This window comes from Fringilla coelebs (assembly GCF_963513975.1).
Source record: "Fringilla coelebs genome assembly, chromosome: 4".
In the NCBI taxonomy this organism is placed as follows: domain Eukaryota; kingdom Metazoa; phylum Chordata; class Aves; order Passeriformes; family Fringillidae; genus Fringilla; species Fringilla coelebs.
Window position 1 is genome coordinate 7,588,798 of NC_140032.1, and position 288,358 is coordinate 7,877,155.

General features: G+C 42.9%; 5 protein-coding genes across 12 annotated transcripts; 1 reads left to right on the forward strand and 4 right to left on the reverse strand.

Annotated features, from left to right (window-relative positions):
* Positions 1–60,837: 60,837 nt before the first annotated feature.
* FAM53A (family with sequence similarity 53 member A) lies at positions 60,838–130,775 on the reverse strand. 2 transcript variants are annotated; one of them, XM_084204456.1, is made up of 5 exons: positions 130,723–130,775; positions 109,963–110,207; positions 103,082–103,136; positions 98,617–99,416; positions 60,838–62,011 (listed from the first exon to the last, which is right to left on the reverse strand). In XM_084204456.1, the coding sequence occupies exons 2-5, from the start codon at positions 110,038–110,040 to the stop codon at positions 61,688–61,690; spliced, it is 1,257 nt and encodes a 418-aa protein (XP_084060582.1). In that variant the 5' UTR covers positions 110,041–110,207; positions 130,723–130,775; the 3' UTR covers positions 60,838–61,687. The 2 variants fall into 2 exon arrangements, with proteins under 2 accessions (XP_084060582.1, XP_084060581.1); XM_084204455.1 differs by having other exon boundaries at positions 98,617–99,419.
* A 33,073-nt stretch (positions 130,776–163,848) lies between these two features.
* On the reverse strand, positions 163,849–171,217 carry SLBP (stem-loop histone mRNA binding protein). Its single transcript, XM_084204963.1, has 8 exons — positions 171,054–171,217; positions 170,622–170,753; positions 168,341–168,445; positions 167,694–167,753; positions 167,387–167,518; positions 166,649–166,798; positions 165,514–165,598; positions 163,849–164,803 (listed from the first exon to the last, which is right to left on the reverse strand). The coding sequence occupies exons 1-8, from the start codon at positions 171,095–171,097 to the stop codon at positions 164,687–164,689; spliced, it is 825 nt and encodes a 274-aa protein (XP_084061089.1). The 5' UTR covers positions 171,098–171,217; the 3' UTR covers positions 163,849–164,686.
* Positions 171,218–174,072: 2,855 nt separating this feature from the next.
* LOC311153420 (uncharacterized protein) lies at positions 174,073–201,024 on the reverse strand. 4 transcript variants are annotated; one of them, XM_084205304.1, is made up of 26 exons: positions 200,925–201,024; positions 199,319–199,435; positions 198,133–198,237; positions 197,642–197,773; positions 196,744–196,893; positions 195,790–195,927; positions 195,063–195,179; positions 194,552–194,659; positions 191,070–191,186; positions 189,882–189,986; positions 189,402–189,533; positions 188,505–188,654; positions 187,551–187,688; positions 186,793–186,909; positions 186,287–186,394; positions 182,797–182,913; positions 181,476–181,580; positions 180,986–181,117; positions 180,096–180,245; positions 179,142–179,276; positions 178,406–178,522; positions 177,899–178,006; positions 177,390–177,503; positions 176,974–177,087; positions 176,054–176,240; positions 174,073–175,207 (listed from the first exon to the last, which is right to left on the reverse strand). In XM_084205304.1, exons 1-24 carry the CDS (start codon positions 200,975–200,977, stop codon positions 176,982–176,984), a joined length of 2,871 nt encoding a protein of 956 aa, XP_084061430.1. In that variant the 5' UTR covers positions 200,978–201,024; the 3' UTR covers positions 174,073–175,207; positions 176,054–176,240; positions 176,974–176,981. The 4 variants fall into 4 exon arrangements, with proteins under 4 accessions (XP_084061430.1, XP_084061429.1, XP_084061432.1 ...); XM_084205303.1 differs by having other exon boundaries at positions 179,142–179,279; XM_084205306.1 differs by lacking the exons at positions 198,133–198,237; positions 199,319–199,435; positions 200,925–201,024 and having other exon boundaries at positions 179,142–179,279; positions 195,063–195,153.
* A 1,821-nt stretch (positions 201,025–202,845) lies between these two features.
* Positions 202,846–212,575, reverse strand: TMEM129 (transmembrane protein 129, E3 ubiquitin ligase). The gene is made up of 4 exons (XM_084204717.1): positions 212,154–212,575; positions 210,575–211,049; positions 208,166–208,325; positions 202,846–205,647 (listed from the first exon to the last, which is right to left on the reverse strand). The coding sequence occupies exons 1-4, from the start codon at positions 212,356–212,358 to the stop codon at positions 205,399–205,401; spliced, it is 1,089 nt and encodes a 362-aa protein (XP_084060843.1). The 5' UTR covers positions 212,359–212,575; the 3' UTR covers positions 202,846–205,398.
* Positions 212,576–214,434: 1,859 nt separating this feature from the next.
* TACC3 (transforming acidic coiled-coil containing protein 3) lies at positions 214,435–234,134 on the forward strand. Of its 4 annotated transcripts, none has more exons than XM_084204447.1 (16): positions 214,435–214,491; positions 218,051–218,231; positions 218,370–218,515; positions 220,851–221,918; positions 223,049–223,148; positions 223,604–223,796; positions 224,801–224,847; positions 225,702–225,835; positions 226,444–226,555; positions 227,235–227,387; positions 229,673–229,749; positions 229,839–229,882; positions 230,825–230,985; positions 232,293–232,399; positions 232,607–232,727; positions 233,966–234,134. In XM_084204447.1, exons 2-16 carry the CDS (start codon positions 218,052–218,054, stop codon positions 234,029–234,031), a joined length of 2,709 nt encoding a protein of 902 aa, XP_084060573.1. In that variant the 5' UTR covers positions 214,435–214,491; position 218,051; the 3' UTR covers positions 234,032–234,134. The 4 variants fall into 4 exon arrangements, with proteins under 4 accessions (XP_084060573.1, XP_084060572.1, XP_084060574.1 ...); XM_084204446.1 differs by lacking the exon at positions 214,435–214,491 and adding an exon at positions 217,636–217,743; XM_084204448.1 differs by lacking the exon at positions 214,435–214,491 and adding an exon at positions 217,756–217,864.
* The last annotated feature ends 54,224 nt before the right edge of the window (positions 234,135–288,358 follow it).

The following is a 288,358-nucleotide window of genomic DNA, read 5'->3' on the forward strand; positions in this document are numbered from 1 at the left end:
AAGTTCTCCCATTCACTTGAGTGACCGAGAGAAAAACCATTTTATCACAGAGTCACAGAATGGTTTGGGTTGGAAGGGACCTTAAAGATCACCCAGTTCCAACCCCTGCCATCAGCAGGGACACCTTCCACTAAACCAGGTCACTCAAAGCATCATTGCTGTCACCAACAGTCCAAGACCAGCTCAAGGAGGACAAGAGCTGCAAACTTGAACTTGTTCTGGGACACATTGTGTCCCCTTTGGTGACAGGTGACACACCTGGAGCAGTGGGTCACGGGAGGGGACAGCTGCAGTGGGCCAGCTGAATGAGACAGGATGGAGCCCAAATGTGGGGCTCCTAAAAATGTGTCCTGCAGCTCAGAACCTTGTAGGGACCTCACTGTGCTCTGAGAGCAGAGCCAAGTCAGAGCTGGTCAGGATGGATCAAATGGATGTCAGCCACCAAAAGCCACTTCCTCAGAGAGTGAGATTTAGCAGGACTGGGATGATAAAGAAGACAAAAGGAAAGATATTTTGATTTCAAAACCAGGTCAAATGTCAGGTATTGGGATGCATATTCCCTCGCCCTTCACTAACAGAACAGCCTTTCTCAAAGGGGCAAAACACCCTTTTTCCTGCTGCTGTTCCTGCTGCATTTGTCTGAGGAGCCTGTGCAAATCTGTATTGCCCCCCAGCAGTCTGGGGGGGTCTAGAGAAAAATGCAGGGGAGCTGGCAGGTCCAAACAACAAAATCCATCCTTGGCACAAGCCAAACTCTACAGGAAAACCTTAGCGTGGTGCTCAGCGATTTCCTCACACACTTCCCAACAACAGCAAATGGATACATTTTTCTCCATTTCAGTGTGCCTAGATGGCTTATCACCATGTTTCAGACCCAGAGGCAGGATAGGGCCTGGGGTTTGGTTTTAGAATTAGTTTGTGCTGGGCATTCCTCTCCATGAATAAAGAATGAGTATCCCAGCATGGGCACCAAGGAGCTCTGTGCTGAGGTTGAGCCCAGGCTCTAGATGAGAGGATAAACCCAGGTTTTCAATTGCTTGGGACTGCAGCTGCTGTCTTGAACTTCTGGAAAAGCTGATGCTGCTCACCATGACACCAAGCCAATTTCATAGCTGGGTGACCACTGAAGAAGTAAAGAACAGCAAACAAACTCATCCTGAAAAGTTTTCTGTATTGAGTTTTGGGTTTAAAATGTTTGCAGAGAAACTTCTGTTAGTTTAGAGAGTTGTTGGCCGAAATGGATACATTTTCCAGGGAAGTCAGCCAGTTTTTAAAGGAGGCCAAATTTGTTTCCACATGGAAATTGGCTCATTTTTGGAGTATAGATGAGTTTTGCATAAAATATATTAAATTCCTTCCCCCACCCACAACCGTATACACTTTCATGCATCTTGATGGGAGAACTGCTATTCCACCATCACAGGGAAATGCAATTTCAAAAAGTGCAATATTATGTAATTAAAATGCCAGTCACGTCAGTATGGATGAAACAGAGAAAAGAAAGGAAAAAAATCTGGAAAACAAAGATTATCCAATTCAGTCAGCTCTTGGAAATGCTTTTTCAATCTACCTAAACTCTTCCAGAAGCTGCACATGGGTGCAGATACTGTCAACATTCTTGTTCTTTCAAAAAATAATCAAAGCCTCAGCAATAGAAAATAAAGTTTGGGGGAAAATCCACAACCCATGATATGACTATTAACAACTGCATGGTATATTGCCATTAATTAGCAAAAGGCCAGTTATACAACTTGTTCAACTTTAATAGCCCTCATCCTGAGACCATTTGGAGAGCAAGTTTGTTCCAAGAAGCACACCCTCCTCAAATGAGGAGTATCATGGAAAAAAGAAACATGTTTTTAATACATATGTACCAAAGGACCAAGATGTGCTGAAAAACACATAGCATGTCCCAAAGCCTCTCTCTGAAGTGTCTGCCATTTGGAATATTGTAATTTAAATGCTTTGCCTGTTTAGTCTATTTTGAATGGCTTCGTTATAGGACTGCAGGGAAATTTTCCGGAGAAACTAGAAAAAAAAAAGTTTTGAAAGTATTTCAGGTTCAGAATTCTCAGAATGCCCCATTTTAACCTTTTCAATGAAAGAAAAAAAATCACTGCATGTTGACACTCAGATGTGTATTCTCCAATATGTATCTATAAAATAGCTAGGAAATAAATAGTAGCTTGACTCATAAGTATACGGCTTAGAAATGATCAAAGAAGATTCCAGGTGGTCTGCATTAAATACTAAAGGAAAAAATTCTGTCCAAAAATGTCAACATTTTGTCAATTTACATGGGATGGAAACCCAAGTCTTACTCTCCTGTAATCTTACACATCCTGGATCAATTGCATCTTCAGTGAAGGAGATCCTAAAGCTTGACTGATGGATGTGAAACCTTATTCCAGATAAGCCTGGCACTACAGCAATGTGTAATTGTGGCACTCACAACCATGCTGGGTATGAGGAAGAAAGCTGTGCAAACATGTAGGAATTCCAGTTTATCCAACTCTTCTCTCATGGAGAAAGGTCATTGCTTCATTCAGGTGTTCACTAAATATAGAAAATGTTCAGGAAGGTAAGAACTTTGATCTGGAAATACTTGTAGGCTCAGTGCTATGAAGGGATGAGGGAAATGTTTAAAAATGATTGAGGGAAACAGATGTTTGGCTTCTCCATCCACTGCCACTAAATCAGTCACTGGCCCAAACTAGTATTTAACACAGGTGATTTTCCACAAAGCTAATCCTGCTTTCATTCAGGGCATTCCTCTTCCAATAAAAGTCCATCTGCTTGCCTAGCTTTAGACACCAGCATAAATTTTGGCTTGTCCAAATGGATCTTGCAAGGGGGTCTCTGCACCAAGGCTGAGAGAACCACATGCTGCTTGGTGAGAAATCACAGAGCTGCTCACAGCTTGAGCTGTCTGAGTCACCAGCTGATGAGAAACTTGACTTTTTGCTTGATTTTTTCCCCTGTTCTTTTTTAAAGGAAGCTTTAAAAAATAAATAAACCCTACAGGCAAGCAAGCAAGCAAACCTTCTCATTTCATAGGCACCTCCTCTGAGCCATGGTTAAATACACCACAAAATCCATTTTCTCATGGATTTTTTTCATTTATTTCCTGCTTGCCTCCTTTTGTTTTTCCACAGGCATTAGTGTCATTTTCTCCTCCTGCACACAGGCTGTGAGCATTTAGCTCATTCCCTCTGACTTACACAGTAAAGGGCTACCAACTGTTACACACCCCAGCAGCTGCACCCAATTCCCCTTTGCAAACAAGGAGCCACACTGAGAGGGTTTCTGCTAAAGGAAGGTGATAGCAACAGTTTTGAGTTATTAGGTTGCAGAGTAAGGGCAGAAGAATTGGAAATAAAGTCAGCCAGGTCCTCCCTTTGTAACCCCAAGCCTAATTTAAGGCCTAAGCTCAGTGAAACAGCCCGTGGTCAGCCCAGGCTGCAGCTCGCGGCTTTTCTTCTCTCACAGCTTTTCTCCACTCCCAGCTCATGTTGGTGGTCATGGAGCAGCAGACCCAGATGCTTATGGACCAGTCAATAAACACAGATAATAACTTAAAACGCTTAACTCCATGCAACTGCCCAGACAATTATCTACTTAATGTATTTGCATCATTCTCATTATGTCTCATCAGCTCCCATCATTTAATGGACTTTATCCTCTGCAAGTGCCTACCACAATAGGACAAAAAATCATGTCAACATTTGTTCCTATTTTTCTTATGCCAGGGTTCTTCTGACCATCAAAATAGTTTTTATCTTTAAAATGCTGCAAAAAACCGTACTGTCAACAAAAGCAAGTTTGTACTGGAAAGTTTACAAGTTCAACAAAAGTAATGCTGCTGCTTAACAAAACTGTGATTGCAAAAGAACTCAAAACATTTATGCTGCCATGAGTGTAATTTAAGGATATTTAGCCTTTGCTCAACCTTTTACAGACAAAATGGTGTTTCACCCTGTCTATTATAACAACATTTAGATTGCAAAACCTAATAGAGTATTAGCAGCAAAACTGCATTGTGAATGCTAAAGTTGCAATACAATGCTGCAGCTTTAAAAATAGATAAATGATTTCATAGAAACAGCCTTTTAAACTTTTTTATCATAAAAAATTAATTGTAAGACATAACTTCTTCAATGTCAGCATATAGAGTAACTTTGCTTATGGCATGTATTTTAGTTCCCTATTACATTTTAGGAACAACAGGTGATAACATGACAGTATCTTACAGGAAATAAACCAATGGTAAAATCACTGGTCTTTTATTTCATAGTTCTGGATTAACCCAGAGCTTTTGTAGCAAGGTATGGCAATTCTTGTAGTCTGGGGCCACTACAGACTTCTGCACAGACTTCTGCAAGCTGAGTCTATCAAAGCTTAGTCAGGATGAAAAACATGGGAGGATGTTTTGCTTCTCTCTGATTCTGAGAGAATTCTGGGCAAGTACTTGGTAGAGACTTAAGTGTACCCAGACACAAGAAAACACACTTTGTTCAGGGTACCACAATTTTCACACCCCCAATGAAAAAAGATCACACAGATCAACAAAGTACCTATCTTCTGAAATAAAATGCTAAATAAAAATTGTTTAGCATTGTGATACATAACTTGAATCCACACGTGTTTTCAGCTTTAGGCTTCCTTTGGGGAACTCTGTGATGTGTTCACCCACAAAATCAACTCTCTTTTTTTCCTCTACCCTTAACACACATTTTACCCACAAAGGGTGAGACGTGCTGTTCGGTTCATGGCCTCATGGACTGGAATTGGAGGTGAAAGTTGTTTTGGGCTAGAGGAGTATACAGCTGATGTATTGCTTCCATTTATTATTTGATCTCATTCTATTGTGTGCTTCCTTATGGCACACTCAATAGGTCTGCAATCATGGGGAACAAGATAGAAAGGGTAGGGCAAGGATTGTATTTCCTGCCTTGGCTGGTGAATAATTTTTATTAGAGCTTATTTTGAAACACAACTTTGAGATAAGAATACAGCATGAAGGATTAGAGATACAATGTTCTGGACTGAAACCTACAGTTATTTATTTTAGCTTTATGTAAGCAACATGAAGAGTTAATACACTGTCCACTTTTTAACAGCTGAAATGTTTGAGCTTTTGTTTAAAAAAAAAATGGGAAATGATACAGTGCTGTTTAAAAAAAATTGTTTTTCCAGCTCCTGTGGTACAACAATTGTTTGATATAAACTTTCATGACACTGCGAGCTTCCTCTCTGCTAATAGCCCAAATGTTCTTTTTCCAGCAGGAGGAAAGTGCTTGTGTCCAGGGATAGATCACACCAGCTGCCCCAGAACAAGAAGCCCCATGGTGGTGCCAAGGAAGGGCTCAGCAAGGACACTGAGCCATGTGGGGTGAGGACAGAGGGAGGGATATGTGCCTGCAGGGGAGGGGAAGGGAGGGGAGTGTCTTTTTTAAAGGAAAAGCCTTGTGTAGTGCGGCTCGTGAGGGAAAAGAGGACATGAAGTAGAAAATTAAATGCAGCTGTTTGCTTGCAGAGAGGAGCAGCAGCCTTGTGCCTGCCCCAAAGCCCTGAGTGCTGCAGGGAGGGTGGAGGAGTTTGCCCCAAAGCAGATGAGGTGTGAGTAGAGGTTGTGTCCATCTGAGGACACAGAGAGGGGCTGACCTGCAGCTGGGACCATGGCAGGTGGCCAGGGACCAGCATCCCTGCTCCACTCCCAAGGAACATCACCCCCCTTATGGGGATGGGCACCCTGAGATGTGGATATCCCACCCCCAGCCTTGGGGCTGGGCAAGGCAGAGGGCAGCAGCCTCTGGCTGCAGGTTCCCAGAGATCAGAGGGACAGAGCCATGCTTTGATCAATGTGTCTCTGATGACTTTGGGGAATCAAGGCTGAGGAAGTGAAAGAAAATTTGCAGTGCAGCCACATGGCTCTAGGAATAATGAAAACCACTTGAGAAGCTGCAGGTTAGGACAGGCCTGGTCAGAAGTTTTCAGAGAAACCTTCTTGATGTAGCTTGTTGAAGTGGAGATCTTGCCAGGCTTTTACTCGTAAAAAGAGTTGAAAGATCCCCCAAAAAGTCTTGCCTAGGAAGGCAGGTTGCATGAACTCAGATCCTCCAAATCTTCCCACCTTCAGCTGCCTGGTGGGGTGGTCCATGCCTGGCTTGCAGCTGTGCCCTTTACACACCCAACACTGCTTGTGAGCAAGAAAACCTCATTACAGACCCTGGCCCAAACAGGCCCTGGGGCTCTCCCAACCCTTTGGTCCAGGAGTGCAGGTGTAGATGGAAATGTGCATCCCTCACCATGGGCTCCACAGGCAGGCTCCTCCTGTCTCTGCAGGCAAGGGAGGCACCAGCCAGGGCCAGCAAGGTGACCTTCCTCACCTCAGATGTCTCCCACCAGCCCTGAGACCAGTCCAACACCCACAGTGCTGAGCCCTTTGAGGAGTCAGCCCCTCCACCTGGGGTCTGCAGAGCCCTCCCTGGCTGCCCCAGTCCCTGAGTGTCCCCAGGGAGCAGGGCCAGGCACAGAGCAGGTGTCACCTCAGCAAACACCCTGCAGCACCCTGGCTTGCCCCTCTCAGCCCCTCCCTGCCCTTCTCAGGCTGGATTGTCCAAAGATTTGATCCCTGCACACTTTGTCTCAGGTCTGTCTGTCCAAGCAGGTGGGAGGGTGCAGACACTGCAGCAGTAAAATGGAGGTAAGTGGTGAAGCTCTTCTGCATCAGATGTGCAGCAGTTAATTTGGGATGGCAAAAAGCCCACAGTGGCCAGTTCCTGTGTCCTGTCCAAAAGGTGATGACATTCCCTGATTGAAAACATGATCCTATGCACCTCACAGACAATTGTAGTCACAGGCTAAATTGTATAAATCTACTTTCACAAAAGATAAAATCTTCCCTTGTATTTTTTTTCCATTGCTCAATTAACTATTGTTTTGCTCAGCATGTTTTAACCATAAGTAAGTTCATTAATAGATGTGCTCTTTGGAGTCATGGGGGACTCTGTGATATAATAGCATTAATCTTTCTGAATAACATCATTAATATCCTTTGCCCCTTAAAGGCACCCACTCTGTCCCCCAGGCAGTTATAAAACTTTGTTCCATGGTGCTGAATGAGCTCATCCAGCTAAAATAACTACAATGCATGTCTGCATAATATTGCTGTTAGTTGAATTCTATTTATTTATCCTACTGGTCAGATGCTATTAGAATTTGTTTGTGAACATGTTGGCTCTTTTGCTGTAATGCCACCAGCTCAGCTGACTGCTCCCCACCTGGATCTCAGGAGAGCTGTCCTATAGAAGGGTCATGAAAGAAGGAGATCTAGAAATCCCAAAGCTGGAAGCTTTTTGACAATTCTCTTCAAAATAATCTAGCAGTTGTTTGACCACTAGAGATGCATCCTGTTAGAGGGACTCCCATGAATTCAGCAGGCTTAGGAATCTTGCTAAGCTTACTTGGCATTTCAACCAGCCCTGCTAAAACAGAATTCCCAGTTTCTGAGTGAACTGGCACTTTTCAGCCCAGAGCAGCATCTCCACTCAGTGAGAGGCTGGGCCATGTCTATTAAAGATTTCCAGCACCAGAAATGTTTGAATATATTACATTTTCCACCCAGACATATTGTATTTGGGTTTCCCCCAGATGAAGGGAGGAATGATGAATCTGACTCCATGTTCTCAGAAGGCTAATTTATTATTTTATTATATGATATTATATGATATTAAAGAATGCTATACTAAACTATACTAAAGAATACAGAAAGGATACTTACTGAAGGGTAAAAAGACAATAATGAAAACTCATGACTCTCTCCAGAGTCTCAACACAGCCTGGCCCTGACTGGCCAATGAGTGAAAACATTCACACCAGAAATCCAATTAAATAATCACCTTTGGTAAACAATCTCCAAACACATTCGAAAGGAGTCAAACGCAGGAGAAGCAATTCAGATAATTAGTATTTTCTTTTTTCTCTGAGGCTTCTCAGTTTTTAAGGAGAAAAATCCTGGGTGAAGGGATTTTTCCAGAAAATGTGAATGCCACGCAGACACATCTTCCCATCTTGGAGTCAAGATGCAAACCTCTAAAGAATTTGGGTTTACATTTTATTCATCCCACTTCCTCATCAGAAAAACAGACACACTGCTCTTCCCTCCTTTATACAGCAAGCTGGGAACTATAGATAAAAATTCCTATACAGAGGTGAGATATCTGAATTTTTTCATGAGTGCACTGGGTGGCTGCTGTGTGCTCTGAGCAGAGCAGCAGAGTTTTGTGGGCTTGCTGTGTTTATTCTGTCCATATTTGGATGGGAAGAGGCATAGGCAGTAGATGAAAGTAGTTCATATAATAAAACTGGGTTTGGATGAAGCTCAGCAGTATATTGCTGCTTCATTTTAGCACTCCTGAAATAGTAAGACCTTGTCAAATTCAGTCCCAGAGGAGAGGACCAGGCAGATTTCAGCTTCAACATGTGCCACATAGTTGCACTTTGCCATATTTGCTCACATTATGGCATATATGTGTGGAGGAAGAAGGGAAGAATTTCCCCATTTCTAAGCTGTAAAATGTCTTTCAGCACCTCTCTCCCTTCCTGCAATAGCAATTTGTCATTACTGGTCACAGGGAGAGGCAATTACACCACTGCAGCCACTCCATCTGCAAGCACAGCCCTCCAAAATGTGGTCCAGCTTAAGTTTAAGCAGGGGGAATTAACTTTTTTTTTCCTTAAATTCCAACTTGTATCTCCAAAATCCCCCAAAACAACCCAACTCTTCTTGCTCCCTGTTTAATTTCCAGCTATGCACAAATCCCTGAATGCAGGAACACAGCCTTTTGACCAGGGGTTTCAGAGGGGCTCCCTCCATGCTCCTACAGGCATGATGCACTTGTAGGCTGCAAGTTACATGAAAGGAAGGGGAAGAGAAGCATTTCATGGCCAAAGGACTTTGCTGCACCTTGAGCACAAGAAGGAGGGGTCAGATGCCACCCACTACTGCAGGACAGAGCCCAAGGCCAGGCTGGATGGGGCTTTGGGCAACCTTGTCCAGAGGGAGGTGTCCCTGCCCAAGGCAGTGGAGGGGTGGAATTAGATGATCTTTAAGGTCCCTTTCAACCCAAACCATTCTGTGATTCTGTGATTCTGTTTGCAGCTTTGTAGTCAGAGTTATCTGATGGGGAAGTACAGAGAGGATGGGGAAGCTGCATTTAAATATGACAATGTTTAAAGGCACCTGGAGCCTGAGATCAGAGAGGAGGCATTGATTGATCAGAAACATCCTTCTGTTCATGCCAGTGGGAGCAGAGGACACAACCACCCTGGCACTGAGATGCTGCTTCTCCTGGAGGCCAGAATCCTGATTTTAGCAGAAGGGGACTCCTGGGAGCAGAGTGTCCCCTCAGTCCCTGCAATGTCAGAACCAGAAACATCTTGAGGTGTTCCCTCTGCCCAGTTTGGGGGTGAAGGGATGCAGCCATCTCACTGAGACCAGCCCATGAAACCAGGGTGTCCTACTGACCCAAACTGAGCATGCAGTGACCTGGGTGCTCCTCCTCGCTGTGCCACAGCATTCTCCTGACATCAGGAAAACCCCAGTGACAGAAATGCTCTCTCTATGAAGTGGGAATAATTCCTTTCTCCCACACCTGGGCTGTGTGGGCTAGTCAGCCCTTTGGAGAGGGATTTCCTCTGGCTGCAGCTTTGCAGGTAAGCTGTGCACTGTTTTGTGCACTGTTTTTTGCACTGTTTTTTGCACAGATCCCAGCCAGGGCTCCAGGCACAGCACCACAGGCTGATGAGCAGGGCTGCTGCCTGTCCTGCCCTTCTCCAGCTCAGCCCCTGCACACCAGGGCTCCAACCTCTCTGTCAGTGGTATCTGCAGGGCAGCCACAGCCACAGGTGCTGCTGACCCCAAAAAGGAGGGTGAAACAGGTTTTCACCACGCTCCTTGCATCCACAGGGGCATGCAAGTTTAGAAATATTGGATGAATAATTCCTCAGCTGCATCTGAGGCACAGGCCAGAGCAAACTCTCTGCTGACTGCAGACCTGTTGCCTTGCAGCTCTCAAATAACTTATCTGGCTTAAACCTACTTTCAGTGCCTTCATCCAAATGTTCCTGCCAAAGTTCATATCTCTGAATATCCCACTCCTCTGCCTGCTCCTGCCTCCCTCTCCCTCTCCCTCCATCTTCCTTCCCACAGCCGTGGGAACAGACTTCATCACTTGAGAAAAATGCCCTGCTCATACCCCCCACTGTTGCTTGGAGCAGACAAAAAAAATTAAAGTCTTTTGAGCAGAGAATCCTTGTCAGGACAAGAAATAACACTGACCTCAGCGAGGATGGCACGTAGAGCCAGAGAGGTGGCTCAGGCTGTGTGTGCTGCACCCAGCTGTCTGTCTGTCACTACAATACAGTGGGGAGGATATGGAATATAATTTCCCTCTCCATTTACATTTAATACAATGGCTTTGGACCACACATTATTAAAAAAAAAAACAACGTGAAGCCTCAGCACTTGGCTTTCACTAATGGCTTGTTACTCTTCTAACACTGTCACTTCAGTGAAGAGTGACAGTGTGATTTGTGTCTCCCCCAAAGACTCCCCTTGCCTTCTTCCCTGCCCTGTCTGAAATCTCCTACTTTTTAAAAATAACACCTCTGTATAGCAGTGGGAGGACAGGACTCACATGGGTGGTCTCTTATAATGAAGATAGAGTATCTGGGAACAATATTTTAATGTGTTTTTCTTCTAATTGAGATTTTCCAGCCTTTGGGATAATTATTTCTACCAATTAGCCCGGTGGTATTGTTAACTGGAGGCAACCAGACCTTCTTCAGGCCTCTGACAGAGGTTTACAGTATGCACAATGGTGCACAGTCCAGTTTATGAGAAGAAAATTGCCCCTCTGCTCCCAAAAGTATGGGAAACTACTCCATTGTGAGACAAACATTTCCCATGGAAAATGTCCTGAGAAGCTTCAGAAGGGTCCACGTTTCAGATAAAAGCAAGTGGGTGGAGATTGTGAACTACAGCCCAGGGAAGAGGGGATTGTCCCTGAGAGGAGGAGTGACACAGGAGAGGGGAGGCAGGGGACAGCTTTGGCCCTTGCACCCTGGAGTGTCCCAGAGGAGATGCTGAACCCACCACTCTGGGACCCACCCACCCCAACAACAGAACAGGACAAGATTTAACAACAGGAAATAAATTGGGAGTGAATTTTAAGCCCTTCATTGCAAACATAAGATCCAGACACTTGTTTTTGGTTAATAAATGGGAGCTGATGATGATGCAGCCAGGGAAGTGCCAGAGCAGTGGCCTTGGGCACAAGCCTGGAGTGGCTTTGTTTTACCTCAGCCCTGAGCAGGGCACTTTTTAACAGTCTGCTGTTCATGCTGGGGAGAGAGCCCTGGCAAGAACTCAGTGCAAAGTCCCTGCAGCAAAAATATGCAATTGTTATAAAGGTAAAGGCTAGTGAGGAGTTTTCTAATTTCTATATACATTTCTATATACATTTTCTATTTTCTATATACATTTCTATTTCTATATACATTTATACATTTATTACATTTATAATCTGGTAGAAAATAGGCACAACACTGGAAAATTTCAAGCCACGTCTTACAGGACCAAAAATATTTCTATAGTCTAAATTCAGTTAGTGAAAGCAGCAGAATTTTTCAAGTCAAAGATGAATGAGGCCTTTACATAGCCTGAAATGCAAATGACCCGGTGATGATGGACATACAAACAGAAATTCTTACCCAGACTTAAAAAAAATATATTCTCCCCAAGTTTTTAAAGAAAGTAGGGGAAGAAATGCTCCTCTGTAGAAATATCTTAGTGGAAACCTTTTCATTAGAAAATGGTCTTTCCTGGCAAAGGAAGACATTTGTGGAAGCAGAAGAGCATCAAGAGACTTGTCTCCAAATTCAGGATTTTTAAGAGAAATCCTTTAAATATGGCTCATTTTATGAACTCTTAGATGTGTGTTTGTCCCTATCTTCCTCACCTTCCTTCCCTGCCCAGTAAATTCTTCCTATATTGGGAGAGTCTCTGAACTACTGATGACCATTTCAGTGCTTTAGCAAAGCAGCAGAGAATTTATTACTAAGATAAAAGTCCCAAATATCTGTTTCAGCATGTGCTAGGTGCCCTGGTAGTAAGCTCTCTACAGAGCAAATATCTCCACACAGGGCCAAGAAGACTGAAACTCCAATGGATCACTCACATGATGACCAGGAGGTGTGGCACAGATTCCCCTGAGGATTATGGAGCCAGTCAATGAGATTATCAAAAATACAACTCATTCATTGCCCTTGCCACGCTTCTTTATTTATTAAACATTTTATAATATGTATAAATGGATATATTCAAGGAGTGTGCCTCTGTTTGTCATGGTTTTTCCTTGGAAGTAATGGCACCAGTATTTTCCAAGGACTAATAGTCCTGTGAGTAGAAATCAGGAGATCCATTTGCCTGGACCATTCCCAATGCTGCCTGTCTGAGCTGCTCTGCCCAACTGGCAGTCACAGAGACTCTACAATACCTTTTGTTGATCTTCATTTCATCTGAAAAGTGAGACAATAAGGGTGAGCAGAACTGGATACAAAGGAGGTTTTCTATCTTGAAAAAATACTGTTTGATCTTCCCTTCATATTGTCAGGTATCCTTTACATTTCAGACCAACAGTGGCTGGTGTTTGGGTCCCAGTTTTAAGCCCCTCAGGCCAGTCTGTGCTGGCTTTTACAAAAGATGAGCAAACTCCATTATAGTTCCAGGTAGGAAAGGGGTTTTTTTTACTGAGATCACACCATAATAAATTTCCTGGTGTCTGCTCTAGCAGAGTTTTAGTAACCTTAAAAGATGGGGGGAAAAAAGAAAAAAGATAAAATCCCAATTACAAAATCTTGAAGCAATTTCTTGAAAAGAGAAATCTGTCTCAGATTATAAGAAAGTCCCACTGTGGTTTTCCACAAACTGCTACAGAAAAGCTTAAAATAGTGGATTGGGCAGTAGTCAACAGGGACAGCCTGGATCAGACCTAATGCACATCCATGCAAGACATTTTTTAACATGTAAGCCAGCATCAGATGCTTCAGAGAAAATTCATGCAGCTGTGGGATAATCTGCCTGCCAGGACAATTTCATCCTAAATCTTTACACTGAAGCACTTAAACCCTGAAGAATGGGGTCTGATAATATTTCCAAGCCTCTAGTTTTGTTAGCTTTGGAGTTACAGTTCACTCTGCACTTGCTCTCAGTGTAAAATGTCCAATTCCTACTTGGACCTTGCTAAATCCTTGGCTTCAAAGAGGCTCAGTTTCAACATTCCACCTAGACTTTGTCAAAAAGGTAAGGAGAAAGAAAAGATTTTGCAAGTGCCTTAGGTATCAGAACTAGCTCCAAGAGAATATAACAATGAGGAAGATAAAGAAGTATAACTTCAAAAGGTCAGAGAGCAAACATCTGAAACAGCTGAAGAAAAACCATCTCTCACTCCAGCTTTAAGATAACTGGCAGAAGAAGAAAATAACTTTGAAGGATACCTGTTTCCCCCATGCAAAATGAGGTTTTCACTGGTAAATATGCTAACCTGAAGCTGTTTAATATCACTTTTTCAACAGATGTTGGCTACGTTTGCAAATAGTAACTCCAGGAAATGGTTGAGGTGGATGCAAAGGTACTTGGAAATACTTTATAAAGCGCTGCAGCTTTCCTGCAGGCAGTGGAGCTCTGCCAATTGCACAAGATGAAGATCTGGCCTACTCATTAAAGGTTTCAGATCTTCAAGGAAAGAGGTAGGCATGTGTTCAGAGTTGAGCTCCCTGACCTAAAAACCCAAGGAGAGAGGAGCAGAATGGAGCAGCACATCTGAAAATCCCCTGGATAACTGTAGGTCACAGCTCAGAGGGGCACTGACAATCACACCTGGCTCTTTCAAAGAGGAAATCGCTCATATTTCTAGAGGGTGTACTGGAAAAGGGATCTTCATTTTGCATGTCTTTTTGGGAGGCAGAGAAGGGCACTGCTAATGAGATGTGGGAGCCCTGCTTCTGCTGAATTGTGAGATGGGCCCTGAATGCTGTGTAAGGCAGAAGCTGGTCTAAGGTAGTGAAAATCAGGGCATGAACTTTAGATTAAAATATATACAATCATGCATTTCTCATTCTACACGGATATTTCTGGGCAAAACTGCAGAATAACACTGCAAGGGATCACCTCAAGTGAGGGCAGTGCCCTACCTAGTCCTATCAGTGCCTGAGAGAAAGCAAACACAACATATGTAGGTCAAGTATTTCCATTATATACCCCCCAAAAGTGCAGCTAGCCAGGGATTTACCAAGCTGGAAGAACACTTTATTTAATAACTGTTCTTGGACTCTTCCTCCTTGAAAATGCCTTTTTGAACTCATTTATAATTTTGGCCTCCACATCATCCCTAGCAATGATTTTCACAAGTCCACTGGGTGAAAAATTAGAGCTTTTGTAGAACTTATTTTTAAACCTGATAATTTGACTGGGTGCCCTTGACTTTTTGGGTTGTATTCACCTTCTCCACACTGCTGAGGATTTTATGTGTCTTCACTGCCTTCAGCCACCTCACTTCCAAGCTGAAGGCTCACAGCCTGCACATGAAAGTTGTTCCATTCTTCTCTGCCCTTTTTGCTTTTCTTTGTGCCAGTTCTCCTACATCTTTCTGAACATGAGGATGACTAGGATTACACTTTATATCCAAAATAGAAAAGGATCCATTCTTGTGTATTTATTCTCTCTTTTCCCCAGAAAAGTGCATTTTAAAAGAAGATAATACAAGATTTGCCAAGATCTCTGAAAAGACTCATTGATTTTATTGTTTCTTCTCAAAGTAAACCAGTTTTGCAGGACCATTTCCTTAGATCCTATAGTCTTGGCTGTTTTTCCAATAAACTTCAAAGCTAAGTTCTCGCTTCCTTTAGCAGGCCCTTTGCTTCAGCACTTGAGTTGCATAATTGTTAATCCAAAACATCCTGCCTCAGTGATGCCAAGCACTTTAAAATTAAAATACACCAAAACTTGGAAAGTTGTACGAGTCACCCCAAAAATAGCCACGCTGCCATTTTCCAGCAGATACGAGTTAGTGTTGCAGGGAGTGCTTGGTGTGTCTCTGGATAATCCCTTGCTCTGGGAGGTGTGAACACTCTCATCTTGGCACCAGAGCTGACTGCAGCACAAGCTGCCAGGATCCAGCTTTCTGGAGTCATTGCTGGGGCAGGGTTAGCCAGGAAAGCTAGGCACAGGTTTCACAACATTTCTTCACTCACCACAGCTGAAGATCACTTTTACTGGTTCAGTTCACTCACAGCCCACCCTGTTTCTCCTTGTGGTGTCTCTTTTGGTTTCAGGGTGTGAGGTGTCACATTCTGTGGGTGACCCATGCCCTTGCTGTCCTTGTGCTGATCCACCTGCCCTTCCTCCCTGCCTGCATCACGTGGGTTGTTCTGGGCAGACGAATTTGTTGTTTTGGGAGGCACTGAGGAAGGACCAGCCTGCCCAGGAGATGTTCTGAAAGTGTGGACACAGCAATGTCCTTTGCCAAAGACCTTACAGCTGGCATAGAGTGGTGAAAACGATTCACAGGACAAAAGGTTTGAAGCACCAACACATGGCAGAAAGGATGGACTACATTTGTTCTGGTTCTTTTTATGTGCCCAGTCCTAGGGACCATGGGGTGAATCCTGGGAGATACTTAGGAGAACCTCACTATTCAGAATAATAATTAAGAATGAATGACTGGATCTTTACCACCAGCAAGTAGAGTTGCCATGTCCAACACACTTGGCAAAAGGCAACCTTCAATTCATGCAGGATCAGACTTGTTTAATCCATTAATCTTCACAACATGTTGAAGCAGCTGGGTTTTATCATCCTTATTTTGCAGAAGGGAAGAGCTCAGGCAGCAAAGTAGGGTGACTTGTCTTTTGCCAGAGAGGTTTTCTCCTTTTGTTCCTCTTAGTGGTGATAAAGATCCCACCTTTTCTAGAATAAAGGACTTAACTGGAAGTCAACTGAAAGAATGGTTGAGTTTGGATCAGTCCAGGTTCAGAAAAGAAGGATTTGAACTGCAGGTTGTCCTGGAATGACTCCCACTGCACCTCTCACATGACACCCTTGTGTTCTCACGCTCACACCCTTGTTTCGTGTCTTTCAGGCGGATTCAACTCTCTCCAAATAATTCCTGGATTAAAAGTGCAGGGTCATGCTCATCCAGTGCTCAACACCTCCTGTTCTTCTGCAGGAGGAATGAAGCTCAGCAAACTGCATAACATGCTGAGCTCAATAAGATGAGTAACAATTCAGCATTACCCAAAAATAGGCCAGGTGTGAAGAGAACCAGAATTCCCTGAAGCCAAACTGAATGTTCAAATGTTCATGCAATGGAACACCTTTCTTTATCATATCCAGTGCTACAGGGGATTTTTTGGTTTGTTTTTTTTTTTAAGAGAACTTTTCTTTTCAGAAAATGATAGATCAAGATCAATGACAGCATTGAGCATGGATCATGATAACAAGGAACTGGTGGAAGTTTATGGCCACTCAATCCACTTAACTCTGCCAAAGCAATAAACCACCACCAGGGTTATAAGTTGTTGAGCTGAGTCTGTAGTTTTAAAATGTTATCCAAAATCAATTGCCTCCCCCCCCTACCACCACCATTAGACCATTTGTTGTCAACAACTTTGTTAAAGAATAAGCCAGTGGTTCACATCTGCTTGGGAGCAGAGTCAGGCTTGAGCTGTTTCCCTGGCTACTCCAGCTGAATCCATGTCTGTTATCATTAACATGAATGTGGGCAGGAAAGCAAAAAACCATGCTGGAAATGAAATCAAGCTCTCCTCCCACTGCCCCGAGCACATAAATCTTGTAAGTTAATGGTGCCACAGAATAGGTCTGGGTGGCTGCAGCAGGGGTCAGGGATGCACCAGGAATGTGGGGTCAAGCCCTGCGCAGCACTGACCTTTTGGAGGAGGTGTGAGTGTCACTGCAGCCCCCCCAAATCTGCTGCTCAGTGCCCATCCAAAGTCATTAGTATCTCTCTCCACACAGTGCTGATGGCCCCTGCAGCGCCTCTGCTTTGCTCTGGCAGCAGCTGTGGGAGGAGCTGGGCTCTCCAGCAGGCCCAGAAGTATGGGAAACTCAGCTGGGGTCAGTGGCCACAGGTCATCAGTGGGGAGTGACCTGTCTGAGGTCAGCTCCATCCTTTCTCTCCATGGCACAGAGACACTGCACGGAAGGGGGAAGATGAACCTGTGAAATATGGGAGAAGAGGAAGAGAATAGCTGGGGTACACCCACCCTGGGGCAGGGGGTCACTACAAAGTGTGGCTCCCACCAGACACTTCCTGATGTCCTGGGCACGTCCCTGGTGTGCCAGAGTGCTGCCTTGCCTAGGCACAGCTCAGCACTGCACCTGGCAGGGTAGTGGTGGTGGGGTATCGTGTGCTGCAGGGAGGGTGGACACTGCAACAGCCTGATGTCAACCCTCTTCACCTCGATTTTTCCAGTGGCATCACCAGGAGTCAGAATCTTAGCACAGACCACACTTTAAACATTAAAGCTAGCACATAAATGCAACCAGCAAGGCTGACAGAACTTGTTTTCTTCTCACACCAGTTGTATGCTGCTGACCCTCTGGGGACATCAGCAATGTATCTCCTGGATCTGCAACACCAACTGCAACTACACCACGCATTTTGCACTCACTGTTTCATCATTTGACAGCACTGTTGAGCCAGACAGGAGGCTGCTGATTTGTCTCCTGTAGCTGAGCAAAAGGTGGTCGATGACCAGGCTGCTGTTTGCAGAAGCACCAAGAGCCCAGCTGTGTCATTCACACAGCAGTGGTACTCCTGGACAGCAAGAAATTAGGCTGGGCACAGAAAGAAAACTTATTTAAAGCTGTTCTCAACTATACTCTTCCTAAATTAGTTTCTTTTGACTCCTGGTCTCTTTTCCACTGGTGTCCAAGCAGATGACTCCAGCATTCTGGATTCACCTTTTCTGTCAAGGGTTTCATGAAGGCAGCTAATCCATAAAGCAACTTAGGAAGAGCTGAATTTGATGAATGGCACTCAGTGTCACACAAGTATTTTTACCTGGTTTTTAGCACTATTCTCTACATTTTCAAGACAGGACAAAGTACCTCAGTGCCATGGCAGAGCCACCTTACCCAGAGATGGGAAAGCAGGGACCAGCAGACCTCACACAGAGATGGGAGAGTATGGACCAGGAGATCTCCAAACAGCTTTTTTCCTTGCTCTCACCACCATGTTACATGTGTAAAATACAAGTGGGCATAAAACCTTCACATTAACATCATTCAAAGCCCAGCTCTACCCTCACACTGCTCTTTCCTCTGGAGCACATCCCATCCTCCTGTGTGCAGTTATTTATATTTCTTCATGCTGTCCTTTCCAGCAGGCTGTTCTACTTAACACCCCCCCAGCAGAGCATTCCCAGCAGGGCCTCTCTGCAGCAACACTGCTTTTAACCTACCATCATAATGACCATAATTTACTGCCATTGTGTTTCTGCCCCCCCTCAATGTTAAACATTAACCTTGGGCCCACTATTGACTGCAGAAGGCATCTGCTGCAATCATATGAGAAATACTGGGCATTATTTGGCTCTTCAGGAGATGGAGGCATACAGAGGTCCATGCTGTGTTGTTTAGGGGAAGAGCAGAAAATGTCTGTGCATAGCCAGTTTTAAAATTTAAATTGAGCTTTCATAACTTCTGCTTCCAAAGGCTGGTTCAGTAAAGCACTAAATCTTTTCCACAGCCATAGGATTCAGAAAGCACAGAAGTTTCCTTGATGATCAACCTTGTTAGCTTGAAGGACCTATTCTTTCAGAGTCCTCATTGTGTGGCAAGAAGAAAGAAAAAATGAGTTCTTGGAAGTAAAAACCCTCCTTCTGTTCAGGTTTGAATAAAGAAAGGGTCACTGCCCCTGAAGGCTTGCCTCTCTCTTTTCCTTTTCTTAGACCACATAAATAGAAGAGTAACACCAGCCCATAAGCTGAATACATCAGGTTCTGATCATACACCAAAGCTTTTGCAACACATGAAACTCATATTTGCTGTCACGTGCACAAGGTGTCCCGAACACGTTAATGCTGCTCAGGATTGAGTGGGCAGATTCTCGTCTTTCTGTGGTGTGTATCTCCCGTGGCATAATCCCCAGAAATCACTCTGCCCTTGCAAGGAAAAATCTGGGGATGTTTTGAACTTTTTTTAACCTGCAAATTGAAGGCTCATGGTAGGATTAGTAGGTACCAATGGAAGTACTAGAAAGTGGCAATCCTGAAAAACATCTCCTTTTCCTTTGTCTTCAAAAGCCTTGACAGGCCTCCCTCTCCCTGCTTTTATCTCGCCCAAGCTTACCAAAAAAATCCCTCCCACCAACTCATCCATGACTTCCAGCATTCTTTTACTTTTTTGGTGCTTTCAAACACCTACCTTGCATAAAGGCAAGGTAAATCTAATTGGCTCATCCTCCTCTCCTTCCCAGTACAGCTCACAGTGGCAGACTGGAGGCATCCCATAACATCCTTCACATGACTGCATCCAGCAACTCACGTGTGGGGACTCTGATCCCTATTAATTGCATTTAAATATCCTTGGGGGCATTTAAATAGCCTGTGATGGTCCTGTTTGCAAACCCAAACAGTTTATGGTCAGAGCAGACAAAATCTTATTGTTCTTCCATGTAATATAGGATGCAAATTACTCTAATTTTTGGGGATGGAAGGGGCATCAAATATTATTCCAACCTCCCTGCCATGGGCAGGAACACCTTTCCCTGCACTAGGTTGTTAAAAGCCCCACCCAACCTGGCCCTGAACATCTCCAGGGATGAAGCATCCAAAACATCTCAGGGCAGCCTGTGCCTCACCACACTCGCAGAAAAGAATTTCTTCTTAACAGCTAAACTGAATCTGTATCTACCATCTTTCAATTTAAAGCCCCTCCCCCTTGTCCTATTGACACAGACCCTTGTAAAGTCCTTCTTCAGTTCTCTTGTAGCCCTTTAGGCACTGGCAGGCTGCTCTAAGGTCTCCCTGAAGCCTTCCCTTCTTTTTTCTCTCTTCTTTCTCTCTTCTCCAACTCCTTCAGCCTATTTTCACTGGAGAGGTGCTACAGCCCTCTGAGCATTCTCGTGGCCTCTTCTGGACTCACTTCAGCAGGTCCCTGTCCTTCTGATGCTGGGGATCCCAGAGCTGGATGCAGCTCTGCAGTTGGGGTTTCACCAGAGAAGAGGAGCAGAATCCCCTCCCTCATCTGGTATCTTTCCTTTGTACCCCCTGGTGAATATATTCAGTTTAATCACAGTGTCCCTTGTCTGTTCTTTTTCTCTTCTGTCTTGTCTCTTACCAGTTTTATATCACTGTGAACGATTGGGGTTTTTTGTTGGAGAAAAGTGAAGCGAACAGCATTAAATATGTTTGCCTTCTCTGGGTCATCTGTGCCACTCCTGTTCCTCATTAGGTAATGGGCTTATGCCTGCTGCTGTCTTTCTCTTACTTTACTGTATTTATAGCACCTTTCTCCTTGTATCCTAACACTCCACACTGGTTGTAATTCATTTAGCACAGAAACCTTAGTGCCCTACATGCTTATTTTATTCCTTGATCTCATCCTCAGTAATGTGACCTCATTCTTCTTTTTAAAATTATTCTTCTGGGACTCTCCTATCCTTATCCTACCCTCTGGCTATCCACAGTGGGTCGAGGTGGATTGGTGAGCAATGTCCCCTGGCTCAGATGCTTGCTGCCCATGAGGGCAGCACCTCACCAGCTGAGAAAACCTTGTCAAGGTGTGGGATCTCACTCAAACAGCAAGGCTTTATCCAGCACACAGCACTTAGGCTGTTCCAGATCCTTCCAGCTCCCTCAGGAAAGGGATGTGGCACAGATAGAGGGTGAGGTCACACCTTGAATCCTGGAGTCAGTTTTGAGCCCCTAACAACAAAGAGGTATTGAGGTGCTGGAGTAAGTCCAGAGAAGGGAAGTGGAGCTGGGGAATGGTCTGGAGCACAAATTTTACAAGAAGAAGTTGAGTGGATTGGAGGTTTAGCCTGGAGAAAAGGAGGCTCAGGAACTTATCACTCTACAACTCCCTGAAAGGAGGTTGTAGTGAGGTGGGGCTCAAACTCTTCTCCCACAAAACAATGAACAAAAAAAGCAAATGTCCTCAGGTTACACCAGGGGAAGTTTAGATGGAATATTAGTAAAAAATTATTTACTGCAAGGGTGGTCAGGCATTGGAATAGGCTGCCCAGGGCTGTGAAATCACCATTCCTGGAAGTGTTCAGATGTGTGTGGATGGGGCAGCTGGGGACATGGTTTAGTGCTGAACACGGTGGTGTTGGGTTAACAGCTGGACTTGATGAACTTATGGTTCTTCCAACCTTAATGCTTCTATGATTCTATATATCAGGGACATGCCAAAGGAGATCCTCTGTATCCCAGGCTGCAGACCTGGTGTGACAGCCAAGGGTGGGAAACAGTGGAGCTCAATGCCACCAGCCAAGGACAAGGGAGCATCCAGAGAGAGGTGATCAGGGCATTACAAAAAATGCCCTGATCTGCCCCCAGTCAGTGAGGAAAAGCCACATTTGCCCTCCAGTTTTCATGTCTGATGGATGTCAGCTAGATACTTGGTTCTGTTCTGCAGCAGAGATGAGCATTTGTCTGTGCAGATCCTCTGCAGCAAAGTTAAAAGGATGCAGATCTGCCTTGCTCCACTCCTCCTCCCCACTCACACAGGAACCAACACTTCCCAAAGCCACCTCTGTAAAGTCTGCAGGCAGTTAGTACAACACTGGCAGAAGTGAAGCTGTAAAAAATAATGTTTAAAATGTTAAAATAGATATCTCCTTTGGCAAAATCATCTGACATAGAAAGCCCCATGGTGCAATAACTCAAACAGTACTGGGAACTTTGTATGTGTTCAGTCAGTGTGTGCTGCAGAAGGGGGATGTTGGGGCAAGAGAGTCTCACCCATATTTGACTTGCTGAAGACATGAGGGGGTTGTAGCCTTACCTGTTCCCTCCTCAGTGCTCAGCAGCTCCCACGCTGGAGTTCCTGCAGTGTTCTGCTCTACCCAGCAGCAGCTGAAATGCCTTAGGGCCCTTTCATGCAACCTCAGTGGGGGTGGTCCTTGGAAACACTGGTAAGGGAATAATTAAAAAAAAATTAAAACAAGCAGATCAAGAACTGATCACAGCCCCAGTACAAGAAGGACATGAAAAAAAAAATTACAGCCCTCTAGGTAGGACAGCAAAACTTCCTCTGTCCAGTTTGGGTTTGGTGGAAACTACAGTGGTTCTGCTAAGACTTGACTTAGTCTCTCTAGGTAGTTTTCTTCCGCAATATAAGGTGTAAAATGATTTGCAAAATGTTTGTGATTGCATTGATACATGCTGGTTGTACTGGCCATGCATATTCTTTGGGAAGTGCCTCCTCAAAACTTTTTCTCTCTGAGATTGCAGGGACTCAGAAGCTGAGGGAAGGGAAAGCTGTTGTGATTTCTGGAACAGGCTGTTCTGTTTCAGGGCACCCGGAGGTAAATAGCTCCAGAGAGCCCTGTCTGTGTCATTAGAAACCACAGTTAAGGCAGGGCTGAGAACAGAAATCAACAGCACTCATGGACACCTCTTCCAGCCTTTCTAGATGGAAACCTGATTCTAAAATATGTTAAAGATGAGTTTTTATAACACTCACTTATCACAGATATGTCTGAGTACCGTGGTGTGTTGAAGCATCAGTTTTAATACCACAGCACCACGCTACTACTGACATGTCCCTAAATGATCTCAGACCTCTCTTTATCCAGAAAAGGTTGGGGTTTTATGCCTTAATTCCTTAAATTCAGATAAACGCCAAGGAGTTTCCCAAAGTCAGCCTTGAGCCCGGGGGAAGATCAACAGGGCTGGTTATTTTTCAGCCCACAGCTGATCCAGGCCCTGGTTGCTGCCTGTCTCACCCAGTGAGACCTTGGTTGAACCAGCCTGGCCCCACCAGCTACCCTATCAGGTTGTGTGAATGCAATCTAAATTCAGCAAGCAGCCCTAATTAATGTTCCTTCTGTTTATTTGACTCACCGAAGATACGCATCGACCTAAGTAGTAAATCTCATGGTTGCATAGGAACTACAGGGATCAGTTCCTTTCCAAATGTGTCCTGGATAGAGCCCAAGATATCTAATACTGTGGGGAAAACACATATTGAGTGTCAAATAAAAGCAACAGCAGCTCTGCAACAAATGGCAACTTCCTCTTGGAAGAGTCAAAGATGGCTGTGACTGCTGATGGTTTTAAATGTACTTTCAGATTATTAATAGAGACAATTTAAAATAGTTCCTCTCACTCCAATTCCTGCTCTAACTCATACCCTACTGGCTAAACATACTGTGGCTGCTCCTGCTAATACACTCTCTAACAAATCACAGCCATGCATTGGTTTCCTTTCAGTATTTCCAATTTTCTCTTTAATGGGAGACAAATGTGTCTTATTTGCTGACTGCTTAATGAGTCTGAAAGATTTTCCAGGCAGGCAGTGGGATGGTGCTCATTAGAGCTGCTTGCAAATTGTTTTACTTGCTTAAATCTGTGGCCATAGGATATTCACTGGCACCTAGATGCTGAACTGTCTGGTGCAACGCTAACTTGTAAATCAGCATATTATGTAAAGAAATAGAAATTTTGGTAGGACTGTTCCCACTTACACTTGACAGGAGTCAGAAACCAACATATTGAACTGACAAGATGTGCATGTGAATAGCTGCTTTGCTCGTGTAGTTGTAGGATAGTAATTGCTGTCTGCCTTCCTATTGTAGAAATTCACTGAGTAGCTGATCCTGGCAACTTCAGGTCTGTTGAATTTCATGCTCCTGAGGTTTACTATTGATTATTCAGAGGGACTCTTTGTTTTGGTGGCCATGCAATGGAAACATGCCTCTTTGTGCATTTGGACATGTATTTTGGGACTGGATTTATTTTTCTTATATTTTTTTTCTAAGTGTGACGACTCCACCAGGAAACATTTCCAAGCGCAGACTTCCTGACAGAAATATTTATATAATCACCTGCCTTTCCACCTGCTCCCAGCCACTGGGTCAGAGGTGGGGAGCATGGATTAAGGGCTGGGGACAAGGGGAAATGAAGCAGGGAGAGAAACTGAGGGGGCTGAGCCCGAGGCAAGGGGACTTGGGGCGTGAGAACGGCTGGAGGAGTCGAGGGAGGGCGAGGCACGGAGCCATGGGCAGGGGATTTGTAGAAATATAACATAAAAAATTTCATTTGGGCCAGGATGGAAGCGGGCTTTCATTGGCAAATCTCTCGGTGTCCATCTCTCCTCCTTCACAAAGGAAGGGTGGTTTGTGGGTGCTGGGTTTTGTGCAGGCTGTGGGTCTGTGGCTGCAGGCATTGCAAAGCAACAAAGAGCCAGATGCAACGGGTCTGATCAGAGTCAGATGGGGTTTGGGGGAATAAAGCACCCCAAAAGAGGTGGTCATTGGAATAGAAACAAAAAGAGAAATTGTACATTGACCCTGAATTCGTCTGACTAAAAAAAGGAATAAATCCCTCATTTTTCCAGCATGAAAACCTACACAGTTTTTAGAGACTAAAAGGCCTTAGATCTTATTGCTTTGTCTTTCTTACTGCTAGTAGGGCATTCAGGCTTAAGAAACCCATTAAGGATATGCTTTCTCAGGGTAGCTGAGGCTTTTTGCCGTTCAATAACGGAGGAAAAAATGAATTAATATTATTCTGTTGGTTTCACAAACTGAGAGAGGGGACTTTGAGGTTTTCCTCTCTTAGAAAAGTTTTGCTTTTCAGCTCTCAACTACACCAAAATTACCCACATTTACTGCAGAATAGCCCTGTCAGTGTAGAGCATGTATTTGAAATATAGAGGCATGCCAGATGAAAACCAGCAGTGTGAAATCAGTGCACCAAGAGAAAAAGGCAAGGATCAGCTCAGACCCTCTGGGCTGGCTGCTGGCAAGCCTGCAGCTTGTGTGTGCTCTCCCCTCTACTCCCAGTGCCCTTGATTTCTCAGGCTGCTTTGAAAGACAAAAAGAAAGTTGGTAATCATACACTGACAGATGGTTCCTTGCTTAGTTACTCTTTATTTAGATGGAAACAACTGCGATTCATCAGCTTTTGCTTTTTTTTTTTTTTTTTTATTGTAGCTACATCATGGTGAACTTTCAACTCCTAATCTATTTCTAAGAAGTATTGTGTGGCAAGTGTCTATTAATAACAAAACTTGGGCTGACTGGAAATTTCCTTTTCTGTATTCATATTGTAGTTTTGGAGATGTTTTCAGTCAATTTTGTTTCACTTTTCAATGAAAAAACTATCCAGAAAGTTTTCCAGTGAATGTCATATTAAAGATATTGCTTACATGCCTATAAATAGAACATAGATATTTCTTTCTTATTCTTGGATTTGCTTTCTTTATCTGAATTGTGAATTGATAGCTAATGAACTCCTTGTTTCTTATTCTTATAATGAACAATTTTGATTGATTATTTGGGGGAAATATGCTTGTATTCACCTTCCAGGTCATATCAGTTAAGCTGTATCTGTGAATTGTCCTTTTGAACAGTACTTTAGAAAACTCTATAGGCATTTAAAGTTAAGAATGTCCTAAAATAACATGTCTAGATGAAAGTCTGAAGTGAAGATTTAGAATGATTGACTTAAATTTGAAGAGTGGCTGTCTGCAATAAATGGAAAAAACTTGTATTACATTCCTGCTCATGTCTAGAGGTTCATTTTCCTTTTGGGTTGATGTAGGATTTCACTGCACGTCTTAGACCCAAGTGAAGATTCACTAATTAAAGGAAAATCTTGTTTAAAAAATCCAAACAACGAGAGATTCAGATTCTTTAGGGGTTTTTGTTTCATGTTTCCTACCATCCATCATTACAGACCTGCACCAGAATTACTGCAAACAAAGCTGCAGATGAAGTAGTGTCCAAATTTTCTTTTACAGATGTAAGGGAGACTTTCACTGATACATTTTTTCCAGCAGCACAAACTCAAAATATCAGAATTACTCACTTTTTCAGGTATTAAAATGGGTTGAATTAAAAAAAGATTGCTACGTTGGTCTTTCAGAAATACATTAAAATATTTTAGATTTGAAAAACAGAAGGGGACCATCTCTATGCTTAGTTACCATAAAGCACTTAATGCATCTGTGGGTATTCATTTTTTAAGGAATTCATTCTGAATTTTTTGAGGGGAAAACTCAAATGGTAAATTTAATGTCTTGAATTCCAATAGAATGAGATCCAAGTCTACTCTAAATGATTTTCTATTTGGACCTGATCTACCTCAAAACCAGTCCATAGCTGACCATTTTCAGGTCACTTGGTGCTATGCAAGTTCAACTTGGAAATTCTTCCCTTTTTCATGTGCTATTAACACTATTCAATTTTTACCTCAAGGTTTGCTCTTTAGCAGGCAAAGTGAAAGGAAGAGCCCCTTTTTCAGAGGATATAACCCCCTGCTGGCCTTCTAGACAAGTGCTGAGTACACTGATAACCCATGAGGAATGGCATGCTGATAGGAGATGGGATCATTGGCATGAACAACCCCCTTCCTTGCAAATTACTGTCTTCTTCATCTCCCTTTGGCAAAAAGCTCTCATTGATAAACCTCAGCAGGCAACTGGGCATTCCTCTGTTCTATCCTCAGTTCACCTGTCTTGGCCTGAGCTGGCCCAAGTGCTGCTGAAAGGCACTGGGATGATGCCATGTTTTTGCATGGATAAAGAAGATGCCATGGCAAGATTCAATGGGAGGTCCCTCAGACAAACCCATCCAAATGCCAGGAGCACTGTTTCAAGGACTCATTTTGTGCACGTTCTCCTTGCAGGAGAGCTCGAGGCAGCCAGCACTGTTGACCTTCTCCAGCTCCTCATGGTGAGAAATCCCCAGCACTCAGCTCAGACCCTGCCCTGCAGGCACCTCCCTTCCCCTGACCACAGATCCTCCAGCTGCCCTCCTTCTCCTCCTCTTCCCCTCTTTGGCACTGCTCTGAAACCCCCATGGGTCACACAGTGGGCAAGGAGATTAAGACTGGGATTTGTAAAGATGATGCCTTTTTAGAGAGCTTAATAGGCCAGATGCTCAGCTCAGGATCTGGCCATCTGTCCATTCCAGCCCTACCTGTGCAGCAGGTTATTGCTAAGAGAGAGGGGGTGACAATTTGGGACTGCAGCCCCAAAACCCAGGGACACAGCAGACTCCTGACACAAAAAACTTGGAAGAGAAAACGGCAGATGATGTTCCTGGCTGATACAGGCACTAGTAAGAGGGACACAAGCCCAACTGCAGGCATGGCAAAGGACTTCCTTGCTCTTCCAGCAGATATGAAGGAGCCTGAGAGTCAGCAAAAGCCATAATTATGCTCATTTTTAAATCTTTTGCTCTACCAGAGTAGGGTGAAGTGAGCCCCCCCAGAAAGGAGAGTCAGGCCCAGTCTCCAAAGCCAGCTGCTGCTTTAGTGCAGTGATGTGTCTCCACACTCCCTGATAAGCAGTCTATGCCCTGTGACTTATAATAAAAGGGAATGATGGTCCCTGCACAAACCCAGAGAAGAGGTATTGATTTGCAAATAGTTTAAAAGAATATTCAAGGGTCATGAGCTGACCCTTTTTCAGCTCTGACATTTTATATCAGGGGGGATCCCATTGAGATGGGAATTCATATCCTAGACATTGTTTTGTCCTGTTTCATAAATAAGTTGAATAGCTTAATTGATTGACACCCACTGCACTTTCCCAGCTTCCTCAGGCTCAAAAGTACACTGCTGTTTTCTGCCATAAATAATATGAACTTTCAATCAGCTGCCAGGCACAAAAAGGAACTGAAAATTCTTCATACAATAGCTGCAATCTGGCATACGAGGCACTGCAGGTCTGAAGGGAGAGCGCTATTTGATGTCACCAGGTACTCATTTTTTCCCTGTGGCACCAACAGCATTTTCCCACCCAAACGACCTCAATCCTAAGGAAGAAGCACCCAGGAGCCCCTGCAAGGAGGAAGACTGGTTTGTCCTGGAGTTTATGTGCAGGTTCAGAACCTGGTTGGCAATTCTGTGAGCACAGCATGGAACCACATGCTGGACCATCAAGTCCAGTCTCTTGGAAATGCTGGTAGAGCATCCCTTCTTCTCTCTTAGATTCTGATCCAACTTCATCTCAACCCAAGTGACATTATTCTCCCCATTTATCCTCAGACCTCACTCCTCTGTTTATTACAAATCTCCTAATTTTCAATCCATGCTTAAACACATGCTTTGTGTTTGACTGAGATCAATCTGTTCTCATGGCAAGTTTTTTACTTAAAAAGTTCTTTTCCTCCCTGGATATTTAGTCCCTGATGCATCTTGTTTACATTGCTCCTCCACAGTCTGGGTTGCACTAAGGGAAATGAGCTACACACTTTACATCTCTTATTTTTAATACAATTTAATGGCCTTTTCAGCAATTCTGGTGACTTTCAGGGAGCTCTTGGCTAAGATATAGCTCACGCTTTCAAAAAACAGATGCAAAAAGAGTGTGAAAGTGTTGAGGACTTCCTCTCAGGGAAGGAAGGTGTGGATGTAAGCACTTACCTTCAGTTGCCCAAGTTGGAAAATGTTAGCTTCTGACCTCCCTGTGCTTTAATTTCCTCATTTGTAAAACAGAAAGAACAACACAGACCTCAAAGGGGAGCAATTAAGTTTTCCAAAGTGCTCCAAGATCTTCAAGTGAAAAGTTCAGTTCTAAATGTGAAGCTCTTTAGTCTGCTGTTCTTTACTTGTTACTTCTCAAGCAGTGCAAACCCTGGAGTGGGGGCTCTGAGCCAGACTAAAGCCAAGGCAAGTTCCTCCATTGATTGCAGTGGGAACCCTTTATGCAAAAGGTTTCATAAGGGGTGGCAGGCATCTGTTGCTAAGACAGAGCAATAAACACTGGGAGAGAAGTAACACTGACTGAAGCCATTGCAAGGCCAAGTGAGAAGATCAGTATTTTTTCTTTAAAAATAGCAGCAAACAGTTAAATCTATTTTTCTTGCTTTGCTTCAGCAGAAATTTCTCCAAGGATGATCACCATACTGCACCCTCATCTGTAATTAATAAATGTTTGGAAGGACACTTTCCCACTCAACATATGAAATTATAGATGATCCCTTAATTCCCCAGACATTTGCAAGCCTTGTCTTGTCAGAATTGAATTTACTACAGCTGATTACCCTGAGAATGCACTGACCCTCTTAGCTCCTGCTGTGGTCTTTATTTTTTCCATGGCAGATAATATGGAGACCAGAAACTGGGGACTTGGTAGTAGGGATTATGTGATACTAATGAGACAAAGCTTATTGTTGATGTTAACTGTTATTACCACTAAAAAAAGTGCACAACTCCAGACAGATGGACTTCACTTTGTTACACCAGGAGGGAGTGAATGCATTTTGACAGTAGCAGCATCTATTTAAAATCTGGACCACATCTGGTGCCTCTCTGAAGCAGACCATATCTGATCAATCAGAATTATGGCTCTTCAATCTCCAGACGAGTTAGAAGAAATTCATTATCTGTTTTGAAGCCTAGCTCTCTTTCATCTATTAAAAAAAAAAAAGAATTGTCATCAGATCATCTCATTTAGCTAAAGAAAGAAAAAAAAAAGACAGTAATTAAACTAACTAGCAAGCTCCACATCTGAAGATATGATTAATTCTTTGAAACACAGTTCATGTAGGTACTTGGCTCATGCTAGGCTTCAGTCAACAGTTTCTTAGCTGATGAAACAGATAGCCTAGGACTTATCTCCATTTCTGGTTAATTCATAAACTCTTGGAAATACCCACATGAATTTCTCCAAACTCTGTCAGAAGTCAATATTTGTCTTTCAGTAACATTTAGCCCCTGGGCATGGGGCTTGAAAGTCACCACCTGGGGACAGCAGTGTCTCCATGGGGCCTCCTGCTCCCAGAGATGTCACCCCCCTCTCCTGTGTCCCCCTTCTGGAACAGCAGTTTCAAATGCTGAAAACTGACACTAAATGCTGTGAATTCTTCCATGTGTGGTCTGCTGAACCCAGAGCTGGTGAGAACCTGGGCTTGCCAATAAGCAAAAGCAGAGTGCAAAAGGATCCTGCTCTGGATCACTTTAATTTCTTCAGTTTTTTTCTGATTACAGAGTTTCTTCTTGCCTTTGCTGATGAAGACAATCATCTCACCAACTAGAACTCAGCCTCTGAAGTTATCACTGCTCCCATCCTTACCATGTTTTACAGTTCAGAAAAAAGCCTTGTGAAAGCAATTGACTTGTATCTCCCTCATTCACAACTTTCCAAACAAAACTTTTCTTAAAAGCTAAAACACTTTATAGTGTTATAACTAAAGTTAGTGAGAGGGTGGGGAAGCTCAGCTTTCATGTGCAAAAGTATAACCTTGGAAGAACAATTTAAAATGCACATCAACATTTGTGAATTATCTCAAAATTCTTTGTCAAACTGCTGTTTTTAATTCCTGCTAATGAGACCCAGTGAAATTATCTACTTTTTTGAGTGAGGTGGAGGCAGTGACTGTAACCTTCCAGAGCAGCATCAGGTGTGTAAAAGAGACCAAGGCTGGCATTAATTTCTTCTGTAGCAGTGATAGCTCGGGAGCAAATGGTTTTGACTGCTTGTTGATCATGTCCAGATGGGTAAAGCACAAAATGAGGTTATAATAGCTGCCTGCCCCAATGCTAAACCACCCTCAAAATTAGGTGGGGCAGCTCCAAAGCCATTCATCTACCATGGGTGCAGGACTGCCATGGGAAAATTGACTCAGGGTGATATATATCAAAATCTCCTGCTGGCAGTAGTAACTCCTCTGGAATTTCTACAAATCATGGATGACAATTTTCTAACCAAGAAATAAAAGCTAACGGTAACTAAGGTGGAAATGATTATGTTGGATCCCCGTCTGAGCCAGTTAAAAACACATGGCATTGAACACAACCAGGTTCATAAAGCTGAAAGAAGTACAAGCCAGTTGTAAGGAAGGACTGGAGACTAAATGTGATGCAGGCAGTGAATAGCTTATAATTATTTAGCTAGATGTAAAAATAACCAAATAACAACAACAAAATCAGCCTAAAACTCTAAGTAAGGAAGCAACCATGGTTCCAAAAATCTAGAATAGAAGAGGATGCAAAATAATTAATAATAATGGTGGATGTTTATAAAACAGATGTTGTAAACACTGAAAATACATCCTGGAGCTATACAAAATTAATAAGGAAGCAAAGGGATGCAAGGAAATACATATGGACAAAAAGAAAAAAAAAAGACATTAAGGAGCAGATGTTTGAGTCCATTGGGACCAAGAGTAACCCTACTAATACTGAAAGCCCATGAATAGTAAGGCAACCAGTAAAAATGCAGAAAATCAGAAGTGTTTAACAAATGTATTCCTTCTCTTCCCAGAAATAAACCAGGTGAACCAATGTTCATATCATAAGAAAAGAATGAATATTTTCTACTCAGGCCATAATCAAAATGGAAGGAAAACAGTCACTACTAAAGTAACTTTTTAACAACCAGATACGTGGCACCAGGACTACTAATATTGCATGTTAGCAAGTTCCTCTGGATGCTGCTTTTAGTAACTCAGGCCCAGCAGTGGCAGAAACATGAGAGAAAGCAAATACTATTGCAATGTTTGGACAGGGTGAAGGAAATGATCAAATAAGTATAAATCTGTCATCCTGGCACTCACTAAGGGTTGCAATAACAGAAAATTTTTACAAGACTTAACTACTAAAGATTTCAAGGAAGTATTCTAAATATTTTGCAATTTATGGAAAACAGAGCTTCTAAAAGTTGCTGTTATAATCACTGCCAAAGACAGAGACAGATAAGACCTGTTGATTTCACTTGTTCTCATCTCCAGAAAAGATGGGAAATATTCCATGTATTCACCAAGTAAGAAATATTTGGGGTTTAGAAAAATGTGACACAAAATACAGAATTTCTTTGAAAAATATTTGTTATCAATCTCAGAAGGATGAAGTGGGTCCTAATTAGTGCCTGTACAATTTGACCTAATTTTTAATTTAAAATTCCTAGCTGTAATCTGTAAAATTTTTATTTAGTTGTGGTGATGAAGAAATAGTTTTTTGTCAGTATACTGTTTTTAGAATGGTTTAAGGCTTTGAGACAGTGTAATCCAAAACACCTGTAGACATCCACAGCTGATACAAAATACTCTTCTCTCTAATGTTACAAAGGCTTCAGTAATTAACCTCTGATATGAAGAAATAAAGAATTTGTGAAAGAAGTGCAGGAGAAACAGTCAATTCCATCTAATTTCCACCCAAGTCACAAACAGGCATGAAGCATGGCGTTCAAAAATAACTGAAATGCTTCCTCTTTTTTCTTTTAAATCTGTCATTTCTTTGCTGAAATAAGGCATATCAATTCCTGGAGGTGAAGAGATAAATTCCCTTTTTGTCCTGAACTTTCTGAAATAATCCCCTCTCGCAGATGGAGTGTGCACAGGCAGGTTATGGAGTTCAGGGAGTTCTGTGGCTCGAGCTGCCGATCGCTCCGTGCCGCGATTTCTGCCTTTCCCAACAGCCCTTCTACCATATGGAGATGAAACTCAACTTTCAATCTCTGAACCATCACACCTGCTTTGAAACTGTCTGGGACTTGAGGGCTGGGATTGAGATCCAAGATTAGGACACAGGACCACAGCAAAGTGCCTAAATTTCCATTGTGGCCAGTGGAAATGGAATTGACACAGTCTGAGAGGTGTTTTCCTGTAGAAGGCACTCACTCTGATCAGCAGGTTAAATTCCACACAAGTCCCTTTAACATCTAATTTTTTTCAGAAAAAAATTGGTTTAATGTTTTGCAGCAGGACAACAGAGCCCTCTTTTCCAAGGCAATACTTCAATCCATGTTTCTCTTTAATAAAATTTCTTCCTAGGGCCATAGGGAGGGCATTGCTTGCTACTTTAAAGGAAATCTTCTTTTAAAGACCCCCATAGCTCCTCAGCTTTTATAAACTCCTCTGCTTCACAGCTCTGTCCTCTCAAATCTTCATGTCTCAGAGGTGCAGGTACACCAAGATTTTTGCAAGCACCATTCAAGAATTAGTAAAAACAAAGCTTTGCATTGTTATCAGTCTGCTTTTGGCTCTCTATGAGAATTCATTCCTCCTTAATTCTAGATGCGCCCATTGACTCTCTTGAAGGAAGGCAAAGCCTCCTCCCAAATGCTGTGTGTGCCATTCCACCTTGTCCTAGGGTGACATTATGAGGTTGTATCCCCATTTGTGTGCTCTGTTTATGCTGGATATTGTGTTCTGTGCCTTCAAGACTGGCTCTGAAGAGTGAAAGTTTTGTTTTGGTTTTGTTATCTGCCTGCTCCCCCACGGCTGGTGGGACATAGAATTGGGGCAGTACATAGTGCAGCTTCTGCTTTTTGCTTGGCTTTTCGCTTTGCTCTTGCTCTTGCTTCTGCTTTGCTCCTCCTTTGCTCTTGTTTTTTGCCTCTGCTCATTAGTTAGTTTAGCTAAGCAGTCCGATTTTTCCCTGGACTGTTTTTCCTTTCCCTTTTCTGGAACCCCTCGAGCCTGCTCCGCACTGGGCCCTGGGAACACCGAGAGTTTGCACCCTGTGGCTGCAGCAGCTGCCCCAGCGCCGGAGGCACTGACAACAGAGCGACCACCCCAGAGAGACTTTCTGAATTTGTCATCTTTTTCAGAGTGGTGTCATCTGGTATTGTTCATTTCGTGTGCTGGGGGTGCTGTTTCTGTTAAATAAACAGGTTCTTTCCACTTCTGTCCAAGGAATCCATCCTGAGCCTGTTGTGGGGAGGGGCTGTGTGGGTTTGCTTTCTGGAGGGGCCCTTTTGGAGGTTTTCTCCCAAGTTTGCCCTAAACCAGGACACACCTCCAGCTGGGAAATAACAGCACTGGAGTCAGGCTTGCAGGGGCTGCAAATCCCTTGCACCAAGATTGTGCTCCTCAGCCAGACCAAGCACAGCCACCCCTGTCCTGCAGCAGAGAGCCTGGAAGTGACAGCAGGCTTTGCTCGGGTCTCAACCTTCAGCATCAGTTCATAACCTTCAGTGTGAACTCCCCCACTTTCAGGAGCAGGGTGGGAGGTGCATGAGAACGCCTGAGGGAAGGAGGCACATTTGCACCACATCTCTGATCATCAAGATAAGCTGCCAGGAGACTGTTTATGGGTACTCGGTTATCGCATTATGATTTGCAATATTCCAAAATGCAGTATAAAAGAAGGCCCCAAACTGAGACAATGCCCCACAGCACCAACTGTGATGGTAGAAACAGATTTTCCACACCTGCTAGCTTCACACCCAAACCCACATCTGTTTAATAAACAGCAGCAGGAATAGAAAATACCAGCTCTGGAGTTTCATCAACAATTAGAGTAAACTTGTTGTTATGTCCACAATCAGCTATTTCTGCTTGATGGCTGTCACACACATTCACAAGAGAATGTTTCTGAGTTGCTGTTGTTTGGGACAAGGGCATGATACAGGTGTAATTTTGAAAGCAGTCAGATAACCTGACATGGATTGCTTTTAAAGGACTCCCATGGTGGAACTCAGACACAAAGTTATCTTGCTCATACATGTGGTATCAGCATATTTTCATCCCTGATTGAGTTTGAATTTTAAAGTTAATTACATTAAGTAAGAGAAGATGAGGAGGTTTTTAAGTGTGCTGACGGTCTTTGCTTTGCAAGCCATTCCAAATGCCAGTGACTAGCACCTTACAATCTTCTGATCTTCATTCCCAACATTTTTCTTCGAAGTCTTGTATTTCAAATTCCTTAGGTATTCTACAGAGCCCTACCTAATCTTCCCATATAATGCTGTTCACTCACCTTCCACACATGCCAAGCATTACAATGCTTGTTGACTTACTTAGCAATGCAGCCTTGCAAGACCCCAACACACTTGTAATAACGAGGTTTATAATGAAAATGCTCCATGGAAGAAAAAAGAAAACACTTCTTTTTCTTTTTTCTTTCATTTTGCTGAAATACTGCATTTTAATTTGTTTATTTAAAGAAGTATTAAACACAAAATGTTAACAGTTTTTATGGCTCTTACAAGAATAAACATATTAAAGCAAGACTGAGCTGGACCAAGAGTGCATTATAGTCCTAATTCCTAAAACAAGTAAAAATTCAATATTGTGGCAGGAGCCAAGGCTCCTCCAGCTGATTATTACGGATTTCAGTAATCTGGGAACTTTAATGAACCTAGCCCAAACCCTTCAGCTGTTAAATCAGCCTACAAAAGAGAACCCCTTTGCCAGGGTCCCCACTGGAGCACGTCTGCCATCAGCTGCGGACACGTCCTGCTGGGTCCCAGCACTGCTGGGATGTGCTCCCCTTTCAAAGCCAGCCAAATCCATTTGTGTCACATGCTCTGCCTGCCCAGGACCATCCCCTTTCTGCCCCTGTGCCCATTTGGCAGGGCCCCCAGCCCTTCCTCCAGGCCATGCTCCTGTCACACACACAGATTGCAGCCTGAGCGCTGATTTGGCACCTCAAATGCACAACACCTGTTTTGAAGGTTAACAGATAGTGACAAGTATAATCACAGCTTCTGCTGAAGTTTGAGCCTGCCAGACAGCCAATTATGCTATTATTTTCAATAGTTTTTTTTCTCCCCACACACATAACCCACTACTTTTTCAAGGCAGTGACACAGGCAGCTGCAAGATGCTCTGTTTTGGAAAGGTGGACACCTTTCCTTAGACTCCAGCAGCTCTCAATGCCATTCCCCACCATGCCAGGGCACTGCTCTGGGATGTTGCTCCAGCAGCTTTTCCCACCTCGTGTCCATCAGGTGAGGTCATGTCAAGAGCTCTGTCCTCACATTTCACCTTTGGGGCCCTGGGGTCCGTGGCCAAGAGCAGTCACGAGCTGCCCCAGTTGTGGTCACGCTGCAGGACTGGGACTGGAGCTGGGGTCATTGCCAGGGCAGGAGGGGGAGGCTCAGATATCCTTGTCTAAAGGTTCCCACGGCCAGAGAGTTCCTCATCATCCCAGCACAGGGGGCTTTCATTTGTCAGTGAGCTTGCTTTGACAGAGGTCTTCTCCCCAGGCAGGCAGCTGGGCTCGTCTCTTGTACAGGAAGGAAGAGAGGAAAAGGGACTTAAAAACTGGGAGTGCAGTAACAGCCCCAGCTCCCCCAGCTCCTGCAGTGCACAGTTCACTGGCATTCAGTCCTGCAGCCTCAGTGAGGACACAATTCTTGGCCATTGCAGTATGAACAAAAACACTGTCCTAAACCTTCATATTTTCAGCATTAGGCTTCCAAAAACTTCAGGCCAGAAGCAATTATTCATTTTTCAGTGCACCATTTTGATTTCATCTTGGCACAGAAAGGAGAGACCAAGCGTTCTCCTTCCTTTCCTGGAAGAAGGTCTAAAGATACCAGCAACACACCCAAGGTGCATTTCAAGGTCCATCTCTATTGCAAGCCCTGCTGACCTGAGCTGAGCAGCACAGACACAAGTGAGGATTCTTTCTTCAGGGTGCTTAACACACTCTGCAACTGAATACCTGGGGCAGAAAACAAACACTGGGCATGGTGGATGTAACCTGGAAGGACAGGGGATGGAAAACAGGTTGTTACTTCACAAAAAAGTGACACACAACTTTTTGAAAAGACCTTTATTTTTCCAATTAAACTGAAAAAGAAAGGAAGCTTTAAATACTCATTTGAGGGGTCATTAATTCTGTCACCAAAAATAAAACAAATATAGCAGCATGGAAAACAGCCATGATGAGATGGCAGTCTGCAGCACTCCTCTCCAGTGAGATCCATTGCTTGTTTCCACTGGAGCTGATGTGCTTTCTGTAGGACTACACAAAACAGACAGCCCTGTCCCCATCCCATGAGTGGGGACAACAGCCATGTTTAGCAAGTTGGAAGATGGTGACAGGGACAGCACTGGCATTTTCGTTGTGAAAGTCAGAAGCTCAGGATGTAGCTAGGAAAAAATTACACTACTGGTGCTTTTGATGTGCCAGCACAGGAAAACTAAGAGGACTATTTCCTTTGGGGTGGGAAAGATGGATAGGGAATAAGGTTTTTCTCTTTGCTTGCTTCCCTTCTGCCTGGGGTGCAGAGGAGCATGGCATTCTCCCAGTTTTGGGGGAGGTAATGTTTCCCTGTAACTTTCAGGCAAAATAGCAGCTTGGGGGAATCCACGATTTCCCTGCAGACAGGAGGCTGATGGCAGCACAGTTTCCAGTGGCCCCCCTTACTTGCTGTGAGTTAAGAAAGTTCACAGACCTGCACAGAGGGGGTAGTTGTGGGGGACCTGGAGTCATCAGATGCCAAAATCTCATGCCAGCTTTTCCTGACCTGAGGTTGTGCTGGGGATACTTGGAGGCATCATATCCCAGAAGACAAGCAGAGGGGCTTGGCATGGGAAGTGGAGCTGAGGAGATAAACAGCTGTCAACAACAAGCCAGATCCCACCTGCCCTGTGCAGTGAGAGGGCTGGGAGAGAGCAAGGAGAACAGGAAGCTGGGATCACCTCCTGTGCATTCCAGAGTGGCCTCATGGTGCAGTTGGCTTCAAGAGATGGGAGCTGGGCCTGTCTTCCCTGGTGTATCTCTTCCCTGGACCAGGGGTGGGAGGGGAGTCATGGAACATACACAGAATTGCAGATGGTGCTTGCCTGACAGGGAGGTTCACAGCAGTTCGTGATCCACCTGCTTCTGGAGTGGGACTTCCCCTCTCCACATGCTAAAATGTTGGCCACTATTGTGGATGCTAAGAAACAGAACAGCTCAGCAAAACAGCCTGCAGGAGGGAAGAGGTTATTTAAAGGGTGTTTGCCCAGGCTCTGCACCAGCAATGCTGTGTTTGGAGACTGACAGCCCTACTGGGGGGAGCAGTACGAGGTGGGGACTTCAGTGCCAAGTTCTCATCAGCCTTTTCCAACCACAACACTGCAGCTAAATTTAAACAAAATCTGTTCCCGTCCGTTCTGCCTGCCGTGCTCTTCCCTGTCACACACACGGAGACCTGAACTTGATACACCCCCCCAGGCACTTATTTATTTATTTTAAACCTGTTCACCTGGTGACCACCCATCCCTCCAGAACACCCCATGACCTCTGGAGCAGACAGTGTGCCAGGGGCACCCAACCACCACTGCGTGGGAAAGGACAAAAAAATGCAATAAATTTGCTGATGAGGAGCACTCACAGTCTCCAGAAATTAAGGACCTGCAGGTTGTCCAGCTTTCAAGTGCCTTGGGCAACCATGGGGTACCTTCTCCACTGAAAGTCAGGCATACAAAAACCAAACAGCTTAAACCAAAGCTGTTCCCAAAGAGAGGATAACTTCACAATGTTATTTTTTTCTGAGTGCAGATATCCTTGGCAAATGCTTTTCTTTTTTCTGAGAGAGACAGAGGAAATGTCTGCTCAGACCTGTGTCCTCAGCTGCAGGACAGGTCAGTGAAGAGCAATGAAACAGCCCATCAGCTGAGCCTGTGCTATTAAATTCAGACCAGCGATGCCACAGAAGTTTTCTCTGTATCATATAATCAAATAAAACTGAAATTTCCATTCCTTTTCCATCCTGCACTCATGCCACTGGAACGACGTGTAGGATAACACCAGGAGAGTTACTGGTGCAAAGTAATTAAGGGTTTAGTTTGCACACTGCATGGGCTGGGGGTTGTTACCCATTTAATACATTTCTTTTGTCATGTATCAGAGGAAGAACTTTTGAGAAAAAAATTTACACACTGCCTATAACTAACACTGCTAATTAAAATATCGCGTGGTTTATTGTTGGTAGGATACTAGAAAAGCTCAAAACAGGAAAAACACCATTAACAAAAACATAGGGCATGTCCTCAGCAGAAGGAAGAGACAAACCACACCCATATTCCACAATGGTATCCAAAATTTTCCCATTTGACAAAGACAAAATATTATCCTGAATGAATGAGATTTATTTATTATGACTTTTGAATGAAATCCAAGATGGGTGGGTGGGAAAATGCCAGACCCTTTTATTTTTTCTTCAAAAATTTTTGAAAGGAAAAAGGAAAAGGAAAGGGAATTGGAAAAAAGGAAAAAGAAAGGAAAAGGAAAAGGAAAAGGAAAAGGAAAAGGAAAAGGAAAAGGAAAAGGAAAAGGAAAAGGAAAAGGAAAAGGAAAAGGAAAAGGAAAAGGAAAAGGAAAAGGAATCCTTATGATCCTGCCAAAGCAGTTTTTGTAATTACTAAGCCAGGAGAGACCTGGTTATGAGTTGGGTTTCTCAGTGTGTAATTAATTAAACTAATACAGAACCACATTAAAGAACTTGTTTGTTTTGCCATAGTCAGTTATGGCCTTAATGGGACCTGTGACCAAAATACCAGGGCTTTCTTCTGTCTGGTCCTGTTGTGCTGGGATTTAGTTTTTTATTAAGTGACTCTGCATGTCCTCTCCAAACAAAGCCAAGGCTGTGAGCACTCAGTGCCCCTGAGCACAATCCCCCTGATGTGCCCAATAGCTCCCAAACACACACCTGGCCCAATCCCTTCCCCAGAGATGGTGTGAGGACTCATCTGTTTTAGCTGGTTACATTTAAAAATTAAGAGGATAATTGCTTTTCATAACTTCCTTTTAGAGTCTACACAGTCTCATAAACAGCAACAGTGGGCTCTGGGAGGATTTGTAAAAATCTCTTCCTGCTCTGAAAGTCAGAAGTGAGACTGTTTGACACCACACAGGCAAGTGTGCAGAGAATCACTCTGATAGCTGGACCCAACCTCTTCTGCATTTCTACTTAGCTGAAACTAATCAGCTAAATAATTACTGATTAATGCTGGTTAATGCTGAACCACTCTGTGTCAACCCACAAATGAACTACAGGAGCTACACAAGACATATGACCAAAGCCTTCACCTCAGAATAATCTGGAAGAAAGCTCATATTTCTGATTCAATATCTGTTTTTGCTACAGAGGATAAATTATTTCTGCAATACAGACTTGGAGACAGCTCTGCTGATGGTAACTTGTCAACAGGGTAGCAGAAAGGCAAAGGCATTATTAGCCTTTCAGTCCCTGTGCATGGACATGTGGATGGATTTCTGGGCTGCTGCTCAAGCCCAAATACCAGCTCTGCTCTGTGTTGGGAGCACCAGATAAATATACCCACCTACATCACTTATGAATAACCAAAAACCAAAAACAACAGGGAGCACCTCCTCAGGCCTTCAGGAGCTGAGCTGAGAGCAGAGACTGCTCCCTGACACATGGCTGAGAGCACTCCCACACCACTGAGTCATGCCCCATCACCAGGAAAGTGGAATTCACCCCTGGAGGCTTCCCAGGACGAGGTGACTCCAGCATGGGAGGTGGCAGAAGGGGAGCATCCCTGACTCATCCCTGCATAGCACTTGGCACCACAGAGCAAAAGTGTGGGAGACACCAGCCCTGTTCTGAGGTGGAGCATCTTCCCCAGTCCCCAGCCATGGCTCTGCACTGCCAGGCCTGCCCACAGCACAAGGACACCTCACACACATTTATTTTAAATTTTTATTTCAAATCTAGAGAGGGGATCCACGCCCTCACCACCGTGCAGCTCAGTGATGCTCAGCCAATTAGATTGGTCAGAGGTCCTCAGTGGGATAGAGTCAGCATTTAAGTAGATCATTGACAAAAATAGAAAATCAGAAGGACCTAGGAGCTATTTTGGTCTAGCCTTTGACTGTAAATGGTGAGGCTGATAGCTGAGATGGCTGGCTCCATTACAAGTAAAAGACCCATCTAGAGTAAACAGATGAACTGACTCAAGCTTCTGTTTTTACATTTTTAAAAGCCTTTTCCTATGAGAAGTACTCTTAACAAGGTCTGCAGTGCCTTATCCCAAGGTCCCTTACAAGTGAAACAATTAACCCCTACTCTCACCAAATACCTTCTCTTTTTCAAGTGTATTCAGTTATTGATGTACACAACCATTTTTACATGATGCCTTTTCATTCAGAACAACAATATCCATATATGAAAATACAGCTCATATCTTCCAGTGCTATCAGAAAATTTAGTTTCTAGTAGATAAGATTGCTGCACTAAACCATGTTTGGGAATGCAATATCCAGCCTCTGATCTTTGACTGCTTTAATATTGCCTTTCCACTGTAGCATTTGAGAAATGTTAATGGTCTCTTTTTTTGAAGAGCCAACACCTGTGAGAGGGAGGGAAGCGGAATTATCTCTGTTTTACAGAGGATCACTATTAGCAGAAACAAGCAAAGGTCAAGGTTATCTGCAATGCCTACTGCCCAGCCACAAATAGTTCTTCTGGGTTCTATGGAAGGTATTAAAAAGGTAAGAAAGTTGGTCAAAATATTTCTTGGAAAACCAAACTTACCCTGGCAGAAGAAGAATGCTTAATCCAGAAAAAAATAAAACAAAAACCAGCAAACGAAAACAAATCACCAACACAAACCCAGAGGGTGGAAGCCCAATTAAAGCACTGGAATAGGGAGTATTTTTCCCAGCTGTGAGGAGAACCTTACCATGATCTCCCAAAAATGGGGTCCTTCAGTCCCTCCTTTAAGAGTTTTAACACAAGCTCATTTGGAATCTCTGAGCTTGATACAAAATGATGTTGTATGGTTGAACCATGGGGGAGGTCAGACTGAAAGAACATCACAGTCCCTTCCAGCCTGAAAGTCTGTGACAGATCAGTGTCTTTCATATGGATAGCTCTTGCTCCAAGCAGATGTTGAATTATTTCAGCATTTAAGTGTTTTGCTGCTGGCTCTGATAGGATTCTGTGCTCCTACATGCTGCTTTCCAGCTCTTTATCTTCAGGAGAATGCCCTGCTGGTAAGGGCTGACATGAGCTTTGTCTTCCAGACACCATGTTCTTATAGAAAGTGCCAGATCCAGAAATGGACTGACAATCCAAGATAAGAGAGTGGTAAAATATCAATTTACAGCTTCTTGCTCAAGACAGGCACGTCCCAGAAACACGAACAGGACACATGGACAGACTGCTTGTTCCCATTGCTCCAACATGCCAAGGATTCTCAAGTCTACGTGCCTGGAAGATTTCCAACAGTACCTGGGATGCCAGAACTGGGCTTTAGGAGATGACACCTCCTAGTATGTCACCTTGGACTGATGTCTCTTGTGGAAGAACCTATTAGAGTTCAGCCTAATTGCAAAATCATGAAATAATTTAGGATGCAAGGCACTCTGGAGACCCCTACACCAACCCTTGCTTGAAATAGGGTCACCTTCAGAGCTGCCTGCTCCATTTTTAAGTATCTTCAAGGATGGAGAATCCAAAAACTGAAACTACTGAAAGAAGAGCAATAAGTAATGGAAACAAACTCCTCTTGCCCGTGGTGGAGGGCAGAGCAAGAGGCAGGAATAAAGGGGAGCACAGGAGGCTCCCAACTGCAGCTCAGAAGGCTCAGAGTGGCAGCTTTGGGACCTGTAACTGGAGATGGGGTGTAAACTCCACCCTTGGAGGTTTTCCAGAGCTGGTGGCACAAAGGGTGTGCTGGCCTCACCTCTATGGCCAGCTTTGGATAGAGGTTGGATTAGAGATCATCAGAGGTCCCTCCCAACCAGTGTGTCTGGGATTCTGCCAACAGATCGTTCAATGGATCAATGAATCAATGGAAGCAAACATAGTTTTTGCAAAGTTGTACCTCAAAATTCTATCAGATGTTTTGGAGGGATTGCCAACCATGAGGGACAGAGCAGCTGGGTTGATTCAATGCATCTGGGTTTTGAAAAACACTGATAAGTGGGAAAGTCTCCAAATAATTTATTGTCATGGACTATCATAAACTCACACCAGATAAAAACATAGGAAGTTAAAAGAAGAATAAAGGATGGTATGATTGCACACATACACATATGGCTCCATATTTTTGTATTTATTTGCACATTCTGACCTATGTAACAGAAGAGGAGTTCCTGGAAAATCTCCAACACCTGGTAACCTGTCCTGGAATTTCAGGTGATTAGTGCAATCACAGTCATCTGAAAAGAGAATGAGTGAGGGGGGAAATGATCAATGATCAAGTATTAAAAGTTATCCAAGATTTTCTGGTCTAAGCCTGAATGTCAGTTATGGTGGAAAGATGACAACAAATAGCCAGGCAGTGAAGCCACAGTTATAAAAGTCAGTATCAATAAACACAGATTAATTTATGTGGGAGAAATCATCCTAGTCATACACAGGAAAAGAACTGACATAATTGGGAATAATTCGCTGAAAACTCCAGGCCAGAGGCTTTGAAAAAGAGAGTGATAGCATTTATCAGGAGAGGGCAGAGAACAAAATTAAAAGCCCATTGCACACCCTCAAATTTTGTGGAGGGAAATGCTGATCAGAGACCTGGAGTGGCATTTGTGTGCCAAGTGACTGCATGAGCTCTGCAGCTTGCAAAGAGCTGAAGGTGGGGTGTGTCCCCACATGCAGTGACACCAGAAACTGGCTGCTCCATCTGTGGGTTGGCTTTCCCCTGACCCTGGCATAGGTTCCTTGCAAAAAGCATAACTATGCACAATTCATGCCCAGGTGCACCCAGCTGCCACCCAGAACATGTGCAGAAGACAGGACAATTAGCAGCCTGACACCACTTAAATATTTCATTCTGCATGACCAAATCTCAAATGTGACAAGGTCCACCAGAAACCCCCAGTTTCAGCCTGCAGAGGGAGAGTGAGAGAAGGGAAGAAGGCAAGAGACAGACCTCTGACTCACAACTGCTCAGGGGTGATAAGAGCGAAGGAGAAATGGCTCAGCATAAGATGCATCTTTGACACCCACATGCTCCATGGTGGGACTGTAACAATCATGTTGTCTTCAAGTGGCATCAGGAACAGCAGGGATTCCAGTTCGAGGCCACTGCTGTTTACTTATTAATAGTATCAGTGGATGGAAACTCCTATTTCCAGTTTTGTAATTGCTCTAGAAATCTCTGCTCTCTGCAGAAAAATTAGTGTCAGGGGCTGTGACAGATTCAACAGCCTGGAGGACAAGGCCTGGGCACCAAGAGCAGCGGACAGGACACTAGATTCCATGGGCCAAATCATGCCTGGTGCACAAAATGTGGCTCACCTGTAACTGTTCCCAGGTAATGAGTCCAGAAAGAAAAGCTGTCTCTTGGATCACGAAGAACTTTCTCCATCTCTGGGCCACATGTTGCCCTAAGAGGCAGAGACCTGAACTGCCAAGTGTTTTTCTGAACAAATTTGCATCTGATGGACAACCCTTTCTAGAAAGATTTTTATATAAAGCGTTTAAATACACTGGAAGTTTTACAATGTAGGTTATTAAGAGCTGGGATGTCAAAATGACATCCTAGAGCTCCCACCCATTTCCAGACACTTTGTTCAGACCCTTGAGCTCTTGGTATGATAATCATCATCCAGATGGATTTGGGCTTCTGCTCCTAGTGTAACCAATGTGTACTCATGGATGCAGTAGTATTTTTGGCAGTGGTATTTCGACTTCTACTTCTTACAGAATGTTGTTACAGAGTCCTGCAAAACCAAGCAATGCCACTTCTGCGTTTTAGTTGTGCCTGGCAGGTTTCAGAAACCAAAACTCAACCCCACAAAGTTTTGCAAGCAGAGAGTGTGACAGGAAAGTTGGCTGTCACCCAAGCCCATCCTGACAGGGGAAACTGGCTCAGCTGTTTCTGAAAACACCTACTCAGGTTCACCCATGCAGCGAGCAGTTTTACAAGTTAGTCATTAACCACCTCACCCCCAGTGAGTAGAACAGCCTTGGCTCTCTGCAGCCAAGCCTCCTGCAGATGTGTAAGGGATCCAAATCCTCACTCACTCACTCTTTTGGAGTCTTGGGCAGGAGGAAAGGAAGGGGTCTTGGAAGGAAGCTCCCGTCAGGGTTTCAGTGGGACTCAGCTGACAAAGAGGAGTCAGGAGTCTCTGTGGGTGCAGAGTCAAGTGCTGGAGGTGAGTTTCAGAAAGTCAGCTGAAGCCTTACAGAAGCTGAGAACAGCTGCTGGAAGCTGCACTCTGCGACACTGCTTGCTGGCAGGAGCTTACCTAGGGCATGAGAAAAGAGCTCTTCTTCCTGGAAAAGGCTCAAAGGCCCAGGGTTCTTGGAAGATGTGTCATGCACAGGGGATCAGGGCATGTACCCTCACAGGAGGGAGTCATGGGGATAGAGAGGGGCCAGGGGGTGAGAAATGAGAGCTGGTAATTAATTCAGGCATGCAGCAGAGCCCTCACTCCCACTTCTTGTTCACAACTTAAGGATAATCTGTGTATCCTTATCACTACACCATGCCTCCAGTCTCCAGGACAAATTCTGTATCACAGAATTTTCTCATCCATTCATATTTTTAGAGGCCAGTTAAATCTGGAAGGGCTGGAATAGCTCACACAGAAGAGGACCAGCCCTTTTTGCTCAATTTTGAAGAGATGTACTTTGAGAGAGCTGCTTCCTGCCATGGCTCTTTGTCCCCTCGGAGCAGGACAAGCCTCATTAGCACAGGGGAAGATTTCCTGACCACCCTCTGGTGCTCTGGGAGACCGCAGTGAAAGGCTGGAGAGAACATTTCATAAACAAAAGGCTTCCCTCCCCTTCACATCAGCAACATTTATGGAAGGAAACAGAACAAAAAGTGACAGTGGGCTGAGATAATGCCCTGCACCCTGGTACCCCAAAACCCCAGTGCAGACTGTGGCTGTGGGGGCACTGACAGCCTGTCCCCTTGCAGCCAGGGTGGCATGTCCCATGTCCCCGGCTGGAAAGGGGGCCCAGCTCAGCCATGCAGGGAGCTGAGCCCCCCAAGCCCCCCTGCTCACCCCAGGCCTTGCTGAGCCCCACCAGGGGCTCTGGAGGAAGGAGGAGTTCCACTCCCATCACTCCCATCACTCCCATCACTCCCATCACTCCCATCACTCCCATCACTCCCATCACTGGCAGCTCCCGGAGCACAAACCAAGCGACGCCCTGTTAGTTTGGAGACAAAAGGGGAAGAGAAGAACAAGAGGTCAGAGCAGGACTGATTTCCATCTTGTGGGCCTCCCTGTGGGTCTTTCCTGTTTATTGTTTATTTCTGAGGGCTGTGGGTGAGCCTCCAGTGCAACCTCTGCTCCAGAGAGCCTGGAGCACTCGGGAGAAGACAATGACCCCAAACTTGGCAGCACAAGGCGTGGGTGTGCTCGAGTGTCCTGCACTCCCTGGGGACAGAAAGGCCTCAGAGGACACTTTCAGGGCACAGCTTTGGCCTCCAAGCAAAGGCAAACACCCACTGAAACCGGGGCTCTTGAAAGGATGCAGGCAACTCCTGTGTCCAGCAGAGCCGTGGCTGCCAAGGAGCCAACAGCACATCTAGAAATGAGGCCCTTCTGCCATGGGATCAATGAGAGTGACTCAAAGGGAATGGAGATCTCACCCTTGAGGCTGCTGAGTTCGCTCATCTGTGAACACTTCTAGCCTACAAACATCAGGCATGTGGCCAAATAGTTATGGAAAGACATTGCCCAGTCCAGATTGCATTGGCAAGGAGGCAGCATTTGCTGTGGCACTTGCAGAGCCCCTGCTCCTGCAGTAATGCTTGTAGGGCTCTTGTTTAAGATGATTTCTTTTTTTTTAAATAGGAGCCAAACCTCAGTTTGCAAACACAAGAGCCACTTTTCCCTTGAAACAGGCAAATGTGGTTGTGAGGCCTAGCTTAGGAGCACAAGTGAAGATCCTACAAAGATAAGAAAGAATCAGATACAAAGAAAGAATCAGAGGAGGCTCCGTAGGGTGCAAGTGCTATGTGCCCAAAGCACCCTGCAAAGGCAGGAGCTCGTCCTTGCTGGTCTCACTGGTACACAGAGATGCCTCTCAACATGGGACAGAGCTACAGCTGCCCTGCATGAAAGATGCCCTTTCCCTAATCAGGCTAATTTCTCCTTTAATTGGACCCCTTCTCCAGTCCTGGGCATTCAGGGGCTGTTGCCTTGAGGGGCTCTTCCCTCCCATGGATGGCCAAGTCCCTCTCTGGCCAGAGGAGCAGCTGTGAGCTGGCACCTCGTGGGCAGTGGGGCTCCCCTGGCACAGCCCAACTCGTGCCACCAGCCCTGGGAGGTGACACAGCACAGAAGGGCAGTTGTTCCCCAAAAAGGCAAACCCCAAAGGTGTCCCCTGCGGGCAAGGGACTCTCTTGAGTGCGGGTGATCCGTCCCCCATGGGCAGTGGCCTCCAGCCCTGCCAATGTGCTACAGGTGGCCACAGCAACTGCAAGCTGTCCTGAAACTGGAGCCTTTACAACAAGTTAAATAACAGATATGGTCCATTAGTTTGGCAGGCCGACAGGCCCCCGTGCCAAAAAGCCCATCTCGACTCAAAAGGGACACTGTTAACAGTAACTCAAGAGGATGCAACAGAAGAAAATAAACAACGGTTGAGGCAGTTGGTGTAATTGGCCAGCAGACGAAAATAAATTTATGCCAGCTTCTGAATACAGCTGCTGAGCATGATTCAGTGAGTAAATAGTGTGGCACAGAGCGCAGGGCAGGCAGGAATAAAATTAAGTAAGAGACAAAAGCCAGGCTGCCTCTTGGAGAATATCACCCCTCCAAGCACCCAGCTTTTCCCATTTCTGCCCATTTCACTCTCACGTGTCCCCTCGTGCTATTAATGTATGGGTTTCCCAGCCAGACATAACGTTTTTCAGGAGGGACATATGATTAAACCCCTGCTAAAACAAATACCCAAACCCCACAAAACCCGAGCAGAATTTTTTAAAAAAGAAAATGTTCAGCAGAAAATCCCAACCATTTCAAGTGCTCTTTGAGCACCATACATGAATAACAAAGAGTGAGCCTGCCATTTATTCCTTTGCGGATCACTTTTAAGATCAGCTTTTGTTCGGTGCTTTTTAGAGCAGCTCAAGTCCAATGGACAAAAATTCCATTCCCAGGAGCATACAAGAAAGAACTGGGAGCCCTGGGCTGCACATTTCACCTTTACTTTTTCATTCTATACTATAAATGTTCAGCATGGTCTTAACAAACCGAGCCAGCATCTTCCTTTATGCAGTGGGGCTGACAGCTTGGAAACTGGAATCCTGCAAGCAGGAGAGGAGGATGGAGGCTGTGGATGATGTGAATCACCTAGAAAAAAGGAGACCTGAGCCAGAGTGGATGAGACCCTACCAAACATTAACATAACTTCTACTTGGCAGGTGTTGCTTCCTGATTTTACAGTCAGCAGAGAAAAGAGCTCCCCTTTTCTCCTCCTGGCCTGGATACACAGAAGGCATTTTAAGACACCTATTTATCTCCACTTGCTCTTATCAGCTCTCTCTGTGAAACACCAGCCTGCTTTTTTTTTTTTTTTTTTTTTTTTCTCCAGTTCTCTCTGGCACAGAGATGGCTTCAAAGGCAGCAGAACCCCAATGCTCATGCTGTCTTCCACCTTCAAAGCTTGTTGCCAGCTCAGGCCTATCCTTTGCAGACAGCTAGGGGTTCTCCTTTTTACAGAAACAAGCTCCTAGCAAGAGTTTCTTGTCTTTTTCCTCAAATTGATGGTCTGCTTGTTTCCCCCTGGTTTATTCACTCTCTCTTTTTCAAAACAGCCAACCAAATCACAGTGCAAAGCAATGAGGTCACTATAAGCTCCACAGAAGATGTTATCACTGCTATCCTATGATTCCCTCAGTCTTTGCTTTGACTGCCTTGTTTTCCTGAGCCATATGGGAGCATAGTGCCTCTCAGCAAAATATAGATGTGAGAAGTCTCAAGGGCTCTGCCTCAGATAACAAAGACACCAGCATTTCCTTGACAATTATAACTCTAAGAAATACAATTTCTCCTCTTTTTAGTTACAGAAGAAATATTTGGGCCAGATTTTCAAACTGTATTTCAAATCCCAGGTGGGCACAGCAAATAAACAGCCTGGATTTTTCGCTAGATCTGAGATGCTCTTTGAAAAATCAGGTTATAAGAGTGAGAGTGGGAGCAGCTGAGGGCAAAGGCCTTCTACCAAACCTTGCCCTAAACAGCTTCCTGTGCTGACAGTCACTTGACTTTCTGCCTCCCATGGAGCTTGGGAAATAATGTCACACTGGCAGCATCAGACAGCTGCAGGGGGTAGGAACCTCTGAAGTTAATGTTGTTAGGTACAGGTGACACATTTAGCAGATATATTTTCATGCTCTGATAGGATGAAACCAAGGCCAGGAAGTCCCACAGCAGGTGTCTAGCCTGGATTTGTATGGCCAGTACAAGAACCATTTCCTTTTCAGAATATGACAAACACATCTGTAGGGTGGGCATCGTAGGGTGAGGTTAACTGATTAATTAACCGTGGGCTGTGTCTCGCGCACGTTTGGAACCACTGCGTTCCTTTGGGAAAGCTGTTGGTGGGCACGTGTGGCTGGGCACAGACACGTGGCTGCTGCTCCTCAGCCAGGAGGCTTCTAAAGCCTGTCACTGTACTGCAGAGTCACTCATCCAAAGTCCTCCAACTGCCTTGCAAACATTAATTGTGCGCTCGTGTGCTGGGGGGGCAGGTAAAGATCAACTGCCCTCTTTTACAGACAGGTCGACCGTTGCATAATCTCAGCTGATGTCATTCAGAAACTAAAACCAAAAGGTCATTTTCTGTTTTAAGGACTATATCCCTTTCCCTGCATTGTGCAATATTTCTTCATGTTATATAACCACTTTTTCCTGGTATTTTACATGTGTGTCTATCCTAAATTCTGCTGCCTTCCATGATTGTCTGTTCTGCAACCACAGATAAGTTTCCTGCTTATTTATTGAAGATATCCCTTATCTGCAGGCCTTCATCACACGTTGGAGTCCCCAGCAGCTCCCAGCCCCACAGAGCAGCACCAAGCCCCATGGGCAGGAACTCAGGGGGACTGTTTGGACAGATATCACTGAGGCAGCCTGTGAACCAGACACTCATATAGCTCATGACTGTCTAGACACATCTGGGAATCCAAAATCCTGCATCCAGCCTGGGTGGGAGGCACATCAGCCCAAGTAACAACTGGCATATTTAAGCTGTCTCTGGAGGGTAATTTTCAGGGTTTGGCACACAAATTCCCCCTTTATTTGGAGAAATGCCAGTGTGATCAGAGGACTTTCAACTCCCCAGACCTCCCTAGGGTGGTGGGTGTGTTAAACCACACCTCATAAAGGGAAAAGTTGTGATCTCAGGACAGACAGCTACTGCAGAGTGACACAACCACGGGGATGCATACCTCAGTTGTGGGGCAATTTCTGCTTGTATTATTGAGACCTTCTGCTGCTGCTTCATTATTGAAATGTGCAATGACAGCCAGCTTCAGAATAACCTTGTTTGTAACAGGTGCAGCTCCAGATTTCCTATCTCCAAGTTCATCTTTTGTTTGCTTTTCTCTTGTTGGCCAAACTTCTGGTAGAGCTCTGCTGAGGGTGACAGCACCCAGTTACAAAAGCTGGGTAGATAAGGAGCAGGAAATGAGTTTCTCTAATGGATGCAAAATTCAACATCCAGATATCAAGGTCAAGCAGAAAATCAGATTTTTTCCCCCTCCATTTTTTTTTAAACAGGGCGAAACAAGAGTGATATTCTTGTCACAACTGCAATGTAGCTGGTGGTGAGAGACATGAGAGGCTGTACTTGGCTCTCCAGTGTCCCATGGAGGATGTCCACAGCAGAACTACCTTGGTGAAGACTGTGACAAAATATGCAGCCCAGGATGATCACCATGGGAACAGCAAGAATGATTTCCCAAGGAAAGCCACGGTCTGACATAACTCACCCATCCACCTCTTTCATTGCCTTTTTTCCCTTGGACCAGGGGCAAGCTGACCTCACATTTCCTCTGCCCCTACACTGCTCAAAGTGTTATCCTTCAAAATACCCAGGCAAGACACCATGCAGCCTTTGCATCTTCTCAGCATTCATTGTGGGATGCATTTTCATGCTCCATTTTCAAGAAGTTCCGTTTTCATCCCACCATAGCGGTGGATCAGGCATTTGGACCCATATCTACCAACCCAATAGCTTGATTCATATCTACCATATCTACCAACCCAATAGATAGTGCTTGAGGCTAAACCAGCATCTTTTGGGCAAGTTAACTTCAGCTTTAAACTGATTCCTCTCCCATGAGGGCAACACGATGTTACTGTTCTTGATGACAACAACCTAGAAATGACCGCAGCTCAGCACAAGTAAGAAAGGTGAAGAGTTGGTATCACTTAGGAAAGGTGCCCTCCCTGCCCAGCAGCAGTTAAAGTTATACAACACCTTCTAGGTTTCCCAAAGGACCCTTTTACTCTTAGACAGGCCCTTGAACTTTTTATTTTATGCTGCACAGAAGGGAAAACACTAGCCTTGCTGGACGAAAACTGTGGTTCAAGCAGTAAAAGCTGGCAATACTGAGAAGAAACATAAGCTCAAGGAGGAACTGTGCTCCAGCGAGTGCCCTGTTGTGAGATAAGTTTTTTTTTTCGTGATGAATCAACATAATAATCCATCTGTAACACTAGATGTGTTTGCCTCTACTACAGCAAAGGGCCATCTGCCCATCTGCATATATGTTCAAAATGCTGCTGGGACAACCACGATGGTCTCTTAATGAAAGGCACTTGGTAATTAGTACTTCAGTGAAATCGTGCCTGGGTGGCTCTGAACCCTCATTTGTCCTGCCCACTCCAATGCAACAAGTGTCTGTAACTTTTTCTCTTTGTTTTTATTCCAGCAACTTCTCTTTAAAGCCGGGTGGGGAGGGGCGGACACGTTCTGATGCCTGCAACAGCAGGAGCTGAGGCAAGTTGTAATCAACATATGTCCTGTGTGAGCTGCGTGGCTGCGAATTAGCAGGACAAACTGCTCCTGGTTTCCAAAATACCCACCTGCTCGGGGGCCAGGCTGCAGCACAGCCATCCGCTGCGTGGCTCCATCTGTCTGACAAACAGGCTGCACATTTGCTGAAAACTGAATCATTTTGCCTCTATTTACTTCCTTTCTTTTCCCCCCTTCTTCTCTCCCCCGCTCTTCTAATTGGGGCTGCTTTGAAAGGTGCAGACACCCACAAAAACAACGCAGCACAATGAGGCCACGGCTGACGTTCGTTAAACTGCTCCAACTGAAATCCGCCCAGGCTGAGCGGGCAGAAAGGAGACAGACCTTGCCAGCCTCCAGTCAGAGCGGGAAAATTAAAAAATAAAATAGTCAGGCTGCAGAACGGTGCAGAAAATCCATCAGGGAAGCCTTGGGTTACAGGTAGAGAAAGTGGCTGCAGTCAGGATGCCGAGGGGGCTGCGGCGCGTGGGTCCTGTCCTGCTGGGAGAACCAGGGGAGAGAAAATGTCAGATGTTAAAAGTCCTGAGGACCAGCTCTCCAGCACCACTCAGCAGCACAGGGGAGGCTGAAGCAGCCTTGAGTCTGCCCCCAGCTCTGCTGCAGGCTCTGTCAGCAGTGGACAGTCCCAGAGTGTGCAAGAAAATATTGAAAATGGTGTGCGCTGGCATTGCAGTGTCTAAGCAGGCACAAGCAGGAAAGCACAGCCTCTTGGAGGAGGTCTTCCCTTGGTGTCCCCAGCCAAGAATCATCCTGACAGTCCTGTGGTGAGTAAAGTAAGCATATTTCTATCCCAGCTGGAAAAACAAATGATGGTCAGGAGGCTGAATTGCTCCCAGACTGCTGCATGGAGCTGGTAGGCCAGGACATAATGTGGTCATGAATTTCCTTCATCTAATCACTTAACCTCATTAGGGGAATGACAGATTTCTCCACTAATCAGACCTTCCATTTCACTTACAAAGGAAAGACTAAAAAAGGGAACTAATTGTGATTCTGAGAGACCTTTTACTAAAAACTTTCAACAATATACCAGGCAGTAAAGACACACTATTTTCCCAGTAGTCTGGACCATCTCCATAGTAATCTGTTGTGTTTTCAGGTGGACTACTCACAAAATGCATTAAAATTACTCTGTAAAAGTTATTTGCAAGGATTATCATTGATAGAAGAACCAACTTTCTGGTGAGAAAGTGAGACATGGAGCATGAGTCAGGTTTCAAACAAGGTTTTGACAAGTCAAAAAGGGTGTTTCTGGGGAAAGCACCTACTATTTACAGATGATGGTGAGATTTTTCTTCATTCTTTTCCATTGCCTCATTGGATTTATCCCTAACACAGCGTAGCAAGGACCTGAAAGATGCATCCAGGTAATATTTAGGATAGGAAGATGTGGGAGGACAAGGTTCACTGCACATCTGAAAGTGTTGATACATGCAGCTGATATTGCTGCCAAGTCCAGTAAATTTCTCTGTGGCTTGCACTGCTCAAACCTGGCTCAATGTCCTTAGAGGTGGAACTCCTCCATGCTTTCTATGATTCACTCTTTTCTCATAAAAGAAAACAAACTTTTGCATGGAAGAGATGAGGCTGGGGCGGAGGAGCAGGAGGTGTCATCCAGCCTGCTCAACCAAAGCAGGGAATCCAGCCTTGGGAATCCAGCATTCCTCCCCTAAACAACTGGAGTTTTGGGGTGTGCTGAAGGTGAACTCTCAGCAGGCAAATGGCAAAGCTCATCCCACAGCACACAGAACGGCCTGGCTAAGGAGCAGGCTCGGGATACAAATCCCAGCTTCCAGCCCCAGCCGTGGTCCAGCTGCCTTCCCGTGCCCCTCCATTTGCATGACTATCCGCGGCAGGAGTGGGGCAGCCCCGCAGCCCAACAGCTGGCCACTGGCAAAACGGATTATTTCACCCTTTTGTCCCCATGTCTGGCTCTCCCCGTTTGCATATTCAAGCTTTTCCCCCAGCCCAGCATCTCCTGTGCCGGGAACTTGAAGTGCTCCCGGCTCAGCCCTTCTCCGGCAATTCAGTTTGTTCACAAATATCCCGGTGGAAGGATGGAAACATCCACTGGGACAGAGCCCTCACTGGGAGGGAAGCTGGGAGTGTGGAAATGAGGTTGGATGTTACCCTTTGCAAGTGGATTTAGGAACAGGTGTAACCCTGAATACTGGGATCTCTGAAAAAGCAGCACTACACAAATTAATTAGGCAAGGAAGGTACATTTTGAAGTTGGTCTTTTCCTGTCTGAGAGTCGCTGTTACCATTCTGAACAGCTCGTGCTGTGCAAGATACAGGTGTCTTCAGGAGTTCAAGGTCTCAACAGCTTTGTGTATGCACAAATAAAATGAACAGTCCCAGTGCTTTCCTGCCTATGGGCTAAAGTCACATTCTTTTTCTCAAGGGCAATAGTTTTAGGAAACTTCTCTTGGCAAGGACTCAAAGAAATTGGTGCCTAAAGACTATCCCAGCCATTCCCACTAGCCCTGAGTAAGGCTGACTTAAACAAATTCCTTCCTTCAGAATGAATGTGTGTTTCAGACCAAAAATATGCTGGTTTCAGACCAAAAATATTGCATTTGCTACAGTTCAAACATTGTGCCACAGCCCTTTTGGTTTAAATTATGATTGCCTATACTGGACTTTTTTTCCTATTCAAATTTTGCTATTTCTGTTGAATTGTGTGTGTTTTCCCTCTTTGTTTCTGTCACCATTTTCCAATCTGCCTAGACAGACTCCGGTATAATGACATTTGAAAGTAGAACATCCACATCAGACAGGCAAGTCAGACACACTCACCCTGCCCTACATGATGGAGAGGAGCTCCCAGACCAACAACATTTTTATTACAAGATCCTGATTTTAGAGTTGTTTCCAATGACTTAAAGGTGTTCAGGCTGAAGTTCTTCCATGACAGGTATTTGCTTTGGATTAATTCCTTCCATTTGTTGGAAAAAAGCTAAACTGATTCAACAGGAAAACCAAAACAAACCACCAACCATCCAGGAAAGAAGCCTTGGAATCTGTAGGGACTCACATTCCTGTGATCATTGCAACACTTCTGTCACAAATCAGCATTTGTGATTCCTATAAATTTTCATTCAATTTTGACCTTTCCTTTAAGGTATAGAAACACAGCAGTTTGTAAACTCTTATTTGAGACTGGAAATTTCAGCATCTCAGCTCTCTGAACTTTTCACATGGGATGGGCACACACCTGCTGCCCCAGCTCTCTTTCATGGCCCTGGTAGCCCACACACCACCCAAATCCATCCAACAAACCGGCTCTGGACACAATTTTCCAAACTGAGAGAGGATAATGGATGCAACTCAGCAGTTCAGAGGACAGAACAGAATGGTGGGGATGGGGAGACATTAGGGACTCATGAGTCAGAGGGGAAAACCAGAACTAGATCATCTTGTAATAGCCAGCCTAAATTCCAGAGTAAATCCTTTGCTCCCTAGGCATGGACATTGCTTTCTTGGCAAGCAAAAAGCTGTGAAGACATCTGCAAAACATGTATCTTATTTCCTCTCTGGTGGATCCATTCCATCAGACATTAACTGCAGGAATCTTAGGCTGTATGCTTGCATAGAGACTGACTCTGCTGTGGCCACACAGAATGGCACAGAGTCATTTGGGCTGGAGAAAACCTCCAAGGTCATTGAATCCAACCTTGTCACCAACCACCCCCTTGTCAGATGGACCACAGCACTGACTGCCATGGTCAGACATTTCTTGGACACCTCCAGGGACACTGGCTCCACCACCTCCCTGGGCAGTCTGTTCTGAGGCTTAACAACTTATTTATGAAGAAATTTTTCCTGATGTCTAAACTGAACCTCCCCTGGAGTAGCTTGAGGCTCTGTCCTCATCTTCTCACTGTTTGTCTGGGAGAAGAGGGTGGTCCCCACCTGGCTCTGACCTCCTCACAGGGAGTTGTGGAGTGACAAGGTTTCTCTTCAGCCTCTTTTCCTCCAGGCTTTTTCCCTCCAGCTCCCTCAGCTGCTCCTCATAGGACTTACAAAGGTCATGACAATGCTGATGACCAAATCTGCACAATTTGCATATTTTCCTGTCTTTTTTCAGTGGAAAAAATTTCAGTGGAAAACATTATATCACATAATGTTTTCAATACTGTGCTAGAGGTAGATGAACCCTGAAAAACCCCTCAGAATTAGCAAACAGCAGAGTCAAGGCTGCTTACAGACTCACAGTTTGCCCTCGTGCACCTTTCTGCATTGTGCAAGATTGTCCATTCATGTAACAGCATGCTCCATTTTCCTTGGGAACACAACTCAGTGCATGGAAAGAGCTTTGGGAGATCAAAGCAGAGTCATGCAGCAAAATCACAAGCAAGGGCTACAGCAGTGACCTTTCCCTTGCTGTACCCACCTCACCATGAGCTCTGACACTTCCAGAAGCCCATTTAGACAGTGTCCCAAAGCCTCACCTGATGCAGAGTAGCTGTGAGATGAAGCAAGGAAGAGAAATAACAAACAAACAAACAAACAAAAAAAACCCCATCCCCCCTCCCAAAAAAAAAACCAAACCACAAAAAAAAAACCTAAAAAACCCAAACCTAACAAAAAAATGTGGAGCTGGGGCAGCTGAACACCATCCCAGGCCATTCTTGAGTGCTCTGAGAGTAAATCCTCACTCCACACTGCTGCAGGGAGGAGTTCAGCCAAGTCTGTTTGGGAAAGTGGGACACAAGTTTTGAGTACTCTACAGAACCTCACTTCCAATTCACATCACTGCTCACATCACACCTGATGAGCTTACCTGAATGAGGAGACCCCAACTCTTCATCCAAACTGAGGCATCATCAAAGATTTAAACTTATGGTTTGGGTTTTAAAGAGTTTGAGAAATGAAATGCCGCTCTAAGGAAGTTTTAAACTTGTTTCCATGGAGTCCATGCCATGCTTCCCTGGCTCAAAGCACTCACAGAGCAGATCTCAAAGGCATTTTACAGCAGCACAAATCCATAAAACCAGTACTGCTGATGGCTCCAAGAAGCTGCAGACAGTGAAAGCAGCCTCATTTTCTCCTAGTAAACACCCAGCATTTCAGCATGCCAGTGACTATTGTGATGACCAGATGGTGGTGGGAGCAGTAAGTTGGATGATGTTAACTACACACAAACTCCAAAACAACTGATGTCCAAACTCATTTTGAAAACACACCTGATTGGGCTGCTCAGCATATGGCAGCAACGCTCCACTGAAACTGCATTTTGTCTCCTTTAAACAGCTAACAAGCTCCACCAAGGGCTCCAAGGATGAGCAGCCACAGCAAGCAGGGCCCCAGATCCCAATATTTGATGCTTGTCCCTTTATAATGGGGATGAAATGTGCAGAGGTGTGGTGGGAGTGTCACGCTGCAGCTAAGGGGAGCATGTGTCACACATGCCACCAGCACAGCTGTGTCACCTCTTCTAATGCCAATACCTTGAAGGGAACATCCCAGGTGATCTGCTGAGCAGCACTGGATGATTCCTAATGAAGGGACGAGCCCTGCTGTGACAGCCCAATTGCAAGCACACAGATCTAGACTTGGGTACTTTTGAAAACAAACAAAGTGTTGTTTGAAAATAAACACGGTGAACAGATTGATAAAAAGTTTTCTGGCATCTGCTGACCTCCACCTGTGGGTTTCCAGAGGAATGGCAGAGGCCATCTCTACACCAACAGGTAAGCAGCAACTTCACCTGTGATTTGAAAGCAAAGGTAAATTCACTAGGCACCACCTCTCAGAATGGACCTGCATACACAAAAAAATGTATTTATGTTTTTCTGAGAGATGATTTGGCTCAACATTACACCACAGAGGCCTATATTCTAACAATGTCAGCACTGAGCAGGATCCACAGATCCCAGCTGAACCATGCATGGAGTTCCTTTCTTTCTGCTCCAGAGTGCTCTCCTTGCCACCTTATTTTCAGCTTCTTTTCTTCCAGCAGTTACTTACCTTGAAACATGAAGGCTTGCTTGGAGATGCCAACTGCACAGATCTAGAGGGAAATGGGACAGGATCCAGAGCAAAAGGAGTGTGGAAAGTCAGCCAGCCGTGTCCCCTGCCCCAAAGCAAGCTGTAGCACAGCTATTGCTGCTGGCAGATGCTTGATCTTAACAGATCTCCATTTGTGGAACGGCTACTACTGGCCCCACGCTGAACACATCTGTTCAGTGACTCCCTACCCTTTTTTTTTTCATATTTAGCCTTAGAAGGGACTACCACTCATCCTAACTACAATTCAAGCCCCATCTACCATATGATTCCAAGCCCAGTCCTTCCACTGCATCCTCCCAAGTGCCTTTTCCCACATTTTCAAGGTGTCAGTCACTCCACTCTCCAGTGCCATTTCCTGCCCTATGTGCAGTGTCTCAAGTTGCACCTCTAAAGTACAGGATTATCTTGGATCTCACCAAATGCACTACCATTTGTGAACCCCAATCTGAAGCTTTTCTAGCCCCAGTAGGACCAGCTTTATCTGAAACAGTGCTTACAAGCTGTCACAACTCTGAATTTGTGCAGCTGTTTTACCCTACCTAAATTTAGTGCCTTGCTGAAAAGGATCTTGTCTTTCCCTACCATCTCCTCCCTGCTGCAACCATTTCTACAAGATTATTTTGAATTCTAATGCTATCTTATCTTTCACATCTGTCCAGTTTCCTGTTGACTGCAGATTTAACGTGCATACTACTTTGTTATCCAGGTTGCAATAAAAATGAAAGATAAGTGACCTAGAGCTACTCCCTCAGCCCCACGCAGCACAGCCTTCCGTTCTGACACTGGGTGCAAGATGGAAGGAAACCACTCCCAGAGCAGAGCTGCTTACAGCCCACTCAGCTGCTTCCAAGCACAATTCACTCTCTGAAACCACTTTTCCTTCTTGCAAACCATCCTCTGCCCAACAGCCCCTACACCATCCTATAAGCAAGAGCAAAGGGGCCATGTTCATTGTCTGTGATTTTGTTTTAGAGAGGGACTTTTGATCTCATGGGGTGGATGCAAAGTCCAAGCCTGCCCCATCTGAGGGAAGTTTCAACCACCAATTCCTTGTGCTGTCGGTTCTCATGGGGGATTACACTGGAATCTGCAGACAAAGTGCACAGATTCCTCCCAGCAGATTTCTTCATTTGCCAGTGTCACTGCACAGCTGTTCAACTGCTTATTTTCCTGTCACCGACTAACACAAGCATAAACTAGATAATTACTACTTCCTACTGTCATGAAATTCATTCTTCAGTATCCAAATCCACTCCTTTCTCTTTGCTTCCATGAAAGGGCTATTTAGAGTTTTAACAGCTGGCTAAGTAGGAGACTGAGTCCTGTGTTAGCATGAGCAAATGTATCTGTAACTTCCCTTGGGAAACCCCTTCCTTCTCTAAGGATGGGGTAGGAATGTGGCTTTGTGTTGACTGAAAACAGCACACCTACAAAAGCAATTCATCAACACCACAGGCAGGCTGTATTTCAAAGCTAGAACAAATATTATCTGGTTGTCCACCGTTGCCTTTGCTTTATCACCATCTTATTGATAGCATCAGCTTTTGTTATTTTTTCATTGACAGTGCACATCTTAACCTCCTTCTATCTGTGTCCTCTGAGGCATTTTCTTCTTTTACTTCTTCCAGAAGCTCTTCTTCCTTGGGGGAGGAAGAGCTAAATGGATTGCCACATTAGCTTTCTCATTCCATGCCATTACACTTTTAACTAGTGCTTTCAAATAGGTAAATTAGCTTTTAAGTGATCCCAGTTGTCCCATTGGCCTTTACTACAATCCTGCATTAAAGCTGATTCACTTTTACTTACCTCTATTGCTCAATTAAGAGTACTCAGAGAGGAAAAGCGGTTCTGCAGCCAGCAACTGCAGTCCAGGAGTGAGCTGGGCTGTTCCACAACCCACAGTGTGTCACCACCACACTGCAGCATTTGCCCATCTAGTGATGCTCCATCACACAGGATTATTCCAAGGGCTGTCTGTGCCAGCACCTGTCTGCTCTGTGCTGCCCCACAGCAAGCATCTGTAGGGTGAGACATTCCCAAAAGGAGCTTCTGAAGGAACTCAAGTCTTTGCTCCAACAGCAACTCCTTTATTTACTCATCTAGATAAAGGAGAATGATTTTCATCAACAGAGTGAGGCTTCACTGCTCCCACACAATATGCAGGAACACACCAAGAACCTGCAAATCTCTGCAGTGTTCTTGCACCTCACTGTGCACACATGCCTGCATCAATAGCACAGACCATTGCCACTTGCAGTGGGAGCTGTAAAATTAAAAAGTTTAGAGCATCTTACTGATTTTTAAAATTTTAGTCAGATTCTGAGTTATGTGCACTTGATCAGTAATTAAGGGCCAATCCCTTTATGATGAAAGGCTGACCCTAACCACATGGCTGGATCCTGTATCATACCTTGCCACAGACTTTGGCACATCTCTCAAGATATTTTTTTCATATTTTAATCATATTCCATTAGCTGACTGGTTGCTGTATTTTAGTTTTGTGTTCCACTAGGAGTTGGCTCATTTAAGCCCACTAGCATGATGGACTCAAAGGTCATTATTTGAGTTTCCTTTTCTTACCCCATTTAACCACTTTGAGATTCTTTTCCCTCTTGTTGAGGAAGTTCCTTAGCTGAAAAAAATAAGTATGTGTTGCAATAGTCTGCAATGAGTGCAGTATGACATTTGAGATTATTCCAGTGTATGTAATCACTGAGACACTTTTGGGATCCAGCATGAGTTATTTCACAGAGCTCCAGACAAACCTGACATCACTTTTGCTTGGGATGACCAGAAATCTGCCCTTCCCCTCCACCAAATTCCACACATAAATACCCCATTACAGAATCTGCCACATTTTTCACCAGTAAAATACATGAACAGACACAAGTGCAAAGCAAAATGTCATTTTATTTAATTCAAGGACTATTTTCCTTCTAGTATTGCTGAAGGGATCACCTCCTGGGGAATTGATCATTACAAAGTCCCTGTCTAAAAGTTCAAGTGCTCTTGTTGTACATTCTTTTGAAACACAGAAAACATAATGACCAAGTAGGTGGGCAGCTACTTGCAGTTTTGGCCCACCTAAATTAGCATTGCTTCAGGCTAGAAAACAATTCAAGTAGTAAAATAATGAAAAATGTTAACCTTTAAGGTCACTACCATATTTTGATCAAAAAAGTCCTGAATGTATGAAAAGAACATTTGTACATGTTATGAAGTTGTTTTTTAACCAGACACCGTTAAAGATGGCAGTTAAATATTTTGGACCAGTTGTCAACCAGATATTTAAGAGTTCTATCTGAAGGTTTTTATTACCAATTTCATTATGCAATTCACTTTTCACATTAAGCTCTTTAACAAAAGCAACATAGACCCGCACCAGAATCACTGTAGACAGATTTAGTTTTATAGAATGCCCTTCTGAAAATTCGTTTCAAAATAGAGATGCTTTTTCTCCAGAACTGTAAAAGCCATAAAAATGCAAAATATTTGTTAGGAAATTTTTAATCAAAATTATTCCTTAATGTTCAAAATAACATTTAACCTCCTACTTTTTGTTGTTGTTGTCATCCACAAATTGACCAATAGACTAAACAGGTAACAATGGTTCACGTTTTTCCCCCACCTGAAACATTTTGTCTAACACAGCCCCAAAGATAGGCAATACAGATATTCAGGGACATGGATTATGCATGGCAAAGGTAATCCTCTATCACTTTAATTTAGAACAATTCTGATTCTAGCACACAACTGAGACTCTCAGTTGTTTTCAATCTGCTCCAGGTCCAAGTCCCCACAGTCTAGAGGGAAGATTCCTTCTTCAGTGCTCTCACAATCGCTCGTGTCCTCGTCGCTTTCGCACACCGCGTCCGCTTGCTTATAATCCCTTGTTTTGAAGCCACCTTGGCATGACCCGTGGTGCCTCCCTTCATCCAGCTGCTCTTTCATCGGGCTGGAGCCAGGGGTGATGATGTTCATAAGATCATTTGAGTCACATGGGGATGACACAATTGTCTTCATTTGTGTGTCATCATCATCATCTTCATAGTCAAGGGAGCAAAGACTTTTGGAATTTTTTAAAGTCTGCAATTATAAGAAAGAGAGAAACCATGACTGTATTAAACATGACTGGACAGGAGGAACAGAATAAATTCTTGAAATTCTTGAATGGTTCGAGTGTATGTACTCAAGAGTGCCACGTGTTTAAAGTAATCCTCGAAATGAGAGGCATGAAGAAAGAGGAAGAATGGTATTTACTTACTACACAGTCAGGCTTTGCACGGATATTTTGCCTAGATTCCCATCTGTGAGAAAAGCAGTCCCCTTTTTTATGCAGGAAGAGCCAAAAACCTACCCTTGGTCAACTACACAAGGAAAGAGAGACACCCACCCAGTTGGCTGTATTGGGTTTCTGGCAAATCCAGAGCAGAGCATTTGGCGACACCAGCATTTAGGTCAGACAGCTGCCTTGCAGCCTGGTCAACAATTAATTTCCCCTGCAGACAATGAGCCCTCAGGCGTCACCTCAGAGACTGCCAGGACAACTGGCACATTTGGGTAATCTTAAACAGAAGAAACCCAAGCCTCTACTGGGAGCATCTTGCTCAGTTAAGCCTTTCAGCTGGGTAGTGTCTGAACAAGAGCTCAGGAGCAATTCTGTTTAAATTCAAAGGATATTAAAACTAGAGGGGCACTGATCTTTATTTGTACAATAGCAAAAGAAAAGAAACACTCGGTAAATGTGCTACCTCTGTACCAGAGATAAAGGAAAAATACCTAAGCTCCTCATAGAGCTGTAAGGGATCCCTGGCTAGAATCCAGGGAGAGCATTTAAGAAAAAACCAAATATACAGAGAGCAGAACTTAAAATTTTAACAAGTGAGAAACTTCCAAATTGTGCCTCATACAAGCACCCAGTGAGAGGAAGGTGAAACAGCCAGGGCTTCTCTGAGAAGTGGTGCAAGGCAGAATAATGTCATACTCATTTTCAGTCTCTCATTGGTTAAGTGACTCCAGCCTCACAGACAGCAATCATTATATTACAAGGAGATCCACAGGGAACAGGACCAACTTTCACACCCATTTCCAGCTTCCTCCTTCAGTTTGTCATTTCTTAAGTATTTCATATTTGTTTATTTGAAATGGGAACGTTGCAACATTCCTAGTATATTCCAGATGCTCTTCCAGACAAGAGTGTAATGGTTCCTGCCCCACCAATGCACACCAGCACCCACATAAGGGGGCTTACCAATATCTTTGGGTATTTTTAAACAAAACTTCACAAATTCAGAAGAAATTTGAATTAGCCTTGTCTGTACACAGCTGGCTAAACAAGGAAAGCTCACTAGGGGGAGAGGATTAGCCTGATCCCTTAGGCTGATGTTACATGTGGAACACCTTGGAGACAATCCCACTGCCATGCTGCAAGGTCACAGAGCTCCTTGGACATACCCACATCAAATCTACACTGAAAGTTCACTGGAAGGAAAGTTCAGGTAAAGGTAAAAAGCAGAGCACTCGAGGTTTGGAGCTCAGTCACAGCACAGGCAGGCTGGGGGTGGGATGGGCAGCACTGGGATGGGATGGTGGCCCTATCACTGGCACTGCAGCAGCATTCCCTGAGCCTGCACCACATTTAACACACCAATGCAACACATTTCTCTACTGGTCAGAGGTTTGATTGGCTCTTCCCCTGCTCAAACAGCTTCCATATCTCACAACACACATTAGATGGTTAGTTAACAAGTGATACATTTCTGGGCAGAAGGAGCTATAAGGGATAATGTAGCTTGTTTGAACAGACAAGACCTCATCTAGGAGCTCATTTATGTAACTCCAAGGCCTGTATCTGAAGATGAGCTCTCAGAAAAAAAAATACTGCTGGTCATAGTTCTGTCAGGAGGAATTCAAAGTCTTTGTCAGCTGTGGTTAAAGCCCATATCCAATTTTGCATGTGACTAACACCAATAAGATAAATAACCTTGCATGATCAAAAAGATTTGTATTTTCAAATTTCACTCCTCTGTGAAAACAGCTTCAGTATAATATACATTCCTGCTTTCAAAATGCTTCCATATAGCTCACTTACATTTTATTCAAGTAGAAACATTTGAGAACATTTGAGTTTCTCTCTATGACTAACAGGTACAAATTTCTCTCCTATTTACTTAAAAGCAAACCAGTACATTTTTAAAGTAAAAAACATTAAAGTATATTTTAATCCTAAGTCTATCTCACTGCTTTGAAAAACACAAGATGTGTTCTATCTCCATATAGGGGACAATATTTTCAGTTCTTTAAACTTATAGTAGGAACTGGGAAGAAAAGGAACCAAATAAAGAGAAGCTTTGAAAGTTCTGCTTTCAGTGTCTTAGAAAGGAATTCCTGAGTCCCCCTTCAAAATATCTTTTATTCAATTTACTGCTAGAAATTAATCCAACCACACAGCTGTCTTTCTAGAAGGTTTGTGTACATAAATGGAAAATTGCCTGTTAGCTGTACTGTGCTGAAACCACTTGAATGGGAACTTTTAGCTGGTTTCAACACAACAGCAAGTGCATTCAACTGGTTCTTTGTTCACCCACTTGTCACAACCTCACCAAACTAAAAATAGGTGGATTTATTATCTCGCAGCACAATCCAGCTCCTTTCACAAAGCAAAAGGTAGAAATTGCAATGCATTCAGGCCCTCTGAACTGCAGCTTTCCATGTTACACTGGTACAGTACCACACCTTTCAAGAACAATTGTGCTCAGTGGGGAGCCTGCGAGTACTTGCTCAATGGTCCTCATTTTATAAAGGATGCTGGACTAGCAAGACAAAAGAGTCCACAGTTGGCAATGGATAGAACTCAATCAGCTAGAAGTATTCTTTTGTGTGATGGAGAAAAAGGAAAAAAAAAAAAACCCTCAGAGTTTTAAAAGAAGTGAGGCGATAAAATGTCTGAATATTAAGGAAAAAACCCCAACTTTGTACCAAAAACAATGGTGGAGAAGGAAATAAAAGAAATCTCTCTAGACCCTTGCCATACAAAGCAAACAAGAAAGGCCCAGAGCAGCTTGAAAGGAAGCTAATGTCTGTACTCTTTATTAAACCTTCACTTCAGAAACCCATAATACATCACTTTCCAAATATAAGAAGCAATAAAAAGGTTGTTTTTGTTTTACTAACAAAACTAGAGCATTTGCTACAGTAGTCAAGGGAAAAAATAAGACATTTATGTGCATGAAAACCTAGTGCATAATGGGAGCAGCCGTTCTCATGCTTCTCCCCCAAGCCCCCATCATCCTCCAAGTCCACCCCTCAGCCTGGAGTGGGGGTGAAGATCCAGCTGCTCTGAAGAGGTGCAGCTGCAGCAGCTGGCACACACTGAGGAGCAGAGGAAGCCTGAAACCACCACAAGCCCTCAGCCCATCCTATTGCTTTCTCAGCACCAGTTATCACTGATGGGCTGCCCCCTGAAGGCACAGGGGGAATTCATCAGACTAATCAGACTGGTTATTTGGTTTGCTTCCTGTCCCATCCAGAGACTTCTGCCTGCAATGGCACAGGAGATGCTGCTTTAAGACTGGCACACAGGATTTCTTAACTGTTGAGGTCTCTCTACCAGCAATATGAAATACATGGATGGTGCCGTGGTCCTCATGATGAGCAGATTCTGGCATTTCCTGGAGTATCAGCATCTAATCCAAGAGCAAAACACTGAAGCAGCAGAAGCCAAGCATGGAGCAACATGCGGCTTTTTTGTTCCTTCCCTATATCTAGCCAGTTGATGGAGATGGGGCAAGTTAGACAGGCTGCACTTCTCCCTTTCAGAGCTTCATGGGTCCTTACTTCACTTCCTGGAATTAGGTTTCCTGCAGATTAGTGAAACTGGCTCAAAAATCCCTTTACTGATGGTAACCCATAGTTAAACTTAGATCAGAAGCACCACGAACAGCACAATGCCTTTGTGTCTCACACCAACCTGCCCCAAAGAGCTCACAGCTGAGTCTCAGCAACAACAAAACCCAGCCATGGTACAAATTCATTTTGTGGAGAGATTCCATTCAGTGAAGCTAAGGGGGAGGCTTAAGGAAGGACTTTGTAAGAACTGACACAAAAGCTGGTGCTGAGCAGGTCTCAATCACACAGAACAAACCATCACCTGACTGACACCACAGCCAAGCACACACAGATGTGCAAGGTGTCCCTCCCTCCTGTAAACTGAATTTTCATTTCAAACACCTAATTACATTAGTACCTCCACCTGTGACAATTCAAGTTGGAGATATGTACAGTGTCTACTGTAAACAATTAGAAATGTCAACTTGTTGTACAGATTAAAAAAATATCCCATCACAGTCCTAATCCCTGCATCTCCTACTATGCATGAAGTGAAAAAACAGTAATAAAAATGCTGTGTTTATGTAACAAACTGATAATCTTTCTGTAGAGTAAATCTCTTGACGTTTGACTCTGACTTTTCTGTCTTGAATTGCACTGAACATTCTGTGAACACTCCAGAGTTTGCAAACAACCTTTGCTTTCAAGAAACTTGCAGCTGAGTAGAAAATGCTGCTTCACTGGTACAAAGTGGTGCTGACAGGAGGAAAACAATATAGTATTCTCCATCATGTTATATGCTTGAGGCTTGCTAATGCACTAGAAGTTAAACCCCTATGTGGGAAAGAATCTCTCCCTGTTCAAACAAGGTGTAGAAATAAATTAGATTTTATAATTCAAGTGTCTAGGAAAACACTTCAGGTCCAAAACCACTACAGATTTTTAAGTTTTGTATTTGAAGTAAAAGACCCATAATTATTTTTCTTGCACTGGATAAAAAAAAAAATTAGTGAAAAAACCATTTCTTGTGTACTTATTTATGTATTATGTGGAAACCATCAAATCCCAAGAAAATTCCTGACACCTTCATGGGCAAAAGCAAGTCTCTGTTCAAATCGATTTGGGAACCAAAGATGCTGTTTCTTTTTTTAACTCTGCAGTTACCCCTCATTTTCCTGGAAATTTGACATGTACTTTTATATATTAAAAAGGCAATGTTTGTGTCATCATCTATAGCTAGTAATCAGAAAAGAACTGGAATACTGGATATGAATGAGAAAGAGCAAACAGCTTCTAACATTCTGCCATGTAATTAGACACTGAACTATAATAACCATTCCTTCCAGCAGAGAAAGAATTACTGCTGCAATTCTTGTAGTCAAATAAGGTAAAACTCTATTTGCAATGCCAAAGACCCAGTTAAAAGTCAGTACAAGCTGACAGCAATACACAGCAATATGGCTGTGACTTGAAATGACAACTGTTCAGTGCTTTGTCTCTGCTGCATCTTCAAAGATGATTTCAATTTTTTTAGGTGTAGGTACCCAGGGAGGGAAGGGAACTGCCATCAACTCATTTCACATCAGATGCTAAAGAGCATCATGATGTAACAGGCTTTCATCTCCCACTAGCCAGACTGTTCTAGATTTAAGAGTGCAGTTTTCTGGTCTAGTCTACCATGAAAGATGATCTATTTATTGGCCTAGATATTTATGTTCATATTCTAAATTGTGCCACAGTATCCTTATAAATTTTGTTTATAAGCTGCAAGAACCTGTGATTTAATTTGGCTTTCTATTTTGTGCTATTAGTTGAAAAAAATAGCATGTCCTAAAGAAATATTTAAGTGAAATGCTGAATTTACCTAATTGTGCTCAGATATGCCAGAATACAAGGCTGCTCATTGTGTCAGCTGAGAGAAACCACTAGAACAGTTAAAGTCTCCAAGTGAAAAATGACAAAATGCACAAAGCCTGGGGGACAGGAGGGGAAATCTGGGTCCAATTCCCTGAGTGAACATCACTGCACCCACATAGGGTCCCCAGCACTGGTGAGGGATCTCAGAACTCAGGCACTGCAGCCCTCAGAGCTGTAAAGCAGCCTACTCACCTAGCCAGGAAACTTGTAGGACCCAGTTAACATCATTGCTATCACCCCCCAATCCAAACAGCCAAGTTGGAGGCATGGCAGATCCCAAATCCATCAGGGATTACAAACAGCAGGGATTGAGTTCCACCCAAATACCTACTGCCCCCTGCCCCAAACTCAAAAATCATCCATCATGGGCACTGCACATAAAATAGTAAATTTCACACTCAAACTAAATATCCCCTCCAACAAAGCATCTTTTCCTTTTAGTGGTTTGCAAAGATGATCTGAACAACTGAGAGCATCCCCAGCCCCCCTCAGAGCTATCAGCTCACCCCTCTCATGGCTTACATGCACTCAGAAAAGTCCCAACATTCAGCAACATAAGAAACTAAGGAATTTTAGCAGATGAAAGAAAAGTTTGTCAGCCTAAAAGTGTTTAAAAACTGAATTTAAGCAGTCAAACCACTACTGTAATTTTGTAGTTATTCCTTTAAAAATTAAATTTTGGTTGGATGGGGCAATTTAGTGCAAAAGACTCATTGCTGGGGTTTAACAGCTTCTACAAGTTCAGGACCATTCATCTCAGGGGTTAACTTTTGTTTGCTTTTAAAGACAAATTGAAAGCTAAGCAAGTTAATGCAGTACTTAATGTAATACAGTCAAGAATATGATTCAACACTAGTGCTAACATGGAGAGGGTGAACATATATAACAATTTGCCCTTTTATAAAGCCCAAACCAACATTAAACCACTATTTAAAAGTTTACAGTATGGAATTTTAATCAAGATGTTAGATTTTCTAATTCAGTGGATTTGTGAACTGCAACATTTTACCTTCCCTGAGTAAGTATAAATCATGCAAGCTTTTATTGTAAGAATGTGGAATTGCACTCTACAAACATCAGGCCTACCTATTTCACCTGCATGTAATTAAGCAGAGAAAGTTTCAGCTATTCTTAGGACCAGTCCAGCAGGCACCTACAGATGCTATGAATTATGCCATTAGCTACAACAGAGGGGCTCACACAGAGGATTTAACTCTTCTGAAGTGTCCAATAATCAATACAGTGCCAAAGTGGAACACAGGGGAAGAACTGCTTTGTTCAGCTGTAGAATACAGCACAAGGCTTGGGCCAGGGAGGAGGAGGTTTAGGCCAAATAGGACAATTCCTGGATCCAGCAGCAGTGTTCATCTGAAATGCACCCATGCATTAAAACAGAGCTTTCTTCAAAGGCAAAGAAGCACCACAGAAAAATCAAAGTTATTCCAAAGGGCACTGAAAGAGCAGGGAAAGGGCCTGGATGATGGGTTCTTGCTCTGGTCTTGTTTCAGCAACAGATGCAGTCAGGGGTCTCTGCAGTACCACAGAAATTCTTCTGCCTTACAAAACCACTGTCTTTGCACACCTTTTTCCAGATTATTTTACTACTCTCTTCTTGACATCTCCATTATGGATAGTGAATTTATTTACCTTATGGACAGACTGAAGAGCTGGATAATATGGAACTGGGCCTCTACTGTGTTTGAGCTGCATAAGCTCAAGAGGCTTTGGTGTGGCAAATCCAATCAGCCAACAGCACTAATGAGCAATGGTGTGATGAACAAACAGCTGCACCACTTGTGTGCATACAGGGATGATAAACACATCTGGTTTTGGAGAAGAAGGACACAGAGGGAAACAATGTAAGCACATGCTCTCTCCCAGCAGAAGTGATTCATGCTTTGCCAAAGTTGTTCCCTCTTTTCCTATTTAAGAACTATTACCTTTACTTTCAGAAAGAAAACAGGCTGCAGAAGCAAGAAACAACTTAAACTGTGTATTACCATCTTCTGTAGTAATATGATAAGATAATTTTATGAAGACTTAGTTATAATTTTATGAAGACTTAGTTAAACCAAATCTAATTAATACAGATGAAAGATGCATCTATTTTGCCACATTTTAGACTGGGAAATAAGAAGGCACACACACATCATTAACATGAGCTACACACACATCCCCAAACAGAAACACAGGCACAAAAGGAGCAGCACAAGAAAACTGCTTAACAAGACTATGATTGCTTGCAGTACCATCTCTCAGTGTTCAGCATTCAGGACCCAAAAACAAAGACCACCCTGGGTAGTCAAAGCCTTCTGATGTATTATTCCTCTGACAGAAGAATTAACAGACTACAATCAGCTCTCAAACAACATAAACAAAAAAAGTTACCTCCAACCCCAGGAGTTTCAATAAGCTTCTCAGTTTCTAACTAGGCACATTTAGACAAGAAGAGAAAAAGCTCTACCTGTGCTTCCACAAAACTCCAAATAAAAAGTGACATTTCAAAGTTTGCTTTGCCATGCCAAATTCTGTTCTCAAGTAACAAGGTTTAAGTTGACTGATTATGCACTGGAGTAACACAGGACAGGATTTGACCCTTGTGGCTTCAAAACATGACCATATTGGCTTCATTTCCTGCCATTTATGTGTCATCTATTTTTATAGAGAAGTTCTATTCCTGAGAAGTTTAGCCAAGGTCTTATTCCTTCATGACTTTGCTATGAGCTGCAAACAATTACTTTAACAACTGAATCCCATATGCACGTATCACATATGCTGCAGCGTACATCCATGTACCAACTTCTCTCCAAATTCCTCCATGTTCTCTTTTCATTTCATTTTTCTCCTCAGGTCCAATATTAAGTTGATGTGATGGGTCAAACTTAGGAGAAATTAGAGAAGTAAACCCCAAATGCTGATTGCAACGCTGCCCTCATTAGTTACAGACAGATGTCAGACTCACCTATATTATTGCATTATGCTGGAACTCCATCATAACTAGCATTTTAAGGGATTCCATAATTGGGCCATAAAGTTCACTTCTGCCAGGGGAAGGGAGTGGGGGAAAAAAGGGAAAACTACCCCATCAGCTTGGGAACAGTTCCCCTTTTTCAAACCAATTTTCCACTACAGACATACTTGTCTAAAACAAAGCCCCAAGATCTTGCTATGCAAGTGCACAGAGACAAAGCACAAGTGCTGCTATGAATCTTTTGCTGAGCTCAATGCAAAACACACAATTTAACAGCAAATTCTTCCAGGAGTATTAATTCAAACTGTAGGGGAACCTTTACCACTAATTATTTCCAGGGACAAGTTAAATTGAACACAATGAGTTTAAGAATTAGCACCAGAGACTGAAGGTGAATGGTGCAGGACTGCATTTTTCTAGCTCAGTATCTGATTTTGGACTATTTGAACTTTTTTGAAATAATATGGTTCAGGAAGTCTTGATATTAAGTGACAAAACTGCTATATATTTTTAATACTTAGTCAACTTGTACTAAAACTTCTGTTTGCTAAATAAAATTCAGACAAGTTTGTTTATTGGTTCAAATACCAAAGCTGACAACATGTCAGCAGTTGATGCTCAGTATGTTTTTTTTTAAAGTCAGGAAACCATACATGTGGTCCTTTATACTTCAATGTAACACGTTTTAAAACACATCATGACAAGTCAGAGGAGAAGCAAAGTACACACAACTTGTGTAAGGCAGAGTGAACACACACACTCCCAAAACATTGGGGTAACACTAAAACTGGGCTCAACCTCTCACTGTACGGCCTCAGTTTTCCCCTATTGTGTAGTAAACCCAGAGTTTGCATGAAAAAGCTGCAGCATTAAAAAACCCCTGTACATTCAATTATTACATGTGCTTTGTTTTAAAGATGAGGATCTGTTTATGCTACCCCAGCTTGCAAACTTCCTAGCATGGCATGAAGGCCTTTTGAGTGTTAGTCACATGGTTACTGATACAATGAAAACTGAAATCAGGAAACTCATCAGAAGTCTCATCTATTTAAAACTCCTTTTCTGCTAATACTTAAGTTTTATTGCAAAGCACATGTCATCAGAATAAAATTAAATGAGTACTTTCAAATATAGAAACAGATGAGCTATTAGATTATCTGCAGCTCACCTTAACACTAAGCCAACACCTCCCAGATCACTTATGCAGAAAGCATCTCCTTAACAACTATGTTCCATTGTAGAAGTTGCATCTAACAGCAACTTAAGAACAGAACAAACTTCTCTTCAATTTTTATGTTGAAAAAACATGTAAACAAGTCAATATTTCCCATCCTAATGGAAAAGCTAACATCACTAAGTGATGTAGAGAAATTCCCATCAGTTCATTTTCACAGGTTTGAGATATCTTCTGCTTTTATCACACCTATGCACCAGTGCACACAAGCAGCAGGAACTGATCAGTGCAATGCAAGTCTAACAAAAGACCAAGTGACAGTTAAGTTTAAGACTTTTCCAAGTGATTTTAAGAAACTTCTCTGCAGAGAAAAGCCTCAGATGAATCAGCTTGGTTTAAGGGTCTCTTTTAGATGATGATGCATCGAATCAGAAAGTGACTGTCAAAAAGCAAGGGAAGTTTCACAGTAGGTAACAGAGTATGGAAGAACAGAGTCTAGATTCAGAGTTAAGTCCTTGCATTCAAGTACCACAAAAATATACGAATCTATTAATTTGATTAACATGTTATTACAAAAACACTATTTAAAGAGCCCTCTCCCTGAATTGCCCTGAGTTAAATTCAAAGATGCACAACTTTTTCTAAGAAATTTTAGAAATTACACTGGGATTTCATTTGTTGCCAAAAAATCTGGAAGAAGTTCCCATATCGATGATGAAACACTACTCAACACTTCAGCCAGCCACCATCTCTTGCAATTTAGAGCATGGGGAAAAAAAACTTAATCCTCTGCCACCTGCCAAAACCCAGATAGTAAAACCTGAGAAAAGTGCTCTCACCTCTCTTTAATCCCTCTGGTGCAGTTTAGGCACATTAGCTATAAGTACCCTATATTTAACACTGAACCATAGCTTTTAACTCAGTATTGTATTGTTTTCCAAACAACATCACCAATAATTTTAGCATAATCCAATTTTCTGGTGGGATAAGTAATAATTAAAACAGAAATATCCACAGCTGGCTGAAACCTGGCATGGGAGTCAATAGATGGGCCCTTTCTTTTCTCATAATGTCAAATGCAGCTGGTCTGGTACTCATTAGCCCTTTCAGCAACAAATACTTATTGTACATACAGGAACTTGCAAAAAAGGAAAAGCAACTGTGCAGCAGATACCGAGCTGCCTCCTCTTCTTCTCAGCATGTTGCTTACAGGAAAGTACCATAAACATCCATGCAGAGCTGACTGCAGGTATGGCAAAGCCACACAGTGATGAGCAGCTCTGGGGATCTGCAAGACATTTGTTACAGAATCCATTCACAAGAGAGGGGGAAAACCTCCATCCTTAATGAGATTTCCTTTTCTTCACTCTCCTCAGGGCTTATACTCCCTCACTGTCAGAGCACAGGGAACCTCCAGCACAAGGGCTCACTTCATTAAATGCCATTTTGGGCCTAATTTCACATTGTGAGCCACTGTGCCGAGGCAAAGAAAGCAAAACGCCAGATGCTCTCTGTGCCTGCCACCTCAGCAGCGTTTCATTCACTGCTCCAAAAAACTTCCAGGCATCCATTCAAAACCAAGTACCCCCAGCCTGGTCTGTCCTGTCACAGGACAAAGTGCTGGCTTGTCTTCAGCTCACTTTTGATGCTTGCCTATCATCTCCCAGCCCAGCCTACTCCTATCTCCTTTCCTTCTTCCCAAGCCTGCTGGAATTTGAACTTTAAATGGACGCCCTCCATGGCAACAATAGATAAAAAAGGAGCCTTTGATTGTTCATGCGTTGCAGAAAAGAAAGGAGGAGATTCATCCTGGCTGTGACCTAGCAGAAACTCATCAAGCACAGCTCCCCTTCCATTGCAATGGGATGCCTGAGCCTGGAGCCACTCATTCAAGCTCCCTGTGTCTATGTTTCCATTCAAAGAGGATGAATTCTTCAGGTTTCCCCTGTTAAGGAATTAAATGTTGATCCTGTGAATGAAGGGCAACACCAGGCTTGGAAAGCTGCCAAAAGGTTCTGTAACACTCAGCAGTTTGGAGTTAATTCAATACTTATTGATACCTAGCAGGATTTATAGCTGCATTATTTATAAGGGGGGGGGGAAGCACAGAGCCATATTTAGACCTTGGTAATAAACTATTTTTAGCACCATCTGTTTTTCTAGCTTGTTCCCTTGCTTAGGCAAGAGCATACTTTTATCCAGCTCCCCCTTCCTTGCCCATTTAAAAGAATCCACAGAGTCTAAACTGAAACACGAATTAGGATCACTCAGAATATTTATTGTGCAGCAATCTTCCTAATCATGTTCTGGAAATCAAACCTGCTGACTAAGGACAGTCTTGGGCTGATGTAACACTATATATGTTGTCTTCACAGAACAGAGCAGGTTTTTTTTAATGTAAGGGGCAATGTGTTTCACACAAAGGAGGTTAGTATCTGGAAAGAAACAACTGATCATTAACTGCATTAAGCCATCTGAAAAGTGGTTCACAACTCCTGGCAGTGCTTTTCTGGGACATAGTTGCCAAGTTTCACCCTCATTAAACACACAGATTTTTCTTTTGGTCACAAGTACATTCTGCCTGGCCAGGCTGCTGTTAGAGGGGGAGAGAAATCATAAGCAGCTGCTGCAAGCACCTTGTTTCAGAGATGAGTTTCAAGCTGCAGCTGTTACCCACTCAAAAACTCCCCCAAACCTCAAATTACCTTGTTGAGTTTACATTGATATTCTGCTTTTAGCATGTGACACAACACTGGTCTGCAGCATGACAAGGGACAGAATAAAGGGATTGCTGGTTCCTTGAACCCTGGGAGAAGCAAGGCTTTGGGTACTTCATGAAGATTAAATTCTCAGAAATGCACTTGATAGCAGCAATATATACATCTTAATCTCCTGGCTCATAAAAGTTTTGTTTTTACGCAAACAGCAGCACAAGTATTCAAAAGTTTTGCTGTTGTGTCAGATTAAGAAATTTTATTGTAGAGCAAGGCAGAAAACTCAAGTAAAATATGAGCTCATAGGGTTCTTATTTGTTACAAAGGGCAGCAGCAATAAGGGTTGCAAGCTGGTTTCCTAGGCCTTGCAGCACAGCTCAAGCATTCCTAGGAAGCAGATTGTGTGCAGCAGAAAAACCAAAAAAATTCCCAGCATGTAGTACACAGGTCAAAATTAAATTCTACAAATGCACTACAGAAATATGCAGCCACTATAATGGGTTCCAACAAAGTCTTGAGGGCTTTGAAACTTCAAGCAATCAGTATTATTAATAGAACATGCACTTGGCACTGGCATTATGCAACAATAATTTCAGTGTAGGGGAAATATAACAGTGCTGCCCACCCAGCAGCCCCTGGGATGTTTCCTTCCACTTCACTGCCTTATTTTTTCCCCCAGTGGAGGAAACAGGACACAGCACTCCTAACAGCAAGTACAGCAAGCTGCCAGGTACATGAAGAGGCTCCTTGGCAGCACAATAGATGGAGAGGCCATTCCCAGGATCAGAGCCAGGATGGTGAAGTCTGCTCCTGCTGAGAAGCATCTCCACAAGCCCCAGCAGCAACCACTGTGTCCCATCTGCCAAAGCTCCCCTCTCACGTGACAAGTGGTCTGTCCCTCTCCAGGGAAAAAAAGCTCCAAACCAGTGCTGCTTGGAGAGGACACCTCTCAAAGGACAGTCTGCCTCAGCTGGGAGAGCTAAATAAAACCCATTCCAAGGACAGAATCAGTCTGCAGCACTTTGAGCGGCCACACAAAGCACATGGACAAAAGCCAGCACATACAGTAACTGTCGCAATAAATTTAAGATTTATTGCCAAGCATGTTTAAGAGTAAAAACTAAGATTACAACTTGTAGTTCAATTCCCTAAGGCTGTTGCATAACCTGCAAATATATTACAACATGAGAGCAAACTAATACTGGTGATTAACCAGGAATATAATCAGAGGATCTGGAAATCTTCAAAAATGCAGCTTGTTGCAATCCTTACAGCAAAGCATCCGACTTTCATGGGGGGCAAGGATGCTTGCTTGCACAAAAACAGACCTTTGTGAAGATTTGGAAGGTGTAACCTACCTGATTCCTTTTACAAAGCTGATACTTTATTAGCTAGTACACATGCACATTTAGTATGATTCTGCATTCACACAGTACTATAGGGACAGATGAATCCCAGTCTCAGAAAGCAGCTGGAGAAGATGATGGCAAAAAGATCCAGGATCAGGCTCGCTGGGATCTGCCCATCCACCCTTCCCTTACACACCAGATGGCTCTGGAAAGACAACAGTTATCTGTCCTTAAAAATCAGTGATCACAAAGAAAAGGCTTGGTGATTAACTCTCAAGTCCATACCCGTTTGAAGGGTGGCTGTGTGCCAGTGAAAGGAACTGTGGCAAGTCAGAAGAATCTGTACAAACTCCATTTATATCCTAATCCATTCAGGGATCTCTCCCCTCCACCCCAGTGACTAAGGGATCTGAGTAACTGGGATCCACAATTCCAACACTGAAACCTTCTCTCAGTCAATATTCTTGCATATCAAGCCTATGTGAAATTGATCTGCAGCCAGTTCTAACTGTATCAAGTGATATATTGGCAAAAACCAGGAACCATTAGGAGATTTGTATTTTACCCTACTTAAGCAAAGTCTGATCTTATCAGTCTTGAACTCCCAGTTTTTAAAATAATGCTCCAAAAGCACTGAGGTAGTTTGAACAAAATGTGACTTTTTTAAAAAAAGTCATGCAATACATGTATTTTTTTAAACCTCAATAAGTTTGTTACCACTACTTAGCATTTTGAACAGTATTACTTCAGTCCTCATGATGATCATTATTCAGTTTCCATGTCAAGGCCTCCAAAGGCAGAGCACAGCGAAAAAAGTACAGAAAGGCCTTTTAATATATAAAGGAATTGTGTATGTGCCCTGTAAGCAGCCACAAACAAATCTTTGTCTCCTCACACTAGTCAGAATAAGCACTTCAATACTTGCCTGCAAGGTCACTAACATTAACTTACTCGGTGTTAACTCCTCCTGATTTGGAGTGGTAACACCCTTGTTCCTCCCAGCAGAAACATGTTATTGTGACAGGTACACAAAATTCCCTGACAACATCCAACAATTCACCATTTTCTGCAGTGGCTGTATTTACACAAGCACACTCTGGTTTGGGTCCTGTACCAATGCCTGCAGGCCATCTGAACCAGGCTGTGTTACACTTTACTCCAGCTAAAGGTGGGAATCAACTCTTCGGTTGTTAAGATTTAAGAACTGGATACATACTTCAGATATTGCACCTATGCATTACAAAGGAGGACTCCTACCCCCATCAAACAGAGAACAACATATCTACCAGATTAAACACAGCCTAAAGTTTAATCTAATTGTTTTTGAATCAGACTGTATCACTACAAAATGCAACAGAAACACTATGCTTGACATGCAGGCACCCCATAGACTTGAGGACCCATTTCTCTAAAAGCTGAATTCTTTCTGCTGCCCACTCTTCCAGGGAGAGGACACCTCCTGCTGAGCTCAACCACCACAGAACAGAGGTAAAATAAACTGAATTTAAACCACAGTTCTGTCCAAAGGATATGAAAACAACCAGACAGTTTGGATGTCCAAGAGTTTACTGGTGCCTCAAAAGATGGGAATCAATTAAGCTCTTTCCAGTATACTGAAGCCATTCAAGATTATTAATTACAACCTAATTACTCAGGGCCCATGCTTTCTGCTGTTAAAGACCTTAGTCTCAGTAACAGAAAATACAGAAAATTCTCATTTCTTTTTATGGCTATCCAGACTCTCCATGAGGTGTCCTCTCCCCAGGAGAGGAGAAATAATTCAGTTCTTTTAGAATATCAATACCAGAAGATAGTATTTTTTCACATGGAGCATATATACCCTTTAGTTATAAGTCTGAGGTGAGTCTGGAAGTGAAACACACTGCACTGCAAAGTTAAGTATTTCTGTTCATCATAAATTCCATTATTACACTCCTACTCACCTGACAAAGTACTTCTATTTAACAAGCTTAAGGGTCATTTACCAACCCAACTGCACACTTGCATGCCCTGAAAACACACCTTACTGTGCCAACTATGAGAGCTTTTCAAAATTGAAAAAAAGCAAGCTTATTGCTCTGGGACATGCAATTTTAACAAGGCTTGGAAATTCAGCTAAAAAAGTTTTTGGTTCTATAGTAACACAGGCTCAAGTTACAAGAGTTACACAACCAAAATAATATTAAACGTTTAACACAATGGCCTGTGCATTGAGCACTTCAGGACAGCACACTCTGAAATCCCTGAAACCTTCAAGTCCCTCATTTTATTCAGGAAAGTATCCTTAAAACAAGTATGAAGAATAAGATTCTCAAAAACAAAAACCTGCTAGGCAAGTTATTATGCAAAAGTAAACTCTTAAGTAAATGCTAAAAGGAGAGAAGTGGAAAAAAAACCCCACACTAAATTTATATTTGAGGGGTTTGGAGCACATCAAGAGTCTCAGTCTCTGGATCAATTCTGGTTTTGTGAACTAATGAAGAATTTCAGTGAGGCTCTGTGTTGACTATGCTTCAAGCACATCTGATTTCTGCCACTCTCAGCACACACTACAGCAGTTACAAGTAACCTTGAAGCTCTACAAAATAGGACATGACAGTTAAGCCACAAGCACCTGTCATATGTGCTTTAAAATCTTTCATGCTATTTGTACATCATAACACTACTTCATATCAGTTATTTTAACCTACCAGTTCAAACTTAAAGACCCTTTTAAAAGGGACAGTTTTCAACACACTGGCTGGGATGGAGTTACCCAGCATTAGCTGAAGTTCAGAAACTTTCAGTCCTGCTAAGCACTTTATACCACATTATTCTTGTTCCAATATTGCCAAGACCACAGAGTCCTCCTGCTCTTTACTGGTCATATGAATTAGTCTAGAAGACAAGCAAAGCACACACTGATCAACATAAAACAGAACTGAGAACTGAAATAGTTAAAATATAACTAGACAAAGGAAAAAAAGTCTCATACAGTATCAAAAGCCACACCTGAAGAACACTGGGAATATGCAAAACCCTTTCCCAGAAGGACAGTATCTTTGTAGAGCTTGAATTGCTCAACCTCTGGTCTTAAAGGCTCTTTTAAACTCTGCATTTGTAAAACCTTTGGAGGCCCAAGCAATCATACACAGAATGTTTGAGTTGTCACAAACTAGTCTACCTCTTCATGAGAAAAAGGACCCATAGGCTACATACCTTCTGATTTTACTATTCAGGCTTGGCAGAGGGAAGGCAGTTTCTACAGCAGGGAGCTAGAAATGTTACTGAGTGAGGCACTGCAACCCCCTGCTAACATGCATCCTTCCTGGGTAAGGTGGAAGGAGGAGAGACTTGACCCACAGCAGGCACCAGTGACCCCAGAAGGGACACACTGAGCCAGGCCTTGGTTCTAATGCAGACCTAAAGATCTACCCAAGAGTGAGATCTACCACTTCTCCTTCCACTGACAGGCACAGGATGTTGTTCTCCTATTGCACTAGAACATAGTGTCCTTTTGAAAATGCAATAGTTACAAACAAAAAATATCTGCAAGTAGAATTTCAACACTTTGATATTTCTGATCAAGGCACACTGTGCAGAGATGCCTAGAACACTAGGGTACTGCAAACAGTGAATGTTAAAGATTTTCAACAGGCCTCCAAAATATAGCTCAATATTTTATCCCACTGAAACACATCATGAAAACACTTTTGTGCTAGAGATACTTCATGTTCAAAAAAATCTACTAAGAGAATTTTTTGACTAAGAGGGCCCACTTTTGCAACCCTCAAAATACCAAGATATGCCCCTTCTTATTTTAGGGGAGAACTGAAATTATGAAGGGTTGGCATTTACAAAGAATGAGCTGGGAATAAGCATTAGAGAAGAGTGTCTGCATTCAGCTATTCTACAATAGTCATTGTCCTTCACACCTCACACCCTTCTCACTTGGTAACTGCTAAATAGGCAAGCCTCAACTCATACATGGGGCCTTCCTACAACTTGTCCCTTCAAAGTAACAAGTAGTCAAATTGGTGCTATGATTAGGAAAAAAAAAATTTAAGTCCAGGCTTCCTTTGGTAATACTGAAAAATAATTCATGTGAAAAAACGTTAGTGATATTTTCAAATTAAAACCAGAGGGTGTTTCCCTAGTACAGGAGAAACATGTTTGACAGAATGAAGATAACCCTTGTCAAATCACCCTCTATACCTTGCATTAATAAAGCACATTTGAATTAAACATAAGTACAGTTCAGATGAGTACACAGCATTTCATGCAGCTGGAAGCAATGGTCTTTGGTCAGAGAAAGACAAATTTGTACAAACATCTGCAAAAAAAAGTTCAACGAGTTGATCCTCTCTCCTTTCCCAGTTTCCAAACTACTCTGCATTTTTGTTTCCCCAATCATCCTTCTTTATAATGCCTATAAGAAAAGATATTCTTTTGGATCAAAAAAAAAAAAAAAAAGAACTACCAGGACTAGCTCTAAATGTTTCAGTTACACTTGACAAAGCAGTTGTTGAAATGGTTTTAGTTTGCATCAGTTGATCAGTTTCTATATCTAATTTGAGTACTTAGTCACTTAGTTGAAGTTTAAAAGGTTGCCACATGAATAACTGAGTTATCAGCACACTGCTGGCTGCTCAGCAGTACTGGAAGCAAGCAGAAACAGTTGCATTTCAGAACTGAGGATGCATTTGCTATTTTCTCAAAAGCAAAGGAAGACAGTTAAAATGGAAATGCTGTTAAGCAAACATCCGGATCGATGGAACAGTCATTTCACAGAGCACTGAATGAACCAAGTTATTTTTTAACTACTGCAAGTTCAAGATTCTTAAAAAAGGCAGTTGGGCGGATGAAGTGTGTCACAGCAGTATTGCAACCAGAACAACTAATGGAAAACTACCCAGCTTCTGTTCCACACAGGCTGCTGCAGCTCAGACTCCAGCAGGTTTGGGCTCAGACAAGCTCTTGACATTTCTACCATTTTATTGTTGAAGTCAGAGCATTTTAGCCACTCCAGGTTTTTAAAAACACCCTGTCAGCAAGATACATCTGTTGACATAGCAAAATTAAGCTTAACACAAAGGGACCTATCCACTACTTATCTGGTTGATTCCTTACACTAGAAATTTTATTTAATCCCTTTTTCCCTTCTACTGCACATCAGTTAAGAACTCCAATTCAGGAGCTTGATTTTGTTTTCTATCATTTCGTTATTACAACAGACCTAATCTCCAAGGTACCACCTTATTTCCCAGCTAATGCAAATATTTACTTGAACTATTTAATTGCATTTTTAAACCAGACAGGCTGATGGCTGATCAAAGTATTTTCCTGAAAGTCACATACACAACCCAGCAGATGTGTTCACGTGGCAAAGCAACCTCGAAATCTGTGGTGGGATCTCCAACACTGGGAACAGTGCAGAGAAACTATAACCATGACAACAGCAAATCACCTGCAGAAAAAGGCAGCAACACCTCCTGACATCAAAACAACATTAGTCCTAACTTCATCCTGCATTGCCCAAACATGAGCAGTGTTTTTCACTCCAAACTGACACTTGCAATCTTGATCTCAAGAACAAATGTGAAACCAGCTCCTTCTGCTACACATAAATGAATAATTTATATAAATAAAATTGAATCAATTTAGAGAATTATTCAAAAACAAAGAAAACCAAAGACTCCAGGGCCTAAAGAAAGCCATGTTAAAATAACTCTTTTTTTCATCTTTGCTTGATTATAGAAAGTTGGACAACTCTAAACATCTGGATATGAAGAAACTAGCAAGATTTGAAAGAAATTTAGTTTCATTTAGTCCCGATTTTCTTTAGATGTACCTGAAAGTAACTGTACTAATGTCTGCCATAAATAATGTTTTTCATTCAACAAAAATTCTTTAATCTTTTGCTTCAAAATGCACAGTAAAAACCTCATACACCTGACCACTTGAATCCTGGTAAATCCCACAGATTCCAAAACCATTCAAAATCCACACCAAAATCCACCAGCACTGAGTGACCTTCCTGTTGCTCTCTCCCTTGAACCATACCAAGAAAGTCCCGAGATTTTAGAGGCTTCTTGGCACTGTCTATTCCTGGGCAATTCTTCTAAAACAGACAAGGTTCCTCTTGCTTTTTGCAAACTTAAACCATTTTCATTTCAAAATGGAAATTCTCCCCTACACACACACACACTCCCCCTTGTAATTTTTGCAACAAAAGCTCATTTCACATCAGGATTGCAGCTGCATTTGTTGGAAGCCAATTTTCTTCCTTCACAGAAAATCCCCAGCAGTCATTACACTCAAGTAATCTTACAGATACAAGTTTGAAGCAAGTTATTTTCCTTAATATGTTTTTAAAAAGTCTTTTGGAACATCAAAAACCCCACAGAAGATGAGTCTTCTGCAGTAATTCAGTTTAAACTGAGTACTTTATCTTCTTGTGTACACTGATCTCACAGGAAGTTCCTTGGGTGGAGACTTGAGAAAGTTTTCAAAGCCTCTCAACTGTATCTGAATTACTAGTTAGGTTTGATTGCACATGCCCACTTTCTACCATCCAAACAGACCTTAAACCAGAATATAGTTCCAGAGAAAAACCTCTGCCCTGGCATATCTTCATGCCCTTAGAGCTGAGATCACACACCCCACTCAGCAGAGCAACCAATGTCGTATTCTACTTAACCTTACTGACATAACCAAAGCAGGTTACAAGACTTTTCCACAAATAAGACAAGTAAGGGAGCTGAGTGACCAGAATCCAGTCCAAGGGAGCCCAGAACAGCAGCATGACACAACTACTCTTGGAAGTTACACCTTGTCCCAAAAGGAAAGGGGTGAGTTATTCAAAACCATGCTATGACAGCACTTGGAATAAAAAGTCAAGTTATAGTCTGTACTAAAGGCCATAACAGCAACAAACTTGCACTGCCCACAAAAAATAAACTAAACATTGAACCTCAATTGCTTACTCCACCAAAGTACACAGAGAGAAGAAGAGAATAATTGTTTCTTCTTCATCATGATCAAATGGTTTTCTAAGAATTGTATATCTCTTCCAGTTTCATGTACTTAAGAGCACTGGTATGTTTATCTCAAGTTTGGCACACAAACGTGCTTCCAATTCTAATGCTGTCCTCCATGACCAGTTAAATCATCATTTATGAGTTCTGCAAGACAATGCAGCAATACTGAGACCCTCATACAGAGCAGAAATCTAATCAACAAACAGAACAACTACTCAAAGATGGAGGTGGCAATACATCTTTGGGACAATACATCTGAAGACTACTTAAAAAAAGGGAAAAATATGCCCCAAAGAGCACATTATATTAACATACTTCAGGAGTTCAAGCTGAGTGACATCAGCCACATAAGAGAAGGCTGGAATATTCATGAACTTGACTGAAATGATATCATGGGCACATTTATAGAAAAGCACAGGGTCACACCATCAAACTGCATCACGAGGAATTAATTGGTTGGAAGGGTCAGAGCAGGACAAGAAAAACAAGTGACTGCAGTCACCAACACAAAACAGCCGTAAAAGGAGAGAGAATAAAAGCAAACAGAAATAAATAGCAGTCAGAAGTAGGCAAGGTTCACAGTCTGCTTCAGCAGAGCCTGGTTTAATACTTAGCATGGCAAAAGAGACAATCAGCAATAACTTTCTCTAAGCAGGCACAGTGCAGAGGGACCAGCTGGAAGGAAGAGCTAAAGACCCAGCTCCAGGGCACCAACACACTTGATAAGGATACATGATATGATCAGCCATGAGTAAGTTTAAGAAATCCCTCACAACCTTCTTCATGGCAGTTTTCTAAAATAACCAACCATGTTGGGAATCAACAATAAAATCCAGCTCCAATTAAAATCCATGTTAGATGATGCTCATGTGCTAATCCTAAAGTAAAATGAAACAAACCACAGCAACTTGTGTGATATTCACTTGATTTTTACAGAGTATTGAAGCCCAGGAACCTGTGTAATCTCTTTCAACACAAGACTTCAGCTTGGCCATACATCTGAAAGTACTTCTTGGAAATTGGTGCTTCCACAGTATATAAACCTAATGAAGACGGTTAAGGAAGAGAAACTAGCAGGGTGGGGAATGTTACACAAGAACAAATTTATCATAAATCTCAGGACATATTTAAATAGATCACAGAAAAATATTTTGACCACAACCTGGCCAGTGAAGTGTGAAAGTAGACTTATTCTGTGTACACAAAGCTTTTTCAGATGGAGAGAAGAAAAAACTCGAAGTAGGCATGAGTCACATTAAAGAATTTAAATATGACTGATTCGGAATTGACATGGAGAAGGGGAAGGAGGTTTAAAGCAGAGGGAGTTTGCAGCAACACTCATAGTTCACTAACAGTTCCACTGAGGTTTGTTCTTACAGATTAGAGGTTATTACAAGTATGACTGTTCACTAAAAATGTATTTCAACATCCTGCCCCTCCTTCATTTCCTCTCTGTAATCCTTTGGTTTACAGTTTCCAAACATGAACTTCAAGGATGAAGTTATTTCTGCTGTAACCCAAAGGTAAAACCACTAAGATGCATTACAAACCCTATTAACCATTACAAAACTGGACTTGACCCTCAGTCTGAATGAATATAGATCAAATGATCCCCCATGGAAGACATGGTGAAGTCTGTTTCACAGCAAGGGAAAGACGTCACCACAACAGAAGAAAAAACCACCCCAGTATGACAGCAGCTAAATCAGCCAAGCAGTACTGCTAGCAACATCTCCTGTAAGATATCAAAGCAAAAAAAGGTTGTTTTGTTTTGTTTTTAGATAAACACAGGAGGAACTCAAAGTGTCCCAAACCTGTCACTTGTTACACTCTGCAGACAATATGTTGTAGCACTAGTTTGAATCTCCTTTCTATTTAGGTCACAGTTCCTGCTACTCCCACAAGTTACACTGTAGGACAGAAAAACACCTCATATTGCTGCTATTACTTGCAGTGAACGTGGCAGTATATTGATTTTTGCTTTGTGTAACTGGTGCTTGGTTTCATCACTACTCAGGAGAACAGGAATCATAACTGAAGTTATTTCACAGGTGCATGAGGAACTCCTAAAGTAGAAGATCCAGCATGTATCAGTAGACTCATACCTGAAGAAAAAAACCCAGCATTTATGCCTAAACAGACATTTGAAACCAAAGGCCATCTCAAGAACATGGGCTTTACAAATAGTGCTGCTCAGGGAATTAATAATTGGAAGAGACAGGCATTGAGAGCTATTCATAGACCTAGAGCACACACTAAAAAGGTTGCAGAGGACACTCCTTCCTTCCCCCTCAAACTCTGGCATCCCCTCCTCGAGTACACTAGCATGCTTTTTTTAACCCATACCTTTAAGGCACTAACTTCCAGACTATCAAACTGCTGACAGTAGCAATGAAAAAAGAAAGATATTCCCCAAATTCTGCTTGGGAACAGACCTTTTGGGCAGTTTTCACCCTTTGCCACCATCCTGTAGCTGCTGACTGCCACACATGCAACTTGTCTCATGGTTCCCCAGAGGTCTTCATATTTTTCAGAATATGTATTAAGACAGAAAAAGCCAGAACTATGCTAAGTGGATTTCAATTTAATATGGTAATGTTAAAGATTCAAAACCACAGTCATTGATCGCAGAAGCAGATTCACTAAAAAAAAAGAAAAAATACAAGTGCAAGCCATAAAAAGAGTTGATCACATTAGCAGAAGGATGTCCTGTGTGTCTGAGAGCAAAGAGGGGACAGGGAGATGTTTGAGTGAGTTCACATGGCTTCACAGATGCTGGATACTCTCAGCCCTGGCTCTCAGATTTGCCACAGCTACAACATCCAGCACACATCAGGGTCACTGGATCCCAAGCCTACCTAGTCAGGGAATGTTTTGTATAAGGCAGCTTCTGCAGAAGCCTAAGAATAGCTCAGTGTATTTATATAGGACTGTGGGTCATGCCACCACACAAGAAGATCAGCAGAGCTCAGTTCCACTGGATCTTTCTGCTACAAGTCACAGAATACTCCTCACTGCCATAATGAAACTGGAGCAGAACTTAGGGATGCTCAGCACCAGGAAGGACAGCTGGCTTTCTGGACAATTATTCTCCACAAGGATCTAAACAGGATTTTGACACAAGACCAAAGAACTTGAAAAAAAATTCCCTAAACAGAAAGCAGCAGAGCAGAGCTGCAAAAATAACTCAGAACAAAGCCAAAGAGACACACAGAACAGCAATGTACATGAAGCAGAACCTGAGGAATGGCAAGCTGTGTAAACTATTTAATTCTGCACATGTCCTGTTCTCACACAGTAATAGACAAAGAGTCACTCTCACTTCCAACATTCAGTTCTGCTGTTGTTCCTCCAAAAGAAAGAGCTTACAGCAGCAACTAACAGTCCTTAACATCCTCATAAAACAAGCACATGCAGGAACACACAGATACAGTAATAGGGAAAGAAGCTGGCAACATTTAGGAGGAAAAAAGTTTTTTACACCATGTGAAATTAGCCAGCAGACATCATGCTGGGTTGCCAATTCCCAGTAAACACAAACATGCATTTTGTAAAGATGCTTAAATGCCATCTGAAAAAAAAATATTGACTCCTGGTAGAACAGTTCTACACTTTAGGTTTGTACCATGTAAGATTCATCCTAGAGGAAAAAGCCTTATGTGCAGACAAAGGTTTCCTTTTTCAAGGCCTGTTACCGAAGGAGCTTTTCAAGTTCAAGAATCTTACTTTTTTTAAGAACACAGCTGGGCAGAATAGCATCCAAATTCAACAGTATCAGAGGCAAGGACTAGAGGTTCTCCAAACTGAGTCAAACCAGACTAACCCCTTCAGGCAACAATGTTTAAGGTAAGAAAAACAGTCATCTGTCTTTGAAAAATAACTAGGTCAAGAAAATACTCTGCTGTGGTTAGAAAAAACCCACAATACCATTTTTTGACAAACTTTATGACCCATGTAATTCCAGTTTGGAATGCAGTTATCAGTTATGTTTCGGCACAGGAAACTTAAATCTGTTCCTGACAGCAAGATCATTTTAAGGAGCAAGACTGGAAAAAAGATGTTCCCCCTCTAACACTGCTCAACCTAAAAAAGTTTTTTTCTAACAAATTAAGGACTCCATTAATTAGAAATTACAGCTGTAAATAAAGGACCTTTCTCATCATAATGAAGGGGGGAATTACCCAAGATCTGGATTAGCCAAGCTCAGATGCGTCTGAAATGGAGACCTAGATGGAGAGTAATTCCCAGCCCCCTTCCCTCCCCTTGTTGAAGCTACCTAGATATTCACCTTGTTCATGGCAGGAAGAGGTAAAAGCATCAAATTTAAGTCTGACATTATCTCCAACAACTTGGCAAACTGCAGATTAATCCTCATCCTTACATTGATACCAGAGTACATCAAGTCTCAGTTAACTGGGCCTATTCACTAAAACAGGACTGGAAAAATTAAAAGCATGTTTAAATTCAAGCCTTGTACAAGCTGAAGGTATTGGGACAGGATCTGCTGGTCCTGCCTGAAGGATCTGTCATCAACATGAACAGTTGCTCCCATAAGTCTATACAAGAAGCCTCAGATGTGCCCTGGAGCTCTTAGGAAAAGCTTTCCTGTTCTACACCTATTTTTTGAAAGGCTTTCTTTCTCAAAAATGGCTGTTCCTTGGACAAGGTACAAAGACTAACAGCTCTAGTGTCAAAAAAATCATCAATAACTTCACTAATTTTGTACCAGGCACAGAGCTGTAGATGAACAACATTGGATGCACTGAAATAGCAGGGATTTGGAGACCACTCATGTTCTGCACATACCAAATGCTATGGGCAGGACTCTCCCACAAGTGTGAGCTCTGATGATTAAGTGCCCCAGCAGCCAAATACTGGCAACTGGAAGCTTCTAGTACTGAAGTAATTATTTGTAGTACTTTGAACTAAGCTAAAAATACATAGTCTTTGATATATCAAGGATCCTTCTCATCTAAATCAGTATGAAGCTAGCACTACGTGCACACCAATACAGGCAAAATATATCACTTGTCCCCCTCACTATAGCAATAATTACTTTTTAATAGACTACAGTTTCATTTTTAATAGATTATAGCTTAATGTGTGAGGCCCTAAAATATACCCACAAGAACTAGGCAAATAAAAACCCAGAAGGTAACCTTGTGATATCAATCCATATTGTTTTTGTACCATGATATAAAAAGCTAGCATTTAAAGGTTTCACATATTAGATCAAATTATAAACTGGGTAGAGAAGGTTTCTCTAAACCACCCCACTGAAAGTAAAAATACCTGTCAGATGCTAAAGCTTAGCAGGACCAGGACACTAATTATCCATGATTCATTAGCCATCCCACAAATCTGTTATTGCTTCCTCATATGGAAAGTTCTTAAGGACTGTCATATTCTGAAGCCTGGCAGTCGAAGATGACTCACTCACTTTGAGACAAAACATTATTACCAAAATATAATGCCTGTTTCATACAGACATTGTAATCACCATTGTATTTGAAAGAGGAAAACAAGGAAAAGGAATTCAGCTTCCCTTCCTCTGAGTCCTCCTCATACAAAACTCAAACCACAGGGGTGGCAAGGGGAGGGGAGCAAGGAAGGGAAAAACAAATGCTAAAGTGGTTTCAACAACCAAACCCTCCATAATTTCAAAGCATGCATGACATTAACATGCTGCAGAGTGACCACAGGAAAGCACAGCTTCAGGGAAGATAATGCCTTACACCAGTGCCTTGCACGCTGCCATTTGCTTAAGGACTTCCTTAAACAACAAAAATTCAAGTAGTTGGAGAGCCCAAACTTAAAATTGCACAATAGAGGTTGTGAAAAGAAAGTGATGAAGGTCTGTAATTCAGAACAAAAAAGGATACACTTGAAGTTACTTTTTTTTCCACCTATAGAACTTACCTGAAAAAATTAATTCAAGTTCCCAATAAACACTTTATTGGATGGAGCAGGGACAGTCTCAATTACATCCCAGATTCAAAAAGAACTGGGAGGAAGTTGAAGCAGTTGCTTCAACATTGCATTTCATATTTAACTACACATGCCCTTCTCTCTAGCTTCATTCAATAGTAGAATTATCTGAACTGTTAAGTTCAAGAAATTGCTAGAGCAAACATTAATTGCTATCACAGATGCTTCTACTTGAGTTTAAAAGTTGTAATTTTAAAGGAAAACCAAAAATACTGAAAACCTTGAAATCCAAGCATCCCTCTCAGTTTAATTGATTTTGTACCATCAAGCATAGAGCACCCAAACTCACCACTCCAGTCTGCTGCTACAGACTCTCCTACATCTCCCTCTAACAGTATCTGCATTTTAAAGGCAGCCCTGCTCTGGCTTACACCATCCACACATGTACTGCAGCCATAAAGGTGCACACAGACTGTTCAAAAGCAAAATGAATTCCACAGGGCACTGTCTCTGGTAATTAAATCCACTGAGCTGAGTTACATGTTACTTGGATAGAGCCCACAAGTTCTACATGAAAAGCTCACACAAGTCAGTTCAGTAGCTACACACCATTGACACCATCTGGGATATTAAGCCCTACAAGATTCACTGTCAAATTAAGTTATGACCTGTCCTGCCTTTCTTATAGGCAGACATTGGAAGGTTTATACAAAAATATCTATTAGATTCCATTCTTCATTTTAAGAAACTGTTCTTCTCGCTTCCACAAAAATTTGTTACAACAAATTAAAGAACTAAAAACCACACTTAAGTCTGTGCACCTCCCCAGCAGCAGAGAAAGCTCCTAATGTTTGCTCCCCCAAAGGCCCTTTAAAGTCAGTCATGGCACAAATGCTGTCCTTAGGCACTGCTGCTATACACATTTTGGTGAAAATTCTCAGCTCTTTTGCAGAGTACTTCTGTTTTCACCTGGTACAGTGCCTGAACTTATTTTAAAAATTAAAGCTTAATTATGCTGTGTTGCTTTGTTAGCTATTAAGCATGGTATCCAGTTTTAAAAATAAAGATTTTAACACGCTTCACATTAAAAACCATCTGGGAAAGGATGGAAAATGAACATCAGTTTTGCAACACCACAGTGTTAATAGGAACTGTGTAATTATAGATAAGCCTTTTAACTGATGTTAACAAAGTCACTCTTGAAATAGAAAAATTTAGAGACCTCCTACGTTACTTTCACACAACAGATGTGCAGTTCATCTATTTAGGATTAGAAGGATGAAAGAGCCATACAACTATGCCTGAAATGACAAAATCCAACTCAAAACTGATTGTCAGATAGTAACATAACGCCCAGTGGAAAACACAGATTTTTGACAAGGTTAAAAAGCTGTCTTTAAGCTTAAGTCAACTACTTATGCCACAAATGCATACTCTAAAAATAGTTCTCATACTCCCCTGAAAATACTACTGTTATTTAAACAAATTCCTGCTCAAACAATGGACACAGCAAAGAGACAAGTAATAGCTGCTACATATGATTAAGAAGTTTAGAAGAATGCTATACTGATCTATAATGGCATAAAATAAAGTTGTGGTGAGGGGTATTGTTTTGCTTGTCTGGGGTTTCTTTTAAATATTTGGAGCTTAAGCCCACTTACAGGCTTTTTATTCTGATGCAATACATATTAAAGATTTTTTTTTTTTTTTTTAGTTTTGAAACCAGCAGTTGAGTATTTCTAACATAAGTACTCCAACATAGGAAGTAGCATCTGTTTAACACCTTACACATTAGTAGGGTCAATAAAGCTTAGGATGACTGAAAAAGGTTTGTCGATTTCTACAAAATATTCCTTTCATTAACCTATTTTACTGGAGTACTTTGAAGAGGTTTAAATTAAGAGACCTAACTATCAGGGAAAGGAGTGGTCTAGATGTTTGACTGGAAATGGAGATCTAGCTGAACCTCAGCTGGCACTACTTAAGTCCTTGAAGCTCTGCAAAAAGCTCTCATCCCTGGCTATTATATTTCTCAGAGCAAAAACTCCTGCTCATGTGTAATTCTCTAACTCTTGGAAAAAAAATATTCCAGGCCAAAAAAGCAGAGTCATTCATAAATTTTTCATAAAGTATAGCTGGATACAGGCTCCCAGGCTCTAGGTACCACATTTAATATCTGCTATTCCTCCTCTTGCTCCTGCAGAAGTTGTTTTCAAATGGAGGCTAAGACATCTCACATGTTTTTATTAACTAGAGGATCAGGAAGATTAAAGTTCTATTTCCATGAAATTTTATCATGACAGTAGGAAAGAGATCGAAAAATACATGACACTATCTTAAGTGCTTAAGTGAGTCTGAATAACTTTTACAGCTTAGGCAAAACTGCCCCTGCTTCCCACAAAAGACTCTTATCTGCTAAGGAAACCACATCCCTGGAGGCATTTAAAAGGCTGCAGTGGACCAAATACTAGAAAAATATATACTGTGGGAAGTAAGCATGCATGAACAGAGAATGAGACAGGATGATTTAAGACATCTTTCCTCAGCCATGATTTCTACAATTGTTTTTTACAGATTGATAGTCAAATGTAAATAGCTACACACAAAATTTGATTCAAACTGCTATACACAATTTTTTATTTCATTTGATATTATGGGAGGTTTCATCACAGTACATAGCAGATGTATATTGCTTAACTTCAGAGAGGCAAGTTTAACATACAATCTAAGCCAAAATACTTGGAAATTATTATTAGACATCTGTTGTGCAGAGAGGTGCAGAGCTCAGGAACACCTGTGCTCTTCCAGCAGTGAGTGGTGCTGGGACTGCCACCAGCCATCACTGAAGTTTGCTCAAGAAGTAAATGCTACAGGAGGAGGCATCTCAAGAAACTGCTCCTACCTCCACATACCTGTTCCTCCCAAAAGAGAACTTCTTCCTGATCTCAGCAATTCTCTGGCCTCTTAACTGGTTTATGTCAAACAAATACAGCTTGACCAACCTCTAGCAGACTGATGCCAACTTGCATTTCATTGTTCAAACTCTTGCAGGCACGGCAGGAGTTTATCTTAACCCTACTGAAGCTTAGAGAAACTGCAACTACCTTACTGTACTCATTTTCAGTCAGACATTTGTCCTCCAAGACAAGATGAAAGAAAAACCACACTGAAATATTGGAAGTCTTTAGCCTCTTGCACATAGAGGGATACTGCATGGGCAAAGAGTAGAAAAATTCTCCTTGAGGTTCACTGCTCACAATTTATTTCCAGCTATAAATTATGTTTATGCCTAGAATTACACAAAATGGACTTAAAACACTGTTTTACTTAGCTGGGCAATTTTGATACAATGTTGATATTTGAAATATAAATCATGTTATCTTTTCCTTTCTTGGTTTATGATCACTTACAGAAATTACCACCACAGGAAGAAAAAAAAAGCCCAACAAGTCCCCGAAGTGTTTTTCAAAGTAAAGGTAGGCCAGGATTAGTTCTATTTTTCAAATGTGAAGTTAAAGGCTCCCCTGGTAATAGGTATTTAATTTTCAAAAAAGAACGAGAATTCTGTTCCTGGCTCAATTACTTCATTCATAGCTGTTCTTTTTGGTCTCAATCTTATACAAGGGGAAACTACTACTGTTATACATCTATATTTGCCACCATTTTATTGATCTAAATCAACCCCAGCCCAATCCTTCCGTACATATTACTCATCTGTATTGTATTTTCCACAAACCATATTCCAAAACCCAAGGGCACTGAGGGTGCCCTGCAGCATAAGATACCCACATGTAGTGCAAGGACACGTACCAGCTATTTCATCTGAGCAGTGCTGCACCATCCATGCACCACTGAACTGCAACAAGTCAGACACAGGTAGAAAAACCAGACCTACATTCTGACCACGAGATGCTGTGGTGCATCTTGCAAGTGAATCACAAGGGCTGAAGTGATGACGTGCTGCAGTCGTAATTAAAGACCTTCCCCAAAGCACACTGCACTCGTGTGCAGGGCACAGAGCAGCCTTTGCTGACTCCACAAGCAGAAATTACATCTACCCCAAATAACCTGTTTGTTCCCACTTCGACAGGAGGCTACGAGAGACGAGCTTTACATAAGCATCTCAAGCTATTTAAAGCAACATGTTTACTATTTCCAGAACACAATCTGAATGAACTTCATGAGCCAGCACTTAACCTACTTTAGCCAGGGCAGACCTGACTCACAGGGCAGGCACCCTGTGAGCTTAGTGAGGGACTTGATATCACTTCTTTATCTTGTACATGCTAAAACAGCAACCTGGGAGAGAGCTTAACAAAAGGGAGCAGCTCCTTCACTACACTAACCACAACAAGAATTCAAAGAATAAGAAGAATGCTTCTACATCTACTTTGCTTAAACTTGGTGAGGTCACAGTATGGCTAATGCATAAACCTGTCCCCATACTAACATTACAGTAGCCTCAAAGGTCAAAACCCAGCCATTGCCTGGTAGCTCTCAGACTGCAACCACACATTTTGTTACCCTGGCTTATATAACTAAATAAAATAATTAGTATTACAGCTCACCCTTGTAGCTATTCACAATGGCTTCTACAAACTGGCCCTCACAAAGCGAAACAAGTAAGTGGATGTAGAGATTGCACAACAGAGATCAGGAGTTACCAAGAAGGTCTCTAATAAAAGCAGCAGCAATCTGACCCAAGTTCAGTTGCAACACTGCTGATGGGCTCTGCCCTTTATTAAGTACTGCCTTCTCCTCCCACCCTTCACATATCCACCCCCAAAATTCACCTCTGCTTTTAAACTGCTGTTTCAACCAACTGCTGTTAGCTGAAATCACTACCAAGTAGTCCTGCTGCTTAGTCTCACATGTAAGTGATACTAAATTTGCTGTTTTGGTCAAAGTTGATGTATTGGACTCATTTGTTCACACTCACCCTGTGAGAAGCCCTTGTTCCTATATAGAGCCATTACATCACTGCTATCTGTAGCATAAAGGCAGTAGTCAAAGCAATTTTAGCTCAATTTACTTTAAGGATCAAAGTTATCCAAATGTTTCACCTGTTGATGAGCTGAAACGTCAAGAATGACTAAATCAAGCATTCAGGTGTTGCAGGTGATGAAGAACTGCTAACCAAAATTAAATTGCTGCCTAACACCATGGAGGTCCAAGACATAGGATTAAAAAAGCTGATTATCAAAAGAAAATAGTTTATCAGCAGTTGTCAGAGTTTGAACCACTGATGCACACTCTGAAAGGCCCAAGATGCACACTGGCAGGAGCCAGGCAGTGCTGGAGGAAGTATCATATTGCACATTCATTGTTCCTGCATCCCTCAAAGCAGCTGCTCTGGCTGGGCAGGGTGCCAGCTGCAGCTCTGACCTGACCTGGTGTGGCACTTAGGATCGCTCAGTACCAAGAAAATCCAGTAGTAGAAAATCCAGATGACTTTCAAGCATTTCTAAGAAAAGAAGCACCCTGTACTAGGAAATTACAGCTTCAGTCCCTGAGTTATTTGACTGTTCAGAGACCCTTAAGTCTTCATTTTGTTGTCTTATCAGTCTAATGTTAATTAATGCATGAGATGCCCTAGGATTCAATAACTGAAACCATTACTTATGTGGATAAAGCCAGGTATTTGATGTCAACTATTTAAACAGACCAAGCACCACTTCACAGAAAATACAAACAGTTTGGGATTTTAAAGTATGCTACCAGGATTATTACTTTCTGGAACCTCATGCCACCACACTGGGGGAGGAGTAACACAAGAATGTTGAATAGCAAAAAGACTTCAAACTACAGTGTGTTGTTTGATCTAAAACAGAATAAAATCTCACTGTCACAGTAAAACTTGCTCATACACCAAAAAACATGTGCAACCTCTTGGCTGCTCTTTCCTTGTCGCACCTCAGGATCAACTGACATAACTCACAAAGCAGAACACTGGAAAAAACTCAGCAGTTTCCACTTCAGTAAAGAAACATTTCTCTTCTCAAACTGCAGTTAGCAGTCTAAACACCACCCTCATTCTGTGGCAGCTTCTGAGACAGAGTGGATTTGCTGCAGGAGAGCACAAGCCCAGAGAGGCTCTTGGCCACACTCAGGCATCTCCAAACAGCAGGGTGACGGGATGTCTGCTGCCAGGGAGGGCTGACACTGCTCACTGCAGCCAGCTTCTCATTTCATTTTTCCTTCTGATTTGGTTGTGAACAAACGCTCAGAGGGCACAGACACCACGTTCTGCTGTGCTACAACTCCTACAGCTCTCCTTGCACACAAAACTGAATGGAGAAAGTAATTTTGTGTCTTTGGGGCCTGGAAACAGCCATTGCTTTTGTTATCTTTTCCACTTGTTTTTACAGCTGTCTTCATGTCCTAGAAGGTCTGATGCTTCACAAGTTTGAATTTTAAGCTTCTAGTGCAGAAAAAGATCCTTCCCAAATTTAGCACTACGTGAGAGCTAAGCAGGCCTGTACAGCAATCTGCCTGAACACTTCAATCTCCTGTGTACATGAATCACTCACTTTACTGGATATTAATGTAGCATTTTCATAAGAATTGAAGATATGGCATATTTCTTCCCAAGAAGGCATGAAAACCTAAACCAGTGGGGGAGTGCAGCGAAATGTGAAGGTCTGTGGAAGAATAATACAGCAAAGTACATAGAAATAAACAGTTTATGCTATTCAGAGCTGTCCAATTTCTTTACCTCTTCTAAATAAAGGCAGAATTCAGAACATTAAAGATGCAACAATGGAAGGAGCAAGCCAGGAACAAGGACAGAAATTAAGAACAGGCATGGATAAATTATTAATCTGAATTTTTTCATCAATGAATTCTGAACTTAAAAACAATGACAATTGAAACTTTGCTATCAGAATTAGACTTTTGATTTTCTAGCACTAGTCTTTATCAAATTAATAGGGACTGAAGAAACAAACAACAAGTACATTTTCAGAACTCAACTAGCAAAAAGAAACAGTTCAGTAATGAAAAAAAAAGCCCAAAACAAAAAACCAACACCAAAACAAAAACAAGAAAATAAAACACATCAAACCAAAACACACCTTTCATCCCCTTCTGCCTCTAAAGCTTCACCCGACCACAGCTATTCAAGATCTTCATTCAGATGTAAGAGCCCTTGCTTCAAGCTGGGCTTGAAAAGCCCTTGCTTTATGAAGTAAATAAATCATTTAGTGCTGATAAATACTGATTTGAGAGAATTCCTTGCCAAGAAGCCTTCTGCAACTTTAGCAGGTGTTTGTGTAAACCTCTCGGCACCTGAGCATCGGCAGAAATTTCTGCAGCCCCAAAACTTTCATCTTCAAGCAGTTGTGGCTTCAATACACCACCTTCAAATCTATCAGAAATCATATCTGCCCCATGCTAAGTTCTCCACAAGCACTATTATCTAACTGCTGACCTGGTTTTGAGCAACCATTTGGTAAGCTGAGCTTTTTAGGTAGATTTGAGAACATCAAAATACTTGCAGCAAAGCTTAAAACAAAAATCCTTAAAAGTGCTTGTTTTCAACAGAGGTCTTTCATAAACTGACTTGGAAGTGAATTTGAAATCACAGAAAAAGTATTTTTAGAAACAATAAGGAGCCATCAAGATACATGAAAGGAAGGTCTTACTGAACATTCCCTAATGGTAGCCCTGATCTTCACTGAGCTCTATGCAGATATTGAATATCTTTATGACACTTCAAAACAAGCCTTCTGTAGTATTAGCTCATGACATTTTGCACAGCAGTAATTTTGCTTAAGACCACAATGTAAATTTCAAAGCATATACATCTGCTAGGATTTGGGGCATGCAGAGAAGGTAAAATATGAAGACTTCTAACAATAAAATGGGTAAGCAAGCTGACATTCTAAAAAACCCTGGTATTCCTTGGAAACTTAATTCAATTTTTACTTCAAATGTTTCCACTACTTGCCTCATTTTTGAACAGATGCTTTCATTAAAGGTTAGCATGCTTGGAAATTTATGTATTTCCAAGCTATAGTTTGTGCATTTGATTAAAAACACAGAAGTGTCTAAATAGGAAGATTCTACTGAAACAGCTGGAAAGAAAACATCAGGTATTGACACTGCAGAATAAGCTACTCCTCTTATCAAGAAATTATCACTTCAAAACAGTCTTACAGGAAAAAGTAGTCAAGACTGTCTAAATATTAGTGCCATATACAATTCTGCAGCAACTCTACACAGCCAAAAACTTCCTATAGATATGGGCTGTAACAGGTTTCCTCCATACACACTGCTGTATGGATTACTTAAAAGGTGTAAGATCTGAGCAACTGAAGCTATTCAGTAGCCTGAAATATTGCATCTCACCTCCAGAGAGGTGAGCACTGCAAGCACTGAGCCCAGCCAAAAAAAGGGGCAGGTTTTCAATTTTGCATAAAGAAACCTGCATTAGACCACACAAGCAGTTGAAAGGCAAATCCAATAATACTTCTGGTCTAGATTAGCAAACTAATCCCAGCAGTGATTAACACAGAGAAACAGGTAAGATCTGATTAGCTAACTAGTAAACTTGCATCTTAGCCAAAACTGAGAACACTATCTAGTCATACCTAGAACAGGACTGGTTACCAACCTTATCAGTAACTAAGCAGATTGCTTTACCTGCACAGCTCCACCAAAAATGTTGTATTTTTAAAGAGGAAAATCCTTTAAGACATAAGGAAGCTGTTTCACAAAAGTTCAAGGGAAGGACAGTTGTCATCATAGAGACTTTTATCCAAGTGTATATAAATCAGATAGCATCAGACAGTTTCAGTGTCTATCTCACTGGTATTTTGATGTAAAACCTACTAATACTGGGGTACTACAAACTGCATGTTTTAGCCAACACTGAGTCCTATTCAGCTTTTCTTTTGCATAGTGCATCACATACAGGGACACTGGTGCACAACTATGTCCCTTCCTTACAATTTTATTGCTGCTTTTGCAAACTGCCTCCCCACCACTAGTCATAAGAGAACTATCACACAAACCTTCCAAATCTGATATCTACAGAAGGCAGTAGGGTTATATTCACAAGCACAAAGTGTTCTCTGACCATAATGTTAGATTCAGTTTTACATTTTTAACTGTAGCACTCAACTCTGTTGACCAAGAAACTCCAAAGAAGTGAGTTCTGTTACATGCATTTGTATTACATACAAAGTATAGGCATGAACTGAAGTTTTCTAGCTCTTGAATGAGTACCTCTACTCTAATGAGGAAGGAAGTAGAACTCTGGAGTAAAACACCTCTCCACTGAGCTAGAGCACCTGTAGTTGCCATATTGGAATACTATCTCTTTCCAACTGCTTATTTGCAGCTTCTTCAATTAATCCATTTATACAGGGGTTTGCTTGCTCTTATTTAGCTTTATAGAATTACTCAAACCAAGGGAAGGCTTACTCAAACATATCTGCAGTAAGATTACTCAGAAATCATTGCACTGGGGAACACAGTGGTATCAACTTTTCGCTACCGTGTCTACACCATTCCCCATGGCCTCCTTGCTTTTCAAAAAGCAAGCCATTTTTCTGTGGCCTCTGCTTTTAAGCATCTTTTGAGAGCTCTCAGCATTATATATCAAGTAGAATGGACTTCAAGAACTGGGTTTCACAAGCAGAACCTCAGCTGCTTTAGGGTATAGCGCAAGCAACCTGCCCTCCTGCCAAAGGCAACAGACACAGGGCCAACTACAAATCAGTGCCGCTGATCTAGAGACAGCCTTTCTGCAAGAGCACCCTTCCCACACTGAGCAAAGGAAAATCTCACCCGTGTCATTTTAAAAAAGTCTAACGATGGCCTGTTCCATCGTACATCCTCCTCCCGTCTGCGCTTCAGCCGGCTTTTCTTCTCGTTCAGGACGCAGGGCTGCGAGCGGCACCTGAGCAGGCCCTGCCGCCGGCTGAGCTCGGGTGTGGAGGTGGGAGTGCTGCTGGCTGAAGGCAAGAGATTCCCCGTCTCGGTGATGTGCTCCTGGGAGAGGGACAGCCGGCGCCTTGGGTTAAAGTCACAAGGGCCTCCGGAATTCCAGCGGGTGCTGGAGCTCGTGCTGCCCTCGCTGCTGTCCACAAACCCGCTGCTGGCAGAGGAAGGTCTGGGTACTGGAGAGGTGTTGAAGCTGGTGATGGTGAAGACGTTGTTTAGGGACAGGATGTTTTGTGGCAGGCTGATGCTTGTGCTTCTCTGCAAGGTGGCACTTCCGTGGCTGTTGCAGCGCTGCAAGGTAGCGCTGCCGCCGCTGTTACAGCGTCTCTTTGACACAGGAGTCCAAACCTTGGAGCTGCCGGGCTTCCATGGGGAGCGGCAGCGAGCCAGCTCGTCCGGCTCCGACAGGGAGCGGCAGTGGCGCTTGGTGGGCGGTGCCAGGGGCTGGCCCGAGTTCTCGTTCAGGTTCAGCTCGCTGATCCATCCCGACACCATGGACGTGCTGGAGGGCTCCTGCTGCCACGGCAGGCTGCCATTGCTGGCAGCGCCGGTGCTGAAGGCGCACACTGGGAAAGGGTAAGCTGAGCTCCTGGTTGTGTCAGGCTGGATTGGGTAACCCCCATTTAAAGCTTTCCAAGGACTGTCTTCTGAAAGCAAGAAAAGATACAGGTGAGAGGTGAAAGGAGAAAGAACGATTTGTGTTAAACCTAGTTTAATGTGCAGCCATCAGAGTCATCTTTAGAAGGATGAGCCATAAATACTCGGTTCCCAATCAAAATTTCACACTAAAAAAAAAAAGAAAATTCAAAAACAAAGATCAAAGTATTTAATCAGGAACCAATCCAGGCATTCCAATATATACACCTTGTTAATACATTTTCCTTTACACTGAATAACCACAATGTTTTTTTTTTTCAGTGAGCAATAGGACAGTTTCCTAGTGCACAGCACACACTACAATTAAATCAGAATAGTGAACAAGCTCAGGTACAACCAAACCAGATTAACAACATAAGAAGCCATCAGGGAACTTATTTTTTTTATGCAAGAGCTGGATAAACACTTCAGACTGCTGTTCTTCATTTAGCTCTTATGCTTTTCTATTAAAAACACCTTATTAAAGAAAACTTCCAAAGGGTGTTCACATTCTCTGCTCTGAAAAGCTTTACTTTAAATTAGAAACAGTATAAAGTTAAATCAGACTGAAGACTGTTGCTTCCCCCCTTACAGTCTGACTATAAGAAAAACCCCCAAATCTTAATTTAATGCATAAAATAAAGTATCCCTTAAGAACCTCCTGCAAATCTTACTGTGAATGCAGACATAGTGTACAACTTCTCATCTGAAGTGGCAACGCTGGGTTAAAAGCAGTCTGCCAGTGCAGCCTCTCACTCTTTTGTGAAGCGTTTCTTTGAGAACATTCTGCACATTTTACAGCTGTTCCTCCACATTATACAATGAAGTGTAAGAAGAACTACAGCAGACTTTGGATTTGCAAATTGAAAAGCAGCAAAACTGTTGGCCAGCTAACAGTGCTTCATGCTTGGTTAGAAAATTTGCTAATTTAAACCAATTAGCCAAATAAGTTTCACTTATCCTGGCTTTAAAGAAAGAACATTTAAAATACCCATTTTTCCCCATACACCTATTTTAAGAACCTAGATAAGCCTAAACACTGAATACTAGTATATTCTTATGGTTGACTTTCTAAGCTAAGTTTTAGAGTAATAAACAGCTAAAAGACTTGCTGAGTAGCTTTATAAGTTGCAAACCCAAATAGTTGTACATGTTCCATGCCCAAAGTATGTCATGGATTATCCTGTTTATTTGGATCTTATTTAAAGAACACCCTATTGTCTCAAAATCATTTAACTGTGCAGACAGCTGGCCTATTCAAACATGTTTTATTAGAATTCCTCTGTCCTTCCTCCTCCATTCTTTCAGATGGGTACAACCACATACTGTGCTCTGCCTTAAGCATGCAAGCTCTTCAAGGCAGGGACCATCCATAATTCAATGCAAGTAAAAGAGCCAACACAATGGGGTCCAGCTAATGTACAAAACTCCTAGCATCTACTGTAGGACAATTTCCTAGCTGGAACCCACCTGATTTTTAAAAATCCTTAGGAAGCTTTCTTCCAGGCTAGAAGACTTATTTAAAAGTTTAATGTAAAAATAAAAAAGTCAAGAATCTGTGTTTTAATTTTTTATGTGGCAGAAGCACCTAATAATATTGTCTGAAAAATAACTCTAAGATCAGAGTCCACTTATTAATTTATATCCACCAAGTCCACCACTAAACCATGTTCCAAGTGCTGCATCTACATGTATTTTAAATACCTGCAGGGATGGTGTCTCCACCACTGCCCTGGGCACCCAGTTTCCACACTTGATAACCCTCCCAGTGAAGAAATTTTTCCTAACATCCAATCTAGGCCTCCCCTGGTGCAACTTGAGGCTGTTTCCTCTTGTCCTGTCACCTGCTATTCAGGAGAAGCCTTTCCCTCCTTCACAAGACAGCTCTCCTTGTTAGAGCAGGAGACTGAGTTGGTCCAGCAGGACCTGCCTTTCATAAAGCCCAGACTGACAGGCCTGTAGCTCCCAGATCCTCCTCCAGCCCCTTCTGGTAGATGAGGTCACATTTGGTGACTTCCAATCACCCGGGAGCCAGGGCTGCTGGTAAATGCCAGAGTGGCCCAGTGAGCCCATCCATGACTCCCTCAGTCCTCCTGGGGGGATCCCATCCAGCCCCACAGCCCTGTGTGGGTCCAAGTGATGGAGCAAATCTCTGACCATTTCCCCTTGGGTTGTGGGGGCCTCATCCTGCTCCCCACCCCTGTCTTCCACCTCAAGGGGCTGAGCACCCAGAGAACAACTGTTAAAGACTGCAGCAAAAAAAGCATTAAGCACCTCAGCTTACATCATCCTTTGTCCCTATATCCTCCCGGCATCCAGTAAAGGATGGACATTCTCCTTAGCCCTCCTTTTTTGCTGATACATTTATAGAAACATTTTTAATTGTGTTTTATGGTAGTAGCCAGGTTAGCTTCTTGTTGAACTCTGGCCTTTCTAATTGTCTCCTTGCATACACAACATCCTTATAGTCCTCCTGAGCTGCCTTCCCTCCCTCCAAAGGTCACCTCTCCTGGCTTTTACTCTTAGCCTTGAGCTCCAGCCAAAGCTCCCTGTTCAGTCAGGCCAATCATCTTCCCCACTGGCTCATCTTTCACAGCCTGCTCCTGCACCTTTAACATTTCCTGGTCATTCAGGACTGCCTCCCAAGGGATTCTGCCAACCAGGCTCCTACACAGGCTGAAGTCTGCCCTGCAGAAGTTCCAGGTGGCAGTTCTCCTAATCCCTGCCTTCTTTCTCCAAGGATCAAACACCCCAGGCAGCCTCTGATCACATCACCACCAGCCCTTCCCTGTTTAAAACCAGCAGGATCTCTCCCCTGGCTGAGCTCACTCATCAGCTGCGTCAGGGAGTTTTCTTCCACAAAGACCAGGAACCTCCTGGACTGCTTCCTCTCTGCTGTATTGCATTTCCAGCAGACATCTGGGAAGTTGAAGTCCCCCCTGACAACAAGGACCAGCAATTGTGAGGCTTCTCCCAGCTGCTTACAGAGTATTTTGTCTGCCTCTCTTCATCCTGGGTTGGGTGGTCTATAAGAGACTCCCACCAGGACACCTGCCTAGCTGGTAATGCCATTTAGACAAAGCACCATTTGAAACTTCTCACAAACCAAGATTCATGTTTTATGAGGAATCTCACTGAGCAAATAAAAGTCTTCATTGCTCAGAGAAAACATAACATGCAAAATTTCAACTCCATGCCTTAATAACACAGTACAAAGTTCACATATCAATAACTGGAACTCTTCTTTTTGCTAGATGAAACTTATTCTAATAGGACCAAGGGGGAATGAAAGCAAATAACACTTCTATGAGGGCACTGGACCTCATCTTCTGGAAAGTCCATGTGGCAAAGAATATAATAAGGTGTACAAAGATTTCTACTATCTGAGGAATCTGAAGATGTTTAACATGAAAAACAGCATTACTGTGCTTCTGCACACCAAGGCAGATATTGAACAAAAAAAAAAAAGTATTACATGGGCTTTTTACTATGCAAAGCAGATCACAAGTACAAAACTAACAACCAGCTATTCCCAGTATTGTTCAAAGACCAGCTTAAACCAGCAGGCTCTACAGCAGCATGCTCCATCCCCCTCACCTTATTTACAAAAGAAAGACTGCTTGCTATACCAATTACCTCAGTAAAACACAGCTAAGGTTTCTGAAGAACTTACCATTGATTTCGAAAGGGAACAAGCTGCCACTTTTGTTCAGCTTCTCAGATGAGTACTGAAATTAATCAGAAAAAAAAAAGTTTTAACTGTGGAGTCAGCATTCACTTCAAGGAAACTGCATGCAGTTTTTAGTTTTCCTATATGTGCAGTTAACAATGCCTTTAAAAGATGGGGTTTTCCAATGTAACTTGAAGAAATTCCTGAACAGCTGATCTTTATAAATAAGCCTCTGGCACCTAATTATTTGTAATGTTTTCTGATATATTGCTAAATATCAAACTGTTTCAAGAGTTACAACATTAGCCCATGCGAATGAACTGGAAAATTAAGAGTGATAATTCATCCTTAATGAAAGAGCTTTGATCCAATTTTCATTTCAGCAGAGAGGAAATTACAGTCTGGCAGTTGTGTTTCCATTTTCAATCTTAAGGCTAGAAGGCAAAACACTTCATCTTCAACTAAGGGACAGGAATAGCTTTATCTAAATTAAAGATACAAGGTCTTGAAGTTCACCACCATGAACACTGTTCCAATCACGCCCTATTAGTATTTTACATTTTCCTATAATCAATGCAGTGATTTTTTTTTTACTTCTTCAAAGTAGAAAAGCCATTGAAAAATATCTTTCCTATCATCAAAAGATTTTAGCAGACTGACTGCTTTTTAAATCTCAGCTTATTGGTGGAAAACAACTTAACAGCCATGTTTAAAACAAGGTCTGTGTGCAAAGGCCTTCAATTAAGCCTCATAGGTAGCATCTACACAGTAAGACAAGTTTGTAACTAATTTACCTTTTAAAAAATATTGCTAAAAAGGCATTCTTAATGGTCTAGATTTCTCAGACAAAACACAGAGCCTGCAAATCCAGCATCCCATAAAGGAGCTATAAATAAGTGGCTCATAGCTCCATCAAGCCAAGGGTCATTATTCACTCCCCCACCACCACCTCAGGATGGAGAGGAAGATTGCTTCAAAAAACAGCAACACACTTTATGTGAACATTGTTCTTTGTGTATAGCCAAAGAAGATAGCATTGTACATACACTTCCTTTCCAGATACAAAGTCAATTTTTAAACAAACATCCTTGGGCTACAATGCTTTTTCTTTTTTTTTTTTCTGTACAGCAGCACATAGTGCTAGTGACAACTTTATATCCTTGAGCCCCACAGAGACAAACACTGAGCTGTGGTAATATTCCCTTGGTGTTATTGTTTCACAGGTAGGAAATAACAGAACAGATTAACAGATAAGATTAAAAATCTCATTGCTATCCTATTTTTTATCAGCATCTGCATCTGAGACAAACCATTTCATTTTTACTTTGTAAATGCATCAGTAGATGCATTTATAACCTCCTTCTAAAGAAGCTACTCTGAGAAAACAGTAGAACCCCAAGTTTAAATCTCCATTGGATCTGCTGTTAATCAGTCCAATTCAAACCCATTTGAAGTCTGCAACTTGCCAGTTCCATAGAATTCACATTTAAAAAGCCAGTACCCATCTTTACTTTAATCAGGTACCAGCTTCATGCAAAACACAGGAGGTAACACATTAAGGTAACAGTAGTTAGATTTCAGCTGTCCCTGAAGGGGAAATGAACAAATTAGAGACTTAAAAGTCTTCCAACAAATTCTACCTTTCCATCATTCCTCAAATAAAAGGCAATACCAACCTCTTCAACTATCAGACAGTAGCTACAGAAAATGCGTTTTCATAACAAAATTCTGTGTCAAAAAGTCTTACAGCTGATTTATCCTGAGCCAGATGGAAAGAGCAACAAGATAAGTTAATATGGGCATAATAGGGATGTTTAAAAGACTATTTACACAGACCAAGATATTCAATACCCATGAGGAAGAGAACCTCAAGGACAATCCTACATGGCAGATGATACTTCATTTTTACATTTTCAGCCAAATGCATCTTTTAAAAGGCTCTCTTCATGAATGTCCAAGTTATTTGATTACCTGTACTTTTACCACCTTAAAAGCCTTGTCCATCAGTTAGAGACTAAACTATTTTACCTTTGACAACTGCAGAGCACTGAAACTACTTGTCAGGGGAACCATGGGAAAAGCAGGATCACGTACACACAGACTAGCTGTCCTCCAGAGAACTGCCATATTCTCTAACTCAGACAGTAACCTTGTCCTTCCAGCTATTTCTGACCAGGTTCTGGAGAAGTCAGTGCTCAGTTCCATGACAAAGCAGGCATATCTCCTCTGCAACTTGGGATCTTTTGCACAGAATCCTGCTAAGTCACAAAAATTCTTTGCTAATTCTTTGGAGATTCAGACCAAAAACTCTAAGAACATGACATGTGACATCATATGCTGAAAGGGAGAGTAAGCTGCACTATTTCCAGCAAAAGTTCAAGGCACTGAAATAAGGGTTGAGTAACTAAGAGGACAGTAAGTAACAAATCTCTACAATATATGCTTGGCTTTCTATAAGTGAAACAAAAATACTTGGAAACAGTGTCTGCTGGTGTATTTTAACCATGTCTGGAAGCCCAAACTTGAGAAGACCCTGTCAGGCTGTAAAGTTTTATAGGAGGGAGGATTTTTTTTATCTATACAGCACATGGCACAAGTCCCACTAGACATTACTGTAACAGGGCACTGAACCAGTTTATCAGCTCTCCTGGGCTGGCCACACTCTGCCCTCCCCCACTCATTCCCTTTGTGCTAGGAGCTACCTGAAGCTTTCTCAATTAATACTTTATTTTGTGATTATAAGCTTGAAAAGAGCTTGCAATTGCTGAGAACCTTGATAGGGAAGTCTGCTACCCTCTGTGTGAAGGAAATTTTGCTTAGAATAAGGCCAAATTATTCAGCAAGGTCACTTTCCTGAAGAGGAAACATCCATCTTGCAACTACTGCTTTTTGAATAGATGTTAAAACATCCACAGAGATCTCGTGCCTCTGGAGAATTTATTAAGGAAATAATGGCATATTTTAAGATAGACACATAAAACAATGAAACCACAAGTTTCACCTGAAGTTAGAATTATTTGCTCCATGCCAAGAAGTGGATCTATTTTGAAATGCTTGTTCATAAATAGAATTTCTTTTGTGCAGCTGGAGAGACTGTGTCCAAAATGAAAGGAAAGGTGGGTACAACATTTAGAACAGTGCTGCAAGTTTCAGTTGGTTTTCTGAACCTTAACAGCTGTTCTTTCATTAAAATACTCACTCAAAAAGACACCTAGTCTGAACTGAGTAAATGGAAGAGCTGGGCAAAAGAGGCTGACAAAAAATTATAATATTATAATTTACATTACTAATTTTAAGTGTTCTTTGCTAGCAGAAGCCAACTGTAACAAAAATAATTCTGGCTATTCTTCTACACTCCAATGTACTGCATTAAGGACTTCACAGCCTGTGCTATCCCTCCTCATTATACTCAGAATGACAACTTCATCTTCATACTTTTAAAATTAATGGCTTTAATTTCAAAGGGTTTTTTTTCAAAGTTTTTTCCAGTTTCCAAGTATATTTGAGTTCCTCCAATTTATCAGCATCCTTTCCAAACCACAGGGAGGCCATTGTTTATCATTCAAATACTAATTTAACCACCACCATACAGATGTGACTCAGTCTGAATAGGCCATGCCAGACCTCTATTTCTCAACCAAATATCCTCCAAATATGACTGGATATGAAATAGTGAGGAGGAACACTTGGGACCTTTTCTCAGGATACAAAGAAGTGATTAAGTCAAGTAGTGGCTTTTCCTCTGAGGAAGAGAGTTTAATTCTACATCTTTCAACATTAATAAGCCTCAAAAATTAAAAATAATGAGACCCCACATGGCTGGAAGAGGTTTTACAGTAAAACTTGTTCCTTTCACAAATCCTTGACTGGCAGTGCTCATGTTTCCCTCTTACTACCACACCTTGAAGTCTTACAGCTCACACAGTTGCTTTACAAACCAACATGAGATTCTATACAGCAATATGAAAAATATACAAGTTTAGTCAGAATACAGACAAATCCAAGACTTTTGAGTTCTATGAAAGTTCTGAGAGTTCAAGGGACCAGGGACCAACTACTTAATTTAGTGCTGCTGTCAACTCATGAAAGCCACAATGTGCTCACAGAACTCCTCACCTCTTTTGAGAGGTAGAGTTGAGCAACCAGGGACACTACCTTGCGAGCTACAGTACCCAAACTGAGGAAAACAGCTTGGGACAAGCTTCCTGCTTCTACAGCAAGTCACTCAGTCATTTTCCTGAAGGCAGGTGCAGGACAAGGCTGTACAACATCACTGAGCATGCACTGGCTGAATGACACCAGCTTGGAAAATTAGCATGCCATTTAACAGAGCAGTAAAAAGCTGCAGCCAGTATTTTACAACATAAAAGAGAGGTACTTGGTCACCACACAGCTTACACAAATGAAAAAGTGTACTCTGTCCTATACATGTTGTCTTTGTGCCCAGTTCGGCTGCACAGTACAGAGCTTTGAAAGAGCCATTCTTTCTTCTTTTATAACCCTCATTCATGAGCTGTATAACAGAATAGCTTTCCCCCAGCTATTTTATCTACTTGTGCCCAGACACTTGTGCAGATGCCCAGTAAAAGGTATCACAAAACTGATAAGGTTTAACTACATTAACCCAGGCAAGAAAAGTTGGTCTTAATCCTCAATCAGCTCACAATGAGGTTCACCACATGGTGTCACAGAACTTTGTGCCAGCACAAGTAACAAAGGTGCAGCCAAGATCACTTCAGAATTGCTCCAAACTGCTGCTGCTATTAGAAGAAACTACAGCATTAACCTGAACTTGCCAAAAAGCCTAAATGTGCTAGCAGTAATACCAGACTGATACCAGACTATCACCAGCAGCCTTTTTCTCTTAGTGACATGTAGCAATTGCCTTTACCAGTGGAAAAAGCACACTTTTTATCTTAGGTTCACATTTTAGCCAGGAAGTCATTATTTGCTTCCATGAATCCTTTTTAGTAGGGAGCAACCTACTTGCACACTTTTATTCACACTTGCTTCTCTATTTCCACACCTCACTGCAATTTCCACACTTTTTCAGGGTGCCATTGTGTACAAACAGAACCTGTTCCTGTCCTCAGAACCTATTTTCTGTAAGAACTAAAGCACTTACAAAACCAATTACTTGACAGATAAAAGGAGGAGAGGAACAGGAGAAGGCTGAGGACGAAACAACTGATGAGACATCATGCGCCATTTTCCGCTCTACTTGTTCTTTTTCATGCTTTATTATAAGTCCAGATAAGGAGAGGAATAAAAAACAGCTAACCCACAACACATTACAGCATGCCGACACACTCCTGTACAGACTCCACACAGTGTAAAAGCAGCAACACACCCTTCTCTGCTATTACAGGTCTGTGGTCCAAAACTTTCAGTGACTTTTGGCAAAAAGACTAGAAAATTACAAGGTGCTGCTGCATGTTTGTCACTAAACACTGCTACTGGCTGTAAGTCATTATTGGCTCACAATTAGGCCCCAGAGTTTAGTTACAAATGATGACTTTGCCAGATCACAGATACAGCAGATTCTCCTACAAACTGCATGGCCCAAATGCTTCATCAAACCAGACAAAATAAATGCAAGCTAAGTATGCACTTCTCTTGAGAGTTAACATCATTTCAACACCTTAAATCTGCCTTTCAAGAACAGCACATATTTAAGGGGCAGGTGAAATAAAAGTAAAATCAATTACTGGAAGAACTCTAAATGGACCTGCTACAGTTTTGAAAATAAAAGTGCTTGATTAATGTCTACTGCTACACATCCTTACTGGACAAGGAACTGCATACATGAGAATTGCAGGTGCTTGTGCACAAATTCCACCACATTCAAGGTATGCTTCACCTGCTTTGGGCTCTTGAAATCAATAAGGAAGCAGTTCAGTTGTTTAAGTAAGTTACAACACAGAATTTAAAAGTAACTGACATACTTCAAGTCCAATGTTTGATTATTTTAAAAAGTAACAAGACTAGAGTTTAGCAACACCTTGACATTTAGTAAAGTTCTTTTGTGTCCCACTGGAACATTGAAGTTTGACTTACAGAAGGGTGACGCTGTAATTAAAGTCAGTAAAACAAAATTAGCGCATTCCAGACAGAACATGGTTTCAGGTTCTCAGGTAGGCATCTAGAAGTGACAAGAGACTTTTCTTCTGCATTACTCACTCTGGAGCAGCTATTCCATTCACAAGAGAGATGTGATGAGAATAGATTCCTTCATGCCTGAATTGCATGCTTGAACCACACAATGAACCCAGAGATTAAACCAGCAAGAGTAACACTATAAACTACAAAGTTTTTCAGAGCACCAGGCATCTGAGACACTGAAAAAGCCAGGATCCACTCTACTAGCAGCAAAAACAGTCTGGTAGTAACCTGACTTTTAGTTTAACTGTATTTACTTGATGATCTGTTTTTCTTCCCAGTGGTTATAGTTACCTACATGGCAGTCAAGGATTTTTATAAGTAAATACTCTTGTCAGGTATAAAGCTATCAAGCACCTGGTCTGTATGGGAGGAAAACTTCAACCCATAAAAAAATGTGCGCATTTTGCTAGTAAAAAAGGAATCCTGAGAAGGTTGGATAGTTCTTTTCAGTCATTAGAGCACTATTTCATGAAGAGAACTGGCTTTTTGCTATTTAAAATGAAGTAGCAAGGTTTAAAAGATTGTCAAAGTAAAAAAGCATCACTTCAGTCTAAATGCTGAAGATCCACTTTTCCTTCCCATTACAACTCTCACCCAACCTTGCAAACCAGTCCTAACATAAATAGCTGAATTCTGGCTGATCTGCATTCTTGAATTTATTATGCAGTTGTGAGTTACTTGGCATTTCACATTTATTTCATGTTGTTTTGGTAGATCCTTACCAGATTAATATTGTATGTTTTACAGGTCAGATCATCCAAGCTCTGGTTCTGCAGCTTTTCTGTTATTAGTGTTACCATGGTAGTTGCTCCTTTTCCACTGCTCACACAAGTGTTGGAGGCTCTTCAGTCTCTTCTTTCAATACTCATGAGCCATTTCTGTTTTGGTCTAAAATCTTGAGATTTATGCTTCCATCTTACTGCCAAAGTTAATTTCCAAATTCTGTCAGTGTATCATGTCTCGTTTCCTGTAAAATTGGATCAGAAAAAGGGGAAAAGTCAGAAAAATTCTTGCATATATAATTAGTATTGCAATAACACAACTCTTATTTGGACTATTCCCTCATGCAAATATATAATTTTGTGACCAATGCTGATGCCTTGGAAATGCAGATTACACATCTCCACTCAAAGAATACTCCTATTTGAGATTTCACTGATTAAAATGTCAGAAAGGAGATGAGACTCATTAATGGTGCAGATCAGAATATACTATTTGGCTGTGTCCTGCTACTGAACTGCTTCTACCTAGGAGTTTAATCCAAGGCAGAGGGAAAACCTTCCCTCATTTAAACTACTGAAACCTAAGCCAGGTATATTAGAACAGCACATGACAGGCACTTACCCACCAAACTGTTCTGCATGTTTAACACTGCTTGGCATGTTAAAGCATTCTACTGTATTTTCTCATCACTAATCCCCTCTTGAAAAGTGAAGCAGCGGGGAACAAACACTATATCCACTTCCCAAACCCTCAGCTACTTTTAATATCTTGCCCTGTGTTTTTTTCAGCGTTTTCTTTAAAGGTTACATAATTGTTACCTGTCAGCAAACACCAGATCCAGTAACCAGGACAGATTCCCATACACACAAAAGTATCACAGACAACAGCTTCGATATCTTTATTCTGTGAGCAGTCATCTAAATCAAAAGCACTAGGTTCATCAGCTACCTCTTTTTATCTTAAAAACCCTCTACATATTTTCTCTCCAGTGACCTGCATTAACCATTCTTGATGATTTAAGCTGGCCAAGCATGTTCAGGGACCACTTATGGAATATAAAGTGAGAAGAGATCTTCTTAGAGATATTTCCAAATTTAAACATGAGGCTTTGGGAAGGAACACTGATGCTACTAGGACAGGAAGTTTACTTACATTTTCTAGTTTTAACATCTACAGTTTAAAAAAAAGGCAGAAAATTATTTTCAAATAACATTTCCATAAAATATTGCCTCTTCTACACTACTAATTAGCTGTTTAAATAACCAGTAGTAGCAAGGAAAAAAAGCAACTTGAGGCTATAAGTCAAGTTAAACCCACTTAAAACCAAGATATTAATATTAGTAATAATATTAGACTATCTTTTAAACCTGTTGCCTTTAAGTACATCCTCAAATATGATTTCCATATGCAAACCATGCACTATTTCACCTTCACAGCAGCCTGCTACACACCAGCCTCCCTCAGCCTGAGACCTGTCCCATAAATGTAACTTCTGCCCAACTTCTGGCCTTGTACTTAATATTTTTTTTTCTGTAAGACAGAATACTTAGAAATGCTCTTCCACCATAAATAATGCTACCCAGATAGCTGGAAATTCAACTGGTCTGTTTTTACTTTGTGTGCCCTATCTTTTAGAAAAGCACACAACTCGAAATATTTACATCTTGTTCTAAAATTACACCAGGTCAAATATTTAAAAACCCTCAAGTTCACACACTCACTGGTAAAGGTGGCACCTACACTGTTCAATGTGGGCAGTCAAAGCAAAGTGTGGCTCGTGAAATACTGAAGCCAAGTTTGAGGGCAAGCATGTGAACACAGCAGTGTCTAGAGCAGCACAATCAAACATTGCTGTGCCCCTTTTAAACCTGGTGGAGTTTAAAGTAAATCTGGAAATCCAGAATAGAAGTCAGAAGAAATCTGACCTCCAGTCAGCCTGCTGTTCTTTTACAGGTTGAAAACATACTGAAGAGCTTCATAACTGGTGCAAAGACTTTCAGATCCATGTTAAGGATGAATGCTTCCACTAGTAAGAGGCTACTATTAAGAGCCAATGAAAAGTTCAGCACATGTTTTAGTTACTTCTATTAGGAAGGGCCATAGAAGAATTTGTGGGTTTTCATTTCCCTGAAGGAAAAAAAAAATCAAAATCCAATAAAACTACCAAAGACGGAAGAAAAACTGACCTGTAATCAGTTAATTATATTTTGCTTAGTACTTCAAATGTTTCACTGCAATTTTAAGTCAGCTTAATACAAGCTAAAATAAGGAGAGACTAGACAGAATGACATTAGACTTTAGTTAATGAACCAATTGAATCCAAGGATAAAGGGAAAGAAAATAATCACAGAAGCATAGCACTTTCAGAATCATGCTGAATTGTAGTTATCCACATTCATAAATCCTACCAGCTACTGAAATGAGTATTTGGGCACTGCAACCATTCAGGCCCTTTCTGACAGCATGGGACCCAATCAGCTCTGAAACACAGAAAGTGTGGAAAATCCCCCCCAAAAAGTTTCCTTTTAGCAGCTCACACTTACAATAATTTTTCAAATGGAGACATGCTCCACTGACAGAGTTTTATTTTTTAAGTATGGGGGAGGGATGAAAAAGTGCTGTTAGCCCAAAAAGCCTTCAGCTATCTGCTCCCACTTTCTCCTGCTCCCCATCACAAGCAAACTCCATTTCTCAATATGAAGCACAACCCTGATAGCAGGGGTTGTAGTTCACATCAGAAGCACACTTCACAAGTGAATTCCCTTCTCACCCTTCTTAAATGTGCTTGATCAGTACATTGGTATTAACTGTTTTACACTAAAAATCTGTTCTTACTGGGCACTCCTTTCTAAGGATGACACAACAAATGTTTCAAGTGGTCAAAATGTCACCAACACACTCCTACCACTGCAATGTCACCATCACACTCCTACCACTGAAAGCCGTGCTAGGTTGCAGTTTGATGTACCTCAGCTGCCATCACAACTGCCAACACATTCTCTTCTCTGGCTATTTGGGGCCCACAGCACAGTGCCAGCACAAGTGTTTCTGCTCATCACAGAACTAGATCAAGGAATTTTTATAGCTGGATGAAACCAAAACGCTTCCTTTTGTTTCTGGGAAATGCTGTTTTTCAGCTGGATCAGCTCTCCAGCCTGGTTTGCCATGAACTGGACACAAATTCTTGTGTGCGAGCATTGTGGCATGCTGACACTGCCTGTCCAAGTACCTGCCCAACCACAGCATCAGACAGAAAAGAAATTCCCCACACAAGAAACCCAGTTGACATCAGCATTTCCTACACTGAAGCACACAGATTCCTCTTTAATTAGAAATTAGATACCTCCTCCTGAAGCATGGTTCGAACATGTTTTGCTCCCATCTTCCTTTCCCAATTTGACTGGTCAAACTTACCAGCTCAAAGGGATCTGAAATCCTCCCTGCAGCCTCAGCACCTTCACTCAGTGACCAAAATCCTGGTTCATTCTGGTTGAGCTATGTATACTCCACAAAGAATTGTTTTCCTCATCTTTGCTAATTAATATTGGCTGCCAAGAGACAAGAGATTGAAGAATGACTTGACTCAGCTGTGGTCATTTTAAATCTTTGTTATTACGTATTTATAAGCTTTTTGTCCCCCAGTACCTCCTAGAGGGAAGCTCCTCACTTAATTTTAATATTTTTGAGGGTTTAGTTTATTTATTTCAAGACTCTCTGCTATGGTATGTATTTAATGGATCCACAGAGAGAGTAGAGCAAGCTGTTTACTTTATGTACTTCTTCTACCATGCTATGTTTCTAGAGCTAGTTAAAGGCAGCCAACTTTATTTTTCAGTCTCTCCTTATTGCATTCTTTATGCTTATCAGGCTAAATCCCTCTCAAACTGCTCAGCACTTCACACTAATTGGATTTTCAGTAATATGAACCATTTGACCATCCCTGTTAGGGCAACGAGGATGCTGCTGAATTCACATTTTCAGCTGCCTCATGGCAGAGATCCTGGCACAATCCAGTCCTGCCCCAGCCTCCAGAGAGCCTGGAAGCACAGCCCACAGGTGACACACCTCTGCTGTCACCACATCTCCACAGGCAGCAGCAGAGCCAGGGGCTGCCAGTTCAAACAGGAACATCCTCCAAGCCTTGAGCTGATAACAATAGGCCTTGGAGCTCCAAGTTGGATGAAGTCCTACAAGATTATGGCCATCTTTCCCTGAGCACCCCATCCTTTGTGAGCCTGATTAGGTAGGACAGTGAGCAAGATGAGAGCTCCAAGACAAACACACACAACAAAAGATGTTACTCAGTCTCTGTCCTGAGAGAGACTTAATCTTCCTACGATCTCCTTGAGCTGGGGGGCAGAGGTGAGAGGTGGGGAGGAAGAGAAGATTTTTGTTGTTGTTGAAAGGCAGACTAATCAAAAGGAATAAATGGAATATAAAAATCAAACTCCAAATGCAAGCCAAAGCTAACATTCCTCAAAGCTGGAGAATGAGCTGTGATGAAATCAGTATCACCACTGCCTCTGATTTAAAGTTCTTTTCTATTCATTCTGAAGGCTGAGAAAGGTAAAGATTCATTATTATATCTCTATAGTACTACTAAAGGAGAGAGGGTTTATTTCTTTAAAAGTTTAGCTACAAGTAGTAATGACTTGTTAAATTTCTGCCAAAATTAACAGGGGAGATAGAACAGAAGTGCTCATGTCACAAATTCTGTATCTTCTCAGTGACATCACTAGTATCTTTTTTTGGGGAAGACTACTAAAAATACAGATTATCCAACCTCCCAGTCAATTAAAGGATGTCAGAAGCTCATTCAGTTTGACAAGCTACTTTCAAAGAGATGAAGAGTCCTGATGAAGAACACAAAGCCAACACCAAAAAAATCATCTCTCCTTGGCTCTAAGAAAGTAAGGCAGCCAGACTCATTTCCAACCCACTCCTCCTCCTCTGCATCCTGCAGGACAAAATGTTCCAGCAACAGCTCATCTCAATGGGAAAATTTACATTTGTTTGAAACACTTCTAACAATTTCTTCTCTGTTTCTGGAAGTTCTATCTTGGATAAAGAAGACGAGATCACAAGATTTTTAGATGATTTCCTCATAACACAAATGTAGGTGTTTCTTGGTGATCACTGTTCCATTCTTTTTCTGCCTATGGCACTAAAATGACCTGTGAGAACACAGAGGGTTGCTCCCTCTCTGACTTCACATTATTTCCCACTCTTTGCTCTGATTGCTACATGGAATCTTTATTACCAACAATCCCATACATGCACTTAGCTTGCTCCCAGCAGAAGAAAAGTATTAGCTGGAGTCAAAATTCCAATTCGGATAAGCAGGTTCTTTAAAATATTATCTCCGCTTCAGCCAGCCAAAGGAGCTAATCACTACAGCAGTACTAACTCCAGATCTAGGTGATCTTGCTACTAGACTCTAGATGAAAGGTGATATGATTTTCTTGCCTCCTGGCACTTTCTGCAGCATCCAAGAAGCACTTCAGAATTGAAACACCAGATAAAACTGATCAAGTTTTAACAGATCATCATCTGTCCCATCCCACTTATGCTTGAAGCAACACTAAGCTGGAAGACCAGCTTTTCAGAAACTGCTAAGCTAATACTTTATGCCATCTGACAAAAAGCTACAAAATGTCTAAGTTGCCTGCATCGCAAAATTCCAACTTCCAAAAGGCAAGAGAATATTCTATTTCTAAAACTACATATTTACTGCAGTACTAAGAAGTTCATAGAGAGGCTAAGCATTCCTTACAACCCAAGTCTATTATTAATAACTTTTAGCCCAGAAAAGTTGTTGAGACCAGGCACTTAAAAGAGAATTATTTGGATTCTATCCTTTACAGCATTAATCTGCAGTGTGGTTATTCTGCAAACCTTCCAAAATTCCACATCAAATAAAAAAAAATCAGTTTTAATTAGAAAGTTTCCTGCGGCTATAAAGTTATCAATCAACATTTTGGGGGACTGGTACTAAAAGGGGACACCTCTATTTCCAACATATAATACTTCAGGAGTCCTCTCAATGGCAATTATTAGCACCCCTTTATTTTCTGATGTTTGTTACAAAGAGGTTTTTAACAGCGCATTAAAATAACAGTTTCTGACCAAAAGAGACAAAGAGTTTATAATCATAGTTTGTATTCTGTAGAAACTGTTTCACAACCACCTACATTCTGTTTAAATTGTAGTTTTTCTCCCTGAAGGGTCCAGATGTGTCAAAGCCTTAACATCACACTCTACACATTCTAGAATTCTGAACAAACCAAAGAACACAGTTTGCAATTTAGAGTTTCTCTAAAAGGACTGAAGACAGATTTCATGAGTTACAGAACCTCTTCTCTTTCTCCATGCAGTGCTTTCAGGAACCAGTTTTTATTAGGAAACTTCAATATTTTGAAGTGTTCAAGCCTGGATTCAGGTTGACACAACTCCAGCACAGAACACCAAGAAGGGACAAGAAAAACAGGCTAGAAGATATCCTTTACATCAACTTATGGCCACTGGAGACAAATTCCAGAGAGTCCACAGGCACTGGAAGCACAAGGAATATCAAGAGCTCAAAACTGTCTGCTGAAGAATCTACATCACTAATGTGCAAGGCAAGACTACAGATCACCACTCTAAGGTTAAAAATTAGGGTTTGGGTTGTTAATGCCTCCAGAGACACATGATACTGAATATTAGGTCCACTTACCTCAAATGCAGAAAACCACTACTGAGCCCAGAATTTCACTGTTTTGAACCTAAAGCATCACTAAGACCAGCTGGTCACTGAGGCAGCTGAGACAAAATATAAACTGCTACTAAAATAAAGCTGCATCCTACACACCCACTTCTACTCCATCTCCCACACTTCAGATCCAAGAGCTCCTGTGAGAAGGAAGGGAAGCCTCAACCATCACCCACAGCCTCTGGATTCTACTTTACTTCAAAAAGACGGGTGATGTGCTGGAAAGAAGTTAAAGGTAACACTTTGGTATTACCTTTGATGGTATGGTTTCCCATCCTTAGCTATACAATCCACCTAGCTTGGCTGAGGAACACATACAAGACAAACACCTAACATAATTTAATACATTTTGAATTAGAACCAAAATATTTTACATGATGAACTGTTGTCTGTAATAAATATACCCCCTTCTACTTCTCAAGTTACTGTCAGTAGTTTGGGTTTGGCTTTAAAACAAGATGAGAGTCACCTTCCAGAAAGGAAAAAAGGCTGGAGATAGGCAATGTTCAACCTTTGTCACAGTTTATAAAGTACACTTCTCAAAGCAACAGAAGTGGTGAAGTAAGCTCAAGAGACTTTTTCCAGGTCATACCTAATTAAAGAAGGGAATATATCACAACAGAAAACTAGGGCTAAGAACTCAACTCAGCCAGAGGTTGAAGCATTTTTTATTACCAACTCATATCATAAGAAGTCAGTCTCTCAGGTTTAAACCAGTCTTTCAGACCTTATGAAGACCAAATACTCATACCACAGACAGGTCATCCTGCATCTTTTAAAGTATCTCTGTCAGACAGGACAACAGACGAGCTGCGCCTTGTGTCTGATGCTGTACAAAGATGCTGTTCCAAGATGCTTATGTTACTTACACTCTTTCCTAAAATAATCCACCACAATGACAAGGCAAGGATTTCATTAATTTTGCTGAAGATTATTTACATCTACTCTGTTTGGAGTTCCATTTGAATGAGCCATCAGTGCTGGCCCATGACCAGTCACCTCCCTGCAATGTGAGATTTGGCCTCTTTCTCCTCAGCCCTACTGCAGAAAGCCCAAGGCTACGATGTGATGTTGAGGAACAGAACTCTGACCTACTGAAGCTTGAACACATGAACACCAAGCCTTTGGCTTTTGCTGTAATTAGGAACTAAATGAGCTAACAGCCATTATTTCAAGATTACCCGACTCAAACCAAAAGCTATCGCCTGTTTAAGCAATTCAGAACAGAACCTAGTGGGCAATCTCCACCTTTTTACTGTAACGTACAGTGAATATTACTAAAAGCTCAAAGCTCAGGTACTACACAAATTACTTTCACCTCCACATACTGCTTTTATAAATATGCTATTTAAAACCAATGGAAGTATTTGCTTCATAGACTAAGCCTCCAGTAAGATACGAAAATCAGGCTCAAAGAGGAATTTATACTGATAATATTAGTGTTTGGAGAAATCTACCAGACTCTCACTAAAGCAAGTGATCCAGACTGTACAAGACCCATGAGATTTTTTTTTCTAAGGCTTCAAGAAAGGAAAAAAATAGATCAAGTGGCCCTACTATCAAGATAGTTGCTTCACTCCACTAGTTAGAAAAGCCAGAGGGGGAAAAAAATAATAATGAGTAGTATCACCTACTTTTGCTTAGTGTTTGCCCTTAAAACTGAGAAGTAAAACAAATACATATGCATACTTTAAAAATACCCAGGGCTGAAAAAAACATAGCACTGACCCTTCACTTGTATGGCAGTGACAATGATTACCCCACACACATCCTGCTTCCCTGTGACAGAATGGAGTAACACCAGCACTGAAGTACTGTTCTATTACCAAAGCCTATGGGCTTGGAGCTGAGGGATTACACAAATCTCTTCCATACATCCTGCTCTCAAAACACACACAGCCAATAAACCTCCTCCTGTTTGCCTTCAGGTTCATTCTGAGCAGTTTCAGACATCTGGTTGGCTTGTTTAAAATAAAAAGCCCAACTAGTAGGTTTGTTTTTATGATCCCAAGAGTGAAATGTTCATGCTGGAGGCCTCAGGCCAGGTGAAAAACACTTATGTTAAGATGCTACTTCATGGCATTTCAGGGATCTAATGAGCTATATAATCTGCACACAGGGATTAGCACACCTTCATTAGCTTGCACACAACTATGGAAATTAAAAATGAGCAACCTATGGTAGTCCAAATATTCTTCAGTAAATAGTACAGCTGGTGAACTGCAGATAGCACTAAATTTAGAACTCAAGTTCTGAGCAGTAGTCTGTAAATATCCATACATCTCAACGCTTACAGCAACATGAAGCACATTTCTCCAAGCCTCACTGTACTTATTTTTCATACTATGAGTAATATTTCCTTCTCATGACAAAGTATTATGCCCAATTTAGTAGCTTAAGAAAAGTGTCTTTGTCTCAAAATTGGAACTCTCCAGAAGATCACTATGCAACCATACTGAATGAGCATATGGATGTGGGTACCCTTATTTTAGCAGTTCACTGTTTACATATTTTCATATAAAACCCTAAGATATAAAGAAAGCAAATTACAGGAAGAGTTTACACAACAGTAAAAGTCTTGCAGGCTTGCATAAAATAGTTAACGCTTGCTGCTACATTATCTGGGTGGAAAGAGCATGGAAATGCATTGAACAGATATGAAATATGGTGTGCAGCTGACAACCAAGTTCCATCTCATGGCCCAAACTTGTACTCTATCATGGCTCACCATCTGCAATTTGTTACTGAAGAAACCCTAACTTATGTGGAACCTCAAGAGGTGGCACATAAAGATCCCAAGTTCTACAACATCCATCTAGTCACTAGATCCATTAGAACCCAGAAAACAGAACCCAAGTACCACATAGCTTTCAAATAGCAAAAATTTTCTTTTAAATAAAGAGGTTTTGGTATCACATTACAAATAGTAAAGCTGAGCAGTAGTTTAAAGAATTTTTTGTTGCTTTGTTAAACTATGGTTACTATCAACTTAGTAGTTGGTTTCCAACTTGTGTCTTGCACATACCACAAGCTTTTGAATGGTGGAGTCTCTGAAGGGATCTGCACTACATATAATCTGCACTACATGCGACCTCTCAGTCCACAAATGACCTAAGTATGAGCAGACCACAAATTAAAGCCCATTAAAATAACGGAATGAAATACAAAGACAAAGGCAGTGCACATCAATACTGCGTGTGCTTTCAGCATTCAATTCAGACATTACTTCAGGTGTCACCAGGGACATCCCCCTTGCCAGACCTATTAAAGGTACTTCAATAAAAATTAGTTCAGTTGAACTATGCAGCTCTGACTAGTTCACTAGACTATTTGAAAAGCCAGATAACTACTTTGCCTCAATGCAGTCAGCCTTGAGCAGCACACTGAACAGCTGGATTCAGGAAATGCTGTGGTAGAGGTCAAGACACAAACCAAAGGCTGCACATCGCAGTAGGTATTTAGAAAAAGCATTTGTAACAATTACATCAACTAGTGAAATTTCATGAGACAAAGTTACACCATGTCAGAGAAGGAAAAAAAGTGAACTATTTTAGCTACATTAGTATGATTGTTTTTTCTTTAAATACTGGAAGATCACCTTTGCTTGATGGAACAGCTCAGAATTTTCTGTCTACTACCTCAACCCTACCTGATGTTCAATGAACAGCTCATTACTTCCAGCAGCAAATTCTATGGAAAGATTTACTTGTCAAAGGGGATTCACAGAAGTCACTAGAACTCCAAATTACAAAGTTCACTCACAGAGGATGGGCTACAAAGCCTTAATGTAAAACCATGCCCCTGATACAGGAAGCAAACAGGCACAAGGTGCCAATTAGTACACAAATACTATAAGGCCATACTTCAGTCACTATAAACCAAAATTACTATTTTATTTGAGCACAAAAATGCCAGTAGAAAAATGAGTGTTGAGGAAGGCTTTTAATCTTCCCTGACAGCGACAGAAATGTAGCAGCTTTGAATGGCAGAAGTCACATGGCAAGTCCAGCACATAACATTCACAGATAGCAATTGTGCAAAGGAGGACAGGACCAAGTGTGTTGAAGTAGAAATGGGACCTTCCACTTGGGCAGGTACCTTTACAGATGACAGCATTCTAACAAGATCAACTTTGGTAACCAAGCTGAAGCACAAAACAGTAAAGATTTATCTGATGAAGTCAACAGCAAGAGAGATGTGGTCTTTCAAATGACCTTTCAGTGCTGACAAAAAGCGTACCTATCTAAGCTTCCTTTAAAATAAAGCTCTGAAATTACACCTGAGTTCCTGGTATCTTCACACATGCAAAGGTTAAGCACACTATAATCTGCATAAAGCAGTAACGTCTTTTCTGCTGAAGATCTGAAACAAACAACTGTGTTAGGGGAAGTCACTGGCTGAGCACCTGGACTCAAGAAGTACTGAAGTGATAAACAAGCTCCTGACAGCTGCAGCCTTTTCTGCAGGTGCAACAGGCATTTACTTCATGGCAGTTTGGCTCAGTTCAACAGCCACTTTAGAACTCAGGAATAGGTTCAGTATTATTTGATCAGCTTGTGCTCCAGTGAGAAAAAGACAAAGGGAAGGTCCCCCCAAACTAGTTCCAAAGTTTCAAACTGTATATTTAACAGGACAATAAAGTTTAATCTCAAGAATACATGGAATTTTGCAGCCAACTATGTTAGTAAAATTGGAGTATCACACTTTATACAGAAAAACCTGCCACAACCATGGACACACCTTGAAAGAGCTTTTCTGAACACAGCTCTCCCATAATCCTGTTTAAGATCTAACACTTACAAACAACAATTAACCTAAAGTATGCTCTGCACAAACATCACCATCCACATTGCCTTTAACTTCCCGACACCAGGTGATGCTGCCTTACTGCTCTGGTAAGATTTTGTGGGTTCAGAGTGGTCACTGATGTAATCCCATCTAACAAACATTCAATATCTTTAGCAAAGGACTATCAGACTTTCTAAACCTCTGTTCAATTTAACAATGCAGCATGGTTTCAAAGTGTATCTGTCAATCTCCTTAGAGCATCCAGTGGAAAGAACAAGTGGAAGACTCATTATTCCAGCCTGTAGCCAGGCACAATAAAACTTCTAACTACACTCAAACACATGTGTGATGAGAATAAACTGCTCCACATGCAGGGAGTATAAATAAGGCAATGATAAGAGCAAGTCTAAGGGAATTACTGAATGGCAGAGATTTAAAGAAAGTTTAGAGAAGGAGGTGCTGGAGGAAAAAAAAAAGAATAGCATTTACAGAACTGTGTCAAACAACCCCAACAGAGACAGGGCTCAGAAAAAAACATTTCTATGCAGCACAAGATTTATTATGTGCATCAAGTTTGACAGGGGAGATAATATGAGAACCAAATTTTCAAACAGAGAAAATTGCACCTATAGAGACATCAAAACATAGTTACAAATACAAATCCAAGAAAAATACTCCAAAGAAAAGCTGTTCCAAGTAGTGGAGCTTATCCTTTGACACACAGCTTGCAATGAAAGAGCAATTTCATCTCAAGAATGGACAGCTTCAAAGAACTCTAACTACAGATGACTTCAGTCACTCTGTAACACCTGGAATTATTTGCAAGGTACTAGATTCAGGCTGTTAAGTGATATATTTAAATACAGACAGAAACAGGACATGGTTGGGGCTTTCTTAAAACAAGCAAGGGTTTGGACATCAGTTTGAGGTCAGGCCTGTCTTCATTTTATGCCTGCATTAAGAAAAAGGTCAAAATCCATGCAATGAGTCTTTAATTCTCCCGCATTTAAACGGAACCTCTGGGAAGACTGGGAACCTTTTGTGAGCACTCCAGGTGTGCAGCACCCACCTGGTTCACTGGGACATCAGTGCAACAGGGTTTAGGGACAGGGAGGAACCTGTGAGCTCACACACTTACATTTTACAGCCTTGTGCTGCTGGGAGGTAAGCAAAGGCATCCTTGGGGGACAGTCACAGCCAGAGAGCAGCTGCCAGTGGTGTGTAGGAGAACACACAGATCAGGAGCCCAGCTCAGTTCCATTTCTGTGCTTCCCAGGATCTGCTGCTGGCACAGGAGCCTTGTTCTATGCAGGAGAACAGCAGGAAGGACTGCAAGACAGCCTTAAAATCCTGCATAACTCTGACAAGTTTGAGAACTGTTCTGGAAGCAATAATAGGATACAAGTGAGTTCTGAAAGGCACGCTCAGGCAGGATTACATGAACAAACAGGAAGGCAAGTTCTTCAGGAGAAGGCTGTGAGCTAGGTGGGATCAACAGGCTGACCTTGAAATGAGTGTTAAGCTGGTGTAAAAAAGTCCAGTGCATGGGGATGCATAAACAGGAATATCAGCTCCAGGGCACGTGGAGCCACTTTTTCACTCCACTCAGCACAGAAAGTCTCAGCTGCAGTACAGACTTGGGTTTTTTGAGCACCACACTTGAAGCCCAATGTGAACTAACTTGAGAGAACAACAGGAATGATCAGAGCTGAAAAAACATGATGTCTCAGGAAGACCTGAATACACCAGTTTTATTTAGGACAAAGTATCACGAGGGTGAAGGGCAAGACACAAGGAAACAGGAACATCACAAACAGTTCATATATTTTTTAAAGATGACTTACTACAGGGGAAGGAATAGCTGCCCCTTATGTCCAAGGAATTAGGCAATAAGCTTGACCTGCAGTAAGGAAGATGTCTGGTTTCATATTCAGAACAAGTTTTAATACTGAGGACAGCAAAGCACTGGATTAAGGAGAAAGAAGAGCTGCTCAGGCTTCTGTTATGAATCACATTAGATGTGCAATACCAGTATGGGGCATGAGACTCACTACCAGCCTACACCTTTCACAGCCCTACTTTATTTTTTAATGGCAAACTCAGTTTCAAGCCCCTGTAATGTTTTTGCTTACCCTCCTACAATGTTTTTTGAGTTCCAATGAACTAAAAGTTACTTTTCTGATTTTTCAAATTAAAACTTCAAGACTTGCACAATCAGGTTATTGTATTATTATCAAAGAAAGTCACACCTGCCCTACACTTTCTCCACACAGAAATAAATCTCCTTCAATCCCCTCCTCTGGCAGCATGCAAATTTCAGTAATATTGCAGTATCCTGCTGCATCTTTCTTGTGACCAAGAGAAGCCAGAGCCTATTACTTCAGAAAGACAGGCGTGCTTTGCCTTCTAACAACCCAGCAGGGTGATGTAATGGCTTTCACTGATGTGGTGTCAAGACACTGTCACACAAACATGTGTGTGCACCTTTTACACCCACTGCCTCAGGCTGGCTTCGGACTTCCCGAGGATGGAAAATGCTGCATGCAGCAGCCAAATACTCCAAAACAAAAATTAAGATATGCAGCATTTTACAGATGGGGAGTTGAAGCAAAGAGCATTAGTTACAGCCAGAGGTCACATTTAAACTGCAAAATCCAAAGTCACTAAAGCACAGAGGAATTAACTCTTAAGCGCTCAAGCATAAATAGGCCACCTAAAAAGCAGAAAACAAGACAAAGCACTATCCTTTTTCATCCTCTGTAACAGCTTGGTACTACAAGTATTTATCCAGGTACTTTCCTGCTTTATTAAAGAACATTCTTCTGATTTGTGAAGCACGAAAACAGAAGAGCAGCAGCAATCCACCTTACCCTCCCACAGTTCAGCAATTTCTTACCCAAATATTGAAAGAGAAAAGTCTGGTCAGGATGGGGTGCTAATGGAAGAGGAGGATGAAGTCAGCAGGCACATACACAGCCAAGCTCAAGCAGACAACTGTGCATCCTGAGAAGGGAACAGGCCAAGTACCAGGCTGGCACTGGAACATGCTGGCTCACATTCCGGTGCCAGCACAATCTCCAAACCAGCAACACCCCTGCTGCCTCTTCACCTTTGGGAGCCTCGTTGTAAGAGGCAGCAGTGCTTCAGTTTAGCCTCCAAGTTACTCACACATCTCAAATTCTTCAAGGTTCAACTCTATTGTTTCATTTCATGTTTCATTTTTGAGAAATGAAAACACAAGGTTCTGGGTACTTGTTCCTTTCGCCTTTCCCACTACAAGAAATACATGATGTACTTCAGTCAATTCATGTAAGTAGTTCTTGAATGCTGTTTTCATTGCCCCTCTCTCCTCTCATTTACTAAATACTGCATCAGATTACACTCTGGAGCACTAGCAGTCTGGAGGCATGCTCACACACCAGTACCCTCCATTCTAACTGATAGCAATGAATCATTTGCCACTACTATCACTCTGGGATAATTAGGCAAAGAGGTTCCTTTTTTTTTTTTAACTAGGATTGTAATTTTAACTGCCAGTTCATTAAAAACATTGTACAAACATACAAATAGGTCTCAGGTATCTAAATGGAGACCAGCACTTTAAAAAAATCAATAAATCACACCCTCAAACAGTCCACAGATCAGAAGTTTCCTATGTTATGAAAACATAACATGGTACAAAAACCACCGGCAACCTCAATGGCCTTTTACATATTGATTAAGAAATGCTGAGCTGCAGAAGGCAGAACCCCAGTTCCAGACCCATCATCCTGTCCCAGCTATGTTCCCACAATTCTGTTTCATAACCTGCATGACACCTGAGGCTCCAAACTTTAACCTCTTCCATATTCTGTCTATTACTTTTGGAAAGTGGCAGCTGATAATGCCACAGGGTTTGACACAGCTTTTGTCACTTAGCCCCTTCCTTAAACACGATAAACTTTCACCCCTCTAAAACCAAAGGAGGTCAGATCAACAGAAACCTTGAAGGAAGACAGAAAAGTGCATTTTTCAATGGGGAGTTAAAGTAAAAAGAACCTTTAAAAGAAGAATTTTCATTCTAAACAAACTTTTGAGGGTAGAATAAAGAACAAAAATATCATAGGGTATCTAGCAGTAAGTGCATGAGATGGATGAATACTTAACCAAGACAAAACCTAAAGCCACAATTAAGAAGGTGAAACAACACATGTGCACAGCACTGAAGGAATGATTTAGAGCCACTGACATCAACACAAGCTGTGCAGAGCAAAAATTAAACACACAGCAATAATAATCTGAACTGCCCAATTAGGTTAAAAAATACATTTACCCTACAAATTAAAAAACCTCCCAAACCCCTCGAAGGCATTAATGCTGTTCACAATGTTATTTGAGATGCAAATTAGGGACCTAAAGTTAATATAACACCAACAGAAGTTTCTATTATTCCTATTAATGGCTAAAGGGGAGGTGACAGTAGAAGAAAAGCCACAGCTCTGTTATATGAGGTCTTATTAGGACAGCATACATTTTCCTTAATTTTTAATACCTTCACTTAAATGAGGAACTGGGCAAGTTAAAAATGTGATCTTTCATAACCCAAGAAAATCGGAGTGAATGAAATAAACAGCAAGTTGGTTGACAAGGTGGCTGGATGAGAGGAGTCTTAAGGAGAAACAGGTATTCCTTTAAAAAAATGGAATTCAGATCCTGTCTTCCAGCACCACAGATCTCAGGCTAAAGCACAAAAGTAAAGGTACAGACAGTACCTTTACTGCAGTTATTTCTTCAACTATTTCCTGTACCAGCTGGGTGCTCCAATTTTGAAGCTCAGCAAATGCAGGAACAGCTTTCTTGCAGCTCAAATGCCCTCCCCACAATGATGCATAGGTCTTGGTACACAGAGTCAGTTTTGCAAATGACACTTGTAATGAGAGCTCCAGGCCAAGTAAAAAGCTCCAGTTTGATTTCACACCCTTGGCTCTATCTGCACAGACAGACCCCACACACTGAAGGGCAGCTGCCATCACTGGTACTGGGTGTCCCAAGCTCTGGGCCTGATACATCACTGACAGTTCTCTCCAGTGCTTTCCTACAGTTTAATTCTCACAGGAACTCAAAACAATGTTGTCATATCAGGTTCAGAGCTATGATATGAGCACCAGCTGATCAGAACCCTTGATCTTACTGTTAACACCCAACCTGCAAAACATAGCAGCTGCATTTTACCAGAATCCACTTGAGTTCAAATGGAAGGAAGCCAATGATATTAATTTTGTTTTGATAACTCAGTAAATATCCTAATTGAAACATTTCCTATTACCTTAAAGCATAATATTCAACTGCTTGCTTAAAAAAAGTGCTGTCAGTAAACTGAGAGCCATAACCCAGATAATGTATTTAGTAACAACCCTGCCTACTTCCTCCCCTCAACCTAAAAATTAGCAGCAACATGGCCTTCAGAAGTTATTTACACCCACTGCAAAGCATTAGCAGTTAGCTGAGCAGCTTCTTGCTAGCTTGCTAATGATATTATTCCCCAAAACAATCAAAAAAGACAAGACAGCACCAAAAGTAGAAAGGGCTATGTTAAGAGCTGACAGTTACCTTGATTTCAGGTTTTTCTATACTAAACAGTGCCAAAATATCCAGCTGGATCATCACAAAAAAATTGTAGAGCAGCCTAGAAAGGAGTTAAAAAATATGCCACACCCCTGCCTTTTTTTCTTTTACAGGCCTCCTCTTGAGTGAGAAGAAAATCCTTAAAGAAAACCATTTTCTGAAAATATGACTGTCTCAATTCCCCTAACAGAGTGTTTACAATTAAGAGAAACCAACAAAGTGAAGGTGGTTGGTTTTGTTTGTTTTTTTGGTTTTTTTTTAAGACTCATCACTGGATTGCAGTACTTGAGTGCTAAGATCTCGTTAAGGACACAAACTTTGTGACAACCAAAAAGCAGATTGTCCATGTAAAGGGCTCCCTCACAGGTGTGCAGAGTCAAGAAACTAAAATTTACCTACCAAGAAAGTATCAGACACTGCACTGACTTCAAGTACCTGCATTTCCATAAATTTCATGAATTCTATTCATGAACAGGGCTTCCTTGTGCTGATGAACCCCTCCTTCAGGAGTGCTCATAAATCCCTCCAAAGCTTTTTGCGAGTAGTTTCACCCGCCCATAAGGTTATGTTACAATATCTAAAGTAAAAGTTGAAGATAATTCCACAATGGACAGAAATCTCTCACAGTTAAAAATAGAGTACCTGCAAGATCTGGTAACAACCAGATCTCAAGAAAGTAGTAATAAAATAGTCCAACAAGTTTATTCAACAAAAATAAAAATTACAATTTAAAGCAAGCAAAGTTTTGTCTAAAAAGAAAGCACAGAACTTGTGAGCATGCAGGGGAGAGAGAAGCTCCCTGTTGCCAAAACACAAAATTTCTGTTTATATTATGACCATCAACATGCACAAAAAGAAATGTAAATCATAACATAAATACTAATATTTTCCACTAAAGGCTTAAGGAGACTTCTTACTAGTTTTTTAAGACAACTCAAAGCAGAACCACAGAGGACAAATTTTTAGAACATAACTCAAAGCCAGCATCAAAAAAGTGGAGGAGCAAGGAAAGAATTGTGTTTGGAAAGTTTTAAGTACACCATGATTCTAAAGGGAATAATCTATCAAACCACAGGAGGTGACTAGAACTGCCATCATCACTGCTAACACAAAGGAATGTAGATTGGGGGGAGGCAACAGAGGAAGGGGGAGAAAGCACAGAGAAGGGAAAAGAAGGAACTAAAAAAAAGGGAGCCACAGTAATGGCTACCAGACTCTCAAGGAATTCCTAAAGGAAAGAATAAATCCTTCAAGGTTTTGTTTTAAATAAAGCAATCCATGCAATAAATTGCAGTCTTCTCAGTACAGTCAGGCTTTCAGTTTATCTGCCCACCATATTTTCATAAATATACTTTTACACCTCTACTAAACTTCCAAAGCTTAACACAATGATTGCAAATATAAATATTTCTTCTTTCAGCCTCCTCATTCTTCTGAGCCACAGTACCCTGCAGAAAAACAGCTTTCTGAAAGGAAGTAGGGAAGTTGAACCATCCTGAACTTAAAATAACCCTTTACAATCATTTAACCAACTTTAATTCCCCAGTTAGAGAGACAATAACCATGAGTTAGACACTGGCAGGTAAAGGCCACTAGAGGACTGCCAGATTACCACAGGAACATCCCCAAAAGGTATCATATCATTAGGGGGCTGATCCTGCAGATCACTATTTGGAGTTTGTGTCTAACAGGCAACATTTACTTCCATATAATGAAGAATAGCATCTTGCTATCGATGCAAAAACATAGGGCTCATTAAAAATAGCAGACATGTTAATATGAACAGTATTTCAAGGAAATTCAAAGTGAGTGAGTAGTGAACCCCTTCTCTAGTTCAGAGTTCCACTAGCTGATGTAGAGCTACTTAAAATGTATGTTTTTGTCTCCTGCCTTTGAGAGCAATTCTTCCAGACGTTTTTGGAAGTTCAGTAACTGTAAAGATACATGTTCTTTGGGCCTGAACAAGTACACTGCACCTCTAATAAAACCAGATCAAGTGACATGCATCATCAGGAGAGTTTTTGCTATTCAGCAAGCACTGTGCTCCGCATTTCATAAGCCCCACTAGAAGCAAGCAGACCATTCACAATTAAAACACACCCAGAAACATTTCAGCTTGCCACAAGAGATACAAACTTACTGGTTCTTGCCAAAAATGGAAAATTTTCCTGACAAAAATATTTGCTATCAGTCAGAGAGGCAGTGCAACAGCATTAGCTCCACTAACTGTTCTCAGGAGCTAATTTTAAGGTAGGCATAGCAAATCAGAAAATGGATTTGACCACCTGGCTCAACCCATCCCGAGGCAGAGGACTTGGTGAAAGCCAGGGACAGAATCACCCAGCCCCTCTCAACCCTGCAACCCCAAAGCTGGGGTGCTGCTCCAAAACTTCTGAATGCTGGCATGGGGATGTCCTTTCCTAAAGGGGAAAAGGCCTGAACTTTTCCATCCCACCCCCAGGAGTTCAGATCCCCGAACACCAATCCTGAGAAGCCTCCACAATGGGTGCCTGCTCTATCTCACAGGACCTAAAGTGACCTCCTGAAACAGCACCCAGAATTTCAACCACACATTTCTATCAGCCTTCCAGCAGGCCAGAAGACATTTAATAAACTAAATAACCAGAACAAAGCCATGTTACTGCCCTTAGAAAAGCTGGGATAACACAAAGAGCCCATTCACTCGCCCACTGAGCCCAACTGGTCCTTACACTTCGGGGCCATAAACTAGAAATCAACTTTCCTATTGCTGTGGGGAGGGGAAGGAAGAAAATAGCCACTGTTTCCACCCTGGAATCATTATGGAAGGCAGCTATCGTGGAAAAACAAGCACCTCCACAGAGGTAACTCTATCCTTGAGCCAGACAGGGGGGAATCGCCTCAAAATCGCCGGGGTACGTGCCTGCAGACATGTGTTTCCAGGGCAGCGGCACAAAGGAATGTCCGAGCCCCGCCGCGGCCGGGCACCTTCCCTTCCCGGCACGGCCGGGCCAGGCCAGGCCCCGGGAGACACGGCAGCGCCGCGCAGCCGGCCCGGATCGCGCCCAGCAGCGCCCGGGAACGCCGCGAACTTCACTGGGGGCTCCGGGCTCGCTGCCTCCCGGCGGGGCGGCCGCTCCAGCTCCCAGCGGGCGCACAGCGGCAGTCCCGGCGGTGCGGGGGGAGCGCGGCCCGGGCCGGGCACGGACAATGACAGCAAAGCGCACGATATCCGCACCGCTTTACCTATCTGCCGAGGTAACCGGAGGGATGAGCAGCCTGCAGCCCTGCGGCAGCAGGAGGTGCCGCTGCGGGGAAGCGCAGCCTCGGGGTGACACCCCCGCCCCGCAGGGTCCCCCGGGCCGCGCTCGCCGCCCCGCCCGCCCGGAGCTGCGCGGTGCGTAGGGCCTCCTGGGCTCCGCCAAGGCTCCGGGGATGGCCGGGCCGCCTCCCCTCTGCCCCGCACTGCCGGCGGGCCGACAGCGGGGCTGCTGCCTGCAATGCTGTTATTACCTGTCCGGCTGTTGCCTACACGGCTGTTACCTGCTACCCGCACGACTGTTGTTACCTGCCGGCCGCGCTCGTTGACCCCCTCCCCCCCGCCCCGCTCTCCCCCAACCCCGGCAGCCGCCGGTACCTGAGCGGCCGCGCCGCCTCCCCCGTGCGTATAGACCGGGCTGCTCAATGGCAACCGAACAAAACACGGCTGGCCACGCCCCCTCCACCGCCCGCCCGCGCCCATTGGCCGCACCGCCCGCCCGCCGAACCTTGACCCGCTCTGCCATTGGTCGGCGGGGCGGTCGGGCCCCGCCTACAAAGGGGCGGGGGGCGGGCGCTGCCCCGGTCGCGGCAGGGACGCGCAGCTGTGGTGCCGGGTGGGGTGTGGGATGCGCGTTGGACTACAGCCCCCAGGAGGCCTTGCGGCGGCGCGCCGCTGTCACTGGCTAAGCAGCGCGCGTGCGGAGGGGCGAGGGACGCGCGGAGGGGAAGACGCGCTTCGCGCGCGGGGGTGATGACGTCATCGCATGCCCGGATAGAGCCGCGAGGGGGATGCGCACCCTCCTCCTCCTTCTTTTCCTCATCTTCCTTCTCGGCTTCTTCCTCTTCTTCCTCCTTTTCCTCTTCCTCTTCCTCCTCTTCCGATTGCTCTTCCTCCTGGCTCTTGGCACCCTTTCTGCCCGTGCTCGCTTTGTTCCTGGCCCAGCTGTGGGCTCTGCTGCATGGGATGTTGCAGCTCATCTGCTTCCACCGATCCTTGTCCTTATCCTTGGCTGGGATTCGGCTCTATCCTTGTGATCAGTTTTTTGTTCGCAGAATTCCCTGTTGAAAACAACTCCTCCCCTGAAGCATTTCATTGTTAAATCCTATTCGAATTCAGATTTTTATGGTTTTTTTTTAATAAGAGTGAAGTCATGACAATGTGTTTGCCTGTCACAAGCAGGCCGAGGTGCGGCGGGACCTCCGGAGACCCCGAGCCGCTGCCGCTGTCTCTGTGGCCGTGCCTGGGGCTGTGTCCGTGTGCCGATACTGCCCTCTGCTTGCCCGCTCCCTGCTCCCGCCCGCACCGCCGGGAATTCCGCCCCAGAGCGGGGGACAGAACATCGCCCCAGACAGAGCAGGGGCAGAACATCGCCCCAGACAGAGCGGGGGACAGAACATCGCCCCAGACAGAGAGGGGGGCAGAACGCCGCCCCAGAGCGGGGGGCTGAACATCGTCCCAGACAGAGCCGGGGCAGAAGGCCGCCCCAGAGCGGGGACAGAACGCCGCCCCAGAGCCGGGGCAGAAGGCCGCCCCAGAGCGGAGGGTTGAACGCTGCCCCACATGTGCCGCTCGTCCCACAGAACCGCTCCGATGGGAGCTTCTTTGTGAGTCAGCCTGAGTGAGGAAGTGGGATGTGTTTGGACAACAATTACACCGTGCACTTGTCGGGGCAGAGGCTGCTTTATGTGGGTGCATAATCCTTAACGTCATGAGAAACCAAACCCTGATTTACTGCTGCCCACAGGCCCAGCATTACCGCGGTGCAGGTATTTCTAATTCACGGTAACTGTTATCTAGCTCTTCTTGTGCCTGTGACAACCGTCTGTTGGTTCAGCCTTCTGCAACCTGTTCTCCTGTGTTTGCACATGGAGTTGTATTTCACTCACCTTTCCTTCGACCCACGAGTTTTTCAGCTGAATGTACCTTATTTCCCTGGGAGATTTTGCTGAATTACAGGACAATGCTGCAAGAGATATCCAAGTTAATGTCGCAATGAAGGGTGCAAACCAAAATTGTCTTTCTGGGAAATGCTGACTTTGGCTAGCTTACTTTCAAGTTTGAACTTTAAGAGACCAATAAATTAAGCCAAATTTTATTTTAAACAACATTACCAGGTTTTACTGCTGGTCTCCATCACTCTCCTCCCATCTTTTGCACTCTTTACAACCCCACAGTACTTTTTTCACATAGTTTTCCAAGATTCCTTCCCCTGATTATACAATGAATATTTAAATCAGTGTTCTAGTTCTCTGTAAGATCAACACATAACTCTCTTCAGAAAGATCTTGCAAGTGATTACAGGTACACAGAAGAAAGTACACAGCTTTTTCCCATTGCTCAGTCCTGGCTCTTGAAACGCTTTGTGATTGTGCTCATTTTGCTCCTGGCCCAGTTGTGGATTCTGGTGCATGGGAAATTGTAGCTCATCTGCTTCCATGATCCTGTTCGTATCCTTGGCAGGGATTTGGCTCCATTCTGTAATCAGTTTTTTTTCGCAGAATTCCCCATTGAAAACAAGTTATCCCTGAAGCATTTCATTGCTAAATCTTTATCCAAATTTAGAATTAACAAATATTTTTTGTTTGTTTGTTTTTAAATGAAGTCATGATATAATTTGTCTTTCACAACCATTATAACTATTCCACTGGAACAGAGCAGCTCCGGTGTGAGATTTTGAGGTAAAAATGGTTTTCCTTTACCTACGACTTTAACCATTTCCGTAGTTTGCAAGCATTTGTGTTTCCATGATAGTTTCCTCCAGACTCCTATTCTACTTCTGTTTCAAGCAGGGTAAAACCAGAGTGAACTCTGTGTATCTGAAATTGAAGTTTCTGGATTGCAACTGTTCAGTCACAGCCATGGCTGCAGCATGGGGGAGGCAGGTGAAAGGGGCACAGCTGCACTTCTCCAGCAGCCAGGGCTGCTGCTCTCAGCTTCCACAGGCTGGCTATTCCCATCTGGGGCAAAACTTTGCAGGAATTAAACTATCTTATGCATGAGATCGATCCCTGAACTTCTTTCTCTTCTTCTGTAGTGCTGCCCTGTAATTTCTCCCCTGATTTATCACTTTCCATTCTCCTGCCCAACTTTATCTGCTTTTTTCCCAATGTGACAATGGCTCTATACTGGCTTCTTTTGGGATGGAACTGCTTTTTCCTCTCTGTAGTCCAAAACCACATGGGAAGATGTCCTTAACTAGAGCTGTTACAGAGGTGGTACCTCCTATGATCTCAAAACTTACCAGATGGAGAAACCAGGTACAATGGTCAATAAAAACTACAGGATGGGGTGGGAGAGAGGAGTGAGTGATCATGTCTGAGACAGGGCAGGTGGTAGCTCTAATCAATGTCACTCAGTATTCCACCAGAGTCTTCTTTCATTTTATACCAAGAGTAAAGCCCTGGCAGGGATCCAGTTTATAATTCAGATCTTGGTAAACACAGACCTAAATTTCCCTCATGACAAGGTTTGATAGTAATTGTCTAGCACTTTAAATATCTAATTACAAACATGCTACCACATGGTAAAATGGTCCGTGTCTGTTCACTCAACTGTGTGTCTTCAGGAAGGGCCATCTGTTTCCAGCAAAACAGTGAGACACGAATGTAGGCAGGTTTCTAAATTAAAAATTAAAAAAAAAAAAATAGAGGGGGAAGAAAACAAACTAAAGAGAGACACAAAGCTGTCTTTACAATAAAGCACAAACTGAAATAGTTGCAATCAGAGTGAACCTCAGGAGGCAGTTTTCACCTAGGGAACCAATGGATGGCATGGCTTCTCTAGGATGTCCTTCTGAGCATTATTTTATGCACCTAAACGGCTGCATTAAGAATATGTAAGTCTTCACTACAGGATGAGTTTGGTCCATCTTGACCCCATTTTCCATAAAGAAATAGCAGCTCCTCTAACCTCCTGTCTCCACATCCTGGTCATGGATCCAGGTATTCAAGAAAGGGAATGTGTTCCCCTCCTTAGAGCATGGCAGATAGACATGAGTGACACTTTGGCATTGCCTCTTGGGCAAAAACAACAGACAGACCTGAATGCTCTGGGTGTGTGTCACAAGGAAGCTGCTGCCTATCTAGGCAAATTACCACCTAAAATCAGGAAGGGAAGCAGAGGAGACTGTGCAACTCTGTTCTTTTTTTGTTATTATTTTCATACTGTTTGTAGACAAGGAGCCCAGCAGCTATTTGATGTAGGGTCATGAAGTGCAAAAATAGTTAAGACACTCTGTAACGTGCACAACTGCTTGTAAAGGTCAGATGAGCATTTCCAGCACTGTTTCAAACTGATTGCAAAGGGTTTTGCTGTGGACACTGATTAGGTCAACATTAGTATGCCAAAACTTAGTGTATTTACTGCATACAGTGTTCTTTTAACAATGAATTACAGAAGCAAGATAAGCAGGTTGGGATAGCAAGTCTCAGGTAAATTTCCCCAAATCATGCTATTTCTCTTCGTACAGCAATCACTGTTGGCCACACATCTGCTTCCTCATAAAATATATATAGTGGCAAAGGGGCCTCTGTTTTAAAAGACATATTTATGAAGGCTTGTCAGAAAGAGTCCAGATCCAATACAATCCTTCACTGATCTTGTTTCCCTCAGGGTCACTTTGCACTCCCCCTGAGGAGCAAGATGGCAATGTGGATTCCATCTCTCAGCCCAGGGAGTCCCCACACAGGAGGTGAAGAAAGGCATTGGATGACTGGAGTCTGACACAGAGCAGGTACAGGAGACACTGCCTGGCTATTGAGTTCACTGTGATGTTCTTCCTGTTTTGAGGGGATGTTTGAGCACAGCTGAGCCCCATCAAAGCTGCTTTTCACACTTCTCCATTCTCTCTGTTGAGTGGTTTCACAGATTCTGGGCACAAGAGGAAGTTCTGCCACTACTTATATGTATCAGTTGGTGGGTTTAATGCAGACCTTGCTCAGACTGCTCAAACAGATGAAGTTATTGTATAAGGTACTTTTCCTTAATTATGTTCACAAGCTTGCTATAAATGAGATAGAGCAATAAGAATGCTAAATAAATAAACTGGAACTGAGAAGTAGAGCAGTGTTCAGCATCAAAATCTGAAAAAAGCAGAGGGCTGACATCCAGGGATATTTAGAGTTAGGGGTCTTTCACATACCACTATGAGCTGGCTAGATATTATGTTCCTTGTGAACTCTTAGAAGGATTTTGAAAATGTTGAGTTAATCATGACCAGATCAGTTTTTATTAGATTTCATGGATGGGTGACTCCACCCTGTGCCTCCTGCGCACAGCTGACTTTTCCTACACCCTACCTTTCACCTCCATTACCTGTTATTCCAACTACACACTTGCCTGTTTCTTAAATTGAGCCAACTGGCCAGGATATACTTCCTTTTTCAGGGTATGAGTTAGCCACCAGCTTTCAAAAAGGGCCAAGCAAGCTCGATGTGCTGAACTAATACAGCATTGTTCAGCTTTTCACTGCAGTCCCTGAGGAACAGCCCCACTCCTGAGAACTCTGAACGACTACGAGTTCAGCCAAAGCATCTTCTGCCTCCTCAAGTTTCTAGTCCTTCCTACATAATTTCCAAGTGCCTTTCCTTCCTACATAATTTCCAAGTGTTCTTTTTGCTGTGTACAGCACTTTCCAATTCTTGTCTGCTTTTCCAAATGGCTTGTTCATCTATTGACTGAGCTTTTTCTCAGCCAGAACTTTTCCCCAGTTTGTGTCTCCTTGCAAAAGCCAGGGGCAGCACAGGTGCATCAGGTACCTGTACCCTGCTGCTGCAGTTCTCAGGTTTGCAGTTTTTCCTCCAGGACAGGGCTTGCAGAGCTCCTGCAAACTCCTCTAGTGATTTCCAATACAAGGCATAGGGAAGGCATATAACTAACAAAGAAATTTGGTTAATCATCCCTGTTACTTAAAGCCCACTCTGCACAAGATATCACACTTGTTATGGTTCACCATCCTTATTATAGAATTTCTTTAGAAGCCATTTCATCTGCTTCTCATTTTTTATGAGTTGAGGTTGGGTTTTTTTTTGTTTGATTTGGGCTGGTTTTGGTTGGTTTTGCTTCATTTTGGGTTTTTGGTTGTTTTGGGTTTTTTTGTGTTTTTTTCTGTTTTGTTGTTGTTGGGCAGTTTTTTGTTTGTTTTGTTCAATTTTGGTTTTTGTTTCAAGGAGATGGTAGCTAGCACTGTTCTGGTACTTTTCTGCTTTTACTTACCCAGGAACCGGAGAGAGCAATTAGCAAATTAATTTTCCTGTGGAAACACACTGGATAAATATTTTGTTAGTGTTAGAATTGTTTATACCTGCATGGGTATTACTTTCTTTTATTCTGCCTCAAGCTTGGCTGTCAAGTGGTAGAAGATGTGCAGTGGGCAGTGTCACAGTGTCAGGTCTTAATATCTTTTACCATTTCTCAGGAAACAAAGATCTTTCAAATGTGAAACTTCACTGGAGAACAAAGTGATTGCAAGCCAATAATATCTGTATGTCATTTCATCTCATTCCTAAATTGACTGTGGTTAGATAAAGCAGGGACTATTTTAATCCTCAAATCAAGACAGGAGTATAGGGATGAATTTTCCTTGTGTTTCAGCCAAGCAGAGTGATATGTACCCAAGATTTTAACCATGAATTCTTCACATAGATTTGTGCACACTAATCATGGGGGATATTCAAGTATTGAAGGGTTTTCTCTTAGATCTTATATTTCTGGATAATTTCCCATGCAGAAAGCAGTTCAAACACCATGTTTCTACTCATGCTCCCAGACCTGCCTGCTTGCTCCAGCTGAAATCCCAGCCTGTCCCTGACACATAAGAGATCAAGCCCACTATGACTCAAACAGAACTTTTCATTTTCTCTCAGTTTTCCCTTCAACCAAAACAATCTCATCCTACCCAGACCCACTCCCTGCTGCTGCAGTGGCTGCCTAGCCATGTCCTTTAGCCACACGACCTTCCTCCTCCTCCTCCTAACTGGTGGCTCTGTTTTTGTGCTCTGTTTTAGTTGTATCAACCACAAACTCCCCAGGTTTTCATTCAAAGCCCTTCACAGCCTGTTGTGCCTCTGTCTATGTTTCACTAAAGCAAAGGCTGTTCTGCCTCTCGAGCCCCCAGACACTGAACTGCACCAGTGTGACCTCTGCTTACCTCAGCCCTTTCCATTTAACAAAGGTACTCATATATTAAGCCCAAAGGTTTCAATTAAACTAAAGCACTTTCATTCTCAGGAGAGTAACCTGTGTTTCACAAGCAGAAAACAAGAGTGATCACCATGACCTGAGGCTTTTTTATGATGACCTGACTGATTCAGGAGGTCAGCCAGTCAGCTGGCTGTAGAGGAAAGGGATAAAAAAAGACAAATGGATCTTCATGTCCCTCCTTCCCTAACTGGGAGGGAGATGTCTTCCTGACCCCCAATCAACCCTGTGCAAGAGGGCAAGAGACATCCATCAGTCCTGTAGCAAGAGGGGTTTCCTCATCACCTCCAAGCACCCACATAAACTGTTCTGTGTTTTGAACTATGGGACATCTAGGAGGTTCCTGAAGAAGGGAGGATGTACTGGAACTAGTACATTTTAAAATCTGTTTTAATGAAACTTGGTGTCTTTTGAATGTGTTTTAAGGCTGATTGACTAAAATGCAAGTCCTGGCTGAAACTTTTCTTGCACTTGAGGTAGGAGAAATCCTCACAAATTTGGGATTTTTTTTTTCTGTGTTCTTTGTTGTCTGAGACCACAGGAGCTGATTAATAGGCCTTGTCTTCAGCAGAAATACTTGTGGGGTGTTTTCTATTCAGTTGAGTATTTCCATGAATTTTGTGCAATCTCCAGAACGTCTCTAAACCTCTCCCAAATTCGGTTGAAGTTGCCCAGCTGGTTTTAAATCTGTTTCATCGTGTGCAGATATGCACAGACAGGCACAGATGACATGCAACAGTGGCTGTGTGTTATCACAGAAACACAGAAAGGCTTGGCTTGGAAGGGACCCCTGAAGGCCATCTAGTTCAACCCCCTGCAATGATCAGGGACGTCTTCAACTTGCTCAGATTGTTCAGAGCTCCAGCCCACCTGGCCTTGAATGTGTCCAGGCATGGGGCATCCCCCTCTGGGTAACCTGTGCCAGTGCTCCAGCAGCCTCATCATAAAAAAATTTCTTCCTTATATCTAGTGTAAATCTACTTGTGGAAACCCAGGGCACTGGGAATATTTCTCTGTCTGCTCTGGGTGCCCTGACCCCCAGGGGAGCTCTGACTCTGACCCTCATTCATAGAGAAAGTTTCCCGGACTTCAAGATAGACTGGAATCCACAGAAGTGTGAAATAGGTTATAGAGAGCAGTGTAGGTGTATCACTTGATGAGAAATTTAGGCTTTGGGATTTTTAGTGTGTTGTGGATGGCAGCAAGATAGAGGGCACAGGGTGACATCCTGGGTTTCTTCTTCAGGCTTCTTCTTCCTTCTTCTTCTTGGGTTTGGGTGGCATTTTGTAACTGGGCAGAAAAGTCCCCATTGCGGCTTTTTGGGATCAGTTATTGGATTAAAAGGGAAAATAATCCAGGTGTCAGTTCTTAATTGGATAGCTTAGTCTTAAAAGCCCTTGTACCAAGAGATTGTTGGCCACTTTGTGCCTTCTAATGAAAAGCTGCTGAACTCACAGTAGTGAGACTGTTTCACTGATAAGAAATAATAAACACCTGAGTCTGAACATGAACAACTGCCTCAAGTGCCTTCAATCCAGACTCAGAGAAACCAATGACTGGTACCCCCATATCTATCTTTTTTCCTCCCTCATCTCTAATACTGTTGGTTAAAGGTAGAAGATTTAATTATACTTGTTATTTGAGTACTGAACAGGAGTTGTTGCAAGTCCAGCAAAGGCTGCCCACAAAGGCTTACTCCCAGAGGGAGGGAACTGAGCAGGAGGAGTGTGACACAGGTACTGGGCTCAGTAAGCAGCAGTGAAACCCTCCAGCTCCAAACCTGTTACCCAAAGGGTGAGGCTCCATGGTTTCCTCTTGAAGCTAATGAAGCATATCATGGCTTAGTTTAAATCAAAGGCAAGTGCAATGCATTGCTGTGTAAGCAGCAATAATTATTTAAAATCACAAGAACGTGTCTGATTTCAAAATGCAATTGATCAACACAATGAGGACCACCAGAATTATAATAAGGATCAGCCATGGTACCTCTGTCTTCTTTTTAAAGTACAAAAAGGCACCTCTTGGCTTCTGCATGCTCTTGGCAAGGATTATGCACTTATTCTGTGTTGGTGCACTGCCCAGCACAACAGGGACCTGCACCATCACAAGAATTCCTATTTATCTACTTTGAGTAGATAAATAATAATGGTAATCTACAAACAGGAAATTGTTTTGAGGGTTAAGGGCAGTGGAGTGCTTTCTGTGAAGCAAAAAATGTAATTTGTCCTCCCAGAAAAATCACTTTAAATACTCTGCATACAGATGTGTAGATCCCAAATGCAGGGAGGCACTGTAAACAACAAAAAGAATTCCTCTCTCCCCACCCTAAGAACTATCATCAAATATGTATTTTGAGGAAGAAGAATAATCTTTGAGTGTATTTTTTTCTGTTTCAGTTTTTTTTTTTAATGTTCTAAAGACAGCGGGTACTTATTTTAAATAAGATTCTCAAACTTTGTCATTAAAATAGCTGTTCTGATTTTTTTACATTTTTAAACTCATTATGTATGTCTGTATGCTGAGGCCTTCTGTGAAAAAAATTAAAGGCAAGCTTCATGAGAGCAATGTAATTTTTCCCTGGTTACCGACCTTGTACAAATTAAAAGCACATTAGCCACTTTGAAAATAAATCCAACTGCAGTTCAGACTCTTTGGAGTTTTAGTTTGAAGATAGCAGTGACATTCCACTGACTAAGCCACTTGAGTGAATTTCCTGATTTTGCTTAGTTGCTTAATTTCCTGTTGGGCTCACATTTTGCCTAATTCAAGACAAAAAGACCCCTATAAATGGGATAAATGATTGAAATTGCAGAGCTGGACATAGTAATTTGATTGCAGTTCAGCATGTGCCTCTCTGAACAGAGGTAGAATTTCTGAGGCATGCATATAAGTAACTTTAAAAATGTCTTTAATTCAGCATTTTCTCCCCTTATTGAATTACCCATTTATGTATCTGAATATCTGTTATCAAAGGTCTTCTCCTTGTGTCCAGGGTTTAATGTGTGTCCATGACAAGTTTACCCCTGTTATGACATCACTCTTGAGGCTCTAAAACAGGACAAAATGTAAAACAATAGGAAGTGCTGTGGTCTGTTCTTCATAAAAGCTCTCTAGCAGTAATTAGGAGTACATTTAAAGCAGATCTCCTTCTCTGCCTCATTTTTGCAGTGATAGGCTTTAACTTTAAATGCTCAGGACTGTGAGTGGGACTAAATAATGCCTTGGCCATAGCTTATAAATCATGGCTATATAATACATAGAATTTAATTCTCCAACCTGATGGTTCCACACACCTTTATGTATTTCCTACATGCTGTACAAAATTACTGGGCTATAAAAACATAAAGTAAAACTGTTGGCTTTTTTCCTTGCTTCCTTCCTCAGTGAAGAGCACTGCCAGTGTGGATTTATGTATCAGTTAGATCAGGGGAGGACTTTATGAATTTCAAAATGCACTTTGCAGCTTTCCCTGAACACCATCAGCCTGGGCTAAGGTGGATGGTTTCTGGGAAGGCTTTCCAGGCAGCTCTCCCTGGGAACACAGTCTTTCCACAGCACTAGCCATGGTCCAGGAGCTCCCAGCTTGTCACCTGTGTGGGGCTGGAAGCTTCAGGGATTTCAACCCTTTATTGAGGCTAAACTAAAATAATTGCAACACCCCATTGCAAGGTCAGTTTCTGTAATATCTGTTCTTCAAGTATCTTTTAGGTCAAGAACTTGGTGGTGGATTGAGTACCAAATTAATGTTGAACTGAACTCATATTTGTTAAACTAAAATATTAGCTTGGCTTTGGATGCTTGACCCTGATGATTCTGAAAGGGATGATTCTGCAATGTGAACCACATTTCCAGCAGCCTGATTTGCTTCAAACGTGACAAATAAATCCTTCAGGAAATGAAAATGCTGTGTCTTCTTTCAATACTACTACTACTACTACTACTACTACTACTACTACTACTACTACTACTACTACTAATAATAATAATAATAATAATAATAATAATAGTTCTTGTATCTGTCTTCCTTATCAGATGGTCTGTTAGAGGCAGGGATCTTCTCACTATGTTAAACATCTGGTTAATGGCCTAGGACTTCATCACTGTTTACAGATATTTCCAACAGGAACTGAGATCAAAGATCAAGTTAATGGAAGAAAGAACGATGAAAGATGAGAGCCAGTGCTCTTTTAGGAGGGACCAGATTCTGCCCTTGTAGAGCTTTGTCTGATAGATATTTTTCCATCTCTGATGACTGTAAGCCAGATCCTGTGATCTTTATATTGACCAGCTTTGTGTTTAAAACTACGTCAATTAGACTGCATTTAATTTGGGCACATTTTTAACACACTTTCACTTCTGAAAAATCCATTTTACCTAGCAAGAGTTGTGTAATACTGCCTCTAAAAATACTGTGCCTGGGCATCCTCATGGCCATGAACCAAGGGTACTGGCTTTTTTTGTGGTTGTAGAATTGGTCTGAAGGTTGTATTACCTTTTGGGTCCTTGCAAATAGAAGAATGTAGGTTGAGACAGGGAAATAATTTCTCAGAAGAGCCAACTACTCATGAATCCAATAGCCTCTTGAAACTTCACAAACTAGGTAGCTCTGAGAGTGGGCTTCATGTTTCCATTTATACAGGAGCAAATTTAACAATATATATATAACAAAACATGACCAAGATACCATGACTGTTTTGGGTGGTTCTGTTTTTATGTTATTTTATTTTTAAGCTTGGTGGGAGCAGACATGGTTTAAATTAAACCCACCACTTCCGCATAATTGAAGAGGGATTTACAGAAGATGCAGACGCTTTTCATGCGAAATGTCGTGCAGGGACAGAACGAGAACCAACCATTACAGTTAATTTCTGAGCCCATGTTCTGTACCCAAGAAGCAGCAATGCCCCTCCTTAGCACAACAAATGCATGGGGGAAGGGCTTTTATAGGGGTTATGCATTTTTTTCAACGCTGTGAGAACCTGGAAGTTGTGAAATGCCTCTTATTTCTTTCACTTGCGTTTGTCCAGGCTGGCAGGAAAGTCTGCAGGCTGGGACAGCGAAGGGCCCGGCAGCATCCGAGAGCTCGAAGTGCAAGTTACGGCAGACAAAAGCAGCGCCTGCTGCATTCCACCTGTTATCTCCGGGAGGCAGCAGCGCTGCCTTCCCCCTCCAGCTGCCGGCAAGCCCTGGCAGCGCCCAGATAACATTTGGTTCAAGATCTGCTTCTGCCAGGTTATCGATAGAGGGAGGAAAACGAATACCTGGAGGGAGCAAGGCGAGGGTTTCAGTTTGCTTAATTTATGGGCCAAGTCTCTCCTGGTACAATGGGAGTCCCGCTGTCAGTGCTTTCACCAGCTTTTACAGGATGTCATTTTGGGACATGAAAGGAGGTTTGAAGAACACTTCGCAGTGATGGCGGCTGACCTACTGCATTTCTGGTTACAATTACCAGCACATTCTCACCCACTCTCTCTGATTCTGCTTGTTCACAGGCCCGGGGGCAACCGGAATATCTTTCTTTTGTCCCACACTCCTTCATCACCATGGCAACAAATGGGCAAATATTATAGTGTTTTTTTTAATTTGCAAGTAGACTGGTGAGTTTTCGAGACCACACACACAGACACACAGTTCGTGTAGCTCAAACTCGGGGATTAGCACACTAAAACCATGGGTTTAACCAGTAACTTGGGCTGTGGTCTGGCTCCCGGCCAATGCCCACTGGAAAACGTCCTCACAAAGTCACACAGCGCAGTGGTGACAACACAAGAATGTGGGCCACGTCCAGGCTGGCCTGTGGTTGTTGTCACCAGCAGTTACAGGGAGGCTGAGGTCCTCCCCAGGACCACCCCGAGTCCACCCTAATTGTGCCACTGGTGGGAACAAAGGCCAGCTCCTGTGCAGGGGTTTAAAGGCTGAACTTGCACCCCCAAGGGGACACTGCAGCCCAGAGCCCGCGGGGCACCGCAGTCACTGATCACTGTGGCCTGGGAATCAAAGCCACCATCTGCTTTAATCAGGGCTGTCTCCAAATGGAGGGGCAAAAGGGGTGACACCAGGAGTTCATCTCCACTGGGAGGTGAGGGAGGGGATTCAGCTCTGCCTCTGCGCCCACCCAAACCCCTGTGTCACCAGGAACCCCCCCGGCAGTGCTCGTGCATGCAGCTGTTAATTACAGCGCTGGGGCTAAAGGCACACGGGGAGTTCCAGTTTCTGCTTTGGAGTCCGAGATCCCTGCCAGCTACAGCTGCTGGAAGGTGCCACATCTTGGCATGGCCATTGGGCTGATGGATCATCTGGCAACCGACCCGAAGGAGCTGGAAGGTTCTCATCTGCAGCCTCTGGAAGCAGAAGCAAGCCAGAAGCGCTGAGTTTCTCCCTAACGCGATTCCTTAAGCACCCTGCAACATGTGTATCACTTGGGTATTTCATGGGAAAGTTTTCTTTTTGTTGGTTACGTGTTGCTGCTTGCACATGTTTTTTTCCCCATGTATCTAGACCATCTATTCTTTTCAAGTGACAGATACTAAAAGTAGTAAGCTGTAAAAACATGTACCACCAGAGCCATAAAGAAAATCTCTTGGGAGATGGTAAAACAAACCCAGTCCCAAACACCCTCCCCTGGCCCACGTTGCCAAACCACCTCCTTTTCTACCGCCCTGCCAACAACTCAATTCTTCCACAATACCTACAGGGAGGGAGGTGGCAGCAGATTAAAAAGCCAGGTTCCTCCCTCGCTGAGGTTTCCCAGCACGTATGTCCGGCCTGGGGAATACGGGGGAAGGGCAGAGGAAAGGCTGGCTCTGCCCTGCCTAGGGCCGAGCGAGTTTTCAGCTGTATAAAATCTATGAAGTCCCGATGGCGCTGGAGTCGGTGTTGAAAGATTTCAGCGAGGCCAGCACTTGACCTTTCTCAGACAATAGCCCCGGCCCTAATTGGCGAGGGCTCATTGTGCGGCCTCAGCTGCGCTGAACGGGCGCGTTTCATGCTCATTCCCCCGTGCGCCCAGGTCTGCGGCTGCGGGCGGGGAGCGGCCGAGGTTTGGCATCCCTGATTGTTCTATAATGCCACCTGCTGACTCGAGGGCGGCGGCAGCCAGTGTATCAAAAGTCCTTTCACGGAGCCCTGCTTTTAACTTTAGTGCTATTTATATTAATGGGATCATTCAATGCGCTTCACTCATGTCCTGATTTAGAGTCCAAGGACAGCCCCGAGTTACAAATCCTGAGTGAGCACCGTAAGATATATTGGACACGAACTATACTGGCTTTTTGTGCTTCAGCTGGGTTGTGACTGCGAAATATAATGAGGAGGTGATTGAAAAGGTCCTGAAACTCAAAATATTAACATGCCTGTTTATACCACACCATGCTTGTTCATGACTGAAGCAAGAACAAGCATCTGTGTGCCAGCACTGTACTGTGTCTTCACCAAGGTGGTAGGAGGGGGCAGACACAAGGGGCTGTTTTGTCTGGGAGGCACAGATCTTGCTCCTGCTGCAGGAATCCACAGCAGTCCGTGAAGGATACACAGATTAAGGAGGCTCCCATCCAGAAAAGGGCTCTGTACCATCTACTTTACAAGGCCTGGGAAAGTGCAAATACAGACGTGGAGTGGATCATACACTGCTAATTTAATCCTTTAGCGACTTGAAAAGTCATGGCTCTTTTATCTGACAAAATTTGCACTTCCTGAACTCATCTGATTATGCCAGCGAGTCCTTGTTCTTCACTTCCCTGTCTAGACCAAGATTCAGTTTTCACCTCCATCTCTGGGTGAATCCTTTTACTGAAGGATCACCTCCATTGTAGGGTGCATGTGCTCCCAGCACACTTCAGCTACTCCTGTGCTCTGCTTGACCCCTCACATCCATTCTGGTTCTCTTTCCCTAAGGTCTGGCTCCCCTTTTGCTCCTGGCACCACCCTTATTTATCAGCTCCACAAATAACTGTTCATCCAGGTCTCTACCAGCGCCAGCAGCAAATCTTTGTGTGATTCTCATGAGCTCCCAGCTAACACTCAGGGTACAATTTTCAGAGGGCTTCTGACACGGCCAGCTTGGTGCTGCTCTCCAGCACAGCAGAGACAGGCACTGCAAGGCTTTTGCACCACTCCCCTCCTTCTGGCACCTTTTTGGGGTCTAATTTTTTGTGCTGGCCTCCCACACACTTCATAAAAGACGCACATTCAGGCAGGCTTTGTGCCCGGAACGCAATTAAGCATCCAACTGTCCGATCTGTGTGGCCAAACCCTCGGCGTTCCCGGGGCTTCTCAGGTGCAGGTTCACACTGGTTCATCAGGTTTCCATAGGGGGGAGGAAATGTAATTTAGCTCTTTCAGTCTTAGTCATTGAAAATAAAAGGGGAGTAAGTGAAGCTTGTCTCTGGCTATAGGAATGGCAAACAAACCAGCCGTGATTCTTTATCTTAAAGTGAAATTTGCAAGTGAACAAGGCATTATAATTGATTCAGATTTAAAGATTTAAGGTGAGGCTATTCTGTGTTTCGTTTGAATGACAAACCTTATCTCACTTTTCCCATCCCCTCCCTTTTTCTTCCCTTGCACAGCAAAATGCTTAACAATAATTTCTTCAGGCCCAGTCCTCAGAATTGTCATTCCCTACAACTTCATCAGTTTTTTGGAGCAACTGGAGGTGTTTAGCAAGCCTGAAAAAATCCCTCCATCAAACCTCTCTTTCATCACAGGCTGACCACAGAAATGTCACAATACCTGTGATGAGCTGTGTGCTCTGGGTCAGTCTGTACCACTAACAAAACATTACATGTGATGAATTCAACCCAAAATCACATCACAGAAAATAACTATCATCTCTACTGAAGATAGATCAGGTGTGTTTAATTTCAGAACGAAATCAAACTTAAGCTCTGGACTATAAACTGTGCACCCTGCTAAACTGGCAGTGCCTTTCATCATAAAGCTGTGCCCTGTGCCCTTCCCAGAGAATGGCTGGCATGGCCTGGGGAATAGCAGGCATTCCTAAAAGGCAGTATGGATAGAACAGAGCCAGCTCTGGCTCCCTCCATGCTCCTCCAGCACTGGCTGAGCAGGCTTTGCATCCTCAGGGCCTCCTCATGCTGCACACCAGGGCTCACCAAACACACACCTGCAGTTCCATGCTGTGAAAAGCCATCTGGATGGCATGCACAGCACAGGCAGTGATTTTTGGACACTTTGTGTCTTAGGCCTAAAGGCCACACATGGGCCCAGAGGAAACCACAGCACCATAGACCTTCTGTACACAGTGGCTGTGCCACTTTTCTTTGGGGCTGAACAAAGCTGTCACCATGGAAAGGAACATTTTCACCTCCTAGGACTTACCAAAGGGCAAAGTCTGAAACACTAAAAACCAGTGTAAGACTTGGTCTCTTCTGTTGGTTGAGGCAGAGAGAACAGGGAGGTCAGAAGATGGATCGGAATGGCTGATGGCACAAAAGTATCAAAAAGTAAAAAAAAAAAAAAAAAAACATTATAACACTGCTACTAAATGACAGAGAGCCATTAGCCTATTAATGCCTTGTGTGATTCCTGTGTGAGGGATGTTCCTCACCCATCCAGAGATGGATTGGTCTGGAGATGGATTGTAACCTTTATCTCTGTCACACCAGTTCCTCTGCATACACTTGGGCATTGCATTGTCTTTGCCCCTCAGCTGTAACCAGGCAAGAAAAAATAAAGTGTGTAAAGGAATAAAAGCTGCAAAACCACTCAGACTTCAATCAAAGCAAGAGATCACAGGAGCTCTGGTCCTCCCATTTTGGTTTGCATTTTCCAGCTACTGCAGAGGAAAATGAGATCTCATCTGACCAACACTGGCCACTGGAATGTTTGACTGCACAGAGACACAGATGAGCCTTTGATGGATTAGCTCAGTTTGAAAGAGGTGCACAAAGAGGGAAACAACACGTTGGAGAACAAATGGAAGCTAAGTACACCTTGGCAAACTGAGCTCTAGGGGGTTTTTCTTACAACTAGGAATTATTGGAGTTTCTCTGGAAAGGGTCTGTTATAGATAATAAAAGGACAATTTCACTAACTGAGTGAGCCAGCCTTACTAGGCTATATACCTTAAGAGTAAGAACAGTAAGAAAGGCCCAAATCACAAGATTTAAAACAATCCATCTAGGAAAAGTCCTTACTTTTGGTGAAAAACAATTCCTGTGGCACAAGAGGAGGAGGAGGTGGAAGTGAAAAAGTCAATGAGAAAAGCATGTTTCCTATTTTTTAAAAAGCTGCCAGCCTCTGCAAGGATGCCCAGGAGCTGAATCCAGTTCCTCACTGTTTCTCCAGCTTGCAGTTTTCCAAATGACTGGCATCTTCCTCCTTGCTCTGCCCTCCATGGCTGTTGGAAGCCCATTCTGTCTCATTTTTCTACCCCCTTAAATGTCCCTTTTGCCCTCTCATTTACCCAGAAATATCATCAACAGGTCTTTTCTCCACTCCTCTCTACATCCTTAATACTGCTAAGTAAACCACATAAACCAAGTGCAGCATCCTCACTGTCAGAAGCTCTGAAACACCAGGCCTGGGAGTCTGAAGTGTTATAGGACAGTTATACCACAGAAACAAAGAAAATAAATACCAGACTGTAAAGATTTTAAGTAATTCCTATGTAAAAACTAAAATTTTTAGACTCTGGCACACTTCTGTACAGCTGCTTAGTATTAGCTGTTAAACTGTGTGAGACAAAAGGCAAACATTAATTTGGTTTAGTGGGTGGATCTCTTCTGAGTAAATCAGAAGGCTGTAGGTTTAATAAAGAGTCAGTTTTTAATTATATTTTCTATTTTCTTTGTTATATATTTATTGTGTTTTCAATGCTTGAAATGAGAGTGAGAAATAACATGAGAAAAACCTGGTTTGGGTGTTTATCTGAAGAACCAAAATTATGAAAACACACTTTGAACTAACATTTGCAGAACTTCTGCCCAATCTTTCAGCTGCTAAGATTATTCATGCAAATTAAAGCAATACTGATATTTTCAGTCCAGTTTGAAAATAAAGGCTGGATGAGGAGTCCCATTAGAGACCAAAAATAGCTGCCTACTCTTTGCAGCAAACACTAGATGGGATGTTTTTCTGAGAAAAGGGGAAGCAGCAGTACAGGACAGCCTGGTCTGGTTTAGAGCAATCTCAAGCCTTTGCATGCTGGTAATCTTCCCAACTCCACTCCAGATGTCAAGGCTGGCTGGCTGGAGGGAGGAAGGGAAGATATGGAGAAGAAAATGCACCAGATATCCAAGATTAGAAGTTATGCAGTCTCAGGCATTCATAAAAGATGGGAGCCTGCCGGCTCCTCCACATATGGGATGGAGATTGGAAAGGGGGAAACAGCTGCTCTTGTCCTGTGCTGCCTCCCAGGCCATGGAATTTGTGCTTGTGGCCCAGCACAGCCAGAGAAGGACAAAGACCCTCAATGCAGAAACCCAGCTGGATGATGGAGCTAAAGGACAATGGAGAGAAGACAATCTCATCCAGGAGAATCATCCCTGACCACCAGACTACATCTGACCCCTGCCAGTGACAGCTGGGCTCCTGTTACACCCACTGGGGCAATGTCAACACCTTCTTGGTGAAGCACTGATATGTAAAACCCACGTGTGGCTGTCACACTGTCACATTCCTTACAGCAAGAGTTTCCTGAATCCCCCAGTACGACTGATCAGGTTTTACACTTCCCCAGACATCTCCAGAAGGAACATGGGCCTTTGTCCTGCTGCAGTCCCATATCCCAGCTCATTTCACAGGCAGCTCAGGCTGTTACTGTCTGCAACCCCGGGATGCTGAAATCCTGCACCACACGCTGCACTTTGATGTGGCATTGGCAAAGGGAGGATGCTCCCCTCCAGCCATGAGCAGAGTGAAACCCTGCAGTGAAATGCCGAGTCCAGGCAGGGTCAGGACAGATTCCACGGCTGTTGTGCTGCCTCCTCTTCACTTTTCCCTTCCTGTAGCAATTATTGCTCATCAGCACAGAGCAACAATTGCACAAGCAAACCCTCAGAACAAATGAAATCGGGGCTGAGGGCCAACCTTAGTCAGTGGAGCTCTGCCACTGACTTTAAATGGGATTGGGATTCAGCCCTGCAGCCTTTCCCTGCGCTTCCTCTTTTTCCCCATTCATGTGCTGCACATGTGTAGCTCTCTGGCAGCTCCTCTGGCTTTGTTTGGGATGAGGCACTCACAGGTACAAGCTCCAAAAGTTGCACCCATAACCTTCTGGCATTCTCCACCCATTCCCTGGCCCTGGCTTTCTGCTAAGAGTTGTTCCAGCCATTTTATGATGTCTTTTAAAAGGTAGGAGAATAAAGACAAAAATAGCTCTCAATCCATTCATATGGGTTTCTGCTGGGCTGTGAATAACTTAAATATCTTCTCACCTCATCTCTTGTTTATCTCGTAGCCTCAGGCCTCATCTACATGAAAGAGTTGCACCCATTCAAGTAGATGTTAATTTAAACCAATTCATTAAACTAATACAAACCCCGGAGCAGAGGGAGGGATGCTCCCGTGCTAAACCCAGGGCTCCTATCGGTTTGCTTTAATCTGGTGAGAAACTAAACCCAAGTAAGGAGCGCCCATGGACAGGTTTGCTCTGGTTTTACAGAGCACATGGAACAGAGCAATGCAAATCATGCCGGGCAGTTCTCACTGCTGAGCTCTGCTGCTCACTCCCTGCAGGGACAAGCTCAGACATTCAGCAGAGATTGGAACCACCAAAAAAAAAAAAAAAATCGTCATGAGCCTCCAACATGCAGCCAGGGCCATGAGCCTCGAGCTGGGCTGTGTTGTGGGGGTGCCACACCTCTCACCCAACCCACGGGCTCTGCTGCACTTTTTGGCCAGTGTCCCTGCAGGTGGTAATAAAGCCACACTAGTGCTTTCATACCATGGCTAACAGGGGCTGTGTAAGGAGCCTGGTAAAGTGTAGGTCACCTGAAAAAACTGCAATGTCAGCAGGAGCCAAAAAATGAAAGAATTGCAAGAACACCACCCCAAAGTCACACAGAAGATCAGTATTCAATGAAAACAAGCCCAAAAATAAAAAAAGGGGAGGGATGGGACTGGAACATTTGTGTTTCATGGTACTGCCCTCTTTTCAGTGAGTGGAAAGGACTAAACCACCTGTTGTCAGTCTTGATGAGGACGACAAAGAACATGGATCAGATTCCTCTCATGTGTGCCTGGGGGAGGATGGAAGGCAGCAGATCCAATCTCCATCAGCAAAATTCCAATCAATATTAAGAAGTTACTCAATGATGAGAGCAGTTAAACCAGAGGAGGCCAGAGAGATGGTAGTGTCTCCATCCATGGAGGTAATCAAAACTAAACCATACAAGACACCAAACAGCCTGATCTAATGTAGAAGCTATCTGTCTTCTCAGTAGGGTGATCTGGTGGCTTTAAGTCCCTGTCAATTTATTCTGATTTATTCAAGTAAAATACAGCAGAAATTTCTTTTCTGAAGCTGGCCTTCCTGATGTTCCAAAGTCACACAGCTGGTAAATTCACCTGGCCATTACCCAGTTGTTCACTCTTCCTGAAGAGAGAAGGCAGAAAGACCTGTGTGTCTGCAAAATGGTGCCAGTTGGTGCAGTACAATTCCATGGGGCAACACAGAAGATTTTCCACCAGGAAAGTGCAAGTGGGACTCTGGAAGCCTACAGAAATTCATCTCCTTGCTGAGTGGGTCCTAGGCTTGGGAAGTTACTGGAAGTTTTGCTTCCCCTGCCTTGGTGGCACTGGGAGTTGGGTGTAGGTGGTTGCTGGCTGGTTCTGGCATTCCAAAGCTACACCTGTAGCACCAGACCATGGTACCTACACCTCTAGCAGCAGCCACAGCTCCTGAATTTCCATCAATGTGAGTGCTCACAGTAGGAAGAGAGACAGAGTCACTGTTAATATGGGCAAACCCCCTTAGGCCATGTAGGGGCAGCATCAATAGAACAAAATCCTCATTATCTCAGTGAAAAGAAAAGCAGAGGAATGATTTTGCAAGAGGTGTATAGATTTTACCAATACTTGAATGTTTTTGGATTTGTTTTGATTTCTCTACATATACACATATTCTAGGGAAAACATTTGTGCTGTTTACATGAATTTTTCATCATACTGGAGAAATCCTACAAGATCTGTTTTTATATCACTGTGGTTCTTTTCGTCCAAGGACCTTTTATCAATTATCATGCTGAAGCTTTCATGGGTTTAAAAACATTAAAAATAAATTTCCAGGAGGAAGGCATGCCAAGGGCCACGAAACACAAATCATGATGTCTAACTCAGGAAGCCTTTAAGCCATGGATAGCTGGGAAGTGGGACAGTGTACCAGAGAAATCCCAGCATGTAGTGCTGTCCTTGTTTTCTGTTCCAGCACCCAGCACAGAAGGGACACTGCCTGTGTGCTGCCTTCATGTTCTCAGCTTGATCCTCACTGATCTGACAGCTACAAGCGGTGGTAGAAAAATAGCAGAGCCTTGTGGCTGTCTTGAGGTCTCCTCCAGCCTTAAATGATGTTGGACATTACTGAGACCTTGTTGCAGCTGTTGAATTTGACTCACCTCTTCCACCCCACTCCCCAAAACAGATGTGGTTGTAAATCATAGCCAGAGTATAAGGATCAGTGAAGACCATAAGAATGCCAGAGCAAATAACAGGTTGTAAATTCTGTTGGGTTGTGACTTATGTGAACAGTTTTCAAGTGGCTCTGACCTTCAGCACAGCACAGTCCTGAGTGCGTGTGCAACATGGACAGAGGAGGAATCTGCTCTGCTGCACTTCCTTGACAATCCAAGGTGAAGGATGAAGGAGCAAGTGCCCACAGATCTCAGAGAGCTTCCCACAGGTCTGCTGACAATTGCTGTGAATGCCTAATAGCCATCCCCACCTCACCCCTGGCTCTTCATTGGAGATGCTAAAGCAAATCAGATCACAACCAGAGATGCAAGAATTCAAATCTCAGCCCCCAGATGGGCCAGGTGGGTGCCTGGTGAAGCCCTGTGTTCAGAAACCATACTCAGTAAGTCCACCAGAAAAGCAGCCCAGCACAGTTAACACACTGCTATAGCCTAGAGTGAGAAGTCAGAGGCAGGAAACCTGGCATAACATCACATCACTTGAATTGCTTCTGTGCCACAGGTGGTGTTTGTGGCCCTCCCAAACACCTGATCTGGGAGTCACCTTTAGTCTGTGGGGGGTTTCCATTTACTGCAGATCTCCTATCAGACCAGTTATCTAAAAAGCATTGGGACACAAGTATCTTTCAGTTCTTGAAGTCTGTAGAACTTGCTGCCTTGGTCAAATCTGTACAGATGTTAAGCTGATTTCTAGTTTGATGTCTAGGCATAGTTGAAGGGAGAGAGTGCTTAGAGAAGGACTCTTAAAAAATTACTTTTAAAAGTATAAAAGTAATTCTTCTACAGCCAGGAAAATCATAGTTTTTCATACTCCATTGGTCTGAAGACCAGTTTTTATTTTCTGAGGAAGTGCTGCAGAAAGTTGACAGACGCTTTAAGAAATTATACTGAAACTGGTAGTGTAGTTGTCACTGGGCTTGTCTTTGGTTAAAGATCAGAACTCAGGCAGTGGTAAGCTTTGCATGGCAAAGAGACACTTCAGATTTCTAGTCACAAGAGACCCCTCTGTATTTCATTCATGTATTAAATATGCCCACCCCAATACAATTGATTAAATTCTTGGACACAGAAGATAAAATATATTTAATTTTTATTTCATATATGGTGAAGCTATTGCATACATACTCACAGCTGTAAAATAAAGAAAATAAGGGAGAATATAAAAAGTTTCTTCTAGTCACGTGCTGACAAGAACCTGTATCTCATCTTGTTTGGACAGCAGGGGAAAGATGAGAGGGGGGCAGCCAGAGCAGCTGCAAATAACTATGTCTGTTTCAAATTCAGAACCAATCATCTTCTTGGTGTAATTTCTGACAAATAATTTTCTTGTCCAACAGTTTTTAGGTTGATCCTGCAGGACTGCTGGGATAATCATCCTGACACTGCAGATAACCGGATTGTGATCATAAATCTTAAGATTCAAGTACATTCACCATGGTTGAGTGACCACCAGCATTTTGAGGGAATGAGAATATTTTTCCCCCAAAAAGATGATGGCACGAAGAGCACATATGCAGAAAGTGAATCCTCAGAAATACAGAACAATGCATCATTTTTATTTCAATTTGCCATGCACTCCTTATCATTTCACCCACATTCTGCCCACTAATCAAGGGGAAGAGGCTTGGCTGGTGCAACTGGTTCTGGATCGATCTATTTGTGGCTGTTGCTATTGCAGCAACAGCAAAAGTGTGTTTTTTATAGAAGAATCTAGGCTCTGTCACAGAACATAAGTGACTTGTTCTGTGAACAATTATTTTTATCTACAGAGTGAAAGAACCTTTACACCAGGCTGGTGTTGTGTGGGGCTATTCCAGTTGTGCACATGTAAGTGATGAAGGGAAATACACTTCTTTTCATTGTTTGGCGCTGCTTGGTACAAGTCTGCCTTTTCTGCATGGAAGAGGAGAAATCAGGTATTTAAGTAATATTAATATTATGGAGCTATGGAGCTGGGGTTTTTGCCTTTTAAAGGTAGTTTGTCTTCTGCAAGCAAAATGAGAAAAATGTACAAAATAGCACTGAGTTGTTTATCAATATAAAACACTCAGCTGATGAGATGCACTAATCCACAGCCAAACCCTGGATAAAGGCCCAGCTGACTCCTATTTAAGCCACCACCTTACTCCACAGCTTTTATATGTCAAAACCCTGACAGTACCTACAATTTGAGCCAATTCCACAGTTAACCACAGCCCTGCATATCCATGGTGATCAAACACATGCTCACTTTCCAAAATGAGGAGGAATCTGACATTAATAAAGGCATGTTGCTCCCTGCTAGGCAATGCATGAACCTCCAGACGTGCCACATTTTATCACTTGCAAACTGGCAGCATCACAGGGCAGGAGTGTTAACTGGGATACTGCTGTGAGAAGGGGATGTCTGGATTTACTTTCTTCCCCAAGGACCTTTCCAGCAGCCAGCATCTTCTCCATTGCACATAATTCTCTTTTACTAGAAACACCTGGTAGCTCTCGTAATTCCTGTCCTCATGTTGCAGCGTGCTCTCCCCTCTCACCTCACTGTCCTCAGGCCACAGAAGATACCCTCTTCATAAGAAGACAGAAAGAAGAGGTGGAAGCAGAAAGAAGAGGTGGAAGCAGAAAGAAGAGGTGGAAGCCAGAGCAAGGCTATATAAGCTGTCCTGCAGCCTCAGCCAACTCCTTACAAGGGGTCCCCCTTTGTTTCCATTTCCCCTGGACTGCAGGCTGCTGGTAAAGCAAACAGACCTCTACAAACAAAGCACTGCTGCTGAACAGGATGCCCAAGTTTCTCTGGAAGAAGTTGGTTAAGTCAATGAGTTAACAATTTGTTCCAATTACAAGGACAGTGACCTGGAGTACAGCAAAAGCCTCTTCCCTTCCTCTCTGCAATTGCAAAGCTCATGCACCAGGACCCTCATACCCTTGCTGCATGGTTTATATATTCTGTGTGTGTGGGAGTGGGAGCTCAGGGATTTGGGAGGAGAGGGAGAAACGGGGAAGAGTCCAAACAGAACATTTAAATGTAATTCCTTTGATAGTGCAGCTGTGAGAGGGCAACTGAGATGATTTTGCTGTATTTCAGAAGCTGCATAGTTTTCCTGTCCTTTATTAATTAGAAATCAAGTTTCCATAGGCTCTTCTCAAGTCAATCTCTCCTGCATGCACAGCAGACCTCAGTTCTAAATTCCCACACAACAACAACTGATGCTTCATTTTCCCCCTTCTTATGACCCCATCTCCCACCTTCTCTCCCAAGCATGGCACACCAGGAACATTTCCCAACCAGTGCAAACAGAACAGCACAAATGAACCCGATTTGCTTTGTGAGAAAACAGCGGAATAGCGCCCAGATGGGAATGATGAGCTGAGGCATTGGGATCCCAAGAGGCTTCCTGGTTCATTCCCAATTCCTTGAGGTGCTTGTACACTCCTTTACATGGTGCCATGAATCCTGGAATCCAGGGCACGAGGAGCACAGAGCAGAGCCAGCTCAGGGCGATGCAGCAGCCTCAGGAGCTGTGGCAGTGCAGGTGGGTAACGCAGCCCTGCTCCCGATCCGTGCGGCTCCTCCAGGAGTGCAGATCCCTGATGACTTCAGCACCTCCACCCCAGGCTTTTGCATGGAGCAGGGACCTGCTCTGTCAAACCCTGTCCCTGTCAGACAGTAGCAATGGCACTAGGTGACTCCACAGGGGATGTTTTCAGAACAGAACACACTGCGAGGCAGATCCTGCTCTCCAGCCTTGCCTGACCCTGCAGCCCCCAGCTCACAAACCATCCAGCCATTTCCCTCTAACCTTGGTTAAATCAGGAGCTAAGGTGACACAGTGCTGCAGCACTGGGCTGGTGTCACTGGACAGCAGATAAATGACCACAGACAAGGCAAAGAGTCAGCACCTGCAGCGTTCTGTGGTTTTACTGCAGCAGCAGGGGGGGAGGCAGGGGAAGGTTGAAATTCTGTTTTACCCTCCACATTCAACAACATCCATGAAGGTTTTTCAATCCCTCTTCCAGAATAAATAGTGCAGCTGAGCCCTTCCTGGAAGTGATGCCAAGATTTTTTTTTCCTTTTCTTTTATATACCTTTTATAAAACTTTTATGTATCCTCAGTATTCTTAGCATGCATACTTGTAATTCCTTAAGTCTGGTAACTTAGTATTTCGTTACACCAGGAGACCAAACATCCTAAGGGCCTCATAGTAGGAGGCTGGAAAACCCCACACTATCTTGAGAAACCAAGGTCCTCTCTAGAACACATCCTGTAAACTAGAGATTTGGCCCATCCTGGGGGGGAATTCCTTGAATGGGAGAATATCATGCCATTCATCCTCCTCCCATTGGGGCATCCTTGTTAGATAAGCTAATTTGTAAGGTCTATAATTTGTATACATGATCTATCATGTGTGTGCATTGTGGTGCGTCCCACCCTGGCAAAACGGTGCACCAATAAGGATCATTGTTAAAATAGGTAAAAAACCCTTATCCATTAACTCTCAATTTTTAAGACCAGGAAAAGTCATCAGAAGGCCTAAACCATTCAGAAAGAGCAGAGAAAGGAGAGGATGCAGACACATCTCAACTGCAGACAAGCACTGGCCTGACAGGCCTGACATGATTACAGAGCTGGACGTCCTCCCTCCCAAACCATTCATCCTCATCTTCCCAGCCCAGCACCTGGCTCCTTGGCTGAGCTCCCCACCACCTCTGTTATTTGCATGGTTACTCTCATGTCTGTGGAAACAAGAAACTTGTGTCACACTCGGAGCCGAGCTGCATCTCAGAGCATCCCGAGGCAGGGGGGCAGGGAGGGACAGTGTTACCTAGGAGCTCCGGGATTTTCTCCGAGAGACTTGGTTCATTTTCTCTGAAGCTTCTGTGTTCTCTTTTTTCCCCTTTCACCCCACTTCTCTCAATGGTCTGGTGCCCTCGGAGAGTCCAGGAGCAGACACCAGCTGGCCCTAGCAAAGGCCACATCCCCCACTGCCTGTGTTGTTCTCTCCAGCTTGCCTATATGGATCCCTTAATTGCATGCATGTCTTTCAGGCTATTCTCCATGCATGAGCTGTCAGCAAAACCTCGCTGGAAACACTGGAATTTCACATTTTTCATGGAGATTTTCCATATCAAATGGGCAGTTTCACATTTTCCATGAAATTCCTAATGACTACAAAAAAATACAGCCCCAGTGTTTGGAAGGGCTTGCTCAGCTTGCCTTAGGGCACCATTTGCGTGTTAAATGCATGTGTGTGAATTTACTTAGCATATCATTTCAGGGATGGGATTGGAATTTTTTTTTTTTTTTTTTGTTGCAGATGACAGGAGAGAAGCATGCATTCATCCATTCATTCATAAACCCAACTTGTGGCACGGCATGCTGGGGAAGGGATCTTTCGCGTCATTTTTAAAACAGAGAGAGTGCAAAGCCCTGTCAACTGACAATATCCATCCAAGCTGTCATTGCCAATCACTTGAATGGACTGCAGCAGAGAGTATTTTCCACAATGAGATACCAATGGGGGTGACCATTAGGTCAGGAATCTTATTTTCTCAGCTCACCAACCCCTGCAAATAAATTCTCACCAAAAGGAGAGAAAAGCCTCATTGATTTGACAAGCGATCAGACACTGCAGTTGTCATTTTCCCAGCAGTTGCTGGCATATTTCTTTGCCTGGTGTGTGAGATATGAATTTTGTGACTTAACCTATCAAACTCTTAAAGGGATCATCCCTTTTTCATCTGCATCCTCATGAAAAGCAGAACTCACAGCAGCAAGACTCTGAAAGCACAATACTGTTCTCAGCTTTAATATATTATTAGTTGGTTTACAACAAAGTTCACGCAGGGGCTCTACTTTGTTATTAATAGTCAGACATACTTATTTGACCAGCAAGAATGGGGATTTTTCCCCCTCATCAATACCCATTTTAATTTGTAAAACACATTTTTCCAAAGCTGTTGGTATTGTTCCGTTATGAATGAATCACAGCCCAACCAAGAAAGGCAATGAAAGCAAGAAAAACCACATTCTTCAATGAAAGAAGTCCCATTTTCTTGGTGTTTTTAGAGACAAGAGTTTTCATAACTCTTTAAAATACTGCATTAATATAAAACAAACAAACAACTTTATGCTGAATTCCAGCAAGCAACCTAAATTCTAACTGTGGATCCAGTGAAACAGATTTGTGCTGGCAGACAAAGAGTATCTTCTTCCATGCTACCCAAATCTACTTCACCTCTTCGAATTAGAGCTTGAAAATTCATCTCAGATTTGCTGTGGAGTTTTTCTGAGGGAATATCTTAGCAGAAATAATTTATGAACTGATGTAAAAACATACAGGCAGGTTCTTTGGGAGTATTTTCTGACCACGAGGAGACCCTGGTCCCCAGCTAAGAGCCTGCAGGGAAGTGAGTCCCTGGTTTAGCTGATTTCCCACAACAGGCACATCAAGGATCTGAATCCAATTTCCCTAGTGATAGTTTTGCTTTTTTCATTAAAATCAGAAGTTTTATCTGTAGATATTTTTTACATGAGAAGGTTGTCCCTGCCCAGTTGCAGACACTTTCTGAGGAGCTCACCATCTGCTTGAACATAACTACTTTAACCAGACTGGATTATGATTTGCAAAACCTGCAATTCCATCAATCTAGCCCTTCAGTTCCCAGCAGTAAAACTGCACTAGGTCTCACTTAGTCTATAGCATTATTTTAAGTCAGAGAAATAATGAGATCCACTCATAATGGAAACACTTCTGTCAGCAATTCAGAAGATTTTTTAAATATTACATATATCTATATCTAGATATTATGTGTATATATATATTTAAATTGCAACAATTGATGTATCTAAATTTACTATTGGGAGGACAACAGGGCCAAATCAGAATTGTTTACAAGTGTTCTGAGGAATGGTCAGAATCCATTAAAAAAAAATTAAGGATCAGGTTAAGCCTCACCCCTGTGCCTTACACACGGTTTAGCATCAAGATCGTTGCTGCCAGTTTAGTTTCTCCAGTAAGAACGAGAGGAAGGAGTTTTATTCTCAAATGTCAGAAAAATAATTATTTATTATTTTGGTAAATTGACAGGTCACTAGACTTAGTATCAAATTCTTCTAAGCACTATCAGGCCTTTCTTTGTTAATCAATACTGCACATTTCTTACTAGTCTTATCATTGGAGTACATTGTTCCAGAAATTTTAGCAGCATATTGAGGCATGAGTCTGTTTCCAGATAAGCTGGCTGGTTTAATTTTTTGTCTTTTTCATTTCAAGATAAGTGCTGTAGTGCAGGGGCCCACCAAAATGACATTTTATTCCCGATATAGCTATCAATTCTAGCTTTGCCATATCCTTGCAATTCAGCATTCAGCTGCTCAGGCTAAGAGCAGTCTCTAGGAGGGACTGACTCTCTCTGTTCCTTTTTCTGATGTTCTTTCCTGTGCACACACGTGGTAACCTCAGCAACGCGCTCCGTTCAGTTGCTGCTAATTCCCTGCTACGATTTCACATCCAACACTCAACTACAAGCTGGAATTTTAGCTCAGACAGCAATACTTTCAGAGCAGGGAGGGCTTGGTAGGTGTATGAGACAAACACTTTCTAACACATGTCAAGGAATATGGATTCAAGGTCCAGGAATATTCTGAAACTAGTCAGCTGTGGATAAAACCCTGAAATTAATTTTCCCTGGGAAATCTTAACTCCTCAGGAAAAAACAGTTTTCTGTTCTTCACAAAAATGAAGCTCAAACAACTTAAATCAGCATTTTTAGATACTTCTAGTGTAGATCACTGAGGATTTTAAATGCAAGCAGGCTCATACTGTCAGGAGAACTTTTTCTCCCCCCCTGAAGTCCATTTTTCCTCTGTCTGCTGTTAAGTTACTATTATCTTCCATTCTTTGTAATAATGGGCTTAAGATCAAGTGAAACTGGAAATGGAAAGAACAGTGAAAGATGACAGACTTGAAGGGGCTTTATTGGGACTATGGGTTGCTCCTGAGGTCAGAATCAGTAAGTATAATTAGATTCCTGGCATTTACAACAAATGTAAAGCAACTCAGAGCTCCCTTTTGTGTGCCTGTAATTAAACATGCACTTTTACTGCCCTCTGCAGTGCTCCAAAGTATCTTTGATTCCAGCACATGAAAGTGCAATGAAAGAGCAGGCCCAAATCTTCATCTCTATATGGCACTCATATTTCTGAAAACAAAGTATTTCTCAGCAGAAATGGAACAGCCCCTTTCTAAAGACACACAACAGGGAATGTTGTTTTTGCTAATAATTAGAGCCACTCCTGTAACTCCCAGAAACTTTCTCAATACACTTGGACAGATGGAAAGGTCCCAACACAGACAGCTGGGCCCCACTTTAACCCACAAAACAAGTTCGAAATTTCCACTCAAAGTGAAGTTATTTCTTGAGTATATGAATCAGCATTTTTTGGACAAATTACTTTTTTATCCTGCTTGAACACAATCCAAGAGGTGAGTGACAAGCTCAGAGTGAACAGGACTGGAAATCAAAAAATACAGTGGGGGCCAGCAGTGGCAGTTGCTAAATCTTGGTTCCTTGCATGTTTTGCATTTAGGTATTAGCCTGATGCCACAAAACTAAACAGTGCACAACTGGAGTAAATTCTGCTCAGCATTACCACTTTCTTTAACTAAAGGGTACATATTACATTCTAACTACACTGTTTTCCTTGAAAGTAAAATGGATTTTTGACACTTCACAAAGTAACTTCAATCTCTTAACTATTTATATAATATTTTGGCAAATTTATCCCTAGTTGTCAGGAAGCACTCAAACTTAGTATTCAACAGTTAGCAATCGATCTTCTCACATTATGAGAAACCATATAGAAGAAAACACAGAAGAGCAAGAACTTCTAGTAAGCTCAAAATTATTTTAAAAGGGGTCTAGCCCAGTTTTGATAAAGTGCCTGATCCCCCAGCTTTCCATACAGATCCATCCTCAGGTATGTGTAGTTGCTCTTATTTACACTAGGAACATAATAAAACAGATAATCCTGATAGTAACTCTAGTAAATACTTGCATGAACAGAAAATTGTTTGAATGGTATTTTGGACTTAAAAATGGATTCATGGAAGAAAGCTGGTTTTAGCTTGGCTTCCTTAGAGCATTAAATTGTTGTACTGGCAAGTCTTTTCCAAAATCTCTGTCCTGTCTCTTCTAATTTTTGAACTGGCTGTCCAGGTACTATACAGAAAGATAAATATGCTCCCTTACGGTTTATGTGACAACAGCTGAGTGCTGAAGGAAGACCCACTTAATGCCCAAGTGAAGGACAAGCTGGGACAGCTCAGCTCTTTAATGTTCTGCTTGCTACCCTACCCACACACGTGTACCAATGGCCCAGCCAAAACAGATGGAGCTTTAAATTAGCCACAGCCACCACTGCTGTCAGCCAGGCATGGCATGAGGATGCTGAAAGGGGACAGGGCTTGGTGTGAAGGGAGTAAGAGAAACACAAACCAGAAGGCACAGGTCTATAAAAAGCAGGGTTGACAGGTTCTGCTGCCTACAGAACAACCTGCTCAGTTTTATTTTTAGAGGAATTTAACCTAATAAGGCTAAAATTTGACAGCAGTACTTGCTTGTTCACCATCTGAAGCAAAGTCCATTGCATGCAACTATGCACAACTGAACATATGGACATTGTTTTTCCATAAGATTCCTCTATTACCGGATACTGCCCTAAATGGATGGGGTTAGCCCACATTTAACCACTAGAGGGCTTAATTCTATTGCAAAAAACTGGTTTTTTTCAATTTGGTGTTCATGACCTTTGGAAAAACATCCAAACAGAGTGCTCTCTTTAAATACCAACCACAAAAACTAAGTGATCTGAGTAACTGAGACAAAGGGGAATTGTTGTAGTGAAGACATTGCTGTGGGTGGCCAGCTGCTTCAGGAAAAAGTAACAAATCAGACTGATTCACAAACAGCTACTGAACACAGACCAGCTACATTTCTAGTCTGGATCACATCCACCTGGTTCCTGGGTGAGCGTGCTGCACAGAACTGAAAGCTGAACAGCACCTCAGAGTGCTTTTAATGACATCAACAGAATTAGGAGCACACCACAGGAAAACAAGGGATAAACTAGCCAAAAAAACCTCAAAAAACAGTGACTTAGAATGCTACAGTCTGAAGCAGAAGTGACAGAGCACACTGAAAGGTAACAGAACAGAGCAGAGATGGAACAGAGTGAGCACAGTGAGAGGCAACATCCATCTCAGCAGGGCAGGGTCACGTACAGGAGGGCACAGTTCAGAGGGCAGGGCACAGGCAGCGCAGGAGGGTCATATCCCAAGGCCTGTGCTGAGAACCTTGCCTGAGTAGTAGCAGGTCAGCTGAACTAATTTCAAATTATATACCACATTATGGACTAACCACTGAGAAGTTACTCTGCAGAAATTGAAAAGCACCTCAAGATATTTGCCAAAGGAGAATTATTTGTTGTGTGCTCTACTTCAACAGAGAAGTGCGTCCCAGCTGTTTGCCTGAACCCTGCCCAGGGATTAGTGCTCTTCACAATGTCTCCTCCATATTCCAGCCCAAAGCTGGATGCAGCACTCAAGGTGGGCTCTCACAGAGGGGCAGAGTCCCCATCTGCCCTGGTGGCCACACTGCTCTTGGTGCAGCCCAGGACACGGCTGCCTTTCTGAGCTGTGAGTGCACATGGCTGAGTCACTTCAAGTTTCTCATCCACCCACCAACATCCCCAAGTCCTTCCCCTGAGGGTTGCTCTCCATCTGCTCATCCCCCAGCCTGCATTTGTGCTCCAGAGATTGTCCCAACCCATGTGCTTCCTTATTACAAAACCACGTGCAAGTAACCTTACCCCTCAGAAGTCTCTAAACCATCTCCTGAATATCCCACTGATCCAACCTGTTTGGGTAGCTACAGTAGGATAGAAAAACTTCTTTTAAAGAAACCAATTCTACTGGCAGTTCTGATACTCAGCTACAGACTGACACACCAAAAACACTCGAGAACAACCAGAAACAGCATGACCAGAAAATGTGACGTGAGAAAAGCAATCTGGGAAGGACAGAGGGTGCAGAGTGAAGGTAGAAGGCAGCTACCATTTTGTTGCCTTCTCTGGAAAAAATACATGTTAGGAAGGCTGTCTCCTTAACATCAGAGCTGAGCACCAACCATATCCTAATGCCACTGCTTCCTCTTGGAAGATATCCTGATTTCAGAAGTGCCTAACAAATCAGACAGCTGTAAGCAATATTACTAGTTAAGAAACTCCCTTGAGTTGATGAGTTTAAGGGCTGTAACATCAACACCCAGGAATTCCATTTTAAGAGATAAAACCAGGTGAGGTGACTGTAAAAGATGTCCTGTAAGTGAAGAATTGTTCAGCCAGCTCTTCTAACAGCTTTTCCTAGAGAAGAGAACTTGGCAACCAGCTAATGGACATCTACTAAATGAAATTGTCTCAAATTCACTCTGGTGGCCATGTAAATAGATTTTAAGGTCTCCTCCAAGTCAGAGGATGGTGCTAACAGAGACATATCCTGGCTTAGTACCAATATCAGACACTTGGCTTTCAGCATTTCCCTGCATTTCATTATGCACAGAGCACTGCTAGCAGGAAATAAAGAGTCATATGTAAAAGTAAACGCAGTTCTGTTTATTTTCCAGCAACATCCCACGCAAAAGCAATAGAAACACGAACTGCTCTCAGCAGAAAATCTGTACAGTTGGTAACATTTACAACAGTTTTACATTTAAAACCAGAAAACTGAAAGAATCAAACACTTTCTCTAGACATTGTTTTCTTGACTGCATTAATAAATGACTATGACTATTTACAAATTTCAAGTTAAGGCTACTACTTTTAAAAAAACCCCAACATTATTGCATAGACTTTACCATGTTGACCTCCAATTACTTGAGGGTATTAAACTTCCAATTGTTTCTGAAAAATTTTTGCAAAAAAAGTGGCTTTTTAAGGTAAGGTAGTTAAACTTACAGTAACTGCAGTAGATGGGCCTACTAGTACTAATCAGCCACATGCACAGTACCACGTGCATTACTTCATGTCAGGTGTGTTACAAGAGCCATATGTAAAAACAAGGAAACATAAAAGAAATCCCCCTACTTGGCTCTTGATCTGCAGGTGGACAATTGAAATCATGTTCACAGAGGGGGAGGGAGTGGGGGAAATTGGTAAGATCTTGCTGTGCTATTTATAATTACTAGAGGATAGCACTGCCGTTGGCTAGTTTTACTACTGTAAAGTTTTATAAAAAAATCTGATATACATAAATTAAAAGTTAACAAGAAGTCACACAACTTAATTGCCATTTTACATAAGTTTGGTCTGGAGAATACCTAGACCGATCACAGCTTTGAGAACAGTCTTCAACTTTGCTTAAGCTTTCTTACTATTAACAGGTTATGGATCAAGCTAACCTCTCAAATTTAAAAGAAACTTTCTCTAAAACAGTTTGCACAAGACTATTTAACTCACAGTATCAAATTCTTTCAGTGGCTCACTCAAACACACTTCCAAGTCAAATTCTCCTTCTGCTTGATAGTCAACATGTCTAACTTTGGTGGGAGTGCCAGAACAGGTATCCTGGAAGGGAAAAGCAATTAATAATTACTAGTTAAGTAGAGGTTATTAGTAGAGGTAATTCAATTAACTTCTCTAATTAATTTAGACCACCCAATAACAAAGGCTTGCAAATGCTTTAAAAGCCATAAAACCTCAATGCTAGTCTTAGTATTAATGAGATGTAGGCTTCTGCCCATCCAACCACATTTGAAGATACCTTGCAAGTGTTCCAAGGACCTATACGTGCAAACATTAAAACATTACACAGATTTAATATTAGAAAAATAAATCCAGTAAGAAAAGCATCCCTAGATCTTTAATGCTCAGCTGTACCAAGTGCTTTCTGGACATAAAAGGAGCCTACTTCTGTGTGACAAGGAAATTCCACCCTATTTTGATATTAGATATTGCTATCTAAAGTAGTATTTCAACTGTACATTACAGTTCATAACTGATTTGCTTTCAACAAATTTTCTTTTGTAGGCTATGAAAAAATGGGATATTTTTAATTTGAGATGATAATTTAAGTTCTAATTCTCTAAACCTAAGACTACAGACAGATAATGGCTATAACTGGAAAATACCTGAATTTCACGATTGCTCAGCTTTACAAACAGTCCCTAAACAAAGTAGATTATGGGATCTGTGAGGTATTCAGGCTGCTCTGGATATAATTTTAAGCAATGAACCAATTATCAACAAATAGTTATGCAAATGACAGATATGCTTACATCATTATCTTGACAGCTCGTTTGAGATTCAGTAGAATTGCTTCCAACAGATTCTGTCTCCATCTCACCAAGGTCAACAGGACAACTGTAAAATCATTTAGAAGAATACAGCATAAAAATTTTTTGTGTTAAGATAGACTTTGTTGTGCAGTGCTGAAAAAAAAATGGCCACAAGAGAGCAAAGAGACCTACAGAGATCACAGGGACAGTGGTGGCAAACTGGGGAGAGCAAACAGAACTGCAGGACAGCTCAGTAGTGCCAAAATGGCCAAGGACTGAATTAAGTCTTGAGACTGAATACTGCAACTTGTCAAAGACAAAAACCCAATGCTCAAGAAATGCCTCAAAGTAAATGTTACAGGAGAGGAATTTTTTTTTTCTGTTTTGCAAAGATTTAATATCCATTGTACACAGCATCTGAAGGTAGTATTTCAACACCAATGCACACAGCAGGGTTCTGGCTGAAGGACCAACTCCCCTCACACGGATAGCAAGTAAAGGGAAGCTAAAAGGAAGCTTTTCTTTTAGATCCTATTGCTCTGCAGTAGTTTTAAAATCAGCATCCTACTGAGGAAAACCACTACTACATCTTCTAGAGCTTGGGCTTTGAACACTTGTGGCTATGCTTGGAGCTTGGGATGAGTTCACAATTCTCCCTCTCTGGAGAAGGAACATTTTATACCACTGTTCTTGAACTAGCAAGTGAGAAGAGTGAGGCAGGCTCCTGTACACTGGATTGGTCCAAGCTCAATATTCAGACCTGCCATTAGAGAGAACTCTCCAGCACTGCTCCTACCAGCTAATCTGAACACTGCTCTGAAAGAATTGGCTCCTGTTGATGGCGTGGTGATTATTTTATAGGGCAGGGCAGAACTGGCTCTGCTTTCACCATTGAAAAAGTGAGGGATATGGATGTATGCACTTCCAAGGATACTGGGAAAGGACCAGGAAGCTGATGGATATTTTGATTGAGAAGGAATTGAACAGCACTGAGTGTGGATAAAAAATTAGGAAAAACATTCAGCACTCACTGACTTGTCTCAAAAAGAACTATGCTGGGGGTGGTGTTGATTTCTTAAACATGAGACTTCACATCATAATTTCTGTAACAGCATTTTGAATACTCAGTACATACATTTCCTGCAGATCACATCCTCCTTCAGTTGGAGGATCCCAGGAATGCAGTGCAACTTTCCACAGTTTGATCTGCTGGTCCCATGACCTACGGCTGTACTTCTTAAATTTGTTTGGAGTTCTGGGATGAACTCCTGGTATACGATGGCATCTATTCAGATATCAGACATGAAAAAATATCAGTGCTTTATTCACACATACATAACATACCTTTAAAAGTTAACTGATTGTATTATTTATGAGAAAACACCAATGTGCAATTCCAGCACTCAAGCAAAGGTTTGCCAGCTCCATACAAACTTCTTCGTTTTTCTGACTCCAAGTCAAATGAAATAATAATAGTAATAAAGAATTAGCATTCACAGGGCTGAAAACTTAATTCCAAACTCAACAGCAACTGTAGCCCATTTTGCCTTGTAGTTAACTAATGAGAAAACTGACTGCATAAAAGCAGTTTCATTTCCTCTCATCGACAAGCACATCCAAAAGAACTTTCATTTCCATTTCAGCAGCATGAGGTATTTCTTATATACTGACTCATTAAAATAAACCCTTAAACCACACCTCAGTTGATTGTTAGTGTGATCTAACAGTTCAAAAATGTCTTAAAAGTTTAATTTGTAGATGCCTTCTATTTAAATGGGTATTGGATTCCAAGTTTAGTACATTAATGTGCTTATAAAGAACAGGTATGACTTGCAGGTGGACATTTAGTTTTCCAGAAAGTCAAGCAGCTTACCTAGGAACTTCTTTAATGTATCTATCATATGCAATCGTGTTTTTTCCATAGTTTATCTGTTTTTGTCTTCTCATCAAAACCACCTCATCTGTCTCAAGTTCTACTGCCACCGTGGACTCCTTTGAATCAGAACTGAAGAAAAAAAACATTGTAGGTTTGAGACTACTAAAACACCAGTGACATTCAAACAAACCCACTTATAAAAGGCTATAAATAAGCTTGTTAAAACTTTTCAAAAAAATGCTTGGGGTGTTATGAAAATTCTATTTTCAAGATTTTCCTCAGTGAAGCTAGAAATTTAACCTACCTTCCTGAGGAGGACTTCCTTTCTCTCGAAAATTCATTTATCAGGAGCTTTCTTCGGTGCCTGTAAGAATTCAAATCAGTTTTAAGAAATTATATACACCAAGAGGAACATGAGGGCTGCATTGTTGAATTAACTTTTCAGAATAGCTCAGAGTTGAATTTACTTTTAAGAAAAGCAGCAGCACCCCACACTGCAGGGTTCTTAAGCAAAAACCCTGCAAAGCAAAAAAAGGCCTTAAGCAAAGACCTTTTTGCTATGAAATGGATGTTTCAGTTTTCCCTTAAAAAACAATAAAAATACAAGGACTTTCTTTTCCTGACTATTTTTCCCTAAAGCAACTTCTTATAGCAATGATACAAAAACCAAGTCATTAGTGAGAGGGTATTTTAAGTATTTTAATCTGAGATTCAGGAAAAGCTTCTTCCAAAAGGGAGATACTTAGGGATACACATCCAATCTCCAGAGAGTATCCCATGACATTCCTGCAGGACTGAACCCACAGCTGATCTAAAAGGAGCAGACAAGAGGCTAAGGTTGGCCTGATTTTACTACAATGGTGAAGTTAAAAATACAAATTGAAACAGATTCTACAAGATAACTTCAATTTCTCTTCCTTTTACCACTTCATCTTAAACACCCAGGGGTACCTTGCAATTTCTTTGTGAACATTGGTCCTCATTTCATCTTCTTCCACTGCAGTTCCCCAGTCTAAACACCTGGGAAGGGGTCCAGGACCTTCTGGTGTTGTAAAACTAGAAAGAAAAAAAAAAGAAAAAAAAAGAAAAAAATCAAGGCTCTGTGTTAAAAGTTTGGGTTATTATATTTACCTCTCCCACTCACAGCTTGATCCCTTAAACATGATTATTTACAATGCTCAAAATGGCTGTGAAAACCCTGTGTTCTATTAAAATATTATCACTGTAAAATTAAGCATCAGTTGTGACTTCCACCTTGAGGTTGTGTGGTTTGTGTTGGGTTTTCTTAAAATTGATGCAGGTATCTGTAGAAACATACCACTGTAGCTTGATAATCCAGCCTGTGCTTTCAGTAACTTCCAGCTCGTGTTGTTCAGAAAATGGCACGTGAAATACCAACTGTATTCATTTACTCACTTGTTTTCACTCCACTAAATGATTTAGCAATTATTTATACTTTGATGACTGCAGATTCATTAGCTATATGAGATAAAAGCTGGAGCACAGAATTAAGTTGCAAAGCTAATTAATTAAAATTACATGATAGCACCAGGAGTTGCTTCATGTAAATATATGCCTAGCAGAGAAGGCAAAGGCACAAAACCATCCTATTTTAGCTAGGAAACAGAGAAAGCTCTGACTTTGCAAACTGGTTTAACAACTTTGCTGCAGCCCAGGTTCAGACTCTTGCAGGGGAATAAGCCCATATCTCCTCCTCACCATCTACTGCTGCCTGCATTCAGATTATTCAGCGTTTCCCCTGTCTATCTTCCTGATGACCAATCCTCCCTAAGTAAAACTCAAAACTATCCTGCAGAGCTTTTTCAGCAGATCTGGAAATGCTCTGGAGACTTTCCAGGATTCTGTGCAAACATGTCCCCTGGAGTCAGGGAATTAGATCCATCTGCACTAAAACCAGCTCCAACTCCCTCCCTGCTCCTAAAATGGTTTGCACAACTTTAAGCAATTTGTTAAATTCAAACTAAAAGTTATTTTTAGATGAAACCCAGTTACCAACTTGGCAAAATTAAAAATCCATAGCATACAGTACAGGTCCCTCTGCAAAGATCTATTCAAGCTCCAAGGATTTTTAACTTTTGCTTATACCAATTTCTATATTTGTAGAGAACACAGGCCATGTTCAGTTATTGTTCTCCTGTAGAGAACAAACAGCAGGATCCTAGTTGGTCCCAACTCCTGAGTTTTTTCCTCAACACTGTGATGTGATACCTTTTTATATTTGTTTGATTCTGTACCTGTGTTGTGATTATCAAGATGACTCAGCCTCCATCCTGATCCTCTTTACTTTAGAGAATTTTAATTTGACATGGTCAGATTGGCATAAATAAAAAGTAGTTTTGGCCGCGGAAGAGAACAACTTCAGAGCTCAATCCAAAGTGAAACCAGGAAGCATATCTGCACAATTCAATACTTGCAGACACGCAGAAGTGTTGCTTATTTACATTGAAACTATCTGTAAAGTTTCATCCTTGTACTGATGTTCAACTATACTTCCTGGAATTAGTTTAAGCTACTCCGGATAATGTAACCTGAGCCACTGACCGACGTGTTCCCTGTTTATTGTCAGGAAAGGAAAATGGGTGGGGCACAACCTACCCCTGTTCAAGAAAGTTGATTCGATCAACTGGGCTGAGGGGACAACTCTCATACACAGATCAAAGTGATTAAAGATAAGGAGACCGTGGCATGAATAGCTCAGACTGGAAATGTGATATAAAGTAAGATACTTAAGTCTAGCTGTGCTGACAAACACAGAAGGCAGCATTATGGGGTGACCTCAAAAGTGGGTCCCCCACAAATGTGCTGAAATACAACACAACTTCTCTGTGCTCCCTTCAGAAACAGAAAACAGATGATTTCGAAAAACTGAATTTTTGTCATTTACTGCAATTTTACAACAACTCTTTGTACAGCTTGTATTTACATAATGGGCCTGTACAGTACTAATCCTCGATAAATAGCAGCAAACCAACACAAAATAGGTCAAAAATTATCAAGGACATGTTTCAAGAAGTAAGAATGAAAAATGCTGACTCTTAAGAACTGACTCCAAGATAAGAACACTGCGCTCGATCCTTTTCCCTCCTTTGAGACCAGCTATTTGTGGCTGATAAGGGATTGTTAAAGAGGCAGGGCTAGGAAAAACGAGCAGAAGGGTCAGCTCCCGGTGAACAAAAGAGCAGGAAGTCGCTGCCATTGTCATCACGCTCACCTGTCCAGCCGGCTGTCCTCAGGCCTGGGCTTGTTTTCCTCAAACACGGACGATTCGGGCTCGTTCTGCCTCCGCCGCTTCCCATCGGCGCCGCGCTTCCGCGCCTGGGCCCAGCGCGGGGGGTGCTGCGGGCTGGGGACAAACACAGCGACACACGGGCACCGGGTGGGCTTCAGGGCTTTAACCTCCTTCAGAGACCGCGCTTATTTACCCATTTCACTCCCACCAAACGCAGGGAGGCGACGCCACTCGCTGCGGGCCCTCTGAGGGCTCTGCGGGCCCCCTGAGGGGAATCTCCGGGCCCCCCTGAGGGGGCTTTGCCCCCCCCCCCCCTCACGGAGCTCCGCCGCGGGACGGCGGGAGCGAGGGCCGGGGAGCGCAGGGGGAGCGAGGGCCGGCGCCGCCACGCCCGCCTCAGCCCGGCGGCCTTACCTGCTCTTGGTGCTGCCGTGCGGGCTCCTCTGGCGGAAAGACATGGCGCGGGGTATCCTCGGGAGGGAGGCCTGGAGGCAGAGGCGGGCGCGGGGAGCTGAGGAGGCCGGTGAAGGAGAGCCGGGCGATGAGGGACTGGCAGGCGAGGGCAGCTGAGGCGGGCGGTGAGGCAGAGGGGGCGGTGAGGCAGAGCCGAGGGAGCGCTGCCGCCTTCCCGCTCAGCCCCTTCGCATCTCCCGCCGGCGCTGAGCGACACGTCCGCTCCGCCTCCCCGCGGGGCGCCTCCACGGGGACAGGTGCGGAGGGGGGGAAGAGCGGGAAGGCGCAGCGGCCGCCCCGCGCCCTTAGACGCTCACACACATCCCCTACCCCCCCGCCAGGGTAATGGCTCAGCCCGCTCCGCCCGGCCCCGCCCCCGGGGCGTGTTGGCGGGAGAATCGAGCGCGGGGGCGCGCGGTTTTGGCGCGCGGCGGCGGCGGGACTCCCGTGAAACAACGGGGAAAAATCCAGCCCAAACAAAAAGAAAAATACAAATTCCCGCGATTTAAATATGAAGAATGACTGTCCCCGGCAAGGCTGTATAGTCGATGACGCGCACAGGGTAGCTCAAGTTCAAACCCCACTCCAGACAGTCACCACAAAAATTTCATAGTGACATGGCTTTGAATTCCGTATCAATAGCGAAGAAGGTCGGGTAACGACACGAGGTGGTTATCCTTGGTTCGTGCACCTTTCTGGGGTTTTTACTTGCACAGTGAGATCCCGTTGGTCCTGCTATTGGGCATACACTCACGTTTCAGAACAGTAATTTAAAACAACTTGAAGAATTCCAGAACACAAACAGCTTTAAACAATAATGCATTTGCAGCCTGAAGACTGGTGAGACACTTCAGAGAGATGGTTTTCTGCTGGCCTTAAAATAGCAGGATTACTAAGGTTGAAAAAGCCTTACAATAACAGGTTCATTAAGGTTGGAAGAGCCCTCTAAGATGATCAAGTATGACCATTATTAACGAGGCACTGCTAAGTCCATTGCTAAACCAGGTCCCCAGGTACCACATCAGAAGCACCAAAACAGATGGCAGAAGTAGCAAACAAAAATTTGTTTGGTGGGTTTTTCTAATCAGCTTAAAACACTAAAGCAACTATCCAAGTGCAGCAATGATTTTGGAGAAACTTTCTGAGCACACAATAACAGGTGATGTTTGGTTTTGTTTTTTTTTTTTTCCTTAAATAAAGACACACTTCAGCCTTCCTATGCATGAAGGGATTTACTTTGAAAATTTCATTCCGTTTGTCTGGCCTTACTGTGTTAAATTTTGTACAAACTAACATCTTCTGTGTGGCACCTGCATGAACATCCACATTCCTGCAGAAAATTCTGCTGTGCTGGCACCCCTCCTTTCCCACACACTACTACGGAAAACAGAACTGTGTTCTGTAAACAAGGTCATGCTTGAAGTACAGCAGAGGTTCAAAACATGCACAAACAAACTCCTCTCCCTTCAGTCTGGCTCTGACAAAAGCTGGACCAGCATGTTTGCCTGAACACACCCAAGGAAGGCAGACAGAGGACAGCTACAGCCTGGAAGCCACACTGTACTTTTAGCACAACACAATCTACAAATTAAATTCAGTTTATCCAGCAGAACTATCTGCTGGGACATAGCTCAGGGATTACAGCTGCACTGCATCTTTCTGTCCTTGTCAGCAACAAAAATCCTTCAGAAAAGCAGTTTCAGACCATGGTGGGAATTTAAGGGGAGGAGATATCCTCAGCTGTGACCTCAAAGGAGTTTTAGAAACAAAACAAAGTACACACAACCCCTGGCGTTTCAGAACTTGCAGTGAAGGATGGTTTCCACAAACATAGATAATGTATCTTCTATAAGGAGATTCTCCCAGTGGAAGCATGCCAACAGATGATACTTGTCACTTCTAGGGAGAAACTGAAACCTGCCTGCTGAAGTTCAGGGTATATTTTGGTTTAATTATAAACTGAGCACAGATTTATGCAGAGGAGATTTAATTAAGTTGGGTAAAATTAAAGGAAAAACTGGGGGTGGAGTGCCAGACTTCTGCTTCACTTACCTCAGTTGCAAGCTCTGTGTCAGACAGCCTTGAGTAGGTAAACAAGTGCATGGACAGGCTGCATTCCAGTTTTGACTGCTCTATTTAGACTAATGAGGTTACTAATTAGAACACAGGATGACTCTACATCCACTGGCAGCACTGCATGAAATTACTTTAGCAGACCTCAAACTTCATCTGCTGTTTCATTCCTTCCCTTGTGCTACCATAGCTTGCTCAAGCACACAGAATCTGGGTTAGGGAATAAATCTGCTCCGAATTTAACTGCCACAGGCAGCTTGGTTATGCTATGTCTAGTCTAATATCTTCAATCAAGAAATACAAAGATCTTTTAAGGACTGCTGAATTGCAAAATCCTATGGATGTGTCTCTAAATCCATTGCAAGCCATGTCTATCACAGGCAAAAGCTTAAGGACACTTAATACTCATAAAATACTTCAGATGAGTTTTTCTTGACAGCCTATTACTCTCGACTAGCAGTTCCATCTTCTCTAGCAGGACCCCTTTCCATGGCTGAATGGGTGCTGGGACTTCAGTGGCTCCCTCCCACTAAGTTACAATGCCTTAAAACTGAGGGGCTGGACAAAACCAGAATTGTAAACTGCCTTCAAGAGTCTAATTTTAATCTCTGAAGACTCCTCTTTTCCTCTTTTAGCAAGAACTAAAAATCCAAAATCACTACCCAAACCAAACAAACAAGGACTACTGAACCCACATATTCCTTTTATAATCAAATTGACAACACAACTGCAAAAAGCAGACTAACAAGGATTTTTAATTCAAGTCTTTAATTCTTCTGCATAAAGGCAAATTGCCAAAAATGTAACACATTCCCTTTATTTACAATCATCATAAATCACAAGGAAACAGGCATACTGGAACAACAAGATTCTAAATATTACCTCTTAGAAAAGTGCTGTACAGATGTGTCCCTTGTACACACAAATGGTCTGTGGTCTGTGACTGATACACCCTTGTGTTAGGAAAAATGCCTAAGCATGCCTGGAAATTACATTTTGGGAGTGAGAGTAGTTTCTGAGGAAGCAGCTTACTTCAAAATCAGCAGCACAATGGGCTCTTGACCCTGGGTACTGCCAGCCCCATAGCAAGGGAAAGCAAAACCAAACTCCTGCAGAGACAACTCCCAGCTCTAGCAGCCATTGGTATCCCAGTACATGCTACACAAGGCCTGTAAAATTCTTCTAACTTGCATGTGGATTTAGTCCAAACCACTGTAGCCACAGCTCTTACTTCAAACTCCTGCACACAGTGCTAGCAGAATAAAAAAAGGAAAGTCTTTCCCAACACCATCACAACCCCTTAGCCTGGACATGAGCAGGCTACTGCAAATACTGTTATTTATCCCCAATAGTTGTAGGAACAACAGGCACTGAATGCATCCTCTCCTACTCTTTAACTGTAGACTGGCTCTTTGGGTCAGGCTGCAACACACATAAAAGCGAAATCCAGGTATTTAAGCTGTGCTGCTGTTCTAACAGTCACTCAACCCCTTCAAGAAAAGGATCTGATTTTGATAAACCATCGACCTTTCCTTTCTCTTCTCTCACCTGGCTTAGGCAAATGCTACCTTAATACAGCTCAGAGAACAATAAATAGGCCAAATGGGTGATGACCCAATCCAAAAATTATGAACAGTTTTTCATTAATGGCTGGAGGAAGGCTGAAATTATCAACATTCTTTTGAAGCAGTTCTTCAGGCTGGATGTCCAGTTCTAGTCCAGTGGAGCAGATGAGGTTCCTTGGTTGAAGGGGTTGCCTTTTTCAGTCTGACTCCACACTGGACCCATTCACTGGTGAAGCATCAGCACACCCTGAGGAACAAGACCTCCAGAGGGAATGGCAGGATCCATCACCTGAAGCAGCCTTTGAAATCTAATGCACAATGTCACCTGCCAATGCAGCAGGCACAGCAGGAATGTCCTCACGAAAGCTTTAAGGAACATCCATTGTCATTGCAGCACAGGCTTCATGTAATCTGGAGTTTTACACTTGAGGCACAGCTTGCAGAAAACAATCTATCCCTATAAAGATCTGGAGAAACCTAAAAAAAAAAAAAAGCAGGTAACAGCATTTTATAAGCATGCTATATCCAGGCATTAACAACAAAATATTTTCCTCTTTTAAGCTGTAGTGTTACAGTAGCAGTAAATGGAAGAGAGCATTTGGTGAGCTTCTAGCACAGTGTAAAGAAGAAACCCATACTGTCCATACTAAAGCAAGTGTTACAGCTGGTAGGGACATTCTGAGAACATAAATTACTGAAAAAATAAAGTACTAGATTCTCTACATTCCTGATGTATTTGACAGAGAGAAAAGGAAGCAGCTGAGCCTATTCTTCCCAACCCCCTGCATAATTTTCATCTAAATGTCATTATTAATTCATAAAACAAACTTTTATCTCAATTCTAATTAACAGATTTCTGCCATATCTTAAGTGTCCTATGGACTAAGATTTCTTCCCTAGAAATCAACCGGATATATTCACATTTATTCTGGTTTAGGACAGAAATTTTCTTTTAGGGGAGGTAGTTTGGAATTCTACCATGTTTTCAAGCAAGATTAAACTTCCACAGATAAAGTTCCGGACACTTGAGATTTAGAGCTCATCACACTTAAAAGCCAAGGTCAAAGGCAATGTTGCTGTAAATACTGATCTTTCCATCCCAGAAAATCAATGTGCTGCTCCACAGAGAAGGCCTTCACTTCATACATTCTACATCTAACAGAGCCTTTTTACAATTAGCACAAATGTGATTACAAACCCACTGAATATATACACTCCTTAATACAGCCTAATTCACAACAAAGATCACTGCAAAAATGCTAAATATCAACGACATGGAAACCAGATAGGCTCGTAACTGTGATGCAGAGATGCTTCTTTTACCTGAATAATTTCACCTTATGTTGATTGCACTTATGCTTACTGCAAATCTCTTCCTCTTTCAGATGCTACATGACAGCACCAGTTTTCCAAGACTTGATCTGCTGATCTCAGACTATATCCCTATTCTTCAAGTCTTTTTCTGTCACAGGAGAAATTCCTTCTTCAATACTTCTATATACAAGAGAGACTAGATATTTTCAAATATTGAATTAGCACTTTAAAAAAGAGAAAGCATGTTAAATCTTATTCTTGTTCAAAGAATTTAAATTAAATATCAATAAAGTCAAAAGAAAAATGTCATCAGCAAAATTTTTAAAAGCTCTAGCTGCCTTTTCCTCACATTGCTATAATACAAAATCTAAGTGTAAAACAATTTTGGCCATATTCTTCATAAGTTTTATGAGGCAAAATTTTCAAAGATCACTGATTAACAGACATTTATATCCTAGTCCATGTTTCAGAGCCTGCATCAAATGTAGATCAAAAGAAAATCTAACTACACAAACCTGGGGTTAACCCCGATTACCACCCATCCTATTAATGCACTACAGGAATCTACAGTCCAAGAGAAAATTTTCACTAAAATCTACTGCTGCAAATGCCAAGCTGTTACTTCATCACAAAAATATTAAGAGACGGAAAAGGTGCTAGTGAAATACTTAAAAAAAAAAAATGGCACTTTTCATTGAGAGATAAAAACACATTTTCTGCCTGACAGGTAACACTTTCAACTTAGTAACTCTGAAGGATCAGGTCTTTTAATTAAGGTGTTGTATTAAGTGCAAGAGGATGGGATAAATTACTAATAAAATAAAGGAGAAACTGATCTGCCTGAACTGAACAGCTGGATTCTGTAGAATGATACTGTGTATGGGTGACTGAAACAGAACAGATCAGGTAAGTAGTCAGCACAAACTCACCTTGGTATTTAGATTTTTTTCCTCAGTATTGTATCTTCAACATTTGCACTTTCCCATCCTCTGTCAGGGTATTCTGACTGATGTCCATCCAATAAACTGCTACAAAGTTTAAGCCTACAAATACAAAAACCAAAAACCAAAGACTAAGTGGCTTTATTATGGTAAATTTGAATACTAAATACAGCTACAATCCTTTTACATTAACAGAGACTATAACATGAAAACATAGACATAATTTTACCACACAACATATAAATATTGACCAAAATATCCCTAAGACAAATAGTAAAAAATAGCTAAATAAAAATAAAAATCAAATGTTTATAATAAATGCTTGGATTGAATTACAGCACGAAAACAACTAAGCTATTAAAATAATACCCCTCAAACACCAGATTATGAGCTGCATCTGATACCTCTCCAGCCTGAAGTCAGCATCTCTGCAAGTCTTGCTGTCAGGCAGAAAAAAGCTGGATTTCTTCTGTTTTGAATTGTTCCATATGGAAGAACAACAGGTTGGAATCGAGGCACTGCATAAAAACAAACAACTCTCATTGCTGTCACTAAAAACAGCTTAATCTCTAGGGAGACAGATAGAGGAACCTTCCAGCTCTTGGGCTGAGGAAGTGAGAGCCAAACTTCCAATTCTTTCCACAAGACACTGTGTGAAAGGGGCTCATCATTTTCCAGCATTACCTGGGATGGCAGAGGCAGCAGAAAGCAACAGATGGAAAGTCAGAGCGGAAAAAGCCAAGTAAATTCAAAGAACAGAAATAACAACTAAAAACACACCACATGCTGGAGGAAATGTAAGAAGGGAAAAGAAAAAAAAAAAAGTATTGACTAGTGACGGAAAAGATGAAAAAGAAAAGGAAAAAACATAAACAACAAACAGAAATAACAACATAATCACTGGGGTACTTACCTTGTTATTTCTATACTTTGTTGTACTGTCATTACTTCATCTTTTTCACCAAAGCCTTCCCACTCTGAGCACTTTGAAAAAGCGTCCTGATGTCCTGGGTCAGTGAGGCTGGAAAGAAAATGAAAATCTCTGAATCCATGCACTGTGGCAACAGAGTTCCTCTTAATTATTCAGAAGGGGGCTAAGCAGAGAGAAGAAACCATACTTGCATGAACATTTTTACTAAGGTTAGTGTGAAATGTCTACTAAACTGCCAAAATCCTTAGTGTTGCCTAAATCTACCCACAAAACACAACCTGTGCTGTGTCTACTGCCACTTTGCAATGGAGCACTGCAATATTTGCTATCATACAGCACAATTATTCTGACATGATCTCCCTTCCTCATTACATTGCACACATTTAGATACAATTAAAGCCATTAATAAAGGGAGGGGAAAATACCAGTCATATTCCAAAAGTCAATTCATAGTAGCAATGAACTCCCACATGGAGAATCATTTCATACCTTTCCAGAGTGTGGTACATCTGCAGATAATGGTTTTTGCTCTCTGAAACCACAGAGGAGTCAGAATTGTTTCTTCTTCTGCGTTTCCATACTGGAGAAGAATTGGGAGAACAGGAACTACAAAAACAGATTTTACACACGTAACATTTTTCATCTGTGTTCAAATGTTTATCACTCTTCTGCTAAATGACAGCATATGCTGCTGAGGAAGTTTTCTTCTGGGCTATGATTCTTCAGTCACACAGTGGAACACTGGGCAAATCTCGCACAGTTTGAAAGCAAAACCATTTTGAGCTTCACACACATCCCCCCAGGACAAGATATTTCAGTAAACAGAGAAGTGCGTGCCACAGTCAGCCTCCCTGCTGTGCTGCAGGCAGGCACAACACTAGGAAGGATGGGGGGACTCCTGCTCCTGAAAAAGTTCCCCTACTTTCAGAACATACCAGCAATGGGTAATGAAACCTCAGTACTCTGCTGAATAAACTGAGAAGCTGAAAAACACTGCATTTCCTTCTGTTAAATCATGTAATTCAGCAGTGATGGTAATTTTCCCATATTTCATGCTCTGTGCCTCTGATGGATTACATTCAACAGCAACAAAAGTGTGAAACCCCAAAGCTGAGTATTAACTGCCCCTCCACACTAAACATTTCCTACAAAAACCTGACAGCACTGACCTCTACTGAATTCTTTCCCTAAGTTAAGCACTCATACCATAAGTTTGCTCTCATACCTCTCAGGTGTGTGGGCACTCCACCTGCTTTCATCTTCACACACATTTCTCGTCTGCTTTTCCTCAAACACAAAGGAGCCAGGAACATCCTCATCTTTGCAGAACCATTCCTGGGAACTACCTGAAGGTTCTGTACTGCTAAATACAGCAGGAAAAAGAAACAGCTTTAAAAAAAGGTCCATCTGGCTTACTGCCCCAAACAGAAAACAGTTCAGCAGCAGAAAGAATTAACGGTTAATCCCATATGACACCCAAATGGCATAAAAACTGAAACTTCTACCACAGGTCAATTACAACACATGTAAAACTATCTACACAGTGCAACAACACAGCCAAGAGAATTCCATTCACTCTTCTCCTCCCAATTTACTAGTCCAAATTTTGTAAAGAATGAGGTGGCATTAAGTAGCAGAACCAGCCTTGTTACAGAAGTTCAAACTTTGGAAAAGACAAAAATATTTCCTTCTTGAACACAGTTGCCACCATCCTGCAGAGAGCACAGAAATCTCTCTCTCAACTACTTAAACAACTCAAATCCTCTCACATATTGACAATGTAGGAGGCACAGTGTGGTTCCACTGACCTCAGGAAAAGGAAAGATGGAAAGTTATCAAGGTCAAGGAACAATAATTGCCAAATTTCTGCTCGTGTCTGTCGCTTTCCAGAAAAGTAACATTACCTTGTGCCCACCAGTGTAAATATAAAGGGGAAGGGAATGTGCTACTGCAGGCAGACCAAATACCTTTCTCCCCAGAACACCTGACTGCAGATTAACTTAGACTAAATAACTGCAATATCTTGAAGACTAACAGAATCCTAACGGAAAACAAAGCATTCAAGAAGACTCCCAGAGTTGAGTCTGATCTTTTTACTCCCAGTCTGGAACGCTCTAATGAACCACAGAGCCCACCTTAAATTCCTTAAGCCCTGACTTGATTCACCCATTGAACATACACGGGCTGCAGATCCCAGGTTTCTTCAGCAGGAGGATCCCAGGCATGCAGGGCTATCTTCCACAGCTTGATCTGCCGGTCCCAGGACCTACGGCTGTACTTCTTGAACTTGTTGGGAGTTGTAGGGTGAACCCCGGGAAGTCGCTGGTTCCTGGAAACACACAGCAACATTTGTTATCTCAGAGCATAAGGAGCACTTTCCTTAAAAAGAATCCTTAGACCATCAGGTTACAAAAATGTCATTGGTCAAATAAAGAAATGTTCATATTTTTAAGCACTTCACTGAAAGGTGTGTAAGACATTACCAAAAGTGAATCACAAAAGCAACAAGTAACCATAATGTGCTGAGTCAGACTGGAGGCTCATCCAGCACAGCACTCTCACAGCTGCCAAAAGCAGAGCCTTGTTGCCCAGGAATAAAGATGAAACAGAAGCCTAACTCATACTTCTTCAATATTACACTAACCTCCAGCTCCTCCTACTTTACTTTTCCTGAGCCAAGTGCAGGTTCTTTTGTTTAGTATTGTACTCAGACTGTCGAGGATGGAGCTACCTTCCTCCCCAGCAGTCCCTGTGGTGATGTGTTTTGCATTAATTGCTAACACAGTGCTGATAAACACACTGATTTTTGGGCATGACTGAACAGAGCTTGCACAGCTTCAAGGCCTTCTCCTTCCCCCACAGACACTAAGGAACACGAAGCTGAGAGGGAAAAGTGCTGGGACAGCTGACCAAAATTACCCAGAGATATCACACATCATCTAATGTCACACTCAGCAGTACAAACCACAGGAAGAATTTCAAGAGAACTAAGGTTGTGTGCTATTCTACACACATCCACCAGGAACAACTAAGAGTTCATCTGAAATTCTGCAACAGAGGGCAACTTACTTTGGGACTTCTTTAATGTATCTGTCATATGCCAGGGTATTCTTGCCAAAATTGATCTGTTTTTGTCGCCTCCTCAGGACCACCTCATCAGTTTCCCTTTCAGCTGGATTGGCAGAGTTGCTTGAAACGGAACTTGAAAATAAAAATAAAAATTAAATTGTAAGCAACCTTAATAGCTTTATAGGATTTTACATAAACACATTTTCTAGAACTGCCCTGTATTCTTAATGACTGACAAGAAGCACTTACTCACTAGTTCACAGAAGTGAAAACTGTGCTAATCAAATCGGAAACTCAAATAATCACACAAGTAGCTTTTGAGATAAAGCTTTTCAATGCTACTCTCTCCTTCAGGCTTCCTTCAGGCTTGATATGAAACAGCCTGTCTGTGATTTCAATCTTTGTTATTGCATGTGAACGATTCAGGGATCATCAGATGGTTGTTGCTAAAGCCAAATACAAGAATAAGCAGTAATAGTTCAATACCTACTTCGTCATTTTTTTATTTGTGGTCCTCATTGTTTTGCCTTCTTCAGTTCTACCTTCCCAGCTGGGGCAATTGGAAAGCAGCCTAGAATGTTCTGGTGTTGAAGTGCTAGAAAGTAATGGGAGTTCAACATGAATGTTTGCTGCTTTGACACAATTAATCAACAGAAACCTCAATAATGGACAAAACCAGCCCCACAACTGTAGAACCATCAGCATGTTCCTTCTCTATTTCAGTTCTAAGTCTCCTTCTGCCTCTCCTCCTCTGTCAATTTAATGCCTTACCATATAACAAGTCATGTAAGTAATACAAAAGCAGATGTAGCTGATACTCTTAGTTTCCCTAAATGGTTTTACAGCAACAGATGAGATTACCATGCAAGCTGACAATGTCATTTTAACACACGAGAAAGACTCCACACTGAAAAGGAACAGATCCACTCAGCAAAAGAGAAACACAAGACACTGCTGGCACATCCCTTAAGTCTCACACTCATGCCCTACTCTCAGTATTTTTTATGACCAAAGGCAGAGAAAACACTCCTGAATACAAGGCCTTTCCTAAGCTCTTCAAAACATTCATTCCTTAACAAAGCAACACTAAACATGCCATCAAAAATTAAAATCACCTGCATACAATGGAGTACTCAGAAATGTATGAATTACATTAAAAAATATTTTTATGTACCTTTAGCAAAACACTTCCTCTTACATTCTGTTCAGTTTTCTGCACATATCTCAGCACTCAACACTTTGCACCCTTGCTATCAGACTGTAAATCTCAACCAGTCTTAACCACGTCCTCCACCTTGGGTCTTTAGTCTAGAATATCCAAAAGCCAAGCAAAATATTCATAGAATTACCCAAGGATAGAGTTCTATCTTGTCTCAAATTGTCCTCAGGAATGGACTACAGGAAAAAAAAGCTGCTCACTAAAAACTGCAGTACAGCTGAATATACCAAGGGGACTGAGAAGAGACAAAGATGGTCTGCCCACATTGACACATAAAGATGCAAAAGGAAAATACAAGAAAAACAGCAAATGGCTTCATTGGGACTTTTGTACTAATATCAAAGACTCCAGCAATAAAAGGCTTAAACTACTGCTTCAGCACATAGCCCTTCTCCCTGTCATTTTTGCTAACACTGTTTCCATGAGACACATGGATGGTGTTCTTTAGGCATGATGCAGCTATCATCTCCTAACTCTGTGCTACTCTATTAGAGGAGAACACTCAACCTAAACCTGTCCAAGATTTTCTTGGAGTCCTAAAGAAGAGTGGAGCAAAGTGGAGATGTAAAAGGAATGTACACTTACTCCTTACCTCTCCAGCCAGTGGTCTGAATGGCCACATTGATATTCCTGCAACACCAGAGAATTGGAATCATTGCAGCTTCTATGTTCCTGCTCTTGATGCCAGCAGTGTGGATGTTGCACAGAACTAGAAAAGAAGAATTTTCATCTGAAATCAAGTCACTGGTAGCCACTGAACATGGCCTATAAAAATCAAAGATGGGCAATTTGATTTGGAATACACAGGCGTGATTCATAACAACTTACTCAGGCAACACATACTTAACAAAGTGTTGGTGCAATTGTTGAGGAAGTATCTTTGACCAGTGCAATTAAGACATCACAATTTTCAAATAAACACTTAGGGTTTTGACAACAAAAAATAGACTCTCGTTGCAAACAAACTGGTGGGGAAGAAAAAACTAATTGAGGACTGCCACCAGCGTTTATGGACTTGTGGGCACGTCCATCCTCTGTCAGCAGTGCGTTACTTGACATTTATTTACTGCCCCATCCAGTAGTAAACTCACAGAAAAGGCAAGTCCAGAAACCACACTTCAATGCAATGGCTAGGGAGAAGTAGGTCAAATGTTTATGTGGAAACACTTTCATAGAGGAAATTCTGGAGCCCTCACAAGGAAGCCTAGGACAGGGAGCTGCCTGTAGTGCTCACAGCACACTGGCAGGTCTGCCAGGGATTGCTTAAGGGCTGAGTTCTCTACATACTCCTTTTTTGTTCTGGAGGCTTTGACATCTTAAATGACAGCTTACTAAGCATAACACAACCGTAGCATCTCCCAACACCAGAGCTGGCTTCTGGGCTCAGCTCGGCAGCTGCAGATCCACCACCACACCTGCCTGAGAGAATGATCTGGCACTGCAGCTTCTGCACTGTAAATACACCATGTTTCTATATATTTGTGTTATAAATAATAAATATAGCTACTGGCTTTTGCATTTCTGTATTAACTTCTGTTTTGCATGTCATTATTGATCAGAAAAATCCTGATAGAGTGATTTGTAATTACTGGTTTTCCTATAGTATAATCTGTCAGTTTATATATGCACCGTATAGCTTTTAGAAATAGTAGTGTAATATATGCTATTTTTCACTGTAGCATAAAAGAGACCATGAAATGTTGAAGTGAATTTTCATGTAACCAACTCAGAAAATGGTGTAAAATAATGAGGTGATTTCCCCCATTCAGGGACTATCTTATCTACAAGACAAGATAACTGAAACAGAAACCAGAGCACCAAAAAAAAGAATTTATTAAATCTCATTATCAGGGAGTGAAAATACAACAGGATGGAACCACAAGAAGAAATAAAATACATTAGTTTGAGCTACAAGATGGCATGAAGACAAGTCAAAGGTTAAAACCAAGCAAAAGAACATCTAAACTCAAAACAATGTTTGAATATGTATAAATTCTTATGAATATGCATGTACCACCTGTAATGAAACAGAATATAGAGAACATGGTTAAAGTCAACTGTGTGTTTTTGACAAATAGCCAAGCACCCCAGAGCTGGATTATATCACTTTTATCCCTTAATAAATTTTTATACAAATTTTACATAGTGAGCTGTGTTACTCACAGAATTAAAAAATGTTTTATATATATGATACACCATTGCTACAATGCCAGCACTTCCTTGGAAAAACAAATTTTCAGTCATTGCCCCTGCTGATTTCATGACATCCAGTGTCACTCCTTCCCATCTGGTAGTTGTGAAAAGTATTTGGATGCTTTTTTCTCCCCCCTGAGGTTCTTAGAGATTTCATACACACTTTCTTCCATTTATGCAACCCTGTGCATTCAGGCTGCAGTAGGAAAATCCATCCAAGGAGGATTTACCATGTACACCTTCAGGAGAATGTAAGCCCTATCTGTATTTATTCCCATGTTCTCAGGTAAGACACTGCATACAGAGAAGCCAGACTGATTCCCACTCACATAAAGTTTTACCTGGTAAACGTAAGTTTAAAATTAAAACCAGAAGTCTTACAAAGAATTGACTGTATTTTTATTGAGCTCCTCAGAGGGTTTTGTGATTAACTGCATGTATTCATTCAGCCTTTTCCCTAAGGGCTATCCAAGTAATAATGCTCATTTTAAACAGGCAAGCTATCTAGCAGAAAAACCCCACCAACCCCAAAAACCACAAATGAGAAATCCTGCAGTATGTCTTTGGAAGAAAATGTCTTGTGATCCATGTAAGAGCTTGAGTATTTATATCTCAACTCCTTAAACAGCTCAAAGTCCACAAACATTTCTTTAAAAATGGCACCGAGAACCTCAGCCTTACTGAGGGTTGTCCTGAATGGAATGGTGCTTAGCTGCAGTCTAGCAAGTTTTACAGTATCAGAGAAGGGTTTGAGTTGGAGGTGACCTTAAAGATCATCCAGTTCCAACCCTCTGCCATGGGAACAGACACCTTCCACTAGTCCAGGTTGCTCAAAGTCCTGTTCAATCCCTTTTGCACTTCCAAGAATGGGGCATCCACAACTTCTCTGGGCAATTTAATCCAGTTTACACACATAAAATAAAAATACTCATACTGTAGAGATCACACGATAACTTGGTATTTTGATTTCAAGCTATGCCAAACCTCATGGTAGAAAAACTGTACTCATAAAATGGATTAAAAATATCTCCTGCTTGCAAAAAAAAAAAAAATTGCCTTTTTTGGGTTGACAAATTTTGTTAACCTAAAGAAACAACAGGTAACATACTTTCCCAATATACTCTGGAACATTACAAACTGTGGAAGTAAATAATATAGCCATGAGCCATGTTTTCAGAAAGATCTGCCCAGCTGTTGAGCTGTAGCATGGTGGGAAATTTGGGCTATACATGATACAATCATATGGGGTATTTGTACTGACACAACCCACCCACAGACTGTCTTTAGTTTTATGACATCACATTTATATAATATACTTCAGACTACTAACATTCCCCACCCACAAATTAGTAATGTGGAAAAGCATACAGACATGGAACTGCAAAACTAAATCACTATCAGTGATTGACACACAATAATAAAAAAATAAATTTCTTTAAGTAAATATTTTAGTCATTGCATTACTTAAGGTTTTTTGTTTTGTACTGTTTTGCTTTTTTTTTTGTTTGTTTGCTATCACTACAAAACAGCTTAATCTCTAGGGAGACAGATAGAGGAACCTTCCAGCTCTTGGGCTGAGGAAGTGAGAGCCAAACTTCCAATTCTTTCCACAAGACACTGTGTGAAAGGGGCTCATCATTTTCCAGCATTACCTGGGATGGCAGAGGCAGCAGAAAGCAACAGATGGAGAGAGTCAGAGTAGAAAAAGCCAAGTAAATTCAAAGAACAGAAATAACAACTAAAAACACACCACATGCTGGAAGAAATATAAGAAGGGGGAAAAAAAGAAAAAAAAAAAAGTAGTGACTAGTGACGGAAAAGATGAAAAAGAAAAGGAAAAAAGCATAAACAACAAACAGAAATAACAACATAATCACTGGGGTACTTACCTTGTTATTTCTATACTTTGTTGTACTGTCATTACTTCATCTTTTTCACCAAAGCCTTCCCACTCTGAGCACTTTGAAAAAGCGTCCTGATGTCCTGGGTCAGTGAGGCTGGAAAGAAAATGAAAATCTCTGAATCCATGCACCGTGGCAACAGAGTTCCTTTTAATTATTCAGAAGGGGGCTAAGCAGAGAGAAGAAGCCATACCTGCATGAACATTTTTATTAAGGCAGTGTGAAATGTCTACTAAACTGCCAAAATCCTTAGTGTTGCCTAAATCTACACACAAAACACAACCTGTGCTGTGTCTACTGCCACTTTGCAATGGAGCACTGTAATATTTGCTATCATAGAGCACAATTATTCTGACATGATCTCCCTTCCTCATTACACTGCACACATTTAGATACAATTAAAGCCATTAATAAAGGGAGGGGAAAATACCAGTCATATTCCAAAAGTCAATTCATAGTAGCAATGAACTCCCACATGGAGAATCATTTCATACCTTTCCAGAGTGTGGTACATCTGCAGATAATGGTTTTTGCTCTCTGAAACCACAGAGGAGTCAGAATTGTTTCTTCTTCTGCGTTTCCATACTGGAGAAGAATTGGGAGAACAGGAACTACAAAAACAGATTTTACACACGTAACCTTTTTCATCTGTGTTCAAATGTTTATAACTCTTCTGCTAAATGACAGCATATGCTGCTGAGGAAGTTTTCTTCTGGGCTATGATTCTTCAGTCACACAGAGGAACACTGGGCAAATCTCTCACAGTTTGGAAGCAAAACCATTTTGAGCTTCGCACACATCCCCCCAGGACAAGATATTTCAGTAAACAGAGAAGTGCGTGCCACAGTCAGCCTCCCTGCTGTGCTGCAGGCAGGCACAACACTAGGAAGGATGGGGACTCCTGCTCCTAAAAAAGCTCTCCTACTTTCAGAAAGTACCAGCAATGGGTAAAGAAACCTCTGCTGAATAAGAAGCTGAAAAACACTGCATTTCCTTCTGTTAAATCATGTAATTCAGCAGTGATGGTAATTTTCCCATATTTCGTGCTCTGTGCCTCTGATGGATTACATTCAACAGCAACAGAAGTGTCAAACCCCAAAGAAGTGTCAACAGCAACAGAAGTGTCAAACCCCAAAGCTGAGTATTAACTGCCCCTCCACACTAAACATTTCCTACAAAAACCTGACAGCACTGACCTCTACTGAATTCTTTCCCTAAGTTAAGCACTCATACCATAAGTTTGCTCTCATACCTCTCAGGTGTGTGGGCACTCCACCTGCTTTCATCTTCACACACATTTCTCGTCTGCTTTTCCTCAAACACAAAGGAGCCAGGAACATCCTCATCTTTGCAGAACCATTCCTGGGAACTACCTGAAGGTTCTGTACTGCTAAATACAGCAAGAAAAAGAAACAGCTTTAAAAAACTGTCCATCTGGCTTACTGCCCCAAACAGAAAACAGTTCAGCAGCAGTAAGAATTAACAGTTAATCCCATATGACACCCAAATGGCATAAAAACTGAAACTTCTACCACAGGTCAATTACAACACAGGTAAAACTATCTACACAGTGCAGCAACAGAGTCAGGAGAATTCCATTCACTCTTCTCCTCCCAATTTACTAGTCCAAATCTTGCAAAGAATGAGGTGGCATTAAGTAGCAGAACCAGCCTTGTTACAGAAGTTCAAACTTTGGAAAAGATTAAAATATTTCCTTCTTGAACACAGTTGCCACCATCCTGCAGAGAGCACAGATAACTCTCTCTCAACTACTTAAACAACTCAAATCCTCTCACATATTGACAGTGTAGGAGGCACAGTGTGGTTCCACTGACCTCAGGAAAAGGAAAGATGGAAAGTTATCAAGGTCAAGGAACAATAATTGCCAAATTTCTGCTCGTGTCTGTCCCTTTCCAGAAAAGTAACATTACCTTGTGCCCACCAGTGTAAATACAAAGGGGAAGGGAATATGCTACTACAGGCAGACCAAATACCTTTCTCTCCAGAACACCTGACTGCAGATTAACTTAGACTAAATAACTGCAATATCTTGAAGACTAACAGAATCCTAACAGAAAACAAAGCATTCAAGGAGACTCCCAGTGTTGAGTCTGATCTTTTCACTCCCACTCTGGAACGCTCTATTGAACCACAGAGCCCACCTTAAATTCCTTAAGCCCTGACTTGATTCACCCATTGAACATACATGGGCTGCAGATCCCAGGTTTCTTCAGCAGGAGGATCCCAGGCATGCAGGGCTATCTTCCACAGCTTGATCTGCCGGTCCCAGGACCTACGGCTGTACTTCTTGAACTTGTTGGGAGTTGTCGGGTGAACCCCGGGAAGTCGCTGGTTCCTGGAAACACACAGCAACATTTGTTATCTCAGAGCATAAGGAGTACTTTCCTTAAAAAGAATCCTTAGACCATCAGGTTACAAAAGCATCATTGGTCAAATAAAGAAATGTTCATATTTTTAAGCACTTCACTGAAAGGTGTGTAAGACATTACCAAAAATGAATCACAAAAGCAACAAGTAACCATAATGTGCTGAGTCAGACTGGAGGCTCATCCAGCACAGGACTCTCACAGCTGCCAAAAGCAAAGCCTTGTTGCTCAGGAATAAAGATGAAACAGAAGCCTAACTCATACTTCTTCAATATTACACTAACCTCCAGCTCCTCCTACTTTACTTTTCCTGAGCCAAGTGCAGGTTCTTTTGTTTAGTATTGTACTCAGACTGTCGAGGATGGAGCTACCTTCCTCCCCAGCAGTCCCTGTGGTGATGTGTTTTGCATTAATTGCTAACACAGTGCTGATAAACACACTGATTTTTGGGCATGACTGAACAGAGCTTGCACAGCTTCAAGGCCTTCTCCTTCCCCCACAGACACTAAGGTGAGAGGAACATGAAGCTGAGAGGGAAAAGTGCTGGGACAGCTGACCAAAATTACCCAGAGATATCACACATCATCTAATGTCACACTCAGCAGTAAAAACCACAGGAAGAATTTCAAGAGAACTAAGGTTGTGTGCTATTCTACACACATCCACCAGGAACAATTAAGAGTTCATCTGGAATTCTGCAACAGAGAGCAACTTACTTTGGAACTTCTCTAATGTATCTGTCATATGCCAGGGTATTCTTGCCAAAATTGATCTGTTTTTGTCGCCTCCTCAGGACCACCTCATCAGTTTCCCTTTCAGCTGGATTGGCAGAGTTGCTTGAAACAGAACTTGAAAATAAAAATAAAAATTAAGTCGTAAGCAACCTTAGTAGCTTTACAGGAATTTACATAAACACATATTCTAGAACTGCCCTGTATTCTTAATGACTGACAGTGAGACAAGTAGTTCACAGAAGTGAAAGCTGTGCTAATCAAATCGGAATCTCAAATAAACAAGTAGCTTTTGAGATAAAGCTTTTCAATGCTACTCTCTCCTTCAGGCTTCCTTTAGGCTTGATATGAAACAGCTTGTCTGTGATTTCAAATCTTTGTTATTGCATGTGAACGATTCAGGGATCATCAGATGGTTGTTGCTAAAACCAATGTAAATATAAGCAGTAATAGTTCAATACCTACTTCATAATTTTTTTATTTGTGGTCCTCATTGTTTTGCCTTCTCCAGTTCTACCTTCCCAGCTGGGGCAACTGGAAAGCAGCCTAGAATGTTCTGGTGTTGGAGAGCTAGAAAATAATGGGAGTTCAACATGAATGTTTGCTGCTTGTAACACAATTAATCAACAGAAACATCAGTAATGGACAAAACCAACTCCACAATGGTAAGACCATGGGCATGTTCCTTCTCTATTTCAGTTCTAAGTCCCCTTCGGCCTCTCCTCTTCTGTCAACTTTAATGCCCCAACATTTAACAAGACATGTAAGTAATACAGAAGCAGATTTAGCTGATAGTCATACCTTCCCTAAATGGTTTTAAAGCAACAGATGAAATTACCATGCAAGCTGACAATGTCATTTTAAACACACGACCAAGACTTCACACTGAAATTGAACAGATTCATTAAGGAAAAGAGTAACACAACATGCCATCAAAAATTAAAATCACATTCATATAATGGAGTACTCACAAATGTATGAATTACATTAAAAATATTTTCATGGACCCTTAGTAAAACATTTCCTCTTACATTCTGTTCAGATTTCTGCACATATCTCAGCACTCAACACTTTGCACCCTTGCTATCAGACTGTAAATCTCAACCAGTCTCAACCACTTCCTCCACCTTGGGTCTTTAGTCTAGAATATCCAAAAGCCAAGCAAAATAGTCCTAGAATTATCCAAGGATAGAGTTCTATCTTGTCTCAAATTGTCCTCAGGAATGGACTACAGGAAAAAAAAGGTGCTCACTAAAAACTGCAGTACAGCTGAATATACCAAGGGGACTGTGAAGAGACAAAGATGGTCTGCCCACATTGACACATAAAGATGCAAAAGGAAAATACAAAAAAACAGCAAATGGCTTCATTGGGAGTTTTATACTAATATCAAAGACTCCAGCAATAAAAGGCTTAAACTACTGCTTCAGCACATAGCCCTTCTCCCTGTCATTTTTGCTAACACTGTGGCATGTATTTCCATGAGACACACTGGATGGTGTTCTTTAGGCATGATGCAGCTATCATCTCCTAACTCTGTGCTACTCTATTGGAGGAGAACACTCAACCTAAACCTGTCCAAGATTTTCTTGGAGTCCTAAAGAAGAGTGGAGCAAAGTGGAGATGTAAAAGGAATGTACACTTATTCCTTACCTCTCCAGCCAGTGGTCTGAATGGCCACATTGATATTCCTGCAACACCAGAGAATTGGAATCATTGCAGCTTCTATGTTCCCGCTCTTGATGCCAGCAGTGTGGATGTTGCACAGAACTAGAAAAGAAGAATTTTCATCTGAAATCAAGTCACTGGTAGCCACTGAACATGGCCTATAAAAATCAAAGATGGGCAATCTGATTTGGCATACACATGCGTGATTCATATCAACTTACTCAGGCAACACATACTTAACAAAGTGTTGGTGCAATTGCTGAGGAAGTATCTTTGACCAGTGCAATTAAGGCATCACAATTTTCAAATAAACACTTAGGGTTTTGACAACAAAAAATAGACTCTCGTTGCAAACAAACTGGTGGGGAAGAAAAAACTAATTGAGGACTGCCACCAGCGTTTATGGACTTGTGGGCACGTCCATCCTCTGTCAGCAGTGCGTTACTTGACATTTATTTACTGCCCCATCCAGTAGTAAACTCACAGAAAAGGCAAGTCCAGAAACTAGACTTCAATGCAATGGCTAGGGAGAAGTAGGTCAAATGTTTATGTGGAAACACTTTCATAGAGGAAATTCTGGAGCCCTCACAAGGAAGCCTAGGACAGGGAGCTGCCTGTAGTGCTCACAGCACACTGGCAGGTCAGCCAGGGATTGCTTAAGGGCTGAGTTCTCTACATACTCCTTTTTTGTTCTGGAGGCTTTGACATCTTAAATGACAGCTTACTAAGCAAAACACAACCGTAGCATCTCCCAACACCAGAGCTGGCTTCTGGGCTCAGCTCGGCAGCTGCAGATCCACCACCACACCTGCCTGAGAGAATGATCTGGCACTGCAGCTTCTGCACTGTAAATACACCATATTTCTGTATATTTGTGTTATAAATAATAAATACAGTTACTGGCTTTTGCATTTATGTATTAACTTCTGTTTTGCATGTTATTATTGATCAGAAAAATCCTGATAGAGTAGATTTGTAATTATTGGTTTTGCTATAGTATAATCTGTCATTTTATATATGCGCCATATAGCTTTTAGAAATAGTAGTGTAATATTTGCTATTTTACACCGTAGCATAAAAGAGACCATGAAATGTTGAAGTGATTTTTCATGTAACCAACTCAGAAAATGGTGTAAAATAATGAGGTGATTTTCCCCATCCAGGGACTATATTATCTACAAGACAAGATAACTGAAACAGAAACCAGAGCACCAAAAAAAGGATTTATTAAATCTCATTATCAGGGAGTGAAAATACAACAGGATGGAACCACAAGAAGAAATAAAATACATTAGTTTAAGCTACAAGATGGCATGAAGACAAGACAAAGGTTAAAACCAAGCAAAAGAACATCTAAACTCAAAACAATGTTTGAATATGTATAAACTCTTATGAATATGCATGTACCACCTGTAATGAAACAAAATATAGAGAATATGGTTTAAGTCAACTGTGTGGTTTTGACAAATATCCAAGCACCCCAGAGCTGGATTATATCACTTTTATCCCTTAATAAATTTTTATACAAATTTTACATAGTGAGCTGTGTTACTCACAGAATTAAAAAATGTTTTATATACAATACACCATTGCTACAATGCCAGCGCTTCCTTGGAAAGACAAATTTTCAGTCATTGCCCCTGCGGATTTCATGACATACAATGTCACTCCTTCCCATCTGGTAGTTGTGAAAAGTATTTGGAGGCGTTTTTCTCCCTCCTGAGGTTCTTACAGAGATTTCATACATTCCATTTATGCAACCCTGTGCATTCAGGCTGCAGTAGGGAAATCCATCCAAGGAGGATTTACCATGTACACCTTCAGGAGAATGTAAGCCCTATTTGTATTTATTCCCATGTTCTCAGGTAAGACACTGCATACAGAGAAGCCAGACTGATTCCCACTCACATAAAGTTTTACCTGGTAAACATAAGTTTTAAATTAAAACCAGAAGTCTTACAAAGAATTGACTGTATTTTTATTGAGCTCTTCAGAGGGTTTTGAGATTAACTGCATGTATTCATTCAGCCTTTTCCCTAAGGGCTATCCAAATAATACTGTTCATTTTAAACAGGCAAGCTACCTAGCAGAAAAACCCCACCAACCCCAAACACCACAAATGAGAAATCCTGCAGTATGTCTTTGGAAGAAAATGGCTTGTGATCCATGTAAGAGCTTGAGTATTTATATCTCAATTCCTTAAACAGCTCAAAGTCCACAAACATTTCTTTAAAATGGCACTGAGAACCTCAGCCTTACTGAGGGTTGTCCTGAATGGAATGGTGCTTAGCTGCAGTCTAGCAAGTTTTACAGTATCAGAGAAAGGTTTGAGTTGGAGGTGACCTTAAAGATCATCCGGTTCCAACCCTCTGCCATGGGAACAGACACCTTCCACTAGTCCAGGTTGCTCAAAGTCCTGTTCAATCCTTTTTGCACTTCCAAGAATGGGGCATCCACAACTTCTCTGGGCAATTTAATCCAGTTTACACACATATAATAAAAATACTCATACTGTAGAGATCACACGATAACTTGGTATTTTGGTTTCAAGCTATGCCAAACCTCATGGTAGAAAAACTGTACTCATAAAATGGATTAAAAATATCTCCTGCTTGCAAAAAAAAAAAAATTGCCTTTTTTGGGTTGACAAATTTTGTTAACCTAAAGAAACAACAGGTAACATATTTTCCCAATATACTCTGGAACATTACAAACTGTGGAAGTAAATAATATAGCCATGAGCCATGTTTTCAGAAAGATCTGCCCAGCTGTTGAGCTGTAGCATGGTGGGAAATTTGGGCTATACATGATACAATCATATGGGGTATTTGTACTGACACAACCCACCCACAGACTGTCTTTAGTTTTATGACATCACATTTATATAATATACTTCAGACTACTAACATTGCCGACCCACAAATTAGTAATGTGGAAAAGCATACAGACATGGAACTGCAAAACTAAATCACTATCAGTGATTGACACACAATAATAAAAAAATAAATTTCTTTAAGTAAATATTTTAGTCATTGCATTACTTAAGGTTTTTTGTTTTGTACTGTTTTGCTTTTTTTTTTGTTTGTTTGCTATCACTACAAAACAGCTTAATCTCTAGGGAGACAGATAGAGGAACCTTCCAGCTCTTGGGCTGAGGAAGTGAGAGCCAAACTTCCAATTCTTTCCACAAGACACTGTGTGAAAGGGGCTCATCATTTTCCAGCATTACCTGGGATGGCAGAGGCAGCAGAAAGCAACAGATGGAGAGAGTCAGAGTGGAAAAAGCCAAGTAAATTCAAAGAACAGAAATAACAACTAAAAACACACCACATGCTGGAGGAAATATAAGAAGGGGAAAAAAAAGAAAAAAAAAAAAAGTAGTGACCAGTGACAGAAAAGATGAAAAAGAAAAGGAAAAAAGCATAAACAACAAACAGAAATAACAACATAATCACTGGGGTATTTACCTTGTTATTTCTATACTTTGTTGTACTGTCATTACTTCATCTTTTTCACCAAAGCCTTCCCACTCTGAGCACTTTGAAAAAGCGTCCTGATGTCCTGGGTCAGTGAGGCTGGAAAGAAAATTAAAATCTCTGAATCCATGCACTGTGGCAACAGAGTTCCTCTTAATTATTCAGAAGGGGGCTAAGCAGAGAGAAGAAACCATACCTGCATGAACATTTTTACTAAGGTTAGTGTGAAATGTCTACTAAACTGCCAAAATCCTTAGTGTTGCCTAAATCTACACACAAAACACAACCTGTGCTGTGTCTACTGCCACTTTGCAATGGAGCACTGCAATATTTGCTATCATACAGCACAATTATTCTGACATGATCTCCCTTCCTCATTACATTGCACACATTTAGATACAATTAAAGCTATTAATAAGGGGAGGGAGGGGAAAATACCAGTCATGTTCCAAAAGTCAATTCACAGTAGCAATGAACTCCCACATGGAGAATCATTTCATACCTTTCCAGAGTGTGGTACATCTGCAGATAATGGTTTTTGCTCTCTGAAACCACAGAGGAGTCAGAATTGTTTCTTCTTCTGCGTTTCCATACTGGAGAAGAATTGGGAGAACAGGAACTACAAAAACAGATTTTACACACGTAACATTTTTCATCTGTGTTCAAATGTTTATCACTCTTCTGCTAAATGACAGCATATGCTGCTGAGGAAGTTTTCTTCTGGGCTACGATTCTTCAGTCACACAGAGGAACACTGGGCAAATCTCTCAGAGTTTGGAAGCAAAACCATTTTGAGCTTTGCACACATCCCCCCAGGACAAGATATTTCAGTAAACAGAGAAGTGCGTGCCACAGTCAGCCTCCCTGCTGTGCTGCAGGCAGGCACAACACTAGGAAGGATGGGGACTCCTGCTCCTGAAAAAGCTCCCCTACTTTCAGAACATACCAGCAATGGGTAAAGAAACCTCTGCTGAATAAACTGAGAAGCTGAAAAACACTGCATTTCCTTCTGTTAAATCATGTAATTCAGCAGTGATGGTAATTTTTCCATATTTCGTGCTCTGTGCCTCTGATGGATTACATTCAACAGCAACAAAAGTGTGAAACCCCAAAGCTGAGTATTAACTGCCCCTCCACACTAAACATTTCCTACAAAAACCTGACAGCACTGACCTCTACTGAATTCTTTCCCTAAGTTAAGCACTCATACCATAAGTTTGCTCTCATACCTCTCAGGTGTGTGGGCACTCCACCTGCTTTCATCTTCACACACATTTCTCGTCTGCTTTTCCTCAAACACAAAGGAGCCAGGAACATCCTCATCTTTGCAGAACCATTCCTGGGAACTACCTGAAGGTTCTGTACTGCTAAAAACAACAGGAAAAAGAAAAAGCTTTAAAAAACTGTCCATCTGGCTTACTGCTCCAAACAGAAAACAGTTCAGCAGCAGTAAGAATTAACGGTTAATCCCATATGACACCCAAATGGCATAAAAACTGAAACTTCTACCACAGGTCAATTACAACACAGGTAAAACTATCTACACAGTGCAGCAACAGAGCCAGGAGAATTCCATTCACTCTTCTCCTCCCAATTTACTAGTCCAAATCTTGCAAAGAATGAGGTGGCATTAAGTAGCAGAACCAGCCTTGTTACAGAAGTTCAAACTTTGGAAAAGACGAAAATATTTCCTTCTTGAACACAGTTGCCACCATCCTGCAGAGAGCACAGAAATCTCTCTCTCAACTACTTAAACAACTCAAATCCTCTCACATATTGACAGTGTAGGAGGCACAGTGTGGTTCCACTGACCTCAGGAAAAGGAAAGATGGAAAGTTATCAAGGTCAAGGAACAATAATTGCCAAATTTCTGCTCGTGTCTGTCCCTTTCCAGAAAAGTAACATTACCTTGTGACCACCAGTGTAAATACAAACGGGAAGGGAATGTGCTACTACAGGCAGACCAAATACCTTTCTCCCCAGAACACCTGACTGCAGATTAACTTAGACTAAATAACTGCAATATCTTGAAGACTAACAGAATCCTAACAGAAAACAAAGCATTCAAGAAGACTCCCAGAGTTGAGTCTGATCTTTTTACTCCCACTCTGGAACGCTCTATTGAACCACAGAGCCCACCTTAAATTCCTTAAGCCCTGACTTGATTCACCCATTGAACATACATGGGCTGCAGATCCCAGGTTTCTTCAGCAGGAGGATCCCAGGCATGCAGGGCTATCTTCCACAGCTTGATCTGCCGGTCCCAGGACCTACGGCTGTACTTCTTGAACTTGTTGGGAGTTGTAGGGTGAACCCCAGGAAGTCGCTGGTTCCTGGAAACACACAGCAACATTTGTTATCTCAGAGCATAAGGAGTACTTTCCTTAAAAAGAATCCTTAGACCATCAGGTTACAAAAGCATCATTGGTCAAATAAAGAAATGTTCATATTTTTAAGCACTTCAATGAAAGGTGTGTAAGACATTACCAAAAATGAATCACAAAAGCAACAAGTAACCATAATGTGCTGAGTCAGACTGGAGGCTCATCCAGCACAGCACTCTCACAGCTGCCAAAAGCAAAGCCTTGTTGCCCAGGAATAAAGATCAAACAGAAGCCTAACTCATACTTCTTCAATATTACACTAACCTCCAGCTCCTCCTACTTTACTTTTCCTGAGCCAAGTGCAGGTTCTTTTGTTTAGTATTGTACTCAGACTGTCGAGGATGGAGCTACCTTCCTCCCCAGCAGTCCCTGTGGTGATGTGTTTTGCATTAATTGCTAACACAGTGCTGATAAACACACTGATTTTTGGGCATGACTGAACAGAGCTTGCACAGCTTCAAGGCCTTCTCCTTCCCCCACAGACACTAAGGTGAGAATGAACACTAAGATGAGAGGGAAAAGTGCTGGGACAGCTGACCAAAATTACCCAGAGACATCACACATCATCTAATGTCACACTCAGCAGTACAAACCACAGGAAGAATTTCAAGAGAACTAAGGTTGTGTGCTATTCTACACACATCCACCAGGAACAACTAAGAGTTCATCTGAAATTCTGCAACAGAGGGCAACTTACTTTGGGACTTCTTTAATGTATCTGTCATATGCCAGGGTATTCTTGCCAAAATTGATCTGTTTTTGTCGTCTCCTCAGGACCACTTCATCAGTTTCCCTTTCAGCTGGATTGGCAGAGTTGCTTGAAATAGAACTTGAAAATAAAAATAAAAATTAAGTTGTAAGCAACCTTAGTAGCTTTATAGGATTTTACATAAACACATATTCTAGAATTGCCCTTTATTCTTAATGACTGACAGGAAGCACAACTCTTACCTCTCTAGTTCACAGAAGTGAAAATTGTGCTAATCAAATCGGAATCTCAAATAAACAAGTAGCTTTTGAGATAAAGCTTTTCAATGCTACTCTCTCCTTCAGGCTTCCTTCAGGCTTGATATGAAACAGCCTGTCTGTGATTTCAATCTTTGTTATTGCAGTGAACAAGTCAGGGATCATCAGATGGTTGTTGCTAAAACCAAACGCAAAAACAAGCAGTAATAGTTCAATACCTACTTCGTCATTTTTTTATTTGTGGTCCTCATTGTTTTGCCTTCTTCAGTTCTACCTTCCCAGCTGGGGCAACTGGAAAGCAGCCTAGAATGTTCTGGTGTTGGAAAGCTAGAAAGTAATGGAAGTTCAACATGAATGTTTGCTGCTTGGACAAAATTAATCAACAGAAACATCAGTAATGGACAAAACCAACTCCACAATGGTAAGACCATGGGCATGTTCCTTCTCTATTTCAGTTTTAAGTCCTCTTCAGCCTCTCCTGTTATGTCAACTTTAATGCCCCAACATTTAACAAGACATGTAAGTAACACAGAAGCACATTTAGCTGATAGTCATACCTTCCCTAAATGGTTTTAAAGCAACAGATGAAATTACCATGCAAGCTGACAATGTCATTTTAAACACACGACCAAGACTCCACATTGAAAAGGAACAGATCCATTGAGGAAGAGTAATGCAACATGCCATCAAAAATTAAAATCACATTCATATAATGGAGTACTCACAAATGTATGAATCACACAAAAATATATTTTCATGGACCCTTAGTAAAACATTTCCTCTTACATTCTGTTCAGATTTCTGCACATATCTCAGCACTCAACACTTTGCACCCTTGCTATCAGACTGTAAATCTCAACCAGTCTCAACCACTTCCTCCACCTTGGGTCTTTAGTCTAGAATATCCAAAAGCCAAGCAAAATAGTCCTAGAATTATCCAAGGATAGAGTTCTATCTTGTCTCAAATTGTCCTCAGGAATGGACTACAGGAAAAAAAAGGTGCTCACTAAAAACTGCAGTACAGCTGAATATACCAAGGGGACTGTGAAGAGACAAAGATGGTCTGCCCACATTGACACATAAAGATGCAAAAGGAAAATACAAAAAAACAGCAAATGGCTTCATTGGGAGTTTTATACTAATATCAAAGACTCCAGCAATAAAAGGCTTAAACTACTGCTTCAGCACATAGCCCTTCTCCCTGTCATTTTTGCTAACACTGTGGCATGTATTTCCATGAGACACACTGGATGGTGTTCTTTAGGCATGTTGCAGCTATCATCTCCTAACTCTGTGCTACTCTATTAGAGGAGAACACTCAACCTAAACCTGTCCAAGATTTTCTTGGAGTCCTAAAGAAGAGTGGAGCAAAGTGGAGATGTAAAAGGAATGTACACTTACTCCTTACCTCTCCAGCCAGTGGTCTGAATGGCCACATTGATATTCCTGCAACACCAGAGAATTGGAATCATTGCAGCTTCTATGTTCCCGCTCTTGATGCCAGCAGTGTGGATGTTGCACAGAACTAGAAAAGAAGAATTTTCATCTGAAATCAAGTCACTGGTAGCCACTGAACATGGCCTATAAAAATCAAAGATGGGCAATTTGATTTGGCATACACATGCGTGATTCATATCAACTTACTCAGGCAACGCATACTTAACAAAGTGTTGGTGCAATTGCTGAGGAAGTATCTTTGACCAGTGCAATTAAGACATCACAATTTTCAAATAAACACTTAGGGTTTTGACAACAAAAAATAGACTCTCGTTGCAAACAAACTGGTGGGGAAGAAAAAACTAATTGAGGACTGCCACCACCGTTTATGGACTTGTGGGCATGTCCATCCTCTGTCAGCAGTGCGTTACTTGACATTTATTTACTGCCCCATCCAGTAGTAAACTCACAGAAAAGGCAAGTCCAGAAACTACACTTCAATGCAATGGCTAGGGAGAAGTAGGTCAACTGTTTATGTGGAAACACTTTCATAGAGGAAATTCTGGAGCCCTCACAAGGAAGCCTGGGACAGGAAGCTGCCTGTAGTGCTCACAGCACACTGGCAGGTCAGCCAGGGATTGCTTAAGGGCTGAGTTCTCTACAAACTCCTTTTTTGTTCTGGAGGCTTTGACATCTTAAATGACAGCTTACTAAGCATAACACAACCGTAGCATCTCCCAACACCAGAGCTGGCTTCTGGGCTCAGCTCGGCAGCTGCAGATCCATCACCACACCTGCCTGAGAGAATGACCTGGCACTGCAGCCTCAGTAACATGTTTTTGTATGTGTGACTAACAGCAAACACACTGCTCTGTATAGGCCAGCTCTCTGCCCTTAGCTCAACAAGGGAGAAGAAAGAATTTTTGATGTTTTACTCCTTTGTTAACCGCCCGTGTTTTCTTTCCCTTCCTCCTGCCCCCTGCCTGTCTTTGGGAGTTTCCTGCTCCCAGAGGGCTCGAAGGTACCACACCACACGGCACGAACAGCTTCCTCAGCATCACAGACACAGGGAAATGGCCTGCTTCCAAACCCGCTCACTTTTCTCCAAGGCAATAAATGATTACAACCCTTCCCTTACCACCTTAAACAATTACTCGGTTTAACGACTTGAAAGAAAACAATTTTTACACCAGCTTACGTACACTACAACACACGCCTTAAGTACGACACTGTTTGTAAGGGGAAATGATGACCGAAAATTACGTCTTTTACCAACACCCAGTATTTGCCTTGCACTGCCCGCCCACTCCAGCCTGACACCAAGCCCCAGTGCTCCCTGCCGGGCTGGGGCATCTCGCCGAGCCCACAGGCTCTGCCCGGGGCTGCTGGTCCCTCACTCGCCACCGACAGAGGAGGCTGAAGGAGCCCCCGCACGGGGGGCGAGGCCGCAGGAGAAGGGGCCGTGTGCCGGGGGAGCACGGGCTGCACAGCCGGCACCTGCCTCCGGAGCCGCCTCGGCAGGGGCAGCGCCGCACCCCCGCCCGCCCCGCTCCCCGTGCCCCCGCGGCCGCTCTCACCTGCGCAGCCCGCCCGGCTCCGCTGCGCCCGGGCGGCGCGGCCCGCCGGACATAGCCGAGGCGGGCGGGGGCCCGGCCCGACACGGTCCCGGCCCGGCCCGGCCCGGCTGCGGCGGCAGCGCAGGCGCGGCCCGTCCTCCCGCAGGGAGCGCAGGCGCGGCCGGGAGAGCCCGGGACGGCGATGGTGCTGAGGGAGCGCTTCTCGGTCCGGAGGAGAGGAAAGCGCCCTGCGCCACTGTGAGGGCCCGGGCGCAGCTTCCCTCACACCAGGGACACACTGCCCTCACACCCTCTCCCTCCGGCTGCAGCCCCGGCCCACGCCGCTCTCAAATGCAGGGAAAACCCAGCTCCCACATCACGGCGTTACATCACGCCATAGCCAAGGGTTCGTTTTGGGACAAGTAATTTTTCTCCTAGACCTTGGGAGGGGTTGGTGGCCACCACAGTGTACACGCTACAGAAATGTTTCCCACATTTCATACCATTAATGGAATCATAGAACAGTTTGGCTTGAAAAGGACCCTAAAGATAACTTTCTCGAATATTTAGATCTTAGTTCCTTAAACAGCTCAAAGTCAACAAACATTTCTTAAGAAAGGCACTCTGAACTTTGGTCTTGCTGAGGTTATCCTGACTGGAATGGTACTTAGCAGCAGGCTAGCTAGTTTAACAAAATCACAGAATGCTTTGCGTTGGAAGAGTCACTGAAGATCATCTCCTTAAAACTCCCCTGTGATGGGCACGGACACCTTCCCATAGCAGGATGCTCAGAGCCCCATGCAGCCTGGCCATGAACAGGATCCCTTCCAGGGATGGGGCATCCACAGCTTCTCTGGTCCCCTCTGCCAGTGCCCCACCACCCTCACAGTAAAGAATTTCTTCCCCTGTATCTAATCTGAACCTACTTCCTTTCAGTTTAAAGCCATTCCCCCTTGTCAAAAGTCCCTCTCCAGCCCTCTTTGAGACCCTTTAGGTAGTGGAAGGTGCTTTAAGGTCTCCCTGGACCTTTCTCTTCTCCAGGCTGAACACCTCCTCTCTCAGCCTGTGTCCATAGCAGAGGTGCTCCAACCCTTTGAACATCTTCATGCTTCTACTCTGGACACACTCCAATAGGTCCTCTCTACAGGAATGTGATTTAGGAATGTGATAAATTCTTTATTGCTGGTGCTCAGTAATAAATCTGAGCAAGGTTACAATGAAATAAGTGATTTATATGGGACACACCATTGCTACAATGCCAGCACTTCCTTGGAAAAACAAATTTTTAGTCATTGCCCCTGCTGATTTCATGACATCCAGTGTCACTCCTTCCCATCTGGTAGTTGTGAAAAGTATTTGGAGGCTTTTTTCTCCCTCCTGAGGTTCTTACAGAGATTTCATACACACATTCTTCCATTTATGCAACCCTCTGCATTCAGGCTGCAGTAGGAAAATCCATCCAAGGAGGATTTACCATGTACACCTTCAGGAGAATGTAAGCCCTATTTGTATTTATTCCCATGTTCTCAGGTCAGACACTGCATACAGAGAAGCCAGACTGATTCCCACTCACATAAAGTTTTACCTGGTAAACGTAAGTTTAAAATTAAAACCAGAAGTCTTACAAAGAATTGACTGTATTTTTATTGAGCTCTTCAGAGGGTTTTGAGATTAACTGCATGTATGCATTCAGCCTTTTCCCTAAGGGCTATCCAAGTAATACTGTTCATTTTAAACAGGCAAGCTATCTAGCAGAAAAACCCCACCAACCCCAAAAACCACAAATGAGAAATCCTGCAGTATGTCTTTGGAAGAAAATGTCTTGTGATCCATGTAAGAGCTTGAGTATTTATATCTCAATTCCTTAAACAGCTCAAAGTCCACAAACACTTCTTTAAAATGGCACTGAGAACCTCAGCCTCACTGAGGTTTGTCCTGAATGGAATGGTGCTTAGCTGCAGTCTTGCAAGTTTTACAATATCAGAGAAAGGTTTGAGTTGGAAGGGACATTAAAGAAATGGCACTGTGGCTCTTTGGATGATAACCTGAGGCTATCACACTGACAAATGCTTATTTTTGTACTCTATTATTTTCATGTTCATACGGATTTTTAACAAGTTTTTTTTCTCTAATACAGTTTTCAAGAAGCTCACAAATGTCGGAGGCATGTCAGATTACTTTGAGAATTTAAACTTGGGGAAAATGACTTGTTTTAAGGAATATAAGTCAGGTATTATCATTAACATAAAGCATAATTTTGTTTTGGTAATTATTATTAAGTTTTCTAAGAGGCACTTCTGTGCATTAAAAGATGCAAGGGTATAAAACATTTTTGACTGTTACTCTGTTGTAGTTTTATATTGACAAAAGAGGTAGGATGAACAAAAGCAAAATTCCACTTGAGTGAAAACTTCCAGTCAACTCAGAGTAGATTCCACTGCAGTAGCAATTAGAAATTTAAAGTTTTTATTACATGAGATACTATTGGGAACTGACCTGGCCTTAGTCTATAAAACCATCTGCAACTACACGCATCTAAGATTCTCAAGGCCTTTATGATTTTAGCCTCACATTCTTTACAATGAATATTTTTATTCTGAACATGCTAAGTGCAGTAGGAACTGCATGACTGGTGGTGGCAAAACCACAGCTCCAAAATCCTACCCTCTCTTCTGCAACTATTTCAAGGGCCAATCCCTTGTATCAGTGCCACATTATGTAAACTTTTGTTACAAAATATTTATTTGTGAAGGCTGCTGTGTAGTGATAGGTGCACGTCAGACAACACCGCCCTGCCGTGCCAGACCCTTCCAAAGGTTAAAAAATCCTGCAGAGACAATTTTAAATCTGGAAATAACTTTCCTACAGAAGTACTAAGGAAATATTTTAAATTCAATTGCTAATTGACTCCTAGATTTTTTTATTAGTTTTCAGACTTACCAACAAATCTGTCTGAAACTCCAGAACTCCCTTTAATTCTATTCAGATGAAGAGTGACATGCCACTGAAGATCTCTTTGGGAAAGAGAGATAAATCCACACAACCTGTCTCAGTGTCAAATTTTCACTCTGTACATCCATATAATCCAAAACAGGAGGTAATGGAAAACAGAGAAGCCACTGTTATTAACAGGTAGTTTACTTAATTGCATAGTAGATGTTGTATATAAAGCAACTGAGATATGCTGAAGCAATAAATGTTCTTAAATTCAACTAGTTTGGATTTTTACAAATGAATATTATTTAAAAATTCCAAAGTTAAAATCCAACACCAACAATTAAATCTTAGTTTTCAAGCAATGCTGTCAGCTCTGTCTTCAGTTCCTTACCCCTCTATGGATTCTTGCTTGCAGCCACATTTGTAACCATTTCCTGGCTGGCTGCAAGTGCAAGGTAGGTGCATTCACCACCTGTAGCTCAGCTGAGACTCCTGAAATGTTTCACAGTTGTACTTCCAATACTTGTACCATTTTTACATCCTGCCACCTGTTCCTGCTCAAACCAGTTGCATGTCATGGTAATCAAGAGGTTGTCATGCAATCACTGGCATGCCACCTCTGCCCATGATTTACTGGTAAGATCCTTGTGATTATTCAGGTGGGAGGTATTAAGAGGTTTTATTCTTGTAGACCAAAGCTTTTAAGTATTCCTTTCTCTATTTGACCCAACAGTGATATTAATTTACAAATTAAAGCTCAGATGTTTGCTGCACTCCCTTCAAATGTATGTAAAAAAAGTCCCATCACCTAAAGAACACTGAAACCCTAAGCAATGTAGCTCCTGGAAACCAACAGATTTTAACCATGTATTAGCAGTGTAGGTAAATGGATTGACAAATCCTTCTGTTGCTTGAAATAAAGACATCCATCAAAAAGTATGCTAGAGGCAAATTAATGGAATAAAATGTCCATACAAGACTTGTAAATCTTCAGGGAATACATTTCTCAGCCTACTTCAACCCTTTGTGGTAGATATAGTGGAAGTAGCTCCTTCCAGCTGAAGGAACACAACTGGTGCACTTGTTTAAAAAACAACTGCAAAGATTAATAATAACTTTACAACTGGATTAAAGAATAACAAAAATATCAATGAAGTCTAACCAAAGCAATTTTCTCAGTTAGCCCTTTATTAAAGAATCAAAACCCAAGTTGAATTTAAAAATAGAAAGAATTTAACCTACGTTAAAACCTGAAAAAACAACAGTACTGCAAATATAGAAGGATAACCTTATTCCATCCAAAATGTAAGAAAGGAAAACAGGGGTTTAAACAAAATTAAAATCCAGAAGCTGACATCAGGTGAGTAAAATCCGCAGATAAGGTAAAAGTGGAAAAGAACTGAAAAGATTTACATCTGTTTTCAACACTGTAAAAGAAACCTTTAGAGTTTGTACCCTGGTTGAACATGAAGTCTCAGAAACAGATCTAGCAGGCCTTAAACCAAACCCACTATGAAACAGTCAAATAAAAAAAGTTAAAACATACCCAAATTACTACTCATCGTATTAGGCAAACATCAAGAATGCAAAATTTGGCTCGGCAAGTCGGGCAAGGCACTTGGCTGGACAGCCAGGTCTCTGGGTGCTGCTGGTCCTGTCTGCTGGCAAACCACTTGCCCATGCAGGTGAGGCACCACATGGGCCGGCAGTAGCACTGCTGGCATTCCCCCTCGTTGGGCTCCTGGCAGTTCTTGATGAGCTTGATGTTGGCAATAGTCTGCATACAGCCTATGCATGGCTCCAGCTCCTGAGGGAGGAGAAAAACCATCAAAGTTGTGAACTGCACAGAACAGTTCCTGTTACTGCTTTTTCAAAGGCTTTTAGAAAATTATTGTGGCAGAAGTGCCCCACCAGAGGGTAACAAATGGTTTCACTAGAACACTCTCTAACAAATGACAGCAAAGCTTTTCTCTGAACACAAAACACAGAACTGCTGCATGAGACTAATGATTAAACGAAAATGACTGAAAAATAAATATTCTTTCACTCTCTGAAGAGCTTCCAGCAGCCACAGCAAGGTAAACATGCAGCCAGCTTTGTCATTCAAACTATTTTTCAAAAAATGGACCAGTATAAAGTAAGGAAAATAAACCTTAAACACTTAAACAGCATATGGCTGTTCCTATCTTCCATCTTTCTAAGTAAGAGACATAAATGAGGAAACCAGGGCTGTACTAAACACAAGAATACACAACCTGAAGGTCCAGAAATTTACTTTATTTCTCTTGGATAAAATTGGAATAAGTGATTTTGCCCACAGTTAATTGCGCCACATGAACTTGCAGTTGCATATGGGGACAATATCTTGTTGTGAAGTGTATTATGATTAATAAACAATAATTAGCATTTCCCACATCTTCCAGCTGTCCAAGAACTTGACAAAGCTATAACAACAGCACACTGAAAAGGCATGGAGACCTGAATCTGTTAAAAATGCTCCTGGTGCAACAAAAAACAGCTCTATGTGGTGTCTACTTTCCATCTCCAGTGGCTCTTCCCTTGTCAGCTCAAGTGTCTGCTCAGCTGCACTGTCAGCTGGGCTGTGGAGCAGATCCACATGAACACAAGCTATTCAGCTTTAACTTGTGAAATTAGGTCTTAGCTTTTAAGCAGGAAAAATTCTAGCATAGAAAGATTAACTTTTTCAACATATTAATGAAGCTTCAGAATAGGGAAAAATTCAATGTTGTATTTTTAAAGTCCTTATCATCATCTGTGATGTAATTTATCACCCAATGTCAAACCCAAGTTCAGTAGCCCAGCTGCCACTTAAATGTGTCACAAATCAAATGCTCTGCAAGAAAGCAGCTTTAATATCTTCTCTTTACTGTGACCATCTCTTTTTGCTGGCAGTGCAATCACACACCCAACACAATGTGCAGACACAGCTGATCCAGTTTTATTGCAGCTAGCTCACAAACCATATAAGCTGCACAACACTCCCAAAGATACCAACCCCTCACTCCATTAGCTGAACAGTGGACACAGACTCCCTGCAGGGTCACCAGTACTGGTTTCATGTTTAATTGGTTCCCTCTGGTACACTGGACAGTGCTGCAGTCACACTTCCAACTGCTGCACAAGTATAATAATGACCAGGTCTCTGTGACTATTACTGGAAGTAGGACTCTGTGCTGTTATAATTAACACCATATAATAATAGCCATAGTAATTATAACTAAAGCAAACCCCAATTACGAATCATTAGTTTATTTAGCAGTAGATCCAGCAGAACCTGGCTGTCTAGAACAGCAAGCTGTATTGGAGCAAACTGCCTAAAGAACAGCAACAGCAGCTGTGGTGCTGGCTCCCCATAAATGATGACCCTGCACTTCTGCAAGTGCAAGGTCATAATTTCCCAATGTGTTCATGTAACATTTTAGTAGCAATTACTACAGGGGACTTTATTTCACGATGTCATTTCTCATGTCTCAAAACTGAAATGCTCACAATACAGTTTGCTCCCTGTAGCAGGAACAGAAGCAGCAGCCAGAGGTAAGGTTTATGATGAGTTTACTGACACAGCAGGTGAGCATTTGTGAAGAAAGCATCACCCTGACTGAGCAAAAAGCACTTGGGTTCCTGGCATCACCGACCAGGAGGCTTGACTGGAGTCAGTCTTAGCTGTGCAGACCCTAAGAAACTGTGCTTGGCTGTATCTTCTCAGGAAGTTAAGGAATCTAGACCATGTCATATCAGGGGCTTATCAGTATCATGAGATGAAACTCCAAGTCCTACAGCTGTACACCCACACCAAGGGGCACTTTAACCACCAGTTTCACTCTAAGTAAGTGACTGCAGCCCCCAAGCCCATGGAGCTCTCCTGTAGGGGAGCCTCAGGTAGATAGGAGACCTCTCAAGGGATCAAGGATCCCTTACTTGGTGTCTGTTATCTACAGAAAGGTAAGTAACAGTTTATATTAGATCTAAAACATATTGTATGTAAGCTAGCTGAATTATTAGAAGTGTAGAGAGTAGCAGGGTGTTTAACTACTGTTCAATTACCATTTAATTACTGACTGAATACTGCTTAATTATTAAATGAGGATTATTAAGCAGTAATCACATGATAATTATAATTTAATCATAATTTGTCATCAATCAGTATTTTTAATAAAACCTTTTTGTTAACCTCACAACCATGAATTCTCTTAATAATTCACTGGAGATAGCCTAGGTAAACTTCTATCATTTACACAGTAATCACAGGCTCATCTATATTGAAAGTGTAATTGTTACAGTCTCACATGGATAGAAAGTTTCACCTGAGTGCTTGGAAGGTGGTATGTCTGGTTTATTTCCACCAGAGATGTAAAGGTTTCTAAAAATAAATCACTAAGGCTTTGATGGATCACAACATTCGCTGCATTGATGATAGGAGCACGGAGCTTCTCCCGGAGCTCCCCATACTCTGTGGAGTTCAACCTGAAGAAGAAAAGATGGAGCAAAATGTTACACCATGATTATCCACCCAAATACCTTGATAGTACCATGCAGAGGTTAACATCTGAAGTGAATCCACAGAAAAGCTGGTACTTATTAGTCAGAATAAGTACACAGAATTGTGTTTTCTTGTTTTCTTCTGCTGTTTAGTTATTGGTTTTGGCACAACTTGGTCAACAGAATATGCTGTCCTCATTCGTACCTATGTAAGATTGCCAGCAGGGTATGTCAGAGATCAGCTAAAACATCTTACAAAAATAAAGGCTTTTGAAGTAATCAGCATGAACAAAAACAATATAGGTATGTAAATCATGCATTAACTGCAAAGTGCTGTTTGCACCATTTCTGTCACCTTTTTAATGCCTATTTACTTAGACAATATCTAAATTCTCAATTATAAACTCCTGAGGAATTTAGTTAGGAGAAATTAGTTATATCATGCAGCAGGCATCACAAGGTGGTACAGTTCTATACAAGTAGCAGAGGAATGTCAATCTATCAGGTTCTGTGATTTTTATGATACAATCTAAATCACAGAAATTTCACAAAGGTCACAAACACTGCTGGATTTAAGGCTGCAGCGAGCTGTGTTTCACACCAGCTGCTTCTGTAAATTAAATTTAAGTGATGTCCACAGCATTCAAGTGGCACCTGAGACCTCACACAGATCCTACAGTGATATATTCCTGTTGTCATCCCTTTTTAAGAGTTCTGAACTGTAGTGTCAAAACTCTCCAGATCAATGCTTCCACTCATTAAACAGCTTTCATGGAGAAGTCCCTGGAAGACTGCCCTCATTTTCCTACCACTCTGAATTCCCAGAGCCCAGCACAGTGCAAGGCTGGCTTAGCTCTAGCTCTTGGTAGTCTCCATTGTTTTTACTGCTACAGGATAATGTCATTTAACAGATGCTGTCTATACAAATCAGAGGCATTTATAACCAAGAGGAAGAATTCACACTGAACATGAAGAGAAATGTGGCCCACCTGCACAAAAGCATTTTTCCTCCAGATACATCTCACTATATTTGATTCGAATTCTGGATATATACAATGACCCTGTATGATTCTGCTACATTCTAGCAGAGATTTACTATCACTGGCATCTTATTAGAACAGCTTTTAAACACTGTTCTTGATGCTATTCTATTTAGTCACAAAGTACATTTTGAGCTTAGGACTTTTTTTCCATAAAAGGAATTGTCAAAGAAGTCATGTTTTCCTCAGCTGTGGTGTACTCTGGCACTGAAGTTCTTGCAGAAGAAAATCATTAGTTGTTTAATACTAATTTGGTCATCACTGTCACAGACTATAAAAGTCTCTTTTCTTAGCATTGTCATGCTTACCTTAACCAACCTCTTGTTCTGAGTTCTGTTCACCTGGGTTTCTACCATAATCACCTCTTTGCCTTCCTCGTGCTTGCCCCACTTGCACACCTACAAGTCTGGTGATCTGCATGCTTTTAATTACGTAATAAATACTCCTGCCATACAAATTTACAGCAAAAAGACACCTTTTCAAATATAATTTTAGGAGCACTAAGATGGCTTTTAACAACACAACAACAAAGACTTTAGCACCCTTCTACTCAGAGGTTTCTGCTGAACTTGTACTTTAGCCTGGTTAGACAGAGACCAATGAGATAAACAGCATGGGCCCTTGCAAAACAAGCCCTAACAGTTCACAATTGTTATGATTTACTGCTATGAGAACACATAAGTCAGAAAGGGACCAAAATTTCTTCCTTGTTTGAGGGGCAGTTGGCTTACAGTAGTTCAGTGAGAACTCTTCTGAGCCGTGATGAAATTGTGAGCCTTAAGCACAAGGAAAAATCCAAAGTCATGGATGAACAACAGACACTTTTAGACAAAGAACTATTTCCCCTCACCCAAAATTTAAAAGACTAAAAATTCTACCTTTTATTCCTGTTCTCCATCTCTCACCTAATTTTATCCAGTTACTTCTTTCTGCATCCAGCACAATCCTCTCCCTAAGAATGGATCAAAGAGGCCAATCCCTTTGTTTATCCGTTGTGTATTCAGTGTTGCACGTGTACGAAGCTTTCTAAACAACCTTCCCTGCACTGCATGGCAGAACTGCACATACAGCAGCCCTGAACACCAGGCAGGGACCAGAAAGGAAGGGATGAGTTTCCAGATTGGTCACAAAAGCGCTCCCTCAGCACCATCAAACAGCACACACGTAACATAACAGGTTTAGCAGTTGTTTTACCGGATATCGAATGCCTTGACGTAGGGATTAACGCTGGCAACGCGGATGGTGAGGAACTGCACGGGCACGTTGGAGTCTGGGGTGAGTTCGTGCTGTCTGGAGTCCGTCACCGTCAGGTGAATGTCCTGCTGCTGGGCAACATGTAAACAGTAGGTGGTCACTTTAATCACCCACGTGTCCGTAACGATCACCCTCGCTCCTGGCGCTCCGGTAGCGAATTTGTCGATTCTCCTGAATTCTGTGTTGATGGAAGAAGCTACTGCCCTCCAGCCCGACTGTGGGAGGGCATGAACAGCGAGTGTCCGGGCTAGTGGATGATTATTCCAGCCTTTCCGTGACCAGTAATATGCCAGGGCACTGGTGATTGCTGGGAGGAGAACGGCGAAGAAGAAGAAAGTTTTCCACTCTTTTGAAGCCAGGTAGAAAAAAAAAAGATGTTTTTCAGGTGCAGCAAAGCACATGCCAAGGTAATAACCTGTAAAGGAAAAAAAACCTTACTTTCAGAAAACAATTAAGTACCTGCAAAAGCAGATACCCCTGAATCATATGGTTATCTAACCAGTGAGCTCACCTCCAAGAGAGGTATTGTATTTCTGGATGACTTCAAATTCAAGCCTCTTGTCTCAAGCAAGCTGAGGTAAATTCTTAGGCATCAGTGATTTTTACCAGAATTATATACCTAGAGGAAAGCAATCTGAATTTGGCTGTTGAATAAAATTACCAGCGAGATGCCACTTAGTTTTAGGAAAATTATATGGCTAAAGGAAGCCAATTTGCACTCCTTGGTTAAATCACAGATTCACAGAAGATGATGCACTGGAAGGGACTCACAAGAATCATCAAGTCAAACACTGAGCCGTGCACAGGACACCCAGGAGTCACACCATGTGCATGAGAGCATTGTCCAAACACCCCTTGAGCTCTGCCAGGCTGGTGCTGTGACCACTGCCCTGGGGAGCCTGCTCAGTGCCCAGCCACCCTCTAGGGGCAGAAGCTTTTTCTAATGTTAAACCTAAACCTCCCCTGACACAGCTTCAGGCCATTCCCTCAGTCCTGTCACTGTCACCACAGAGCAGAGATCAGTGTCTGTTCCCCTCTGGAGGAATTTGTAACTGCACTGAGGTCTCCTCTCTGTCCCCTCAGGCTGAACAGACCCAGCGCCCTCGGCCTCTCCTCACACGGCCCCTCCAGGCCCTTCCCTATCCTCGTGCCCTCCTCTGGGCACTCTCTGATGGTTTCATGTCTTTGTTCCCTTGTGGCACCCAAAGCTGCCCCCAGCACTCGGGGTGAGGCCGCCCCAGCCCCGAGCAGAGCGGGACAATCCCTCCCTTGCCCGGCCGGCCATGCTGGGCCTGATGTCCCCAGGACAGGGATGTCCCTCCTGGCTGCCAGGGCACTGCTGGCTCACCTTCAGCTCTCCACTGCCCAGGAGCCCCAGGTCCCTTTCCCTGGCACTGCTCTCCAGCCCCTCATTCCCCAGGCTGTACTCAGACTGCAAATCCTTTGTGAGTGCAGCGATGCAGCCCGCTGGTTACAAAGCTCGGGGTGCTCATTCCAGGGAAGCCGGAGCGCTACTCACCGAGGGGCAGCAGGGAGTGCGCCAGCAGCGTGCCGGTGCTGCGCCGCAGGTGGTACTGCACGAAGGCCGCGTCCTCGCTGCCCAGCCAGGCGGACAGCAGGCTCTGCACCGTCAGCCCCGCCGAGCGCACCTCGTCGGGCGGGAAAACGAAGCAAACGGCGAACACCAGGTAGGCCAGCGTGAAGGTCACCGCGGGGCTCTCCATGCTGCGCCCCGTGGGGCGCCGGGGTCCCCGGGAGCGGTAGTTCCCGCCGCAGCCCCGGATGCTCCAGCGGGGAGCGGTGCTTCCCGCCGCTCCAGCGGCAGCTCCCCCCGCAGCCCGGATGCTCCAGCGGCAGTTCCCCGGCAGCCCCGGATGCTCCAGCGGCAGTTTCCCCCGCTCCAGCGGTAGTTCCCGCCGCGCCCCCGGATGCGCGGCGCGGGCGCTGCCGGGCTGGCGGGGCCGCCGGGGCGGACCCGCCTCCCCTCGCACGGATGGTCCCCGCCCCTCCATCCATCTCCTCCCGCCCCTCCGCGCCTGCCCGGCCGCCAGCCCCGAGCCACGTCCCCGTTCCAGCCGGAGCTGGACCGAGCCCGCGCCCCGCGCCCGCCCCGCCCGGCCGGGACGCGCAGCCCCTGTCCGTGGCCCCAGGCATTGTCCGCGCTCGGGGTCATGCTCCACAGGCCTGGCAAAAGGAACCGATTCCAGTTCCTTATGAACGTAAAAGAGCTCTGCTGGATGAGGGCAGCGTCTTTCTGAAGCGTCTTCTGTTTTATTTAAGCGTCGGGAAGAGCTTCTCTTTGCTTTTCCTTGTGTATTTTATGTAATGTTTTCTAATATTTGCTAGCAAGACAGGGATGTAGCATCTCAAAATGCCTTAAAGGGAGGTATGTTTCAAGATATCTTCGTACACCCCCAAACACAGTAAAGGGAGAGGCTTGACAGGAGTAAACAATAGCTAATAGTCACAAGAATTGCTGTTTCTCACAGAATGTAGGAAACTCCCTGCACGCACCCTGATATAACCACAAACTTCCATATTTATTTCTTTTAGAGAAAAGGGAGATTGTATAGCTGGAAAAGCACAGCACAGAAAACAGCATGTGATGTTATATGCTCTAATGATGGGAAACCAAGTGAATAGTAAATGCCACCCATGGACTGTGACATTCTAACACTGGCAGATGGCTGATGTGTTACTGCTGTGATGGAGATCGGGAATTCATAGTGGTTTAGTGACTCTTGAGAATGGTTACATCAGAAAAATCATGCTTGGATTCTGTGCATCTTACTTCATTCTAAAAGACATCCTTGTTAACAGCTTTATTGTTTTAACAATCATTTTGTTGTTGCTGTCTGGTGACTCAACAGTAAGGACTGTTTTAATGTGCTGAATAGACTGTGAAGTCCAGTAATAAAAAATGGGTTGTTGAAGCAGCAAGTTTTCTTTCTGTGATTTCATGCAAAAGAATGAAGAAGAACAGCTGAGACTGTAGAATCATAAAAACATTTGTGTTAGGAGAAACCTTAAAACTCATCTCATTCCAATGTCCCATCATGGGCAGGTATTGTAAATCAAAGGCGACTCCAGTGAAGGGGAGAGAGAATGAAGCATCTGACTCCATCATCAGAAGGCTAATTAATTACTTTATTATACTATACCATGTACATTTCATCTAATCTGGGTCTGCCATGCACTCACTCTTGCTCACAACTGCACAGAACTGCACTCATCTCTGATTCTCTCTTGACTGTCCTGTGACAGTCCGACACACACACTTCTTGGCCTTGATAGGCCAAGGGAACAAAATATCCTCACTTTGGGTAAACAATCTCCATTCTCCATATTGCATTCTACGTTAGCACAACACAGGCACAGCAAGCGAGATAAGAATTGTGTTTTCCTTCTTCTCTGCTTGTCTCACAGCTTCTCTCTGTTCACAGGGCTTGTGAACACCACAGGCAGGGACACTTTACACTAGCCCAGGTTGCTCAGAGCCCCATCCAGCCCGGCTCTGAACGCTGCCGCGACGGGCCCGCCTCCGCTGCGGGGTTCGTCCGTGGGGCCGCGGGGCCGTGGTGGGACCAGCGCAGTTCGGGGCCGGGCGGGGCCGCGCCCGCTCTGCCCCGCGCGGGGCGGACTCGAAGGGACGCAACGGTCACGCGTGGCGCTGTTCCCGCCCCCTCCGCAGGGCGCTCTTCTGATTGGCGGGCGCGCCCCGAACGCCGCTCCCTCATTGGCGGGCCGGGGCTTCCGTTTGGTTTGAAATCGTGAGGCGGCGGCGGAGGGGCTGTGGTTGGTGCTGTGCGCTGTCTCTGCTGGGCGTCCTTAGGGCTCGCCCCGGGAACTGCCGGCAGGTAGGGGCTTGGGGGCCCTGCTGTAAAGTGGTGTGAGGCTGGGGCGAAGTGTTTAGGTTTCTCTTTGTGGGATTGGGTACTGCAATCTCGGTGAGCCCTCTGTGAGGGAGGGGGAGGGACACGCTCGGGGAAGTTCGGGCCCTGTAAGCGCTTGAGGCAATGTGGGGCTGGGAGGGGCTGTGTCGGGGCCTCTGTGAGATTGGAAGGCTCGGAGACCGCTCTGGGAGCTTGGGGTGCTGTGGGGGTGAGCCGTGGGGCCCTTTGGGAGCTTGGGGTTGGGGGAGGGTTTAGGGGCCTTTCTGTGACCCTGGAGTGCAGGGGTTGTTCTGTGAGTTTGCGGGGAGAGTTGGTGACCCTTCGGGTCTTGGGAGTGTTTGAATTTGATGGAGGGCTGGCTGAGGGCCCCTCGGTGAGCTTGGGGTGCTGTGGTGTTTGGGGGGTTTAGCGGCCCCTTTGGGAAATTCACGCTTGGGGTGCTGTGGGACCTGGGGTACCTCCTTTTCTAGGGGTGTCGGGGCACTGCTGTGAGCTTCAGATTAAGACATTTGGGGGTTATTTCTGTCAATTTAAGGATGAAGGGAAGGCAAGAACTTGGGGGTAATGGGTGGAGCTCAGGTGCTCCGCCCCACTGAATCGGGGGTGAGGTGAGGATCTTGGGAGCATCTCTGTGTATTTTCAGGATGATATGGGGTTGATAGGGAGCCCGGGGTGAGTCAGGAATAAACAGGGACCGAGGCAGGGTTGGGTTTGGGTTTTGTTTTTTTTTTTTTTTTTTTTTTTTTTGGGAGTTTGTTTTTTGTTAACTTAAAACATGTCTCGGTGCCATCATGATGGGCAGGATGGACCTCCTGAAAAGCCTTCCCCGGCCTTGCTGCTCCTCACTTGCAGTCAGGAGAAGGTTGCCTCTCAGGAGAGTGTTTATTTGTTCTGAAGTGAGAAATTTGCACTAAAATAAATTAGTAAATATATACATCAGTCAGCTATGTGTCAATCTGTGTGGAAATATTCACAGCACGTACCAATTTGCTTTGCCAACAGCAAGTGCTCAGCATATCAGCTGCTGGAGGAGTTCAGAAGGATAATTAAGTAGAAAAATTCCATCTCTGCCCTGCATGTTTAGTGGTTTTTCAGGCATTTGAGACCACGTTGATGTTTTGGATATTGTGTCCTGGTATTTGTTAAACAACAGGTTAGGTTGAAGCACTTTACAAATGATGGTTAAGTGAGGATTAATTACCTGATGTCATGTCACTGAATTTATGTCAATTCTTAACTGTAGAATGGCAAGTTCCTGCATGTACTCACATAAAGATCCTTCTAAAATAAGGAGCATTTCCATTTTTGTGAACTTTGATAGATCCATGGAAAAGTTTGGGTTGAAAGGGACCTTGAATATCATCTAGGTCCAACCTCCCTCACAGGGACCTGGACCCCTTCCAATAAACCAGGATGCTCCCAGCCCCATCCAGCCTGGCCTTGAGCTTTGTTTTGCAATAGTGGGAAAACCTTCTGCCTTTCATAATACTTTTGTGCCTTGGATGCTGATCACTTCAAACAAAGATATGAATAAGGCCACCGTTTCACTTTATCGCAGCTACTAGGTAATGAACTTGTGGAATATTATTTAGATCAAAATTTGACTGCAAATTTATAAAATAAAATTGATTATTTTTAGTATTTTAGTCTTAGAAATTTCATTTTTAGATTTAATATCTAAAGTGATATATGTATATGGCGTCAATTTATTTGGTTTAGCAATGGTGCTCAAGTAGCTCAATGACAAAGCTGAAAAAGTCCCTGATCAAACCTCCCCTGCTTATGGAGTTTGTTTTAGAAGGTGTTGACAACTTTACCATGTCCTAGTCTTGCTTCTAAAGCAATTGCAGTAAAATATACAATTTGTAAAGATTTGCTTCATCTGCTGTCTCAGTTTTAGTTTGGAATAAAGGGAAGCAATGAAGTTCACATCAAGTTCTACAAATGGTTAATGTAAAAATACTTAATACAAAAAATAACTTGAATTGAAGCATTAATATGATGAATAAAGGAGGAATGAAGAAATAGCTAATACTGGCGTGCTTTGCATGCCATTGCTTCTGCAGCTTTTGTTTGCATTCCATTGCTGATTGAAAGTGCTGCTGTTAGGCTTGCAGACAAAGCAGCTGAGTTCTGTGGAGAGTAGGAAGCAAATTTTCCCATAAGAATTAATGCCTATATTAATGTGGAGAAATGTTTGGAGGCTTATGTACCGAAATTTAAATACATAGGGGCAAGGAGATTGAAAACATGACTTAAAATTTTCAGTCCAAGTGTTTTTGTTACCTCTTTATGACACTGAAAACAATTGTATGTATAGGTTAATCCTGAATATATGATGGAAAAATAGGCTAAGGATGACATGTTTGGTCAAATCAAGCATTTGAGATCACTTAGAATGGTTACACATTGCAGAAAGCCGAAGTCTCTTCCACTTGATACTGGTTATCTTGCACAGGTCACAAAAGATAATACGTCAGCTCATATGAAATAAATTGCTTTGATAGCAGTTTTCCAGGTAAATAACTGCCCTTCTCAGGTGTCGTCCTTCATGGACAGTGGTTATGCTTAGATCTTCCTTGCCTTCTGTCTATCCCTTGTTTTCAAAAGCAGCTGTGCATCACTGAGTGCTAGTGTTAAACCTTTAAGAACAGCAGTGTCTTCAATGGGACTAAAGAGCAGGCAGAGTTCAAGTATGTGGTGGCATGCCTAGTGTATTTTAAGTGTGCTTTTTCTCTGTTTCTAGTTTATTTTCATCCTTCTCTTAGTAGCAGCTCATGCTTTAGTTTAAAGTCTTTCACAGTAGTATAAGTTACAATTTAACAATCTACTGAAGCTTGTGTGTGTCCAGTGTAAGAGCAATATTTCAGAAACACCTTTCTAATGATGACTTTTGTCATTTGCATACCAATAATGTCTGTGCTGCAAAGGATTCCTAAGTACTGTGTGCTTTACAAGAGCAGCATAAGCTCAGACAGTGCAGGAAAAGGCTAATTTGATCCAGGACTCTGATCCCAAACACACCCTAACCAAATTTGTTTCTGCTGTTTGCTGGTGTGCAATGTAGTCATGAGACCATGTGAGTAAACAGATGATTGTCATCTGTCTCATGTGGCACTTGCAGGAGCAGTTGTGTTGCTTAGCTGGATGCCCTGTTACAGGAGACGCTGCTGTACGCCACTGCCTGAAGGGGCTGGGAAGGAGGCAACTTCGCAGGTGACAGAGCTCCCTTTAAAGGATAGTAAGGCTAGAATGTGAGCTGTGGAAGGCATAATATCAACAATTAGCTTTTCAAGCCTTTACCAAAAGCAGAGGGGCTGTACACTGCTGCTTTTAGGTACTTCAGAGTCTCCTGAGATAGACCTTTCCCTGTGAAGCCTTTCATGCTTCCAACTTTCCCTTTGAAGCTGTTAGTCTTGGCTAGTCAGTGCCAGGCTGCCAACTTCTTCCATTATCTCAAAGTGCATCTGGCTGACCACACCCTCTCATTCATGCTGCGGTGCTGTGTGTGTTGATGTTCTAGAATGAGTCTGCAGATTTTAAATGCAGAAAATGGAGAAAATGGAGGAAGCCTTAAGGATGATTTAACAGCGGAAGGCTGTGACTTTTTCTTTGCGCCGCCGGAACCCACAGGGAGACCTTCTATTCTTCGCCTGTCCCAGAAAGAAAACTTGCCACCAAAAAGTGGGGGAAAAGTGATGAAGGTAAACTTCTGGTTTTGTATTATTTTTATTCTTTCTCCTTCTATGATATCTGCCACTAAATGCATGTGCTATTTGGTGCTTGAGAAGCATTGTGCTCATGTTTTTCCTTTTTCTTTCCCCCCCACCCCTTTCTTAAAGGTAACCTTTCAAACTCCTCAAAGAGATCCTCACACTAGAAAAATTTTGAGTCCTGCTATGACAGACAAACTTCAGACTGCTTTTGCACTTGATGATTTCTGTGAAGATGTGGCAGATAATGTTTTATTTGCACCCTCTGATGCTGAGTGAGTAGTGTGTAACCTATGTGGGACATGCTCAAGTTAACTTTCCCTAATTTAATCCTGTATAGTTAAAGTATAATATTTTATAACAAGATGTAAGCTATGCAAGAGGAAAAAAATTAATATTGACCAATGCATGAACTTTTCCAAAGATAACTGTCATTACTTTTAAGAAAATTTTATCTTGTAATATTAATTTTTGAACTTTATTTCTGACTCCTCTGTAACTGATTTCATTAAGGTAATTTTCTAGGTAATTTCTATTTATCTATGGAAAAATAGCTTGAGAAGAGGTACTATAAGAAAGAGTTTTGTATTCTCTCCTTGATGTAAGGTTGCTGTGGGAGAATACAATTATTCTGAAGCTAAGCCTTAAAATATCTTCTCTGTATGTTAAGTACTGTTGTATCTTGAGGAGTAAAATCTAAAGAGATAAATCTTCTGAAGGGTTAGCTTGAATTGACACCTTATTCAGGGAGTATTAAGATTTTCTTTAATCTAGCAGCACAGAGTTGAATATACAATTAGTCACAAGTGTAAACATGTTTATGTGCCTTTATAGTCTAGCAGCTTGAGTCTCAAAGGGGCTCATAGTAGCTGTTTGTAGAAGAGCATAAAATCTGTAATGTTTCAATTTGGGGGTGTTGGGACAATAATAAATGCAAATTTTGTACTGCCTTTTACCCCCCCTTTAAACTAGTATAGACATCTGACATGGGTAATTCCCACCAGCAAGAAGTTTCAGGTCTCAGTTTTGCCTTCTGCAAGCAAATACACCCTTTTATTTGTTTTAACTATCCAATACTTTCATTTGATCCCTGTTTTTGTTGTTGGGAGGGGGAGAAAGGGGAAAAAAGTGGCTTATACACTTAAATGTTCTTTAAGTGTATATATTTGCTTCAACTGTTTATTTCCGTGTACAGTCTAGTTCAGAAAGCTATTTCTGAACTAACCACCACAACTAAATAATGTTATGGTATTTATGCCCCACATTCATTGCTTTCACAAATAAACAAAGATTTAGTACTTACGAAGTTCAAGTGAGTTTAAAGGATCAGCACCAAATTGTTTTAGTTAGAGCATGATTGTATCAAAGCACTGCTTGTGCTGAACGTGTCCTCTCTAGTTTTAAAATGTGAGGATTTGTTTGTAGCAAATCAGTGAAAGGCTCCCTGTTGCTGAATGGGGTCACTTTTGACTGGTCATAAACGGTTGACGTTCCAAGCAGGTGTCTCGCTCCTGACTGGCATTTATTAGGTTAAACGCTGAAGGAGAGTGGGAGGGACCTGAGTAGTCGCAGCCTGGGGCTGAGCTATTGCCGGGAAGAGGTGCTCAAACCGGGTGAGAACAACTTCTTCAGCTCTTATCTCCCGCCTCTGCTTTCGAGTTTATCAAAGTAGAGTTTTTAGTGAGTGGCTTTTAATCATGTTCTGTTCTGCAGCAGATAAGGATGGCACATAGAAATAATAACTTTATGGAAGGACAAAACAATGGGAGGAAATCCTCTTTCAGGAAGTAATGGCTTAACTCTCTGTAGTCTGAGGCTAAGCTTTCAGAAGTTGTGTGGAGTTTGGGGAAATAAAGTGGACAGCAATAACTTGTAGAATATTCAGCAATAGTGAGTACACAGACTCTTTAACCTGTGTCTTTCACTAGAAAATTAACCATTCTCTTACTGGAGAAGTGTTTTCGTGTATATGGCTCTGCTCTTAACATCTGTTGTTGTACAGAATTTAGAGTGCCTGAAGTTCAGGGTCTGGTTTTGTATGTAGGCCCTCAAAAATCAAATAGTGGTGCATACTTTCAGGGGGGAAAATACTTGCCAGGATGTCCAGACAAAGTAATGACTAGCGTGGGAGAACCTGAATCATGACTTGGTTTGGTCCCAGACTTGAGTGTGTCATGACTCAGATGAATCTGCATGAAGGTGGTACCACAAGTTGTGTTTGTGTTTGAGGTGCTGTCAATAACTCCTCCTCAGCAGTGTGTGTTTCACTGCCTAGTGAAAGGGCAATGTCCAAATGCTGTGGTGAGTACAGCAGTCTCCAGGGATGACTGCATAAGGTATGAAGGCTGTGTAGAACAGGTAACTTAAGAACACTGCCTACCTTCAAGGGTTGATCTCCCTGTGTTTCATGTGTGCCAGAGCTCATAAGCCTTGGCTATTTAGGTGACAACTGAATACTGGCTGTTATATTTTGCTGTCAGCTGCCTTATTGCAAAAAAAAAAATCTATCTGATTACTCTGACCATGCAAAGTTACTTGTGCAAATCTTTCTAAAGATAATTTCAAACTATGCCTGCAAAGTAACTGTCATCTTTTTTCTTTTTAATACAGCACATGTCAACAAAAGACTGAAGCTGAAACAAACAATACACAAATGCCAGAGAAGGTCAGCGTGGCTCCTTACCCAGATGATGAGATGCCAGTGAAGAGTCGAGGTTCCTACAATCTTGATTTTGATAATTTAAATGACATCAATCCTTTTCAAAGTTCAGTGCAGTTACCTCATTCTCCTGGACATCTGCAAAAGTCTCCTGTAAAAGTATCCAGCAGCCCTGAGAAAACTATTGAAAAAAGTAGTGATTCTCTTCTGCGGGACAATGCAGCTCCTTTTGCTTCAACCACAGCAAGTACAGAGTGTTTAAGTGAAGACCGAGCTCTCATCTCTGAAAAGGAATCTGCACTGAGTGAGCTGGAGTCTAACAAATCCAAGCTGTCCCCTAAGCAAGCAATTGGTGACTCTGAGCAGGGTGTGAAGTCTGCTTCCACAGATGCAAGCCAAACTGATAATTCAGTGGTATTAGCAGAGGCACCTACACCTCCTGTACAGTCACCTGGCAGCTTAGGTCCCAGTAGTTCTGATGTGAGTAACTCTTTTAAAACTGAGGAATCAAAGCTTCAGAATGCTTCAGTAGCAGAACAAGCCTCTGCACAAGAGTCAAAGCCTGGTGAAGAGCTGAGTGTCTCCAAAGAGAAACCTGCAGAAAAGCCTGATGTCACCAAGGCTGGACCAGTAAAACTGGAATTTGACTTTGATAATACCACTGCTAGAAAACCACCTCCTAAGAAACTAGGTAAAAGACCTGGAATTAAGCCACCTTCCAAAAAAATTCCTATTACCAAAACAAAACCAGAGAATACTGAAGTGCAAAATAAAAGTAATGTGGAGGATGAAGTCCCTATTCCTAAAGCATCTTATCAGTTTGATTGGGACAAACTTGATGATCCAAACTTCAATCCATTTGGAGGAGGCTCTAAAATTTCCACCTCACCCAAGCGTTCTAAACCCAGCCTGCAGAAAGTTCACCTGCCAGAGGAACAGGAGAGTGCCTCACCAAGAAGGGAGCAGGATAACAGGCCAAGTACCTGTGAAACTCTTGAGAAAGAAGAACCCAAAAATCTGTAAGTGAATCTGTAGCTGAATGCAAGAGCCCTTGAATTCATGTGAGGAAAGTTAGATAGTATCTCAAACTAGTCCATTCCTAGTTCTTAGACAGTATCCCTCCCAGGTTGGCAGAGTCTGTGTAATCTGTAACACAATTAATGTTGCAACAAGAAAGATTATAACTGGGGAAACTCTTGAGATGACTAGCTTTAGGCAAAAGGTGTTTTTAAGTCTGGGAGAATGGGAGAGAACAGGCTTAGGTGGAAAGAGCACTGTTCAAGTGGTGCCTTCCTCACTTCTCCAAGATTAAAGTGTGGAGAATCAGGTGACTGCTGCTGTCTTTAAATAAAACAGGGAAGTAGGCAGTGGTGTTGTTCATGGTGCAGCATGGGAAGGGATCAGGCAGTTTTGTTCTTTGCTGAACTCCAAGGTGCTGTTTCTTCCCTGCATGTTATTTGTATCTAAATGCTATCTCTAGTAAAAAACCTGGCTCTGAAGCTGCATTTTTCTTGGCAGCGCACAGTCTTTTTACTTGGTGATGGAATATGTTGTTACCTTTCCTAGAAAGTCTAGTTATTAATGTTATTATAGACAGTCAGGTGCTTGCCAGAACTAGACTGGCACAGATTGTTCATTTGACAGAAATGTTTGCACTCTTGCTCCCTTTGTAACATGATCAGTTACTGTTTACCAAGGTGAAAAGTTTACTTAGTGCTGACAGCAAAAGTGGAGTATTGGACTTCTCTAATGAGGTTCACACCAATAATCACAACATTGCCTTGGAAAGAGGAGCAGGCTGCTTGTAATTCTGTTCTTAATTAAACAAAGAGCCTATCTTTAACTTAAAAAAAGCAATGAGCCTAACAAATGAAAATGAGAGCAGTGTTAAATGAATAAAAATAAATGATGCTGCTGTGACTTTCTGCTTCCCAGAAAACACTGCTTCTCATGGTGGGAGAGCTTTCTGTCACCTAAGTTGTCACCAGGCAAGACAGTAAATTTACATCCCCACCCTCTAAGTTTCCTGTGCTGTGGCTATAGAATCTCTCAAGGAAGCTACCTTTGTTCAGTTCATCTGGTAATACAGAATTTGAACTGTCTGACGGAAATCCTGATTTTTTTAATTTTGTTTGTTTGTTTTCTTTAGGGAAATTGTTGAGCAGAGTGTGGTAGAAGACATGCCAGAAACTCAAGAAGAGAAGCCAGGAGTTAAAGCAGAAGCTGAACTTCCAGGAAAAAGAGAAGTGGTAAGGTATAGGAAGGACAGCCAGTTCTTACCGAGTTGTTCCATGAAACGGAGTTCTCTGGCTTAATGACTTAGTTTAGTGAAAGCTATTTCTGATACTTTGTCTAAGAATTAGTGGGTTTATGCATCTTCAGCAGCTCTAGAAGGAATGTCAGCTGTGCAGACCTGTGTTTTGAAGGTGACATCAGAGACAGCCAAATTGGTGCCTTGGTATTTTAGTATCTTTTTTCATCAGCAATTGCATATAAGGACAAACATAAGGGTGTGGCCTCTAGAAAAGTGGCTCCTGAGCTGTGCTCAGTGTTGGTAGTTTAATTTTTATGCCTGTGAATTCTTGTTTTATTATATTGGCTGCCCAGTTAGTTTATGACAAACCAATTTGATCATTAAAATGATTCTCATTGCATTTTAAAGTAATTATTTTGACAATTAAAAGGATTTTGTTTTTCTCATCAGGAGAAGCAAATGAGTCCATCTAAAATGTCTCCAGCTAATGTTGCCCCCTCTCAAGATAATTTAGTTTCCACTGGTAGTGGAAAAAAGTCAATGCCTGCAGACGAAATTAAACCCAGTTCCCCTAGAATTGAAGTAAGAGCAGATGAGACAGCTAATGCTGAACCTGAAGAGCTCTTCAGACCATCATCAGAAGGTAAGGGCATTTCTTTAAAACAGACTACTGAAACAATGCATTTTCAATGTGTATAGATATTTTTCTACTTAAGTTCTATTATGCATAGTTTTTTCTCTCATTCTGCCCTTCTGAAAGTACTCCAGAACCCCCGAAGACTAGCAGTGCTGGGAAATGTATCTAACCTAATCTCTAACTTCTCTGGTTTAAGTGAAGTTCAAAAAGCTGGCTATTAGAATTCAGTGGTCTGTGAGGATGGAATTTAGGCTGGTACAGAAACTATCTTTTTAGACTTTCAGTGGCAGTTTCTGGGCTGAAAAACTGCTCCCTTAAAATAATTTCTGGTGTTAAAGGCTTTGTGACTTGAGAGCTCGAGAGCTGTACAACTGTGTGTTTGTGAGTCCTGTAGGTTACTGCAGTCCTTAAGCACTACTGGTTTCATATTGCAGTGTGAGTGATCTTCCTGACAAGAATGCTTGTCTTGAGAGCTTCCTTACATGCCTGTGACTTGACCACTTGGAAGGGTTATTCCTGGTAGGAGCATTGTGTGGAAGGATGAGCAAATGGTTTGACTGCAGTGCAGTCTGTCATTTAACCTTCGCACTGGAGTGGAATCACTGATTTGGGAAATGGTTATAACTTCATCCTTCAAATCTGAGCTGTGTGCTAATTTTAATGGTAGGATTGTGCCCATCTTGCTCTTTCATGGGGCATTGTGTGTAACAGAATATCTGAGTGTGCTTGTCACTTCAGTCATGGAGCAAAGAAGTTCTTCAACTGTGTGTAAAATCCCACATGTTCTTACAAGTACTTGGGAACAAATGGAAGTTGTAAGTTTGTGTAGCTTAGAAATCTTTGCTTTTTTCAGGGCTGGATAGAAAAATGTTTTAACCAATGAAGATCTAGAAGTCATGAGACTGAGAGCAGGGATTTATTTGCTTTATGCACATATGTGTTTGTTTCTGTCTGTGGTAGGACAATTTGGTAGCATTGCATCTTCATTGTATTGTTTCCTCATTTTCCAGTTTTTGGAATGGGCATAGACTATCTGGAACAGTTTGGGTCTTCATCAGTAAGTACGACATTAAATATTTTGTTTGCCTTCCTGGCAGTGTGGAGAGGAAAGCAAAGATGAAAGTGTCAAGCCTTAAATGTTTTCATGAATTAACTTCACTTTGAATTGTCCCCAGAAATTGTCATCTATTCCAAAGGAATGTGATGGCAAGGCTGGGTAGGGGGTGATGGTGCAAGGAAATGTAGTTATAAGCCATTTAACTAAAAATCAAAGGTATCTGGCTGTCAGTGTGCAGAGCTGTTATTTTTCTTTAATAGCACTGAAGCTGAGGTGAATGATATTTCACTTCTGGCCAAAACTGCTAGAAGATGATGCTTTAAAAGTGCAGGATCATTATTGCAAAAACAGTTTTTTAAGCTCTTTTGCTTTATGGCCAGTTTCAGAAAATCTGTGTATAAGTGGGGCTTGTCATGTTTTAATCAGTACAATTTAGTTAGTCTTACTATTATTCTGGACCCAAGCAGGAAAATCTCTGAACAGTGAATACACTGAATTGAAATTGTTTTAGTCATGCTGTGTTTGTCCTTATGATTTTATAAGTGAAGAGAAAATGGCATACACTGTTTTTTCAGCTTATAATACTCTTTCCCTGTGTCTTCTGGTTTGGAATAGTTCATTAATGTTTGCCCTCCTCATTCAGTCTGTGAGCAGATTGAGCTCTTCTGATATTACATAAGGACCTAAGTATGTGGGCACAGAGTCCTCTTATGTAATTTTCCTTCTGAGAACAGTGCTCTGGCCACTGAAGAATAGGCTCACCCACTCTTCAGAGGATTATTTGTGTGTGGGTGGGATGTGTGTGTTGAGCTCTGAAGCAGATCTGTCAGTTTATGCCTCTTTCCCCACTTCAGTTCAAAGAATCAGCTTTGAGAAAACAGTCACTGTATTTGAAGTTTGACCCTCTGTTGAGAGACAGTCCAAGAAAACCAATTTATGGTACTATTGAATCAAGTGAGAGTATCGTGAGAGCTCCATCTCAGCCTGGGTAGGTATTGACTTAGTACATAAAATCAGAGTTGTTTAGCTTGGAAAAGACTTTTCAGATTGTCAAGTCCAACAGTTAACCCAGCATTGGGGAGTCCAGCACTAAACCATGTCCCCAAGTGCAACATCCACGCATCTTTTAAATAACTGCAGGTCTGGTGACTTGCCTGTTCCAATGCTTGACCACCCTTTCAGTGAAGACATTTCCCCTAATATCCAATCTAAACCTCCCCTGGTGCAATTTGAGGCTGTTTCATCCAGCCTGGTTCCTTGGGAGACCAACCCCCCATGTCACTACAAACTCCCCTCAGGTGGAGAGTGAGAAGGTCCCCCTGAACCTCCTTTTCTCCAGGCTGAACCCCCTCAGTTCACCCTCATCAGACTTGTGCTCCAGACCCTTCCCTAACCCTCTGCCCTTCTCTGGACATGCTCCAGCACCATGCTCCAGTGTCCTTATAGTGAGAGGCCTGAAACTGAACACAAGATTCAGTGCTGGGTACAGGGGGACAATCACTGCCCTGGCCCTCTGGACAGACTGTTGCTGGCACAAGAGCTTTGCAAAGAAAGACAGCACTTGAATTTAATGGTGCTGTGTTTGTTCATTTTTAGGCCTGTTGTTGATTTAAGTAATGTGCCTGAGGAAGCTGGAAAGCCTCTAGTGAGTCTTCAGAGCGAAGAAAAACCAAAAGGACTAGATCTTCTGGGGACATTTACAACTTCTGTAAGGGTGTCTGGAATGTTATCACATTTCATGTTGATAGTTTAGGGAGGGGATAGACTAGGTTCTGGATTTAAGACTTGTAGGCAGGTATTTTAGGGATTGCAGAATCTGATGTTTACTTAAATGATTGTTTTAAACCAGGTTGGATACTCATTTATATTGAAGTTGAACTTTGTGATGAACATTTTCTTAAGTATTAAAAGTAGTTTTTGTGGAAGCTGATGCCATTGCACACGGTCTAAGGGAATTTAAGCTGTAATGCTCTAGTCAAGCAATATTTTTTTCTGCAAGGCAAGCTGTGTTTTGAAATTGCATTGTTGGGATGAAAAGCACTTAGGTTAAACTGGATGCTCCTGCATCTATGGTTTATAGTTTGAACAGATCAGCCTGCAGCAGCTCATCCTGAAGTGATCTCTTTTGCTTATAAGGAACAGCATAGTATCATCTGCTTTGTTTCTGATAGCTGTAATTGGTGGATAGCAGTTTTGGTTCTACGTTATAGGTATTTCTCTAAAGCTATGTGGTCAACTTCAATGTAAGAAAGTTTTATGCTAACAAAGTTGTGGAGGTATCTGGTGTGTTTAAGTGAGATACATTGACTTAAAATAGCATGCAGACACCTAATCAGTGGTATGACAATGGAATCTGTTGAAACTTGGTATTTTTCTTTTCTTTACAGGATGCTGGTCCCCTAATTCCACACTCCCTCAGTAGTGATGTTCCTCCAGTCCCTTTTGCTACTTCTACAAACACTGCAGTGGATGCTATTATAGATGTGCTGAAATATAGCCAAAAAGACATGGATGCAGCTGTTGAACTGGTGAAGAGAGAGGTATGGTGGCCCTTCCAAAGCAGAACTTGTCATAGCCTTGGAAGGTCCTTTTCTTTGCATTATCTGGGATAAATGCCTGCTTTGCAGTTTTTCTCATCATATGTGATATAAGTATCTCATTCTGAAAAGCTTGCTGCGGACTTGATGGGTGCTGTAGGTATAGAACTTTCTAGAGCTGACACTTAAGGAAATAGGACAAACTTCATTATTAGGCAGGTTCTGCCTTATATCTGGTCACTATTAAAAGGCACATGTTATCAGCATAGTTAGGCTTAATATCAGTGATCTGGATACTTACTCAACAAACAGGGGTACATTTTCATGCCAATGGAAGAGAGTGACTTATGTAACTTCCCTAAGACAAGATAAAACTGTAATGCCAGTTCAGTGCTATAATCAGTTCTTTTCTTGTGGGACCTGAATGCACAAGAGCATGTCCAGCTGATGAAGTGTAGGTGAGGTCTGGAGCTCACTCCAGAGGATAAAGACATTAGTGAAGGAGGGAAGAAGTAGTTGGTAAGATTTTAAGCTTGTTCTATAATTGCAGAAATTGTCTTTAAAAGCCCATCTTCTGACTGATGCAAGAACACTTATATATCCACTTACTTCAACAATTGGAGTACTTGATTCATTATGACTTCTGAATCATGCAACCTTACAAACACTAAATAATGTAAGAGGAGAATTTAAGTGTAAATGTCCTTAAAGCTAATTATATCACTTCAGCAAAAAATGGAGCTTCCAAAATTCCTGACTGCTGTACTGCAGGCAGTGGCATAAGGGACCCCAAAGATGACCTGTGATTATTTGCTGCTTAAGTTCTTCTTTTGTTTTAGAGTACAGAGATAGTGGCTTTTGTAGGAATAACTTTTGCGTTCTGTCATTTAGGAGGTGACTTTCGCTCAGCATATTGTCAAGTACAGGAAAATAAATGTGGCTTTGACAGGGGACAGCTTTTAGTGCATTGATCTAAAACTAAGATCCTGTATAATAGCAGGGGGTTAAGCTTGTAATATTTTTAAAGTGCTGCTGTTTCATGTTGGAAATAACTACCTTAAACCTGCAAACACTGTAAGTGTGACAGGATGACTCCAGCTGTGCCACTTAAATAAAAATGCCTGGAATTACAATATCATCCTGAAAGGAAGACAGGCTAAATATTTTTTTTTCAATCTGTGAAACAACTCAGGAATAGAAGAAAAGTGAAAACCTGTTTTCCTTCTGAGCAAATACAGCACTTAGGAAAGCTTGCTTTTTTGGGGTCTTCTGAACCCTTTTTGAGCTTGCAGGTGCAAGTTTCTAATTTGTTTCCATCTTCACATATTTATGCTTTTGTGGTATTTTTTTCCTAGCTTAGCTATCACTACTTCTCTTAATAGTTTGTACATTCTTTTTTTTCACTAGTGTCCTCCTTCCTGTTACCTGAAATATTGCAATATATTTAAAATTAGATTGCTCTAAAATAAATACTGAAAAATCAGTGTACTACAGTTTACTATGTAGCTTTGTGACAAAACTATTAGTAATCTTGTGCTTTCACTTTCTATTTTTTAAATTCCAGGTTATTTTATGTATTTTGAGCCTCTTGACTTTGAAGGCCTCCCACAGTGCAGTCAGCTCTGTGGTTACAGTTCTTAAGTTGTTATGGAGCTTGCACAAAGTGTTTAGCAAAGAGTATTTGTGCTGCTTGATTCTGTTACTGTGAGCTCTGCTTTAGTTTAGCTGATGTGAAATAGGTATCATTATCTCAAATTAATTGAGGCATCTTTTAATCCTCCCCCTTCCATGTTCCCTAATTTAGTGTTGAGTCTAAGTTACTGTGAACAGCAATTTGATGTTGAACAGGCTTCTGATATTTTTGTCTCATGTGTTAATATTAGCAGGTTTGTGAAGTGCTTTTTTTTGTCTGCCCTGTAAATAAGAGGGAAATGTGTGTCACTTGAGAGAATGTTCCTTGGCCCATTGTGTTCCCTCAGAAGTTATAGTCTACACTGACACTGAGTAAGAGGTAGCCAAGAGGTTGGTTGGCTGAGTTGACTCTGATCTTGCCACTTGAAAAGATACTGGCAATGTGCTGGGAATCATATATGTAAAATCTATGTATTTATCTAAATTTTGAGTCAAGTTTGTAATTAAACAATTCTGATTCTGTTAAGCAATTAGAACTTATTTCTCTCTGTATTAAGTTAAAAGTATACCCAAGTTGCCCTTCAGACTGTTTTTAGTATCAAATCATCTATCTCTTTTTGTGCAAAAACTAAAGGCTTACCTTTTCACCTTCAAAGGTTCAAGAGAAAGAGCTGGAGATTGAGAAATGGAATCAGAAGTATAATAAGCTTCATATGGAATACAAAGAAATGGGGTATGAATCTGTCCTGACTTTTATATCTACTTAGTTATTCCAGATGCTTTTTCTAACTTATGTTCAACTCTCTTTTTCATGGTTTTTAGAAAAATAGTTGCTGAATTTGAACAGACAATAACACAAATTATGGGTAAGTTCCCTATTTACACTTTGAGTGCCTTGGGGGGCTGGGACTTGCTTAGCCCAGAGTTACTAAATGAGGTTAGTACTCTTTCACCTCTGACATTAGTATTTCAAGTGCTTCCAGGATAAGTGTAAGGTTTAAGACAAGATAGACTAACAATTTTATGAATATCCATACAGCCATGATATCACTTGGTAGGTAACGATGACTTTTTCAGTCAGGCATGAGCACAACTTTTTCTTATTCTTCACTGGAGCTGTTGGTTTTTTAAAACTGGCAGATCCAGTTGTCAGCATTGTGTGTTTAATTGTTTACTCTCTGACATCATTTAAGTGGCAAGGTATCACTAGAAGTTCTTGCTGGACAGATTTGGCCTTTTGCTTTAGTCAAGTTTGTGGCTTCAAAACTAGGAAAGACATCCAGTGAAGCTCTTGTGTAGTTACATGTTCTTAGCTCAAAGCTGAATTAGGCACATCTGTTCCAGCTCTTCTGTGCTCCTCTAAGGCCATGGGAAACATAGCTGGGTGTGCTAACCCAGACCTCTTCTGAAAGTCTGCTGTGCTAGTCTGACTTGTTATCCCAGTCTCCTCCAGATCTTCCAGCTGTTGTGTATGAAAAATATTTTGGATTCCTTGCTTCTATCACAACATTTGAGTCTCTTGTAGCAGTAAACTCTAGGGGAGTATTTTGACTACAGTGCAGGAGGAAAAAATGCTTTTGGCAAGCACATGGTCATGGTGTTTAATGACTTTAAGTCTGGTGTGAGATAATAAGTAACAAAGATACAAAGACTTCTTAAAAGCACAGATATGGTGTCCTTACAGGTGAGAGGCCATGTTATGAGACCTTTGTAAGGGGAAGAATTAGGTTGGGGGTTATCTGTCTGTACTATGGAGCTGGTTTCATGCTAAAGCAATAACTATCATGGGTTAACTCCACTTTCTCTAGAGGATGCTCAGAAGCAAAAGGAAGCCTCAAGGAAAGAAATACAGAAGCTGATGGAAGAGAAGCAGCAGGCCATTTCAGATCTGAACTCTATGGAGAAGTCCTTCTCTGAAATCTTCAAACGACTTGAGAAACAGAAAGAGGTGTTAGAGGGTTACCACAAAGTAAGATGACTTAATGCAAATAATACCCTCCACTAAATCTCATTTATTTTGGGAGAGGAAATGGTGAAATTTCTAGAGCAGCCATTAATTAGGCAGTATAAAGACTACCTGTAAAACCAGGTGCTAAGTTGTTTATTTAAAGATAATTAAAAAACTAATATATTTAGTGACTGACTTAAAGTAAGATAGTATCTTAGAAGGCAAAGTTTCTTCAAACAGGAGTGAGATGTTTCTTGCTGCAGCACATCTTTTTTGCTAATCATAGAGATGCTCTCATGTGGCAGCTGCTGCATAAGAACAGCTTGTTTCCCCTACACCATATTGAATAAATGCTGAAGAGGATGTGCAATTATGAGTCAGAATAATAGGTTATTAGGTGCTCCCTACTAAGATGCTTGTGGGGCTTTTCTAAAGGTAAAGTCAAGCCTTCATTCTGCAGCTTCAGAGGCTGGAGGGAAGAAGCTAATGAGGAGTGTAAGCTGTGGTTTCCTACTCCATGAAATGCATGAAAATTGATTCAGTTGGTGCTTTAAAAAGTGCCTTCAGACTTTTTTCATTCAATTACCTTTAATGTCCCTGTTTACTACAACTCAGAAACTAGCCCCTTAAATTTCATGCTAGTCTAGGTTTTAGAAACAGGCATAGTGTCTGTTAAAACTTCAGTTTCTTCTTTGCTCACATGTCAGGCTTCCTTCATCTTGTGTCCCTTCCATCTCCACTGTAAATTCAGAAGCCTTTCCCTTAGCACAGAGATAAGCATTGCTTGGAAACGCCATTACTAAATTCAAGACCTACAATTAGTGGAGTCCTAGCAGTTGTTTCAAACAGTTCCAGCTTCCTACAATGATAATAAAGTATGTTCATAGTGTGACTACCAGGGTAACTTTCTTGCTGTTAGTATTGGATTTGTTTCCATCAGGGTCCAAAGCCTGAATCTTTCTGTGGGTTCTTTGGAGAAGTTGGATTTCTAGCTATTCTTGTGACAATTGCGACTTAATATAAAGGTGATTAAAAAAAAAAATGGAGCAAAACAAACAAAACCAATTTAGTGACTGTTGTTTTAGTGACCTTCTTTACTAAAGTTTGCTACTAAATAATGTATTGGGGGGAAATATGGTAAATAAATGTTTACAAAGTTAAGATAGTTGAAAGGAAGCAGTTTAGTCCATATAGGCCTGTAGGATTTTATAGTTCCTGTTAGGCCAGTGAGCAAATACTGCCCCTCAGGTGTAGTCAAATAATCCATTTGTCAAGTGGAGAGACTCCATCTACTAGCTTAAACAGCTAACTGAACTGTTTTGGGACAGAATGAAGAAGTTCTGAAGAAATGTGCGGAAGATTACTTGGCTAGAATTAAAAAGGAGGAGCAGAGATACCAGGCACTGAAAGCACATGCTGAAGAAAAGCTGCAGCAGTAAGTACCATGTCTAAAAGCCAGGTACCAGGAATGGCACACACACAGTTTTCACTGTAGCTGCAGAATGTGGTTCAATAGTGCCAAAACCTGGCTTAAACATATTTCATTTAGTAATTAATCTCAAATAAAAGCATCTAGTTTGATTCTGAGAGTTCTGCTGTGCTGTCTGAAGGGGATGTAAACACCATCTTGTGCCTGTTTCAGAGCCAATGAGGAAATTGCTCAGGTCCGCAGCAAAGCCAAGTCAGAGACTGCAGCACTTCAAGCCACTCTGCGCAAAGAGCAGATGAGGATCCAGTCTTTAGAGAGGAGCCTTGAACAAAAGGTCAGTCACATTAATGCCATGGGTGAGTCTCTTTAAGCTGTTGTCTTAGATTAAGTTAAGAACTCCCTTGCATCAGGGCTAGGAGGAGCCTTGCTAACTGTGCTGGTTTTGATGGCTGCTGTCCTGGCAGGCTTTGGGAAATTGGCATTGAGACCTGATACGAGTGTCGTGTCAGGACTTGTCCGTATGTTTAGATTTTTTTGGAGTACAAGGTTCATTTCCAAACCAGTCTGGGCTCCTGTGTCAGGAGGTAACTGAAAGAGGTGGTGATTAACAGTTACACATGGTGCAGAGCAGAATCTGGGAGTAAATTTGAATAACAGTCTGGCTCAGCTTGTTCATGAGCATGACTTACTTGTAAGCTGTTAGCACATATTTAACTGTATGTGACTCAAGTTTTCAATATTGTTCAGGCCATTAGTCCTTGTACTTTATAGTGTTTCATATTGCATAGGTGAAGTTGTAGAATGCTTTGTAAAGGCATATGCTTTGTTGTAACCCTTCAAAGGAGTAAGCTTTATGAAGATTGAAAGTCACTGCTGGAAGTGCATGTTGTTAGTTTTACTGCATCATTGTTGTTGCTGCTAGTACTGAAGACTCAAAAATTGATAATGCTGGCAGATTCCTATTATGGAAAACACCCATATTTGTGAGTCTTCAGGTTTATGGCTGAAGTTTGCATAGCAGAGGAAATGGTAGGCCTGTAATTGGAGAGATGAGACAAGCCATTTAACACAGAACTAGGTTTGGTCTTGTCATAAATACAGTAACACTATAGGAGTTTTTATTTGAAATGGTTTAACTGTTCCATAAGGGATTCTACAAACTGGAAATTGTCACATGTCAGTAAAAATATCAAGGCATCATTTCACAGAGTCTTTCTTATGAAGATTAAAATCTAAATTGTCCATGCCCTGAATTTTGGTGTACCTAACAAAGGGTGAGCCCCAAGAGTCTTGTTTCCCTGGATCAGTTGGTCTCCATGTGTTATGGGAATGTCTGTGGAAGAAGCAGAAACAGTATAGTGGATTCTGGCTCATCTCCTAAGGCTCCTAAGGATGCCATGTGACCTTTGGCATAGTAGACTCTCCTTTACATTAAATTTGCATAAGCCACCATCATGTAAATGGACTTTCTATTTCATATACTGGCAAACAGGACTTACTGCAATCAGCTCACTACAAGCTTCTCACATAGTTTGGACATACTTGAAACTCACTCTTTTCTTTCTTCCACAGACTAAAGAAAATGATGAATTAACGAAAATCTGTGATGACTTGATCTTGAAGATGGAAAAAAATTGATATCTTAACTGTCTTGTAAATATGTTTATTTTCTCTGACTTGCTGTCTTGTGTGTTCATTCACTTTTTTAATGTATGTGGGGAAAAAATAAAATTCTTGATTCACACTTCCATATTGTTGGCTATATCTTTTGTAGGAAACATATGTTAACTTATGTTTAATTGCTGCTTCCAGTAAGTTACAATGTTTTCCATAGCATTTTCACACATTGCTCAAAGGAAAAACTTTTAATCAGTGTACCTTCAGTCTGTGCCCTGTGTAAGAACTTCAGAATTCTATACTCTTGACCTGGCTTTGCTGGGGAGGGTTGCCATGGGCATGGTCTATTTTGCCCTTGCTGCTCTCTCACTTAAGGCATTCCAGAGTTACGAGACTGAAGTAAAACTGAACCTGCACAAATGCTATCAAGTATTTACTAATGTAAAAAGATTTGGAGCTTGGCTTTGATTTGTGGGTTTGGGTTTTTATTATTTTTAGGAGGAGCTGGAGTGATTTTGTTTTTGCATATCAGCTAAGCAGAGGGTTTAATGGCAGGACTGATTTCTGCTCTCCTCCTCTGGGGTTTTCCATGCCATTAGTCTGTCTGACACTATTGGCTATAAAATGTTCAGTCAATCTCCCTGGCTCTGCCTGTAGTGGAGAGCCTTGAGAGCCGTGGGCTGCAGGTCAGAGGCTGTGATGATGTCAGCCCTAGGCAATAGCAGACCTTTTGGATAAGCTGTTATTACCTGGCAGACAGCAGTAGGATTGCCTCAGTGCAAGCTACAGCTTCTGATTTCTAAAATTACTTGGGAAGTTATTCCCTCACTTCCCTGACTTGTAAGTGGATCTTCCCCAGAAGGGTTGTTGCTGCTGAGTGTGCTGAGCTGCACTTGGAGCCCTTCCTTTAAATAAGGGTGGTCTGCCTGGGCAGGTGGAAAAATGAGCAGCAGTGCCCTCAAGTCCAGAGGCAACTCTGCAGCAGCTACTGCTCAGTGTAGGTAACAGGAGCACCCTGCAGACCAAAGCTAGTTAGTAACATGCTTCAGGTTTGTGATCTGTGGGGTGTTCTTTGTGAGCCCTGCACTAATGTGAGAGGGTGACAGCAGTGGCAGTGATATTAAATGCCTGGCTCTGGTAGAAGTTGTGCTGTACTTTTTAACTTGCAGCCTAGGAAAGTGGCAGATGGAAGAGGAAGAAATAGCCATAGGAGAGCACACAAAACCAAAGTTCACTATTCCCTCCCTCAGCTTCAGATTGTAGGATGCCCTTGGGATGTTCCTTTGTAAATAACCATACTGATGAGAAATATTGTACTTGGTCTAATTTGGGAAATATCTTAGTCAAAATCTGTTTCTATAACTAGCTTTGCAATATAATGGTTTGAAAGGGACATCAAAGATCATCTCATTGCAAGCCCCAGTCATGGGCAGGGACACCTTCCATGCTTGGAGCCCCATCCAGCCTGGCCTTGAGCACTTCCAGAGGTGAATTATCCACAGATTCTCTGGGCAACACACGAGGCTGGCACTGGAGCTGCTGCTGCTATTAGGCTACAATTAGCAAGGGCTCAGCATTCAGTCCCAGAGGCCAGGCCTGAGCTTTGCTCCCTGGTGTTGGATCATGGCTCTGGATCATGAGCCAGACTGTTCTGGGGGATTGATTGATTGATTGGCTGAAGCTGCTGTTTTACAATAGATCAATGTGTGGTGCTGGTTCACTTTGTACATTGTGCATAAAAAGAGGGCAGCAAAGGGCAGAGCATTTCAGCATATTCATTGATATTTATTAGGGATAAGCCTGCAATCCTAAATATTTCCACAAGATGTAGCTGCTGCTCTGTGAAATAGAGGCTTTATGGGGTAGTGCTTCCAGAGCTGGAGGATGTTCCTCTTCTCAAGTTGTGCTTAATGCTAGTAAGACAATTGTTTTTATGGATTTCTGTTGGAATGGATAAAGAGCTGCACAGGGATGTATGATAAATAGTAAATAGTGACAATGCTCTCTGGAGTTTTTGTGCTGCAGGTGACACAGCATTACACCACTTGTGTGCACCTTTAGGAAACTGCTGCATCAGGGAGCACTGGGCTCTTCCTTACCTTCCAGTATTCTTTCAGGTGAAATGACTTTCTACTCTTCCCCCTGGCTTTCTATTATTTATGCAGCATATCTCTGCTCCAGTTTGCTGGGTGAAGAGAGGGGAGACTTAAAATGTATCTTGTTGTTTCTTGAATATAGCATCTGTACAGACACCATCAACCCCAGTACATTGATGGAGGTGAATACAGAAGACCAGTAGAGGCCAGATTTGGTGCCTGAAAATTCTTGTCTGATATCAAAAGTTTTATTAAGAGTTACACCTTGTGTGTCCAGTTACTGCTTGTTGATATTAAATACTGGAAATTGCCACGTTCCTGCTGTAATGTGTGACCCCCACCTGGGAAATCTGCCTGGGGCTCTCTTGTTTGCTGCTTGTGTCAGTACCTACAAGAAAACTGACAGTACATGGAAAGCAATGCTTGAATGGAGATGGCTATAAAATGCCAGGGCACTGAGCAGGATGAGTGAGCAGCTTTTGTATGTATGAGCCCCTGAGGTTTGGCTTCAATGCACTGCCTTGGATAATTATTTTCCTTGCCAAAGGCTGTGGGGCAGGGAAGGCCTCTGCATTTTAAACTGCTCAGAAAAGATGACTCTTTTTTTCTCTGCAGGTGCAATGCATACCTCCAATTTAATGCTCCCACCATCTGTAAGAATTTATTATTTTGTAATTCCTACCTGAAAGCATCATTGAAGTGTTACCTTCCTTATTTAAAGAATTGTTCTTGTTACTATCCTAATACTGGACAGTCCCTTTAGAACTCACCTTTATGGTGTACAATGGAGTTGCCTAATATACATTAGTCAATTTGTGTGAACTGTTGTGTGGAAAATACTCCTGGGTTTCAGTAGGATTAGTGTTTTCTTACTAAGATAAGAGTTAAGCTGTCTTGTTTTTTGCATTATTGCCATTTATTTACTGATGAGCTGCCTGCTCAGCAAGCAGGTTATGGGACAGAAAAGTGATATTATTTGGTGCTTCTGCCCACTTAGTTTTATTTATTACTTATATGAAAACCTGTCAGGTGCTGTATGAACAGAGGATAACAGTTCCTGCTCCAGGCAGCCTGTTTCCAGCTGAAGTACTTGGGAGGATGTATTTTATCTCAGAGCTGATTAAGGTGTAGCAAAGGTACTGAACCTTCTTCCCAGCCATTTCCACTGCTGTTCCACCAAAACCAATTTTTAGCAGAACATTCATCATGGTCCAAGCACAGATTTTAGTCTCTTGCACAATTAAAGATAACCTCTTTGGAGTCAGGGAATCTCTCCAGATTGATTCTGGACTCAGTGGGTTATATGGTGACCAATTTTCCAGTCCTGTTGTGCAGCTTTGACAGTACAGAGTACGTAAAGAAACGTCACAGTTTGACATGAGGGAATTTCAGGAGTCATCTTGGTGTGAAATTGAAACCAGGCAAGGGCTGAATCAAATTCTGACTTCAGCTGGGCTTCTAAACATACAGCTCTACTTCTTAGCTTGCAAGTTACACTTCCAAATCAAATATTTTTCTCCTCCCTGTTGTAAAAATTAAAACCCAGAAGAAAATCAGAGAAATAATGAACAGTCTCCCTTTTTTTTACTCAGTTTGGAGGATGAATGTATTACCTGAACAAAAACCAACAGAATATATTAAAGCAGGAAAGGGGAATTAGTGCTAGTTTTCCATTAGAAAACAAATGGTAAAAGCATTTAATTTCAGCATGCTATCTTTGGCTGTATGAGGAGCTCTCCATCTCTTTAAAAGTCATTAGATCATGACATGAATAATCCTTTTATGGTTTTGAATGATCTGTGTGGTTTGACTTTGACAAATGGATCAGTCACAGCATCTACTTTCTTACAGATTTCTTTTCCTCTCCAGCACATCTAATACAGACAAACTGAATCCTCTGTATTGGTGATGGGGAAGGAAGTTCCTTGTGAATTTTGTCCTATTTTTGATGATAGTGCATGTAAAATCAACAGCAATTTACACCAACTATTTGCTTTTCAGCTCCTGCTACCAGATTTTTGCTGGTGATGTCTTTGCTGTTTGAAAGTCTCTCTTGTGGTTTGCAGACACAACTTGTATCAAGCCCTGATTTTTTTTCTCCTTGTTGTGAGAGGGCTTCACAATGAAGTTCTGCTATCCTCAAGAGGTTTGTGGTGTAACTTTATTCATCTCCACGGAGCCTCTCCTGGCTCTGGGTGTGTAAGGGGACAGTCCCTTGGGTAGTGCTCCCTGTCAGACCACTGCAGGAGCTGCTGGAGCTGGGGGGCAGCCTGCCTGTGTGTGTGATGGGTCTCAGTGGCCCAGGAGCAGCTGGGGCTGTTCAGTGGGGGGACACAGGTTGTGGCACCAGGGATGCTCACTGGTGTTGTAAGGCTTGTTTGGCTTGAGGAAAGAGCCACTGGGGACACAAATGTGGTGAATCTTCCTCCCTCCTTCTCTTTAAATCCACTGGGACTTGCAGCACAAGACTGTGTGGGGAGATCAAACCCTTCCATACTCACTTCTGTATCACCTCAGCCCCAAACTTGATGACTTTTGTACAGTGCCAGGGTTGACTCAGATTCTTCTGGAGGAAATGGTGCACTGAATTAGTTTATGAGTAATTTAATTTTTTCTTTTATCTCTGTTTTCCAAGCTTGCTAAGCAACACTGTGTCCTGGAGCCCAGTTAGCTACTTCACTTTTTACTTTTTCATTCCTTCTAATACCTTCTCTCCAGGGCCATATAATTTTTTTCTCTAAATCAAGAGCCTATCTCACCCTCTCCCAACACAAGTAAATGTGTGTCAAATTCAATGAACCCATTTCCTTTAGAATAAGTTCTTCAAACCAGTTATTCATGATTTCCTTTGGGGAATGCATTGGCTAAAAAGAGAACAAAGCTAACTGAAAGCTTTGGGGATCAAGCAGCCCATATTAGTATGAACAGGCTGTGCTTCCTGGAGCTCAGGAAGGTGCCAGTCAAGGTAGAGAGGAAATCCAAATGTTTCCCATGAATCTCATGTCTGGGATTTATCTCCAACTTGAAGGACAGGTAGCATTAAAGAAACAAAAACAATGAAACAGACCAGCACTTGATGGTAGATCCAGGAACTGAACATTTTTGGGAGAGTTAGTTATGCAACACTTCAATATGCAGGAAGTTCCATTGGTTGTCTGTCTCTTGGCATTTTAAACACCATTCCCTGCCTTTCTTTCCATTGGCAAAGCCAACTGGCCTGTGCTTGGGAGGCGAGTGACAAGAGCTCCCCTGGCTTACACTGAGGAGTTCTGTGAGAGCCTGTGCCCAACAGATGATAATTTTATTTATGATCGTGGCACCACCCTTCACTGTTCTGTTTGAAGGCATTGTTGGTGTTACATAGAACTATGTTTGGGTTGGAAGACAGGGTGGTTGGTCTAAAAATACATCCAGCCTGGCTCCTAAACTGAGGAGACTCAGATGCAATGACTGCTTTTTTTTTTTTCCCAATCACAGCATCATCTGCTGCTACTCTGATCTTTTTTCATGGTGTTCACCCTGGCCCCCAGAGTTTAGATGCAGAAAGTCACCAGATATAATCCATAATATCAATGAATAATGTTGTTTACTGGATGTTGTGGTGAAGATGGGGTTTTGTTCATTTCAGGGTGTAATGACCTAGGTGATTGGAGGTGAATTTGAGCACAGGGATCTGAGGGCTGTATAGTAACATGCTCTTGGAGAAATCATTTGGGTGCTCTGCTCCTCTCTTTTCCCTGGAGGTGTCTGGAGATTAACAGTGTTTGCTGCTTGTACACCACACACTTGAGGTTTTCAGTTCCAAAAGCTGAGTGTGTTGCTAATATTTTCCATCTAAGGGGCAGCCTGGAGTTAGCACTTCAAATTTTAGCTGCCCAGATCTCATGATAGGAAAGCTGTTGTTCCAATAGATGAACTAATTAACAATGAACCATCACATCTGGTTGAAAAATCTCTGCTGTAGTTTCTATGGAGAATTCTGTAAATAAATAAAATCCTTTCCAAGAGAATGTTTTGACCAGCAGTTGGTTTCCAAACAATAGATCTCATATCTGGGTCCCAAATCTGAAGTGTCCAGACCAGATCTACTATGATTGGAGTCTGGGACAGCAGGGCTGGTAGATTTGCTGTAGATTTAACTCTTTAATGTAGGTGATGCCCAGAACTCCCCCTTCCAAAGAGAAACCTGATCTAAATTTTTGGGTGCTTTTTGCATTATCTGTGACAAGCCATGGAGGAGCTGTGTCTGTTCTTAGAGCATGTGCTAAAACATCACATACTTATAAAATAAAGTGGAAACAGCTCCATGCTTTCTGTAAAATGAGTGCTTTTAAGGAGTCTGTAAGGTGTGGCAAAGGGCATCCCTTTGCAGAGCCCAGCGCAGCTGGTACTGACAAATCCATTACTGCAGCTCTGGATATTTCAGTGCTTGGAATGACTCTTCACATGCAGTGAGAGTTATTAAACTTCTTCTGGAGCCTGAGGTCCCTGCAGTAGCAATTATGCAAAGTGTAGCCTGGAGTCTGTTTGTCTGGCAGGGATGTGTAATTCATTCTTCCCAGTGCTGTTGTCCTGTTGTACCATAAAACCCATTTGAGGAGCCCTGGGAAAGCACTTGGATAATGACAGAGCTCAGAGGCAGGAGGAGGATGCTGGTGGTGACACCAGCTGGTGATGTGGAATGAGGTGACAGAGAAATGTGTGTGATAAATATCTGTACCAGGTGTGAACGTACCATGAGCTGTCCTTGGTCTGGAATGAGAGGATTATGTCCATTCAGACCACACACACAAAAAAATAAATTAGGAAGTATCTGTGTACACTTGAGAGTAAACATTGATTTTTTTTGGCTGGCTTCTGAGAGAGGAAGAGTCCCATCTGGAAAGAAATGAGTCTCCCAGAGACCTTTGGGGTTAGAAGTACCTAACCCTAATTTCCAGGATTAGATCTAATCAGAACATCTATGATAACTTGGTCAGGAAAAGAACTGCAGCTGGAAATATTGGCAGCATGTTTGCCTTTTTTCTCTTCATCTATGTGTACATATAGATGTACATGTGTCCATATGTATATGCACATATCTGTAGCTTTCACTCCTTGCTGTTTTACCAAAGCTTCCTAGGACATCAGAAGCAGATGACACGTGCATCTGTCTGCTAGGAAGGTAAGTGTGTTTTTAAAATCCATTTATTAATTTTTATCCCAGCACTGGCTGTGCAAGATGCCACTTGTGGCAAGTGCAATCAGAGCTGGAGCTGCTGCTCTCTGGTGTCATTTTTGGGGGATCTCTGAGCATGAGCCTGGCTGCAGAGAATTGACTTTGCACAAGAAGAGAGTTTCAAAGCCCTCTGTGAAAAATAGGTGTGCAGCTTTTAGTCAGGGTCCAACTGCCTCCTGAGTACAAGTAGCCAAGGTTCTTGACCCTACAAGTGATATCCCAAAATCTTTGTGTGCTGTGGAGGAGAGAGGTTCACAGACAGGTAATGATAAGTTTATCTCAGAGGTCCCCCTACAAAACAGCAGTCAGGCAGCCTGGTCTCAGCCCCCCTGCCCTGCAGTGCCAGGGATGTGAAGTGTCCCTCACAGCCCCACTGGGGCTCACCAGCTCCCAGAAATCCTGCTGTGGTGTTTGACCTCAGTTGGCTACTCAGCCCTGTGCAGCTGTTCCCTCCGGTGGGTTTGGGGGCAGAATCAGGAGAGTGAAAGTGAGACAATCCATGGGCTGGGCTACTGCCAGTGCAATGGATGAAGCTAAAGCTGTGCATGCAACAAAGCAGAGCAAGGAGTAAATTCAGCCCTTCCCCAGGCAGGTGTTCAGCCATGCCCAGGGCAGCCAGGCTCCATCACACCTGATGGTGACTTGGGAAGACAAATGCCACCACTCCAAACACCCCCCCTCCCTCCTCCTTCCCCCAGCTGTAAGTACTGAGCCTGATGCCATCTATAGGGTGTGGAATATCCCTGGGTCACCTGGGGTCAGCTGCCCCAGCTGTGCCCCCTCCCAGCTCCTTGTGCACCCCCAGCCTCCTCGCTGCTGGGGTGGGGCGAGGAGCAGGAAAGGCCTTGGCTGTGTGTGAGTCCTGGGCAGCAATAACAAAAACACCCCTGGGTTAACAGCTCTGCTTCCAGCACCAAACACGGCCCCATTACAGATTCTGGGAAGAAACCTGACCCTATCCCAGCCAAACCCAGCACACACAGCTGACCAGAACCCTGATCCACTGCAGGAAAGCACTTTGCACGTGTGCCAGGTGTTTTTCAGCTGATTTGCCTGGATGGACAGGAAGCAAAGCAGGTTGATTGCTCTAGACAGGCTGGCTGTACTGCCTGTCCAAGTGTGACATTACTGTGTGCTTAATTACTTGTGGTGCTCACAGCGATGTTCAGTTTCTCAGCATTGTAAAGAATATAATTTATAGGAACTTTATCCTCCTGGCAACCAACAAAGTAATTACTTCAGACTGCATCTTCAGTTGGATTCTGCTGTGATTTGTGGCTGTAAAATCCAGAAGATGTTAAAGAAATGGATAACAGGGATTTACAGCTGCAATCTTGCCAGTAAAACCAACTGCAGCTTGTGTTTTAGTTTGATTAACAATCAGTAGAATATAAAGGTAAGGACTTTAAAGAGTATGAAGATAGCAGGAAAAATTACCTGGATGGGCCAATTTGAGTTCCAGGTCCTCTGATGTGGCCCAGCAGGCTGTGTGTCCCTGGATTAGCAGTGAGTTTATCTCCAGGTCCACACAAGAGTGTTGAGAGTGATCTGATCTGGGAATTTGTGACGATCAAGACAAGACAGAGCAAAGTACAAGGCAGCTGTCTGTGTGTGAAGGAGTCAGGGGTTTTGCCTTGACTGTCAAACTGTGCCCTGTCAACTTGCTTTATTCCCACTGCAAAACCTGGGGGACTGGGTTAGCACCAACAGAAATCAAAATCATCTCAACAATAAGGAGCTCAGTGAAGTGAAGTCTCAATTCTTCCCCTCCAAGTCACATCCTGACAAAAGCAATGAAGAGCCAACATCTCCTTGCACAGAATAAGGGGAATCAAACCCACATTGCTGGAACAAGTCAGCAGCACCTCATGAGGCACAGAACAGCCCCTGTGTGTTCTGGTGCATGTCCCTGGCACAGGCACTGCAGGTGCTGGGCTGCCTCTGTCTCCAGGAGTGGAGGAAGGCAAATTGCAGCAGGAGGGGTTTCCAGCCCTTGTGCCCACGTCCCTGAGGCTGCCCAAAGGGCAGTGTGTCCGTGGGCAAAGGCAGCTTCTGGCAGCTCCCAGCTGGGAGCAGGGTGACGTTTGTGATGTCCGCAGGTAGCGCCAGGACCTGCTGAGCCAGGGTGGAGTCAAGGTGGGGAAGATGCTCTAGCAGAGAAGGCAGACACCTCAGCTCCTTTTTTTTCTATTACAGGTGAGATTTCAGATGTTTCCAGAGACCAAGGAATTCTTGCAAATGACCTGAATTTTACTTAGACTTGGAATTTTCAAACTTGGAACTTCTTAAATGGGTTTTAAGAGGCTCTCAGATGCAAACTTGCTGAGTGAGAGGGAGAAGCAAAACAGGGATTTTATGTACTCCCTAATCTCCTTTTTGAAGCTGCTGGTGAGGAAACAAGAAAGTTGTTTTTTAAGCCCTTTATTGCTGTCAGACTTTTCTGCTGAGAGAGAGGGGTGGTTTTTTCCCTTATTCTTTATTGTGACTCAGGACTGTGCACACTAGTGAGCGACTGCCTCTGCATAATAAATTGGTGACCTGGAAAAAAAAAAAAAAGGAAAAGCTGCAGTTACTAGGGAGTTCAAAAACATATGCTCCAAAATCTGTTTGTCTGTATATTGACTATTATTTCCAATTGCCAAGGAACTACATGTACATTTCTGGATTTTCAAAAGCACATTGTGTGTGTTGTTGACAGGAGGTACTTTGGCTCCAAAATACTGCCAAATAGCCTTGTCAAATGGAGATATTTTTTCTCTCTTTTCTCCTTCTCTCCTCTTTCTCTGTGTCCCTCTCCCTCCTTTTCCCTCTCTACTGTCCTCTCTGCATCTCTTCCTCTTGTGGAGGAGATGGGGTGAGGGGCTGTGCTGTGCAAAGGGATGAATTTCAGGCCGTGGATTCAGCAGTGCCTTTGTGTTTCTGACATTCTAACTGCTGAAGTTTTAACTCAGTGCCACGGCAGTGACCTTAGCAAGGTGACAGAGCCCCCAGTGTCACTCACACAGGAGTGATCATGACGTGCAAAAGGACATGGGAATGTGGCAGCACTCCTGCAGAAATGCCCAAGGTGGGGACATCAGCCCAGGCTTCTAAAGGCATGTGTTACTAACAGGGGCCTGAATATTTAATTAGTATAAAATTCTGAAGTAGTGCAATTATGCTTAAATAATTTAAATACAAAGTTACAAAGTTTTTTGGGTTGTGTTTAGAGGGGGCAAATGTTACTGGGAAAGGGAAGGAGCTAAAGTTGGTATTTTGGCTCAGGAAGTGTAATATGAAAGGGAAAGGTAGATGGCCTTTTCCCCCTGGATTTTGTGCCTCTGGTTGTAACATTCTGGTTCAGGAATGTCTATTAATATTAAATTATTCACTTGGGTGACTTTAGTAGGTGGAAACCAGAACTGATTTCAAAGGACTCTGAAGGAGGCCCTTCATAAAGGAAACAAATAATTACACATTGTTTTTTATTTTGTCGTTTTTACCTTATTTGTGTCCAAGAAACTTTTAAATAGGCCTTCTTTGTTTGTCCACACTGGAGCAATATAACCAGGGAATTTGGCAGAGTCCCAGATCCTGGCAGCAGCTGCCAATAAAAGCTCGCTGAGCAAGTACAAAAAATAAAATCACACAATATCATTTTTAACTTTGATTAAGTTGTGCTGAATTGCTCCCAGGGAGGTAATGGCAGGCTCCAAGGGGTTAGGACCAGCCTGGGATGTGAAGGATGTTTATCTTGCAAGTGTTTGCTTTGGGCTGTGTATGTAGTTCCCACTGCTGGGGAAACACTTTGTCAAAAGCCCACTATTAAAAGAGTTTGGGGAATAAACATTGCAACAATGGGAACAAATAAAATCCTTTATTCTGTAATGTGCATAGCGAGCCACTGTCAAATATAAAAGCTGAATATGCTTTAAAGCACTCTGAGCCATGCAGCAAGGGGCTGGGCAGTGCCAGGGGCTGGGGCTGGGGTGAGGGCACCCTGCTGCAGGGTGAGCACAGCAGTGCTGCTGCTCAGCTGGGGCCCCTGGGGGACTGGCACCTGCTGTTTTGGGCTTGTGTGCTGCGAAATCTGGGCTCTGGGAGGGCTCCTGGAGAAAACACCTCTGGGAAGGGGAGGAGGGGAGGTGAGGAGCAGCTCCTGGGACGTGGGGTTCCTTGTGTTGGACAGGAGCATGACTGGAGTTTGGGATGGTGAGGAGTTATGAGTTATTAATGGAGCCAAAGGACTGGATCCATTCAAGGGTTCTTCCCTCACCTGAGCTGCTGGCAGTTTTATCCTCATGCATTTCCTCCACTCTGGTCCCTGGTTGCTGTTTCAGTAGTTTGGAGCTGGCCTCCTGCTTAGCACACCCTCAGCTGGGTCCAGACTGTCTCTGTGCCAGCTCTTTGAGATTTACCTCTGAGGATATGTTCAAGGAGCTGTCAGCCTTCAGGTGCTTCACATTTACTTTTTCTTTGGGGTGCAGGCTCTTCTCCCAGTGCCAGGGATGCCAGGGACATCAGCTCAGCCTGTCCTGCTCTGCTCTGCCCTGCTCCATGGGGGAGGCAGCACAGCTTCAGAGCCACAGCTCAGGACAGCCTCTGCCCTGACTTATCCTGTCCTGGAGTAAAAGCATCTTCACATGGAGGGGAAAATCCTCTGCTCCTGTCTAATTCCACCCAGCCTTGAGCCCTGCTCAAACAGCTGCCATTATACTGCAGGGTTCCAAGGACTCACAAAATCTGCTTTTTCCTTGCCTGACTTCTGGCAAGTAGGGCTAGCTGTGAACACAAAGCACAACCCTTTCCCCCTGCTCTGGTGTCCAAAATGAAAGTACATTTTCACTTTTCTACATCCCTGCACTGCCCTGCAGTAGATGATTTCCCCATTCCCAGCCTCCCTTCACTTGAAGCTGTGTCCTTGCTCAGCTCCAGTGTTTGTTGATCACATCCTCCCCCTGGACATTTTTAATGGCCTTCCTGTTTGCAGGTCTAGCTTTTTGCCTGCAGTAATTCCTCCTGAAAATCTTGGGTCCCACAGAGAGCTCTCTCTCGAGTCAGGAAGCGTTTGTGTTTCCTGGTTTGGATGCAGATGCCAAAGTTCTCAGCTGTGGAGCAGAAATCTCTATTCTGTCCTCCATTTCTTGGTTTCAAGTGAAAAAAACAACGCAAAACCCCAAGCCCCAACAACAAAAACCAAACTCCAAAGCATTGTATTCTTTTTTCATTTTTCCCATTGATGGAGTCTCAGTGTTCATCAAATGACTCTTTAGCTTTTGCATTCCTGGGGACATCATCCTCCAATGCCTCAATTCACATGCTTTTTAGCACAGTGAGGCAGTAAAATTCATTGCATTTTTGTTTGCTCCCCTTTATCCCATCATCAGCCCATTACATACACCGTGCTTGCTCCCACATTGCTCTGAAAGTCGTCTGGTTTGGGTTTTTTCCTCCAGAAATCACTCCCAGAAGCTCTGGCACTGGTTTGCTTTGTTGCCCCAGAGCCCCTCTGCTCTGACCCACATCACTGTATCTCACAGACACGTAGGCTGATGCACCTGGGAGGAGCCAGGGTCCACACAAGTGCAGTGAGAGCTGCCAGCAAGGCCATCAGTGGCTGCACGGCTCCAGGACAGCCCCTGGTGCCTCCACTGAGCCTGGCCAGGAGAGCAGAGGAGCTGGGCTGAGTTTATGGCCCAGCAGAGACCCATTGCTCCTGTTCTCAGCAGCAGCTTCTCCAAAACCTGCACCTGGGAATTGTTTGGGCACAACCTGGCAGGAGAGTTCTGGCTGGGCATCTGCCAGCCCAAGGGTGAAGGACACACCTGAAGTGAAAAATTTATCCATAGGCGTTGAATGCAAAATTCTTCTTGTGTGAGAGCACCAAGGAAAGACATTTACTCTCATTGGTTTTCTTCATGAAAACCCACAGGTTTTCTTTGGCTCCTTCTTTAGCATGTTTGAAAACACAAGAAACAATTTCTGAGGGAGCAGCCAGTGAGCCCTCCAACCCCCAGTGTGTTTCCATTGACTTTCACATATTTTTGTCATATTTCTCTTGGCCTCTGCTATAATTTAGGCACTTGCTTCTCTGCCTCTTTGGTAAAGGTTTATATGGAACTAAAATCCCGTGGTGCTTTGCTGTGTAGGCTTGGGCCTGGCTAAATTTTTTTAGGATCTTCAGCTCTACTGAGTTTTTTTGCATGCTGCATAGTAGCATTGGTTAAAAGGTCTGCTTTTGCAATAAAATAAATGGGAGCCCGTTTGTATTCCTGGTGTGTGGCAGTATCAGCCATTGTTTCTCTGGGTCTGCATTGAAGGCACTTGAGACAGTAGCTCATGTTTGGACTCAAGTGTTTATTATTTCTTATCAGTAAAAATCCCAAAACCTCAATTTCTCACCAAGTGATACACCTACACTGCTCTCTATAACCTATTTCACACTTCTGTGGATTCCAGTCTATCTTGAATTGTAGGAAACTTTCTCTATGAATGAGGGTCAGAGTCAGAGCTCCCCTGGGGGTCAGGGCACCCAGAGCAGACAGAGAAATATTCCCTGTGGTGCCCTGGGTTTGCACACTGGTGTTTTCTCTTGAAGAAATGCCAATAGTCATGAGGAAAGCTTCAGCAGCAAAAGCTTATGTGACAATATTTTTGTATGTTGGTGTTTGAAGTGGACTCCAGTTGTGCTAGGGGAGGTTTAGATTGGGTATTAAGAAAATATTCTTCACTGGAAGGGCGGTCACACGTGAAATGGGCTGCTTAGGGAGGTGTTGGAGTCATCCCTGGAAGTGTCCAAAAAATGTGTGGATGTGGCACTTGGGGACAGGGTTTAGGGGTGCACTTGGCAGTGTCGAGTTACTGGTTTGACTTGATGGTGTTAGAGGCCTTTCCCAATCTTAATGTTCTTCCTTACTGTGTGGGGGTTTTTTTAGTATTTCTGCCCTATTGTGATGTCTTGTGGCAGAGGCAGAGCTTGTGCTCTGTCAGGAGCTCAGAACCTCACCTATGCACTGGACTGCAGGGCTTGCACCTTTGGGAGCAGAGCCCCACCCCAAGGGCATGTTGATCCAGAGAGAGCTGGAATCAGTGTGTGGCTGTGGAACTGAACATGAACATGCAAGACTGAAGAGCTGCTGTGTTTACCCACCCTGCCATCCCCTTTTACAGCAGTGACAAAGCTTGAAAGGAGATTTATACTGGAGCCAGTTCCCATTCAGTGAATTGAACTTCTACCCTCTTCCCCCTGAATCTGGTGTCAAAACACCTCAGCAGAATAAATATAACAACTATAAAACGTACTAGTTACTTTTGATACTTTCTGTATTTGTTTTACAGCAGGTTTGCCCAGTTCAACCACTGGCCACTCACTCCAGCCATCCTGTGGCAGGGTGAGCTCGTGAAGCCATGGTCAGAGGTGAGGTCCTTCTGCTTAATTATTTTTAAGCTACTGAAGTTTTTATTTGGTGAGATATTCAGAACCAGATGCTCTTCAGCCCACGGTGAAGCTGAAGCATGGAGAAAGCTGCTGACCTCCAGCAGTGATGTGTGAGTGCACCTTCCCACAGCCACGTGGGGACTGCTGGGCTGGGGCTTACAGCTGGAGACCCTTCCTGGGGCTGAACACCCTCTCTGGGCTTGTGTCCTCACCCAGAATTTGGCATGTTCCCCTCCTTGGACGTGCCTCCTGGAGGGTCCTTTCACACTCACAGAGGGTGAGGTGGGTTTGCTCTGGATGGATGCAGCTCTTTAAAAGTGGGGACATGTCCTTGGCATGAGTCTGGTCACTGGGGAGGAAAAGGCATTTCCAGAGGGGGATTCAACCTTCTCTGCATCCTTCTTTAGGATGGCATGGATCAAAACCCCAGAAGGGCTGAGGGACTCAGAGCGGGTTTTTGCATTCCCATTGCTGTAAGGCAGGGCTGACTTCCACAATTGTCTGGAATGTCCCCACGAGGAGTTCTTGAGAGAGGTTAGACTGGTGGTGGTAAATCCAGAGCCATCTCAGCACCAATTATCCTCTGGCCTTTTCCTTCTTTCTTTCTTGTCCTCTGGCCCTCTTTCCTTCTTTCCTCTCTTTTCCTGTGGGTCTGCAGCATGTGCCTGCAGCGGTGTCCCTGAGGGCCACTGTCCCTGGGGCCTCTCTGGTCCCACCTGGATGTTTCAGCCTCAAGGTTTCTGCAAGAGGAACAAAGCCAGTCTGCTGCAGGACACCGTGGGGGCTGGGAACCTATTCTGAGGCAGAAAATGAGCAGACCTTGGAATCAGGTGGGGAAGATCCAGAACCTGGTTTCTCACCTCTCTTCTTGCCCTCAGGAGTCCTGTAGGACACATTTAACCTTCCTGACTGCCTCTACACCATCCCCTCCTGAGACAGGCTCCCATGAGGGAGGGGTCCTTGATGCTGATTTACTCACACTGGCTTCAGTGGGGGCAGAGGCAAGGCAAGGCTGAGGGCTCTGTGGGTGTGAGGAAATGCTTCAGTTCTGTTAGACTTCATTAAGCCTCCTAAAAAGATAAGAAAGATGTTTAAACCCCATTGTGAAGCCGTTCTGGGCTGGGGAAACTGGAACGGGATAACAAGTAACACCCTGACCCCTCTGCACAGGGAGGAATGGTAGGAAATCAGCATACACACACACACACTCACACACACTATCTATCTATCATCTATCTATCTATCTATTCTATCTATTTTATCTATCATCTATCTATCTATCTCTATCTATATTTATTGAATCTATCTATATCTATCTAATCTATCATATCTATCATCTATCTATATCTATCTATGTATCTATCTATATCTATCTCTCTATATCTATCTGTCTATCTATCTATCTATCTATCTATCTATCTATCTATCTATATCTATCTATCTCTATCTATATTTATTGAATCTATCTATATCTATCTAATCTATCTATATCTATCATCTATCTATATCTATCTATGTATCTATCTATATCTATCTATCATCTATCTATATCTATCTATCTATCTATCTATCTATCAATATCTATCTATCTAATCTATCTATATCTATCTGTCTGTCTATCTAATCTATCTGATCTATCTATCTATCTATCTATCTATCTATGTATATCTATCTATCTATCTATCTATCTATCTATCTATCTATCTATCTATCTATCTAATCTATCTATCTATCTATCTATCTATCTATCTATCTATCCATCCATCCATCCATCCATCCATCCATCCATCCATCCATCCATCCATCCATTGATATGTAGGGCTTGTAGTTACAGACGCTTCCAGAACTTGGTCCCTGCACATGGGCATTGAAATGCCAATTACCCACCCCTGCAGGTTGTTCAGCCAAGGGAAATGGGAACAGAACTCTATTTCTGCCTCTTGTTAAAAAGTCAGACTTTCAAATGCTGGGCCCTGTCCTGACCTCAGTTACACCTCAGTGGCATCTACACTGTAAGTGAGGTGGTTTGCTTTATGCTCTGATGTTGAAGTGGGGATCTGTCCTGTTAGCTGACTTTTTATTTTAATCTAAATATCAAAGCCACTGAAAGGATGGTTGATCTTTAAAATAGTAGTTGTTCTCATTAATTGTTCCAAATGCAGTTCAAACTGAGTTTGAATTCATAATTTAAAGGAACGTGTAAATTTGAGTCCATCCCAGATTCAGCGGCAATTAGCATGCCATTAATATGCTGATTTATTCACATACAGTCCTTTGTTATTCAGGGAGAGAGGCAGTGAGCAAGATCAAAGACACGTGGTCCTGCCACTTCAGCAGCTCCTGGGAAATCTCTGCTCCCTCTCCTGCCAGGAATTTTTTCAGTTGTGGCTTTGGGGTTTGTGTCTTGCTGCTCCTAGGTACCCAAAACTGTGGTGTCCTCCTGCATATAATCACTTTCCATACAACCACTTTTTTTTTTTTTTTTTATAATCACTTTTTAAAGTGATTAAAACAATTCCTCAGGAGGAGAAAAGGTTTCCATCCATGTTACCTGTTGAAAAACCAGTTCCTGGCCCATGCTGCTTTGTTGTGCCCCAGCATCCTGTGGGAGGCCAAGGACACTCATGGGACTATAGACAGGGTATTTTTCCAGCCAGGATTCCAGTATGGAGTACCCCCAGGATGGAACCTGTTCTCCAGGAGCCCTGTCCAATGAATGCTGGTGGGGCCTGGCTCAGCTGCTGCCAGTAGAGCAGGTCCTGCTCTCTGCAGAGGAGAGGGAGAAATCTGTCTGTTCCTTGTGTTCACTATTGCATGGCTCCTGCAGCAGCAAAACAAAACACTGATTTATTGCAAAAACAGAGAGGCTAGGTTAGGACAGCTTGTTCCATTTTTTTTTTTGGGTGCACCCAGCTCTTCCTCCCTCATTTCTGTGTGTACCACAGTGCAGATGTGCACAGCTGCTGGAACCTCCTCCGTGGTGGCTTTAGCACTGGGGCCATGCAGGACCATCCTTTCCTGTGCAAACCTCAGTGTCTGGCTAACCCAGATTTGGGGAAATGCCATTTCCAGATCATTTTGGGAAGCACACACTATCCCACACTGGTGTCTCGGGTACTGGATTCCCTGCCCAGCTAAGTCCTTCAGAGGCCAGCCCAGGGAATTTGAAGTGAGGGGTCCTGAGGCAGGGTTTTCTCCCAGACCAGAAGACAGATGTGAGAAGTGTTTTTCTCACTTTTGCTCTCCTCTGTGAGCATGGGGCAGGCTCTGCTTGCCAGCAATATCTCAGAGCTTTGTCTTACAAATCCCTTCCTATTGAATTTCACAGAATCACAGAATATTCTGAGTTGGAGGGCACCCCCAAGGATCATGGAGCCCAACTCTTAAGTGAATGGCCCAAAGACCTGGGTTTCTCAGGCTCTCTTCCACTGGCAGTGATTTCCCAAGGTGTTCTGCTGCAGGATATAAATTGGCCCCTTTAGTGGCCCTCGGAAGCCCTGCAGAGCAGCCCTGCAGGCCCAGGTGCATGGAGGAACTGAGCCATCTGAGCTGGGTGGGTGTTTTTAGGACACTGCAGGCAGTGACCCTCTCTGTTTGCCTTTGGGAAAGCAGCAATGACCCTGCTGTTGGCTGGGAAAACTGAGCAGTGGCCACAGGCTGCAGCCCTGGCTCTGTTACCTGCTGCTTTTACAGCTCTGCCCAAGTTGTTTCCCTGTTTCACATCATGGAAGCAGTACACAAGGATCATACACCCCTGAAGAGCTTTTTCTCCAAATACATAACAGTGCTACCTGAGAATGAGATTACAGCTACAAATCACCCCCCTTTTGCCTCCAAGAGTACAAAGCCTACCTCCCTGGTTTTAGTGCAATACTCCAGCTGTATATGACTCTACATTAGCTTTACTGGCCCCAGAGGTGCTGTTCAGTCTGCCACATTCTCTTTCCCACCCTAACACCTGCACATTATTTTTGTCTCCTGCATTTCTCAGCCGTGGCTGGAAGGTGTTCCCGCAGGCAGACGGGGACTGCACATGTCAGAGGAGGCTGTAGATGGTGCTGCTGTCCCGGGAAAGCAGAGCTGGGCTCTTTATTCACCGACGATAAAAGCTCCAATAAAAGCAGTGTAAAACGAGCAAGGCAGAGGGACTGAGCAAACCGGGGCGGCTCAGAGCTGCGGGAGCACCTTGCCAGGTAAATCCTGAGCTCCGGGGCCAAACGCTGGTCAGTCAAAAACGGGATGCAGAGAGACTGTGGAGCGATCATGGATCACTGTGAGATTCATCAGGGCATTCTCCTTTGGCTGTGCCCTGCAGAGTGAAGCAGGAGGGTGCTTTGCCCATGCCAGCATTTCCCAGACACAGGCTGGAGGCTCTGGGAGGAGATGTAGCACACCTCAGGGCTTCAGGAATAGCTGAACTTCAGAGAAACATCTTCCTAATCCCCATTCACTGGTTTAAACTCTGAGGAACTTCATTTCATCCAAACATCTTCTTTTTTGTTTGTTTAATTCTGGCTCTTGTGACCAGCTAATCTTGTTAGCCATAAGTGCGAGCCATTCTCCTTTGGATTCCTGCTAGGTTTGTTGTGCATGGGAGGAAAATCACAAGCAGTTGAAGTACCATGGCATAATGAATTGCCACTTCTCCACTGGCCATTTATGAGCTCTTAGCCCTCTGCACAGCAAAGCTCAGCAGCAGTTTTAGCCAAGATCCAGCCTGCATTTACAGAAGGGGAGGGTGTCCCCAGCAGCAGACTGTTTCAGTGCCATCCAGTGTGCTAAAGAGAAAGCCATGATCTGTTTATTCCCAGACTCCTGGTGATGCCCTGTAGTATTTAAAGTATTTCCTGATGCTGGTAACATGTCTGTGGCTGGCCAGGTGCCTCCAGCTTTCCTGTAACCTTCTAGCCCGTGCAAAAGAGAGCCAAGATGGCCACAGAGAAGCTTGGACTTGACTCATGTGACTTGCCAGGAGGTTTTTAGCCCCAAAATACACGCCTAGCACTGCATGCCCTCACCCCTCACACAGAAAGCACTCCCCTTTCTGTGTGGAGATGCTTGGGGAGCAGCTTTCTGAGCCCTTCATCTGTCCTGTGCACAGTGCTGGAATTCGTGCCACTACAGCAGCAGTTTGGGATGGTTCAGATTGGGCATTTTTTGTCACATGGCTCAAGGAATGCTTGGTAATGCTTCAGCTTTAGAGCTGAGTCTTTACTTCAGGGCTGGCAGCACTGCACAAGTCCTGAATAACACCTTCATCAGACCATTCAAGCAAATCAAGGAGCAAATTCAAGCCTGCCTCAAGTCCATTTCAGCCTTGCAAAGACTTTTTCTTCTTTGCCTTCCCTCTCTCAGAGGAAGTTTATATCAGAATACTGCTGAAATTCAAGATCCCTCATCTGCCTCCCCCCACAAAAAACAGAGGCACAAAAGAGGCATTAAAGACACCGAACATGCAAATAATCAAATGTTTTCATATGTGGAAGAATGGCTGCTTTTAGTAACTCATCCCAGAACACGACAGCATTAGAGGTTTTGGAATGAGCACCTCCCAACAGCATCAATAAGGGGAAAAGGTCCAAAAAGTAAGCCAAACAGTGCTGCTGCCTGAATATAGCCTTTCATTCAGCTTTCCCCACACCGTTTCAGGCCCATTTTGGAGGGTTTTTTTGATAAATGATGGAATTTGTATTTTTTGGCTCCCATTCAAGAGTTTATATTTTCGTTCTATAATTTCCTTAAACATTTAATTTCCTACATTAGCTGACAGTCTCTTGCATCTGTTGGAAAATTAGTTCTGGTACTTCTGTGCCTGTGCTGGGAATTTATTTTTTAAAATTTTTGTTGTTGAAGATACAGAGAGAGCGAGCCCACCTGTGAGTAGATGCTGTTGCACACTGACCTCCAGTTTTGCAGATGATATAGATAGACCTAAAGGATAAAGAGATATTTGAGTCAAAGGGCTCCACTTTTAAAGTTATTAGAGAATTTTCTGTTCTGCTTGGCTGTGATACCATGGCCATCGCCTACAGATCTGGACCCAGAGGTGATAAATGCACAGGAAACAGAGTTTTCTTACAAATACTGCCATTGACCTGTGCAAATTGCTGCTTTGAGGTACTGGTGCCACCTTCAACCATCATGCAGCATTTCTGTGAGGTCTCCCCACTCCTCCTCCATCTATGCTGTTCTTCCTTCCCAGTGCTGCCTCTGCAAGCAAGGTGCTCCTCATTCCAGACTCACCTTTCCTACAATGGTGGAGCTCTGAAAAGTGGCAATCCCAAAAAACAATATGAGGAAATATTTTTTCCAATTCCCTTTAGGTCTCCAGGGCAAGAATTCATGGTGTATCAGAGAAGGTGCTCAGCTTTTTTGGAGGAGAGGCAGTGGCAAGGTCTGGGAGCAGACACAGGAAACAACTCCATAGAAAACAAATTAGCTCTGGATAGAGTAAAAAATGTGAGAGGCAAAATTACCCTGAAGAAGTGTAGCTGGGGAGCAGACCTCAAGAGTGACTCTGCCTGACCTGTCAGCCAACAAGGAACCCTTCCCTGCACGACTGGGCACCAAAGGGCATCCCCCCAAAGCTGGGCCAGCAGGCAGGGTGGCTCAGGATGCAGCTGTCCCTGCCTGTAAGTGTGTGTGGACATTTTTTCTTGGAGTTTGTGATGGCACTTTGCATCTGGAAATTCTGATTCCTACAGTCCTTAGGAATCACATACTTTGAGAAGCATCATTTGACTCTCCGGTGTCTTCTTCAAATAAACTGAGATGAGGTTTTTTTGAGACAAAACCCCTGAACCTGATGCCACAAGTATATATATATATATATATATTTGTGCTACTGCAGGAGTCAGAAGTAGCCAATTTGATTTCTCTGTCACCAGCAAATTATTCCCCACATGGAGTGACTCCCCAGCAGCTCCTGCTGGGCAGCTCTCAGATGGATTTGAAGATGCAAAATGTCAGGATCTGTCCCAGCTTACCTAAGTTGTGCATTATTAAGGTTCCTGGAAAGTTGCAAATTTGTGATTTCCTTGATGCTTGGCTAGAAAGAAGCATGTGCTTCAGCTTCTTCCAGCACACAGGACTCAGGTTCTTGGCACTGAGGCAAGCAAAAGGGTTGAAGTCCTGGAGTGAGGTGGGATCAGACATCTGAATGGCAGATGATACACCCGTGGGACCATCAACACACCACCCCATCAATAACTCAGGTGCTTTCTGACCAGGTTACATTATCTCTAGGATTTAGGTCTGGCCAGATGAGTCTGGTCTTATGAACACTCCTGGTTCTTGCAGCAGCCTGAGCTTGCCACCATAGTCTGAGGAAATCTGAACTGGTTTGAATTAGTGTAGTGTTATGAGAGATAAAGGCCTCCTCCCAGTCAATATCAGCTGATACTTGCTCCAACAGACATCTTGCCCAGTCTTTTCATAAGTAAAATCTTCCACAGTCTGGACCTTAAAATTTCTCATATCATAGTGGAAATGATCTGATGGAGCACATAACAAATTCTCTTTCTTCATTAAGCCCACAACATGCAGAGTCCATTCCTTTTGATGGCTGAATTTCTCCTTCCTTTCTGCACAGTGTGCTGGTTGTCTCCTCCATCCCCTTCTTGTTCTTCAGGCTGGGATATTAGAGGAGCTGTGTGTGGTCCTGGCCAGCTACTGATCCACACTTGCTCCAGGAGAAACTGAGCTTTGAAAGAAAAAGTGTGTGTGTGGAGTGGGACTTATTTTTCTTGATACCAAAAATGTCTGGAAAAATGAAGTTAGGCAAAGAAATGCCTGCAAAAGCCACACATCACCTGAATTCCCAGAAAGGCAGTGGTTGGAGGGCACAAAACAAAATGTGAGAAAGTATCAGAAAATGTACAATAGCAGTTTTTAGGCCAGACACGTTTGAAAAATTAAAGCTCCCAATCAGTTCTGCCGTCCTTTCCAGGTGAGCTAAAACCTGATGCTGAGACTGGCCAGCAGAAAAAGGCACAAGGGCTCTTGTCCTGCTGGGGATTTTTGTTACAGCTCTGTGTTGAGAAGGAGGTTTTCCCCTTTCCTCCAAAGATGACTTTCTTCCTGATGGCCCTGCTTGCTGCTCCGACCTTGATCTCCTCTAGAAAACTCCGTGGGGCAGGGCTGGGACAAATGACCACGAGAGGAGGACAGATTCAGTGGGAGAGCCTGATGTCTTAGAGATGGTGATGGAGGGGACAGATCCAGCCCCCAGAATGGATCCAGGCCAAGGACATGCTGATGTGGACAGACATTCCCAACGCTGGCCACCACAGCCCCACTCTCCCCCCATCTGTGTCCCAGGGAGGACAACAGGGGTGCAGTGTGAGGTGGGGATGTCCCTGGAGTGCTGACAGACCAATAAACTGATACAGCTGGCTAAGAATTGTCCATCATTTATGCTAAAAAAATAAACAAGGCCAACAATGCTGAAATGAAACATTTGGGCTCAGCTGTGTTGAGCATTTCTGTATGCTCAGCTCTCACAGAATGAAATCTGATGGCCCTTTCTCCTGCACAGACCAAGCCATTGGCTGGATTAGGAATTCTGTGCTGCACTACTGCTTTCTGCCTTGTTGTATTTCCCTGCGGTGCCGTGGGACCTGGTGATGGATGCTGGGTGGGAAGCCCTGGATGTTTTGAGTTGGTCAAAAGAGGAGCCTGGTACCACGAGGTGCTAGCATGGAGATGGCTGGGCAGCTCAGCCAGGTGCAAGTTCAAGCCTGAAACACGTCAAAATGACGTAAAAAACACTGCTTCCCAGAACACTTCATCCTAGGAAAATGCTTTGATATTTCAACATTTTGTCCCCAGTCATAACGGAAACAAATACTAAAATATTGGAAATTCCTGTGGGATGAAATTCCTGTGAAGTTCACTTTTGCACTTAGTGAAAGTAAGTACAAAAATGCCTTGTGGGTGGTTTTTTGTTTTTGCTCCTTTAATTAAAGTTTCCTGGTTTTTCCACAGTGTCAGGGATGGTTTAAAGAGCTTTCTTCCTTCAAGAGTCATTGCACACAAATAGGCCTTGAGATTTCCCCATGGTGAGATGTGTGTGGAAATCCAGATTGTGAGTGAGCAGAGTCCAAGGTTGGGGACAAAACCTGCTCCTTGTGTGGTTACAGGCACCTCTTTGCAGAGTGCTGATTGTTGCTCACTGGTCTGCTCACTGCTTTGAATCAATGTGATACTGTCAGGAAAAAACAAAGATATGCATTTTTAATTCATTTTCTTCCTGGCATATAGAAAATGTGGCGCTTTGTTGGAAACCTTTTTGGTTTATTTTTAATAGGAGCGTGGGATGTCAGGAAACACTGAGATTTCAAGCCTTGCACAGGGGCAGAATTCACATTCAGCGAGGTCTGAGGGAGCGCTGCCTTTGGGCAGCAAGGTGCTCCCCAGCCCTGGCACTCCTCCTTCTCCTCCCTGATGCCCAGCTCCAGTAACATGGCTGCTAAGTTTATTGCTACCTTGTTTGGCAAGAGATTAACACCAGCCCGGGCTTTTCAAGCAACAGGAGGCATTTTTGGCAGGTTTAGTCCGTCTGCCTCCTGAGATTCCCAGTCTGAGGTCCAAACTTGAATTTTTATTCTGCCTCGATGCCCACAGATATTAGTAAGTCGAGATGTGACCTTTTGCTCCAGCATACACTTTTCCTATCAACCAGGGGCCCTTAACCTCTCTGAAACAGCAGCAAGAAACTCCTTTTACTCCATGCAGCAAAGAGCACGTGTGTGACAGGGCCACGGTATCTCAATATCCCACTCAAACTTCTGCATCTTTGCTGTGCTTGGAGTGTGCAGGTGTTCTTACCTGTGAAGGGGGTAAGTCTGGGGGTCTCTGTGGTATATTAGGGTGTGTTGTCTGTGGTATATTAGTGTGTGTAGTCTGTGGTATATTAGGGTGGGTTGATGCTACCTGGTTTCCCTGCTTTTGCCGCGCTTCCAGGATTAGAGCTATCCAGTGGCAGTGAGTGTTTCCCAGCTCAGAGCCAGGGGAACAATTTAGGATGGCTGGCCCTCAACATGAGGACTGTTATCTTGAGCACACACTATTCCCTAGCATTTCCAGCACATTAGAAACCTGTTTGTTGTGTTTGTCCTTGGAAAGGAAAATGTTGTGTATCAGAACAAAGTGCTGGGTTCACAGTAGTGACAAGGCACAAGCACAGTATTTACAACATGGTGAGCATGGGGAGACACAGAGGGACATGAGCTTAAGGATCTTTGTATGTCTGGGGGGCTGTGGCCCCACACCACCCCAGGTCCAGGGAGGTGACATTTCCAAGTGACTTCAAATCCACTTGCACGCACAGAGCCTCTTGAAAATTGCTGTGCTTCCTGTGTGTCTAATTTGGGATTCGTGGGTCAGTACTGGGGTAATCTGAGCGTGTGTTTTTGGGTGTGGGCCCTCTGAAGGGACTGGGGTGGCTCCAGAAGGCTCAGCTGGTGCTGGCCCTCCCCTGCAGGCTGACAGGGAGCAGCCTCTCCTTCCTCAGGTGGCTGCTGCTGCTGGGGAGCTGACCCCTGCAACAACCACTTATCTGGGGGAAACGCTGGGAAAGCGCATTTCTGCATGTGTCCAAGGCAAGGAGACGAGCCAGAGGGTCTCTTTTGGAGGGGCAATAGCTGCTGCAAAGCAGGGCCCTGCCCCAGCTCACAGTGACACCTTCCATGCAGGTCTCCACAGCAGCATCCCCTGTCCCCAGCAAACTGCAGCCTGCTCTCCTGCCGTGCTCAGAGCAGTGTCCCCTCGGGACCATCGTGTCAGCAAAGCTGTCTGGCTGCAGACAAGCCATTTGTCTTGTCTCTGCAGAGGGACAGGCAAACACAGTTTTCACAAATGCCATTGTGTGCAGGGGAGGTGCTGGCTTGGGAGCTGCACATCACACAGGAACGCTGCAAGTTTGACAACAACTGAAGTGAAGCAAATTCAGTAGAAATGCCCCCTCCCTCCAGCCACTTCAGCTTACTAGAATAATCCTTTCCATCTACACCAGGGATGAGCTTACTCCTGTCTGTTTCAATCCCTTTGGGTCTCAGGACCATTTTACTGTAGGAAATGTCAGACAGAAAAACAATGGAGTCATGTGGGATTGTTTCAGTGCATGGCAAAATAACTTCAGGCACAGACTTACCAAAGTGTTGAAACTTTTCTCAGCCTTGATCCCCATTAAAATGCACCATGTGGTGTTATTTTAATACAATATGTATTGCAGTGCCTAGGTAGCCACGGTGTCAATATTATGGTACAAAAGTACCTTAATGCTACAATAACCACAAAATAACTAAAATTTCTACGTAGAATAATTAAACTTCTCCAAAATCCCCTGTGCATGGGGAGATTTCATCCTCAGCTCAGGTGTGGTAGGGCCAGGAGGATGGGTGTGATAAATGAGTGATCCTGAGGACCTTGTGTCTGCTGACAGCAGCTTCACACACATCCCGAGCCCATTGCTGCCGTGATGCAGCCAGTGAGAAAAGTGGTTGTGCCAAGTCCCTTTCAAATCACTTCCTTTTTTTCCCTACATTTTTTCTATTCAGAACCCAAGAACTAGTTGCTCTTTTGTGCAAAAATAAGTATTAAGATGATAAGACTCTAATCATGATAAGACTCTCATCTTGATTGACTTCTGGACAGTTAATGTTAACTAATGGTTCAGAGAAGGAAGACATTTCAGAGAAGATTAATAGAAGTCACACAGATACACTGCTGGAGATTGCTTTTCATGCTACAATTTGAGTTTCAGTGTGCTCCCCAGACACAAAAATATTAAATAGTTCAACCATCAGAGTAACACACACGTTGCAAGAACAAGAGGAACGGAGAGGTGGCTTCTCAGCTGGATGCAGGTGGTGAGATATTGGTATGCTGAGCATGAAAAATTTGTCAACAAATTCAAAGAGCCCAGGGGTGGGGGATGACTGACATGGCCAACAGAGCCTTGGGAACACACTTCAGAAGGTGAATGCAAGGGGTGCTGCCAGGCACAGTGAGAGGAGACAAGCAGTAGCAGCTATTGCTGTCTGTGAGGTTTTCCTACAGGAATCAGATGGTTGGGAGATGAACGGTGGGTCCCCAAAATCCTGCTCACACAAGCCTTCTCCAGGACAGCCCCTCTGCTCCCCCCCCTCACAGGCACTGGGTGTGCATGTTGAAGGATGGGCTCCAATGCTTTGCCCTGACAATGTGTTTTCATGCCCTGTGTATGGACAAGCTTAGCTGAACAGTGTTTGGAGCTGTATGAACTCACTAAAATAAATAAGAATGGAGAAAGCAAAGCTGACACTGACGGCTGTGAAAGAAACTTTAAAAAAAGTCCTTTAATGTAACTGTTCCTCCCTCAGGCATGGAGGAATTTGCTCCCTCTTTCTTTAGCTGTCCCAGTGTGCTCTGGTGCATTCAGAGCAGACTGTTCCTCCATGTACACCTCACCCTACTCCAGCCTGACAGGCTGAGCAGTCCACAGGCTGATGGAAACAACTCCAGAAGAGCCTGTCCCACCTGGGGAGCTGCTCCTGCTGCACTCTGCATCATTCCCTGTGTTAGATTTGGTTTTGAGAAGCCACTCACTGCCTCTTGGAGGTTTCACTGACTACCCATGTGCATCCTTCAGCTGGAAACCCTTCCCAAATATCTCACAGATCCCCCTGTGAGAAACCCTCCATGAGAATCCACACCTGGAGCATGCCTGACCCTACAGTCAGTGTGCATCCCTGTTTCTCCCTCATCTCCTCCTGCTGCTGGGCTTTAAGCTATTGGGACCCATCCTGTGGGAGCTGGAGTTATTCTTTTTTCACAGTGCAAGGAGCTTTGCAAATGCAGAACACATCAGAGAATGAGCAGAGGTCAGCTGGCACTGAGCTGGGTGAATCAGTCACCATGCATGTTTTTCTTTGTGGTTTGTGTTTCTTTTTATCATACAGAAGGTGGATTTTGTTCCTGAAGTAGGGGGAGACTGTCTACAATACTGCTGGTATTTGCTCAGCTACCTTCCTGCGAGTGTAAATCTTCCCTCTTTCTTTCTCTCTATGGGGGTAAAACATTCAGCAAATCCCCCTTTTCAAGCCAGGGATCAGGTATATCAGCAGGCACAAAATGAATTTTGCATTGAGGTTGGATCTCCTCCTCTGCAGGGGTCTCTGGGTCTGCTAAACTTTCACACTTGATGGCTGAAGTCTGCTTGTGATTAAAGGGGAAAATGAAAAGCAGGCGGCTGAGGTGAAAGGTGCAGATTGCTCTGTGTGACTGCCCTGGGAGTGAAGTGGGTTGGTATGCAGGCCACTGCAGAGAAGCTCAAAAATTTCTTTCTTATTTCAAAGACTGAAGGGAGCATCACATCTTCCAGACAGTGCTGCTGAAGGGCCATGTTCATGCAGCCCAGTCTCGGGATGCAGCCTCAGCAGCACAGCAGCTTCTCTGTAGAGGGAACTGGGGCAGAACACCTGGGTAATGAGGGCCCCAAATTGCCCATCACTCTCAGTATTGGCCAGGGAGAGAGACAGGCACCTGCTGGGGCAGTAAACCCCATCTGCACCCTGTCCAAACTCCTTTCATGGGTGGAAGTATCGAAGGAAGAGTGAAGCAGAGGAATCAATAAAGCAGTGAGAGATGCTTGCCCAGGGTCCTGTCACTTCTCCCAGAGAAGATAGCTAAGACACTGTGGAGAGGTGTGACATCTTGCTGATATGAGCAGTCCTGGCAGGAGCTGAAGGGAAAAACTGGCTGATGCACTTGTCCATGGTGATGGGGTGGGAGGAGCAGACACCAGAGGGATACTCTGGTACCTGATGAATCAACTGAAGGGGCAACATTTGTAAACAGAGGTGAAGAACTGGTTCCATCCTTCACTCACTCCTTTCCAAACTCTCCTAGCTCACTTCTCCCAGCCTGGCTGTGTGCTGAGGTCGAGCTGGGACTCGTGCTTTGCCTGGACTCAGTGACTGCTGACTACAGCCCAAGAGCTGAGTGAACCCTTCCCATCTGACCAACACAGCCCCAGCCTCGCAGCCCTGGGGCCACTGCCACCATTTCAAACCTTATTGCATTCCTGAAGGAGCATTCCCAGCTTGGAGGATGAAGCAGATGCCAAAATACAAGGGGGAGGTTGAGAAGTTTGGATTACACAAGCAGAGCAAACTTAGCCTTGACTTTTGGGCTGGGCATCCATCACCAAAACAGAGGAATGTTTTTGTGTGAGTTGGAAATCATCACCAAACCTTCCTGGACAGGCACAGCCACCTTTTTTGTCTCCCTCACTGTAGATGGGCCTGATGATGACATGGGATGTCTGTCTGTCTGTCTGTTCAGCCTGGCAGTGGTTGTTAGGCAGGCTGACCCAGTGTGTCCTCACAGGCTCTCTGAAGTGACCCGACCCTGGTGGCCACACAGACACTCTGCCTGCATCAGTAAATGAAGTGGTGAGAAATCATTCAAAGGATTCGCTGCTGCTCCAAAAGCTCTCTGCTGGGCAGCCAAAATGCCTCTGCTGGTTCCTAAGCTTCCTCTTGTGATGTCTGGGATTTCATCATTTGGGGGTTCACAGTTCAGAGGGGAGTTGAACCAGTGAATCAGCAAAAGGGCAGATTTCTCAACAAGACCTCAGAAAGGAGATTAAGTTAGGAATGCTATCAAAATGTCATTTGCTGTAATTATCCATGGAGCCAAATCAGACTGAGAAGGGCCAGGCCAGGGCTCTGCCAGGTGGCTGCAAGAGCAGCTGAATGGAGCAGCCTCTCTTCCCAACCCTGATCCACTCTTTATAGAGGGCTGAGCAGGTTTCTCACCTTTTCTGAGGCCCTGAAATATTTGCCAAAAGGGTATTCTGGCTGAGTTGGGAGAAGTCCCAGGCCTCATAGAGGAGGCTTCAGCACCTCACCTCCCCACCTCTCCTCCATCCTGCCAGCAATCTCTTTTTTGAGGACCTGGGATATATTTGCCAAGGACTTTGTCCCTTCCACTGAAGCCTTTTACTTCTGAGCCAGTCTATATTTCTTGTTCTCTTAGGCAATATAAAACCAAAGGTGCAGTTTACTCACTTTTCTACAGTGTTTCCTGCTAGAATAAAGAGAAGTAAAATTTGAATTTGCCCTGTTGCTTGACTGCTTGCTCCCAGCCTGATATCCTGGATCTGCATTCCCTTGAGGGCAAGTGGAGAATTTTGATCCCATGTTTAGCTTAACTTTTTTTTTTTTGGCTGACAAAAGAAAAAAGAAAAAAAAAATCAGATCTAGGCTGTCTGGCACTCCAGAATTCAGGACTATGAAGACCTCAGGGTTTGGTTTCCTAATTATATATTGTCTATATATGAAGCTAAGACAGGAAGCAATGAGCATAAATTAGAGGAGAAAAACAATTTAGACATGAGGAACAGTAGAAAGGGGGTGAAGCATCAGCAGCATGAGCTGTGGGATCTGCCATGGAGATCTGTGGGAACAGATTAAATCTTGTCTTCATAGAAGTATGGAATGCTTTGTGTTGGCAGGGACCTTTAAAGGTCATCTGGTCCAAACCCCTGCAATGAGCAGGGACACCTTCAGCTGGATCATACTGCCCAGCACCCTCTTCAACCTGATGTTGAGTAGTTTCAGGAATCAGTCATCAGCTAGCTCTGTGGGCAACATATTCCAGTGTTTCACCACCCTCATAGTAAAAAATTTCACCCCTGTGTCTAGTCTAAATCTGCCCTCTGTCAGATTAAAACCACAACCTCTCGTGCTACTGCACCAGGCCATGCTGAAATTCTGTCCCCACCTTTCTTACAAGCTCCTTTTAAGAACTGGAAGGTCACAGTAAAGGGTCCATGGAGCCTTCTCTGCTCCAGCCTGAACCACCCCAACACTTTCAGCCTTTCCTTATGGGAGAGGTGCTCCAGCCCCTGATAATTTTCCTGGTGCTCCTGTGGACCTGTTCCAGCAAGTGCCTGCTGTGCTGGGGACCCCAGAGCTGGATGCAGCCCTGCAGGTGTGCTCCCACCAGAGCAGAGCACAGCACAGCAGAGCAGAGCAGAGCAGAGGGGCAGAATCCCCTTCCTCCCTGCTGCCCATGGGGCTTTTGATGCAGCCCAGACGTGTTTGTTTGGCTTTCTGGGCTCCCAGTGCACATTGCTGGGTCATGTCCAGCATCCCCTCCACCAGCACCCCAAGTCCTTCTCCCCAGGCTGCTGTCTTGGGACAGCAGAAGGTGGTACATGACTCCTGGGATTGTTTTCAGCCCTTTTCAATGATTTGGTAGCAAGGTTTTCCCTAGTTTCAGCTGGGTGCAATTCTTTGCTTCTGGTCCCAGTGATTCTCTTATTCTCTCTTGTCATAATGCAGGCTGAGGAAGGTGGAAATATCTCCATATGTGACATGCAATCCTGATTTCCTTAGGAATTACCAAAATGATATAAGTGATTTATTATCTTCAGTGCCCAACACCTAAATGTTCCTGTGTATCCTTTGTTTGGATTTCATTCATGCCACGCATCTCTTGTCCCCAACAACCTCCCTGATTCTTGATTTTGATTTGCAGTGCTCAAGGAGACCTGCTGCCTTCACAGACTTGCACAGTTTTCTTCATCAGCCATTTGACTCCCTCTGGATTAATTTTATGGGCATAAACAAAGGTTTTTCTGCAGTTCTTTTAAGTGTGCCAACCAAAAGTAGGGAGAGCAACACACGTAGAAGCAATAGAGAGTAGAATGAAAAACCTCTCATTGAATTGTCAGGACTCCAATGGCTTTTTATACCAAAGCTCTGCTTGTCTGAACTTACAGCCATTACCCCAATCTAGATGTGAGGAGAAGGCATGTTTTCCATGTTTTCCAGAACTGATGAACATCTGCTGGATGAACAACATTTCTAAGTCTTTACCTGGCTGGTGCAACATTGTTTTCCAGCTTGAGGGACATTTTTATGAGTCTGTGAGTAATTTGATGTCTACCAGAAGGATTTATGTTAGTGTTATTATTTGTAGCCACCCAAATGCCATTTTAAGTGCTGAGATAACAAGAGATCCTTGATGAGATATTGACAGGTATGGAAAACTGAAGGAGAAAAGCTGTCTAAGGAAAAAACACAGTAGAATTAGTCCTGATCTGCCTCAAGTCCAGTTATTACTGATTGAAAATGATCAGGTGTCCATGCAGGCCTTTCTTTAGGCCCATAGGACCTTCCTACAAACCTACATTTGTTCTACAAATGGCTCCACAAACATTCATTAGTTAGTGTAGAGCTACAATAAATCCTCAAGTGTCCAGGAATAGACCCTGCAAGACAATAATTACTTGACAATTCCCAAGTAATGGCATTTGGGATTTCCTCTTTATGCTGGAAAATAAACTGTTCAATTAAAAGGAAGAGTGAAATTAAAATGATAGAGATGAAAAGACTCTTCAGCAGGTCAGACTGCAATTGGTTCCTTAGCTCAGTGTGGTTCAATGAACTGTCCTGCACTCAGTGGCTCAATTATCTCTGACTATCTAGGGCAGTTTTGCAGCATTTCCTAGATAGTCTAGTGAAAAGGTTTAAAATAGAAATATCTAGAAATATCAGAGGCTTTCTGTTTATCTTTTCCAACTGAGAATCAGGGGAGGGGTATAAAGAAGAAGAAGAAGAAGCCAACCTCTGTCATTTTGGTGTATCTCTTGGAATTAAGATGTTTAGACATTTGCTCAATCTTATCAGCCAGCCAGGATGTCTGTTGTGTCTGTCTGTGTTCCCTCACACGATCACAGAAAACAGCCTGGGCAGTGGAAATTCCAAGAGGATCCCACCAGGGCAGTCACAGGCAAAGACCATCCTACACTTCCTCTCTGCCTGGCTTCAGGTTTTCACCTCCAAATGCAGGTGGGATTTGAAGGCAATCCTCATTCTCTAGAAGCCCACCAAGGGGAAGATTTTGGCTTTCTTTGACTTCAGTGGGGGGCCTGTGGAACTGCTGTCAGGAACACAACTTTGTTGCTCCACTCACATCCAGGACCCTCTTACAAAATGTGGCAATTCTGTGTTTCCCTGGGTTGTACCTCCAAAGTATGAAAAGCAAAACAAGAAATCCTCTGGTATTTCTAGATGTTCTTTCTCGCTGGACTGAAGATCTGTCAGCAGAAAGAAAAATCCAAGCCTGCATCCAGTGGAGTGTCCCAACCTGCAGTGCCTCAATAGCTTTAATCAAGGTCCCTCTGTGCTGGAAATTTGAGAGGTGCTAGTCAAGGTGTCAAAAGAACAGACAAGTTCATAGCATGAAAAAAAGATTCCTTTATCTAGATAGAAATATTTCAGTATTTGGACACACAGAGCAAATCTGAAGGGCTTAAATTTCCTCAAAACACATCAGGTCAGCTGCACAAGAAGGGCTGTGTGCCCTGCAAGCTGATGTTTAATTCCAGCTCTACCTGTCAGAAGTTTGCCCATGGCACTGCTCACCAGGGAGGGGCCCGTGCTCACAGCAGGGAATTAAAGCAGGCAGAGACCTTGGGGAAAGCCTGCTGTGGGACAGGAAGAATGGCAGCATTCATTGCTTTGAGGGAACCTGGCAGGATGGGCAGCTCCCCCTGCATCTTGGCACTCCTGCTTCTGATCCTGGGACCCTGAAAAACTGAAGGGAAAAGAAAGACAGGAGAAGAAAGAAAACCAAACCCAAACCTCTATTATTCAGACTTTTAAAAACCTCCATCAAAGGGTTGGTTTGTGTTTTGGACATGTCTCAATGTAGGTTGTCATTAGTGACTGGCTAGCTATATTTGAATAGATGCAAGTGACAATCCAGAGCCTTTTCCCAGCCTTTTTTTTTCACTCCAGTGTGTAGTTAAAAAAAAAAAAAGGTTCATTGCAGTCTAAAATACATCTGCAGATGGTGTGTGCTCTCCTTGGCTCCAGTTGGGGCTCAGAGTGAAACACCACAAAATGCCTCTTGTTACCAGCACTTTCTGCCCTGTGTTGGTAAGAAACCCTGCTTGGTCTCAGCAGATTTGGATCCCAATTCCTGGCCCTAATGTTTCATGTGAACTTTTTGGATGGCACACCAGCCTCTCTGAGGTTTGCCAGTTTCTGATTATAGGCTGGCTCTTGGGAACAAGGAACAGAACAATTGTCATCCTGCCCCAAATGTGGGCTGCATCCCAGGACCCCTGAGGTCAGCAGATCAGCAGCAGTGGATGTTACAGGGAGCATGAAACCACAACAGTTCTGCTGAAGCCCTTGAAAGGTGAGTAAAGTTCATTGCCCTTCCACTTCCAGTAAGCCTGGAATTTGGATCTTGATCCACAGAGGCATTTAGGTCCCTGCCTCCCAGTGGTTTCCTTGCCATGGTGCAGGTTAGGAGCTGAGTCCCTGAATAACTGGTGGCTGTGAGCCCAGTCTCTCAGTGTGTTCAGATGTATCTAACATTACTTCTGTTATTGTTGTATACTGACATCCTGAATGGAATCTGGGCTCCTGGAAATAGAGACAGGGACACACAGGCTGGGATTTGGGTGGCCAAGTGTTGAAGTTCATGGTGTGGGTGCCACATCAGAGCTGTAAACAATGGAAACAGTACAGAAAATACAGTTTCTGTAGAGTGGGATATCATGAAGTAGTCACCTGAAGCTGATCTTCTGAGAAAGTCTCCTTCTCTTCATCAACTGCAAGGGAAGTTGGAGTTACATCTCTGTTATTGGTATCTAAATTTAGACAGGAGGTGTCCCATTCAGAGTGGAAGGCGATTCCTTCTCCAGAGGTCATGATGCTGTAAAATTGAGGCGGCTGGAATTGGGCTGTGAGAAGCAGAGGCAGTGAATTTTAGTTAAGGTCCAGCCAGCAGAGCCAGGGGTTGGCACAAGCTGTGGCAGTCAAACTTGTTGGCCACTCCTGAAATCTTGGTGTGCCTGGTTTCCTCTCGGATCCTCTTCCTCTCTCTCCTCTTGCTCTCTGGCTCAGTTGTTTGGATTATGTGAAGTGCAAACTCTTCTTTCTTGCAGCCTTTGCCCAAAACTCCAGCAAGACACTTTATATCTGGTTTCCAACATCTTTGGAGCAGATGAACAAGTTTCAGAAACCTAGTTCTTCAGCGGTAGCAAATAGGAACATTTCACCTGACCTCACTAAGTTTTTATATCAGCTGAGGCTGAAGCATTTTATCTTCTGTTATGTACTTCAAAGAAAGATGGCAAAACATGAAAATGTTTGCTGAGTTTTGTTTTATGGATTATGGGAGACTTTTTGATCATTTCTGAGTTGTCTGGGGTAAATCCTAAACCAGTTCTTTACATGTTCTGCTCAGATGATGTCAGAGCAGATGGTGAGAGAATATTTTCACTTCAGCCTCTCCATGTGCACTCAGGCACTTCAGCTCCATAGACCTTGATCCCAGCCCAGGCCTGTGGCCATTCCTGCAGGACACATGCTGGATAATAGCACGTTTTCTTTTCTCACATCAAATGCTCAGTGTGTTTCCATCCCTTAGATAAACTTTATAGTGCTTCTATTTCCCTTTCCCCCATGGTACTGATTATCCCAGAAATAGATAGGCACTGGAAAGTTATGTTCTGGATCTGAACTATTTCTGCATTGCATCTGGCATTGTGACTGGATCCATTTTTGGGAATGTGATAATTCTGTGTTTGCCCTTGTGCCAAATTTTCTGTCTTTAAGTCTTAGTTTTTTTCCCTACAGGCATGGATTGATTTTTTTTTTATCATTTCAAGTGCTTCTTGTTTGAATTGTTTTGTTTTCGTCTTCATCTTTCCACTTGTGCATCTTTCTGCTTCTCGTTTTTATTAACTTCTGCTGTGCCACCCACCCTGGTCTCACAACAGGGACTAACAGCTGAACCTTCTGCAGTTAAAGCACAGCAGCAGGGGGACACAGTGTCCTAAATGGAAATAAAAGAAGACAAAGACTGCCCTCAAGTTTAGCCCTGCCTGAAGAGAATCTCAAACCCTGGGTGAGATGCTCACCTGTTGGTGAGACTGAGATTTCAGCACTCTGCAGTTATTCTGGAAGGATGTGAAAATTCCCCAGGAGGAATTTGATACAGAAAACTTCGGTGTCCTTTTGGGAAGAGCAATGCTTCAGTGTTGGGTTTTCTACCCAGATGAGTGTGGGATGGGGTTAGCAAATGCCTGTGGAGATGGTGGCACAGATGTTTCACTTGCATTGTTTGTTTCAGGGAAGATGTGTCTGTGGTTGGGACAGAGCCAAACACCAGACAGGAAAAGACACAACCAAAATGAGTGCTCAGTGGCCAGAATGGGCTGGAAAATGATTGATCACTGAGGGGCAACACAAAGTGCCACCAGAGTGCAGGACTGCAGGGATTTACTGTCCCTTCCCTGCACAGCACACACACACAGAGTGACACTGCTTGCACTGCCCACCCAGACTCAGCCTAGCAGCTCTCCAGATTGATTTTGGAATTGTTTCCCCCAGTTTGGCATTTCTCAGGGTTACAAGCAAACTGGGCAAAAAAAATAATGTTCCAAGATGCAAAAGATGTGACATGGTCCATGGGGAGGGGAGCTGGGTCTCCTTGCTCCTCTCCAATTGCTGCACAAAAGGGATACCAGGGAGAAAAGAGCTCCTGCCTGAGGCAGGGAGAGTGACCCCTCTGAACAGATAGCACTGTCACCAACACACAACCTGCAGTCTTTGGAACAGACCAGGCTGCTCCAGATTTTCCTATTGAGATGTTTTCCTTCTCTAGAACAAGCAGCAAAAGAGGAAGGCAACCCTCTTTTGGGTAAGGTGAGGTGAGCAATGCTGAGCTGTGTCTGCCACTGCTTTGGCACCATGAATGACCACAGCCTGCAAGTGTTTGGTGTGGGGCAGGGAATCCCACAGGACTGCAGAGAAATGACACTAATGGGAGTGAAAAAGTAATGGTTTGCTTCTTCAGGGTGGTGGTCCAGGGATTTCTGGTGTATCTTGCTACCTATGAGCTGATGTTGACTTTTAAGTTTACTTCCCATGGAAAGGTAACTTCAGTCTCCAAGATCACTGCAGCTTTGGAGGCTCCAGAATGAACTTGGGGCATCTCCTGACAAGGGAGACAGGATCTTGTCCATGACTTGCAAACCTCTCTCAGATCCTTGAGAAGCAATTATTATTTCAACACTATTGTGAAATCTCGAGGGTCGTGACTGAAGAAATAATTGGCTGTATGGGAAAAAGGATGAGATATTTCAGCAGAAGACAGGGCTATCCAGCATTATAATAATAACATTTTAAAGACTACATAAACAATGGCGATGGGAAAGACACAAACTCTTATGTTTCAGGGCATACTGCTTGTGTGTCAGGAAGCAATTCTCCTTTTAGGCCGTTTGTTCTGTAACTGGTGGCTGCAACTGGAGCTGGACACCCTCAGAATCAATAAGCCATGGCAGAGGCACCTCCGATTGTTTGGTACTTCCATGTTTTGCAATTAATTAATTGGGATAAACAAGCTTTTGTTTTCTTCTTGCAAATTTGACCACCTCCCCACTCCTTGTATTCCCATACTTTATATTCTTCTTGGCACTAATTGTGTGCTTTCAGTCAGCATGTTTTAGCTTTCCAAGACCGTAAGCCATGACTTGGGGGCACAGTCACATTTACATCCCTTTGCAGATGGCCTGTTTCTAGCACTGTCAGCCCCTGGGTTTATTTTTTGCTGTCTTTATGCTGAGGGATAGACACTGTTCAGTGGGTCTTTGTGATTCTAATCTTTTTTATACAGTTTGAGGAGCAATGAACTTGAAAAACAAGCTCCTTTTTTCCTGGGAGAGAAGGCACCTGAATTTAGGCCTGTCTTTACCACCCACTAAGGATGTGCATGACAGTTTAGGGAGGGCTGAGAGCAGAGAGTGAGTGGTTGCTGTAGTGCCCTTTGTTGTCTCCATATAACTCCCATGTCTGTGGGCACCATCTGTTTGTTGGGAAGTTGTTTTTATTTTTTTTGCCATGTCACTGCAGGCTTCAGGAAATGCCATCTTGCCAGGTGGCACCTCTATTTGCTGCTGATCCAGCAGCTCCAGCAGCAGGTGCAGCTTGTGGGATAATGTAGCTTTGTGCCAGCCCATTACAAGGCATGGCCCATTCAGGGACTTGGATGGGGTTATTGCTTGAGCTCAGCCCCATTGGAGACGTGGGCATTGCTTCTGAAGTGCCCCTGGCAGCTGACTTCTCACTTTGATTTATGCTAACCTAGAGCTGCTGGTAATTACATGCATGTTCTTGTATTCAGGGAGTTTTTGCAGTCACCAAGGAGCGGGGGCTTCTTCATGCAGCACCAGGAGAATGAATTGTTCATTTTAATGGGCATCTCAGACACTTTGGGACACATGAAAAGGCCTGCCTGTGTGTTCCTTCTTGTCTTGGAGGAAGGGCTGGTGGAAGAAGAATTGATAATAACACTGCAGCTCTGATGTCTAAGAGTTTCAGCACTAATTTGCTGGTATTTTGTCAGCCAAAATACTGTGTGCAGAACAATGGGTTTGCATAGTGTGATTCTGTGGCTCATTAGCCTAGTTGGATGACTGGCTGGGATTTGTTGTCTTCTTGACATCCCTTACAAAGAATGCAAGGGAAAGAGTGGCCAATACACATTTTCCATGGCACCTTATTTACCTGAACTGAATCCAAAGGGTCACATCAGAGGAATGGTCAAAAATCCTTTTCATACTGGTGTGTCCTCTGTGAGTGCCCTAAAGATGTCATTTAGCTGGTGTTTTACACAGGAAGCCTTGTTCTGACCCTGGAAGTGACCACTAACATTTCTCTCCTAAGCTACCAAGCATTTAATATTTTAGATAACATTTCTTCAAGTAGACTCTCATTGACTTTTTTTATTTTCATGCATTGCTGAAAAAGATCAGATGCAGTCAGATGACTGAAAGAGAAGAAGAAGAAGAAGAAGAATGAGGAGAAGAATGAGAAGGAGGAGGAGGAGGAAGGCTTTTTCTAGCCTAAGCAGCACAGGGAAGCCTGGAAAGCATTGGATTAAGTCCTTTATGAATTTTCACTTCTCCACAGTGTTTAGGTACACATTAATACACAGAATATATATTAAATGGGCTTTAAACAGAGTTGGTAATGCCACTAATAAAGGTCCAATAAAGATATTAACCTGTGTGAAAAGAAGGATCATGTATGAAAAGATATGATAATTCCCTCTGCCCATCTGTGTTCATTTATTTAATCAGTTGGCTAATTGCAAACTGATTTTGAGAGAAGGGAAGAAAGAACTCCAATACAATAAAGATCCTCCAAGTTCTTTGAAACTTCATGACTGAGTAGAGAATTGAGATGCATGTGAGTGTTCTGAAAAAGGTGAGAAGAGGCCAAATTTTGCCATGGCCAGTCTGTCCACAGGCAGGTGGCTCAGGACAACCATGGTGTGGTTGCTCATTGTCCAGGGGGACAGGTCAGAGGGCATGGGGGGAACAAGGGGACCTGCAGGGGGGTTGAGTTACCAGCCCAGCCTGCATGTTGAAGTGAAACCACATTTCCTCAGTCTCACTCTTTGTGAAACAGCTTCCTGAACGTGGGCAAAGGAATGTATTTTTCCCTTGTCTTGTGCACGAAATCTCCTGAAATGTTTTGTCTCAAATTGGCTCGAAACTTTTAGTGTGCAGCAGATATTCAGAGCATAACATTTCAGCCCACACAGTTAAATCTGGCAAAATGGAAAGGGATTGAAAGTAGGGTCTGTCCAGGATCACTCAGGAGGGGACTGAGCTGACAGGGACAAACTCTGCTGCTTGTTCCACACGTGTCTGGCTACTTCTGCAAAATGTCACTGAATTTCTGGCTGTTGTGGCCATCCTCCACTCCGTGCAGATAGGTCTGAGTTTAAGTCACAGAAGTTGTTTACCAAAGCAGAAGCTGTGCAGAGGCCCTTCAGAAACCCAGATGTACTGCCTGTGGTGTTCCACTGCCGGCAGAAGGCAAACCTGGAGTCAGGGTATTGTTTTGGTTGAATTCTGTGTAAAAGCAAACACGCCAGAAACACCAGAGAAGGAGAGAGGAGATAGTAACAGAAAGCCCCAAGCTGCCAGAATCAGCTGTGCACATAACCCCAACTGACCACAAAGAGGATGTTTTGGGTGTAGACATGACCAGAAGAAGAGACCAAGAAGACAGGGAGAGGCTCTTCTTGACTTTTTGATTCCCATTATGCCCAGGGAAAAATAAGAAAATAAGAACATGATCTTACTCTGCTGATAAACAGGACTGAAGTAAAAACACTCAATTGCCATATTTCATAATGGAAACATTTCCCATGATCAGGACTATCAGCTCTCTACTGTGGCCAAATATTGCAGTGGAAATTACACTGCATTTACATACACATGAAATACATATGTATATCAAATAAAGCCACTTTGGACTAAGCATCACTTTGCAGGTTTTTGAAAGAATTCTACTTCAATTTTAGTTTATTCCCATTTTTCATGCTGGGTGAGATACATGGGATCAAAAGTAGATGCATGGACATAGATATTTTCATCTGTGCCAGACTCTGTGGCTGTCTTTTCTGTTTGTTGGTTTTTTTTAATATCCAGGTTATAACTCTACTTATCTTAAGATAGAGCTTTAGAGTAGGTCAGACAGTGTCTCCTTAAAGATCATTTACTGGAGAACTTGAGGGTGCCCAGCTCTACCTTGTAGGCATCTGAATTAGGTGAAATTAATTCCTTCCCCACTGATCACCAGGTACATGGCACATAAGTCCTGTGCTGGAGTGGGTGGTCTGATCTTTCAGGCCCTGAGCTGAAGGACAGGGCTGTTTGCAAGTGGTTTCCATGAGCTCCCTGTCGTTTTCTTTGCAGCCAAATGTCAGCTTTTAATGCCTTTGATGGTGGTGGGATGCTCCAGCCATGACCACGTGCTTGTCTTTCTGCAGGAGATGTGTGTGATGTGTCTCCCTTCTGCGTTTTAGTGATCCAGACCTGACCCTGGGCACTGTTTTTCTCTCTGTGGGATGGCTGGTGCCACTGGTTTTGGAGTGTTGTCCCTTAACCCAGCTCTAGCAAAGGAAGGAGGGTGGTGTGGTGGTGAAAGTACCCCCACTGCATGGCAGGAGATCTGAGCTTGACTCTTCACTCTGCCACAAAAAAATATCATTGTTGACCTTGGGTGCGTTTCTTACACTCTCTGCTCCACCGCAGTTCCCCCATCTGTAAAAATGTGAAACATTTTTACCTACCTGGCTGAAAACTGAGGACTTCATAACTGGAACTCGAGGAACCTAGAGGGAAACTCTGGTCTGGATTTGCTCATGACAAAGCATCTACTAACATATTTTCAGCCAGTGCCTGGCAGAGCAGCAGTGTTCAGATTTCAGTTTAAATAAGCTCTTTCATCAGATGAAAGAACATACCAGGAACTGGTCAGCAATATTCTCTGCAGAGTGGCCCCTGGCAGGGGAGAGCAGACCAGGGAGTTAATGGCTTCCAGGTAAGGAGAAGGTGCAGAGCTGCAGTGAGATGGGGCTGAGCAGGGAGCTCCTCACCCCTGAGCAATCCCAGTCACCTCTGCAGGGGGAGGACAAGGTGAATGCAGCCATTGCTCTTCACTCTGCTGGTGAATATTGAACAATAACCAGTGACTTCTTTTGACTTTAACTGGCATGAATCAAAGGCTTTGGTCAGGTTGGCCTTGGAATTGTTTAGGATGAAATTGATTCCTTTCAGCCTTTGAGAGGGTCCAATTTAAGCTGTTTAGCTGAGCAGTGTGGAAAATAGAGCAGTTTAGCTATTATGTGGTCACACTGGAGAGCATTTACGGATATTGCTGGATCCACAACCTCACATCCTCTTGGAAACACCATTCTTGTTACACTTTCTATGGCTGTTGTTGTGGCCACCAGCGATGAAAATCCAGCCTGTTTTATCCATCATGTTTCTTGGCTTCCATATTTCTCGTGTGTCTTATTCACCCCTCCAAACTTTTGGTGCACATGTTCATTGCAGGGCTTCCACTGCAGGCAGAAATGTGTGAGTTTTGAGACAGCAGGGCAGAAAAAACTTTTGGAAGGTGTCAATGGCCTTGTAGTTTGTAAAGATTAATGTGGCTACAAAAGCTGTCATGACAAAACCCCACATTTCTGAGAGACTGATTGCTTGTGCTTTTAGCCTAGAGCTTTGTACCCCAGATACAGCAGCATCTTGTTTTACTGCAGATGTGTAAATGACCCAACCTTATGAATATACACAATAACCTGTTTTCTGCACTGGAAAGTCTCTTTGCCCATCCTACCTGAGGGATGGTTTCTTCCAGCAATACTGGAAATGACTGGTTTGTGAAGCCAGGACTGTCTGAAAACAGAGGCTCAGTTTTTTCCTCAGATGCATTTTATATCAATTCTCAGCTGCCATAAAATTATAGACTGTGAATTTGTGAGCTTTATACTGGCTGACAATCTGACCTAAATTTTGGACAATGGATTATATAGACAAAGGGAAATGTTAATTTGGACTGCTTTCTGGGAGGAAAAGAACATTTCTCTCTTTACAGCTTCTACCTCTTGTGGAGGTACATGGAGGAGCAATGAGACAAAATTGAGAAAAGAAAATTTGGGGCAACTGCTAGTAAAGTGAGGTGTTAATCTTTCCCCATGAGGACATGATAATGATTTCTCAGCAACATTCAGAGGGAAAAGAAAAGAGATGGAAATGGTGAAGTAATAGAAAAGGCATCTTGGTTCATTTGGCACTGGTTTCATTTGGGCATAAAATGAAGAAGAACAGGAGAAAACAAATAAAACATGAGTTCTTTTCCAGAAGGAAATAACCATGTGATGTGATTCTGAGCCTGGGCTGCCAGCACTAATTGCTGCCTCAAAGGCATAAAACCCCTGCTTTGAGCAACTGCCCTCCTTGACAGGATGAGGACTTCTCCTGCCTTACCAAAATGAGCAGGTTGGTTCCTTGGCAAGAAATTTTACGCCAGGACTGGACAGAGTGGAGAAGAAGCATAACCCTGTCCTGGCAGACAAATGAGCCTGGGTGATCTTAGAGGCTGTTTCCATCCCTGTTTTCCCCATTTTTCTCCAGAGTGGTTAAACCTCAAAGCAGTCAGTATTTATCCAAACACTTCCATTCTGAAAAAACTGAGCTTCTGGCAAGATTTCCTGCCCTCCCTTGTGCTGATGGCTGGAAGTGCTCTGAGGGCACCATTGTGTGAAATGTCTCCTTGCTCCCACTTCTGGCACAACTCTTAGGAAGTGCACAACCATGCAAAGAAATAAAAATAAAAGGCCTTGTGGCCAGGTACATCAGGTAAAGTCAATCTGAGAGTCTGCAGGAGGACCTAAGTGAAGCTTTTAACCTTGATATTGAAGCCAGCTCCTGTCCATGGTATGGATGGTGCTGGTACAGTGCCCCTGACTCTTACTCTTGGGGCAGACCATGCCCCTGCCTACATACGGGTGGCACGAGGGAAATTGTCTTCTCCATGCCTTCTGCTCCTGCTGATGGAGGTGGGCTTTCCTCCACAGCCCAACACACTGTCCCTAAAGGCACAAGAAACACAAATGAATGTAGAATTTTCAAAACAATCACCTAATTTCCTGAAAATGTGTATGAGGTTTTCTATTAAGACTGCTGGAGAATCTGGTAAAAAACCAATTTTGACTATTAATTAATATGGATGGGGTTAAAATTAGCAGCCTCTCCTGCATTAAAAACTTGGTTAAAATCATCAACATGATCAAGTACTCCCAACACTCATGTCTGTCTTTATTTATTACAGGGTTGGGAGACATCAACCTAATCTCTGGCTCTGCCAAAGCAGGTCTCCACTAGAGATTGATACTGCTGCAGTTCACTTTGAATGAGCTGGGTGTGCCCATACCAGAGTCATCTCCAACCTGGCAAAGGCAACTTGTCTGTCCCAATCACAAACAACTCTTTCTTCCAAGAATGATGGTTTGGTGCCATGGGGAGTTGTCTCCTCCTGCCCAAAAATGATGACTTGTGTGAACAGCACCTGCTCATCCACGACCAAGGACGTGCCGTGCCTAAATCTGGTTATGTGTCAACTGTATTAGAAGAGTTTTCACTTTATGAAATGGTTTATTTTATCAAAATGTAATTTAGGTAGTGTCTAAAACAACCCAACCAGCCTCCATCTTGGCTGGGACCTTTGATGTCAATGGAGCACATGACAATGACACGGTGCTCGGCGGGACGAAGCTGCAAACAAACGATGGCCACGCTGGTTGGGCAGGTGCCAAGGAATGGCTGACAGGGGTGATGTGCCATGGAAAAAGAGCAGGGATAGCCTAAACATGTGTATTTGTTTGGACAAAAAAAATCTATGGAGGGAAAAATGGGTATTATTGATGAAACATTGGCCAGGGACAAAGAGCTGGGTTAAATACCATTGCTGGCACAGGCTTTGGGTGTGCGCCCAAGAATAAGTCATGGCACCTCCTGCCCTGCTTCCCAGCCCAAAAAATGGAGATGTGGCAGAGGATAATAACAGCCCCTTTCCTTTATCCTGGCTTTATGTGTCAAAGCAGCAATCCTGGGGGAAGGGGCTGCATCAGGCACAATGGAGGCTTGTTCCCTTTTCATCACGGCTGCGCAGCAGACACAGGTTGTGCTATCCCAAGGCTTCTTTCAAGGTTGTTTTGTTGAGACCAGTATTTAACTCTAGGCTATAGAAACAGAAAATGAAAAGACACAACTGTTTAAAAGGTCAAATTGTCCACCTGTTCTGGGCAGGCTGGGTTTGGGGTGTGCACTGTGTGACTGTGATGATTTTGTCTGAGGTCTGAGATGTGAGTTCAATGGCAATTTGCAGAGCAAAGCAACGATTGCAGCAAAGCTTGATTGACAAATCTCTAAAAGTTTGAGCTCAGCAAAACCTAACCTTCCCTCTGGGACAGCATTTAATTTTAAGGTTAGGTAATTTTTGTCCAGGACTTTCATGAGAAATTCTCTCCCAGCTGGGAAGATAACTTATACCTTGTGACATAATGAAAATTGAGAGGATGAGTTCTGATTCTTGATTTTGTATTTAATTTTGGTTTTTTGTCATAGAACCACTAAGATAGAGACAAAAACTGAGTTCACTCTTTTCTCCACCATACTTTTTTCAACAGCAATAATACTTATTTTCTTTAGTCCTCAAATGGAAGAAGCTCCCACACTGAGAAAGAGTATTGTCTTTCAATTTTGAAAGGGAAAATTTCCCAAGGAGGGTTTTCTTATTATTATTTTTTCCCCTTTTCCTTAAAGAATGTTACATTTTTGAAATAAAGAGACATCAAAAAAACTTTTAGCAGTTTGTTGCAATACCTTTTTTTCCTGCATTTGTGGGTGGATCTATTGCATAGGGTACAGAATTAAAGAGCATTGTTCTAAAATACCTCTGTAGAGTGACTGTAGTCATGTTTGGAAGAAAATCCATGAAAATGTAAAATAGTTCATTGACACTTATTTTAGAAATATTGATAATAGGCAAGACAAGTGTTACACTCTGTTCACAACCTGAAGTAACCTTTCTGAAAACTTTTAAGAGGATAAAAAGATCATGAAGAATAAAAGAGTAACACAAGTAGAAAAGCTTGAGAAAACTCCAGAAAAACTTATTTTCAGTTAACCAAGATCAATGCCCAAAATGTAAAAAAGCACTGCATATGGCTGATAAATTTCAAGGTTATTTCGTTTCCATTTTGAAATATTATGGAGTTGTGCTAAGCAGAATTCCTGAGGCTGAAAGAAAACTCAGGTACTCCAAACAAATACCATTTGAAGTGAATGTTTTTTGGCAAGGTGTTTCACAGTATGCATTGAAAAATTCCATCCAAGATATTTTGATACCTTGTTTTAGGAAAAGAAAATGCTGAGGATTCAAAGTAAAATAAGACTGCGGGGGAAAGAAAATTAATCTGTTTCCTTGGAACTTCTCTCAGAATGTTACAAATCCTGCAGAAATTTATGGGTAGCCAGAAGCATCAACTGGAGGCCTCACCATTCACCAGCCTGCTAGCAAAAGTGAACATGAGAGAACATTTCCATGTTGTGGAATATGTATGATGATTTTATGATCGAGAGAGCTCAAGCTCAGACTAGCTCCTTAGGAATGCTGCTCTCCAAACTTCCCCAAAAATCCTCAGCATCCGGTGGCACGTCGTGTTTTGCAATATCTACTCATTAATCACTACCTTACACTATTAATTAATCCTGGCAACACAGATGGGGAAAGTTAAGGCAAGATTAAGTTAAATTCCAAATCCCAAGGGGATTCCGAGCTGGCTGTCCAGAAAACAGGAATCACAGGCATTTCTAAACAATAGGTGAAGCTGGAATTTGAGAGATATTCAGACACATACCATGAAAACCAGGAGATGATGAGGAGATGTTTCTATTTCTGCTGCAGTCGGCATTTTGAGAATTTTCTCTCTTCTGTACCACAGAAAAGATTTATGTGTTTGTGGCATACATTACAGAGCTGTAGGAAGCACTGAGGCCCATTCAACACTTGGAATGAGCACACTGAAAGTTGTCACACCTTATCTGGGATTAGAGCTGAGTACTTCTAGCCAGACCCTCCACTACTGAAAGTTAATTGGTGAAACTTGATTTTATAGGCTGGCAAGATGCCAGTGTACCTCAGCTGGAGGTCAGGAGTCCCATCCCTGGCTAGGCAGAGGAAGGGTGGGAGAATTTCAAGGCTGCTTCCATCCTTCATTTTGGGTGACAAGCTGTGATGGGTCTTTAGAGTTGGAAGGAAAAAAACTGAGAAAAAGCACGTTATTTCTTCCAATTCCCTGATTTAGAGGATTTTGCAGAAAGAGCTGTAGAAGCTCTGGATGATCAAAAGGACTGGCATGGCCAGGAGAATCTCCTCCCCTCCTCCAGACTTGGACTGCATGCAAGGTTTGGCTGTGGACACGTAAGAGGTACCCGGTCACGTCTGCATGCTTGTAGGATGTTTAAAATTTAAATTTAAAAAGAAACTCAAATTAATAGCTCCCAAAGGTGCCTATTCTGCTCTTCTGGCTGACTTGAGTTCAATGGGATGAAACCCAGCCCAGGTGCTTCATCAGGTTCTGCTTCAGGGGCTTGTTCCTCTGTGAGTTATTGACCTTCAATCAGCCCTGATGGTCCAGCCTTAGGGTGACTTTGCCTGGATCAGCAGCAAAAGCAGAAATCCAAGGCTTATTTCCCAGTTGTAGACAGCTTTCTCCTCACCTTGTCTGCAAATAGGAAGTGAGAGGTCATGAGGTTCCTCCCTGGGGTCTTGTGAGACCAGCAGGTATTGGGGCTGCCCTCAGCATTGTGCCACCCTGTGCTTGCAGGGATGGCATCGAGCATGATGGGGATGCAGCTGCAGCAGAGGCATTTCAGATCCACACAAATCCTCCCATTTCTGTGTCACACCAGGACCAGGAGGCGGCCTTGAAAAATGAAGCTGCCAGCATGAGAGCAGCAGGGGTAGGCTCATGAGGACCTTTCTGGAAAGCTGAAAACAGGAAATGTTTAATCAAGCTCTGAGGGGAAAAAAAATACTTAAAAAAAAAAAAAAAAAGAAGAAGAAGAAAAGTCAGTCTCTTTCTGAGCAGCCAGGATGTTTGTGAAATCCCTGCTCCGTTTATTATGATGCTGAGTTTCAGCTGGCTGTTTTATTAAAGGCAGCTGGGACACATTACTTGCGCATTAACACTGAGCCAGCTTTCATTTTAAAACTCACCCGCTGCTGGGAGCTTTCCTTAATGCCTTCCTGCTGCTGCCAGCTCCATAATCCACACCAGCAGCCGCAGGGGAAGATCACCTCTCCTCACCATGGTTCTTGTTTCCGGGGAAAGGCCTCCTACAAATCAGCCTGGCCGCTCAGGAGCGGGACTGTCGCTCTCCTGGCCGCGTCTCCGAGGTGGAGCAGAGAGGTCGGTGGTGCCTCTGCCAAGAGGACATCTGCTTGTGGAGCAAACCCCTTCACACTCCTCTGCAGCTCTCCCCTAATTGCTTTCCAGGGATGTATTAGAGCTTTCTGCAATGTAAACTGCGTTTCAGTACATCACAGATCACTGAGAGATGGCTCCGGTGGATGGGGTGGAGGCTGGCACGCCTGGCTTGGGAGGGCGGTGGGGAAGGAGCGCCAGGGGTTTGTCCCTGCAGCGTGGCAAGAGGGGTGCTGGGGTTTGGCAACCACAGTCCCCCAAGCACACAGGGCCAAAATGTTCTTCTCAGGGATCTGAGAAGTTACTGAAGTCCCTCTGCCTCAAATTGCTCTGTTTAAAGAAACGCTCATGTGCAAAAGGAGAAAGGGAATGTGTCTCTTGTGCCCCTGTGTCTCTCTTGTGCCTCCCGCCCTGCAGCTTGGGACATCAGAAGGTGTCTGGGTCCTGCCTGCCACCCTGGTCCTGGTCCTGAGCACGGCTCTGAATGCCCTCTGGGCACCCAAGTGTAAAATGCTGCTGTGAATTTGGGTCACAGTTTTGGGAAGGGGTCAAAGGAGTGATCACACCTCTTCACACACCTCCTTACTGGGGTGTCAGAACAAGACTGGTGCCACCACACAGCACGTTGGGTGGTGCACATGTGTGGTTTTTAGCAGGTTTGTTCCCTAACTAGTTTGGAACTCACAAGCTGACTTCAACTAAACCTAACTGAAAGGCAGAGATTTCAAAAGTGTTGAGCCCTTACAAGTGTGAATAAGCTGTGGGCTGGAGAAAAGCAGTTCTGTTGATGCCCTTGCTGATAGGCTGCACTAGGACCTCAGGCTTCATTAGGCACTCGAGAACACAAACATGCTCCATTAGGTTTAAGCATGCATGTTTAAGTGCAGAGGACAGTTCCATTCCTTGTGCCTTACTTGTTCACCTTTCTCCCATGCCCAGGAAGAACTCTTTTTCTCTTGCATGGGACTGCCTTATGGAACAAGCTGCCCTGATGATGTGTTTCTTCCTGACATATCTTGGCTGGTACTTAGTTGATTCCAAGAATGCTAGATGCTTCCTCATGCCATAAAAATATCAGAATTCTTTTTCCCCACCTCAAATCTCTTTGTGCCTTAATTTGTAAAATTGCACAACAGGTTCCTCAGGTTAGTAACATCCATACAGAAAAATAAGGGGTCTCTTCATGTAAAGGCCTTTGTTTTGTCCTATTCTCATACATTTGCACTTCTAGAGAGGATGGGAGTCTGTACCATTGATTATTTTGTACCATGTTTCTTTATGCTTTGTCTCCACAGAAAAAGGGCTTTAACTTTAGTGCAGCAACGCTCTACAGAGAGGCTAGATGCCAGGAAAAGCCAGAGGTACTAATCAGAGCCCTCCACAAGTTCTTCTTGGAAGGGAACCACTGAACTACTGCAAAATGTTTATTAGGTTCATTAAATATTAGGCTTAGTAGTGTAGAGCTGTAAGCCAAAATGTGGCTGATATGCATACAGAGACTCAGAAGGAGATGTTTGTGTGTGTATAGCTGTATAATATTTCTGAAAACTTTCCTCACCAGGTGAAAAATCATGGATTGAGAATCCTTACAATTTTGGTTTCCCTGGATTAGCACTGCTGAGAGGGAAACCAGCTCTGAGGAAAATTTTTGAGGGTCCCCAAAGACTTTGAGCATGGAGCAAGATGGGAGAGGAAGGAGGTATGTTCCCAGCCCTCCCAGGGAGGCAGCTAAGGATGTAGGTGTTCCCTCTCAAAGGCCACTGGGGAGCTGACCTGAGCTTTAATGAAATGTCTCACCAGTTTTGGGAAATGCAGAGAGGTGAGGGAGCTACCCTGCAGAGTTTCTTTTTGGGTAAAATTTCCCTTTGCTTTGGGAAAGTAAAAAGTCATTGAGTCTTTTCTTGGGTGCTGCTCAAGCAAAGGAGTAGGCTGTGCTATGACCATCAGCTTTCACACAGAGATTCCCTTTGGCAATACTCCTTCAATTCCACTGCCTTGGAACACCTTGTCCTCCTCCATGACAATGTCATAATACTCATCTGAATAAATCTGAACTTTCTGTTGAACACCACATCCCCTGTGTTAGCAGGGAATTAATTGCTGGAGTTCAATACAGGAAGGAGCTCTGCACTTCATTCATTGCAGTTTGCTGTAAGGAATTCAAGAGCAATTGTGTCAGGCCCTGAGCTCGAGTAAATCTACATAACTGCACTAGACCAGGTGATGATCTGCCCTATTATTTTTCTTACAGTGCTGCAATTTGCCTGGGACACTCGGTTTAACATTTACATCCTGAGTCTTGCAAAAAGTGCCAGGGGAAATTTATAACCACGAGTTAATTAACCATGAATCAGTTAATATTTGGGCATGTGAAGTGCTATATACATGCAAGGGATTAAGCTGTCAGAGGGAACTTTGGTTTTAAATCTCTTAGGAAAGTTGTCACTTCTGGCAGCCTGCTGGTCTCCAAGTTAATGCTGTGCAGGGCAACTGCAGGAGCATTGGTTAGGGATAAAGTTCCTTTTGCTTTTTTTTTACATTTTCTGGGTTTACTCTGTGGGACTCACATCCAAATAATTCTCCCCCTCTGACCTTGGGAGCCTACTCAGGGCTTTGGTTAGGGGAGAAACTGGTGCACAATGGCTGGGTGAGAGTCATGATTTTGTGCTTACAGATGAGTGTTCTGTCAGCTCTGGAAGACAGACAGACAGACACACACACCTGTAAGGCCTGCACAGCCCCTGGTGTCTGCAGGGATCTTGGCAGCAACTGAGAGATGAGCTCTGCATAGCAGCCAGGATTCAGTGGTGAATTTAAGGACCCATCTGCTATTGCTCCCCTTCCTGGCCAGTTTTGCTGGAAGATTTATACCTAAATCAATCCCACATTTCATTTTTATCCTGAGCAGTGCTGTAAGGAGTCAGGGCAATGACCCTCTGACGCTGCCTCTTTCCCTGCTGGCATGTTCTGCCCTGCCCCAGAGATGTTCCATAGATGCAGGCAGAGGTAAGCACCTCCACATTAAAGCCAGTTCCTTACACCCCCTTGCTGCTGGGATCTTTGTGCTTCCACATGGGCTTTGGGCAGCTGGGTGGATGGGGAGGGACAGAGATGTTAGTTTTGTGTCTGGCTGGCAAACCTCACTTATATTTGGGCAGCACTAGCTATTAGGATAATATTAGTATGCTTTGCCATCAGAGCAATGAGGATAAAGGCTAGGAATAAAGTAGGAGTGGTGTTTTTTAATCTTGTCCCTGGTGATAAAGTCTGGCTTAATGGTGCTGTTTGCAGAGCTCTGACTGTGGTCAATGAGCAGGACGAGGAGAGGCCCGTCAGAACGAGCTGGTAATCAAGAACAGAATCACAGAATTATTTGGGTTGGAAGGGACCTTCAAGATATCTAATTCCACCCCCCTGCCATGGGCAGGGACACCTTGTGCTAGACCAGGTGGCTCAAAGCCCCATTCAGCCTGTCCTTGGGTCTTTGCAGGGCCAGGGCACCCAGAGCAGCTCAGGGTAAATGCACACAGCAAACCCCAGCAGCCCTGAGTCTCTCACCCTCTGCCTGTGAAACCCACTGGAGCAGCACTGCTGCTGCCAGGCATTTCAGCTCCTTGCTGGGACAGGGTCAGCCCTGCTGGCCCAGAGGCTGCAGGTGACCTGCTGGGGCCAGGAAGGGATTAGGGGCTGAGCAGAGCAGCGCTGGTGGCTGTGCCTGGTGGGGCTGGAGGAGGTGACATTGCCTTGCTGTGGCCAGGAGCTCCACTGGCCCTGCAGGACCTCAGCACAGCCCTCCCCAGGCTTGGCTGAGCTTTAGGATGTTGATGTGGCTGCTCCAAGCCCCCTGAGGTGGCAACAACTGTGTTTCACACAGCTTCAAAGAGCCAGGTTTGATAGAACAAACCCCTTTTTTTGCTGCCTACTTGAACCTGATGAACGTCCTGTAGGAGCAGCAGCTGCTGACAAATAGTGACAGTTTGCATGAGGAAAATGAGCATGAATGGAGCATTAATAAAGCTCTGCTAGACTCATTTAAAGCAGGCACTTTCCCAGGGCTGAGAGCTGACTTTAAGTCACTGGAGTTGTGTAACTGAAGGAAGGAATGGAGAACTTCCCTGAATTTCCCTGTCTATGATAACCCTCTCTAAAATACTTGGAGAAATAAAGTCTGCGTAATGATGTGCCATTATTCAAGGGCTCTTGCTTCTAGTCTTCTCTGCTCTGAAGGTCAAATTCCAAAGCCTTATAACATTTTTATGGGCAGAGAAGCAGAATAATATTAAGAAGGGTATTTTTTGCTAGGGGATGGTTTTACAGTTATGTATGGGTAGGCAAATGCCTTGGGTAATGTCATGACACCCACCAGGTCCACTCACCAGCACAACTATTAACCATATTTCCTGAGTTGCTCAGTCTTTTGGGGCCCAGTCAGGCTGGTTTTACCACAGGGAATGGCAATTAATGTTTCCTCCCAGGCTAAAGAGTAGATTTATCCCTGTTCTCCTCCAAGTAACTACATGAGTCATTAACATCTCAGAGACTACTTGAGGATGATCAAGTATTATTTATAATGTAGCCATTTTAACAGAAACTGCAGAATTTTGGCTGTAGGAGGCTGATTCTCAGTACTTCTGTTGTTGAAAGCTTGAGCAATGCAAAAATACACGACTTGTAAAACATCAGGCCAGATGTTGCCCTGTTTCCCTGCATGACTATTGCCACTGACATCTGGGGACTGCTCCCAGGGCAAGAAGCTGCTCCAAGAGCAGGGATGGAAAGCCCCAGCTCTTGACATGGCAGTTGTGAAAGAAACACAGAGATGGCAACTTCCTGCATCTTCTCCAGTGTCTGTGTGCAAATCCAGACAGAAAGCCTTGTGGGGAGAACAGGCTGCTGTTTACTTTCTTTTTCAAAACACTTTCTTTACTCCAGCACCTACCAGACCATCTTATCCTGCACTAGATGGGAATGGATGAGCTGAGCTCTCAACATGACCACAGCATGAATGTTTTCGTGCAAGCATAAGAACAGCACACAGCAAAGGAGGTGGATAGATGGATAGATAGATATCCAACAGGTTTTCCCCAAAACAAAACTGTTATTAATGGTTCTGCAAATTTCCCTCCATGCTAATTTCCTGTTTCATGCAATAGATGAAGAATGTCAGTACTTGGTGGACTTCAGGGCTCATTTTTTGTCCTTGATTCCAAGTCTCTGATGGACCAGATACCTTTGACTTCTTTGTGATTGGATACAACACTAGATGTTTATTTCTTGTTCCAACATGTAGTTTCTAACATTTTGCCTCCCTTGATTCTAAATCTCTCAGGTGCCAAGAACCTGGAATTTCACCCAACCCATGCAGGAGCTGGTTTGGCATTCCCTCAGCCCACACCTACCAGGAGCAACCTTACTGGAAGAAAGAAAATTGTATCAATATGAGATTAGGATCAGATCAGCTCAAGGCAATTCCCCTGGAAAAAACCCAAACAAACAAGCAAACAAGAAAAAGAAAACATTGTGAAGTTAGCTCTAGGATGAGCATAGCACTTGATTGGCAGAAGTCTCTGGCTACAGAAGGGTTTGGGATGTGGTGCCTCCATTAGTGTGACTGATGGAATTGCAGAGAATTCCCATGCAGAGCCATGAGGCCCAGGCAGGCCATTAACACAATTCCACCACATTTTTCTTAAAATCATTAGGCTGTACTGTTGTGGAGGCCCGTTTTTTTCTCCAATTTGTAGATTAATTTCACAGGGAGTGATTTTGCAGGAGCACCTTGTGATTCAGTTCAGTGTAACCCAAAGTCAGACTGAGGTCTCCTGCAGGAACACTTTAATTTCTCTTACAGTCCATCCCCTCTGCTCAGTCTGCTGGCAGCTCAGAGCGTGCACATGTACATTTCTTATGAGATCCCTGATGAGCACAGGGAAAAGGTCCTGGGAGATGCTGGAAATGCATGTGCTGTATGGAAACTCTATCTTACCCAGGTGCACAGCTCTTGAGAAGCCTGAGCCTCTGAGGAGCTGAAAAACTCTCTTTCCTGTGTGGGAGGAAAAGGTTTTGCAAAGATTGTGAAATGGGAACAGAAAGGCTTAAAACATAGACAAGAAATAGGTATAATTTGCCTGTCATTCCTTAGGCTCTTGGTTTTTATAGGCACATTCATATAAAAATCAATTAAATTTCATCTTCCACAATAAAATGAAAGGGGTAATTAAAAATCACCCAAACAAACCCCAACCATGAGAAGCTATCTACATAGGAAATTTGCTTTATTATTGCAGCAGAGGCAAACCATGCCAAATAAAGTTTAGCCCCTGCTGTGCTGGGCACTGCACAGAGATTAACAGCCAAAACTTAGTACAAGGGACATGTAATTGTTGTAGTCAGAGCACCACACCACACATTTTCCAACATGAAAATTCCAACTGATTTTCTCCCATGAAGATTGTAGACTCAAAATATTAAACAAATCAGTGACACAAATCCAAAAGGCCACGCTAAAATCAGAAATTAAATACTGCTGTGCTGCATTCTGACCCAGTGAAGGTGTGCAGTGGCTCAGGCACTTCACAGTGATCAGCAGCTCCTGTCCATGTGCTTCCAAATAAAAACATGACCCCTCACAGAGACCTCCCCTCTTCCCTGTGATAACTCCTCCATGAAACCATCACAGCCAGGGTGGGTGGTTTTGTGTTTGCAGTCAGGAGCTGCTTTGGCTTCTCCCATGCACACACCTGCCCTCA

Excerpts from the sequence above, each read along its gene's own strand:
- FAM53A (XM_084204455.1), bottom strand. The coding sequence starts at position 110,040 with ATGGTAACACTAATAACAGAAAAGCTGCAGAACCAGAGCTTGGATGAT. Across the intron at positions 103,137-109,962 it reads AAACATACAATATTAATCTG|TACTCATCTGAGAAGCTGAA; the intron begins GTAAGGATCTAC and ends GATTAATTTCAG. Across the intron at positions 99,420-103,081 it reads GTTCCCTTTCGAAATCAATG|AAGACAGTCCTTGGAAAGCT; the intron begins GTAAGTTCTTCA and ends TCTTGCTTTCAG.
- SLBP (XM_084204963.1), bottom strand. The coding sequence starts at position 171,097 with ATGTCTTTCCGCCAGAGGAGCCCGCACGGCAGCACCAAGAGCAG. Across the intron at positions 167,519-167,693 it reads AGGAAGTCCTCCTCAGGAAG|TTCTGATTCAAAGGAGTCCA; the intron begins GTAGGTTAAATT and ends TTTTTTCTTCAG. Across the intron at positions 165,599-166,648 it reads GGATGTGATCTGCAGGAAAT|TTGTCCTGTTGACCTTGGTG; the intron begins GTATGTACTGAG and ends ATGATTTTACAG.
- LOC311153420 (XM_084205303.1), bottom strand. The coding sequence starts at position 200,977 with ATGTCCGGCGGGCCGCGCCGCCCGGGCGCAGCGGAGCCGGGCGGGCTG. Across the intron at positions 194,660-195,062 it reads ATGTACCACACTCTGGAAAG|CCTCACTGACCCAGGACATC; the intron begins GTATGAAATGAT and ends TTTTCTTTCCAG. Across the intron at positions 189,534-189,881 it reads ACAAATAAAAAAATTATGAA|TTCTGTTTCAAGCAACTCTG; the intron begins GTAGGTATTGAA and ends TTTATTTTCAAG.
- TMEM129 (XM_084204717.1), bottom strand. The coding sequence starts at position 212,358 with ATGGAGAGCCCCGCGGTGACCTTCACGCTGGCCTACCTGGTGTTCGCC. Across the intron at positions 211,050-212,153 it reads GCACTCCCTGCTGCCCCTCG|GTTATTACCTTGGCATGTGC; the intron begins GTGAGTAGCGCT and ends TTTCCTTTACAG. Across the intron at positions 208,326-210,574 it reads GTCAAGGCATTCGATATCCG|GTTGAACTCCACAGAGTATG; the intron begins GTAAAACAACTG and ends TTTCTTCTTCAG.
- TACC3 (XM_084204446.1), top strand. The coding sequence starts at position 217,637 with ATGTGGCACTTGCAGGAGCAGTTGTGTTGCTTAGCTGGATGCCCTGTT. Across the intron at positions 225,836-226,443 it reads AGAGCTCCATCTCAGCCTGG|GCCTGTTGTTGATTTAAGTA; the intron begins GTAGGTATTGAC and ends GTTCATTTTTAG. Across the intron at positions 229,750-229,838 it reads ATGGAATACAAAGAAATGGG|AAAAATAGTTGCTGAATTTG; the intron begins GTATGAATCTGT and ends CATGGTTTTTAG.